Raw genomic sequence first — 243,793 nt, forward strand, 5'->3', positions numbered from 1 at the left:
GCTTCAGATCAGTGTTGATATTGGGAGTGCAAACACCACGTCGTGCAATTCAAAAGAAACTACAGACAAAAAAAGAAAGAAAGAAAAGAAAAGAAAAAAAGAACTTTTTCCTGATACCAAATGATTTATCTCAATGACCACTTTAGCTTACTTGAGTCAATCTTCCCACTAATTTTCTGCCCCTCCCAGGCACAATTCCCTCTAAAACCATGATAGATATTGATAGCTCAATAATGAATTGAAATAAAATTCCTTATTCCAGGATGAGTCAAAGGAACAGTGCTAGGACAATTCTGCAGGTTTTTTTTGCTCTGGTATTAACTGAGAAAGGAATCATTATCATCTCAATAGCTGAATTAATTAGCTTTCACTCTGAGGTGGCAACACAATGTTATCATTCTATCATTTAAATAAGGCTACATATACTGTATTTATACTTATGCAAATCAATCCGTACACATACCTCTGCCTCTCTCTTGTGCATATTCAACAATGCCCATATCAGAAAAGTCATATGAAAATGAATGGAAAGGAAATTCACTGAGGAACAGAGGCTCCCCGGTAAACGAAGATGAATAGACAGGGCTGGCATTGCCCTCAGGGGAGTGTGTAGCGCTAGGGGGCTTCCTGGGGTGGCAGGCGAATAAGCTATAGGATGGTAAAATGGATCCCTCAGTTACGCAGAATATTGGACATCCTGCTTTTCTGCTTCTTTATACAGATAGAACCCATACCATACCCTACTCCCAACTCATACTTACATACATGCCCACACAGACACACATGCACATACTGGACTCCAGGGACTGACAGTAGGCCACACATTACTTTGAAATCAATAAGATGTTGGTTGATGTTTCAACCTCTAAGGGTCTCCTGACTTTTTAAACAGCAACAGACACATAGGACTGAGGAATTAGTTATGTTAACATCCAATACGGCCTAAAGAAAGTCAGTTTTTAGTTCTGCCTCAGCAGACCATAGAATAAAAAGGACTCCACCACCGACTTGTACAGGACTTATTCTGTAGCAGGCGCTTTTAAACACTTTGCATATGGCGTTTCACTTAACACTAATAACAATCCTATGAGGTAGACCTAGTCTTATCTCTCTCTTATAGGTAAGGAGACTGAGTTACATAGAAATTAAGTCATTTGCTCAAGGTCCTACAGATAGTAAATGGTAGAGCTCAGATTTGAACGCTGATAGGCTCAGTTCCGTACTCTATGCTCTTAACCACTATATTATGCTGTCCTTCTAGTTAGGAGATTACATTCTTAAAAATTGTCTTTTGACATTAATCTCCCCAAATCCCATTTTGCAGGTGAAGTGCTCCACAGTTTCATCCCTGTCTCCAAAGCTTCTTCAGAAACATCCTGTTCTCCCTCCCCACTCCAGATGTCTGCTCCACCTCTGTCTCACTGGTAGAAAACTGCAAAGTAGCACAAACTAGACAGAACAGCTGCCAATACTGAACCAGGTAAGCTTTGGTCTCCATCACACAGTTTCTTAGGCTTTAGGATCTCAATTCCTCTCTTTGAGTTGTTTGCTGAAATTTTTAGAACTCAGTAATAGACTCCTGATCGCCTGGCAGGAGCTGTTTTAGGTCGTTGTTTTTGAAAAAGCAAACTCTCAAACTTTTGAGATGCAGTCGATAAAAATTATTCTTGACTATTTAGTTCTTGTTAATGTTGCTTTTAAGGTTTTTTTCCCCCTTTATCTGTTAGGGAGCCACAAAAAAATGTCTACCTGATTTTCCAACACTTACTTTTATCATTATAATTTCTAATTTTTTTTTCTTAAATAGGTTTAAAAAGAACTGACTTTGAATTACTTTTGGAAGTTGCCTAATGTCACTCCAAAGTAGGCAAATCAACAAACAACCTAGTAGTCAAAGGGCATTCGTAAAACTTCTATACTCCCTCTGGAAAAAAAAAAAATACTGTGAAATAAAAGTTCCTTAAAATAACATAGTTTGGGCTTCCCTGGTGGCACAGTGGTTGAGAGTCCGCCTGCCGATGCAGGGGACACGGGTTCGTGCCCCGGTCCGGGAAGATCCCACGTGCCGCGGAGCGGCTGGGCCCGTGAGCCATGGCCGCTGAGCCTGCGCATCCGGAGCCTGTGCTCCGCAACGGGAGAGGCCACGACAGTGAGAGGCCCACGTACCACAAAAAAAAAAAAAAAGAAAATAGGAATACAACAGAGAAAATCAATGAAACCAAAGCTGGTTCTCCGAAAAGATCAATAAAATTGAAAAATATCTAGCAAGGCTAACCAAGAAAAAGAGAGAAGACACAAATTACTAGTATCAGAAATAAAAGAGAGCCATTACTACTAATTCCATGGATATGAAAAGCATAATAAAGGAATATTATTTTAAAAATTGTATGCCTTCTCTATATCTTTAATTCTGTGTTTGTAAGGAGGGGAGATGGTTCTGTGGAAATAAAGCCTATCCAAATGATCAAACAACAAAATGCAAAACACAAAAACACAAAACCACTAGTGGTTATCAGTGTTTGCCTCTGGGGAACAGGACTTGGGGCAGAAATGGTTGTGCAGGGGATTTTCTACCGTTTGACTTTTGAATGACATGTACTCATTGCTTTGACAAAATGTTCAAGTGACGAAGTTGTCTAAAGGAGTTGAAAGCAAAAATCCGTGGACACCCTCATCCCTACTGGGTATCCTTGGGAGACTGAGGGCAAGGGTAACATCTGCAGGGGTTGGGCTTTTCAGGCCCTTAACAGCTGTTTAAACTCCCAGGTAGGCAAACTCCCAGGAGCTGGAGGCTTATACTGACTAGTGGCCTCTAGTCGCTACTTTCCTATTTATATATTGCTTATATATTTAGTTTAAATATTTTTTCTTATTTAAATCTAATTTCTATTGTCTTCAGTTTGTCTTATATCATTGCTCTGTATTTATTTGATATATCAACTTTTATTCATTGGAAATCACCCTTCTATCGTTTCCTTTTTCTATTTGTTCTTTTAGATACCATTTTATTGCTTTTGTATTTTTAATCTTTTTTGTTTGTTTGTTTTACTGGTTTCTCTTTTTTTCTATTTTAGCTCAATTATGTAAACTGTTTTCCTACTTTGCTTTAAAATGGTGAAAGTGAGAGCAGGAATTTTGTTTTGTTCACCACTGTATCGCGTAGGCTTAGAATAGCGGCTGGCATATAGTTGGTACTTAATAATATTTACTGAAAAAAATTGAATTAATTAATTCAAACTCCCAGCAGCTAGAGGCTTAATTAGTTAACTAATAGGAAGAGAGATAGTTTTGAAAATAGTGTATGATCCAAATTAAGGGGGCTGGATGAAGAGAAGAATAACGATGATAAAATAATAGGAATTCATCAACAAAACAACAATAGCGAATGTTTTATGAGCACTCAAGGTGTGCCAGGTACAGAGCTGGAGGTTTTAAAAACAATGTCTCTATTCACAAATGAATCAACGGACAAAGGATTAATCTCCAAAATATACAAACAGCTCATGCAGCTCAATATTAAAGAAACAAACAACCCAATCCAAAAATGGGCAGAAGACCTAAATAGACATTTCTCCAAAGAAGACATACAGATGGCCAAGAGGCACATGAAAAGCTGCTCAACATCACTAATTATTAGAGAAATGCTACAATGAGGTATCACCTCACTCCAGTCAGAATGGCCATCACCACAAAATCTGCAAACAACAAATGCTGGAGAGGGTGTGGAGAAAAGGGATCCCTCTTGCACTGTTGGTGGGAATGTAAATTGATACAGCCACTATGGAGAACAGTATGGAGGTTCCGTAAAAAACTAAAAATAGAATTACCATATGATCCAGCAATCCCACTACTGGGCATATACCCAGAGAAAACCATAATTCAAAAAGACACATGCACCCCAATGTTCATTGCAGCACTATTTATAATAGCCAGGTCATGGAAGCAACCTAAATGCCCATTGACAGACGAATGGATAAAGAAGAGGTGGTACATATATACAATGGAATATTACTCAGCCATAAAAAGGAACGAAATTGAGTCATTTGTTGAGATGTGGATGGATATAGAGACTGTCATACAGAGTGAAGTAAATCAGAAAGAGAAAAACAAATATCGTATATTAAGGCATGTATGTGGAACCTAGAAAAATGGTACAGATGAACTGGTTTGCAGGGCAGAAGTTGAGACACAGATGTAGAGAACAAACGTATGGACACCAAGAGAGGAAAACCACAGTGGGGTGGGGATGGTGGTATGCTGAATTGGGCGATTGGGACAGACATGTATACACTGATGTGTATAAAATTGATGACTAATAAGAACCTTCAGTATAAAAAAACAAACAAACAAACAAAAAACAACTAATACTAAACTTTCTTTGGGTTATTTATATGGAAATATGTTAATATAAATGTTTCAGATATCACATGAAATTTCTAAAAATCTTATATGTTCTGGTATAATATTATAAGTCATAATTCTAGTTATTACTTTAAAATGTATATCTCAGAAATAACTAAATTTCCTTGTCAATTGCATTATTATGAACTTTCATCAAATCTTTAACCGTGGTCATTTTTAAGTCGTTTGTCATTTAGAGACAGTTCTGGGTGTACTCTGACGCTTTCACAAAAATGTTCCTACAAAAGGGTTTCATCTTCAAGGAATTCATGGAAAAGACTCTGACAAGTACAGGTTTCTGGTAACCGACTATACTGCTGAAGTGAATGAATAAGCATTTTCAGAACTCTAATGGAAAACTGATGAATTCGTAAAAGTGCTAACAAAAGATCAAGATGAAAAAAAAATTAATTACATGGGACTGAGTGAACTGTTGAGGATGATTATAATTTTTGTGACTTTCTGTTTGAATAAAAAAAAAATCCCACAAGGACTCAGAGGCAAAAATATACAAATCAATTTTCACTGCAAAGTAAAGAAGCTGTTACAGTGGTGGATTACTGGACTGAATGTCAATATTATGACATAGCGTGAGTGTGTTTCGTGTTTGGTAATTGCAATCATCATTGCTTTTGTTGTGGTCATCCATTTACAATGCTTGGTGTCAGTTTATTTATCTCTTGTAAAAATAAAATACAGTGTGTGTGTGTGAGTTGTGAAAAAACAAAAGGAAACTTAAAAAAAATAAAAGAACCACAACAACAAAAAAACCCCACAAATGTCTCATTTTTTCTTCATGACAACCCAATCATAATAGTAATAATAGCAGACATTTATTGAGGGTTTCCTACTGGCAAAGACTATGATAATCGCTTTACGCACATTACCTTATTTAAATCTACCTCAAAGGGTTTTCTTGAAGATGAAATGAGTTAGTACACGTAAAGTCTCCTGATAAAGCCTGCACAAAATAATCACTTGATGTATGCTATTTCTCTGTCTATCATCATCACATTGCCATCATCTCACTTTCCTCCTCCTCATCTTTATTATTATCCTCATTTTATAGGTACGAAGTCTGAAGCCCAGAGACATTAAGTAACTTGGAAGAGAATCAGCTGGGGTTGGAATCCAGGTTATCTGCCTTCAGAGTCCTACTCTTCCCAAGACTTTTATAACAAAAGTCTTCCAATGCAGTGAAATCGTTTAATCCCCACCCCTTGAATCACACTCTAAGATAATTTGACCTATAGAGTTCATTGGGATCATTATTAAATTTTATAAAATCAGACCTCAAAATCAAATAGGATTTCAGTAAGTTTATAAGTAAGTCAGGGCTCCTCAGCTCTAACCCATAAACCAAAAGCCTGTTGGAAACTCGCTACATCTATCCTACATGTCACAATTGTTTCAATAATTCTAGAATCTTTTCTAAAACTTCAGAACTAAGTCTAATGCTGGTTCACTATCTTATATAAAAATATGTTCCAAAGGATGAAAAGTCCCCCATTTGCTCATATAAAATGCCTTTTAAACGTTCTACCATTCTTTCCTGGCATGGAGATGGTTGTGAGTGGCATTGACATTGACCTATTTGGGAATGCAGCCATTTGAAATATCCAGTCAGATGCAGATCAGTTTTTCAGTTGAGGTTTGAGATTTGAGTCAAAATTCATCCAGACCTTAGCATATTTCCATATGCTCCACACTGATAACCGAGGGGGAGGGACAGCTCTCGATTTAATCTAGTGCCGAGCAAATGGCTCTCATTGTCACTTGGCATTATGCTTATGTTCTGCAGTTGTTGTTTTTTTAAAAAGTCAAAATTTATCTCATTGATGCCATGAATACCTGTAACAAATAAAACCTTAAAAAAAATTAAAGTATTTCTAACAGAAACAGAGACCAGTGAAATCAGGAAGTTTAACCGTGGTCTTTGTTTTATTTTTAAGTTTTAAAAAATTGGGACTTCCCTGGTGGCACAGTGGTTAAGAATCCGCCTCCCAAAGCAGGGGACACGGGTTCAATCCCTGGTCAGGGAGCTAGATACCACATGCACACCTCAAGTAAGAGTTTGCATGCCACAACTAAGGAACCTGCCAGCCGCAACTAAGGAGCCTGCCTGCCACAACTAAGACACAGAGCAACCAAAAAAAGAAAAAAATTCTCGTGGGTATGTATGAGTGTGTCTGTGTGTGTTTAAAGTATTACATTCATGAAAGATCTGCAGTGAAGTCCTAAGGCAAGAGAGCTACCAGGATCTTTACATAAAAAAAATCTAATTTAATCCTCACAAGAACCCTGTAAAAAATAGATATTATTCCTAATTCACAGATTGGAGGCTCAGAGAAGTTACGTATTCTGTCAACTGAGGTTGGCTAGTTGGATTCGTGCGTCCTCTACTGTGAAGGCAGGACAGTTGAACACAATCTCTCCCAGACTCCCTTGCCGCTAAATGTGGATACAATTTAAGCTCTGCCAAACAGATGCCCTTGTAAGATATTTGAAAAGTGGAAGTGAAGAAAGAGCTGTGCTTCTGTTGTTTCTGCTGGCAAGCAGGATCATGGTTTTGCTGTGGCAGCATCTTGTTTTCCAGTTGCTAGCTTCCAGGGCATTGAGAGACTAGACACAGGGTATTCATCTTCTGTATGTACAGATTTAGCAGGTGCACCATGGCTCTGGAGCCAGTAATTGCAGTGAAGGCAACTTCCTGATCCCTAAAGGTCAACTAAGGTACCGTCTTCCTGGAGTCAATAATTCTTATGTTAGCTTCCTGACCCCCCATCTTCTTGAATAACAACTGCCCCGGCAAACCAGTTCTGCAGTGTGGCTTGGAGACTCAGCATAGAACCTGTTCCTCTGCCCTTCCAAGTTCTCCTGTACTGATTCTTCTCTGCTTGAAATTTGGTTTCTGCTTTACTTTGTTGAACTTTGACTAATCAATATATTAAGGAACTTGCTTAGTCAGCCAAGAGGTATAGAGCCTAGATTCAATTCATGCCTGTCAAATCCCAGAGCTCATACTCCCTCTGATGGAAAGTTATGGCGTGAAATTCATTTTGTATCTGGTAGGCGCAGATATCCAAGGGGTGTGGGGCGGGGGGATGAAGGTGGCCAAGCTTTTAGGCCTGCCTGGCCCAGAGGCACTGGTTCTTTGGCTTGAGCTCTACCCTATTCTGTGCACTTCCTCCCCATTTACTAAGCCAGAATGATTTTCATTTGTTTTCTCGAGAGAACATCTAAAAAGCACAAAGGGGGCTTCCCTGGTGGCGAAGTGGTTGAGAGTCCACCTGCCGATGCAGGGGATGAGGGTTCGTGCCTCGGTCCGGGAAGATCCCACATGCCATGGAGCGGCTGGGCCCATGAGCCATGGCCGCTGAGCCTGCACGTGCGGAGTCTGTGCTCCGCAACGGGAGAGGCCACAGCAGTGAGAGGCCCGCGTACCGCAAAAAAATAAAATAAAAATAAAAATAAATGAATAAAAAGCACAAAGGAGCCAATTATTGGCTTTTCAGTCACCAAAGCCTAAGCCCCAAGATCCCAGACACTAACAAAATTTCCCCAAATTGGGAGAGGCAGACGACCAAAGAGTTAAGACATGTTAAGTACACAAGAAGGTCCTGAACTCTGTCCCTCCCACCCCCTCATCCTCACACACCAGACCCCTCCTGGGACTGGGTGTGCAGAAAGCTTATGGGAACTCCACATCATTGAGAAATCCTAGAAGAGAGGGATTCTTGTGCTCTTTCCTGGGGAGAGTCAGGGGAGGCCCTTGGGGTTCCCTGCACCCCACAAGGCACAGGAACGGATAACGTGGCCATGTGGTTTCCCTGGGCAGCCAGGCATTCCAGGTGACAGTGCGGCAGCATCAGGAGCCCACCCATCTGAGCAGCAGGGAAGCAGGTGGGGCCAGATGGGAAGCAGGGGTGTGCTCAGGATGCCAGGATAGCACCTCCGAGACCTTTCCTACTGGTGAGCGAAGACCAGAGAGAACAGCCCTCAACAGACGCTGGACTATGTTAACAGCACCAAGAACCAGAGCCCCACCTCCAGGACCCAGAAAACTCAGTAGATTCATTCTGAACTGATGAAATAGTTTCCACCAGGGCTTGAAATTGGATTAAATCCAATTATACAAAAAAGGTTCTTTTTCTTGCACATATACCCTGAGTGCTGTGCTCTCTCACTGCATAGTTTCCAGTTAATTCTGAGAGTTATTGGTCTAGAACAGGGGTCAGCAAATTACAGCTAGGCCCTGGGCCCAATCTGGCCCACTGCCTGTTTTTTATTGTCCTGCCTATTTTTGTAGGCTAAGTAAAGCCACTCTTACGTGGCTGAGTTTGCAGAGTTGCGTAATCGCAACAAGGCCGCTATGGTGCAAAGCCTACAATATTTACTATCCATCTCTTTACAGAAAACAATTGCCAAACCCTGATGTAGAACATGGGTCCTGCCTGGCTGTATCTCATCTGCTCTTGCACTCTTGTCCTTCTGCTGTCATCATGGGGGCAAAGTCTCAAATCAAAATCAAAGAAAAAGCCCTACCTTTCTCTGCTTTTAAAAATATACCTACGTTCAGATCCAGCTTTTCCTCCCTGAGCTCCCCAGAGGACCGGTTCTCCTTAGACCAGTTTTCTGTCCCCTGGTCTCCTGACCCTGCACTTGCCTAGTAGCTTCCTAGCTTTGACTTCTATTTTCTATCCTTTATGGGCTTCTCATCCTCTGCCTGTCTTTGAGTCGCTGTTTCTTAGGGTTGTCCATGGCACTCTGGTCCCCCTCTACTCACCTGGCCATGCCCCAGAATTCTCAGGAGGACCAGGTTTCACTCCAGCCTTCACCTGTAAGGAGGTGAGCTGGCCCAGGTTACTAACTTTAAGGTTTTATCCCCTTGGCTTGGATAATACCGATACCTCGACACCTAAATGGAGCACTTGATTCTCTTCCTTTGGCCACCAAGTTAGTCAATGTTAGCCTTGAACAATAGCTCAGAGAGCAGAATGATCACTTGGTGGTTAATAATAGAGTCTCTGGGGTTAGATTTAGAAGCAGGAGATTTGAAGCTACACCCCTTCTTAGCTAGGAAGCGATGAGCATGGATTTTCATTATGGCATTCCAAATTTAGTGTGCTTTTATTTATTTACACATCTACTCTGTACCGGACACTGTGTTAGACACTATGAGGAGTAACAGAGCTGAAGAAGACACAATCTTTGTCTTCAAAGAACTTATATGTAACTTTTACCCATATAGACTTGGCTCTCCACAAAATGGATAAGAGTATTTTAAAGGCCATAAACGAGATCTTTGAAATTTTCTTTATAGATCTGTTTTAAAATTTGGGGCATAAATACTACTTTGTTTTTTAAAAATCTAATGAAATCACACCAAGTTTTAAAGAGCTGACTAATATAATTTTAGACAATCTGATCACTTGAACTTTCAAAGGTCTGAAATGTCCTAGAGCCATTCTTATGTGGCTGGGTCCTCTGTTTATTTTTATGGCAATCATTGGCATCTGGGAATACCAAACTGGCTCGCCATTCAACAGATTCTGCTCCAGGGACAGTTCTTTATCAGCTTTCAAAGTCCTGGAAGCTAACAGAGTGCCTAATACATGGTAGGCATCCCATGAATATTTGTTGAAAGAACAAATGCAAAAATAAATAGATGAACCTACTAGTCCATTATGTTCTTTCCTCTCACATTTTACAAACTTACCATCTGTGTCCTTATTGGGAGAATGATCACATAGGGCTTTATATTGAGTCATTTTCATGTTTCATGTGTTATACCTTATCCATCCTAAATGGATTACAATTTCATTGATTTCCCCTACAGCATTGCTCACAGATCTATTTTCCTGCTAAGTGAAATATTTGTTGAATATAGGCTATCATTACTTCCTTTTTGTTTTCTTTTGTTTGCTTTTCTTCCTCTGTCTCTTTCTCAATTAACTAAAGTACATGAAAATGAATGTTAAAATATTTATTGAATAAAATCTTATTCTCCTTGACCTTAATTTTAAAAGAGATGAGTTCAGCAATTTCTCTTTCTTTTCAAAAAACAACACAAACAAACAAAACCCACAATCATAAATTCCTTCTAACTATGTGTGAGGTTGTGAATAGGAAAAAGTTTACTTACATCCAAGCTAAATACTCTAATAAGATTTCCCTAGAAATCTACGACATCCCAATGAAGGAGAAGACGTAGGAAGAAGTAAGAGCAGAGGAGGAGAAAATGGGAAGTTATTTGGGAAAAGGGAAGAATCCAGTTTGAGGGATTTCAACAACCAGTAGAGAAAAACTTTAATAAGGAGAAAACTGCCAACCAAAAGAAGCTTACCTTTGCACCCCTCACAGGTCAGTGCATTATAGTGGTAACCGGATGCTCTGTCTCCACAAACAACACATAGCTCATCCCCTTTTATTCTCCCTGCTGATGCACCCAGTCGGGCCTTCTTTGTCACAGGAATCTCCACTACCTCAGTCTCTCCCTGGTAGAGAGTCTCAGCAGGCATTCGCCTGAGTTCATATATTCCAGGAGAGTACCACTCTTCAGGCTGCTGGGGATAGAAACCCAGGTTGGAATAATAGGAAGATGAGGAAATCTGTGGTTGAACTTGGGGAAACTGAATGTTGTTGTATTGTGAGTATGGTTCCACTTCTAGATTCTGTCCCAGAGGACCTGCTGCTTGTTCTGTTAGTACACCTGAACAAAAGCGATAACAAAACTGGAATTAATGTCATCATTCTATAAATAAGAGAGGCAGTTTAGCATATGGTTAGGAGTACAGGCTCTAAGGAAAGATTGAAATATTTGAATATTTACATTAAAATTTTAATATAAAATTAACTTTTTTACAGTAAAAGAACTATTAACAGGTTAAATGACAATATTAAAAGCTCAGAAAGATATCTGCAACATAGAGGACAGACAAAAACACTCATATCATTCATATGTAAAGAGCTTTTGCAAACCAATAAGAAGACATTCAACATGGAGAAAAGGAAAACAAACAAGAATGTTTAAAAGAAAAAGAAAAAAGGAAAGTTAGAAAAACTATTCAACATGGAAAACATTCAACAATCCACAGAAAACAAAGATAAAGGACAGGCATATACACAAATGCTATCTTTTGTCATTTCTGTCTTACAAAATCCTATAAAGTGGGTAACAGTATTATCCCCACTTAAAATTGAGTAGTCAGAGGCACAGAGTAATTAGGCAACTTTATTCCTACACACCTAAGTAGCTGAGATTTGGACTTTGAGTCTGACTTCAAAGCCCATGTGCTGAATTGCTCCTCTCTGCGATAATTTCAAATGTGTGATGCTTTAAAGCTTGTCTCTTCCTCCCTCTGTACTTGAGTTTGTTAGTCCCTTCAATGCCTCCGCTTTCAGGTAACCTATAGCTAGGCCTGCAAGACTCTGCATGATCTTACCCTTTCTTTCTTTTCCAGCCATTTCCCATGTTCCGCCTTCCATATTCCTTAAATATGCCTTGCTGCTTCCAGACTCAGGACCTTTCCCACATGCTGCTTCCTGAGCCTGGAAATTTCCTCAACAGCCATCCCCTCCAAGAACGTTATCTCACTATTCTCCACTTACCTCTAAATTTCCCTTTAAGTATAGCTTCTCTTGGGAAGTCTTCCCTAAACCTAGGTCCCTGGGTGTCCGAACCCAGTTGTATAGTACTTACCTACCCTTCATGGGCCTCCCTTTACTTATCTGTAAAGAGAAGACTCCATGCTGCATGATGTTATAGTTCTTCTTTATGTCTAAAACCTCTATAAGTGTATGACCAACAGTTTATGGGCATTAGAATTCAGGGCCTTTCTACAACGCAAAGTGGAAAATATGTATGTTAAATGTTTGTTTAAAATAAAATGCTTTCTGCATTGAGACAGGAAATCACTGATGGAACACAAAGGATACAATATCTGTGCAAAATCAATTTTGTTACTTTCATGCCCAACTTATCCATATAAAACCAGCACTGAGTCAGTATATCTGACAGTCAAAAAATTTTGGCCATGGGGCTTTGTCTTATGACTGCAAAATGGAAAAATATAAAAATATGGAATTATTACAGAAAAAAGAGAAGCTAAAATATGAGCAAAATCTTGATCTATTTAATAACTAAATATGGTTAAAATTTCTGGAGTGAATACAACTGAAAAGAGCTAAAAGCATTAAAATCATTCGTTTCATCTAGGTTTTATCCTCCGACCCATCTTACCCTCACTCAACTTCCCATCCCCACCCCCAGCCCCAGTTTCTCTCCACCTACAGGTCTAGTAAAGTCAAGCAACTTGCCTGAAGTCACATAATCAATTAATGTCAGAATCTGGATTCCGTAGAATCTAAGGAAATATGTAGTTGTTTTCTCCTCATAAGACAATTCCAAGATCTCTGAGCATTATTTCAACAAATCTTTTAATAGTCAAGAGACACAATGGAGTCCCAACTCAAGTCAAATCATGTTATCAATATCTGGAATCATCTCAGTTAAAATGGAACACTTTCACAAAGACATCAATTCTACTATATGAAAACAACACAAAACAGGGTAAGAATATGAGATCAGTACACAATATTATTAAATAATGCCTCTATTCCCAAAGCACATCCACTTCTAGTATTTCACGGTGTTCCCACCAAATTTCCACAGAGTAGAGACAATAAATATACAGGCAACTTACAATAAAAAACCCCAGCATGGACAACATCCTCCAAAATGGTGGGACAAGAATAACTTCCATGAACTGACTGTGAGACCTTGAACAACTGCCTAACATTTTTCTGTTTCTTCTGTAAAATGGGGCTACTAACACCCAGGCTCGCTATCTCATAAGGTAATTCTGAGTGTAAGATACAGTTTCTGAGAAAAAGTTTTGATAAGTGGAGTGCCATAAAAAGACATGTTTGTTTCCTAAAGAACCTAGCAAAATCTTGATTGTATGATAGTTAATTAGTAAATATTAATACACATCAGTCTGTTTTGATGCTATAAGTTATAGGATACTTCTTTCACTCATAAATATATTGAACAATTTGCCTGACACTGTCCTAGGTTCCGAGGACACAACAGTGACAGACAGACAGAAAACAGATAGAAGAGGCCCCAGACTTTCTCTTGTTTGTGTATTTGGGGTGGGGAGAGGTGGGAGTATGTCAAGGGCTGGGATAAAACCAAGTAAGCAAATACAGAATTTTCTGACAGAGCATAAGATGTGGAGAGGGCAAAGGTAAGTCAACTTTAGAGTGTACTTTCGGAAAAGGTAAATTCATTTCTATTTTAATGCAATTTATGAGTGATTTTTTAAAGAATCAGTTTATCAAGAAAGAGGAGATTTTGGATTTCTTTATAACACAAATTCTCCATGGGAGTTTAGGGAAGAGTTCTTAAATGCGAACACTTGAATGGACTCCAGGAGAGGCTGACACCCCCTGTAAAGGGAAGCAACATTTTTCTGGGTAGAGGGTCATTTGGTAGCATTTAACAATTTCTCTAAAGGAGTACCATCAAAGGGAAACTTCTGAGATGCAAGCATTCTATACCTTTCAACATGGTAGCCGCTAACCATATGGAATATTGAACATTTGAAACACGGCTAGTAATAATGAGGAAATGAATTTTTCATTTTATGTAACTTTAAATAATTAAAACTTAAAATTAAATAGCTGCATGTGGCTAATGACTGCCATATCCGACAGCGCAGCTCTAAGGAGTTTGTGACCAGAACCACTGTGAACCCAAATGGGAGAATCAGGTTCACGTACAAGGGATGGCCCTTCTTCATAAACCCACAGTTAGTTTCTGATGAACCCGATAAAGGGTTCAGATTATGTCCAGTTTTTCATCCCTGGCACAACGCTGCTTCTAGTAAACGTTTCATGAATGTTTGTCGAAATGTTTCATGAATGGAAAAATTGCCTTCTCGGCCTTCCTTTATTTCCCAATCCATGGTTTCTTAACAGATGATATGACTTGGTTTATGAAGTTGTACGCCGTTCCTGGTGCCAGGCCTTTGTGATGTTGGTGCCTCTCCCCACCTGGTTTGTCAACCCATCACCTCCTCTGTGAGGCCTGTCCCAGTTTTCCTAGGTAGAATTAATCTCTCCTACCCTCTGTACACACTCTACTGCAGCACTCAGAAGCATGTACCATCATTTTTGTTGGTTTACAGGCTTATCTTTCATGCTATATCATTTGAGGTGGTAGGACATACTCGTTACAAGCGCTTCTGTGTAGACAAACCTGGATTCAGTTCGCCTGCAACTTGCTAGATGTATGAACTTGGGAAAGACATTGAACTTCTTTAAGCTTCTGTTCCTTCCTCTATAAAGCCGGGATCATATAATACACTACTATGTATAAAATAGATAACTAATGAGAACCTACTGTACAGCACAGGGAACTCTACTCAGTGCTCTGTGGTGACCTAAATGGGAAGGAAATCCAAAAAAGAGGGGCTATATGCACACCTATAGCTGATTCACTGCTGTACAGCAGAAACTAACACAACATTGTAAAGCAGCTATACTCCAATAAAATTTTTTTAAAGAAAAGCTGGGATAATATAGTAATTGAAACAAAATATAGTATCTAGGTGAAAGGTTGTAATAAAGATAAACTAAGACAAAGAATGTAAACTGCATAGTGCCTAAGCATAAACATTCAATACATTTTTTCTTTTTTGCGGTACACGGGCCTCTCACTGCTGTGGCCTCTCCCGTTGCGGAGCACAGGTTCCGGACGCACAGGCTCAGTGGCCATGGCTCACAGGCCCAGCCGCTCCGCGGCATGTGGGATCTTCCCGGCCCGGGGCACGAACCCATGTCCCCTGCATCGGCAGGCGGACTCTCAACCACTGCGCCACCAGGGAAGCTCCTCAATACATTTTTGTTGTTGTGGTTAGTCTGTGAACTCCTGGGGAATACATTAGATTACTATATATTACATTCCCTTTTCTCCTTCATTCCTGGCACCTTACAAAAAGCCTGACACAGTGTAAATCTTTAATAAATGCTTATTAAATTGAAACGATGGAAAATTTACTTCCGCAGCCTTCCAACTAATTTCCATCTCTAAATACAGTGTCAGGGGCTTCCCTGGTGGCGCAGCGGTTAAGAATCCACCTGCCAATGCAAGGGACATGGGTTCGAACTCCGGTCCAGGAAGATCCCACATGCCGTGCAGTGAATAAGCCCATGCACCACAACTACAGAGCCGGCGCTCTAGAGCCCGTGAGTCACAACTACTGAGCCTGCATGCCACAACTTCTGAAGCCCACTCGCCTAGAGCCCGTGCTCTGCAACAAGAGAAGCCACCGCAATGAGAAGCCCACGCACTGTAAGGAAGAGTAGCCCCGGCTCGCCACAACTAGAGAAAGCCCGCATGCAGCAACAAAGACCCAACGCAGCCAAAATAAATAAATAAGTTAATTAAAAAAAAAATACAGTGTCAGCCATTTTTAAACAACACATTTAAACAAAATAACGTGCTGCCAAGTCTACAACCAGAAATATGTTCAAAATTGTAATTATTATGAAAATGATTTGAGTTTCACTTTTAGCTGGAAATTCAAAAGGTAAGATTCTATTCTGAAAAAAATATTAAAACAGACAACATTATATTATACTGTTTATGTTTTAATTATAATCTATATTTTACTTCAGAGAAAACAAAGCGGGCTTAAAGGTAAACTCTTTACTTATCTGATTTTCCATTGACTATTGGGAGAAATCTACTGTGAAACTAGTTCAGTAAATTAATGTTTTTTTAATCTCTTTTTATTTTTCTCATCACAACGCATAGTTTGAAATAAATCTTATATCATTACCCCATACACACTTATACATATGTATAAATAATTGAAACAAAATTTCCGTGAAATAACACTTATCCTTACCTCTTGACGGGCACTCTGACATTTCTATTGTATTCCTATTCTATTCTCTTCTAAATTTTTAATGCTGGTCACAAGTCACAAAATAGATATCATGACCCACTGGGATCTGAGACTTGCCATTTTAAAAACACTGCATGAAATCATGTACTTTAAAATGTTTTTTCAAGTGTCCAAGGCATTAATGCTAGAACTGCCTAGTGTTTAACTTGGAAGAACGGTGCTAATTTTACACACTATCCAGTGAAGAATTATAGGGAAAACACACTTAGATTTAGTCTCAATGAGATACACACCTGCCTAGAGCCCTATAGAAATCACACCACCCCAGCTTCTCACCCCAGTCTTCTGGTTCTGACTGAGCCATCTTTGACAGAGATCTGTTACTGGAATCTCAAGCAAAAGTGCCCCGTGTTTCCTCAGTCCAGTGGCAGAAGCCCCACCGCCAGCATCTGAGAACCTCCGCCTACCTTTAGCAGGCTTCATGCTCATCATTTCCATGGCAAATCCCAACGACGTGCAGCTGTGACAAGGACTAATTTGACCTGGATTTTCTAACTCCGGAAACTGCATTACCATTCTTAGCTTACTCACAGCAACTGAAAATGAGACTAGGTAAGGAGTGACAGAGGCCAGAGGTTGTGGGGTTTACTGATTAACTTCATTACTGAGCAGAATATTTGTAAATGTTTATGAGAAAAGTCCTCGATGCCAAATTGCCTAGTAAGCTGGAAAGCAGTCTCTTAGATAAACATTTTTGGGGAGCACGTTCCAATTTAGGAATTTTTAGAGGACAGATTTTTGTTCAGTGGCTCTAAAAGTCGATTTGGGGGTCAAATGCCATGTTCTATGTCTTGACATTCGTTCCTCTCAAAAGGATACAGACTGGTATAATTTTGTAATGTCAGGAATCATTAAAGCATAATACTTAACGGCGTGAGGTAAACTAATCTGGGTTTCTATCCAGTGTTATGGGTGGAAGTGTGTCCCCTCCTAATCCCATAGGACCGGTGTCCTTATACAAATGGGAAATTTGTATTTCAGAGACAGAAACTCAGAGAGAAAAGGCAATGTGAAGATACACAAGGAAAAGGTCATCTACAAGCCAGGAAGAGAGGCCAGGAACAGATCCTTCCCTCTCAGCCCTCAGAAAGAACCCACCCAGCTAACACCTTGATTTTGGACTTCTAGCCTCCAGAATGGTAAAACAATACATTTCTGCAATTTAAGCCACCCAGTCTGTGGTATTTTATTATAGCAGCCTTAGCAAACTAATACATGTAGGCTCCCTTGGCACTCACTAGTTCTGCAGACCATGGACAAACTCCTGAACCATTTTCTTTTCTTTTTTTAACATCTTTATTGGAGTATAATTGCTTTACACTGTTGTGTTCGTTGCTGCTATATAACAAAGTGAATCAGCTATACATACACATATATCCGCATAACTCCTTCCTCTTGTGTCTCCGTCCCACCCTCCTTATCCCACCGCTCTAGGTGGTCACAAAGCACATGCTGATCTCCCTGTGCTATGCAGCTTCTTCCCACAAGCTGTCTATTTTACATTTGGTAGTGTATATATGTCCGTGCCACTCTCTCCCTTCGTCTCAGCTTACCCTTCCCCCTCCACGTGTCCTCAAGTCCATTCTCTATGTCTGCGTCTTTATTGCTGTCCTGCCCCTAGCTGAACCCTTTTATGCCTCAATTTCCTCATCTGTAAAATGGGACTGATAATCATGCAACCTCATAGAGTTATTATGAGGATTAAATAAAATATTTATTAAATGCTTAGCAGAGTGTGTGGTTACCCACCATCATCATACTGATATTATAATTATTTAGCCTTGGACTCTTGTTGTAGGGTGGCTTGCTTCCCGAGCAGGAATAATTTCTGCAGCATAACTTGTGGATACCAAGTTTGTGACTGTTGGGTATTTTTTGGAAGGGAGGGCTTCAGAATAGGACTCAGTAGGTCGAGGGTTGAGCTTAGGGATAATGCAACCAAATACACTGTGTCACCTTAGGACAGTCTCTCAGCTTCTGCAGACCTCATTTGTCTACATCAACAGATGGTAAAACAGAGATAATAATTCCTGCTCTACTTCCCTCATGGACCCGTTGTGAAGATAAAATCACATAATAAGTGTGAAAGCAGTTTTAAAAGGCAAATGTGATCTATATAAACGTGATAATCACTGCTAAGCCATTTCTACAGTCTTTACGGGTTTAAAAGGTGGTTCTACATGCATTATCTCATCTGATCCTTACTTGCACCCTTTGAGGAAGGTATAATTTATGATGCCCACTATCTCTTACCCTATTTTACAGACATGGAAGGTCAACTCAGTGAAGTTAAATGATTTGTCTAAAGTCACCCAGCTATTAAGGGATGAAGCAAAGGCTTTAACCAAGGTCTTCTCACTCAAAACCTTGTGGTGGAAAAACTAAAGCACGCTTGCCCTAATTGTCAAGAAAAAGGAAAGAGTGATGGTTCCTAGGTGTATTTCAGCTTTGATTGCTCAACCAAGAATCACCATTTGCAAAGCTGTTCTCAATCCTCAGTTTACTTCTGACCTCGTTCTCCCCTCCTCACAACCCAAGAGCTATACTTGCCTTGAGGGACTCTAAGTTGGAAGAGCTACCCAAAGGCTAAGAACCAGGACAAACTATCTCTGAATTTTATATTTCAAGAAGTCTCTACTGAGTTTTTCACTGGTCAGACAGATGAGCCTGTCTGTTGCCCTCAGAAACTTCAATACTAAAAAAGAAATGAGCAGGATAATTTACCTGATCCAGGAGACCCTTGTTGCTGAGTGAAATTCACACAGGATGTTCTCATAATAAGACTGATTGAATCCCTTTGCTTCTTTTGCAGTGAGGACCAACTGCCTCGTGCTATTTTTTTTTCCCAAGGTACATTTTTCCCCTACAAGTCTGTGCTGTTTGAAACAGTAGCCACTAACCATGTATGGCTACTTAAATTTAAGTTAATTTAAATTATGTAAAATTAGAATCAGTTCCTCAGTTACACTAGTCCCATTTTAAGTGATCAGTAGCCACGTGTGATTAGTGGTTACTGCATTAGACAAAGTAAATCTGGAACATTTTTATCACCACAGAAAGTTCTATTGGACAGCACCGCTGTAGACGGTACTTGGGGCAAAGTGAATAAAGTGTCAGTCATGGCAAGGAGGGGCGTTAGATAAGATGTTATAAAAAACAGGGAAGTCCCAGAGCAAATGCTGGCAATGCTTTTCTGAGAACTATCCCTGAGAATAGACTTGGCTAACAGACTTTGAGTGAAATAATCTCACTGGAAAGACCTTCTCCACTGAGAAGGTGAACAGGAGTGTTCTCTTAACCTGAATCCGTAATCATCCAATTCCGATTCCTTGTGCTGACCATAATTTGGTTGCCTACTTACTATCTATGGAAATTCAGCAGATTCTTTAACATCTTTAAATCTCCATTTTCTCAGCAGTAAAAGGGGACTAGTAATGGTATCTACCTTATAGGAGTGTTATGAGTATTAATATTAATGGCAAATAGTTACAGAGTACTTACAATGTGCCAGGCATTCTTCTGAGAATTCTATTAAATAAGACAAGTAACTTGCACGAAGTTAAAGAATTTGCCTACGACCACATACCAGTAAATGGCAGAGATGGGATCGAATGAGAGTCCACTAACAAATGGAAAATGTGCTTAGCGTGACGCCTGACATATAGAAAGCACTCAAGAAATGGTAGCTGTTATGATCCCAATTTTTTTTATCACTGTAAATGTATAAATTTGCAGTCTGTTTTCATAGTCAACCTTTCTCAGTTTGGTTATTCTGAGAGCCCCTGAGACCTGTTTCTTAGCCTGCAAGGTTGAGAGCCAGGCTCTGGATGGCAACGGATTTGCCCACTAGCTGGCCAACATGCACCTCATTGCATGCATTTTCCAAACTATGCATGCCCCATCTAAAAGAAGCAGTAATTTATGTTGTCATAAGGAAAGGCTCTTCTGATATTTCTTTTCCTTCTCCCATTTCTTAACCTCACTAACAAGAGCACCAGATCTGAGAATCCTGGGAGAGCAAAAACCAAAGCCACAGGGAATTAGTAAAAAATCTTAGAGGCTGCTTCAATCTGTGGAAGAGATATGGATAAGAAATGGTAGTGACAAAATATTTAAATTATGCTAAAGCAACGTTCCATTTTGTCTGAGACAGTGGTATCTTTCCATCTTCTGGAAACTTTTGGCTTTGATTGACCCATCAAGTCAGAACTACATTCACTTGTGTTAAACTCAGTGAGATGGAAAAAGACTTGAAATCAAATGTCAGAAATATTACACAACCCTGCATCTCAAGACCTTTCATTGTATTTTAAAACATCCAGCTGATTCTGTAACATCTGAAAGATTCTTTTAATTTAAGCAAAAGACATAGGCAAGAACCAGATTCCAATAAAAATAAAGCTACCCAGAGAAAATGAGTATCAACAGCTGAGAAAAGCATAACGTTATGAGAAGTAGCTAAAGGCAATGAAGCGCGAGTGAATAGGATTATATAGAATCTGCCCTCCTGCCCCTTGCTAGGCCTTATTCAGAATGGGGCTTTGGAAAGACTACTAGAAACAAAAATAAAATTTATACAAAAACGTGGATTCCATAGCTGTTGTTAGCAATGCTGTAATACCAAGGTGAGATAGAACATGTGTTTTTTCCTTAGAGCACCCAGAAATTTAGTTCCATATTGTTGGTTTTTGTTGGCTCCTTGAAAATTCTTAGCACTCAACAATGATAAGATTAACAGAAATTCCTCTCTTTAATAAGTAGAGTGGTGTTTACTATTCTAACAACTTAAATAATAACAACTACATTTCAAACCCTGGAGTAACGATACTGCTTTATGATGCCTTGAGATTTACAGAACACTTTCCACACAGCCATTCAATCCTCCAACAAACTGTGAAGTGAATGTCATTATTATTCCCATTTTACAGAGGAGAAAACTGAAGTTCAGAGTCTCAGTTGCCTCTGAGACTTTATTTCTTTCAATTTCATTGTTTATTTCCACTCACATTCATTGAACGTTTCCCAGTTTCACCAATCTAAAGGAACTGGACCCATTGTACTGGAAACATTTGGTACGGGAACATAAGATTATACTTTTCTTGCTTATTCTGTGCTATTATTAGAATGCTTTTCTACTTACTGAGTCTTTAAAATTCTGTGATTTTTTTTCTTTAGTTCTTAAACCACAATTTGCTAAAAGGATACACAGATTTTAATTAACATGCCACATTCTACCTATTCACTACGTTAAACCATGGGAAGCTGTGGACTTTGTCATTATTACCTTTTATTATGCACTAATTGCATAAGACCCTGCCTTCTTCATTCATCAGAGACGCCTTTATTAACCCACTAAATTAATCTTTGACCAAGTTTCCTGGCTCTCAGGATCTCCCAAAGGAAAGCAGACTTGTCTCTCTTAGGTCACCACGTCCTTCCACCCTGTGTTCTGCGTGTGGACTGAGTTACCAATGAGCTAGATTCCCATCTGGATTTGTTAGGGATGTGTGGCAGCAGAATAAGTTAAAGGACCTCCCAAGGTGACTCCAGCCCCATCTCTGTAATTCTATTCTAAGTTTCTTTACTTCTTTTCTACAAGGGCCAGCCTAAGAAAACAGAGCTATAGAGCAAATCTCCACCTTTTCCCCTCACCTACCACCTTAGCTTTCCTTTAAACATTCCAATTGATTTTGGGGGGAAATCACACTAATACTGTGTGGCAGCCCCGCTGGTGATGATGCACATCCTCTCATTTCAGCTGCAGCTGTAGCAGGTAATCACGTGCAAGCTCAGACTCACTTCACATTGGCACTCTGCTGCACATCTCTTTGCTTTCTTCCCAGAGCTTCTCCAATGCCACAGGAGACCACCCGGCTTGATTCCATTGGGAGCAGCAGAAGCACAGCCCAGAAGTGCAGGGAAGTTAATGCCCCCAAGGGCGACCCTCAACCAACGGGAGCCAGAGGTCGGTTAATAACTGCCCCCATGCCCGGTGCCTCAGTGGACAATTCTTTCGGCTTCTCCCAGTGGAATCGCCCACAGCAGCGATCTTCATAATTCATCTCGTCTTGGTTTTCCCTCCTTCCCTGTCTCATCACCCCAGTCCTTTGCTTCTGCTCCCTGGGATGACCTCTCACATAAACTGTCTGCACACAATTCATTGCCTCAGACTCTGCTTCTCAGGGTAACCATTTATACGGGTGGAGATGCTTCCCCTTCTTGAGCAAAGCCTTTAGAGAGTGAGGGGTCCACAGCCCTCTCTAGAAGCAGCTGAAAGGCCTCACTCAAGAGGTCATTAGTGTCTCCACTGCCCATTAGTGAGTGCCCATCAGTATTTGTTGAGTAATCTTTATGTCACCTTCTCAATGTCTTAAATTAAATCCCAGTGTCTTGGGATTTAATTATGGCCTTTAGAGTAACCTGCAGGAAGGAGGACCATGCCCAGGACCACCTTGAAAGTCATGTCATGTCAGGTGAGTATCACTGGGTCCAAGTCACCACTTCCTGACATGAAAACTGTAGCAATTTGTCGACTCAAATGCTAATCCTAGGTTGTCCTAGAATTCCCAGCCTAATAATCTCCTTTTACCAGTGCTAATTAATGGAAATATGGGGTCCAGAGCCAGTTCTCTAGACTCTTTCGACTTGCCTAAATTAAAAACGAGAAGACAAGGCCCTTCCAAGTCATTCTAGACGTTGGGCCTTTGCATTTGCTATTTCTTCCAACTAGAATGTTCTCTTTGGCTCTGTCTTTCTCAGCTCCATTGTCAACTCCCCAGAGGCCTCGACCACACCGGTTAGAGCAGCCTCATTCTTCCAGTCACTATGACATCACACTGTTTTGTTGTTTCCATAGCACTTACCACTACCTGATATTATTTCATTTACTCATTCCTTTGCCTGTTTCTTTTCCTGTCTTCTTCCTTGCTTTATTCTAACATCCAGCATATGGTCAGTGTTCAATGTTTGGTTAGAAGAAATTATAGCCATCCACATGCAATAGAGTAAACCTCACTTGCCCTTGTTATAACAACATGATGGCTGTTTTTTTTTTTTTTTTTTTTTTTCCGTACGCGGGCCTCTCACTGTTGTGGCCTCTCCCGTTGCGGAGCACAGGCTCCGGACGCGCAGGCTCAGCGGCCATGGCTCATGGGCCCAGCCGCTCCGCGGCATGTGGGATCTTCCCGGACCGGGGCACGAACCCACGTCCCCTGCATCAGCAGGCGGACTCTCAACCACTGCGCCACCAGGGAAGCCCTGATGGCTGTTTTTGATTACAGTTACACCAGTGGAAAAGAGTACAGCTCTCTGGCTAATTGAGCCCATGAGTTAACACTTCTGAATCTCGAGCACATCTCAAGATCTAGGAGTGGTGAGTTAGGCACTGTGGGCTACTCATCCATGAGCCACAGTCCTTTCCCTGGTGCTCTGTACCCTAAGCTCAGGGTGGGAGGTCCATAGAGTCCATCAGTGTCATCAGGACATAAAAGAAGATGGGCAGGAGGAATAAAGGGGTCAAAATACTCTTTGTCCTCCCCTTTAGCGCAGGTATGTTTTCCCCTGGGGGAAAGAGGCGTGGGGAAAAAAATGCTTCGACCTGGCTCTAGAACTTAATGGGGAAGAGGAAAAGGAGTCCCAATGGTCACATGGCTCTGATTAGTTTCCCAAGAGAGGTGGACCAGATGAAGATTTGAGGAAACTGCTCCAGCTGGGAGTAACAGCTATGCATTGCCGCTTACGCATCTTGTGCTATATATTCTAAGAAGCCTTAAAAGAAGTGTTAGGAAACTGTATAAGAATGTGGTCCAGCAAAGGAGGGATGAGGGAAGAGCACCACTGAAAGAAAGCATGAACCACGGGGCTTCCTTAGCAATCATTTTCTGATGCTTCTAACTTGACAGCTCCATCACAATTTTTTCTCTATCTACTTACATCTTTTTCACCTCATGACAACTGAGGTCAACTTTCAACCTGATGGGCTTGCTTAAAGTGGGCTAGTTTGTAAGAAAGATCTTACCCTTTCCCCTTGATGTATATACAAATGAGAGCTGAATGGATTTGTTTAATAATGATGACACCAGAGTTTAGATTTGGAGATCTTAAGATGCAGTTGTAAAATTTCAGAGCAGGAAATGGAGTTTATATGTGAAAAAAATCATCTCAAGAGTAATTTTCTTTAGTCTGTGATATGCACCTACAGTCCTAATCATCCTATGAGTTCTGATGGGTAGGTCACAAATTATAAAGATGTCCATACGTTGATTTTTTTAAGGACCCATAGAAGGGTAGGCCAGGAGCAAATGGTCAAGTGTCCAGACATGGAGGTAGGTGTCCCACTGCCCTTGACTGTAACCACAGGATGAAGAGAAGCCAACTGGAAGGAATAAGATGTAGCAAGTATGTCTGAGAACTAGCATTGCATAAATAATAACTGCTGCCTTTGATCTCTCTGAGAGTTACTGATAAACATCTCTTTTTCCCCTAAACCTCTTTTCTCCTTCCCTCTATTATTTATTATTTGATTCTTATTTATCAAGTACATACTAGGATTAATAAAATACAGTCACTGTCCTTAGATACTCTTATACTGAATGGCGGCTGGTAGACATGTAAATAGATAATAAAATAATGACCCCTCCTATCAGGAAATGACCTGATAAATCATTGCACACTAAAGCTAATGACTGGTAGGTAATCGTATAAGCTATTGATTAATGTCTCCCAGGGCTTTCTGCAACCAAATAGGGGATCGTGCCTTAACACATTGAATTTTGTGAATTTCAAGTGTTTGCATTTTCACTATCATCATCAATCATGGTTGATATATTAATATAGAGTGAAAAACTTGGAGCATCCAAACCTCCCAGCAGAGTTATAATGCAGAAGGGAATTATTTTAAGCGTGGCAGAAAGCTGCCCTGCCCCACCCAAAATATTGCCCCTGCCGGCATTTTGCTGATGTTCTCAATTCAGACTCTTTATAATGAGACGTTATTTTATAAATGCATAAAGTGGAGCAATAGATCATTTTATGGTATCATCTAGTTACAGATCTACTGAAAACAACTTAGTACAATTTGTCCTCAATCCATCTTAAATGACTAATCCTGACACGGTGCCGTATTTCCCCCAGCACCAGAAGAATGCTGGAAAGGAAACCTTATCGCAGAGCTATAACCTAAGTAATTTCAGACTTTAATAGGTATAATATTAAACCATAAGAATCATGATTTCATAATTTAGTACAGGCTATAATAATACTAGAATTAGCCCTAGAACAAGAATGCATTTCTACTCCCAGCTCTGTTAATTACCTAGCCTCATGGCCTTGGACAAGTCACAAAGCTCCCTGAGTCTTGCAGTCCTCATCTATAAAACAGAAGATCATTAGATTCAATGAATCCAAGGTCCGATTTACCTCTAACCTTGCATAGTAGCTATTAATAGCTAAGTACTATTGAGTACTTAGAAGGAACAAAAAAATGTTCTGGACTCTCTGTTGGACTTAGTCAGGTTTTTTTTCTTATGTATGTCCAAATTGCAGTTTGTTTTTACTAATATTCAAATGAACTTGACAACTTACCAAATAAATTGTCAGAAAGAGAAAATTCATCTGTGGCAGGTAAGTGGGAGTGTTCAATGAGATTCATTTTTGATCCCATCCAAACTTTTCTGTTTGAGAATGTATCTTCGTTATGGTGGTCTTCAAAAAAATCCCCTGAAAGGTAAATAAATACATAGAGTGTTTGGGAAGGGTAGGGAGGTGATTATGAAAGAGAGGGAGAGAGAGAGAGCAAGCTAATTTTAAAAAGCACATATGGTTCCCTTTGCAGACATTTTATCATAGCTTTTCTGTACATATCTTTCCTCAACATTTACCATTTTTACACCTCATTTGGACTTACAAATATCTAAGATATATGCTTTCAGAATAGATACTCTCTAATTTATCTGGGAAAACACCATATGTTTTCATTTGTTTCAGCACTTGGGAGATTTGGGCAAGATATGATGATATTTTAGTTATGTCTTTATTTCTTTTACATGTAGAAAAAACAAAAACAGATATAAAAGCCTTGATTAAAATGGGATGAATTGATGATTTATTATCTTAAATTTTATTCTAAAGTTGAACAGGTCTTTGCAAAGGCACAAAAGTGGTTCAAGACAACTTCCTTCCTTCCTTCTTTCTTAAGTCGAGTAGGCATCATATTAGCAGATAAAAAATTCAAAAAGTGTTCACCCAAGATCATCTTTAATTTAGCCTTTTAGAGAAAATTTCAGGGGCTTGCATTTTCACTCTCATGGTCTACCTTGGTCATATATTTAACTAGGGTAAAAGAAGTTATGGTAAAAAAAAAAAAAAAAGTGGTAAATCTCACCAAAATGTCTGAAGTTTCATCCTGAGGAGATGTCCAGAATGCATCCAAAACTCCAAGATATGCAGTGTTCACTTCTAGCTATATCTCTAGGTCTTGTTTTCTTCTTTCCTTCCTTCCTTCCTTCCTTCCTTCCTTTCTTCCTTCCTTCCAATGTCTCCTACCTCCCTGAAAAAGTAATGAGAAAAGTTGAATAATGAAAATGTATGCTATCAGAACTTTTCTCCAAGGCTGTTTTCTGAGCATGATTTTCTAAACCTTTCATCCTATCTCCACCAAGAAATCATTTCGTTTACAAATACCTACTTATACTTGCTACTCAGAAAGAGAATACAGGGTTTTTGTTGGACAAATATTTATTTCATTAGAACTTCCCTACTATTCATGTCTCTATTTCTTTCTCCCTCACTCAGCAAAATGTTCCAGCTCAAGCAGAAATGACAGCTCAAGCAGACATCTGGCTGCTGGTAAGGTAGCATACCAGACTACATTTGCTGCGTTCATTCATTTATTCATGTTTTCAACAAATATTTATTGAGGACTTACTCTGAACTAACCTCTGTGTTGGATCTTTGGAAATAAAATGGTTAAAGGAAAAAAAATCATCCAAAATCTATGACATCAAGCTTAATGAGGAATAAAGACATTAAAAAACAATCACAGGAATACATAGATGATTACGTATTAACTTAAAAGCTGTTGATGAAGGTAAAGATGAGGATGCTCTGATGGGGAGAGGCTGAGTGTGAAAAGGAGTTGAGGTAGAGAAGTAGCTAGAGGAAAATGTGGTTTTGAGGGCAGTTTTTAAAGGTAGGCAATACTAGGTCACATCTGAATACACCAGAGAAGTTGAAGAAATGAGAGAGAGAGCAGCTTCTGTGAAATGATACAAGCTGTGTCCACTGTGGGAATGCAGACACATCTGGGTCCATCTGGTAACCAATGGCCTGGCCCTACCAAAGTCTACTGTCCAGTAAGCCAAGGGGCTTTTTAGGAGAAAACCCATCCTAAAGTCAGAAGGAACCAGGAACCATGATCTTCACCTCAAAGTAAAGCCTCAGTCCTTAGAGGAATGTGTAATTCTCAATGTGGCACGGTGTTTGACCAACCCAAACTAGATTCAAGAGGCCTTTTTGCCACCCTGAGGTGAGAAGGGAAAGGGTTATAAATAAATATGAGTCTGGAAGTACTGAAGTGTAGGATAGATCTTCCAAAAGAATGCAACAAGTAGGAGAGAGCTCATTTCAACTCCACCCTCACCCTCAAACAACTCTGCCATGTATCACAGTGGAGCTTTGACTCCAAGAGGACTCCAAGCCTTTCTGGGGCAATTGTGAAACAGCAGAACCACGCCAGGTATCACCATAACCTGTGGAGATGTGCCCAGCAGAGGAACCGTGACAACTGGTTGGGCACTGCTCTCCCCCATGGACACCAAAAGTAGTGGAAGAAGTGGCCAGAGTAGACTTGATTATGAAAAAACATAAAGAGACCTCAGGGCATTCCTGAAATACCTGCAGGGGGAGGAGGCCTCTGATAGGGAACTGGAGGCCCTGAGGAATAAGCCAGTAAAAGTTCAGTTGTCACTATTGATGGGACCTCATTCATACTCATAAGCTAGCTGAGAACTAGGGAAATGCAACTTTCACGATGTGCATATGAATTGTATAGGTATCTATTCAATGTGTATATTTTAATATATATATGAATTATGTATAACAATTGTGTATGTGTCTGCATATCATATAATAAGTAGGTTGAAAAGCTCCCCCCAAATTTAGGCAATTATTGTTTTAAATAGTTACCCTTATCTTTGGAGTAGAAAATTCAACAGTTTCCCATAATAATAATTTCCAGGAATCCACAAATGAGCAAAGTCAGGAATTTTTCCTAATATTCAATCCAAAGTTACCCTCTGTCATTTAAGACATATTTGCTCTGGTCTTTAAAAAACAATAAGAGATTTCAGCTCTGTGACTCTTACTTTGGGTTTCCCTCTGTGCTTTTTCTCACATTTGTCTTTTTTAACTTTCCATCCTGGTCACCAAGCTCCCCCATACTTCCACAGCACATTACAACTCTCTAGTATTTTCCATGTATGCTCATTTTCATTCTGGATTCTTATATTTTCCTATATATATTCATATAAACTTGGCATCTTTAATTCAAGTACCTGGCACACAATAGGCCCCTAAGAAATGTTGGCTCAATCAAATAATCTGTATTAATTGTTTCTACTGCTTAGTTCTGCCAAACTCTCTGACACTCGGCATGCTCTTCCTGGAGAAATGGCACAAGACTAGGATTTCATTCTCCTATTGGCAAAAGGGACAAAATGTACCAGTTTCTCGCCTGAATGAAAGTCCAATTCTCCTAATTCTGCATCATTTGGGTTATTACCCCTGGCTGGAGATCCCCTGCGTGGGTGCCCCTGATTAGCCAATAACAAAAAGCCCTCCAGAATCCAGACAGTTGACCGAGTCTGCTCAAATCAGGTCTGTTGGTTTATGATTCCTGAAGGGGCTTAATAAATAGGAAACTCTTTCATTTTTGAAATGGTAACACAAGCACATGGTAAGCAATTCAAACAGTACACTGAAAAATAAGTCTTCCTTTTAGCTCTGTCATGCATTTCCCTTACCAACCGCCATAGCTGGTTTCTTGTGTATCCTTCTGATACTATGCCCTCTCTTACCATAAAGGGCCCCATACCTTAAACTGGAGTCTGGCACACTATTGCCCGCAGGCCAAAGCTGGCCCGCCACCTGGTTTTGTAAAGCCTGTGAGCTAAGAATGGTTTTACATTTTCAAATAGTTGGGAAAAAATCAGAAGAAAAATATTTCATGACATGTGAAAATGACATGAAATTCACATTTAAGTGTTTATAAATAAAGTTTTATTGGCCCACAGCCACATCCATTTGTTTCTGGACTATCTATGGCTTCTTTCTCAGTGGCAGAGTTGAGTAGTTGCAACACACACTGTATGACCCATAAAGCCAAGATTTACCATCTAGCCTTTGCAGAAAAAGTTTAATTCCTGCCTTAAACAAATAACAGAAGAAATTTTTAAAAAGATCAAAGTAACATCATAGGTAAACTATGAATAACTGTAATGAGTACCTTGGAGATATAAATCAACTTAATTGTATACATCCCATGATAGTAGGGTCTTCTTTACCTCTTAACAGCTCCTTCCTGGGTTTGGCAGCTTTAGCCTTAATTGCCTTAAGTGATTTAAATGAGCACCTACTATGTCCCAAGCATTTGGTAAGCGTTTCCACTTATGTTATTTCTTTCATGAGGGTTACTTCTGTGTCCTTTCTCTAATACTCTTCACCCTCTTTTTAGGGGAAGAAATGCAATAGGAGAATAACGCCCTGCAAGTTCTAAGGAAGATCTTAGCTCTGGAGTCTTTTTTTCCCCTTTGAATCCTCCCTTTCATATAAGGAGTCATTTTATAGGTTCAGAATAAGCAATGGGTATTCTGTACTCTAGTGGCCTTTGAATTTTTTTTGTTTCCCCCCTAAATGAGGTTTTAAAAAACACTATGCTCCCTCAACACATTTTTGGGTTGACATCTAAAGTTTTTCACTGAAAAATAAAATAGTTGCAAAAAATGTAATTTCTGACATATTGCAAAAATTGGCATTTTTACATGCCATTACATTACTCAGATCTATTCAATTAAATCTAAATACCACAGCAACTTAATATCCTTCTTCATCCTTCTAAGAAATACAAGAAAATGTTCTTTAAAATTTGGAAAAAATTTTAACCATTCCTGTCCTTTTTTGAGTCCCCATTTCATTCCACTTCACTGCAGAATTTTACCCTAATGTAGCACATTTTAATGGTTGAATGTCTATTATTGATCATTCTATCATACTTTTCTATGACTAAATTTTGTATATAAATTTGGATTTTAAAAATTTCTAATGAATTCAAGATTTTAAGTGTTTAGATAAAAATTTTTCTGGATTAAGTTTATTATTAGCCATTATTATTAATGCTTATTAGACTTTCTCTGCAAATAGGGTGGTTCACTCTCTCCCATGCCACAGCACAAGTGGAGAAAGCAGTTTGGTATGGAGGAAAGAGCATGCAGACAGAAGACAGGATTGTTGGGCAACAGCCCTAGCCAGCACTGACAGAGCACATGCACTAGGGGAAGAACACCTTCTTAGAAATACGGGTAAAGGTTCTGATTAAATAATGAACTTTGAGCAACTGCAGACAGAGAGCCTAAGAATTCTCTGGAGTTAGTAATAAAAGCCCAGCTAGCAGGAAGCCATCATTTCTATTCAGGTGAATTCATGTATGTGTTAACACACAAAGTCTTAAGTTTGGAATCGGAGCAGATAAAGAAAAATACCTTCTCTAACTTCATGCACTGTTTTCCTGAAAATTTGTTAAAATTTATTTTCCAAATGAAAGTGTTTTTTAAATAAAAGGGTCATTGCAGAAAATTCAGACAATACAGAAAAGCATTTACAAAATGTCAGGTGGCATTCTGTAATTTCGTTCCAATTTACACTCCCACCAGCAGTGGATAAGAGTGCCTGTCTCATCACAACTTCATTGGCATTACCTACTCCCACTTTCAACAATCTTTTCTAATTTGCCAGTGACAAATCCTATCTCACTGTATAAAATTGCATTTCCTTGAATATGAGTGAAATTGAAAAAAAAATTTATATTGTCTAGATGTGATAGTTTCTTTCCATTTTTTATGTTCTTTGCCATTTTTCTATGGAAGTGTTCTTTTTCTTTAATTGACTTAGAGGAGTTTTTTGTATATTGAATGTATTAGCATTCTGGTATATTTACTACAAACATTTTCATTTGTCTTTTAATTATCTTTACTTGAAAAGATTTGCATTGTATGTAGTTAAATATATTAGATTTTTTTAAAGCTTACTTTTATTGCTTTTTATTTTTAGTTTTTTTTTTTTTTCGGTACGCGGGCCTCTTACTGCTGTGGCCTCTCCCGTTGCGGAGCACAGGCTCCGGACGCGCAGGCTCAGCGGCCATGGCTCACGGGCTCACGGGCTCACGGGCTCAGCCGCTCCGCGGCATGTGGGATCCTCCCAAACCGGGGCACGAACCCGTGTCCCCTGCATCGGCAGGCGGACTCTCAACCACTGCGCCACCAGGGAAGCCCCTTATTTTTAGTTTTTAGTACAGGGTGAATTTTGTCAGAATTGCTTGTTGAATACTTTTCCCCTTTCCCATTGATATATAATTTTTCTTTTATTGAGACTGAATTTAGTTTTCCATTGATCATACAGTTACATCTGTTTCAACATCATGTTTCCCTGTTATTGTTCATTCTTTTTCAACATTTTCTAAGGTATTCTCACCTTCTCATTCTCTGTGATAAACTATCACATCTTGTATCACATTAAAAAAAAAAAGTTTCTTTGGGAGTTTGATATGGTACCAAACCCCTATATATTTAGGTAGGAAGATTTATATCTTTATAACATTCAGTTTTGCCTTTCAGGGGCAAGGTATATCTCCATTTATTCAAATATATTTTTATAACTCTCAATTTTGTAGATTATTTTTCCATTTATTTCCCAACTTCTCCATGGATGCATCCCCTGTCATTTATCTTCCCCCTCCTCATGTGGTCATTAATGATTTAACTGCATCTGTTGTCTTCTCCACTATACTGTAAACTCCTAGAAGGCAGGAATCATAGCTTACATTACTTTTGTACCCCCCATCACAGCTAGCAGTGTTATGCATACACAGAAATAATAGCTGTGATCTAGTACAGATGTCAAGGGGGATGAAGCATGGGACTTCCCTGGTGGTCCAGTGGTTAAGACTCCGCATTTCCAATGCAGGAGGTGCAGGTTCAATCCCTGATCGGGGAACTAGGATCCCACATGTCACATGGCGCGGCCCAAAAAAATTCGGTGTGGGGAGGCAATGAGAAGATTAGAAAGGAGAGGGAAAGAATGGGAATTTGGGATTAGCAGAGGCAAACTATTTATATAGAATGGATTAACAACAAGGTCCTACTATACAGCACAGGGAACTATATTCAATATCCTGTGACAAACCATAATGGAAAAGAATATGAAAAAGAATATGTATGTGTGTGTGTGTGTGTGTGTGTGTGTGTGTGTAACTGAGTCACTTTGCTGTACAGAAGAAATTAACACAACATTGTAAATCAACTATACTTCAATAAAATTTTTTTTAAACAAGGAACATTAGAATGGAGAACCAGTGTTGACCTTTCATAGCTTCACATATGACCTGCAACTATTCACTTAACACCCTGCCCCCATACTACACCCTGAGCCTCAGCTGCATGTTTAAAAGTCTAAATAATAGGACTGCTGTAAAGATTAAAAGGTAACACTTCATAATTGTTCATATATATAGGGTGACAGGTACAAAATTTTTACTGCATTGTTTCCAATAGTAAAAAGCTGGAAACATCATAAATGTCAATCAACAAGAAGTTGGGTACAATAAAGAAATAATACATGCATTATGCTGTAAGTATATTATATTCGTAAGTGCTATACAGCACTTAAAATGAATGAACTAAGTATTCATATGGATAAACTGAGAAACTTCATATTGAGCAAAAGAATCAGGTTGCAGAATAATACAGACAGTTTGATAAAATGTATATAAATTTAAAGATATGCAAAACAATGCTACATATTACTACTGATACCCTAATGCAAGGGTCAGCAAACTGTGATCCACAGGCCAAATCCAGCCCACCCAGAACCAGATTTGCCCTTTTGTTTACATATCGTCTATGGCTGTTTTCACAGAACAATGGCAGAGTTAGGTAGTTGCGACACAGTCCACGTGGTCTGCAAAGCCTAAAATGTTCACTCTGTGGCCTTTATAGAAAAAGCTTGTGGGACTTCCCTGGTGGTCCAGTGGTAAAGAATCTGCCTTCCAACGCAGGGGACGGGGGTTCGGTCCCTGGCCAGGGAACTAAGATCCCACATGCCGCGGGGCAACTAAGCCTGCGCACCGCAGCTACAGAGCCCATGCGCCCTGAAGCCTGTGCGCCACAACTAAAGAAAACCTGTGCGCCACAACTAGAGAGAAGCCCGCGCACCGCAACGAAAGATCCCGCATGCCTCAACCTAGATCCTGCGTGCAGCAACTAAATCCTGACACAGCCAAAAATAAATTAAATAAATAAATAAATAATAATTTAAAAAAAAAAAAAAAGCTTGTGATCCCTGTCTAACCTATAGAGACATGCATGGAAGTGTTGAACCCACATTCAGAACACTGGTCCAGAATGACTGGGCAGGTACACAGGGAATTTCCATAGCATCTGTAATGCTCTCCTTAAACTAGGGGGTAATTACAACGAAGCTGATGATATTACTTAGTTTTGCATGTTGGAAATATTTCATAATAAAAAAGATTGAATGAAATTCTATATGTGAAAATGTTCCTCATCTATAAAGATATGCAAACTCCTACAGGGATTCTCTGTTTCTTCCATACTTTTACACACACACACACACACACACACACACACACACACACACTCTTGAGGCTTTGAAGAGGAAGTACTTCCTTCCCATAAAATGTCTGGGGACTCAAACTGTGGTCAGTGAGGTGCTGTTGGAAATTTTGAGTGGCACAATGAAATCTATGTTCAAGAAGATTACTCTTACGAGAAGGTAGGATGAGGAGGGCAAGCGGTGAAAGAGGAGGAAGATTCAGGAAATTCTCATTCAGGAAGTGAGATGATTAGGTGCATAGCCGGGTGGTTTCTGTAGAGATGGAAAGGAAGAGACCTGAGTACCGTATACAGAGAGGAGGAGGAAGGAGAGAAAGCAGGCTGATGATATGAAGTTTAAGCCTTGAGTATGCGTGGAAGCAGGGACAAAATGTTTATTTTACTTCTGTTTATTTGTACTATGGTGTAATGTAAGCCGTAACTTAAGACCCAGGATTAATTTCAGAAGTGGTAAGCACTGTTTGTTTTTAATGTGATAAGACACAGAGTGACTGGTAGCCTGGACTCCTACTCTCTGGTTATCAATTTGTACTTGTTTAGATACTGTGTGTCACAGGGAGTTCATGGTGTATGGAGTTCCTCTGATTTAGCACAAACCATTTGCAAGAGACCTTGGAAAGACCCTGCTCCAATTAAATAGCCTTGACTCTGATTTTGAAGAATCTCAGCTCTCAGAAGATGAAGATAAAAACCAGTTACTTGTGCTGGTACCCTATGAACTCTCCACGCCCAAAGTCACCATCCTTGGTGACATTTTTCTCAGATGAACCCAGTTGTTGGTGGCAAAGCATACATTTTGTTGGATATCTATGTAGTCCATTCATAAAGGGCAGGAGAAAAGTAAACTTTTTCTAGCCATCATAATTTCATGCCCAGGGGAAGCCCTGGATTCAGCCCAAGGCTGGAAGAATGCTCCTAAGGGAAAAGAGAAAGGAGTTCTAGAAAAAAAGGTTTTATCTTTCCAGGGATTTGGTCTTCCCAGAAGCAATAAAACCGAAGTATCGGGATGGCCCAAAAGTTCGTTCGGGTTTTCTGTATGACGTTATGAAATTTTTGGCCAACCCAATAATTTTTTACAGGGCAAAAATACAGATTTAAGAAAATAGATCCTTTCTGAAGTGCAGAGAGATTTAAAGGACAACGTGTGGCCAGTAGTGACCATGTGTCAGACATGATGTCCTCCAAACAATATGGTCATTGTGATCACATTATTCTGAGGGTGGTGCCCTATAGGAACTAGATGGCCTTTACTGCTATCATAGTAAACTTTACATTTTTTTGTGGAGATAGATTAAAATAATATCTACTATTTTATGAGTGCTTACTATGCGGCAGCTTTCATGCTATGTTATCTCCTTTAATCTATAATAAACTAAGCAGGTATTAATATACACACATTATAAATGAGAAAACTGAGGCTCAAAGAGATTAAGCAACTTTTCCAAGGTCACGCCACTAGTAAGAAGCAGAGTAGGGATGTAAACCCACCATCTCACTCTAAATTCATGCTTTCTCACACAATGCTCCCACTGAGACTGTCACTAACTGCTCACCAACGCCTAGTGAGGGTGAATTGGCATTTCTGCAAGGTCACGTCTGCCTAAAGCATTTCAACATTAGCTGATCGCATGCACAATCAAGTAAGACTCTCCAGGGTTTGCCTGTTATGTTATTTTGTTTCTTTTCAAACTTCTTTTGCTGTTTCTGAAGTCTCCACTTAAAGGTATACTTCCTTCAGGTGATGTACAATAAAAATGCTTTTAACCCAACAGACCTCTACAGCTTTTTGCGCTTCTGTGCTCTGGAGATTACACAATGGGGCACAAAGAGTGGCTGACCTTTATTTTTAACTAGATGTAAAAGAAGCACTTGCAGTAGAGGTCCCCAGGGCCACGAACCTGAAAGTAAGGGCTGCTTACATTTTGTACCCTAGGCAACTCATTTGTCTCACTCAAGTCCCCTTGCTTCTCAGTCTTCTTGGCTAGCACTAGCAGTCAAGACTCCAGCAAGACTCTCATAGCACTGGGCACCTCTTCGAGTGTGTGTCCGGTTGTAATTCTCCCTTTGTTTTTTTGGTGATTTGGCTGTCTGTCTCCCCATTGGACCATCAGCTCCAGGAGAGCTCACTCTGGATCTCCAGTTCCTAGCCCACTGCCAAGTACATATTAGATACAGAGTTCATACTTATTGATTGAATGAATAAATGGATGAATGAATAACTAAATACATAAATGAATGAATGAATGAATAATATACCTTACTAGATACCCATTTTTAGAATCAGTCTTGTTTAGCCACAGGATCAATAGTAAATAGAGATGTAGAAGGACAGCACACCTAAGAGCTGAAGAAGGACTTATTATTTTTTTTAATCACAAAAAACCTGACAACTAAGGCTGCTTCCCCACAATGTAGCCCTAATTAGTGAACTAAATTTATTCTTGTTGGAAATCTCTTAAGCAGTGAGCCCCGCACATTTTATAAGTGAATTGACCACCCAGGAAATAGTTTTAATAATCCTCCCAAATCTCCTTTTGTTAATTTCTCTTCCTTGAGAACTACCAGGAATAGTTTTTTTATCTTCTTAACATTCATAGTCGGGAAAGTTTTTCCCCATTATCTGCTGTAGTCAAAATGGTCAAGAATTTGGAAAATGTTATACTTTCCCCATGACTGACCTGTCATCTTTTTTCAAATAATTCATTAGATCTTCTGAAATTTTATGACTATTATTTACATAAATTATTTGTTATTTGCAAAAGCGGCCACCACAACTTCTTCCATTCCATGTGCCCTTTTGCAATGAGAGTTTGCCACTACCCATCGATAGGTGAAGGCTATTTCCCAAGCCCTTGAACAGGTCTGGTGACTTCCTTGACCAATAGAATGGTGGAAATGATGTTGTGAGACTTCTGAGCTAGGCCTTAAGAGGCCTTGCAGCTTCTGTTCTCTCAGTCTAGGAATGCTGCCCTGAGACTGTCACACTCATGACTGTCATGTCAGGGCAGCATGACAGTCTCAGGGCAGCATTTTTTTTTTTTTTTGAAACTTCAAACTCATTCATGAGATATTTATTAAAATAACACATTTAGGGGAAAAAAATCAATACAACTAGACGCCCCAGATAAAAAACCTAATGGAGAGAGAAGTCAGCTACCCAAACTGTCCCAGTTGACAGCCACACCAAGACTCCAGACATGAGTGAGTCCACCTTGGACCTTCTGTTCCATTTGATCGTCCATCAGAAAGAGTCCCATGAGTGAGTCCAGGCAAAACCAGCAGAGCAGCTGATCTGCTGAAATATGAGAATTAATGAATCATTACTCTTTTAAGTCACTAAGCTTTGTGGTAGCTGTTACAAAGAAGTAAATAATTGCTACAGAAATTGGCACTTAGAAGGGGGATGCTGTTTAAAAAAAACAAAAAGGAAGCTAAAACATATGGCTTTGGCTTGGGGATTGGGAGGTGGGCAGAGCCTGGAAGGGCAGTGAGAACACGGATAATGAACATTGGAAGAGTGGTGAGGAAATCACTCTAGGAAGCTGGAAAAGGAATGGGTCATATTTTGCAGTCACAAAACAATTGGCAAAACTGTCCAACATGTGGTAACGTAGAAGATACAAAATTTCCTAATGAACCTGTGGGTTTTGTTTGTTTGTTTTTCTCTGGTTTTGTTTGGTTTCAGGAGTGGCAGAGCCTCTTTCCGACTGAACTCCAGCTACCTCTGTGGCTCAGTTTGAGATTAAGGAGCTTTCCAAGTAGTATGGTGAATGCGTCAGGTGGTATTTTTAGCAGTTCATGATAAGGTAATGAAGAGAGAGAGAGATTATGGAAGGAGCTGTTCATTTTGAAAGCAGAATTTGGAGTAAATATGAAAGGTTCAGGATGTGCTGGGTCAAAAAATAAGACTGTTTTGCATTTTTGGTCTCGCCATCTGGCATAAGAGTCTCAAAGTAAGAAATGACTCCATGGTAAATACCAAATCATGGGTGCGGCTGTAAGATCCTTTGCTCAAAAGTAAGGAGGTACCTAGGAGACCCTCTCATCCAGGTAAAAGAACTTCTAAGAATGTCGGGGCATTATCTCACAGCATTGTTTCGCAGTAGTTTAACATGTCCAGAGTAGAAAGTATATCTCAAACAAACAAACAAAAATTATGGATATAAGTTTCCAGGCATGGAGTGAGTCCCAGAAGGACTCATAAGAAATCCACAAAGTGTTTGAGCAAATTGCTTTAGTGAGAGCAATGCCATCTCAAACTAAAAGCGGACTTTGCAATCCCTCTCATAAGTCAGTCAAGTCTATTTTCCCACCCTTGAACGAGCTGTTATGATGACTTGCTTTGACCAATAGAATTTTTCTCCTTCTGAGGGTAAACCTCAAGAGAATCTTGTGACATCTGCTTTCACCCTCTTGGAATGATGTCTTGAGACCACCATGCCAGGAAGAAGCCAGGAATGAAGTACTCTAGGAGAAAGAGACTGGGCCGTTCCCATTAGCCCCACTGACAGCCAGCATCAAGGCCCCAGTCATGAGTGTGAGACCTACTTGACCCTCCATTTGGCATCAGTTATGTGAATGAGCCCAGGAAAAACCAGGAAAGAGCCACCTAGCCAACCCACAGAATTATAAGAAATAATAAATCATTGTATTTTAAGCCATTAACTTTTGGGGTGGCTTGTTACATAGTACTAGATAACTGATACCATCTCACAAAATGAACAGTATGGCATGTGGCCTTTTGTCCTATTGGGTCTCAAAAAGAGAGCACTTGCTTAAGAATACTACATTTACTCTTTAAAAAATGGCATTTCAATGTCAATTTCCAATATCAATGCCAAGTAAATTCATTCACTCACCTATTTATTCAGTCAATATACATTTATTGACTCTGTCAGGTACTGGACAGATAAAGGCAAAAAAAAAAATCATGATCCTTCAAGAAGCTTAGTAGAAAAGTCAGGTAAGGGCAACCCAATTAAAACGGTATGGGAAGTGAGAGAGTGGCACGGACATATATACACTACCAAATGTAAAATAGATAGCTAGTGGGAAGCAGCCGCATAGCACAGGGAGATCAGCTCCGTGCTTTGTGACCACCTAGAGGGGTGGGCTAGGGAGGGTGGGAGGGAAACGCAAGAGGGAGGGGATATGGGGATATAAGTATACGTACAGCTGATTCACTTTGGCAGAAACTAACACAATAATGTAAAGCAATTATACTCCAGTAAAGATGTTTTAAAAAAATGGTATGGGGATTGCTATGACAGAGGTAAGCACAAGTCCCTTCAGGAGCACGAGCAAGGGCAGTCATTCATTGAACATGCATTAATTCTCCACTATGTATCAGGCTTTGATCTAGGTCTTGGAAATAGAGGGATGGATGAGACAGAAAAAAAAAAAGATCCTGTCTTCATGGGGATTACATTCTAATGAGGGAGATGGATAATTTGCACGTAAACAAGTAATATGACTTCCAGTGGTGCTAATAAGAAAATAAAGGAGATAAGGGATAAAGTGATGTGGCTGGATACTCTTTCAGAGAGGGTGATCCTAGAAGAGCTCTCTAAAGAGTGGACATTTGACCAGAGATGTGCAGGAGAAGGAGGAGTGAGCCATACAAGGGCGAAATAAGTCCAGGCAGAGTGGTCAGCAAGCACTAAGGGCCTGGGCTTGGGGCACAGGAGGAACAGCCAAAGCCCAATGAGGTTGGAGCTGAGTGAGCAAAGAGGCAGCGTAGGAGATGAGGTATGAGAGTAAGCGGCTCTCTAGGGCCTGTCAACTATGGCAAGGAGTTCTGGTGTGTTCTCAGTGGGAATCACTGGTGGTTGTTAAGCATGGATGTGACTAAGAGAATAAGGGAAGTCTTCCTGGGGGTGGAGGGCTGGTTCTTGAATTTAATCTCAAAGGAGTAGGCATTAGACTAAGCAAAAGGCATGCAGTGGGATGGTTATGGGAGGAAAATAACATGCTGTGTTCTGAGCGACCATACATTGTCCTCTGTGCTGTAGTGAGTGGATTTAGCTCAAATCAGTGGAGGAAGGATGGCCTATTCAAGAAACAGTGTCAAGAAAAATGACTATTCCTTTGGGGGAAAAACATTAAAGGGTCCTATCTTGTATCATTCTTGAAAAATAAGTCTCAAGTGGATCAAAGATTTTTAAAATGATAAAAATTATTGGGAGAAAATATAGGAAAACACCCTTATGATCTCTATGAATTTAGAGACTGAGAAAGACTCATTAAACAAGAAACAAATAGGAAAAGAATCAATTTGACTACACTAAAATCAAGAAGACAGAAATCAAGACACCATAAACAAAACTAAATATATGAAACAAACTGGGAGAAAATGTTTACAACATAAATAACAGCCAAAAATTAGTACAAACAATATATAAATAAGTCCTATAAATAAAAGCAGAAAAGATAAACAATCCAAGGGAGAAACTGGCAAAGGATATAAAGAGGAAATTCACCAAAAGGGAAATACAAGCGGCCAATCACAACAACCAGGGAGGGCTCACCAAGTCTTTAAGATGCTGATAACTGAAGTCTCCAATCAGCTCTCCTAGACTGACCTTTGGGTTAGTGCTGAAAACTCTCCACTCCCTCTGCTCCCGGTATAGTTATTAGACAATACCCTAAGAGCTTTTGGGAATCTTCACAATTGTGCTGGCTCTTAACAAATCGCCCCTGTCAAGCTGAGACATTTGTGGACTGGTTCACCTGCTCTCCCATCATTCTAGATTTCAAGTTCTCCTAGCCTCCAACAATATTGGGGTAGCAAGGAGAAGACTTTGGAGTCAGAAAGACCTGCCCTCATATTCAGGTCCTGCTACTTCCTAACTGTGTGACCGGAGACAGGTTACTTGCTTTCTTTGAGCCTCAGTTTCCTCATCTGTAAAATGAGTATAAGAACTTCCATTCAGGGTTATTGTGAGAAGGAAACAGGCTATTTAGGCAAAGCCTGTGACGTGTTGGTACACACTCCTGCACATACAGAGTTCTTTTCTTTTCCTTCCAAGCACAACTATTGAGTATTCCATGAACATGTGGCCAGATTTTGGAGGTGTGGAAATAAGAGGAAGGACAGGGATTACATTACTTTCCTTCTCCAGCTTGGGGGAGAGGCAGAGGTGTGTGGTGGAAAACAATGCTGCAGGTCCTGACGAAGGGTCTCAGGACAAGAGAGTCTGGCCAGTACTTTATCAGCTAACTCGGAGTTGCATCAGACATATTGCAACATTCTCAGCAAAACAGATAAGTTCACGGTGCAAATGGCACAAGTCCACCATTTGGAGGGTGGGGGAGATAAAGACGTCTATCATTTTATAAAATCACAGCTAAAAACCCAGCGTTGGCTTTCTCTATCTCTCTTGTCGGATACCACTGAGTGGTTCTAAGGCAGTATCAGTGGCATTATCTGATTTCTTTAAAGCTCAGGTGAGTTTCTCAGACAAAAAATCCAGCATGAGTCACTTGCATCCCCTTCCCCAGCCCCTTCCTTCTAAATAAAACTCAGTTAAGAGAAATGACCCAGGCTTCCCTAATAGTTGTCTACTTCCTTGGCAGTACGCAGACAAAGAGATGCCTTATCTGAATCTGACATTCAGACCTTGGACAATTTTAATAGTAAAGTTCCTCCTAACATTTTCCATCTTATTTTAATATTTCCATCTGATACTAATATAAGAAATGGAAAACAATAGAAACGTTTACAGTAGAAGTCAAAAGAGAAAGCTTTTTAAACCTACTCTCCTCCTAGGAAAGAATTTCATTTCAATAAAGCATAGCTTAAATGTCATCCTAGTCTTAGATCTGAAGTCATCTGCCATTAGTAATATTTCCCAACTCACATCAGGATTTGATAAATCACAGCACGCTACACAGGTGAAATTGCCTATGGAATCAGAACAGAGACATTTCCGAAATTTACGGTCTCCTGTGATTCTCCCGGGCAACCACAGTGTTAAAAAGATATTCCTAAGTAATTTTTCAATAAGGAAACCAGCTTATTTTTCAATTAATTTTGACCCATGAACTTCTGCTTCTTTGTTTTGAAGAGTTTCTTTTACTTTTAAAAAAATTATCAGGATTTACATCGAACTCTACCAACTTAGAATTCATTCATCGACCAAACTTCCTGATGCTAAAGAGAAGCTTCCAATGACAACTTCTCCTCTGCTGCCCTGAGATGGATACCGTAGCCCAGAGGAATTAGATACTCACTCGGATTGTCTTAGGTTGGCGATGAACTTTCAAAGCCCTGGGAGGATTCTGAGTCCAGTCTTCCTCTCCAAAACCCAGTGACTTTGCTACAAATCCTCAGAATCTGATTTTGCATTGGGGCGAGTCCAGGAGACAGTGGGGTGAGGAGGAGGGAGTTCCAGCAGGAGCTGTGGCCGATCACAGGCGGCCTTCCCACCCAGCAGCCGCATCTCTGCCTTGGCTCTGTTCCTCATGGACAGAGATTAGTCATTAACAATCCTTCCCCTGCTAAATGATATAAACATAGAAAGGAACCTTGGGACAGCCTCGAGATTCCCAGGACGAACTCCCAGAGCCCCTGGGTAGGGACTGTGACAAAGCAGGGGAGCCCTGAAGCTCACCTTTTAAAACACTTCTCCATAGGCTGCTTTTTAGGGTCCTTAGCACCCAGATTTCTACACACATCATCTAAAACTGAATCGTCATCTTCCCTCCCTCTCTCCAATTGCTTTTAATAGCTCCACCACCTCCCAGGGACTGAAGTTAGCAACTCTGAGCCTTTTTGACCCTTCCCTCTCCCGGGCTTTCTATAACAAGTAATAACAGATTCGTGTAGATTCTATCTTTGGACTGTCTCTTATTTCCAACCCACTGTGTTCCTCTGCTAATTTGGGCCTACTGCAGCTTCCTTTCTAAAGAACACTGTTGGTTGGCCCCATAACTCGTCTCTCCTTTTCTTTTTCTGTTTTCCAAACTACACAGCAGTGTAAAGCGTAGGGCTCTGGTCAGATACCTACCCATTTGTTGCAACCTTGGGAAAGACACTCAGCCTCTCTGAGACTTGGTTTCTTTGTCTATAAGATGGGAATAGTGCAACTATCTTACACGCTGTGGCGAAAATTACATGCCTAGTTTAAAATACATAACATGCTTAGAAAAGTGCCTGGCATACAGCGAGCACCCAATAAATTTTAGGCACTATTGTTTATCAATTGAACAAATACTGGTTATCTGCACACTAGGTACCCAGCACCTTGGTAGACAGTCTCCTAATCAAAAATCTCCAATGGATTCCCGTGGTCTAAAAAATATACTCTAGGGCTTCCCTGGTGGCACAGTGGTTGAGAATCTGCCTGTCAATGCAGGGGACACAGGTTCCCCGGTCTGGGAATATCCCACATGCCTCAGAGCAACTAGGCCCGTGAGCCACAACTACTGAGCCTGCGCGTCTGGAGCCTGTGCTCCGCAACAAGAGAGGCCGCGATAGTGAGAGGCCCGTGCACCGCGATGAAGAGTGGCCCCCGCTTGCCACAACTAGAGAAAGCCCTCGCACAGAAATGAAGACCCAACACAGCCATAAATAAATAAATAAATTATATATATATATATATATATATATATATATATATATATATACTCTAAATGCTATGGCCTGACGTATAGAACCCCCTCCACCCTGATAGCCCTAGTCTATCTATCTAGCATTTTCTCACATCCTGTCTCTTCAGAGACCCCAACCTCTTACCCACCTATGCCAAGCTCTCCTCCCTCCATGCCTTTGCATATGCTCTTCCCTTTACCTGAATAGCCTTCCTTTCATATCCACAGACCCATCTCAAATGCTGAGTCCCCCCTGAAGCCAACCCTGTTTCTCATCTTCCCCTATGGTGCCCACCAAACGGCCCTCATCCTTTATTTATAATTCTCTCATTGTCCCTTAATTCCTCTGGCTTTGTACATTATAGTTACCTACTTAGCTCTTTGACAAGAATAAAATTCTGGAGGACAAGCACAGTAGCAGACTTGCCTCTGTATCAATCCCTGGTCTTAGCACAGTGCTTCTCATGGACAAAGTATCGTATAACTATTTTTTAATTGAATCAATGAGTGAGCTGAGAAAATGATAACTTTCCAAAGTAGTGACCCTGTGCACACACATGGGGTGTGTGTGTGTGTGCACGCCAATGTTCCCTATTGTAAAGTTAGTGGAAGGCCTACGGTCAAATTTGTTAGGAAAGCTGTGTTTTACTTCTCTTATTAAATAGCATGTATAGGTCCTGCAGGCTCAGACTCCCTACCCACCGTGGGCTCCCTCTAGACTGAGCACACCACCCACACCCTTTCTCACAAGGAGGAGGGGGAGCCCAGCCCTTGTAAACTCTCCCTTGCCCATTTGAAGAGTCTTTGCCATGACATTCACTGGGCTCTGCAGCTCTGGGCTGCCCGAGAGGCTCCTGCAAGACTCCCAGACAAATTCTTCTTGGATGGTGAGAGCCTGTGTTATGATCTCATTCTCTTCATCAGCAGTGGAAAGTATGGGTTGAGGACACGGACTCTGGAGCCTACCACCTGGGTTCAAATCCCAGCTCTGTCACTGATGAGCTCTGTGACCTTAGACCTTTTACTTAACATTTCCATCTCTCAATTTTCTCATCTGTGAAATGGTAACATAAATACTACCCATTTCGTGGTGTTACTGTAAGGATTAAATGAATGAATATATGCAAAGTGCTGGTACATATAGAGTATCTGATACACAGAAGTGCTACATAAGCATTAGCTGTTATTGTTTTCTCTGAGCATTTCACACAATCATATTTGCATGATTGGACTAGATCTGAAAGATCTAGAGTGAAAGGTATTGAGGAGGAGAAAAGGGAGCATTTCAGGCTAAGGAAAGGCTCTGAGGCAGGAGGTAGCTTAGAGGATCCCATGAAGCAAAGAGAAGGCCAATGTTTCTCAACTAAGAGTATGGAGGAGCCTTGAAGAAATAGGGGTAGGATAGGTAGGGGCAGTGATGTGCTGGGAAGTGTTTAACAACGAGCTCTCAGAGTTGGGGACACACACACACACACACACACACACACACACACACACACTTACATATACACTCACTTATTTAAAAATTTTCTGATATAACAGATGTTTAACACACGTTTTACAAGTAATAATAAAATGTACAATTTTGTGAATTATAAATTCCAGGTGGCCAACTGATTCTCACAGAATGCTTTCATTGAGTTTTGCTGAACTCTTGTATTGGTAGCCAATTTCTGGCTGCAGTTCAAGCATGATTTGACAAATGGAACTGCACTCCATTCCACTAATTCCTTCCCAATACACTTATTTTCCTGAAATCACACATGTGATGTACTGTTAAACTCTTAGTCTTATACAAATTGCATTCATTAAACCAGACCCTCTTTCGGCTCCAAAACTGCATAGGTTGGAAATTCACTCATTTATCAGAAACATAAACAGCTTCTTTGCTGAATTAAATAACAGTTTTCAAATACTGGAAGAACATTTCTTCAGTTTTTTGTGTGTGCTCTTCACAATGTAAATAATCTGTATTATTAACATCTCCACAACTTAGACCAGAGGTCAGCAAACTTTTTCTCTAAAGGGCCAAAAGTAAATATTATAGGCTTTGTGGCCTCATCTGGTCTCTGTCATATTTTTCAACCTATTAAACATTTAAAACCTCTTCTTAGCCTACAGACTATACAAAAACATCCACAGGCCAAATTTTGTCCACCAGCCTTGGGTTGCCAACCCTTTAGACCAGTGGCTCTCGATGGGGAAAAGAGGGGGCAATCTTGCCCACCAGGAGATATTTGGCAATATCTGGAGACAGTTGTGATTGTCACAACTTGGAGGGAATGCTAGTGGCAACTTGTAGGTAGAGACCAGAGATGCTGCTAAAATCCTACAACGTACAGCACATCCCTCTAGAACAAGGAATTATTGTGCCCCAAATGTCGATAGTGCTGAGGTTGAGAAACACTGTGTTAGACAATCACCAAAGCAGTAAATGGAGTACTGACTTGTGGATTTTGCTCATACACATGGTGTAAATATTCTCATTGTGGCCAATTTCAAACTATTAGTGTGATGTCACTGAACAGACTTGGGAAGAGCTGTACAGAGGCACACTGTTACTTAGGGTTTCCACTGTTCAGATACAATAGATGTGAATAGCTATGAGAGCATAGACAGTTGTGAAATATAGTAAAATAGTTAGAATGTGATGAGTTTTAAGTAGTTATTACCTTTGATTTAAAATGTATTTAATTATAAGTTTATGTAATTTAACTTTTAATGGCGACTATGTTTAACAACCAGTTCAGAAAAACCTGAAAATTTAAATTAACCATGGGTTCTCTGAGCCAGGGCAAGCTGACTCAGCACACCATTGGGGGAATGAGGGCTTCTTACGTGTTGTCCTTCCAAGTTAGGAGCTACGCAGTATTATCTCCATTTTTCAGATGAGGAAAGTAAGACTCAGACGTTCAACAACTCATCAAAGCAAGAAAGCTGGGCTTTAAATTTAAGTTTGTTTTCTCCAAAGCTGCTATATTTTCTTCTATATTTTGTTCCACTATCAACCTAGGCAAAGTGAGATCAAAATATTTATTCTATGAAATGCTTCTCAATACTGGCTTATTTTAATTAATTGCTGAATAGAATACAGATGAAGGAAGTCATTAACATATTGTTAGTGACCAACTCTGGAATGGTATTGAGTATATAGTAGAAAAGTCATTCTGCCAAAAAAAAAGATCTCCATTCATAAATGTTATTTCTTGGTTAATATGTTGGCTTCCTTATCTTCTCCAGGATCCCTCCTTTTTTTGAAAATTTCTCCCCCCAACCTTAATGAATGAGGTCACCCCAGATAAGGGGCTGTAAGAGATCCTGAAGCGAAAGGGAAGTAGAATGGGTGAACTTTGGATATTGGTGCAGTGAGGGTGCAACCCCACCTAGGAAGTCTGAGTAATCACCAGAGACAGAGAACAGAGCCAGGGCACTCAACCTCACAGGGTGGTGACCACAGGGGGACACTGAAATGCACAGAGGAAGGAAAGGAGGGAGAGCTTGGATAATCAAGCTGGCCTCTTTTCCTACTGGCTCAGACCTGGCTGTGAGCATGAATCTCTGCCCCAACTTTGAACCTATCAGTGTGTCTGCAGTGGTCCTTACACTATAGCTTTGAGTAACGGCTTTTTCCTAGTAAGGCACCACAACCTTCAAGAAGCTGTGCTTTCAGAAACAGAAAACGTTTTCAAGACGTAGGGCAACGAGGTAGGGGCAGTGCCGAAAGCATGGGTGTTAGTGTCAGGGGCTTGTGTTTGAGTCCTGACTGGTCCTGCCATATGACCTTGACTGGTCTTGCCATATGACCTTGAGCAAGCCAGTCTCTGGGTATTAATTTTCTCCCCCACCCCTAATAATAACAAGAAAAGAATGCCTATCTCATAGGGTTATTGTGAAGATCAACATGAAATGTCACATGAAAATGTGTGGTACAAAAATCAAAGGGAAGCATCTGGCAGGCCCCATTAGATGTGAAATTTTCCAGAAACTAGAAGCCCTATAGGGACTCCACCCACTTCTGTATTCAGCTATTCTAAATGACTCACTGGGGGATTCCCTGATGGTCCGGTGGTTAGGACTCCGTGCTTCCACTGCAGGGGGAATGGGTTTGATCGCTGGTTGGGGAACTAAGATCCCACATGCCACATGGCACGCCCAAAAAAAAAAAAAAAAGCTTCTAAGTGACCCATTGAAATCACTGGGTCTACACTGGAGAGAGAACCCTCCTGTAAATGTTGAAGAATGCAGCTGAACCTTCATCTGAACCTGGATGGCCAGTCCTAATGCTCAAACTTTTTAAAAAGAAAATATTTACAACCTGTTTTGTGGAATATGTAACCCATAAGAGAAAACATTACTATATTTTACTTAGGAAGATTCAAATGAGTTTCTCCACTCATCCTAGATCAAATGCACTTTGCTTTCTGTATCTTCCCTGCCCCTCTATTTTTTTGAGGAGTCCTTTGTTGTTGTTGTTTTGTTAATTACACAAGTGGTTATGGTCATGTAGAAAAATTAGAAAATATAATCTTAAAGAAAATAAAATTCACCTATATTCCTACAACCCACATATTCATAGAATACACTATCAAAACTGCGATATATTTTCTTCCAGACTTTTAATGAAAAATAGATACACCCAAGTCTTCTCTTTTCATAAGAAAATGGGATCATGTGGTATATACGGCTCTGAATCTGCTTTTCTCATTTAATGTATCATAAATATTTTGATATTACTAAATATTTCACTACATATACAAAATAATTTAATGGAGGTATACTATTGAATTCACAGGGATATGCCCTCATTTGACCAATTCCCTACTGTTGAACCTTCGAATTGTTTCTAATATCCCTCTATTATAAATGATATTGCATTGGTCATCCCTTGTAGCTAAATCTTTGGCTACACCGGTGATTATGACCTTGGCCTTGTTTTCTAGAGGTAGAATTACTTGGTCAGAGTGAACACGTTTCTAAGATGCTATAGTAAACTGCCTTTAGAAAGGTGGTGCCAATTTATATCCCCCCCGTAGGGTCCAAATGTGTCTATTTCTTGCCCCTCTGCCAGCACGTGGGGGCCTTGGCGATTCTTTTTTCCAGAAGAGCTTTCTTGTGAGATGCCTCCAGTCCTCACCTACCCCTCCCAGTAGAGAATCAACATGGACATTCAAGCAGGGTTTTTGAACTGTGTGATATAACCCATTGTGGTTCCCAAAATCAATTTAGGGGGTCATGACCAGCATTTGTTTGTTTTCAATGAAATAGTATTTTTAAATAGCATAGCAAATATTTCCTTTGCAAGTAGAAAGGTAAGTACTGCTTAATGGAGCTGTTTCGCTTATATATGTGTGTGTTGATGCGACCTAGATTTCAGTATAACACAGTTGTAAGGTCAAAGTTTCGAAAGTTTGAAAAGCATGGGATCAGTCAAAAGATCATTGAATCAGTGCCCATGGACTTGGATTCTGGATGTAATTAGGTGGAGAAGGAAGCCAAGGGCAAAGAGAAAGGGCACACATCCCATTTACTTTCTCCGGTAGAAAAATGTTGATAGAAATGTGATAAAACTCTCAAAGGTGCACATAAAACCTAAGTCATGGTTATATAATAGGAGATATGATCAATTTCAGGGTGTAACAGGTAGTCTGGAGCTCTCTTCTCCATATATTTTAGTCACATTATGTCTATGGTTATAGCTCTGACTTTGCCTCTGCCCAGCTGTGTTTGGAACTTATCAACCCAATCTCTCTAAGCCTCAGTTTCCCTACCTGGAAGATGAGGATGTTCAACCAGATGATAGCCAAGGTTCCTTCCATGCGTGGTGCCGAGGGTCTGGTGGAGGGATCAGCTGTGTTATGCTGATCCATTGTAGTTTCCTGCATCCCATTCACAGGACTGCTTCATGAGCAAGTGACCTGTTCAGTCACACAGGGTCCCTCACTTAGAAGACCCTATGTTTGATTTAACACTCTGCTGTCATTCTTTTGAAATTCTTAATTTTTCAACAAAGGTCCCCATATTTTCATTTTCCACTGAGTCCCACACAGTATATAGTTGGTCCAGTGTACTAATTCAGACAATATGAAGTCTTCCTGATAAGAAAGCAGAATTCTTGGAGGAGAAAGATGGCAGAAGAGCAAGACGCGGAGATCACCTTCCTCCCCACAGATAATCAGATATACATCTACACGTGGAACACCTCCTACAGAACACCCATTGAACACTGGCAGAAGAATTCAGACCTCCCAAAAGGCAAGAAACTCCCCACATACCTGGGTAGGGCAAAAAAAAAAGAATAAACAGAGACAAAAGAATAGGGACGGGACCTGCACCAGTGGGAGGGAGCTGTGAAGGAGGAAAGGTTTCCACACACTAGGAAGCCCCTTCGTGCGCGGAGACTGCGGGTGGTGGAGGGGGGAAGCTTCAGAGCCGCGGAGGAGAGCGCAGCAACAGGGGCGCGGAGGGCAAAGTGGTGAGATTCCCGCACAGAGGATCGGTGCCGACCGGCATTCACCAGCCCGAGAGGCTTGTCTGCTCACCTGCCGGGGCGGGCGGGGCTGGGAGCTGAGGCTTGGGCTTCGGTTGGATCCCAGGGAGAGGACTGGGGTTGGCGGCGTGAACACAGCCTGAAGGGGCTAGAGCGCCACGGCTAGCCGGGAGGGAGTCCGGGGAAAAGTCTGGACCTGCCGAAGAGGCAAGAGACTTTTTCTTCGCTCTTTGTTTCCTGGTGCTCGAGGAGAGGGGATTAAGAGCGCTGCTTAAAGGAACTCCAGAGACGGGCGCAAGCCGTGGCTAACAGCGCGGGCCCCAGAGACGGGCATGAGACGCTAAGGCTGCTGGTGCCGTCACCAAGAAGCCTGTGTGCGAGCACAGGTCACTCTCCACACCTCCTCTCCCGGGAGCCTGTGCAGCCTGCCACTGCCAGGGTCCCGGGATCCAGGGACAACTTCCCTGGGAGAACACACAGCGCGCCTCAGGATGGTGCAATGTCACGCTGGCTTCTGCAGCCGCAGGTTCGCCGCCCCTCCCTCCTCCTGGCCTGAGTGAGCCAGAGCCCCCGAATCAGCTGCTCCTTTAACCCTGTCCTGTCTGAGCGAAGAACAGACGCCCTCCAGCGACCTACACGCAGAGGCGGGGCCAAATCCAAAGCTGAACCCCGGGAGCTGTGCGAACAAAGAAGAGAAAGGGAAATCTCTCCCAGCAGCCTCAGGAGCAGCGGATTAAATCTCCACAATCAATTTGATGTACCCTGCATCTGTGGAATACATGAATAGACAACGAACCATCCCAAATTGAGGAGGTGGACTTTGAGAGCAAGATATATTATTTTTTCCCCTTTTCCTCTTTTTGTGAGTGTGTATGTGTATGCTTCTGTGTGAGAATTTGTCTGTATAGCTTTGCTTTCACCATTTGTCCTAGGGTTCTGTCCGTCCGTTTTATTTTTTTTACTTAAAAAAACTTTTTTCTTAATAATTATTTTTTATTTTAATAACTTTATTTTATTTTACCTTACTTTATTTTATTTTATCTTCCTTCCTTCCTTCCTTCCTTCCTTCCTCCCTCCCTCCCTCCCTCTCCCTCCCTCCCTCCCTCCCTCCCTCTCTCTCTCTCTCTCTCTTTCTTTCTCTCTCTCTCTTTCTTTCTTTCTTTCTTTCTTTCTTTCTTTCTTTCTTTCTTTCTTTCTTTCTTTCTTTCTATTCTGAGCTGTGAGGATGAAAGGCTCTTGGTGCAGCAGCCAGGAGTCAGTGCTGTGCATCTGAGGTAGGGGAGCCAACTTCAGGACACTGGTCCACAAGAGAACACCCAGCTCCACATAATATCAAACGGTGAAAATCTCCCAGAGATCTCCATCTCGACACCAACACCCAACTTCACTCAACGACCAGCAAGCTACAGTGCTGGACACCCTATGCCAAACAAATAGCAAGACAGGAACACAACCCCATCTATTAGCAGAGAGGCTGCCTAAAATCATAATAAGTCCACAGACACCCCAAAACGCACCACCAGACGTGGACATGCCCACCACAAAGACAAGATCCAGCCTCATTCACCAGAACACAGACACTAGTCCCCTCCAACAGGAAGCCTACACAACTCACTGAACCAACTTTAGCCACTGGGGACAGACACCAAAAACAATGGGAACTACGAACCTGCAGCCTGCAAAAAGGAGACCCCAAACACAGTAAGATAAGCAAAATGAGAAGACAGAAAAACACACAGCAGATGAAGGAGCAAGATAAAAACCCACCAGATCTAACAAATGAAGAGGAAATAGGCAGTCTACCTGAAAAATAATTCAGAATAATGACAGTAAATATGATCCAAAATTGTGGAAATAGAATAGAGAAAATGCAAGAAACATTTAACAAGGACCTAGAAGAACTAAAGATGAAACAAGCAATGATGAACAACACAATAAATGAAATTAAAAATACTCTACAAGGGATCAATAGCAGAATAACTGAGGCAGAAGAACGGATAGGTGACCGGGAAGATAAAATAGTGGAAATAACTACTGCAGAGCAGAATAAAGAGAAAAGAATGAAAAGAACTGAGGACAGTCTCAGAGACCTCTGGAACAACATTAAACGCACCAACATTCGAATTATAGGGGCTCCAGAAAAAGAAGAGAAAAAGACAGGGACTGAGAAAATATTTGAAGAGATTATTGTTGAAAACTTCCTTAATATGGGAAAGAAAATAGTTAATCAAGTCCAAGAATCACAGAGAGTCCCATACAGGATAAATCGAGGAGAAACACGCCAAGACACATATTAATCAAACTATCAAAAATTAAATACAAAGAAAACATATTAAAAGCAGCAAGGGAAAAGCAACAAATAGCATACAAGGGAATCCCCATAAGGTTAACAGCTGATCTTTCAGCAGAAACTCTGCAAACCAGAAGGGAGTGGCAGGATATATTTAAAGTGATGAAAGGGAAAAACCTACAACCAAGATTACTCTACGCAGCAAGGATCTCATTCAGATTTGATGGAGAAATTAAAACATTTACAGACAAGCAAAACCTAAGAGAATTCAGCACCACCAAACCAGCTTTACAACTAAGGCTAAAGGAACTTCTCTAGGCAGGAAACACAAGAGAAGGAAAAGACCTACAATAACGAACGCAAAACAGTTAAGAAAATGGTAATAGGAACATATATATCAATAATTACCTTAAATGTAAATGGATTAAATGCTCCAACCAAAAGACATAGACTAGTAGAATGGATCCAAAAACAAGACCTGTATATATGCTGTCTACAAGAGACCCACTTCAGACCTAGGGACACGTACAGACTGAGTATAAGGGGATGGAAAAAGATATTCCATGCAAATGGAAATCAAAAGAAAGCTGGAGTAGCAATTCTCATATCAGACAAAACAGACTTTAAAATAAAGACTATTACAAGACACAAAGAAGGACACTACATGATGATCAAGGGATCGATCCAAGAAGAAGATATAACAATTGTAAATATTTATGCACCCAACACAGGAGCACCTCAATACATAAGGCAAATTCTAACAGCCATAAAAGGGGAAATCAACAGTAACACATTCATAGTAGGGAACTTTAACATCCCACTTTCACCAATGGACAGATCATCCAAAATGAAAATAAATAAGGAAACAGAAGCTTTAAATGATACATTAAACAAGATGGACTTAATTGATATTTATAGGACATTCCATCCAAAAACAACAGAATACACATTTTTCTCAAGTGCTCATGGAACATTCTCCAGGATAGATCATATCTTGGGTCACAAATCAAGCCTTGGTAAATTTAAGAAAACTGAAATTGTATCAAGTATCTTTTCTGACCACAACGCTATGAGACTAGATATCAATTACAGGAAAAAATCTGTAAAAAATACAAACACATGGAGGCTAAACAATACACTACTAAATAACGAAGTGCACTGAAGAAATCAAAGAGGAAATCAAAAAATACCTAGAAACAAATGACAATGAAAACACGACGACCCAAAACCTATGTGATGCAGGAAAAGCAGTTCTAAGAGGGAAGTTTATAGCAATACAGTCCTACCTCAAGAAACAAGAAACATCTCAAACAACCTAACCTTACACCTAAAGCAATTAGAGAAACAACCAAAAAAACCCAAGTTAGTAGAAGGAAAGAAATCATAAAGATCAGATCAGAAATAAATGAAAAAGAAATGAAGAAAACAATAACAAAGATCAATAAAACTAAAAGCTTGTTCTTTGAGAAGGTAAACAAAGTTGACAAACCACTTTTTTTCCATCAAGAAAAAAAAGAGGAAGACTCTAATCAACAGAATTAGAAATGAAAAAGGGCAAGTAACAACCGACACTGCAGAAATACAAAGGATCATGAGAGATTACTACAAGCAACTCTATGCCAATAAAATGGACAACCTGGAAGAAACAGACAAATTCTTAGAAACGCACAACTGCCAAGACTGAATCAGGAAGAAATAGAAAATATGAACAGACCAATCACAAGCACTGAAATTGAAACTGTGATTAAAAATCTTCCAACAAACAAAAGCCCAAGACCAGATGGCTTCACAGGCAAATTCTATCAAACATTTAGAGAAGAGCTAACACCTATCCTTCTCAAACTCTTCCAAAATATAGCAGAGGAAGAAACACTCCCAAACTCATTCTACGAGGGCACCACCATCCTGATACCAAAACCAGACAAAGATGTCACAAAGAAAGAAAACTAGAGGTCAATATCTCTGATGAACATAGATGCAAAAATCCTCATCAAAATACTAGCAAACAGAATCCAACAGCACATTAAAAGGATCATACACCATGATCAAGTGGGGTTTATTCGAGTAATGTGAGGATTCTTCAATATACACAAATCAATCAATGTAATACACCATATTAACAAACGGGAGGAGAAAAACCATATGATCATCTCAATAGATGCAGAGAAAGCTTTTGACAAAATTCAACACCCATTTATGATAAAAACCCTCCAGAAACTAGGCATAGAGGGAACTTTTCTCAACATAATAAAGGCCATATATGACAAACCCACAGCCAACATCGTCCTCAATCGTGAAAAATTTAAAGCATTTCCACTAAGATCAGGAAGAAGACAAGGTTGCCCACTCTCACCACTCTTATTCAACATAGTTTTGGCAGTTTTAGCCACAGAAATCAGAGAAGAGAAGGAAATAAAAGGAATCCAAATCGGAAAAGAAGTAAAGCTGTCACTGTTTGCAGATGACATGATACTATACATAGAGAATCCTAAAGATGCTACCAGAAAACTACTAGAGCTAATCAATGAATTTAGTAAAGTAGCAGGATACAAAATTAATACAGAGAAATCTCTGGCATTCCTATACATTAATGATGAAAAATCTGAAAGTGAAATTAAGAAAACACTCCCATTTACCATTGCAACAAAAAGAAAAAAATATCTAGGAATAAACCTACCTAAGGAGACAAAAGACCTGTATGTATAAAACTATAAGACAGTGATGAAAGAAATTAAAGGTGATACAAATAGATGGTGAGATATACCATGTTCTTGGATTGGAAGAATCAACATTGTGAAAATGACTCTACTACCCAAAGCAATCTACAGATTCAATGCAATCCCTATCAAAGTACCACTGGCATTTGTCACAGAACTAGAACAAAAAATTTTACAATTTGTATGGAAACGCAGAAGACCCCGAATAGCCAAAGAAATCTTGAGAATGAAAAACGGAGCTGGAGGAATCAGGCTCCCTGACTTCAGACTATACTACAAAACTACAGTAGTCAAGACAGTATGGTACTGGCACAAAAACAGAAAGACAGATCAATGGAACAGGATAGAAAGCCCAGAGATAAACCCATGCACATATGGTCACCTTATCTTTGATAAAGGAGGCAGGAATGTACAGTGGAGAAAGGACAGCCTCTTCAATAAGTGGTGCTGGGAAAACTGGACAGTTACATTTAAAAGTATGAGATTAGAACACTCCCTAACACCATACACAAAAATAAGCTCAAAATGGATTAAAGACCTAAATGTAAGGCCAGAAACTATAGAACTCTTATAGGAAAACATAGGCAGAACACTCTATGACATAAATCACAGCAAGATTCTTTTTGACCCACCTCCTAGAGAAATGGAAATAAAACCAAAAATAAACAAACGGGACCTAACGAAACTTAAAACCTTTTGCACAGCAAAGGAAACCATAAACAAGACCAAAAGACAACCCTCAGAATGGGAGAAAATATTTGCAAATGAAGCAACTGACAAAGGATTAATCTCCAAAATTTACAAGCAGCTCATGCAGCTCAATAAGAAAAAAACAAACAACCCAATCCAAAAATGGGAAGAAGACCTAAATAGACATTTCTCCAAAGAAGGTATACAGATTGTCAATAGACACATGAAAGAATGCTCAACATCAATTATCATTAGAGAAATGCAAATCAAAACTACAATGAGATATCATCCCACACCAGTCAGAATGGCCATCATCAAAAAATCTAGAAACAATAAATGCTGGAGAGGGTGTGGAGAAAAGGGAACACTCTTGCACTGCTGGTGGGAATGTGAATTGGTACAGCCACTATAGAGAACAGTATGGAGGTTCCTTAAAAAACTACAAATAGAACTACCATATGACCCAGGAATCCCACTACTGGGCATATACCCTGAGAAAACCATAATTCAAAAAGAGTCATGTACCACAATGTTCATTGCAGCTCTATTTACAATAGCCAGGAGATGGAAGCAACCTAAGTGTCCATCATCGGATGGATGGATAAAGAAGATGTGGCACATATATGCAGTGGAATATTACTCAGCCATAAAAAGAAACGAAATTGAGTTATTTGTAGTGAGGTGGATGGACCTGGAGTCTGTCATACAGAGTGAATTGAGTCAGAGAGAGAAAGACAAATGCCGTATGCTAATACATATATATGGAATCTGAGAAAAAAAATGTCATGAAGTACCTAGGGGTAAGAGGGAAATAGAGACACAGACCTACTAGAGAATGGACTTGAGGATATGGAGAGGGGGAAGGGTAAGCTGTGACAAAGTGAGAGAGTGGCATGGATATATATACACTACCAAATGTAAAATAGATAGCTATTGGGAAGCAGCTGCATAGCACAGGGAGATCAGTTCGGTGCTTTGTTACCACCTAGAGGGGTGGGATATGGAGGGTGGGAGGGAGGGAGACGCAAGAGGGAAGAGATATGGGAACATATGTATATGTATAACTGATTCACTTTGTTATAAAGCAGAAACTAACACACCATTGTAAAGCAATTATGCTCCAATAAAGATATTTAAAAAAAGAAAGTGAAATTCTTTTCTTTGGCACTGCTGAGAGCTGAAGCAGTGACTCTCCACCTCAGTGGATGAAGGACAAGCTGCCTAGTGGGTTTATGACACACAGCATCTCAAAATTCTGCTCTGCACTAGAACAACTCATAAGAGAAGGTGTTTAGAACTTTTGTTCTGCCCAAGGCTCGTGTTCCATTGTTCCAGCCCCAGCTGGAGTAGATTGCCCAAACTGCATTCAACTGATTAAAAAAAAAAAAAGGTCTTAAAATAGGATGACCCATTTAATGCCATGTGCTGCTATACGGGTTAATTAGATGTGAAATATTCGCAGCAGGTTCACAATAAAGAAAATAAAAGATGTAATAGAAAGATGAAGGTCAGTGCTGGGTCTGAGTGCTATATTATGTCCAACCTGCATTTAAAACCCAACGATTGCTAAAAAGATTATTAATAGATAGAACAAAGAACCACATTTGGGGACATGGCCCATTTTCTATTTGGAAATGCCTCTACCTGTTTAGGAAATTTAGATGATAGTTCAATGGTAAGCTATCTGTCTTCAATGGAGACAAAGCTACTTACCATCAGGAAAGTGGAGATGTATCTACACTACTCCTTTTGTGTTTCAGGGTCTGGATGTAGGTCATGACCATGAAGTAGAATCAGATATGATGAAATCATAATGCTGGTTTTCTTAGAAATGGGTCTGAAACAGAGGAGTCAACCAAGTATTTAAAACATTAGTCTTTACACATGGGACAGCATTTAAGCATTTGTTACTCAGAGGCTTTGTACATCCTTTGCAATTACTAATCAGACATGGTCAACATAAATGTTCTCTCTCCTCTGCGCTCTCAAAGCATCTGAGGCTCACCCCTCTCAAAGCACTTTTTATTCTTTATTGCAATGGTTTATTTCCTTATCTGTTTCCTTCACTAGTCTGTAAGCTCTTTGAAGACAAGTTCTGTGATTGTTTTTAATCTCTGTATCCCTAGTCCTAGCACAGCACCAAGCCTGCTGTAGGTGACCAATGAATCTCTACAGTCAAGTAAAAGAATAAATGTCATGATATATGAAGAGCTCCTACAAATCAATAAGAAAAGGATCAACAACACAAAAGAAAAATGGGTAAAGCACACAAAAAGATGAAACACAAAAAAGGAAATACAAATGACCAATAAACACATAAAAAGACGTTCAAACTCAATCATAATAAAAGAAATGCAAATTAAAAGCACACTGAAAAGATATGTGCACAGATGTGTGAAATGATGTGTGAACACAGCTAAATTCACCTGTATGCTCCAGAACTGCTGTACCAATTGTTAAAATATTGAAATTGTTACCTGCTCATTGGTAAATACTGCTGATCTGAGTCCACCTGGCATCCAGCCCCTACCCCAAAATCCCCAGACCTTGCTGCAACCCGGCAACTCAAGAGGTAATGCTTGATATTGCAGGGGCCCCAGGATCATGCTCAGCACTATGGCCAGCCTCATTCTGATTGGTGGGTTCCTGTGCTGTTAGTGTTAAATATTTGGATATCACTCCTATGTTCAAGGTTATGCACTGTAGCATAGAATGCAATAGCAAAACTTGGGAAACAACCCGAGCAAAAACTAACATTTATTAAGAGCTTAATATGTGCCATACATTACTCTAAGTACTTTACATTGATTAACATATTTAATCCTCACAACAACCCTAGGAAGGAGGTACTATTGTAATTTCCATTTTACAGATGCAAAAACAGAGGCAAAGAGAAGTTAAGTAATTTGCCCAAGGTCATATAGCTAATAAGTGATGAGAGGAATTCTATCAAGGTAATCTGATTCTAAGGCCTCTCCTCTTAAAACAAAATGTCCTTTAGTAGGGATTGGTGAAATCAATTAGGGTATAGCCATGAAATGGAATATTATACAGCCAAGAAGATGAGGAAGCTCTTTATGAGCTCACAATGGAATAGTATCCAAGCTATATTACTAATTGAAAAGAAAGTACAGAAAAATGTGTGTCATTGTTAAATATATATATATAAAATCACAAATTGGATACACAGGCTATGTCTGGAATTATACATACGAGACTGATAACATAGGTTGCCAGTCTCTAGGGGGACAAGGTATTAGGAAAAATGTTTGCTGTGTGTGCTTTTTGTACCTTCTGGACTGAATACTATGTGTACATACTGCCTATTTTAAAAATTAAACTGCAAATTAATTTTTTGAATGAATGATATGTACACAAAGATTCTAAGTCAAAAGAGCTTAGAGAGAAATAGAAAAGGTATGCAGCTGGCTGGAGGTGGGAGAGAATCCATCCTCCTGGTCATCAGGGAGTGCTGAGCCTCTGAGCAGAGCCTTTGAAGACGGGGAAGTTGTGAGGATATTTAGAGAGTGGGGGAAGGGCATTCCAAGGGAAGAGGCAGAGATATGGAGACTGGGACTGGGACTTTGACAACACGAAATGAGAGGAAGTTTCACTGGAGGTCTGTGTGCCCTCTGCAGTTGGGAGCAGACGCACAGGAAGCTAAGATTTGGGTGTGGAGGGACCTGGGAGGGGCTGTAAGGGGCCCCTGAGGCTGACTGCAGATTAGAAGTCAGCCCAGTGGTGCTCATTTTAAGGAAATTCAGAGGAACATAAACTCAAAGTGCCTGAACCTCGCCCTGTCACACATCTAGTGCGGGTAAGGAGATGAGCTGTGGAGCCGTCCGCTCCACAAGAAACAAAGATGTAATTGAAGGGTTGGGGAAAAATAGGGCCAAGGGAAAACAGTTCAAGGAGCTGAGATTGTCAGTTCTGAAGGAGGACAATTACTGTCCCCTCCTTGACGACGCATCGTTGTCAGTGGGATGGTGACCAGCTGTTCTCTGCAGCTAGAACAGGGCCTAACATATAGTAAATTCTGAATAAATTGCAGCTCTTGTCCTTTACGGTAAAATGGTGTTTATTAAACATGAAGGTCTTAAGTGATTTAGATGGTTACTTGGCACGGTCCCTGAAGGTCTCTTTGATTCAAGCAAACTTCCCAGATGCTTCATCAATAGTTTTATGTACACCGTTTTATAATGAAATGCTAACTTTTCTGGAATAAATATTAGACTATTCAGCCTATCTGCTTCGATTGTAAAGAGTTCTACTGTCAGCCGTGTTCCCAAAAACACATTTCTAACAGCATCTCCTCTGGAGGGGGGCTGTACAGAACAGAGTTTTTCAGATCTTTTGGACTGTGACCCACAGTAGTAAATAAATTTCATATCACAACACAGTACTCTCACACACACACTCATCGATGTGTAACTGAAATGAAGTTTGTGGGAAAATTCTTAGGCTTTCTATGTGGCATCTATTTTGATATCTTCTATCTCATTTTGCTCTAATTTTTAAAAATACTGCTTTTGATCCACTAGATTGATTTCATGACCCACAAGTGGATTGTGACCCATAGTTTTCAAAGCTTGTGTAGAGTCTTAGATCTGTGACTCCTGACTGCATTGGGCATCACTGGGCAACTTTCTTAACTACTCTGGGGTCTACTTGCTCATCAATAAAAAGGGGATTAGAGTATCTATCTCCTAGTGTCTCAAGAAGTTTCAATTAGGACACCAGGTACATTGTGCCTAGGATTTATTTAATAGCTCGTCCTCAGTAAAAGTTGATTATGTCATTAAAATGGCTGCCACAAAGCCCCTGCACTAAAGCTGGGCACAGGTCCCAGGCCAGAGCTTTATTCACTATTATTAGGTAGGTATCCTCACCAGTTGTGGTCACTTGGTTTTCCCACTAAGAGCATCTACTCACCAGCAAAGTGGGAAAGAACGTAAGCGCAAAGTAAAAGGCAACAGCAATGCGAGAGACCAAAGCACTCCTTAAAATACGAGAAAAGTGCATTAGTGTTACAGCCCAGGTAAGAAATTGTGTTCAAGAGCTGCAAAGAGAGGTAAATTATGTCTTGCATTCTCCATTTAAAAGGCAGGGTAGAACAGAATATATCTATAGGAAAAAAAAAAACCTGGTCCAAGTGGCAAAAATACAAAACTTAACTAAATATTTTTTTCCTAAAGGAATATATCTTAGCTGTTGAAAAGTTAAAGTGACAGAGCTCTTTATATAATTAAGGCAAACGAAAGAAATATCACTGTTGTTTGAAATAAACTGGCAGAAAAAATAGTTGGGCATTTCGCCCATAAACATGTATCCCACAGGTCCCCTTTAACCTGGCAGTTATAATTCCTTCCCTTGGTCCCGAACGAAGTAAATACAAATGGTTTTCAAATTTGACTTCTATCATGTTTATCACTTCTAACCATGACCAGGGCAACAGGATATTAATGGAATGATGATTTGCACGTGTCGTCCCCCTGCTCTCCAGTTTCCCTCCAAAAAGGCCACCACTCTAAGCAGCAGGTAGATGTTGTGTGTTTCCTTTCTTTGCCGCGCACACGTCATCCAACTGAGAAGAAAGCAGAAGCTGCTGGAGAATAGCCCTCTTCAAGGGGATTTTAAAGGTAATCTGAGAATGGAGAAAGAAGAGAAGTGCCTTCTAGATAAGATTAAGGCTTTTAGAGACCCGCACTGAGAGGAATATGGTGCCAATACCACCATCTTCTGAAAATAATTCAAGATAGAAATAATACTGATCCATAACATCAGAAACAAAGAAATCCAATTAAATTTGGATTTTTCCTTTTGATTAATGATTTTTAATAATATTAATTCTTTTCAAGGTTTCTGTGTGTGTGCGTGTGTGTGTGTAGGGGTGTGCACATGTGCACCCCTGCACTGCTAGTGCCCTGACTGGCTGCTATTCCACCTATGGGTTCTTCTAGTGCTTAGTGCTTATGAGGGAAGCTATTACGAGGGAAAGTGGGAGAAGATTAGTGAGAACTCACGTCCCACTTGGTCTTGGGTAGTGGGGAGGACTACTGAGGTATAGCTTCAAGGGGTTTCTAGAAAGTTTGGGCTCTGGGCCCAGCAGTGCAAACCTTGTCAAAGATTCAGGTACCCTGAATATGGCACAGAAGCAACTGAGCTGTAGGCTCCCTGCAGGCTGGAACAAAGGGCAGCACAACGGTGAACACTGCGGGTGATGTTCCACGGTTGGTGAAGCTTTGACTATGTGTGAGATCTTGACACAACACTGGGGTAGAGTCCCAGTAAATGACCAAAATTCAACTTCTTGGCAATTGGGCAGAATGGAAAACAGAACTATTTTTCATACACTTGAGTTTCTGGCCTGAGATTTACACCTGCTCATTTCTGGATATGAAACCTCCGTGGTATGTCTACAGCTGTGGCTGAAATCTTCCTTCCTGGACCAGGCAGCCTATAGCTTTTGAGAGCGTTGCTTTTAACATGTCTGGCAAATTTCTCCCCTGGTCCAGCCCAACTAATCAGACTCTACCCCTTGGATATAAGCCCTCAGGTTGGTGTCTTAAAAGCAGGACTGGGGCAATATACAAAAGATGAGCAGACTCGCTATACTGATCTCTGGAGCTTACGTTTCACAAATAAACTCCTACTCCTACTACAATGATTCATCATCATCTATTATATTGGGAGGATGTAAGACAAGGTGACACATTGAGGAGACACATCTCACTGCAGAATGATGAATTACTTTAGACGGAAGATGTTGTCAGCCCAGCCCCCTCTTTCCTGTCTCCAGGCAAAGGCAGTGTGTCTGTATCAGATTTAGGGATCAGGTATCACAGATGAAGCTGAAAACAGTGAATGCTTTGTTATTCAACAAAGCCCATTTTCAAAGCGTTATCCCTCTCTGCTCCTATGCTTATCAAAGAGATCAGATTATCATCAGAACAAGGTCCAGTATTATTTTAAAGAGAAAGCTAGATCATTACTCACTAGGTTTTTTTTTTTTTAAACATCTTTATTGGAGTACAATTGTTTTACAGTGTTGTGTTACTTTCTGCTGTATAACAAAGTGATCAGCTATATGCATACATATATCCCCATATCTCCTCCTTGTGTCTCCCTCCCACCCTCCTTAACCCACCCCACTATGTGGTCACAAAGCACTGAGCTGATCACCCTGTGCCATGCAGCTGCTTCCCACTAGCTATATATTTTACATTTGGTAGTGTATGTATGTCAATGCTACTCTCTCATTTCGTCCCAGCTTACCCTTCCCCCTCCCCATGTCCTCAAGTCCATTCTCTACGTCTGCGTCTTTATTCAGTCCTACCCCTGGGTTCGTCAGAACCTTTTGTTTTTTTTTTACATTCCATGTATATGTGTTAGCATATGATATTTGTTTTTCTCTTTCTGACTTACTTCACTCTGTATGACTGTCTCTAGGTCCACCCACCTCACTACAAATAACTCAATTTTGTTTCTTTTTATGGCTGAGTGATATTCCATTGTATATATGTGCCACATCTTCTTTATCCATTCATCTGTCGATGGACACTTAGGTTGCTTGTATGTCCTGGCTATTGTAACTAGAGCTGCAACAAACCCTGTGGTACATGACTCTTTTTGAATTATGGTTTTCTCAGGGTATATGCCCAGTAGTGGGATTGTTGGGTCATATGGCACTTCTAGTTTTACTTTTTTAAGGAACCTCCATATTGTTCTCCATAGTGTCTGTATTAATTTACATTCCCATCAACACTGCAAGAGGGTTCCCTTTTCTCCACACCCTCTGCAGAATTTATAGTTTGTAGATTTTTTGATGATGGCCATTCTGACTGGTGTGAGGTGATACCTCATTGTAGTTTTGATTTGCATTTCTCTAATGATTAGTGACATTGAGCATCCTTTCATGTGTTGGTTGGCAATCTGTACATCTTCTTTGGAGAAATGTCCATTTAGGTCTTCTGCCCGTTTATGGATTGGGTTGTTTGTTTTTTTGATATTGAGCTGCATGAGCTGCTTGTATGCTTTGGAGATTAATCCTTTGTCAGTTGCCTCATTTGCAAATATTTTCTCCTATTCTGAGGGTTATCTTTTCATCTTGTTTATGGTTTCCTTTGCTGTGCAAAACCTTTTAAGTTTCATTAGGTCTGATTTTTTTGTTTTTCTTTTTATTTCCATTTCTCTGGAAGGTGGGTCAAAAAGGATCTTGCTGTGATTTATGTCATGGAGTGTTCTGCCTATGTTTTCCTATAAGAGTTTTATACTGTTTGACCTTACATATAGGTCTTTAATCCATTTTGAGTTTATTTTTGTTTATGGTGTTAGGAAGTGTTCTAATTTCATTCGTTTACATGTAGCTGTCCAGTTTTCCCAGCACCACTTATTGAAGAAGCTGTCTTTTCTCCATTGTATATTCTTGCCTCCTTTGTCATAGATTAGTTGAGCATATGTGTGTGGGTTTATCTCTGGGCTTTCTATCCTGTTCCACTGATCTATATTTCTGTTTTTGTGCCAGTACCATACTGTCTTGATTACTGTAGCTTTGTAGCAGAGTCTGAAGTCCAGGAGCCTGATTCCTCCAGCTCTGTTTTTCTTTCTCAAGATTGCTTTGGCTATTCGGGGTCTTTTGTGTTTCCATACAAATTGTGAAATTTTTTGTTCTCGTTCTGAGAAAAATGCTATTGGTAATTTGATAGGGATTGCATTGAATCTGTAGATTGCCTTGGGTAGTATAGTCATTTTCACAATGTTGATTCTTCCAATCCAAGAACATGGTATAGCTCTCCATCTGTTTGTATCACCTTTAATTTCTTTCATCACTGTCTTATAGTTTTCTACATACAGGTTTTTTGTCTCCTTAGGTAGGTTTATTCCTAAGTATTTTATTCTTTTTGTTGCAATGGTAAATGGGAGTGTTTCCTTACTTTTTCTTTCAGATTTTTCAACATTACTATATAGGAATGGCAGAGATTTCTGTGCATTAATTTTGTATCCTGTTACTTTACCAAATTCATTGATTATCTCTAGTAGTTTTGTGGTAGCATCTTTAGGATTCTTTATGTAAGGTATCATGTCATCTGCAAACAGTGACAGTTTTACTTCTTCTTTTCTGATTTGGATTCCATTTATTTCTTTTTCTTCTCTGATTTCTGTGGCTAAAACTTCCAAAACTATGTTGAATAATAGTGGTGAGAGTCGGCAACCTTGCCTTGTTCCTGACCTTAGAGGAAACGGTGACAGTTTTTCACCATTGAGAACGATGTTGGCTGTGGGTTTGTCATATATGGCCTTTATTATGTTGAGGTAGGCTCCTCTATGCCTAGTTTCTGGAGGGTTTTTTATCATAAATGGGTGTTGAATTTTGTCAAAAGCTTTTTCTGCATCTATTGAGATGATCATATGGTTTTTCTCCTTCAATTTGTTAATATGTTGTATCACATTGATTGATTTGTGTATATTGAAGAATCTTTGTATTCCTGGGATAAACCCCACTTGATCATGGTGTATGATCCTTTTAATGTGTTGTTGGATTCTGTTTGCTAGTATTTTGATGAGGATTTTTGCATCTATGTTCATCAGAGATATTGGCCTGTAGTTTTCTTTCTTTGTGACATCTTTGTCTGGTTTTGGTATCAGGATGGTGGTGCCCTTGTAGAATGAGTTTGGGAGTGTTCCTCCCTCTGCTATGTGTTGGAAGAGTTTGAGAAGGATAGGTGTTAGCTCTTCTCTAAATGTTTGATAGAATTTGCCTGTGAAGCCATCTGGTCTTGGGCTTTTGTTTGTTGGAAGATTTTTAATCACAGTTTCAATTTCAGTGATTGTGATTGGACTGTTTATATTTTCTATTTCTTCCTGGTTCAGTCTTGGAAGCTTGTGTTTTTCTAAGAATTTCTCCATTTCTTCCAGGTTGTCCATTTTATTGGCATATAGTTGCTTGTAGTAACCTCTCATGATCCTTTGTATTTCTGCAATGTCAGTTGTTACTTCTCCTTTTTCATTCTAATTCTGTTGATTTGAGTCTTCTCCCTTTTTCCTTGAAGAGTCTGGCTAATGGTTTATCAATTTTGTTTATCTTCTCAAAGAACCAGCTTTGGGTTTATTGATGTTTGCTATTGTTTCCTTCATTTCTTTTTCATTTATTTCTGATCTGATCTTTATGATTTCTTTCCTTCTGCTAACTTTGGGGAGGGTTGTTCTTCTTTCTCTAATTGTTTTAGGTGTAAGGTTAGGTTGTTTATTTGAGATGTTTCTTGTTTCTTGAGGTTGGATTGTATTGCTATAAACTTCCCTCTTAGAACTGCTTTTGCTGCATCACATAGCTTTTGGGTCATCGTGTTTTCATTGTCATTTGTTTCTAGGTATTTTTTTATTTCCTCTTTGATTTCTTCAGTGATCTCTTGGTTATTTAGTAGTGTATTGTTTAGCCTCCATGTGTTTGTATTTTTTACAGATTTTTTCCTGTTATTTATACATAGTCTCATAGTGTTCTGGTCAGAAAATATACCTGATACAATTTCAATTTTCTTAACTTTACCTAGGCTTGATTTGTGACCCAAGACATGATCCAACCTGGAGAATGTTCCATGAGCACTTGAGAAGAAAGTGTATTCTGTTGTTTTCAGATGGAATGTCCTATAAATATCAATTAAGTCCATCTTGTTTAATGTATCATTTAAAGCTTGTGTTTCCTTATTTATTTTCATTTTGGATGATCTGTCCATTGATGAAAGTGGGGTGTTAAAGTCCCCTACTAAGATTGTGGTACTGTCGATTTCCCCTTTTATGGCTGTTAGCATTTGCCTTATGTATTGAGGTGCTCCTGTGTTGGGTACGTAAATATTTACAATTGTTATATCTTCTTCTTGGATTGATCCCTTGATCATTATGTAGTGTCCTTCTTTGTGTCTTGTAATAGTCTTTATTTTAAAGTCGATTTTGTCTGATATGAGAATTGCTACTCCAGCTTTCTTTTAATTTCCATTTGTATGGAATATCTTTTTCCATCCCCTCACACTCAGTCTGTACGTGTCCCTAGGTCTGAAGTGGGTCTCTTGTAGACAGCATATATACAGGTCTTGTTTTTGGATCCATTCTACTAGTCTATGTCTTTTGGTTGGAGCATTTAATCCATTTACATTTAAGGTAATTATTGATATATATGTTCGTATTACCATTTTCTTAACTGTTTTGGGTTTGTTACTGTAGGTCTTTTCCTTCTCTTGTGTTTCCTGCCTAGAGAAGTTCCTTTAGCCTTAGTTGTAAAGCTGGTTTGGTGGTGCTGAATTCTCTTAGGTTTTGCTTGTCTGTAAATGTTTTAATTTCTCCATCAAATCTGAATGAGATCCTTGCTGCGTAGAGTAATCTTGGTTGTAGGTTTTTCCCTTTCATCACTTTAAATATATCCTGCCACTCCCTTCTGGTTTGCAGAGTTTCTGCTGAAAGATCAGCTGTTAACCTTATGGGGATTCCCTTGTATGCTATTTGTTGCTTTTCCCTTGCTGATTTTAATATGTTTTCTTTGTATTTAATTTTTGATAGTTTGATTAATATGTGTCTCAGCGTGTTTTTCTTTGGGTTTATCCTGTATTGTACTCTCTGTGCCTCCTGGACTTGATTGACTATTTCCTTTCCCATATTATGGAAATTTTCCACTACAATCTCTTCAAATATTTTCTCAGACCCTTTCTTTTTCTCTTCTTCTTATGGGACCTCTATAATTTGAATGTTGGTGCATTTAATGTTGTCCCAGAGGTCTCTGAGACTGTCCTCAATTCTTTTCATTCTTTTTTCTTTATGCTGATCCCTGAAAGTTATTTCCACCATTTTATCTTCCAGCTCACTTATCCATTCTTCTGCCTCAGTTATTCTGTTATTGATTCCTTCTAGAGTATTTTTAATTTCAGTTATTGTGTTGTTGATCACTGTTTTTTTGCACTTTAGTTCTTCTAGATCCTTGTTAAATGTTTCTTGTATTTTCTCCATTCTGTTTCCAAGATTTTGGATCATCTTTACTATCATTACTCTGATTTCTTTTTCAGGTAGGTTGCCTATTTCATCTTCATTTATCTCGTCTTGTAGGTTTTTACCTGGTTCCTTCATCTATAACATGTTTTTTTGTCGTTTCTTTTTTTTTTTTTTTTTTTTGATGGGTGTTGCTGTATTTCTGTCTTATTGGTTGTTTGGCCTGAGATATCCAGCACTGGAATTTGCAGGCAGTTAGATAGAGCTGGGTCTTGGTGCTGAGATGAGAACCTCTGGGAGGCTTCACTCCAATTGATATTCCCTGGGGTCTGAGGTTCTCTGTTAGTCCAGTGGTTTTGATTCAGAACTCCCACCACAGGAGCTCGGGCCCAACCTCTGGCCTGGGAACCAAGATCCTGCAAGCTTTGTGGCTCGGTAAGAAGAAGAAAAAGCAAGAAAGAAAGAAAAAAAGGAGCAGTACAATATCAAAGAATAAAAAACTATATAAAATTAGAAATATAAAAAGTATGTTAGGAAAAATAAAACTGTAATTGAAACAATTGCAATAAGGTAAAATGAAACAACTGAAGAAGGATTAATCTCCCAAATTTACAAGCAGCTCATGCAGCTCAATATCAAAAAAACAAACAACCCAATCCATAAATGGGCAGAAGACCTAAATAGACATTTCTCCAAAGAAGATATACAGATTGCCAACAAACACATGAACGGATGCTCAACATCACTAATCATTAGAGAAATGCAAATCAAAACTACAATGAGGTATCACCTCACAGCGGTCAGAATGGCCATCATCAAAAAATCTAGAAACAATAAATTCTGCAGAGGGTGTGGAGAAAAGGGAACACTCTTGCACTGTTGGTGGGAATGTAAATTGATACAGCCACTCTGGAGAACAGTATGGAGGTTCCTTAAAAAACTAAAAATAGAACTACCACAGGATGCAGCAATCCCACTACTGGGCATATACCCTGAGAAAACCATAATTCAAAAATAGTCATGTACCACAATGTTCATTGCAGCTCTATTTACAATAGCCAGGAGATGGAAGCAAACTAAGTGTCCATCAAGAGATGAACGGCTAAAGAAGATGTGGCACACATATATAATGGAATATTACTCAGCCATAAAAAGAAACGAAATTGAGTTATTTGTAGTGAGGTGGATGGACCTGGAGTCTGTCATACAGAGTGAATTGAGTCAGAGAGAGAAAGACAAATACCTTATGCTAACACATATATATGGAGTCTAAAAAACAGACAAAAAAATGGTCATGAAGAACATAGTGGCAAGACGGGAATAAAGACATAGACCTACTAGAGAATGGACTTGAGGATACAAGGAGGGGGAAGGGTAAGCTGGCACAAAGTGAGAGAGTGGCATTGACATATATATACTACCAAATGTAAAATAGACAGCTTGTGGGAAGCAGCCACATAGCACAGGGATATCAGCTCGGTGCTTTGTGACCACCTAGAGGGGTGGGATAGGGAGGGTGGGAGGGAGGGAGATGCAAGAGGGAGGAGATATGTGGATATATGTATATGTATAACTGATTTACTTTGTTATAATGCAGAAACTAACATTGTAAAGCAATTATACTCCAATAAAGATGTTAAAAAAAAAACTTTAGAAAAAAGAAATAAAAGGGCAGGATGGGTGTGGGGGGGCAAAAAGCCAAAAGGAGAAATCACTAGCAAAGTATAAAGAATAAAATAAAATTGGAAAAATAAAAGAATAGGAAAAATAAAAATATAAAGAATCAACAAAAATGAATCAACAAGGTAGAACAGAATCCCAATCTAAAAGAGGAGAAAAGAAAAGAAAAAAAGAAAAGGAAAAAAAGTCTTGGCTATGGGGGCAGAGTTTAGGCGGGGTGGAACTTAAGCAGGGGTGGGGTTTCGGGTGGGGTGGGACCTAGGCGGGTTGGGGGTTGACGTCTGAGTGTGGGGCGGGGCCTAGGCACAGAGATGTTCAAGCATGGGTCAAGGCCTCTGCTTAGGACCTGCACAGTAGGGGAGAGGCAGCACATCGAAAGGAGGGCCTCTGGAATGTGGAGTTCTGGAGTTTAGAGGTAGGGCCCTGGGTGATGGTGTGTGGGTGGGGTTTAGGCCCAGAGCAGTTGGAGTGGGTCTCTGAGTGTCGAGGTGGGGGCCTGGGTGGGGTTGTAGTGATGGGGCTTGGGTTCTGCACAGCAGGAGGGAGGCTCCAAGGGCAGAGGATTAGGCCCGGGCACCCACGAGGCTTCCCGGTGCCTAAGTGTACAGGGAAAGCACTGGCTCCGTTCCCTTCCTTCCTTTGTGCTCCTCCCTGACTGTCTCCCCCATGGTCTCCCCCGATGATTCTGGACCCCTAACCATGGGTGGGTCCCGCTGGGTGTTGGAACTCCTCTCCTCCCCAAGCCACCCCTCAGTGGTGCCAGTCCCATAGGTCAGGCCGTTACTTTTGCTTCCCCTTCCCTCCCTCCCCCTCCCTCAGGACCTGCGCGGTTGGAGGGGGCCTAGGTGGGCAGAGGATCAGGCCCAGGGTCTCAACAGGTTCCTGGGGGCTCAAGTGGCCAGGGGAAACCTGGCCATGCTCCCTTTTGATCCTCTGCCCTCCCAATGGTTCCCCAATTTCCCCCTTCAGGCATGGGATCCCTTCCCCTCCCCCAGCTGCCCCTCAGGGGCGCCAGTCCCATCCCACCTCCATTTTTCCTCCCCCTTCAATCCCCCCATGTCCCATGTCCTACCCGGTCACTTGGGGTTCCTCCTGTCCCCTTAGGTGTCTGTGGTCCCCCACAGGTGCCTGGTGGGTGCCCTAGTTGTGAGGAGACATGGATTCTCTGTCCTACTAGTATGCCATCTTGACTCCCTACTCATTAGGTTTTAACTACTGGGTTTAATTTCATCAATGCCACTTCCTTCCATTCTCTTCCTCTGAAAAAAACTTTTGGAAATTTCTCCCATTCTTTGTGATTTTATTATTCCCTGTCTATGAGTACTGAATACCTGTTTTGTTAACATTTTTTCTCAATTGATTAAAAAAATGAAGTTCTAAACACCAATCTCTATGAATCACTTTGGTAGTATTGTCTCTGTGAATCCATCACCAATGATTAAATACAACTAATTGTGGGCTTATCCATTAATGGATAGTTTGTTAAAATATTGCTCTTTAGCATAATATCAAACCAGCTATCTGCAAATGTGGGCTTCTCTGGGCTTAACTGCTGAGTGAACTATACTGAAAAAGCAAAGCTACTATCTATGTGATAAAATGAGCAAAATGTGGCTATAGCAACAACATATAAAGTATAAAGTTATAATCATATCTGGAGTTTATCTTCTTCCCCTGAAATATAAAAGAAAGTAAGCTGGAGAAGGAGATTGTGAAAATCAAACAGATTTTCAGCACTTGCAGAAAATAGAGCCTGTGAATATCAATCAGACCAGTGAGGGTGTGGGGAGGGTCCAGACCCTTCGGCCTCTTCAAAAATAGAAGACCTCATACTCAGGTGCAATATAATATTAGAAGAATATATTACAATGTAATGACATTGTATCCTTGGATACAATGTACTCCTAATATTTTCAAATATTTCTAATATTTGGCACATGGTATGATGAGGAAGAGTGTAGTTTTAAGCAACAACCCTCCCACTTTACCCTAATTCATTCATCCATTCAATCTTTCACTTAATGCGTATTTATTGAGCCCCTGCTCTGGACCAGTTACTGGGTGAACAACAGTGCGCAAGATTGATGCGTTTTCTACCTTTATGAAGCATATTATGTAGTAAACTCCAAATCTACCTCACATAAATGAAACAAAATGGGGAAAAATGTTCAAAAGTAAAAAGCACCTGAAGAGAATTGAAGTAAATCTTAATTTAGATCTCCATGACTGCAAAGAGAGGAATCAAAGAAAATTAGATAATCATCATCATTCTTATTATATTGTGACCTGCCATTTTGCATATAATTACTCTAATATGTTTACAAAAACTTTCCAAAGTAGATCCTGTTCTCCTTTTTACAGCTGAGGAAGCTGAAGCTGGTTAAGGGGCTTGCCTAAGGCCAAAGGCTAGAAAGTTCAAGCAGTGGGGTTTGAACCAAGACTAATCAGCCTTCCAGCACCACACTCTTGCTCTGTACTGGAACATCTCTGGGAAGAGGGCTTTTCCTTCCAACTAAGAATCAGAATCATCACATTAGCTAACAGAAGGAGACCTATGTAGAGAATATTAGCTTAGCTCCTCATAGAAATGCTTCATAAGGATTAATCATCTGTTTTTTTAATGACCATTAGAAAAATAACTTTAATATATAGATCATTTCTGCTTCTTCTGAAATACTGCAGTAAACAATATCATCATTTATGTCACCCTGTTATTAATGTCCACACAATAACTTGTTTCACTAAGGTTATATGCTTTCTTATATTAGACACATAACTCATCATGTTTCTCCTTGTGCTCTAGCTTCTAGGAATTTCTAAGCTTAAAATCTCTGATTTTAGTTTAATTCATTTATTTGCTTATTCAACAAACATTTATGGAAAATGATTACTTTAGTGTGATTATTTTAGTGTGATATTGTCCCTGCCTCAAAGGGCTTTTGATTTCTTTTTTATGTTTATTGTAACTGCTTTTCTATTATATGTTTATTGTTATATTTTTTATTATATGTTTTTCAAAAGTAGGAGAGTATAACACATAAATGGGAGACAACGAAAATGTTTTATTGTAAAAACTGATAGCATCTGGGACAAACTACATCTTAGGGACTAAGAGAACAGGGCTTGGAATCTCACAGATTCTGGGTTTAAATCTCAGCTTTACCCACTCACAGTGTAAATGGAGACAATTTATACTTTGAGCCTCAGTTTATCCATTTGTAAAATGGGACCTAAGAATTCCCACACAATACGTTCATAAATATTAAATAAGATATACCACATTAACAAAATGAAGAATAAAAATCATATGATCATCTCAATACATGCAGAAAAAGCATTTGACAAAACTCAATATTCATTTATAATCTAAGAAAACTCTCAACAGAGTGAGCATAGAGGGAACATATCCAACATAGTAAATGCCATATATGACAAACATAAAGCTAACGTAATACTCATCAATGGAAAGCTGAAAGCTTGATCAGAAACAAGACAAGGATGCCCACTCTTGCCCCTTTTATTTAACATAGTATTGGAAGTCCTAACCAGAGCAATTAGGCAAGAAAAAAAACAATAAAAGGCATCAAAATAGGAAAGGAAGAGGTAAAACTGTCATTATTTGAAGATGACATGATATTATATATAGAAAACCCCATAAATCCATCAGGAAATTGTTAGAACTAATAAACGAATTCAGTAAAGTTGCAGGATAAAAAATCAATATAAAAAATCTGTTATGTTTCTATACACTAATAATGAACTATCAGAAAGAGAAGCTAAGAAAACAATCTCATTTATAATTGCATCAAAAAGAATAAAATACCTAGGAATAGATTTAACCAAGGAGGTAAAAGACCTATATGTTGAAAACTACAAGATGTTAATGAAAGAAATTGAAGAAGACACAAATAAATGGAAGGATAGTCTATGCTAATGGATTAGAAGATTAATATTGTTAAAATGTACATTTACCCAAAGCAATAGACAAATTCAATGAAATCCGTATCAAAATTCCAATGGAATTTTTCACAGAAATAGAACAAACAGTCCTAAAATTTGTATGAAACCATAAAACATCCTGAATAGCCAAAGAAATCTTGAGAAAGAACAACAAAACTGGAGGCATTACACTCCCTGACTTCAAACCATATTACAAAGCTATAATAATTAAAACAGTGTGATGTCAGTGTTAAAACAGACACATACATCATGAAACAGAAAAAAGAGCCCAGAAATAAACCCATGCATATATGGTCAAATAATATATTGACAAAGGAGCCAAGAATACACAATGGGGAAAGGACAGTCTTTTCAATAAATGGTGTTGGGAAAATTGGACAGCCACATGCAAAAGAACAAAACTGGACTACTTTCTTAAAGCACACACAAAAATTAACTCAAAATGGATTAAAGACTTAAGTGTAAAACCTGAAACTATAAAAGTCCTAGAAGAAAACATAGGTGGTAAGCTCCTTGACATAGGTCTTGGCAATGATTATTTTGAATCTGACATGAAATGCAAAAGTAATAAAAGCAAAAATAAATAAGTGCAACTATATCAACTATAATTTGATTAAAAAATAAATATGAGATCTGAATAGACATTTTTCCAAAGAAGACATACAGATGACCAACAGGTACATAAAAAAGATGCTCTACATCATTAACCATCAGGAAAAGGCAAATGAAAACCACTATGAGATATTACCTTACACGAGTTAGAATAGCTATTATCAAAAAGACTGGAAATAACAAGTGTTGGCAAGGATGTGGAGAAAAGGGAACACTCACACGCTGTTGGTGGGAATGTAAATGGGTCCAACCACTGTGGAAAATAGTATGGAGGTTCCTCAAAAAAACTAAAAATAGAACTATTATATGATCCAGCACTTCCACTCATAGGTATATGTCTGAAGAAAATGAAAATATGAATTCAAAAAGATATATGCACCCCAATGTTCATAGCAGCATTTTTTTTACAACAGCCAAAATATGGAGGCAACCTAAGTGTTTATCAATGGATGAATGGATTAAGAATATGTGGTATACATATACGATGGAATATTACTCTGCCATAAAAAAGAATGAAATTTTGCCATTTGTGACAACATGGATGGAGGGTGTTAGGCTAAGGGTAGTAAGTCAGAAAGAGAAAGATAGTATATGTTATCACTTATATATGGAACCTAAAAATAAAACAAACTAGTGACTGTAACAAAAATGAAACAGAGATAGAGAACATACTAGTGGTTACCAATGGGGAGAGGGAAGTGGGGAGGGACAAGATAGGAGTAGATCATTAGGAGGTACAAACTACTGTCTGTAAAATAAATAAAATACAATGATATATTGTATAGCACAGGGGATATAGCAAATATTTTATAGTAACACTCAGAGGAGTATAATCTATAAAATTTTTGAATCACTATGTTGTGAAACCAATATAATATTGTAAATATTGTAAATCAAACATAACTCAATAAAAAATTAAATAAATAAATAAATAAATATATATATATATACACACACACACACACACATACATACACACACACCTTGCTGGGGGGCACAAGTTCATAGACACATAGAATATATTGGTATTTGCCAGAGGCAGAGGGCAGGGAGTAGGAGAAATGGGTGAATTGTGGGGGTTTTTTTTTTTGGTTTTAGTTGACATAAATTGAAATTAAAAATAAATAAAAGAAGGATTTCCTCAAGAAAGGCTGACTCGAGGACAGCAGTATAACTGTGTTTCATGAGCTAAGAGAGCAAGATGAGGGAATTTACAAAAAAATACACAATGTGGCAGAGTAAATAGCTCCAACAGCCTTAATAAAGCTACAAATATTTTTTCTCATCCCCTTCTAAGTCCAGAAGCTACTTTCTATTTCTTCTACCTTTTTTCCCATTTTTTGATTGACAAGAAAGAACAGCAAGGTAAACAGTTTCTTTAATAAATTGTTTGACTACAGTTCACAAAGCCCAGATTAGATTTAAAAATACCTATATAGCCAATTTCTCTCCCACAGTTATCTGTTGTTTCCATTCTGCATAGATAGATGGTCAGCAAGCAGGTTTGGTTCAAATGCATTCTTAATTACATAACGGAAACGATGCCAGTTAGTGCTGTTTCTCAGTGGGGCTACGAATCAATACATTTAAGTTACCACAAATCCTTCTGATGGGATGGTTACTCAGAGACTGATTCAGGCAAAATCTTGAATCCCACACTTGCATCCTCTTTCCCTCTATCCTCCTTAGAAAAAAAAATAAGATAATGATGTATATAAAGCATCCAGCACTGCCTGGCACATAGTAAGTGTTTAATAATCACTACTTGTGATTAAAGCAGGTAAATGATACAACAAATCATTCCACCCTTAATAATTCCACTCTGAGGTGGGTTGACCTTGGTTTCCATGGGAAATAAATGGGCATTTTCAAAACTCAAAATTTAAAATAATTTTAAGCTGTTTCCCTTGGTCCTCTCCAAGATTCTCGGCAATGTTCCATCACCCCTGGCTGTTGAGCCCTCCTGTCTAATTATAAACTAAATTCTGGCTTGTTAGCAGGAAAGATTTTCTCAGGGTCTGTTCTGTAAACAATATCAGAGAAATCACAGATGCTTTGAAAACTGGGAAGGCTCTCCCAATCTGCAGGTTTTTTTCATCTTAAAGATCCCACAAATGACTGGCTTTAAAAGTTGTATATTTGCTATTGACAAGCACAGCACCTTAAGCTTTCCTCTTTGATAGCATACATCCCACCATCATGTAATTATTTATTTCCTTGTCTGCCTCACTCATAGGAAACTCTTTGAGGGTTGGCCATATAGCTCATTCCCCACTGGACGTTTTACCCAGTGGCAGGCATATAGCAGATGCTCCATAAATATTTGATGAATCAATTCATGAAAGGCTACATGGGGGCAAGGACCATATTTAATACATTGTGTTATCTTCCACAACACCTGTCATGGTGAATGAATGAATGAATATCGTTTAGCTGAGTCTTAGAATACAAATAACTTTTTAAATAATAACAATTTAAATACAAGTTTTAACTTTATACCACAAAATATTGACTTTTTAAAATTACCAGAGTCAATTTTTAGAGAACTTTCAAAGTCATGGCCAGCACTTAAGAGTTTGGACTTCTTTGTGACTATGTTCACCAAAATTCGCAAACAAATCTTAATGAGTTCAAAATGTAAAATAGATAGCTAGTGGGAAGCAGCCGCATAGCACAGGGAGATCAGCTCGGTGCTTTGTGACCACCTAGAGGGGTGGGATAGGGAGGGTGGGAGGGAGACACAAGAGGGAGGAGATATGGGGATATATGTATATGTATAGCTGATTCACTTTGTTATAAAGCAGAAACTAACACACCATTGTAAAGCAATTATACTCCAATAAACATGTTAAAAAATAATAATAATGGGGATATGTTGAAAGTAAAAAAAAAATCTTAATGAGTTCATACAGAGTTCTGATGTGGAGTCTTGATGTTGCATGTTGTCTCTCAGTGATAGGAGAAGTTTGGGCAGGGGGTGAATGGACTCCCCCAAGATCAGACTGAGATTAGCAAAGCCTGCAGCTGGAGCCTCTGCTGTGCTCTTCCTGGAACTCGGGCATATCTGGAGACATGAAAGAGAACTGCCAGGGCTTCATTCACTAGGAAAACCTAGAAGGCTCTTGGGAAATAACTCTTCCAAAATCGGGTTCAAGGAAAACAAGCCAATGGAAAGCTGAGGGGTGATTCTGAATACTTCTATTCGTGAACTGTTTACTTTCTCAAGTGGTCTCCCTGTCATGCACGATACTTGCGCATACAGAAACTCAGCTCCTTCCTGGATTTCCACACATACCCATATATAAAACCCAACTTCACAGAGCCTTTCTTTAAGTGGCAGACTTGATAAAAGTCTGAGAAGTCCAGACTTCTGTCAAGTAACTTGGTACCCCTCCCTCTCTTCTCTTTGTAGGAAAAAAAATCCAATTTACCTATGCAGAGAAACAGCCAACCTCCTTTTATTCTATCTTCTCTTCCTAGTCTCTGCCCTGCATATATTTTCACACCCAAACAACTCAAAGATATTTCCCTAAACAAGGCATTTCTCACCCTAAGAAGAATTTTGTACCAGCTGTTAAGGAATGATTTTTGCCACTTGATCTGAGATTCCTAATTATTTCCTACTATCCATTCTCCCTTTATGTGCTACGAATGAGAGCTCCTGACTTTTAGCTGTGTACACGACACCCAGAAAAAGACTGTCTTTCTCAGCCTCCCTTGCTGCCAGGTGTAGCCATGGAATAAGAGCAGAACTGATGGAGTAACTTATTAGTCATGTCCTTACAAGGAAGGAGCATGCCCTCCACTTTCTTTGTACCTTCTTCCTATTGGAGAAATGTGGGCCTGATGGTGAAAGTTGGAGCAGCCATCTTGGACCATAAGAGGAGGCTGTGTGTTGAGAATGACAGAGTAACAAGATAGAAGGGGTATGGGTTTCCCTGGTGGCACAGTGGTTAGAAATCTGACTGCCAGTACAGGAGACACGGGTTCGAGCCCTGGTCTGGGAGGATCCCACATGCCGTGGAGCAACTGGGCACGTGTGTCTCAACTACTGAAGCCCGCGCGCCTAGAGCCCGTGCTCCAAAACAAGAGAAGCCACCGCAGTGAGAGGCCCTCACACCGCAACGAAGAGTAGCCCCCGCTTGCCGCAACTAGAGAAAGCCCACACGCAGCAATGAGGACCCAGCGCAGCCAAAAATAAATAAATAAAAGAAGTATTGTACTGTGGTATAATGGAATGTCCCTTTGACTCTGTATTTGTGATTTATTAAAAAATAAAATTAAAGAAAAAAAGAAGGGGTCCAAGTCCCTGACACTGTCATGCTACTGTTTCAGTCCTGAACTACTTACACCCAGACTATTTACGAGAGAGAAACAGACTTTTCCCTTGTTTAAGCTACTTTTATTTTGGTTCTTTGTGTCAGCCACTAAAACTGTATCCTGCCTAACACTCCTCTTTACACAGATACTGGCAAACAGCATCAGCAGCATCAATAAACACTGTGACAGGCATTCTAATCAGATTATCCATTAGAGTAAGCCCTGCTCATTTCCTTTCTATTGCTTTTTTGTTTTCCTTTTTCATGTAGAATCATTCTGCAGACTCTTATCAAGCAGACGGATCTCCATTCTTTTGGATTATAAATAAAAATTTTAGCATTTTATATGGGGTAAGATTTTTTCCAACCATTTCCAATGAATGCTTCTGAATATAAATTTAGTTTACATTTAAATTAAATTTTTCTGTTTAAATTTCATAAGCTTACAATTTTAATTTCTTTTAGATTTTTATCTTTTATAAATGTTTTTAGCATGAAGTCTTCAACCATACAGAAAAACAGAATATCTTTTTTAAAACCCCTAGAAATCACTAATCAATCAAAGTCAAGAGATCTTTAGATTTTGTCACATTTGGTTCATTTTTTTATTTGAAAGAAATAAAACCTTACATGTAGTTGAAGGCCCTGTCAACCCCCAATCCCATTCTCCTTCCTTCTTCTCTGAAGTTTGCCACTATAAATGAGCTTTGTGTGTTCTCATTCCTATGCATATTTTTACATTTTTATAATATACCAAATCACAAATGGTACACAGTACTCTTCTGTGTGCTTTCAGACTTGAAATAAATTTTATGCACATCATTCTGCTAACTAACAGCAGTTTACTGTTAGTTTACTAAGTAAACTAACAGAGTTTACTTAAAAATTTTTAAAAAAACATGTGTTATCCATCAGTAACTAAAACTCAAAATTTTTATTAAAACTGGTAAACAGGTATATTAAAATGCTAAAAACACAATTTGTAAATTTTGTAACTATTGTATAATGAGCTGGTTTGTTGGCAGATCAATCATTTGGTGATTTTGCTTGCTTCCATGGAAAGGAAGATAAAGAGAAATACAAGATCTGAGCCATATTTAGAAGATACATTGGATAGGAATCTGTGGTTGACTAAAATGTGAAGGTTAAGGGATAAGAGATGTTAAGGATTACACCTAAGTTTCTGTTCTGGACAACTGAATGAACGGCAATGCCATTCATTTCATTAAAGCAGGAGGAGGTCTGTGCATGCAATAGGACAGGATATCAGGGTTTAGGCAGAGGACTGTCAGGGAAAGTGACAAGTTTATGGAATCTGAGAAGTCTGAGATGTTTTGCAGGCATTTGCATAAATGGGGCTAAACTTCATGTAGAAGATCTGGGTTGAAGACATTGATTTTGGGGTGCTATGCTTAACATTATTTATTAACCGTCCACCAACCATACCCTCCCATCTTCCTTGCTAACAGAACTCCAATTTTATTCAGGCAGTGGTGCACCCAGTTCACAAAAGAATGAATAAAAATTTAAGTCAACCCTGGTAACTCCATTTCTCTTTGTCATCGGTATGATATGTGACTCATTTCTAAGGCAAGTGAAATCCACTGAGGAACTTCTAGGAAAAATTTTCCTCCCTGATAAAGCAGAGAGCAACACGAGAAGAAAGCTCTCTTCTGCCTTCAAAACCCCTTTCCTTCCCACTTTAAATGTGTTATATGAGAACCTGAGGTTTGGAGCTTCAGCTGCCATCTAGAAACTGGTGACATGGCTCTGTGAATGCCAGAGCTGAAAGGTGTAAAGAACCTTGGTACCTGATGGCATCTCTGAACCCCTGAACCACCCGTGGAACACACTATCTCCAGATTTCACTTCTATGAGGTACTTAATAACATCATTAGGTCATTACTGCGTCCTCTGATATTTGCCACCAAAATCTCCCTAAATAATACAGGTATCACCTGCACATCCTGGTAACTGGAGCTATAGGGTGGATAAGACCAGCAGAAAACGCCTTGGGTAGAGGTCTAAAAAATACCAATGTTAAAAGGACAGACAGAGAAGAAGGGAAGCTGCCAAGGGGTGTGAGAAAGATTAGCCCAGGAAATGTTCATAGTCCCATAGAACAAAGGTAACAACTGTAGTCATGATCTAGCAGCACCACAAGGAAATAGATGAAAAGAAATGTAACTGAAAACTGTCAGTTTAGCTCCTTTATTGCAACTCTGTTCAAATATTTGGCCAAAGATAAGGTAGAAAATGGGAGCTGTAGGTTTTTATCTAAACAAAGGTTTTTTTTCAAATTCTGGGAACTTCATTCTTTTTTTCACCACATTATTCCAATCAAGAATTTGTTTGGAGTCATTCATTGATAGATAAAGCGAGCATCTTCAGATTCCATGCTTGAGAGTCTCCTATGTGTTTGGGTCATGAAATTCACTTGGCCCTGCAGAAATTATTGCTTGTCAGCATGAAGCTAGGCTAATGAATAATTTTGACAACACCACACAACAAATCAGAGAACGGGCCAAATTCAAATTTCCCTATTAGCTTCTGTTTTTGCCAAGTTTTTAATTGTGAATGGAGATGATAAGGTTATCCCTCTCCCTTCTCTTAGAATAAATATTTGTAGACTCTCTGACTTTCCATTTATTCTTTCATTGTGCTATGGGTGCTTTAAGGGGCTAAGACTCTGCAGGACCATAGCATAAAAGATGAGGTCAGAGAATACTTCATATGAGATAATAGCGCAATTTTAGAAATGTTAAAGGTAAACTAAGTTAGCACTAGGAAAAGAAAAGGTCATGGGAAAGAGCTCTGAAGTCAAACAGGATTGGTAGGAAATTTTGGCTCCACAGTTTAGAAACTGTGAGAAGCAAGTTGCTTATACTTTCCGAATCTCAGTTTTCTCTCTGCCAGATGGGGACAATAATATCAACTCCAATTAGTCCTCTTGTTCTGAGGACTAAATCATGTCTGCAAAGCTAACACAGTGCCTGGCTTATAAGTACATTTTTGATAAATAATTAAAAGTTCTAAATCAGTACTTTAATAGATTGCTTTTAATACTGGAAAAGGTTATTGAGGCTAAATATCTGTTAACTACGTTGCAAAAACATTCTCCTAAGCAGTCATACATTTCTTAACTTAAATATAGTGTCTTTCTTTGGGTAAAATAATTTCCATTTTTCTGCAGTCAAGTCTACCCGTTCTTTCTCCTTATGGCTCCTGTGTTTATGTTTTGCTTAGGAAAGCTGTTCTAATTTTCAAGATTTAAATATGTTGTCATGTATTTTTTCCTGATAATTTCTTAGACATATCCCATTAATCTGAGACTTGGTGTTAAATTATGATCTAAACTTCTTATTTTTTTCCAAATCAATATTCAATAATCTCTCTTTTCCAATACTATTTTTTTTTGCGGTATGCGGGCCTCTCACTGTTGTGGCCTCTCCCGTTGTGGAGCACAGGCTCCGGACGCGCAGGCTCAGCGGCCATGGCTCACGGGCCCAGCCTCTCTGCAGCATGTGGGATCTTCCCGGACCAGGGCACGAACCCGTGTCCCCTGCATCAGCGGACTCTCAACCACTGCGCCACCAGGGAAGCCCTCCAACACTATTGAAATGATAATTTTACCATAGACTAAATTCCATAAATGTATACCTCTCTTTCCAAATGTTGCCTTCTGTTTCATTGACCAAATAATCTATTTCCACATAAGTGTCACATTATTTTAATTAAATTACTTTATAGTATGTTTAGATATGTAGTGAAGTGAGAACCTCGTTATTCTTCTTTCTTAAAAACTTTTTTATTCTGGCCCAATTTTTTCAATCAGATGAACTTTAAAATCAGTTTATTAGTTTTCCTTTTAAAAACATCCAGCTGTAATTGTTATTGAATTAACTTGATATTTTTATGAAATTCAGCCTTCCCATCCAGATCTATTTTTTCAGACCTTCTTTTGTGTCCTTTAATAGAGCTTTCTGTACATTTCTTGTTAAGCTCATTCATATATATTTTATAGTTTTTATTGCTCTGTACAAATCTTGTTAGTTTTTTTGTACACATTTTATAGTTTTATTGTAAGATAAACAGGAGTTTTATATTTTCTAATTGGTCATCACTGATACACAGGAAAGACATGGTTTCTAGCTTTTTGTATGCTCATGTATGTGATCTTCTGAATTTTTATATCAGTCTTACTAGTTTTTCTTGGATTTTTAAAAATAGTACATCAGCTTTTTACTAAAAATGACAATTTCATCTCTTCCACTCAGACAGTTATACCTTCTTCTTTTTCTCATTTATTGTATTTTTTAAGCCCTCCAGTTTAATGTTGAAATGAAGCAGTGATAATACGCCTCCTTGTCTTTTTTCTGACTTTGGTAGGAATTCTTCTGATGTATAACCATTACATATAATGATTTTTTTCTAACTCTAGTTTTGCTAAGAGATTTTATCAGGAACAGGCATTGACTTTCATCAAATGCTTTTTCAGGATCTATCGACTTCCATCTGCTAATAAATAGCTTTCTGAATGTCGAAGCATCCTTGTATTCCTGGGATAAACCCTACTTTGTTGTGATATATACTTTTTTCTACATTGCTAGATTTAATATGCTGATGTTTTAGTTAAGATTTTTTTTCATCCATTTATAAATGGGGTGGGTGTAAATTTTCTTTTGTGTGTATGCTCTCTGAGCTCTCTCAGCTCCAAACCCACTCTTCTATACTTTGATTTGTGATGCTGGGGCTGGAACCCCACAAACCACATTTCTGCTTTGCCAACTGGTTTCTTCTTAGTCTCTGACGAACAAAGGCTAGGAGAGCAAGAAGGGACTTGCTCCTTCCAACAGCTTGCTGTGATCTTCCTGTCTGCTTCCTTTTCCTGTGTGCAGTATCCTGGCAACACTTCTTCACTCAGCCAGGGCAGTTTCTTCCCATACCAATAGCTGAATCCAGTTTGTTGTTTTTCTAACACTTGCAGAACCAGCCTCAGTATCCACCACGCCCCGCCATCCCCACCACTCAGATACACCAGCACAGGTGTGACAGCAGCCTCTCTTCAGAGGTCCAAGTTTCCATTCATCATGGGGACCCTTCTCTATACTTCTATATTTTAATACATTCAACTTCCTTTCTTTATTCCTTCACACCCTAGTGTGTAAACTGCTTTCTGCAGCTGCTACAATTCTGATACCTTAGACTTCTCTTTCTATTCTTTTGGTTACCTGGGTAACAACTGTACATCTACTTATCAATTCCTTCCATCATTTTCAACAATTGGCAAGGTTTCTGTCTCTGGCTGGACCTTCATTGGTCCGCTATGCTTGTCTGGCTTTGGGTCTGGTAGCCTCTTTGAATGAATTAGAAAGCTTTTCATATTTTTTCTATCTGTAGTTTGAAGTTCAATAAAACTTTCCTATAGGTACTTCTGGGCCTGGTGCCTTTTAATAGGTATATATTGAAGTTAATTTTCAATTTCTTCTATGAATATCGGTCTATTTGATTTTTCTATATCTTCTTGAATCAATTCTGTTAATCTATATTTTCCAAGAAAATCATCCATTTCAACTTTATTTTCAAATTTGTTCCTATTAAGCTGTTCACAGTATTCTCTTAAAATTTTACTATCACTCATATTCTAATTTGCCTGGTTATAGAATTTTAGATTCAAAATAAAATTCTTTCAGGTCTCTGAAAATTTGGTCAGCTGTCTTTTAGCATTCTGCCAATGAGAAGTCTGTTATTACTCAGCTTCTCTTTCTTTTGTAGAGAGAGCTTCCCTTCCTCTTTTCTCCCTTTGTAGAAGTTTTCCATTTTTTCTTTATTCTTTTAGAGTTAAGAATTTTCACAGAGTGGATTTGGTTGCATTCATTCTGCTTGTAATTCTTTGGGCCCTTTCAGTGTAAGACAAAGTGTTTATTCAGTTTTAGAGTTTTTTTCCAACTGCTTTGATAATCTTTGGTAATTTCCCCTCTGTGTCTGGAAATCTTATCATATGAATATTGGATCAACTTCTGCTACCACCACTGATGGAGTAACAGAGACTGAATATATGCTCTTGCCCTAAACAACTAGAAAACTAGACAAAATATATGAAACAAAGGTTTGTTTTTTTTTTAGACATGGATAATAGAATTCAGGACTATCATCCCTGAGAAAAGTGAAAGAAATGAGGTGAGCCTTATGATTGGCCAAACTTCTTCAGGGAGGCAGTTTCCAGGCCACAGTGGAGGGAGGATATAGCCAAACAGAGCTCACTTGGCAATCTGGCTGAGTTGAGGAGACAGAAGTCAGAGTTTCGGGAGGTACTATTCCTCAGCTATCAGATTGATAAAAATTAAAAATTATGACCACATTTTCTGTTAAGAAGACTGTTGAAAAACAGGCACTCTCATACCCGCTGGTGGGGATACAGATGGTAAAATTCTTCACGAAGAAAATTTGGCAACACATTACAATAACTATATATGTGCTTATCTTTTGAACCAACAATCCCAATTATAGAAATCTACCTTGAAGACACACCTTCAACAATAAAAAATATATATATACATATACTCATTTGGTTATCCATTCCATCGTTGTTTACAACCGCAAAATACTGAACAACCTAAATGCTCAAATATAGGAGACTAGTTGGATGAACTATGACACATTCACACAACGAAATGTTACGCTGCTATATAAAAGAAGGGGAAGGTTTCTATGAGCTGATACTACTATGAGTAGTCTCCGGGATATATTGCTAAATGAAAAAGAAGCCAATTACAAAAGAATGTATATAGTGTGCTACCTTTCCTGTAAGAAAGAAGTGTATGAGAAAACATACATGTCTCTGTGCAAAAGAAATACAGGAAAGATTAACCAGGAACTAATGAGATTGTTACCTGTGAGGAGTGGGTGGGATGAGGTGGAAAGAATGGGGGAAGGGGTTTGGGATAGTGGGGATGAGGTAGGTAGTAATACTTCCTTTGGACAGCCTTGAATCTTAGGACATACCTTTTGGACAGCCTTGACTCTTAGAATCATAGTAATGTTTCATATGACAAAAATAATCAATTAACATCAACTCATCATAAGATGAGTGTATGAATGAGAGCAGGGGGGCAGTGGTTGAGGGGGGGCGACCCAAAATGGAATACAATAGTAACAAGTGAATCTGTATTATAGGTGAATAATATAGCCACACTTGCTGCACCCCTGTGAAGCCAAATCAGAATCCAAACCATACAGCAAGGATTTACTGTTCAAGTCTAAGACTGCCTTTTAGCCAGAGACCTAACTTTGTCCTCTTGCTTTTCTATGCCTGAATGCCTGGAGCCCTCCAATAGTTTTACTGGGTTTCAGTTATTTGTAATCATCCTAAGTGACATCCTTAGTTAGCATCTGGAGAAGCTACTATCTACTATTGGGCCCAGGACCATGCCCTGCCAAACTGGGGGCAGAGGAGGAAAGAGACGGACATAGGGTTGGTGGAAAAGGAAATTCTTCTCCTACGAAATAAAGGGCACTGAGGTGGATGAAAAGATTTCATAATCATCAGTTTCTAGATGACTTTCAAATGCTCTTCAGGCTCATTAACACAGATTAATTATAGTTAGCCCTTTCAGTTTAATCAAAGTTAGAAGAGAAGCAGGCACAGGTTTTAAAAGCCTGGTGAGAAACTGAATAAGTGAGTGCTTAAGTGACTCACCGTTGGGGACCTTCAACTCTCAGCTTATCATCATAATGTGTTAGGTATAATGCTGAGAAATGATCAATAATCAAGAAGTCATTTTTTTTAACCTTTAAAAAATACCGACCTGCTGATTTCATGTTGAGCGATTTCTCTTGAGGAAATCATCAGTCACACACAAATATTTACGTACAAAGATTGCAGCATTATTTTTCATAGCATGAAAATAGAAATGATATACACAATAGAGCAATAACTAAAGACATTATGCTGCAGCTATACTGTGGTACATTATGCATCTATTAAAAATGCCTTCCAAAACCATTTAATGACATGGGGAAATACTCAGAATATTAGAAAAATAATGCTACAAGGAAGTTTGGTGGTATTATGCTGCTTGCTAACAGAGAAATGCTGGGTATCAATAGCTCAGAGGTATTATCATTACGTTAGGCTTTTTTAAAAAGCAGAATATGGGGCTTCCCTGGTGGCGCAGTGGTTGAGAGTCCGCCTGCCGATGCAGGGGACGCGGGCTCGTGCCCCGGTCCGGGAAGATCCCACATGCCGCGGAGGGGCTGGGCCCGTGAGCCATGGCCGCTGAGCCTGCGTGTCCGGAGCCTGTTGCTCCGCAACGGGAGAGGCCACAACAGTGAGAGGCCCGCGTACCGAAAAAAAAAAAAAAAAAAGCAGAATATGTATTCTGTACAGTTAAAGCAATATATGTGTGTGTGTGTATACATATACATTGCTCTATATGTGTATTTATATTTTTTGTATGTATGTACATATAGACACTCATAGAAAAACAGCCTAGAACAAGGAAGAAAAAAATGACTAGATGGAAATACAGGGAAATATTAAAGATAAAAATGATTATCTTTAGGTAATAGAAACTGTGGATAATTATTTTCTTATTTATATTTTAGATATTTCCCAGATAGCCTGCATTAAACATGAGTTACTTTTACTAATTCCAAGTTTCCTATTGCTCAAGCCAGTGATCCTAGAGCCATATGGACCTTTTCCCTCTAAAATCCCATATCCAATCCATCAGCAAACCTGTCAACTCTACCTTCAAAGAAGTTCTGAATCTATTTGCTCACTAACCTCCTCCCCTTATGATGGTCCACATCATCATCATTGGCCGCCTGGATTTCTACCACAACCTTCTTTCTGGTCTTCCTGTTTCCATACTTCTCCCCCACCCCCACCCCAGTCTCCAGAAGGACCAGAAGGAGGGGTTATAAGAGAAAATTACAGGGAGTAAAACAGAGTCCATTTAGAGCAACAAGCTAAAGTATAAAAGAGGAGCATTTCTAATGGGGGAATTGTAGAAAAGACTGATAATTTGAAGGCACTCTGACATCACATATGAAGTTATAGTCCTACTCTGCTTAAATTACGCACCCCATCTCCCATTATCCACACAAAACACATAGCAAAAATCTCTTATCCATAGTAACCTTGAGTAGTGGTGCTTTGGGTTGCTTGTGGTCAATCCATTCAGATCTAGCAGAGAAAAAGTAGGAGACAAGATGACAAATGAAGAGCAGGGAAGACACTGGAGTAAGAAGTGACCAACAGGAATCCTCAGAAAGCTTGGTAGGGTGCTGAACTTCCTACACCCCAGGCAATGGGGTCTGGAGACATTTTATTCCTAAATGAACAGAAAAGGGGACCTCAAAAGTCTGGGGAACTTAAGGACACCCACTCAGGCATTTATGTTACATTAATATAATGTCAGGAAAAAGATGGGCTGGACAGATGCCATTTCTGCTTTGTTTTCTAATTGGCTTCATGTGAATATCTCATAAGTAGAGGTAGTATCTCATTCATCTTCATATGCCCTACACCTTTCACAGGACCTGCCACAAAACAGGTCTCAGAAAACAGCCATAAGATGAATGGACAAGTGAATTGTGAAGGAAGGAAGGAAGGAAGAGAGGGAGGGAGGGAGGGAGGGAGAGAGGAGGAAAATGAATGAATGAACGAACGAACAGATAACAATAAGAATAACTAGTACTTCTGGAGCATTTTCTTACCATGTACTATTCTAAGTGCTTTCATGTATTAATTCATTGACTTGAGATTAGAATTCAATTCCCCCGGGCTTTATGTACCGCGTCTATTTTCGTTATCAGCTTCACCAGTGATCAGATTCACGCTGCAAAGAAACTCTCTAATGAGACCAATTAAAAAAGCAGATGTCCTTAATTAAAAGGAGGATGCTCATCAAAGCTGTTCTTACATAAGTTGTCCAGGTGCTGCTGGCTTATGAAAGTGCATATGAGCACAAGAGGCTAGAAACTCTGAAGGGATGTCCTCATTATTCCATTACATGAACAACTAGAAGTGACAGGCTAAGTCAAAGCAAAGTAATTACCCTGTTAATTTAGGCCTCCCCCAAAGCTGCTTGTCTTGGCAGTTGTCTTAGTTCACTAATAATAAACCTAACATACTTATGTTTTTTCCCAAAAAAGTCTTGAGTACATTCTCTTCCATTTAGTCATTTGAGTTTATTGAGCACCTACTATGTGCCAGGCACCATTCTAAGTGCCTGAGTAGAGCAGTTATCCAAACAAAGTCACTGCTCCCATGGAGATCACATTGTCTCACAATTGAGACAGCAGAACAGTAATCCCCATGTTACAGAAAAAGAACTTGGGGCTCAGAGAGATTAAGTAACTCTGACCATGATCAAATGGAGAGATAGCACTAGATTCTGATTCTTGATACTTAGAATTTTAAATATTGTATCTTGATTGTTTTGATGAAATAGTTTAAAGTATTTTGGTTCCTCCTCAGGCTGTAAAATATTTTGCCATGTGTCGCACGCACACCGTGAAGATTCTTGAACCCTGCATTCCCTTGTGGCCGTGTTGCTTAGAAGATTTAATGGGGAAATGCCTACTACAAAGCCACTGGCATCCTTGATTCCTCTCTATCAAATCCCTCAGCAAATCTTATCCAGAACCCAGTCACTTCCCTCTCCCTCCACTGCTACCACTCTGGTCTAAGCCATCATCATCTCTTGTCTAGATCATTGAAGAAGGCTCCTATCTGGGGTGACCATCCTTCTCCCCCTTCACTTTCCTCACCACGACAGCCAGAGGGATACTTTTAACGTGTAAATCTGATCCTGTCACTCCTCTACCCCAAATCCTACAAAGACGCCCCCATTTCACTGAGAGTAAAAGCCAACCAATGTCTTTACAGTAACCTACAAGGCCCTGCACAGTCTGGCCCCTGTTTCACCTGACCTCACCTCCCACCATTCTCTGCTGTCACTCTAGCCATTGTCATCATACTGACCTTCTCACTGTCTCTCAAACCCATAGGGCATGTTTCCACCTCGGAGCCTTTGAACTAGCTCTTCTCTCTGCCTCAAACATTTCACCGCAGATATCTGCATCTTCAGCTCCTTCAAGTCTTTGCTCAAGTATTACCTTAATGAAGCTTGCCCTGACCACTCTATTTGATCTTGCCCCTTAGCTTGTTCTATTTATTTTCCTCATCACAAATATCACTTTCTTAAAAAACTACTTAAATTGTTTCTATATTATGTTCATTGTCTTTCTTCTCCCACAAAGGCAGGAATTTTTCTTCCTTTTTTTAAACATATCCCAGAGGTTAGACTAATGTAGGCACCCAGTAAATATGCATTATCCTTATCATCATTATTATCATCATCATTATTATTTGTGAATGTCAAGGGGCAGGAACTAAGAGACTTTTAGAGAAAGAGGTTTTCCCACCTGGAGATACTAGACTTCAGAGAAAGAGAGCAAAGATTTTTATGGTCCAGATAATGAGATTTGAATCCTAGCTCTGCCATTTACTTAAAGTTTGGGGCAAGTTAGCCTCTGTGAGTCTCAGGTCTCTTGAATGTAGAAGGAAAAAATAATATCTATCTCAAAGGTCACACTACTGATGAAGCGATGTAATATATGTGTAGAAAATGTCCAGTGTAATCAGAGTACAATTAATGTGAACTCTCTCCAATTAGTGCTAGTTTTGTTTTACTCTGGCAGATTCTTATTTAACAGCGTGGCTTACTTCCCCTTTTGGAGCCTCATTTCACACAACTATGTAATAAAAAGTTCGTTGAGATGTTCTCTTTCACTGGCTTGGAGAGTTCCAAGGGGGCTGGTGGGAACATTGGGCCTCACAAGACATTGCTTCACTCTTCCTGATGGGTTAGCTAATCTGCCGCTGTTCGTTACTGAGCCTTTTAAAAGTCAACAGATAATAACAGGAGATAAATAAAACCTTTGTCACTTACTGCTGCCTCAGTTTTACACAGGTGCTGCCAAAAAGAGTTGCAACAGGAACCTTTGAACAGTAGTCCAGTCAAATGGTATGTGCTGATAAACATTTGTTTAAAATGAAGCTCTTTTATTTTTTCCTGGAATTTCTCGGTAATTAACCAACTGCATTAACCAAGATCCTTTTAGACAGCTGTTTAGGGTAGTTGTTCCCAAACTTCTTACCACGAGGCACCCCCCTTTCCCCATAACCTGCCCCCACATAAACCAAAGTTTCTGAATTTTTTTTCTACCAAATAAACTGATGCATCTAAGTGATAATGCCTGTATTTTTTTTATATTAGTCAAACTAATAAGTATAGTCAAAGACTTAATGCTCACTAGAACTTTTGATCAGCATGAGTTAGACATACTTTCATACTGCATGGGTATCCTTCCAGTCAAAAACAAAGAAATTTGATATTTCAGATAGCCTGAGCAGCCTAATTTGAAGTATATTCATTCTGCATATATTTAATGAACATCTATTATGTGGCAGATGCAATTCTAGGTGCTGGAGATATAGCAGTGAACACAACACATCAAAGTTCTTACCCTCTTGGAGTTTGCATTTTAATGAAGATAGACAATAAGCAAGATAAATAAATAAAATATATAGATAGAATAAGTTCTAAGGGAAACAAAGCAAGGAGGGAGATGGGATGTGAAAAGCACAGTGTAGGTACAGGGGTGTTCTTTTCCCAAGAAGCTGATATTGGAGCAAAGATCTGGAGGAGGGGACAGAGTGATCCATTGAGATCCCTGGGAGAAGAGGGGCAAGCAAGGAGAACAGGCCCCGAGGAGACAGCATGCCCAGCGTGGTTGAATATCAGCTGGAAGGCAGGGCAGCTGAGACAAAGGATGGAACCAGGAGACACAGAACAGACTGAAGAAAGTCTCAGAGTTTGTGCTCAGGATTGTCTTTTACTATGAGTGAGAAGGGAGCCACTGGAGCATTTTGAGAAAAGGAATGGCCTGGTCTTCCATTTTGATGGCATCATTCTAACATTTGTGTGAGCCAAAGGGACGTTTCCAGTAGTATCCTTGAGATATTGAAGATGGCTCATGAACGTAGTAAAGGCAATCTCAATACTGCAGGGCTTAGGCACTATTCATAAAAGGCAGAAAGTAGAAATAATCCAAATAACTGATGAATAGATAAACAAAATGTGGTATATCCATGTAATATTATTCAACCATGAAAAGGAATAACGTACTGATATATGCTACAACATGGATAAACCTTGAAAAAATTATGTGAAATGAAAGAGGTCCATCACAAAAAGCCATATATTATATGACTCCATGTATATGAAATGTTCACAATACGCAAAGCCATAGAGACAGAAACTAGATTAGTGGTTGCCAAGAGATGGGGAGGGGGGAATGAGGAGTAACTGAATGGGTACAGGGTTGTTTTGGAGTGATAAAAATGTTCTGGATTAGACAGTGATGTTGGTCCCACAACCTTTTGAATATATGAAAAGCCACTGAATTGTATACATTAAAAGAGTGAATTTTATAGTACATGAATTATATCTCAATTTAAAAAATAAAGGATTTAGGCTTTTGGAAACTGGTACCAGGTAAATGTCTTTTTCTCTCTGCTCTTTTCCCTGTCACTCAGGCAACACACAGCACTATGGGAATTTAATTCTGTGAAATTGGTCAATATAAATGCTCACCGGAATAATTTAACCCAGGAGAGTAAGGCCACCCTTCTCTTCCAGCTGGGACACTAATGACCCATCATCATGAGTTGTGTCTTGCTTCTTTTTTCCAAATGCCTTCCACACCTAACTTTGACTTTATGTTCCCATCACCGTGGCCCTTATCCACTTCACCTGGATAAATGCACCAGCATGGCTACGGTACCCATCTCTTTCCTTTTCCTGCCTCTAATCTCCAATCCTTTCTTACAGAACAATCCTAAGACATCACTTTTATCACTCCTGTGCCCCACTTAAGAATATAAAGTTGCTTTCTTAAATGATAAGATTTCCCATGTCAGAGTATATATTTGCTGATTAAAAAAAACAAAAGATTCATCATTTTACTATGATATTGTGTTGCTTCTGCCTTAGATGTGGACTTTAGATGCTGAAATGTTAGAAGATGTCTTGATGATTTACATGGAAAATGGAACACAGTATTTCAAATCAGCTAGTTTGGAAAATTCAGGAAGAATGGTCGATGTACCAACCACTTATCGAATCAAGTTTACAAGCCTATTCCTGGCATGACTCATTCGGCAACACCCATTTCCTTTCCCTCTTGCACCTCCTAGGTCCACTCTGACTGGGAGGTCGTCTTCTTCCCTCCACATCTCTAAATCTTGCCTTCTCTGTAATACCCAGCCCTGGTTCCTGCTCTTCTCTGAGGTTTTCTGGCTAGGCCAGTGGTCTGTGGGATCCCTTGGCTTTTCCAGTTGTCTGGAGTGCAGCCTGGGCATCACCCCACAACCTCCAGGTGGTTCTAAAGTGTTGCCAAGGTTGAGGACCATTATGGTAGACACATTCTCGTCCCCAAACATGTAGGAATAAACAAGACAGACAAAGACTTAGCTCCCGTAGAACTTAATACTCCAGTGGGAAAATAAGCAATAAGCATATTTTTTAAAAATAAGGTAATTTCAGAGAGTGATAAATAAAATAAATAAAAGCATATAAGTAATAAAGAGTTGCTAAGAAAGTAGAAGAGGCAACTTAAGACATTCTGAGGGTTCTCATATGCAGAATATAAAATAGTCAAACTCATAGAAGCAGAGTGGAATGGTGGTTACCAGGGGCTGATTGCAGGGGGTGGAGGGGGGTGAGCAGGTGATGGTTAAAGGATACAAAATTTCAGTTATGCAAGATAAATTCTGGAGATCTACTATACAGCATAGTGCCTAGCCAACTATATTGTATTGTATACTCAACAATTACTAAGTATAGATCTTATCTTAGGTGTTCTCACCACACACTAATAATGATAATAGGGGTGGGAGAAAACTTTGGGAGGTGATGGATGTGTCTGTGACACTGATGTTGGTGATGGTTTCAAGGGTGTGTACTTCTCCCCAGACTCATAGAGCTGTATACATTAAATATGTATATCTTTTTAATATGCCAATCATACCTCAATAAAGTAGTTTTCTAAAAATATATATTCTTAGTGACATTTAACTAAGACTTGAGTGACAACAAGGAGCCAAGATATGAGGAAGGAGCACTTGAGACAGAGAGAACAAGGTAAGGCTGTTGGAGTGACAGAAAGGAGGACAAGGAACAAAGGGAAGCGTGGAACAATACAAGATTGAAAAGGAAGTCAGATGATGTAGGGACTTGGGGGCCATAGTGAAAATTTTGTTTTTATTTAATTGTGATAATAAGGTTGCCTGCAAAGATGATCACTATAATTCTTGCAACCCTACATGGATGTCCCTTTGCAAGGTGATTTTGAGGCTCCTCCCATCAAGACATGAAGGCTATCTTCCCTCTCCTTGAACTGGGGCTGGCTCTGGAACCAAGAGAATCTGGAGGAAGTGACATTGTGGGGTATCTGAGACTTGGCCTCAAGAGACCCCTACGGCTTCCATTCTCTCCTTTTTACAATGCTGCCCTGCCTCACTGTATAAAGAAGCCTGATCTAGCCAACTGGAGGTTGCGAGGCCATGTGGTGGAGAACCTGGGCACCACAGGCAACAGCTAGCACCAACGGCCAGTAAGGCCATGTAGGTCATCCAAACCAAGTCAAGCACAAGATGACTGTAGTCACAGGGGTGACCCCAGGGGAGACCAACAGAACGGCCTGGCTGAGCCCAGCCAAAATCACTACACATAGAGCTGTGAGCCAGTACATAGTTTTGTGCTTCAAAATCATGAAAATTTAGTGGTGGTTTGTTCTGCAGTGATAGAAAAGTAATGCCGAAATCTCTGGAGTTTTAAATAAGGAGTGAAGTAACATTTGTATGGGGTTTTTTTTTGCGGTACGTGGGCATCTCACTGTTGTGGCCCCTCCTGTTGTGGAGCACAGGCTCTGGATGCACAGGCTCAGCGGCCATAGCTCATGGGCCCAGCCGCTCCGTGGCATGTGGGATCTTCCCGGACCGGGGCACGAACCCATGTCCCCTGCATCAGCAGGCGGACTCTCAACCACTGCGCCACCAGGGAAGCCCAACATTTGTATGTTTTAAAGACCAGTTTCATCCCAAATACATTGATGAATCCATCCACAAAAGCTATGGTCTTCAATCTCTCTAAGAGATAAAAATATTATGGCCTTCATTAGAGAGAGAGTGCAGCTCACAGGGCTATGTTGGACCACTGGGACCTTAAACCCTTCTCTACAAAATGAAATCTTATCCTCAAGCTTATTAAAACCGTGTGAAACCACAAACACTGGACAAAAAAGAGCCAAAAGTCATTTGATTCTTTACCCCATTTCAGCCAAAAATAGAATGAGAGAAATTCTGATGAAAACCAGGATCACATTTTAGACCAGAACTCATTATGAAATGTGTTCCTAAAGAAGATTAAAAAGGAAGAATCTGCAAACTCCAAACCACGGAGTTTCAATTCCATGTTATGTTGAAATAATCAAGGAAGCATTACACCATTCTTAAAAATGTGAAAGATTGAAAGATGATTTTTGAACATGCATTCTTGGGAACAACTTTAAAACAACCAGCGCTGTCAAAATATAAAAAGCTATTTGTGAAAAAAAAATTCTGTAATTAGTGAAAGCCAAGATGCTTGCTCTTGCTGTGCATAATTATTTGATCTGCAGAGAAATGGGATTCACTTTGGTTATATAAATAGCATTATTTTTAATGGTTCCTTAAGTGATAATATTCAACCAGCCTTTATGGCTATTTATTCACAGTACCTCATAGTATTTTCCATTAATTTCTCAACATTATCTTCCTGGGGTGCTCATCATCATGATTTAGTACATATCATGGTCAAATGTTACATGGCTCAAAAGAACACTAAGCAAGTACTTTCAAAATGAGTTCATCTACTTAATGCCAATATCTTATAATCACTACTGGGAACAGTGGGAAAAGATGGTAGAGAAATAAATTGGAGAAGTTCCTGCCTACATGACTGCCCCAGCACTCCAAGCCAAGCTTCCCCAGTGGGGAAAAAGAGAAAGAAGAAGAAAGTGGGTATGGAAAAGGCCCAGAAAGAAGAGAGAAGAATCCAAAGGAAGGAAGGAGATGGGAGAGATGGGAAATATGATAGAAAATAAACAAAAGAAGTTAGATGAGGGAAAAAAGGGACTATGAAAAGGCCAGGTGCTTGAGCTAGAGAACTAGGCTTCTACAAGGGGCACTTCAGGCAAGGACTACAAATTAGGAGGGTTCCTTCAATTTAGCACCGGTAGGCCATTCTGGCAAATCTTCGCCTCCCTTGGATCATGGACACCTTTGAGAATATGACAAGAGTTATAGAAGATTATAGATAAGTCTTCTCTCCAGATGAAAGTGAACATATACAACTTACCATTTAGTTCATATTTTCTGGGCGTTGTTTGTGGACCCCAAGCTGAGAAGTCTGCAGGTCTCGGGTAGCTACACCACACCAACACAATCCAAAACAGTTATGGCTTTACCGGCTTCAGGATCTGACTTTAATCGCTCCTCCTTTCCTGTAACATTCTCTCCGTATGGCGTCTGTGGCAACGTTAGAGCTTCACCAGCAAACTCGGCCTCCTGTCCCGGTTTTGATACGGGAGTTTAGTTCTGCTCAGCCACAAGCCTGACTGAAAGGTGGCTCCATCCACCCCCACCCGAGAAAGTGGAGGAGGAAAGGGAAGTGGATCCACCTGGCAGCAGCCCTGCAGCTTGTTTGCCCGGATTCTACAAATGTTACTCTACAGATGGCTGAAAGGGTCAAAGGTCTCTCACATCCATGGTATATCTAAGTTATTTGACTTCACTTGAACTTTATCTCAGAATCCAGACATTATGAGTAGATATGTATATGTAGAGTGATAAAGTTAATTCATTTATCAGGACCCCAAAATGGCGGCCACCCCAGGGACCCCACCCATACCACAAACGCAAACCTGTCAGTCTGCACTTAACAGGACACACCTGTCAAAGAAAACGAACACCAAGCAATCCTCCAACTCAGCTTTAGCAAGCTCACCTCACTGTAGAAAATAGGACCTGCAGGCCTTATTAGGAAATCCCCGACCTGCTAGCCAAGCTCACCCTGCTTCCCAGTTGCCTCTTCTAACATTCTGTAAAATTCTCTCTTGCCCAAAATCCCTTGGAAGATTGCTTCGCTGCTAGCGAGCATTGAACTCCCCCACGATCCATGGGTTGTTTTTCCCTTGAATAAAGGACACCAAAGTTGTTACTAAATTGTTTGTTTTGTCATTTGATGGGGGGTTGGGAGGGGGAGAAGGGGGAGAGGGGAAGGGACAAAAGGAGAGAGAGAAGAAAGATAATATTACTTTGTGCTAGTTCTGTGTTTGAAGTGCTTTCAAGTTGTGGAATTGTAGTCACCTATCCACTTCAGATGTAACTTTTAAAGAAATGCATTTCAAAGCCACCTTGAAATGTGGCCACAGTTCTGCATTATCTGCTCTGTTATTGTTGCTAATGAATTTAACTAACCAGGTACTAACTGAATGATAAATGATATAGAAATGATAAGTCAGGTGAACTTTCCCTTGAAAATATTTCTTACAGATGAAGTCAAGGATTTATAATCAAGAACTCCTGTTTATAATAGTGAAAAATGAAAAATTGCCTAAAATGTCTAACAACTGGTCTAGGCACATAATATGAAATAATACCATTCAGCCATTTTAAAAAATCATATTCTCATTGGTTTGAATATGGAGCAATGGGAACTCATATTCATAGATAGTGGGAAAGTAAAGTGGCAGAACCACTATGGAAAAGTGTTTGGTAGCTTCTCACAAAAGTACATGTACACCTTCCCTATGACCCAGCAATTTACTTCTAGAGAAATAAAAACATATGTCCACGAAAAGACAAGAGTGTTTACAGCAGCTTTATTCACAATAGTCCTCTCCCCCCAAATTGGAAACAATCCAATGGCCATAAATAGGAGAACACATTTTGACACAGCCATACAATGTAATATTACATACCAATAAAAAAAGGAACTAGGGGGCTTACCTGGTGGCGCAGTGGTTGAGAGTCCGCCTGCCAATGCAGGGGACATGGGTTCGTTGCCCCGGTCCGGGAAGATCCCACATGCCGCGGAGCGGCGAGGCCCATGAGCCATGGCCCCTGGGCCTGTGCGTCCGGAGCCTGTGCTCCGCAATGGGAGAGGCCACAACAGTGAGAGGCCCGCGTACCGAAAAAAAAAAAAAAAAAAAAAAAGGAACTAGGGATAAACACAATAGCAAAGACCAATTTTTAAAATATTATACTCAGGGAAAGAAGTAGGATTCAAAAGAGTTTGTTCTGTATGATTCCATTTATATGAAGCTCAAAAATGGGCAAAGTTAATCCACATAATAGAAATCAGAATAGTGGTTACCATTAGGGAGAGGTATGCAACTACATGCACACACAAGTAAAAATCAATTGATGTATAAACCTAAGCTTTGTGCTTTTTACTTTTAAATTAAATTACTTTTTAATTTACTTTATGTAAATTATATCTCAGTAATTATTTTAAAATCAAGCTCCCAAAGAATATTTAAAACATGGGAATTTATTATGAGCTTAACTGCAAAAAGAAGGACATAAAACTATATATTACAGTATGATCCCATGTTGTTCAAAAATATATATGTGAAAAGACTGGAGGCACATGTGCTGAAATGTTGAGTAGTTAAATGTGCTGCAATATTAATTTTTATTCCCATAAATACATTTTTCTCTATTTTGAAATTTTCTACAAGGGAGCATATACTACATTTTTTAGAAAAAATATTTTTTAACGTTTTCTCTAATTACGCACTCTTCCCCATTTTGAGCTCCAATCCTGTCCTTGGCCCTCATTTCTAACTTATTATAGTCTCCTAACTGACCTCCCAGACTCAAGATTCTCTCTATCTAGCTCAGTCTACATCTCTGGATGTTTCTTCCTTTTTCATTTTTTTAAATTTTTATTTTTTTGGCCACACTGCATGGCTTGCGGGATCTTAGTTCCCCAACCAGGGGTTGAACCCAGGCAATGACAGTGAAAATGCAGAGTCCTAACCACTGGACCACCAGGGAATGCCCTATTTCTTCCTTTTTTAAAAAATAGAATTCTATTTTTGTGTCATGCATGCAATATCTTTTCTTTCAGATTAAGTTTTGTTCACCTCCCTGTGATGTTGGGTTTCTTCCAAGTACCTTCCTCCTTGCCTGTGTTGAGCTGTATCTTTGGTGTTGGAAACTTTCCTGAACTCTCAGCAATCTTTGGCTGTCTACTCGTGCTGCCAAATCCAATGGTCCATTCTCAGTCTTCATCTTACTTGATCTAGCTGCCGCTTTGACACAACTGATCATATCTTAACCTTAACCTAATGATCACCCCTCCTCCGAGCCAATCTTTCTTCACTTGGCCACAGGATGCCATCCTCTACAGGTCCCCTTTCCCTACCCTGCCACCTCACTTTTCCATCTCTTCTGCTGACTCCTTCTCATCTTCCTGATATCTCTGTGCTGGAGGGCTCCCAGGGCTCAATCATGTTCATCTTGATGATCTCATCCAGTCTCGTGGCTTTAACTACCATCTGTGTGATGAGATGATGACTCACAAATGAACAGCTCCAGCTCTGACTTCTGCCCTGGATCCTAGACTGCATTCCAGGGTCCGCCTGATACTGTCACTTAGCTATCAATAGGCAAATAAAATTCCAAAATCAAACATGTCCAAAATTGCTGGTTCTTGATTCCTTCCTCCACCAATCCTGACCCTCCCCAGTCTTCTAACCTCTCAGCAAATGTTCCATCTTTCTTTAAAATATGTCCAGAACCTGACCACTTTTAAAAAACTTGGTGTTCTTTAAATATGCCAAGTGTGTTCCCACTTCAGGGACTTTGTACTTGCTTTTCTTTTAATTCCTGGAACACTTTGCCCAAATAGGCTCCTGACTTGCTCCCTCACTGCCTTTACATCTCTGCTCAAAGTCCACTACATCCCTGAACACTCAATATAACACCTCAAGCCCCACACTTCCTATCCCCTTACCCTGTTCTATGCTTGTCTTTAGCACTTAACACCCTCTGACATACTATCTACTGAACTTACTCATCAACCTGCTTATTTTCTGTGTCTGTCCTCTGGAATGTAAGCTCTATGAGAGCAGAGACTTATTTTGTTCATTTATTTTCTATCCCTAGTGCCTGGACCATTATAGGTGCTCAATAATCGAAGTGCTCATCACAGATGCTAAATAATTGTAGAATGGCTGAATGAATGAATGAATGATGGAATTTTTATTCTCATTGGTAGGGCTTGGTGGATGGCCTCCACAGGAAGTGATTGGGCAGGGATCTACTTATTTTGGTGGGGAAACCCCTAAATGTCAATGGCTGTAAGCCTTTCTCTTAGAAAGTGAGTTCCCATCCCTCACCCTATGAATCCTTCAGTCTCCTGCCTAAACAATAAGAGCTTGACTACCAGCATTTTGGAAGCTCAGCCCATGAAGGCGGCTGAATGTTTTCAGTGTGCAGTATGCAAACTTTTAATTAATTTCCCTTTGTTTAATGAGGTTAATTCATTCATTCATTTGACAAATATTTACCAAGTGACTATTAAATACCAGACACTGCTCTAGATACTTGAGATTCATCAGTGAAAAAAACAGACTAAAATCTCTATTTTTTGGAGCTTATATTCAGCTATGACAGGTGTTCTTGGATCCAGAGATGCCCTGTCCAGAAAATAAAGCTCCTGTTTTCCACTAGGTGTGGGGAGGGGCAGTTTCTTGGTTGAGCTCTGGAGTTATAACTACTCCTTCCATGCACTTTCAGTAGGGTTGCTAAATCAGGCAATTCTTTCAGCCAGTCCTTGTGTTTTCAGCGCCCCCCCCCCCCTCCTCAAATGTCATTCTATCCACTCACTCTGTCCTCCAGAGGTACCTGGCTCTGGTGCCTTCAATTTTGCAGCTTCCCCAGGGGTAGTAACACAAAAACAGCTTCCTTCTTTTTTCACTTGGTTCTGCTGAAGTCAGTTAAGGCTCAAGTATCCTCATTCAGCTTCCTAAATGTGATTTTCTTCTCCTTTCTCTTTGTACTGGAAAGTTTATGTGCTCTTTCATTCCTTTATTATAATCTTAGAAAGTAGGTAACTACCTACATTAATCTGCCATGTTTAATCAGCCAACCTGAGCATCACCTGCAGTGTAATCTTCCTTAAACACATCAGATTTTGAAGAATATATCCATTGAGCATCTATTCTGTGCAGGGCATATACTGAGATTCTGGACGGTGTTTGTGTTTCCATTCCTAGGATGCCTCGGAGAGATTCAGGCCTCTGGTAACACCCCTGTAACTCCCCAACACACACACACACAATAAGCATTGGGTTCAGCCTTCCTATCTTACTATCTGGGTAGCCAGGGAAAATATAGAGGCCCCTGGTTCTTACATCTTACTCCAGGCCAGCCGTTGGTGAGAAGAAGGATCTCAGCTGTTCATCTGGTTTTTCACCTGTCCCCATACCGGGGTCTGGACTAAACTGCCAGAGGTCATCCCATCAGTTCCCTCACACCTCACTGAAATTCCTGGGACATTCTCCTGACTTTGAGAATTACCATTGCCTGGAATTTACTGCAGCCAGGAAAAGAGGTGGAGAACAGATTAAAAATTAAGAATTAAGATTAATATTTAATTGAGTTGATTAATATAATATTGTAAATTAATATACTTCAAATTTTTTTTAAAGAATTAAGATTAAAATACAGCCATTAGAGTCTTGAGTTTAACTTCTGCTCTTAAACACCATTTATTTATTAATAAATACTTGGGAATAAATAGTTGAACTTTCCTCATTGAGTTGCCATGAAAATTAAATGAGATATGCATGGAAAGGGCTTAGCATAAGGTCCAGGACCCAGTAATAAATGAAATGCAAAGAAAAGTTCAGCTTCCCTAGCCCTTCAAATTGGTCCATGTGGCTATTAATGCCAAGTTTGAATCAGGCCAGAATCTATTGTATTCTAATGACTCTCAATTCTAATAAAGATATAAATCTTCGTGGTTTCTCCTGGAAGGGGCCCACATATCCCTTCCATACACGATTTGCTCCCTACAACTTAGTTCAGATCTCCCACATCATCTGGGTGGCCCAGAATATCTCAGCCCTTTCAACTGGATTAAAGAGATCCCAGAATGCTAATGCCTTCAGGTTCCTGGAAAAATCAAACAAAAATCATTTCTGGAGAGGAAAAAAACCCACATTTTTTAAGCCTAAAATCATTTCTACAAACAAATCTTCAAATACGATTTTGGATACAATCAAAGAAAGCCAGGCACAGACTGAGATAATGTGAATAAGAATCAGCAAAACCAGTAGGAAATAGATACAGAGTTACATGGTCTCCAGATATTGGCACTGATCAGACTTTAAAATAATTAACTTCTTGTATTACAGGAAATAAAATACAGGATTGAAAATCTCAGCAGAGAACTGGAAATATTTTTTTAAAGACATAGCAGAATTGAAAAAGAACCACTAAAAGTCCTAGAACTAAAACTATAATAACTGAAATTAAGTTATGGATTTTCACCAGACTTCTTGTCTCAAGAATCCAGCATCCTCAGGCTTCCTTCCCTTCTTGCTAGAATCCATGGTTTGCCTCTAAGAGCTGAACGGATATTTGCAGCCAAATGTACAATAACTTGCAAAGTACATATGCCTGATGTTCAAATGTAATTATCTGTTCATTGCGACCTTCACGAAACCCATCACAACAAAACACTGTGTTTTCTAGTTTTCAACACCATGGACCCCATTTTTTTAATACTATAAGGGCAAGTGACAGGCACCCTGTCAAAAGTGCTTTGATTTATCGAAATGTGGAATTTCTACATATGACCCTGACGTCAAATATGGAGTAAATATAACTTTGTGTCACAATCTACAACATTACCTTAAGGATTACCATGAGTTTTTCAAATAGTTATTTGACTTCATTAACAGAAGAAAAAATAAAACACTGACTACCATAAATTTCTCAATTTTTTTTTTTTTTTTTTTTTTTTTTTTACTTAGAAAACAACACGACCTTCACAATAAATCCTGTGACTAATGGGTGAAAATGACATAGCATGCTTTCTTTTCAACTGCAAGGTTCCCAAAAAGGTTAAAAGATAATAATGATGATGATAACTAATGTTTATTGAGCATTTTCTACATGACAGGAACTGTTCAAAGGAACTTACATGGTTTCACTCATTAAAGAGATTTAAAGATATATAACATAAATGATATACTGATGACATAAATAATACTATTTAATGGAAAATCAGGCTTTTTTTCAAAATTATTCTTTTTACAAAATACACTACAATTCTGCTGATACAGTTAGGGACCAGAAATATATATATATGAGAGAAATTAGGAGAAAAAAACCACTTTACAATAACAAACTACAAGTAAATCTATAACTTTTCCTGCAATATTATATTTTTCTTCTGAAAGTAGAAACAAAATTTTCAAAAACAATGAACAGGGTAATAATTTTATTTGCAAACAACCTTTTACATGCCAACATTAAGTTTTAAAATATCATTAAATTTTAAAATATATTTAGAGAGTATCCATGTTATTGCCTTATGCAAAGGTTAATTTTTCAACACTATGAGTCTAGTTGTCCCAGATGTTTACATTGTAGTATTTCACTGTTTAACTAATGCTGTATTATTGTGGTTTCACTGAATATCATTCCAAGTAGAGTCATTAGGAATATTTCAATCATAATTTTGTATAATTCGATCAAATTTCCTAATATCACCAGCAGAAATGGCTAAAGACATACATTTTTTAAAACAGAGGACTCTTCTAAGAGAATTTTACCTAATAAAATGCATGAACCAACTTCTTAAATTAGTAAACGTCTTAAAGATTTACAAGTAATTTGGGACGTTATTTAAACACATTCTTGATATTATGAAGGGTTGAAATTTAGTTCTTCTCACCATTCTGACCATCAGATTCCTGGAAATTTGCTGTGTTGCTTAGCTTTTTATTTTTCTTTGTTTAACCTATTTGAATCTCTCATACAGTCTGTAATCCTTATTATTTAGAAAAACTATGGATTCATAGAATCATTTGGCTCTTCAGACCACCTAGGGCCCCAAAGGTCTTTGAACCCAGTCTCTCACACAATATTTGAGCGCTCTCCGACACATCAACCCAAATGTTTTCCATCCCCCATGCCTGCTAAAATAGGGAATTATCCACATGACAACCCACTCCATTTTCAGTTTTCATTATTAAAAATGTCTTCTCTAATCTGAAGTGAAACGTTCTTCTCCAAAACTGCCACCTATTTTGGATTCCACCAATCTCAGCACTGTCCGTGGCAGAATGACCTTGGGCAAGTCAATCTCCTGTTGCTTTCATTTCCTTAGTTGTAAAATGGGGATAAAAAATGTATGTCAGGGCTTCCCTGGTGGCGCAGTGGTTGAGAGTCCGCCTGCTGATGCAGGGGACGCGGGTTCGTGCCCTGGTCTGGGAAGATCCCACATGCCGCGGAGCGGCTGGGCCCGTGAGCCATGGCCGCTGGGCCTGTGCGTCCGGAGCCTGTGCTCCGCAACAGGAGAGGCCACAACAGTGAGAGGCCCGCGTACCGCAAAAAAAAAAAAAAAAAAAATGTATGTCATAGTGGTGTGGAGATTAAATGAGAATGTTATAAAGTACCTGGCACAATACAGGGCCTTTGTAAGCCGTGGCCTTTATTAGGAGTAGGAAACCCTCCTCTGCATGGCTGCTCTCAGAAATGTAGTGGCAACTATTGTTTTCTCTCCTCCAGGCCAAATATTCCCATTTCCTTCCATTTTTCTTTGAAAAACATGGTATTGTCTTTCTTATATTTCTAGTCATTCTTTCCTGAATACGTTTAGTTCTTAGAGAGAAGAGTCAACTGCCAATCAAAAACATTATAGCCACCCATTTTATCAACTTAGAGCAGGTTGTCATTGCAAGAAAATATCTATCTTTCCCCTATTGCTAGGTAAACCTCCTCTCCCCTACCCCACATCCAGTGTCCCTAGAGTTGACCCTCTGGCAATAGAAAGCAATAGGTATGGATACTTTCTGGTTCTAAAGTGAGGAGGAGCCAGAAGTGCCCCTCAGACATTAGGATGTATCTGAGAAGTTTCCGTCTTCATTCTGGTAGGATGCCGGCTCTTCCTCATCAAGAGTCGCTCCTCTCTGTCCGCTCCATTCCTTCCTCTGGGCTTCACAATTCTGGGTGGTAGCTCCATAGGACATCTTCTTTTTGGGACTCGTGAAACTCTCATGGTTGAGTTCTATCTCCTCGGCTAATTCATCGTTGTCAATGATTCCGCACTTCTCCTCAGAAAGGTTCTCAGGGTCAGCCCACTCCTGTTTCTCCCCAGAAGCAAAGACCCCATAGAAGATCACGCCACTGTAGTGCACCAGGGCAGCTATGAGGAACACATTCTGCCATTCCTCACGGGTCTAAACAAGGAAACACGGTACCAATTAATATTTGAACCAAAAACAGAGATTAACGGTATCTTCTGGAGGTCTCCACTGGGACAAAAGCACTTGGTCACCCCAAAGGCAAATGCTGTGCTTTTCCGGAAGACATGCGGCAGAAGCATGCCCAGGACCCAAATGGAATTTGAGTGTTTAAAAATGAAAGTTAAGGGGCTTCCCTGGTGGCGCAGTGGTTGAGAGTCTGCCTGCCGATGCAAGGGATGCGGGTTCCTGCCCCGATCCAGGAAGATCCCACATGCCGCGGAGTGGCTGGGTCCGTGAGCCATGGCCGCTGAGCCTGCGCGTCCGGAGCCTGTGCTCCGCAACGGGAGAGGCCACAGCAGTGAGAGGCCCACATACCACACACACAAAAGAATAAATAAATAAATAAAACATGAAAGTTAAGACTACAATGAATATGCATTTTTTTAATTTAGAAAAATATTTACAAAATAAACATACTGTAAACTCCTTGCTGCACCACTTCACAGCTCTTCTAAATATACAAGTGAGGTTTCCACTCACATAATAGGTTAAATTAAACTTGCTTTAGGAACCCACTGTTGTAAATTTCAGAGGTCTCCCTCTTGCTTTGGATACATGACAATTTGAGCCATGAAAATGCTCAGTATTGACTGTCAATAGCTTAATTATAATCATATTTTCTATGAAAATATACTGTATCAAAAATAATGGGAATTTGTGTTTAAAGTTAGGAGCAGACAGTATCTGAGATTTAATGATCATATTACCAATCCTTTCATCTCATGAACAGACAAAGCGCGGATCCTCTGCCTATAAAATCCCCAAAGACCACCTTCCTTTTCTATCAAAAGATAAGAAAAGTTATCCCACACTTTCCTCTCCAAGAAGCTGGAGAATTTCTGAAGTCATATTTGCAATAGGCAATCCAACAACAAAAAATTGTTGGGTAAAAACTCCATAGTATCAAGAAATGTTTATTTGCAGACAGCAGCATCTAAAACCCTTTCAAAGACAGGGATTAAGAAACCATGTGGCCTGTGGCTGAACTCTGGATGGATCTGGGATCTTCCTGTGCCACCCACCCTAGTCTAAATACACAAATATTCAGTAACGACTTAGTGCCACACCCGCTTAGGTTCTTAGGAAGGGTCATTAATGTCTTGTTTATTTTCTTCATAATAAGGAAGTATAACTGCACTAATATTTTCATGCTGGAACATGCTAAATGGAAATGGGCTGTAAAGTTTAATTACTTATGATTACAAAGCAATCAGGTAATTTATTTATCCTGAGTTGATTACCTCAGTTTCTTCTTTGTATCTCTAAACATTCTATGGTATTAACACCTCCCCTCCACACACACACACAGACCCCTTTTATTTCTCAATTTAAGAAACATAGACCCAAACGTCAGTCAGCCCTGTTGCCATCAATAAACAATAATTTTTTAAAAGAAGAAGAAGAAATTAAAAAAAAAGAAGTTCAAGTGACTCAGCCAGGTGAAGGACATACACATTTACACAGACTGGGGTAGGGCCTTGAGAGTTTGTGCAGTACTTCAGTCCCCTGATACTGTAACCCACAGCCCCAAAGGAAAACATTACCTTGTGCTTGGTCATCGCGCCCACAATGAGGGGACAGATCATTCCAGAGAGGGTTCCCACTCCGTTTGAGATCCCCATGAGAATGCTGGCATAGCGGGGGGCAATGTCCAAGTGGTTGACATTAAAACCTACAGTGAAGCCAAACACCTCAAAATCAGACTCAAGAACAGAATTCCAAATACATTTTGGAAAATACTAGCTTTCCCCAACTCTCATCAATCTATTTCCTCTACATGTAACTAATGGATACCTTTACTGGAAAGGTTGGGTTGAGGATTGTCAGGCTGTGTCTGCACATAGCAGAAAAACATGCTATGATTGACTAGCAATGACTGCCATGGGTTCTCCATGAGGAGAATTATGGCACCTGTACCTTCTAGGCTTAGAAGCCCAAAATAATGGTGTTTGGGGCAATACTGAAAAGCCCAAAGCCTGGATCACATTTATTCAGAGTAAACAATCACATGATCACATAGAGTGTGCTTAGAAGCAAACCCTGCCTCATAATATCCTCCCTCTTAGCTCTCAACTCACTCCCAAAAGGCCACCATAGGTAGGTCTGCCTTAGTAGCTACATGGCATAATGGAAAGGGCTCCTTTTTGATAAGAAAGATTTACACAAACATTGGCAGAATCCTCTGCAATTTTCAAAACACTTTTACATACTTGATTTGGAGTCTGTAAACCTGGATTCGAATCTTATTCCTACCTCTTAAACAAGTCATTTTTTAGGACTTTGTTTCCTCATCTCTAATTTGGGGGTAATGTTACTACTTAACTCATAAGGATGCTGTGAGATGAGACTCAGGGGAAATATGTATGCGAGAGCTCTTGGCAGACAGCTAGGCTCTGGTTAGTCTCATGATTACCAACACCAGTACTACCTCTGCTGTTGCCGCCACTTCTAAGCACGCCCCTCTCTTTGAGGTCTTCTATCTATAGATAACTCTGCTAGGAGCAGTAAAATAATAAATCACCAACACCTCACTATTAATCTGCTTATCAGGAGACAAGAATGAGTGGGATGAAGGAGGAGTGAAGGCAGAGGAGGAATAAGGCTTTGAAAGAGGAGGCATCAGGCACTGGGAACCAGTTCTACCAGTATAGCCCAGGGGTGCATTTTAGAGTCAGACAGACCTCGAACCTGGCAGCTTAACTGAGATGCAAACCTGGACAAAGGATTTAAACGTTCTGAACCTCAGATTCTTCACCTATAAACTGGGATAATCAGTCTTATAGAATTGTTGTAAGAATTAAGTTAAATCATATATGTTAATTATATAGATACATAGAGGTGAAAGCAAACATATAGGTTCTTTATGGTTGGTTATCCATCTGCCTTGTTTACCACTATCTTCCCTGAGCTGGCGAAGTGTCTGGCACATAGTAGGCATTCAATAAATAGTTGTTTAATTAATTACCAATTTGAGCTCTGAAATTACAGCAGGGGGCTGTAGGTTTTGTTTATTCATATTTTTATTTTCCTTGGTCTTGCTTTTTAATTCTCTATTTTGTGCAAAGAACTTGAAAACAGAATTTAAAAAAATATTTTTCCTAATCTGGCACATTGGCTCGTTGTTTTTTTTTTCCTACCTCCATTCAGAGAGAATTTTGAGAAAACCTTTCTGGAATAAACATACCTTCTCTTTCAGGTCAAAGTGGCAGAAAATCAGAATATAAAACAGCTGCAAGATTAATTAATCTTACTGTTGATTTGAATGCGGTAAACACTTTATTAGAAAAGAACCCAGAGATAAGAAGCAATTAATACGATTGGCGAGTATTATATTCTGATACAAAGCCTAGGCATTTGCGTTCAGCTAAAAACAATGTCAGAAAAGCCGTTTAGGTTTCTAGCTGCACAATACTGATGTTTGGGGGGCAAATTGTTGAGAAACTGAGACATTGATAGATTTTTTTGAAGCAGGCACACAAAGTAAGTTACACACAAGTTGGGAGAGTCAGTCTTCTCTACATATGACCTTTTCTAAAGCAGGCATCACCCATCCTTCGTTTTTGTTTTTGTTTTTTTCTATATTGAAACTTTATTACAAAGTTATAAAGCAGAGCTCTTTAACAAAAAATACACATTTGGGTTTGCTCTTAACACCCAAGTACGTCTGAGAAAATATTAATATAAGCCACTTGAAATAACAGATTCACATCCAAAAGATTTCAACAAATTTATACATTTTATATTGAGCACTTTCCATCCCTTGTATCTTTCTAATCTCACCGGTCTCAGCTCTCTTGTCCAGAATCAGTTCCTAAGCTGAGCAAGTCTTCCCTGGCATCCTTATTAACTCCTTATAAAGTTGGCAGATAGCAGATCCTAAGGAATCATCATCCCCATGACCATAATCCCTCCCATAGTCTCACTGTTGGATCAGATAAACCTTTATTCCAATCCTAATTACTTAATTTATCTGCGTAAGTTAAGTCACGTTTCCAAGCATCAGTGTTGTCACTGACAAAATGAACATAGCAATACCCTTCTCATCAGGCTGCTACAGAGATTAAATGAGATTATATCTAAAAAGTGGCCAGCATTGAGTAAGTGCTGGAAAAAAAAAAAAAAGTGGCAGCTGCTGTGATTTGGGCTGTTGGATTTCTCTCCTTCTGATTGTGGCTTAATTGGCAATCTGGGGACAATATGAGCCTGAATATTTCAATATCTCTGGGAACAGGAGGATATGAATTTCTTTTGCATCACAGGGCTATCAAAGAAAGGTGTTCCTTAACATCCTACTAGAAACAAGTCATTACTGCTCTATCCTTGCTACTCAAAGTATGGACTATTGATCAGCGGCAACAACATCACTGGGGAACTTGTTAGAAATGCAGGATCTCAGGCACCACTCTGGACCTACTAAATCAGAATCTGCATTTTGCGAGATCCTAAGGTGATTCGTATTCACACTAAATTTTGAGAAGCACTGGACTAGATTAAATAATAATTGAACAACAATAGTGAATATTTATTAATTGTCTTATGCATCTGGTACTGGGCTAAGATCTTCTAATGCTTTATTTCCACTAGAATGTAAACTTTATGAGGACAGAATCTTTAATTTTTTTTTTTCCCTGCAATATTCCCAGTGCCAAGAACAGCATCTGTCTCTTGGGAAGTGTGAGTGAATAAATGAATGATCTCAGCTCATTGCAATCTCCCACAACCCTATGAAGTTGCCGTTACATTGCTCCAATCTCTAGATGAGGAAACTTGAGGCTTGAGGATGTAAATAACTTAGCATTTTTTTTCTTTTATAAATAGTAAGTAGTAAAGAGGGCCCTTAAACCCAGGTCTCTGCATCCCCAAACCCGTTGTTAGCTGCAAGCTACTTTTAATGCAGACATTTTTTCCTAATTTAACTATGTATCAGTTCTATTTACAGTTGACCCTTGAACAAAGCAGGTTTGGGCTGCATGGGTCCACTTACAGGCGGATTCGTTTTTCAGTAGTATATACTACAGGACTACGGGATCTGTGGTTGATTGAATCCTCAGATGAGAAACTGAGGATACAGCAAAACCCAGGATGCGGAGGAACATCTTATACAGAGGGCCGACTACAGGGTATAGGCGGATTTTCAACTGTGCTGGGGGTCAGCACCCCTAACCCCCACATTGTTCAAGGGTCAACTGTATTTTGATAAGATCAAGTCCCCGTTTTATGTTAGTTTAGACCAGAGGTTCCATGTTTTTCTGTTCTGGGATGTTAGCACCCTGTTTGATCTTTAAGACAGCCCAGAATTGTGGAAAGAGCACAGACACGAAGCCTGGCAGGACTGCACCTTAGTTCTTCCTTTGCTACCAATTGTGTGACAATAGGAGAGTCCCCAGTTTTCCTGAATTTTAATTTGCTCCTCAGTAAAATAATGGTAATACCATTTGCTTCATAATTTTGTCAGATAGATGCAATATATGTGAAGTGTTCTGTAAATGACACTTTTTAGTCCTACCATATGTTTTTAAAGTTAGAAAAAAAACCTGAGTTTTACTTTTTCACCCAGTTTTGCACAGGGAGCTTCTGAAGTCTGTAAGACATGATATGCTAGCACTGTGACCTCTCACACAGTAGGCTGGTTTCCGCTCCGGTAAAATGGGAGACTGATAGCCCTTAGGGTAGCTGTGAGAATGACAGGGGTTAATACACAGAGTGGGCTTTGAACAGTCCCCGGCACAGAGTTTGTGCCTGATCAATGTTAGCTCTCATCATCACCATTATTATTTTTACTTCCTGCTCTCGCCTGTTTAGAAAGTCACATCACCTCTCTGGACCTGAATTTCCTTGTTTGGAAAATGAAAGCCTCGGAGTAGACAAAAATCTAAAGAAGAGTTCCACCCTTAAAAACTTCTGATTCTATGACTATATGTCAAATGACTACATCGTTTGACTTTTGAGTTAATATCAGCAGCTCTCCAATAGGAGGTGAGGATTGAAAAGGTCACGAGAGCCTCCGTTAGTTAGGGTGACCTGGTTCTGAAGTATGAAGGTGTCACTTCGTCCAGCAACACACGTGCTGCCCATGCCCCAGAGGCAGAGCCTGCATGTTGTTTGTTTCCAAGATGGAGAAAGTATCAACAATTCCAGCTTGACTGGGCTACTAAGCCTGGTTCTCAGTGATCTGACAAAATCATCCCCACTAGGTGAAAGTCTCTAGCCAGTGGCCCTGACCCTTGGGAATGGCTTGGCTACCAAAGGAGGATGCTACAATATCTTTTCCTTCCTTCCTCCCAAGTCTTGCTGGATCTATGGAAAAGATTGGGAAACCCAAAAGACACTTTACCTGAAATAGCAAAACCACTGAATCCTACGGCAAGCACCAGAAAGGAGATAGCCACCCCTTTGGTATGTGAAAAGCCAACCACAAGGAGTAAGGTTGCCTCCATGCCAAAACCTGCAAATGGAAACAGCAGGGGGAAAAAGTCATTTTCATGTCAATCAGCCCAAGTTCATGAACTTATCAGATAAGAATCTTTTTATTTCCATGGACCCAAGTTTTTAGTACATACATTCTGGCACAATATCTACAATCTTATTGGGGTGTTTCTTGACTACATGACGATGCTAATATTACCCGGGTGTTCTGTGAGCCTTCCAACATTTTCCTGGTGGACTTTGAACACTGAATGGTCCCAGGAGGTACAATGATGCCCATGGGATGAGGGATGTTTATTATCCGTTGTTCATGGGTAGTTCCCCCTGCCATTTCTAAATACTAAAACCATCAGTGACTCTCCTTTGATTACATAAGTGATGGTCTCTCACAGAAAAATGAAATAAAAATAAAATTAAAAAATAAAATATTATTATTGCCAAAGGTGACTAGAAAGCTGTAGTGAATATCTGAAACAAAAAGCAGAGTCTCACCACTTGCAAAGCATAAGCCAGAATCTTCCCTTTCAGAAGTTTGCCAAGCTCTCAGGCCTCTGTATAACGCCACGAGATATTTGCACAGAAAATACAGCAGGACAAAAGTACTTTCTGTTCCTTTCATTCAGAATAAGTGAATCCAGCACAATAAAAAAGAGTAAGGAAATTATGAAGATGGTCCTTCTCATCAACACACAGACACACACAGACACACACAGACACACACAGACACACACACACACACACACATACAGCCGATAGCAGACCGAAAGATGATATGAATACCATTTCCAGGGACATGAAGTACCCTGGGAGGTAGAAGACAATGAAATGATGCTTCATACTGGGGACCATCTGCTGATTCCAGACATCACCACACATTTGTCCTTTGAGTTACCTCAAAGACAACAGGCCCACATCAAGTCTCTGTTCCTCTACTTTCACTCGGAAACAAACTACCACCACACTCTTTCTTCTTCTCTAAATTAAACTTCTATCCACCTGTGTTTAGAACCCAGACTCTGTCAGACGGGCCTGGGTTCAGATTCCATCTCAGAATCACAAATTGTGTGATCTTGGACAAGTCACCTCACCTCTTAGATTCCTCATCTCCCCCGCCAAATGGAGCTCATAATACAACCTTGGAACATTGGAAGGTTAAGTGAAATTGGGTATATAAGGTGTTGAGGGTGATCGTCGGCCATGGGCACAGCTCAACAAACGGTAACCAAAAGTCCAATGCAGAAATCTCAGAATCATCTTGGACTTCTTCCTCTTCCTCAGCTTTCACATAAGATAAGAATCCATGGGTTTGGCCTCAGAAATATCTGTCAAATCCGACCTCTGCTTTCCCCTCCTCTGCCATTGTCTTAGTTCTGGGCGCCACTATCTCTCACCTGGACAACTTCAACAACCTCTTTACTGTATTGGTCTTCCCATCTCTTTTTCCTCTGATCCATTCTCTAGATTATCTTTCTAAACCACAAATCTGATCAGTTGCCCCTTTGCTTAAAACCCTTGTCAATGGTTACATATTATGAGTACAATGCTGTATAATAAATCCCTCCTGCGGTTCCAGCTTCATCTTCAGCCATCCTCACCTCCTTGCTCACCACCTATAGCCTGTAGAAAGCCCCCTGTTGTCACACAGATCTATCCGCTGTTTCCTGATCGCAGCACTGTTTTGTGCCCATAATGTATTTCCACAGACTGTTCCTTCACCTGCAGTACTCTCCTCCCAGCACTTCTCTTTTCTGGAGAAATCTTACTATTCTTTAAAGTCCAGCTCAAATATTGCTTCCTTTAGGAAGCTTTCCTGATAACCCTGCCGCTCACCCACCAGTAAAGCTGACATCTCACTCTTACTCATTTTATAGAGCTTTTCAACATTGCCTTGTAGTTTTTCATTTGTATTTCTGCCTCCCTGACAAAACTGTGATATTATCCAGGGAAGGTACCATATATATAGCACAGAGCCTGTATGTAGTGGGAACTCGATAAATAATGCTTGATGAATTAATGTGAAGGAAAGAAAGGAAAACCAAGACAAGTTAAAACACAAGCTAAAGCACTTTTTGTAAACCTTGGTAATTTGCTTACCTGTCTGAGTCCATTTCTTCAAAACTATCATAGAAATAGGGCAAGCCTCAATAATTGTTTTACTTGGTCATCTAAAGAAAATCAATGCAATTACGGGTGCAGAGGTGCTTTTTAAACTGTGGGCTTTACAGACTCACTCATATAGAGAACAAACTAGTGGTTACCAATGGGTGGGGAGGGAGGGGCAATGTAAGGATGGGGGAGTAGAAGGTGCAAACTATTGGGTGTAAGATAGGTTCAAGGATGTATTATACAACAAGGGGAAAGTAGTCAATATTTTGTAACAACTATAAACGGAAAGTAACCTTTAAAAATTGTATGAAAACATTTTAAAATTTTTAATAAATAAATACAAATTAAAAAAACTGTGGACTTTATACCATTACTACTTGTTATTAATTTTGTTTCAACAGTTTAAATTATACATAAGGAAAAACTACTAGTGTTTTGTATACTAACTATTTGTGTTTTAGAAGTGGCCTGTCTTAAGCAGCAAGGCACATGGCTGAAACTTCCTTTAACACTTTCAACAAAGTGGTACTAGAAAGTTAATTCCCCCAAAGAATTAGAATAAAGACACGTGAAGAAGAAAAGCTACAAATGATACACTGATTCATCTCTAAGGAAAAAAAAAGACCTTTGCCAAATAGTAGACTTTCAAAGAAAGAAAAACCATTTAAGAGCCTAAATGGTTCCTATCTACAGTGAAAATGCTAAAGATAGAACTGTACGTTTCAGGAGCTGAAGGATAAAATTTGAACTTCATGGGTAATCAAGAGATCCTGGAAAGTGAACCTATTCAGAGCTGACAAGAAAAATAGGACAAGGATTAAAAGGCCTGAGAAATTTTTTCATCTCACCTGAAGTTCACACAGGCAACTGATTCGGCCAGACTAGAATTTTTGACCTCACTCACGCTTTCCATGTAATACAGAGGGAGGTATAAGGATTTGACATCTGTCTTTGAGGATCTTGGAAATGTGCCCTGATTCAGAATGAACTAGAGCATCATGTCTTAAGGTGATCTGTTTGCTTTAAATGATTCTAGCAGCAAATATCTCTTGTCTATGGAAAGAAAAGAAGGAGGCGGAAGACTCCACACAATGTGTGATCTTTCTCAGATGAGAAACGTCCTCTGTGTTTTGGCTTAGAAAATATGAAACCAACTAAAATTCTCTAGAAGATCATGTAAGTGCTTCATTGTATCCAAATCAATCTGGCTTATTCAGTGATGGCACAAAACTCTGTTTATCTCTAATGCAGCATCTCTGTGTTTAAGCAAGGTGGGATAAGCATGGTCTTTAAAAAATTTTTTTCTATGTATATCCCACTGGTTCTGCTATGTCAAAATATAAAATGACATGAATAGACATGTGAAGAGATTTTTTTTCTTTTTAAGATGGGATAGAGGCTGGGGAGATTCTACGAATGCATTCTAGTTTCTGCCAAAAAAAAAAAAAAAGAAATAAGAAAAAAAAGGATTTACTCTCAAGGATTTAAAATATTTGAGAGTTGTCACCACCACCTAAACTACTAATTATGAAGAAACAATGGCAAAGGTGATTGAGGAAAAATTAAATATGAACAAGACATTCCTATGAAAATGTTGTTAGGGTCTTCAAGGCATCTGTCTTTAGAAGAGGTTGTACAGGTAGAGTTTAAACACAGAATTTTCTTTCAAGTTCTAGGTTTAGAAGTTGCATATTTTTGGCCATGGGAAATATGATTGAATAGCATATACTTATTGAATGCTTCCTTTGGAAAATTTCTGTTTTGTCAGTGTCTTGAACACAAGAGAAGAAAAAGGCACTAAAATATGTCAAGAACATTCTGTTTGCTGAGCTCATGCTGGGTGCATACATACGTTGTCCCATTTACAATCATAACAATCATAACAATCATCTGAGGTAAATACTATATTCAGATATTAAAGAAGAAGAAAGTAAGGCTCATGGAATTTAGAAATCCATCCACTTCAGTGTCCACCTCCACTGACACTACTTTAGGTCAAGCCACCATCTTCTTTCCATGGAACGACTGAAATAGCCTCTTAGCTAGTTTCCCTTCTTTTACTCTAAGTTCTATTGTTTTGATTTGAAAGCGTAAATCAGATCTTGTCCCTTTCCCTCCTTTAAACCCTCCATTTGCTTCCCAATGCATCTCAAGTAAAACCCAAGCTCCACGTAGGTCTGTCTACAAGGCCTCCCGTGATCTGGCCCCAGCTGTGCACTCTGATCCCCTCAATGTCACGCTCCACCTCACTCATCAAGCACCGACCATTCTGACTTTCCTTCCTTCTGTTCTCTAATATGTCACAGTCATGTCTGCCTCAGGGCCGTTGCACATGCTATCCCCTCTGCCTAAAATACTTTCCTGTGTGAGCTGTAATAAGGCAGTACATGATGAGTTGTCAACCAAGTGTATAGACAGAAGGAGCATTCACTGGAGGCTGAGGTAGCCTTAACAAAACACAAGTGAAAAGACTTGAGCTGATGTAGTAGGCTGTGTGGGGAGGACTGGGTTGATTGGTGAAGGTGAGCAGAGCTCACAGTAAAGGGAAAGGGCATGAGCAAAGTCAGAGACAGCAAGATATATTCAGGGCCTGGTATGGAGGGCTATTCAGCTGGAACAGAATCTGATAATTAGAGGAGTGGTACTCTGACTACTATTTAAGTTTCTGATTGCTACTATAACAAATGACCACAACCTTAGTGACTTAAGACAGCACAACTTCTTTATCGTACAGTGCTAGAGGTCAGAAGTCTGAAATGGGTCCTACAGAGCTAAAATGGGGGTGTCAGCGAGTTGCATTCCTTTTGGAGGCTCTGGGGAAACTCTCTTCTTACTTTCTGAGCTTCTAGAGTCTGCTTGCATTCCTTGGCTTGTGGCTGCATCATTCCGACCTTTGCCTCCACTGTCACATCTCCATCTCTGACTCTGACCCTCATGCCTCCTCTTATAAGGACCCTTGCAATTATGTTGAGCACACACAGATAATCCAAAATAACCTCTCCATCTCAAGATCCTTAATTTAATCACATCTGCAAAATTCCTTTTACTGTGTAGGGAAACACATTCACTAGTTCTGGGAATTAGGACATAGGCATCTTTGATGAGGAAATTATTCTGCCTACCTCATCCGCCTTGGGGAGGATCATGAATGCAGTGCCGCAGAGCTTCCCCTCCTGCCCATCAGAGAGCAAGCCCATACCTGCCAACCTTTAAGTTCAAGTCAAGGGTAGGCCCCCAAATCCCTGCTTGGGGCCAGCAGTCAAACCCCTGGGAGCCCAGATGCTGACAGGTTATTCCCAATCTCCCTGATCAGACTTTATTCCTGAGATGCTGTGCGATGAGATCATGCCTGCTGGCTCTTGCATCCCTCCATAGGATCTTCACTTCTAAAGGGCCCTGACCCATCTAATCTAGTCACAGTGCCCCCTTCCCTCCTTTTCAACTTAATATCCCAGTTATGAACTTTCACCCATAGATGGCGCTGTCCTCTACCTCCCACCTGCCCACCCTGACACCCCCCGCCCCCGTCCCCCGGAGAGATAGCAGTAGTGACTGTAAGCCTTGGCAATGAGCTCAGACAGACCTGGGATCTTGCACAGGATCTGCCACTTGAGCAAGTCACTTTATTATACCCCAGTTTCCTCACTGTAAATTGGGTTTAATACATAACAGCACTTGCTCCACAGGGTGGTTATGAGGATTAAATAAAATAATATGTGTAAAGAATTTAGCTTAGTGGCTGGCATGGAAAGTGTTCATTAAATGCTAATTTTAAAAGCAAAACAAAAAAGATAAGGAGAAAGTGGAGGGTTTTAAAAAGGTGAGCTGTCATAAGCATTGTAAGGGTTCGTGTTACTTTTACCTACCTCTTTTGGAAAATGGCCCAACTTATATTTTATCTTTGCAAAATCAAAACATGAAACAGGAACTAAATAACACAAGGAAGAGGATGGTGTGTGTGTATGTATGTGTATGTGTGTGTGTGTGTGTGTGTGTGTGTGTACACCCCATGCACAAACATATGTTGGGAAGAAAGAAAACTATTCAGAGAAAATACTTTTTTTATGTTTCTTGCCAAAACATGTATATATGTAGAAAGGGAAGGGAGAGATAAGGGAATAAACTATAAAAGCAAAGGATTATATATGTGGAAGGATATATGGGAAAGATAAAAAATAAACAGATAGATACCAGGAAATCATGTTGCTTTGGCTTAAGAGTAGATGAAAGAAGCATTTCTGCAGTTGCCAGTGTATATTGATGTATCAAATAAGTTGTCATATCTCTCTCTTTTTTAAAATATTTCTTTTCTTTTTCTTCTTCTTTTTTGGCCACGTGCCTTGTGGGATCTTAGTTCCCCAACCAGCGATTGAACCCGGGCCCTTGGCGGTGAGAGCACAGAGTCCCAACCGCCAGGGAATTCCCAAGTTGTCGTATCTCAGGTTGCACAAGTACAGGCTGAATGACCACTAGGCAGGGGTGTGATGGACACTCAACTGGGGGACGGACTTAGGAGCCTTTAAGATCCTGCTCAGTGATTAGACATAAACTCCAAAATATGGTCTGCAATTCAGTTTCATCTCATTCTATAAAAGCTGCTTAAGCCACCTATGAAATCCACAGTACCTCCACAGTTCATGATTTTTCTGACAGCAGTTGTGGTCAAAATTTTTCTGCTTCTTAAATGATCAGCCAGTTGTCCTCCAATAGGCACAATGATTGTCATCACCATGTGTGGGAGTGCTGACAAGAGACCCACCTGGAATGAAAAGAAGCAATGAGCTATTTTTAGCTACTTCTGAGAGAGGTACTTCCTTAACTCCCTGCCCCTGCCATCTCCACTGCACCCCTCACCATCAGATTTAATCATCTAATTATACGGGACCAAGGTAGGCCTGAATTCTGTAATAAATAAACAATGAATGAATGAATGGTTTTAAGGATAGACCCAATGTCTCCTCCATCAGATCGGAAGCTCCTTGAGGGCAGAGGTGACTTTTATTCATCGCAGGCCCCAGCACGCAGCAGAGTGCCCGGCACATCGTAGTTAAACACTTGGCGCAGACTGAGTGTTCTCCAATGGCAGCCACTATGGGCTGTGCTAGCTCTTCCACGGTCACTTCTGACAGTACCTGTAGCCATGCAGACATCTACCTCTACTAGGCTGCTGTTCTTTCCCTTGCGGGAAGGAGGCTTAATTCTTTTATGATGACAGTTTATGTTTTACCATTCACATTCTTCCTCCCTGAAACGCAGACAACCTAATGGCAATGGCTGGGGACTTTGAAAAAGTTCTTTCTAAACCATACAAAGCTCTGGCCGTTATCGCTATGACCGTGATCTGCAAAATGAGCTTTAAGGTTCTTACAGCTCCTCACTGAATAATTTACAGGAAAAACAAAAAACAAAACAAAAACCGAAAAAAATCTCTCACCCTTAAATCTTTTGATCCTTGCCTAATATGCAGTCCTTGAGTCAGCTTCAAAAACACTTTGAGATCAGGTATAATACAAATCTTTAAAAGCAGCTTAATACAGCTCTGATCCTTACTAAGAAGAAATTAAATAGCTATGTACACTGTGCATAGAATGTATAACTTGTCTGACCTCCAGGGTATTAGGTGTCACAGAACCGTTATGAATTTTGATCAGCAATTTACTTATTTATCATGCAAAGATTTTCTCAGAAGCAAGAGATTTAAAGTTCAAGAACATCTGAAGCAACTGTGTGTTTACCTTACTTATTGCAAATCCAAAGACCTCTTCAAAATAAGCAGGCTGACTTATTAACAGCAAGTAAAAGGTCCAGCTTCTGCAAAAATTTGCCACAATGATTGCGTAAACCGGCAACGATGTAAAAAATTTTTTCCATGGTGTATTAAATTTCTAGGGAGTAAAAATACCGTGGGATTTTTAGTGAATATACTGACAGATTATTTTTCTTAGGAGGATAACACAATCACTGAGAGAAATACTCATAAAAAAGAGGCAAGTCTTCATCCATCCGGCTCTACTTACACTGAGACTAACCAAGTTGGCTCCTTCTCCTATACTTGTCTCTATATAGGTCCTTTCCTCATGGGATATTGTTGGGTGAACTGCTGGACACTCATAGGCCTGCAACAGCCAAAACATGTACCAGATAATCCCAAATATACCTGCAGTTGAAAAACAAAAGGCTTGATGATACGGTCTCATTTTCTTCCATCTCTAAATCTGTCAAATTTCAAAGTATTCTCAAACGGCACTATATTCAGCTAGGAGAAAGTGTTTGGTTTATTTTTCCGTTGTTGATATTATTAACTGGTATTTAAAGAAAGATAATGTTCTGCTCATTAAATTCAACTTTCATATAAACATTAAATGAATCATTGCTAGACAAGTATTCCATTTATATGATAAACTTGTCTTAGTAATCTCTATTTTCATACAGAAAACTCTTAGCCAACCCCATTAGACAGTAAAATACCACCTCTATGAGTCACCCAAGGGGACTCGTGAAATCAAATCACTCACCATAAATATAAAAGACAGAGGCCCATCCCATGTACTGTACCAACACGCCGGCCAGCGGCATGGCAATCACTGCCCCCGCGTAGGAACCTAGAACGGGAAAAGGTTGAGGGAAACTTACCAGTCGTCATGCGAGCCCTTTCAAACCATTTAGAGTTCTGTGGTCGAACTGAGGATGAATCAAACTGTGCAGGAGTCACGAGGAGGAGCAGGCAAACTCCCACCGTGCCCAAAACAGGGCTTCCAGGAGAGAAAGTTCACCAGGATGCCCTTTAACTTCCTCCAGACACCATGGAGGGATCAGACAAAGATGGCTCAGGCACCGTGATTTGGAATTACAAGAGAATGGAATGAAAAGATGAGAAAAATCTAAGAGAATTCTGAAAAATTCAACCAGGCACAATATTGGGTGCAGAAGACAGAAAGTGAAGGAACATACGTATCTACCTCTCAGGGCTCACAGAGCAGAAGGATTATCACCGTGGCCTTTATTTATTAAAAATGTTTTTTCTTCCAGCTTTATTGAGATATAATTCACCTAGGTCGTTAAAAGAGGGACTTCAAACTATGAAAGGATCATGCTATTAGAGTCTCGATTTTTTTTTTTTTAATACCAGGAAACAGTTAAATTTCAGGATGGCAGGATGACCAGGATGGCTTCTGTCTCCATCCACCTCCTAAATATGTACATTTTTTAGTTTCTTACTTTGTAAATACCTAACCTTGTAAATACTTACCTATATGTGGATGTTTGTCTTGTCTAGACAAGATAGTGAGGGCTAGAGGCAGTGACCTCACCTCCACTATCTCCTGCAGTTCCATGATACCTGCTGGAGAAACGTGAGCCCTGCAAACTCCCAATAAATATTAACTAAATCAAAAAAAATTACTATCTGAAATTCCCTCTGGGTATGAATGAAAAAAAATTCTTGCTTCAGAAAAAGTGAGCCACAAAAGGAAATTCTGTATCCCAGAATCCAATGCTGAGAAAAACCTTCAGGAAATGGGAGCTCGGGGATCTTCCAGTGAAAGAGATTAAATCCCATCTTTCCAAGCTGGGCCCGACTGGTTATGAAAGGCCTGACCTGGAATCCCAAATCTGAACATCTTAATACCTGAAGAAGTCTCTCAGTCTCTCCAAATCATTTTCATTAGGTAGAAGATGGAAGTGAAATCTCTATCTCACAGGGTTGTTTTGAGGAGCAAATAAATTATTAGATGAAGATGCTCTAATTAGTGCTGCATAAACACCAACTATTACTGCTACTGTCATGTACAGAATGACGGAGCACTTTTTTTTTTTTTTAACCTCAGACTTCCTCAAACGAATAAGGCAAGCATTCCAGGATGTATCATTAGAAAGAAGAGCTGCAGGCCTAATTCCTCTGTGGGTGTGGAGAAGATGGTCTTCTTTCCTGGACCAAATACCCTGGGAGTGGGGGTGTGGGGTCTCCAGCTTAGATGATGCAAACAGGGAGGGTCGGGGGATAACAATCTATAAGATCCACTGGGTGCTTTCTGTGTGCTCTCTAGTACTGTGCTGAGTATTCTGGACCCCTGATTTTATTTAACCCTTTTTTCAACCTGGTAACATTGGTACCGGTGTCATCCCAATTTTACAGGAAGGGGAGGGGAGGGGAGGTAGATTTCCTGAGGTCACATAGGTGTGAGTGCTAGGACCCCAGGTCTGCAGGAATCCGAAGCCTTTAACCTTAACTACTTAATAATTCAGTCCTGCTTCTTCCGCTCAACCATACCCAATAATTCCTCACAGTAAGAAACATTCATTCACTGAGGAAATTTTACAGCTTGAAATTGTCCTTCCCTGTCTTTATTTATTTATTTATTTTTGCTTATGCGGGCCTCTCACTGTTGTGGCCTCTCCCCTTGCGGAGCACAGGCTCCAGACGCGCAGGCTCAGTGGCCATGGCTCACGGGCCCAGACCCTCGGCGACACGTGGGATCTTCCCGGACCGGGGCACGAACCCGCGTCCCCTGCATCGGCAGGCGGACTCTCAACCACTGCGCCACCAGGGAAGCCTTTCCCTGTCTTTTAGATGAACTCTTCCTCATCCTTCCAGACATGGCTGAATGTAATCTCCTATCACACCCTGAGCACACCCCAACAGGGCTCTCCACCCATATTGCCCTCACTGCACCTTGATGCCTCTGTGTGGTCACCAGGGAGGACAGAGGAGGCCCTCCGATACTTGTTGCTTGGCGTGGGGAGAGGGGAGTGGCTGAACGGGGGATGGGAGAGTCCCCAGTTCTGTCCTCACTCTCCATGGGAATTTATATCTTTTTTCCCTCCCTGAGCCTCCACTATAAAATAATGGAGGTAGAAAAAGAAATCAGATTTGTGGCTATCAGAGGCAGGGGTGGGGAGATGGGAAATTAGATGAAGTCAGTCAAAAGGTACAAATTTCCAGGTATAAGATAAATAAGTCCTAGGGATGTAACATACAACACGATAAAGATAATTGACACTGCTGTATGTTGTCAAAGAAAGTTAAGAGAGTAAATCCTGAGTTCTCATCACAAGGAAAAAAAATGTTTTTCCTATTTCTTTGATGTTGTATCTGTATGAGAGGATGGACATTCACTAAACCTATGGGGGCAAACATTTCATGATGTATGTAAGTCGAATCATTATGATGAACACCTTAAAATTATGTAGTCTGCATGTCTCTTACAACTCAATAAAAGTAGGGGGAAAAAACCAAAAACAAAAATCTATGTCTTTGAATAAAACCAGTTTTACTTCTAAAAAAATTAAAATTAATAAAAAATATAAAACAATGGATGTGACTAGATGTTTTCTAAAGACCCTTCCAACTCCAATATTTTTGAAGTGTAAGAATCAATTATCCCTAAGCCTGGGCTTACTTCTAATGACATTTTCCCTTGGCTGTTCTTTGAAACCAAGGCCACACCTTAGCTGGGAAATGTAATAAAGCCTGTGACCTTGATCAGGTAACTTTCCTTGAGAGTCAAATCATTTCTTTAATTAGCCCTTCTAGGTCTATAAAGACACTAAGAATGGGCAGTAGCTGCTAGTTATTCTTGTTTTGCTGGCAAATCAAAATGAAAAGACTTACAAATAAATCATCCAAAGACAATATCAGGGGACTTCCCTGGTGGCACAGTAGTTAAGAATCCGCCTGCCAATGCAGGGGACACGGGTTCGAGCCCTGGTCCAGGAAGATCCCACATGCCACAGAGCAATGAAGCCCGCGAGCCACAACTACTGAGCCTGCATGCCACAACTACTGAAGCCTGTGCACCTAGAGCCTGTGCTCTGCAACAAGAGAAGCCACCGCAATGAGAAGCCCACGCACCACAAAGAAGAGTAGCCCCAGCTCACCGCAACTAGAGAAAGCCTGTGCGCAGCAATGAAGACCCAATGCAGCCAAAAATAAAATAAATAAATAAATTTAAAAAGACAATATCAATAGGTCAAGGTCAGCTGGGGCAGAATCATATTCTTCTAGAGGTGGTATAAGATCAGTAGTGGAGGTAGAGATGATCTTGAACTTCAAACAAGAGGACAGAAATACTTTCTAAGGACAAGAGAGGCTAAAGAAGTAAAGACATCTCTGCTGTGCATGCATTTCCAAACTAGGCACAAAATAGACACTTTGGGTGGATATTTCACACCAGATTCCCTGGGATCCTTTATTACTACTACTACTACTACTTAAGGAGGTAAAGAGAGAGAGACAGAGGGAGAAATAAATAAAGATATTCAGAGAAATAAAGCTTCCTCTTTAGCTAAGAAATACACATTACCTACGGTTAGGAAAGACACGCTAGCCTGAAAAACTAAGCAGAACTAAATTCTGATCCTAATTCTACGTGGGCCTGTTGTGACTTTCGTGGCCTAAGGCACTTTTGTCTTTCTTGGCCCCTTCTCTCATAAAAAATATTTGAAAATATTGGTGGCAACATATGCTGTTCTTGTTCAAATGTTAATCAATACCTAGTAGACTCTTCTGAACATTGATTACTCTCAGAGATTCGTAGAGGGGCCAGTCCCAAAGACATGGCTTCAAATGAGGCAACCTTAGCAAGGTGAAGTTTGGAGACCCAGGAATTTAAGTCACATCACTACTTAAGAGCCATTAATTTACTTTCGGGTAAGATGGATGGTGTCCACTTTGTTTTTATCTGGAAGATAATGGCGAAAATTGATTAAACAGCTTCTATGACAATGTGTACATAGTAGTGTATAGTGAGGAAAGTTCTGAATCAAGAACCAGGTGGTCTAAAAAAAAAAAAAGAACCAGGTGGTCTAGATCCAGCTCCTTAACTTAGTAGCTGTGTGACCTTGGGCAAGTCGTTGGACTTTCGTTTCAGTTCAATGAAACTAAACTTTAGTTTTAATTTCTTCATTTGTGAAAAGGAGTGGGGGCCTTGATGATTCTATTGATATATATTCTGTTTTCAACTTTGGAAAATATCATTTGTTGGCTAATCCTACAAACACCTCCAACCCCTTCTTTCTTACCTTTGTCTATTAAAGATGCTAGAAAAACTAGGCACTTGCTTTTCTAGCCTTCTCTGCAGTTAGTAAAGTATATGACACAATTAGAACCAAGGAAATATAAATGGAAGCCTGCTAGGGAGTTTGGGAAAGCTTTTGCTTTCCTAGTGAAAGGAACAGACATGGTTAGGACACCTATCCCCACTTCTTTCTGCCTTTAATGTGGACTTGATACCTGGAGCTGTGACAGCCATTTTGTGAACATGAGGAACAAGCATGAATGTAAAAAGTTATCACTCTGAGGATAGTGGAGTAAAAAGTCCGAATGTGCGTAGTCCCTGGATAGATCACGAAGCAGCAGGATCAGTATTAGCAACGATTTACCTTTGGACTTCTGTTATGTGAAAAAAATAAATTCTATTTAGTAGGGTCTTCACTTGAAGCCAAAGCATTCCTAAATGAAACTTGTTATGGTTCTAATACACTTACCGCAAAAAGAAGTTGTGGCCAGTCGGCTTCTCTCCAAAGGCGGTGCCCACTTACTCCACATCCCATGGCAGGCTGGGTAGGTCACACCCTGGCAAAACAGTTGCAAATAGATTATTCGATTCGACTCCAGTTTCTTTTTGTGTTTAAAACACAGATTTTGCTTCTTTAACACTACAATTCAAAGCCTAATTTACAGATACTAAATGACATGTGTCAGCTATTTTGGCTCATGGCACAGATGCTGAAATTCAAATACTAGTTCAAACGTAAGCATGGTGGGGAATAGGGAAGGAGTCTTTATATTTCATATTATTATAGAATATTAGTGTAGAAAGGGATTTCCACAACCAGCCGGGATATCCTGTCATTTTCAAGATACAGAACCTGAGGCTCAGAGCCATTAAGTGATTAGATTCTAGTCTTCACGGCTGCTAATATCATGTTCTTTCTACCATGTTAGTATTTTCTGAAGTGTGGTATATGCCCCTCTAGTGGGATTAAAGTTGGACTTAAGGTGCTACAACAACCTACATTTTTTATTATAATTGTTACATATATATTATAACATGCTTTAGAAATAAAATATAACTAGTACATCAAGCCCATGATATCAAAGATATTGTTGCTTATGATAGGTTTTTTTATTTTGTTTTGTTTTGAAGTGAATTGATCTAGGGAAAAACTATAGGCAAATAATAGTATAAATCGTAGTGTGGATGTGGCAAAAGTGACAAAGGTTAGAGGTGAATGACTGAGTTCGGGAAACATTTCTCTACATCAGGTATTGGCAAACTATAGCCTGATATGGCCCCACCATCTGTTTTTGTTCAGCCCTCAAGTAAAGATGGCTTTTACATTTTTAAGTGGGCAGAAAAAAAAATTGAAAGAAGAAGAATATTTCCTGGCATGTGATAATCATATGAAATGCAAATATCAGTGTCCAGAAAGTTTTACTGGAAAGTAGCCATGCCCACATGTTTACATATTGTCTCTGACTGCTTTTGCATTACAATGGCAGAGTTGAGTTACTGTAACAGACCATAGTATGGCCAGCAAAGTGCAAAATATTTACTTTCTGGCTCTATATTATTCTACCTCCTTCATCAAGTTAAATCTCTGTGTAAGACCACACCCTTGAAAATTTACAGATTTATTAATAAGTCCATTTAAACTGTTTTAGTGGAAAGAGCCCTTGCTATGTGAACTGTAAGTTTGAGTCTTTCAGTTTCAAATTTTATTAAATGAAAGGGGTTGGATTATCTCTAAGATCACTCCTGCCTCATATGAAATTCTGCCCTCTATGAAATGGTCCTTTATTGGGTATAAATATGGAATCATACAAGGCATTTTAATTAAAGGATTCATAATTATAATCACAACCAGAGAGTTCAGATAGCAGGACAAGGTGGAAGATAGGAAAACTGAGTAAAGGAGGTTTTCTTCAAAAGCTGAAATTTCTAAAGGACCATGTTGTCTCCAGCGATATCAAAATGTGTTAAGAATCTCCTACCTCCACTAGACCTTGCAAAATTCTGACACACATGACACATCCGTAATGTACTCTGGCTGCAGAAGGAATGAACATGTTCAAGGTCGATGTTAAGAAGATGGCAGCTCCAAAGACCCTGAGGGACCAAAACACTGTGTTATTGGGCAGGCCCACTGATGGATGTGGCATGTTAGTTAAACATCAGGAACAAACCTAACAGTTTATGGAAGATCACTATAGAAATTAATGGAAAGAGAAATAGATGTGTTAGGATCTGGTGTGTTCCAAGCTAGACTGTTGGGCCGCTTTGATTCCCAAGTTCCAGTCCCTGGACCAATCATGGGAAGGTTTTGGGCAGTACAGGGATGTCCTGCCTAGATGAGATCCTGAAGCTGGAGATTGACCAGCATGAGGTAAGCTTGCTGGAGACCCACCATTCTTCTTGGTTCTACCCAACTGATCCATTCTGACCATTACCTCATGACTTCTGCACATTTGGGTTGTGTCTCCTGCTTCCCAATTCTGCTCTCACTTTACCAGACGGGGATACTGACTATCTGAGAAGCATGCTGTGTCCTGGGACCAGCCAAGCACAAGACAGGCTGTGTACCTGTCTTAGCCCCCAACTCTCTGCCAAGTACCGTGTGCCTTCTCCTCCCTGCCTGGACAGGAGTGTCCTGGGAAAAGAGAGCTGGCAGCATTTTCTTCCTTTCTCACACATGTTAGTGATGCTTCAGCCCTTTTTACATGCTGCGAAATCACTTTATATGTTATTTCTTCTTAGGGCAGAAGTGTAAGTAGTAACCCCAGAGACCATAAGAACTAATATTTTATCACTTTTTAAAAAGAATACAACAGGTAAGTGACAATAAAGGACACAAACTACACAAGAACATAAGTAAATATGAGTCATGCTTATACGAGATGACTTTCAAACTTTTTTGTCCTTGACCCATAAAACAAAATATATTTTATACTGCAACTCAACACACTGATACACACAAATGTAACCGAAACAAGTTTCAAAAACCAATACTTAAATGTGCAATGAGCTAAGATATTTTCTATTCTATTTTATTCTATTTGATTACCTTTTCTTCTATTTCTCCCTCTTTTTTTTAGAAAATGGTCATTGGTAAATCACGATTGATTTTATTACCACCTAATGAGTTCTGTTTTAGAGTTTGAAAAACACTGCTTTATAAAGTATACACTTCACAAAATCCACATATGTAAAGTCAATTACAATTAGAAGAGACTTGGAAATAATTAGTACACTCCTTTTCTGGTACATATACGTACTACATCTCCCCCAAGTGGCCATCTTTCTGCTTGAATACCTTTAGTGACAGAGAACTTACTACTCCTTGAAGCACCTCATTTTGTCTTGGACCCACTTTTAATTGCTCAAACACCTACCATAGAATCTCAAGGGCATTAAAGACATCTTGCAATCTAGAGACTAGCCCCTCCTACTCACATGACAAAACCTGTATGGAACAGGACGATATTAACATAGTACAGAGAATCACAGAATGTCATTGGTCAAAGGCAACTCAAACACGATCTAATCCGTTTCATTTCACAGATGAAGAAACTGAGGCCCAGAGAAAACAGGAACCCAGTAGAGGTCACCAAGTGAGTTACTTAGGGTCCAGGAACTGTTTCTCCTGACTCGGTTGCAATTGATCTTTTTATTACATAATCATTTAAAGAATTGCAAGATAGAATAGATTAGACAAAAAAGTAAACAAAAAGAGACTCTTAAGAACAGGATCATATAAGATCAATGTCTGTGAATCACATCTTTAGGAACGGCTTCTATCTTTCATTCTGTACCCCTAAATTGAGAGCCAATTATGCAGATTTTATAAGAGTACAAAGCCATATTATGATCTGTGCAGCACTCATGTTATATCAATTTATCTTACCTGTTAGCAGCAAACTTATTTGAAATGAAACCACCTGGAATTTGTGTCACAATATAGCCCCAGAAGAAAGATCCATGGATAAGGCCCACCGTCTCTGGATCCCAGTTAAATTGTGCTGTCTGGAAATGAGAAATCAGACACAGTTGTGTTTGGAAGAAAACACTTGACCATAATTATTCACTGATCAACCTACACAATAACCCCATGAGGTCTTTCCTTCCCTCCTTTATTCAAAGAATATTTTATGGAGGGCCTCTTGTGTGCTTGGGATATAGGACAAAACAAAGTCCTGGCTGTCACTGAGCTCAGGTTCTAGTGATAGAAAGGAGAGATTATGTACAAATTAAAAAAAAGAAAAAAATAGATATACATGTATATGTGCATATATATATGTATATGTGTGTACATATATACATGTATGTGTGTATATATTATATATATACATATATGTGTGTGTATATATATACACACAGAATAATGATGAGTGCTAGGAAGAAAATAAAACAACTTGCAAAGAAAACAAAAAATAAATTCTAGGTTTATTAGGCTATTTACTAGGTTATTCAGATACCAGTTTAGTGACAGCACAAAGGGAATGAGAGTCTTAAGTCTCTCGTTTCATAATGAGGATAATAAAACCTATTCTACCTCCCTATAGTATGTGTGGGGATAAACACCATAAATATTTCTAGTAGGTTATCCCTCTGCTTAGAGATTTTGCATTTAACACATTAGGATAATGCCTGGAACATAGTGTAGTCTCAATAAATGTTAGCAGCCATTATTGTTGTTATGATGATGATGATGATAACAACAAAATACCCTTCCACAACTCTGAGGTCATTGAAAATATGATTCTTGAGGGTTAGAGAGCCTTTCCTCACTTTCTTCCCCAGGCATAGTAACTCATCCTTTTCAGACTCCCTACAAATATCCCTCCTCTGAGGAAGCGCCTCAACTGCCCTGAACTGAAGTGGTCATTTTCCTAGGCTTGGTCCACAGACCTCTGTTCTTGCAGCCATGGCACTCACACTGTTCTCAAACTTGCCATTCACGTGTCCACTTCCCACATGGGGTGGCGAGTAACTCTAAGGTGGCAGCCATGTCCTTTTGACTTTATAGCCTTAGTACCTGAAACAAATGCCTGTAATGTAGAAGGGGCAAGTAAAGATTTGCCAAATGAATGAATAAACGAATGGCTTTGTAAAGCATTGATATCAAAATGCAAGATGTTCCTATTATGGAGTAAGGGTTCTTAATTATCAACATACTACATCTCATAAATTTTCTTTTTTAAAAAAATATTTATTTATTTATATATTTATTTAGGCTGCACTGGGTCTTCGTTGCAGCATGCAGGATCTTAGTTGCAGCCTGCAGGCCTCTTAGTTGCAGCATGCAAACACTTAGTTGCGGCATGCATGCGGGATCTAGTTCCCTGACCGGGGATCGAACCCAGGCCCCCTGCATTGGGAGTGTGGAGTCTTAACCACTGGACCACCAGGGATGTCCCCAACATCTCATAAATTTTCATCACAGTTTATTTTCCCACAAATTGTTATATAATAATTTGCTCATTTATTCAACATGTACCTCATGCCTCCTGTGTGCCAGGTCAGGTGATAGACAGTATAAATACAAACTCAAACAAGTATTGCCTTTGCCTTGAGGAGATCACAGTCCAGGTAACATTGGCCTGTGCTCTGTACTGTAGTTCCCACTTTGCAGATTAGGAAGTTGAAGCTCAAGAGTAAAATGGGACTAACAATCATTCATTCAAACCAGCTTACCAAATTTTTATTTCATGCTACTTCATGCCACACATTGCTCTAGGCACTGGGGATACAGCAGTGAACAATGACAGCAATTGCTACTTTCACAAAGATGCCAGTGGGGATGGCAGAAAGTATACAAGTGCATACTGTGTTAGATGGTGATCAGTGATAAGAAGAAAAAAATAAAGCAGAGAAGGGGACAGAAATGTTGTGTAGGAATGAAGTAGGGTGAAATTTTAGATAGAGTGGCCAGGAAAGGCTTCAGTGAGGAGATGATTGTTGAGTAAAGTCCTAAAGGAAGAAAGGGAGCAAGGCATGCTGTTCATTATCTGAAAAGAAAGCTTTCCAGGCAGAGAAATAGCAAGTGCAAAGGCCCTGAGGTAAGGATGTGTCTTGTGTGTTAGAGGAATGGCAAGATGTCAGTAGAGCTAGAGGGTAAACGTGAGGAAGAGGATAATAGGCATTAAAATAAGAGAGGTTCAAATGATGAAGGGCCCTTTAACTCATCATAAGGACCTTGGCTTTTACTCAAAGACAGAGGGAAGCACTGAGTGAAAAGGGACCTGATTTTAAGTCACTTTCCACGTCTTTCCTCTTCTAATCCTTACAACACGTAGAGGTAACTATTATTATCTCATTTTTTATAGAAGAGGAAATTGAGGCTTAGAGAGATTAATTTACTTGCCCAAGGTCATACAACCAGTTATAAAGAGAGCCAAGACTAAGCCCTCTTACCTACTTGACCCCAAAAAACTGTATTCTTTCCATTGCTGCGGAGACTTGACTTTCTCACTGAGAAGTAGCGACTGGACTTCTTTGCCTTGAGTCACAGAATGCCCCAAGAATCCAAGGATCCAAGACAGAGAGCTCCACTTCAACCAGCAGCTAATTGTCAATCACCTGGTCCCTTGCTCATGTCTTTCTCTCTGATGAGATGGTGCTTCTGTCCATTTGAGAAATGATACCTGAAGAAGAGCACTTGTGCCTGCTGAGAACTGACTTTCATTATCTCTTGAACCCACTACAATCGTAATGGCCTCATGTCTGAACTATTATTATAAGCCAAGCACTGTGTCAGGTACTGTGTTAGGCTGAAAAAAAGGTCCCCAAACACTATATGCACAAAATCCCCAGAATCTATGAATGCTGCCTTATTCGAGAAAAGGGTTTTGCTGATGTGATAAAGTCAAGGATCTTGAGATGAGTTTTCCTGGATCATCTAGCTGGGCCCTAAATCCAATGATGTGTCCTTGTAAGGGAAAGGCAGGGGGAGATTTGAGACCTAAGAGAAGGTACACAGGAAGAAGGCCATGTGAAGACGGAAGCAGAGATTGGAGTGATGCTGCCACAAGCCAAGGGACGCCTGGAGCCACCAGAAGCTGGAAAAAGCAAGGAAGGATCCTCCCCTAGAGACTTTGGAGGAAGTGTGGACCTGCTGACACAGATTCGGACTTCTGGTCTCCCCAGATATGAGAGACTAAGTTCCTATTGTTTTAAGCCACCATGTTTGTGGTAATTTGTTACAGCAGCCTTAGGAAAGTAATATAGGTATTTAATATATTGGGGCCAGATTATCTCATTTGATCTGTAGAGCAGGCCTTTTATTCCCATTTCACAATAAGGCAATGAGGATTAGCAAAGAATTGCTAGAAATGCCAGTTCCTGGCTCCCTACACATGTTTCCTTCTAAGAGGATTCTCTTCCTCCCCCAGAGCCATGGGCCTCTCCCCTGTGACTGGACACCTGAGTAGAGGGAGCCAAGGCATGGGATGGACTCAGTCCACCTGTCTCTCTCTCTCTCTCTCTCTAATCTGAACCCAGAGATTCTAGTTAGACAATACTGAACACTTCAATTGAAACAAGTCCCGCTGGAGTCAGGGCCAAGTAAGTCAGCTCCCCAGCAAGGCAACGACTCAAAGAACTTCAGCTTTGGAGGGCAGTGAGAAGCCATGGAAAAAGAAAAAAAAAAGAACTCCCCTGGTGGTCCAGTGGTTAAGAATCCGCCTTCCAATGCAGGGGACACGGGTTCAATCCCTGGTCGGGGAACTGAGATCCCACGTGCCATGGGATAACTAAGTCCATGCAACGCAACTACTGAGCCCACGTGCTTGGTAACCCACGCGGCAACTAGAGAGAAGCCCGTGGGCCGCAACAAAGAGCCTGTGTGCAGCAACTAAGACCCGAAGCAGCCAAAAATAAATAAATAAATATTTTTTAAAAAAGGAAAAGGAAAAAACAAAAACAGCAGTCCATGGAGAGACCTGGGAGAATGGAGCAGACTCAGAGAGAAGCAGATGCGAGACACTGCACAGCAAGCAAGTTGGAGACTAAGCTAAGGATTTCCTAGCTCCCATGAGGTCCAGCTCCACTCTGCCCTTCCTGGCTCCTTTTCCTCCCCACAGTAGGGTACAGCCTGGATTTTAGTCCCACCTCAGGCTGGGCTCCCCTGTCCAGGGTGCAGACTGCACAAACATACACAGCAGATTTGCTTTCTGCCCTTCACTTTCGTGAGATCCCCTATAGCCCCACTGTAATTTCCTTCTTAACTTCAGCTGGTTTCCCTGCAATTCTATTCTTTGCAACCAGCAATCCCTGACCAAGACAGAAGGGCAGCTTGCTCAAGGTCCCAGAGCTAATAAACAACAGAGTCAAGTGTGAAACCACGCCTGGCCAATTCCAAAGCCCAATTCTTCTTAACCCTACAGGGCTCATGATTCATGAGGAGTTTGGGTTTTTCCTGAGGGTAATGGGAACCAATCTCAAAGTTGCTCACACTTTAGTCATGTATTGCTCACCACATGCCAGACACTGTTCTAAGTGATTCACGTGTTTTAAAACTCATAATTATTAAACTAAAAATGATTACTCACACATCAACTAAAACTACCCTTTATACCACTAATAGAATATATGCCATTTATTTGCAAGACCTACCAATTCACACTGCTTACTTCTCTCCCTCTGCTGAAAACGAAGATTTTAAAATATCTCAGTGCAAAATACCTAGTTTTTCTCCCATAAAACCAACCAAACAAATATACCAGCCATTGAGAGCCTTTTGTAATATACTTAGTGAAATCTTTGTCCTTGGGTTGAACATGCTCAGATGATTTCTAAGCTTTGTTCTATTTGGATAAGAGAGAAATGGCCTGCTATAAATTGGAACTTCTGAAATGCTACTAAACTCCTAGTTATAAGGCCAGGGAAAATGATGTAAAGCATATTTTAGATCTTAATCAGTTTCTCTGAGACTCCAGAGGGCAAAACCATAGAAACTAGAGAGCACGCACAGCATTGTTCCTTAAGTTTATCAAAATGTCTTTTCCATATACCTCCAAGCAAATTCTGTTGACCTAGGCCTATCTTTTCAGGCAACAAACAACTGCAAACCAGCATATCATTTTGATCCGGGCCTCAGCAGACGAGTTTAATTAGCTGCCCTTGCTCACAAAAGGCGGCCAGAATGCATGTGATACACATCTGCAACCTCACTAATATACATCATTCTTTATTTTTAAAATGCATGACATGCCCCCTCACACCTCTACGGCCCTCCCTCCCCGTCTCAAAATAAACAACCAGGCTATCCTTTTAAAACAGATTCAGCTGTGGCATCAAAAAGAGAATGGTTAGAAGAATCTCCATGGTACCCTTTTCTTCTGGCAGAATAATCTCTTAGCCAAAAAGAAAAAGGAAAAAAAACAATAAACAAAAAACCTGCCGGCCAACTAAAGACTTCTTTTTAATGAATTGAAATCAAATTTTCCCAAACCGGTGCTTGACAGAAACTGTTCCACGTAATGCTGGAACAGTTTCTGTCAAGAGACAGATGTGGCATGAAAGAAAGCATTCTGCAGTCAAGTCCAGGAAACAATGCACTCCACAGCTCCCTCTTGGAGATTCTCATAGGACACGACACAGTAAAGGCTCCCAGTTCATAAGACACCTTCTTCACAGCACAGCCTACAGAACAATGATTTCCAGACACCAGTTTGGAAAATTCTGATCTAAATGTTTCCCCAGGGCTCCCCTGGTGGGGCAGTGGTTAAGAATCTGCCTACCAATGCAGGGAACACAGGTTCAAGCCCTGGTCCGGGAAGATCCCACATGCTGTGGAGCAGCTAAATATGTGCACTGCAACTACTGAGCGTGCGCTCTAGAGCCCACGAGCCACAACTACTGAGCCTGTGAGCCACACCTACTGAGCCTGTGTGCCACATTACTGAAGCCCATGCACCTAGAGACTGTGCTCTGCAATGAGAGAAGCCACCGCAATGAGAAGCCTGCACACCGCAACGAAGAGTAGCCCCCGCTCGCCGCAACTAGAGAAAGCCCCCGCACGCAGCAATGAAGACCCAACACAGCCAAAAATAAATAAAATAAATAAATTTTAAAAATAAATAAACAAATAAATGTTTCCCCGAATATGGGCAGGGACCAGAGAACTATTAGATGTCTCTCTGCAAACAGATGGATTTCCACATGCGTCACTCCTGTGTGTGTGTTCAATACAATGAAATACGTATATGTTGGGTATCCACTGGGCATACATTTTCATTTTATTTTCCCATAATTTCAATCCTTCTCTAGGCCTACCATTTAGAAAACAAACCAGATTTTATCTTTCCAGTGATTCATAAAATCAATACTATTTAAGTGACATCAGAGTGTTTAAAGCATTTAAGTGCTTATGACTACAACAGCCTTTGAACTGGGCCTTCTGCTTCCACTCACTCCAGTCCCAATCCACTGGAGATAACTGGCTGGGCAGTGATCATTCTGCAGCATGGATTTGGCCATACCACTTCTTTGCTTAAAGCCCACCCCTATCTCCCCTCATGGCTTACCAGGCTCTGCAAGACCTAACCCCACTTTACTTGCTGCCTCCTTCTCTTGACGCTCACCCCATGCTTTACCTTTTTACCGGGGTTTCTTAACCTGGAGTCCGTGGATGGAACCATGTGGATCTATGAACTCGAATGGGGAAAAATCAGCATCTTTATTTCCACTATCTAAACTTTAGCATTTCCTGTAATTATGAATGCAGGAAACAAACCCCAGTCATTTATCAGTACCTGTGACTCTGTGACTAGTGGAAATTATAAATATGTTCATATCACATGATGGTTGTTGCTGCTATCTCAAACTATTGCTTCTCCTTCAGACTTCAAAATTACAGTAATTATTAGACCCATTGCTAGAGTTTGTCATCTGACATTTTCATAAAGAAGCCCATATGCTTCTATATCACAAATTCGATTTTTAAATATTTTGGTATCTTTATTTTATTTTATTTTTTTGCTTAATTTTTATTTATTTATTTATTTTATTTTTGGCTGCATTGGTTCTTCGATGCTGCGCGCAGGCTTTTCTCTAGTTGTGGCGAGCGGGGGCTACTCTTCATTGTGATGTGTGGGCTTCTCATTGCGGTGGCTTCTCTTGTTGCACAGCACAGGCTCTATGTGAACGGGCTTCAGTAGTTGTGGCATGCGGGCTCAGTAGTTGTGGCTTGCAGGCTCTAGAGCGCAGGCTCAGTAGTTGTGGCTCAATGGCTTAGTTGCTCCATGGCATGTGGGATCTTCCCAGACCAGGGCTCGAACCCATGTCCCCTACATTGGCAGGCAGATTCTTAACCACTGTGCCACCAGGGAAGACCGATATCTGTATTTTAAAATGATGGGTTTTGGGCTTCCCTGGTGGCGCAGTTGTTGAGAGTCCGCCTGCCGACGCAGGGGACACGGGTTCGTGCCCCGGTCCGGGAAGATCCCACATGCCGCAGAGTGGCTGGGCCCGTGAGCCATGGCTGCTGAGCCTGCGCGTCCAGAGCCTGTGCTCTGCAACGGGAGAGGCCACAACAGTGAGAGGCCCGCGTACAGCAAAAAAAAAAAATAAATAAATAAAATGATGGGTTTCCTTTATAATCCTATGTGTTTTATTTTAAGAATTTAAAACATTAATACAGCCATGGCTGAAAGAACTGCCACCATAGACAGACACTGACCTGAATTTCCGGTTTTCCATCAACGTATATAGTGTTGTTGTTGACCATTTCCACAATGGCAACTCCAAGGTTGCACCGAATCCCAAAGGAAATGCAGAATCCCAGCCCGCTCATGATGGCAATGATGTAGCGCTTGGGGAGGCCACAGCAGTGGCAGTCACAGAGTGGGGGGCTCTGCTTGGATGCCTGCACTGGCCTTCCTTCTTCATTCAGCTCAATGTTACCTTCTTCCTCACTGGTCCCATCAATTTTCCTACAGTGGAAAAAGAGAAAGACCAGGATTACGGAAAAAAACAAAGTGTACTACAAAAGAAGAAAAAGTGTACCAAGAAAGAAAATAGGAAACCCAGAGTAGGATGCAGCCTGCATTTTTTAACATCATCATCATCATTATTACTAAAATAAACTATAATGGCTAAAATTACTGATATTCTGGATATCATATTCCACCTTTATAGGCATTAAGTTGTTTTAATCTCATAACAACCACATGAGGTAGATCGTGTTATCTTGTCCTTTTCTACATGAGGAAGCTAAGTCATCTATGGTGGGATGCAAGCCCAAGTCCAGAGTTTGTGTCCTCAACAATATGCTTGGGACTTCCCTGGTGATGCAGTGGTTAAGAATCCACCTGCCAATGCAGGGGACATGGGTTCAAGCCCTGGACCGGGAAGATCCCACATGCCATGGAGCAACTAAGCCCGTGTGCCACAACTACTGAGCCTGTGCTCTAGAGCCCACGCACCACAACTACTGAGCCTGAATGCCACAGCTACTGAAGCCCACGCACCTACAGCCCATGCTCAGCAAGAAAGAGAAGCCATCACATTGAGAAGCTCGTGCACCACAATGAAGAGTAGCCCTCACTCACCACAACTAGAGAAAGCCCACACACAGCAACGAAGACCCAACCCAGCCAAAAATAAATAAATAAAATAGATAAATTTATTAAAAAATATATATATATGCTTTACTGAACTTCCTGCTGAAAGAGTATCCAGAGACTTCATCCACATTGCATGACCCAGCTAACTATTATGTTTGACCTTAATTTTAATGTCACTTGAAGCTTGCTAAAAAGATATACAGTAGAAAATTAATGCAGATGTTTTTCTTTCTTCCTCTTTTTCTAAGTCTTAATAAAATACGAGATGGAGGTAGGGAGACACGTTTTCTATCACAGCACACAACAAACTGGTTGTGTATCCTTTCTTCCTTAGGTGGTTCTTCTAAGGAGGTGATTCTCTGACAATTTTTAACCAGATGGTAGGATTTCTCACTGAGTTCTATAAATTCAGATTATGGTATATCTATTACAGTAAATTTACTCCCTTCTTTAAAGAAAAGAGTAATTGGGCAAACTGAACACAATCTGTCAATTATAAAAGGAGCTGTATGCATCCTCTCACATATTGTAACCCTTCTGAGGACGCCCAATTAAGTTCCAAGTCTTTGTAAAAATAAGCAAAGCTTATACGTTTTCCTGAGTATCATATTCACTAATAGCTAATACAGACCAGACTGAAACACAAATAATTTGCCCACCAATTCACAGAAGAGATAATCTTGGTAGCTTTTTATGACTCAAGCAAATGAGGTTAAAGTACATGTAGAGAGAAGCAAATGTACTGGATTTAATTCAGTTCATCAAATATTTATTGAGTGCCTACTGTGTGTCAGGCACTGTGCTGAATGTTAGGGAACAATAAAGAAGGGGACATGGTCTTTGCCCTTCTTGAGTTCTTAGGCTGTTTGGAAAGAAAGACACATACACAAGCAGCTATAATTGCTGGATGATGTAGGTTTTGTTGCAATCAAGGTGAAGAGCAATAGTAAAACAGGAAAAAGAGCTTTCATTTTCAATGTGTGAGTTCAGAGTGGTAGCTTAATAAATGTGCAAGAATATGGAAGTAATCAGAAGAGAACTTCAGCAACCTCCCTGTGTACCTATCTACCTACCTGTATTTATGCTAATTTGTTCTTCCTTTGTTCTATGGTTGTCCATGCTTCTAGCTAAGGCCAACCTCTCTCCCTGGGCACTAGATCTCATTGCCTCTCATCTACTCAAGGAAATCCCTACCCCATACTTAATCAATTATTCTTCCTCTCTACTAGATCATTCTTATTGTCTACAAATATGCTCTTATTTGTCCCACATTAAAATTTGAAGTAAAAACACTTTCTCTTTCCGCTACTCCCCTATTTCTCACCTTCCTTTTATAAAAAAAGAAAACTTGGAAGTCACTGTCTTCACTTCCCTTTGTCCCATTCTCTCTTGGACCCACTCCAACCAGGTATCCCCCAACCTGTCCACCAAAACTGTTCTTCTTAAGGTCATCAATGCCCTCCACGTGGCTCAACCCAAAGGCTATTTTCAGTCCTCACCTATTCAACCTATCCGCATCACTTGACACTACTGATTATTCTTTCTTCCTTGACTACTTTGTTTCCTTCACAGAAACCACACTCACTTGGTGTTCCTCCTAATTCCCTGACCACTCCTTCTGTTTTATCCCTTAAGCTGATTCCCTACTTCCTCAACCTGTAAACACTTGGATACCCAGGACTCAGTTCATAGATCTCTTTTGTTTTCTATCTATACTTTCTGCCTCTGGGCTACAGATACCATGCATATGCTGACAGATCCCAATTTTCATATCTAGACTTATTTGACATCTTCTTGGACACATGATCAGCATCTCAAACTTAACATATCCAAACTGAGTTCCCCTAAAAGGAATTAATTTCCCATCCCAGGTAATGACAAGTTTGTTCCTTTGGTTGCTCAGGCAAAAAACTTGGTGACATCCTGGATGCATTTCTTCTCCAATCTATGTCCAGTCTAGGAACCAGTGTCCCTTAGTTTTAATTTTTACTCTTCTTTTTACTTAGCTGTGTGACTTTGGTCTAGTTAACCTCTCTGGGCTTCAGTTTTCTCATCTGTAACCTGAGAATTATAATAATAGTTTCTTCTTCATGGGATTGTTCTTAGGATTGCCATAAGTGAATTATTATATTAGATCATTTAGAACAGAACTTGACACATGTGAAAACTCAATATATGCCAGCTATTTTTATTACATTAATCTTCATAACCATTCAATGAGTCCACTCTGCTGGGCTGAGCATTAATGCTATTCATTGCCATTTATATTGACGTCTAAGAGTTATTTGGATCATAAAACTGTTTATAATGTGCAGCCCCAGTGGTCATCATGAATTTCTGGCATCAGAACATATATAATTTGAATAGCATGGAAAACTGATGATCTAATATTGATACATCATTATAATAATATTAATATTCACTAAAACATGGATAATATATAACAACTACACTAATATTTGTATGAAGCAAATTCAGTTCTTTCCCTCTGCCCTTTCCTCTCCCTACACTTTCATATAATGATCTTATTCTATGGTGAGAACAGCTCAGTGAGACAGGAAATCTAATGCTTCCATTTGACACAAATTATAACTGTAGTTCAGAAAGCAAGAGTGGATTGGCCAAGACCACAGAGCCAGTAAAGGGTAGGGGCAAGATGTGAAGCCTTTCTCCTGCCTGTCCAGCCAAGTTCCCTTTCATGTGAGTTTCCCAGCTCACCAGGCTGTGTTCTGTCTCAGAGATCTTCCTGAGTCACCTTGTCATCTCTTACTTTGTAGCCCAGTCACCATGGATGACCCAGTAGAGGAGAATATTTAAGAGAAAGGGCTCTGGAATGAGAGAAGCTGAATGCTGTTTCACCCATGTGCCAGTTTTGTGACTTTGGCTCTAAGTTACTTGACCACTTTAAGCCACAATATTCTGGTATTAGTTTGCCAGAGCTGCCATATCAAAGTACCACAGACTGAGTGGTTTAAACAACAAAACTTTATTTTCTCACTGTTCTGGAGGCCAGAAGTCCAAGATTAAGGTATTGCCAAGCTTCCTTCTGAAGCTTCATTCCTTGGCTTGTAGATGTCTGTCTTCTCCTTGTATCTTCACATCATCTTCCCTCTGTGTATATCTATGTCTCTCTGTGTCCAAATTTCCTCTTCTTATAAGGACACCAGTCACGTGGATTAGAGTCCAAACTAATTATCTCATTTTAATGTAATTGTCTCTTTAAAGACCCTATCTCCAAATACATATTCCTCACCAGGGATTAGATGAAGGCTGGGGGCTGCAATTATTGGGATACTACGAATTTCATCTGCTGATGTTTTTATATATATGGTAAGAACTTATTTACTGTGTAGTGTGTTTAAACATTTAAGTTTTATGAGCTAGTTCCTCCTTTAGAAGCTGACTATTCAACTTGTTCACTTTTTCCGTTTTTATAATAATTATCAGGTTATAAAAATAAGTTTATACTTTTGTGTTTAATCTGAAAGAAGCAGAAAAACTGCCTATAATTGCATAACATGGAGATAAGTATCAATACTTCAGTGTAATTCCTTCCTATCTTTATTAAAAATAAATAAACTGTTTTCCAACATACACACACAAAAAAAGTACCAGGAATTAGGACTTCAACATACAAATTTGGAGGGGACACAATTCAGTTCATAACAATCACCATCTCTAAAATGGGCTAATGATCATAGCTATGTCATAAGGTTGTTTTAATGATTAAATGATATGATGCATGTAAATTATTTAGTGCAGTGCCTGGTACATAAAAGAGCTTTCTATTAATACATGGTGAGTAGTATTATTATTGCTATTAATAAAATTGTTACCATTCACAAGCTTAGCATCTCTCTATATGTATGCAGATGCTTTGGATGAAAAGTAATACAGACTAACGTTCTCAGGCACTGTGGGGTCTTGAGGAGCTTAAGTGAAGACAGACCCAGCTGCTGTGCTCTGAGTACACCAGGGCTTTGGCTCGAGGACCACACTGTCACAGGCTGCTCTCCAGCAAGCACGGAGCACAGCAGTGATTTAAGGCAGACCCTTTCCTGCAAGAGGCAGGACTCCCTAGTGGCCTTGCCAAAACTTCCTAGTACCGTGGTGGAGTCTGAGACTCTTCCTACCTAAACTTTCTTCTTTCCCTCTCTCTTATGCAGATAGTGTGGTGGTCTGAATGCTCTCCCAGGCTCCCATAGCTCCTTCCCCTTTTCCCTCAATAAATCTCTTGTGCATCTATTCTAGTTTTAGCATCTGCTTCTTAGATGAACCAACACAAGCACCCTCTGAGTGCATGGTGCCACCTGGGATGTCCTAAGAGCTTCCAGAGGGAGGACACAATAGCATGGGAGTAGATTTCCTTCAGTTTCAGTTTCTCTTGCCTGAAGTGGCAGCTGAGTCACCAGGCTTCACGTGACCATGGGACCAGGAATGAGCATGGGTCAACAACTAGAGGAAGCTCCAGAGTTGTTTGTGACTCCTTTGCACATCCTGGGTGTGGCAGGAGGGGCACCCCTATATCAACTGAAACTTCACTTCCACCAGAGTTAGATTTGATTTGTTTTAAAAACAGAAAAATGGTGAGACATTACTTGTACAGCCAAGTTGCTCGGAGAGGAAGATTCCAAACTACCTCACCCTGCTTATTAGAACAAACCAGGCTTTGCGGCAGTCAGTTAACCCAGGTTTGGTTGCAGCTCTGCCACATATATACTAGCTGTGTGACTTTGGGCAAGTAGCTTGGCCTTTCTGAATCTCACATTTCCTCATCCGTAAAATGAATATAATATTTATCTCACAGAGCTGTTGTTCAGATTAAATGAGCCTACAATACCAAGAGGAAAATATTACCACCAGTAAACAGGTAGGTATTGCTTCAGTGTTAGGGACTGTACCATCCCTGATCCTGCCTAAGTGTTTTATACTTTCCTCTATTAGTGCACTTATCACATGGAGTTAGTTATTTGTTGTCATTAGCACAGTAGGTGTGGAGTAAGTATGTGTTGATTTGAGAACATGAATGAATGAAGTTCTCTCCGATAGATTGTGAGCATGTTGAGGGCAGGAGCCATTTCTGCCTCATCTTTATTCCTAGGGCTCAGCATGGTGCCTGGACTCATGAATTCCTAGTCAACTGAATGGAACTGAGGGATCAATTTTGGGCATCACTCCTGACTTACAGCTTTTACAGACAGAGGTAAGCATCTATTCATCCCTGCCCAGTGACAAGCTATTTTTTTTAAAGGGGTTTGGGGTTAAAAGAATAAATGAGAAAAAGGAACTCCTTTCTTACGAAGTAGAGGACTTCAATCATGCATAAGTGCTGCTTATCATACTTGGTTTTCTATTGATGTTTGCCTGCAGCTGGTCTTTTAGATCAGAGAATCTTCATTCTTTCTAGGGTGACATTCATCGCTGCTGTTTCTCCAAATACAGATAGCTGCAGTCTGTGGTCTGGGCTGCTAGCTCTTTATATACTAGACAAGTACAGGCCCAGGGTTCACAAAAACAACTGTCCAGTAAACAATCAAGCCCCAGGATTATAATTGCTTAAGATATGCTAACTGGCCTTTAAGTACCTGCAGAAGTATACTTCCAATTCAAATGTTCCAGTAATCATTGAGATTTGGTTTTGTTTTGCAGGTAATGAGTTCTATATATGGAGTACAAATTGAGTAGAACTAAAGATCATTTTATGACTTTAAAAAGTTTATTTGGGCATCCCTGGTGGCGCAGTGGTTAAGAGTCCGCATGCCGATGCAGGGGACACGGGTTCGTGCCCCGGTCCGGGAAGATCCCACATGTTGCGGAGCGGCTGGGCCCGTGAGCCATGGCCGCTGAGCCTGCGCGTCCGGAGCCTGTGCTCCGCAATGGGAGAGGCCACAACAGTGAGAGGCTCGCGTACAAAAAAAAAAAAAAAAAAAAAAAAAAAAAAGTTTATTTACTTACTCTTTTTTTTTTAAGTTTTTTTTTTGATGTGAATCATTTTTAAAGTCTTTATTGAATTTGTTACAATATTGCTTCTGTTTTATGTTTTGGTTTTTTGGCCACAAGGCATGTGGGATCTTAACTCCCTGACAAGGGATCAAACCCGGACCCCTGTCTTGGAATGTGAAGTCTCAACCACTGGACCAGGAGGGAAGTCCCTTTATTTACTTAAATCCTAACCCCCAGCATCTCAGAATGTGACTGTATTTGGAGAAAGGGACTTTAAAGAGGTAATTAACATTAAATAAGGGCCCATATGGGTGGGCCCTAATCCAATATGACTTGTGTCTTTACAAGAGGAGGAAACCTGGACACACAAAGAGACACCAGGAGAGCACATCACCAGAGTAAAGGTCCTGTGAGGACACAGAAAGAAGGCAGCCATCTACAAGCCAAGAGGAGAGGCCTCAGAGGAAACCAAGCCTGCCAACACCTTGATTTTGGAGCTCCAGCTTCCAAAACTGTGAGAAAATAAGTTTCTACCCAGTCTGTGGCACTTTGTTTTGGCAACCAGAGCAGACTAATACAGTATTCTAATTTGCCTTCCAAAGGCTCACATTTACATTAGGTTGTTTTTCACATAATCATTGAGCTGCTACTCTACTGGAAGAAGGAAGTTGAAGGATATTGACTACCTTCTACACTGCAGGCACCCCATAAGAGAGAGAGAGGGAGAGATCTTCAAAACAATCTTGAGAAGTAGGATTTATCCCCATCTTACAGCTCAGAAGACCAAAACTCAAAAAACAAACAAACAAAAAACCTTGCCCAGGAGTCACCCAGTGGCAGTGGGTGAGGTGAAAACATAATCCAGATTTGATATCAAGCCTGCTCCTACATAGGAACTAATCAGAAAGCACCTTAAAAATATTAAGTGCGTCACCTAAATAGATGTGTTTTAAAGGTTCTAGAGAAGCAGTACTGAAGCGGGATTAAGAGAAATACTGTATGATATCACTTACATGTGGAATCTAAAAAATACAACAAACTAGTGAATAAAACAAAGAAGCAGCAGACTCACGGATACAGAGAACAAACTAGTAGTTCCAGTGGGGAGAGGGAAAGGGGGAGGGGAAATATAGGGGTAGAGGGAAAGAAGGGATATTATGGGATTATATGAAATCATGTGTGTGAAACTTTTGAAAATTATAAAGCACAGTAGAATTTAAAGAATTTTTCATTTAGTTAAAAAAATCAATTAAAAAAAAGAGACAGGGGCTTCCCTGGTGGCGCAGTGGTTGAGAGCCCGCCTACCGATGCAGGGAACACGGGCTCATGCCCCGGTCCAGGAAGATCCCACATGCCGCGGAGCGGCTAGGCCCGTGAGCCATGGCCGCTGAGCCTGTGCGTCTGGAGACTGTGCTCCGCAATGGGAGAGACCACAACAGTGAGAGGCCTGTATACCACAAAATAAAAGAGGCAGAACATGCTCTGTAGTCAGGCAGTCCTGGTCCAAAGCTGAGTCTGGTGTTTATTAGCTGTGTAACCTTGAGCAAGTTACTTAACCTAACTGGGCCTCAGTTCCATGAATGGAGGATAGAACTCTTGTGAGCACTAAATAAGATAAAGTTTATAAAGCACTTGATAAATAATCGATAAATGGAAACTTCCAAAGGAAGGAGGAGGGACTTAAAGTCTGACTCCCAGAGCTAGGTTAGGATTTGAAATGGGATCTCATCAGTGTGGCTTTCAGTGCTCCAGATTCCAAAGGATCTCAGGAAAATGCACCTGGTCAACTCCCACCCAGCCAATACTCTCACAGTACCTGTTTTGGTATATTTTTTAAAGATATTATTTGCCTCTTCCAGTAGACTATAAACTCATAAAGTCAGGAACAAAGTATCCCTAGTACCCAGCATAGTTCCACAGATTTTGAGGTGTTAACCTCTGCTGTTTTTGTTTTCCTCCTGGAGTTTCACCCTTTCCTGTCCCCTCATAAAAGCAGAGAGTCAGTACGCCTTACCCAATCAGGGAATGATAAGAAGGGGATAAAGATGGTGGGGCAGGAGGATGTGGAACTCGCCCCCCGCCCCCACCTTACCCCATGAACACGTCATAAATACATCTACATGTGGAACAATTCTCACAGGAAACTGGCAGAAAGACTCCTATACAACCAAGGCTGAAAGAAAGATCCACATAGGATCGAGTAGGAAGGGAAGACAAGTGATCAAGTCAAGACCTGTGACCCAGGGAGGGGACTCAGAGGAAAAGGGAGATCACACAGGCAGACATATTGGGTGCCCCAGTCCTGGAGTCCAATACAGGGAAGACAAGTCTTCTTGGCTGGTTGGAGGTCCGGTGGGAAAATGGACAGCAGGGAAAAAACACTTAGACTCTATGCTTGCTTATTCCAAAAGCCTAAGCTACAGTGACGAAGCAACAGCCCAATGGCCACATCTGGCCCATAGACATGTTTTTTGTATGGTATGATGCATGTATAGAGTTTTGGGTTTTTTTTTCCCAGTATTTGGATGAATTGCCAGAGTTTAAAAGTCAGGAGATTGCTCCAAAAACAAACAAGCAAAAACGCTTGGATTTCTGGCTTATTTTGAAAACTGAAAGTCTGGAATTATTAGGTCCACATTCTCTCATGGCTATAATTGACTCTCCTTTTAACTACAGCCCCCACCACTCTCTATTGTCACCCCAACACTGAGCTCAGTTGCCATTTAACATTACACCAGCACTGTTGCTTTCCTTAAAGTTAAGAGGAAAGAAAAACATGTTTTGTACTCATATCTCTATCAGAAGAAGAAAAATAAAAACTAGACTATGAACAATCATAAGAAGTAGACAACCATCATTTATGGTTGCCCAATGTCTAACTGCCACTTGATATTTTGAGCTCTGTCTTACCAGCAGAGAAAACTACTTTTCCTATGCTCTCTTGTAGCTATGATGCTAGCTATGACGCGGACTCTGCCAAATCAGAAGTGTGTGTGTGAGATTTAGGTGCCAAAGGAAGTAACAAGAGGAGGATGCAGTATGCAGGGGAAATGGCAATGCAAATGGTGACACATGCAATGGTGGAGGCAGCTGGTTCCTCTGTGACTCTGTGGCAGAATTCTGGAACATAATTAGTACCTAGAGACAAGCATTGGTAGTGGCTTTGTTTTATCTAGAACATTCTAGTGATATGACATAATGTGTTCTCTGTTGCCTTTTTACTGCAGGTAGAGTGTCCAGATCTGGTCCTCCCAAGGAATCTGAAAGCTTACTAACACGCTTTACTAAATTTCATTCCACCTCAGCTAGAGTGGATTCTCTTGACTACAACGAAGAATTTTGAATGACACCGCATAGTTCTTTGTGGAAGTAGAGACTATTTCTGTGTGTTGGCAACTAAAATGTGTCTTTGTCATAAAATACAATGTGGCCTGCTTCACTCTATAGGTACTGAGTCTATGGTCCTAGCACTAACCTTGAAGAAGCACTTAGAGGACTTGCTTATTGTAAAGATATTTGTGGGAAATTGGGGAAAGAGAAAATAAGCCCTAGATAAGGAAATCTACTGCCAGACTAGGAGAAGATAAGAGGTGGTTAGAAGAGAGAGGCTAAGGGTCTAAAAGCTGAAGGGTCCTGTGTCCTGCTGCTTGGAAAGACCCCTGAGGTGGGGAGTCCTTAAGAGAATGTCGTTCTAGGAAGCAAACCCTAAGAATGAGATCTTAGAGTTTGATAGCTCACTAACTGGTTGGGAGTGAGGACCCCAACACTGGTGGTAGGTGAGTGTTGATAGTTCCCAGTATGCGGTACCAGTGCAAATGCTGAGACTTTCAGCTGTGGTGAACTGGGCTGGGATACAGGTGGAAGGGGATGCAGTGGTTCACGCAATATCTCTGGTACTTGGGAGGTATAGGAGAAATAGCAATTTCTCCACAGAGTTGAGTGGCTATTGTTAAATGCCACTGATGCTCTGAAGAAAGAAAATAACAGGATTGGGGCAATCAATTACCAATTTAAAAGAAAAAGTGAGCATCTGTCACTTCCTTGTCAGCCTTTAAAGAGACCCTCATCTCCTGCAGTTGGAGGGCAAACAAAGTTGAAGATCAGGCACAAGACTTCATTGTAAAAATGGCAGAATCCCCTCTGGGTGTGGGCTGGACTTAGTGACTTGCTTCCAAAGAATAGAGCACGGGAAGAGAAGATACCCGGCAAACACTTCCTTAGCCAAGCAATCAAGGTTAGCATCACTAGTGATAAGTTATGTTGATACAACGTACCCCTCCCCCATATGATGTGATGAGAAAAGCATTTCGCCTTTGTAGCATTCTTCCTAAAAACTCACAATCCTAGTCTAATCATGAGAGAAATATCAGACAGCTCAAATTGAGGAACATTCAACAAAATACCCAACCAGTATTCCTCAAAACCGTTCAAGTCACGAAAAACAAGAAAAGGCTGAGAGTCACAGATCAGAGGAGACATGATGACTAAGAGCAGTGTGGTATCCTGGATTGGATCCTGGAACAGGAAAAAAGACATTAATGGAAAAACTAATGAAATTTTAATGAAGTGTTGGAGTTGAATTAGTAATGCACCAATGTTGGTGTCTTAGTTTTGACAACCGTTCCATAATAATGTAAGATGTTAATATTAGAGGAAACCAAGTAAGGAGTAAATAGAAAAGTTCTGTACTATATTTGCAACTTTCCTGTGAATCTAAAATTATTCCAAAACAAAAGCTTAGTTTTAAAAAAAAATAGCAGAACTCCAGAGAAGGTAGAATTCTGAGGCTGGGGAGGTCTCTTACACCCAAGCTGAGATCCTGATAAGAAATGGCACCCTAAGAACTTGGGATGCTAGGATACCCGAGTGCTGGGTTAAAGGGTAGATGCACTTGAACATCTAAAGCCCTAGATTCCTCTGAACCCTCTGGACCTGCAGATGCAGCCATGCTTCTTTTTGGAAGACAGATGTCCCTCCTCCTTTTACTTGAAAACTAGCCTCAAACGGAGCAGGTGATTTATGAGATGACGCTGATGCTCTTCAAGATCTGCTCCCACCTCCCTTTCTGACCACCAGACCGATAATTAGCCCCGAGTTCCAGGCTGGAAAAGATTAGGCAAATATTGGGTGTGCCTGCCAATGAAGGGAGGGGTTATACACCAAGAAACAAGCAGGATCTGACTAACATTTACCAGCAGGAAGCAGAAAAGTATGCCTGGGGATGGTTTCTGAACATGCTGGCTCTGAGGGAGATGTAGGGGTAATAAAATTGGATCAGGAAGAGTTTGTCAATACGAAGGTCAGGTTGAATTATGTTGCCCTCAAAGGATAAGTTCAAGTCCTAACTCCTGATACCTGTGAACCCGACCTTACTTGGAAATGGGTTCTTTGAAGATGTAATCAAGTTAAAACAAGGTCACACTGGATTACTGCAGACCCTAATCCAATGACTGGTGTCCCTATAAAAAGAGGGAGCTTTGAACACATAGACAGAGAAACCCAGGGGGAGAAGGCCACAGAGGCAGAGACTGGAGTGATGTGTCTACAAGCCGAGGAAGGCCAAGGATTCACCAGCAACCACCAGAAGCGAGGAAGAGGCAAAGATGAATCCTCCTTCAGAGCCTTCGGAGAGAGCGTGGCCCTGCTGACAGCTTGAGCCTGGGCTTCCAGAACTGTGAGAGAATAACTTGGAGTCACCAAGTTTGTGGTGTTTTGTTACAGCAGCCCTAGGAGACTAATGCAGGGGGCATTCCCCCATGACGCAGGATTTAACATCCTGGCAAAGGCCAAGAAAATGACTCTAATGAGCTCTTAGTGTGGCTCTCGGAAGCTTAGACAAAGTAGAGATGCCAAGAGGAGGCTGATGACTTTAAAAACATAATTGTGCATTAATTTCTAGTAATCAGTGCATTGTGGTCAGAGATTAGGGCCGCTATGATTTTTTAAATAACTTGAGAGCTTCTTGGGGTTCAGTAATTGAGCAGAGCACATCTTTGAAGTAGATTTGACTATCAGTGACTTCCTCCTTTCAGTCTGACCATGAGTGAATTCCCCCTGTGAACAAGAACCCGAGGAAGCCAATTTATGGCAAAGGAGGTATCTCAGAGGTACGTGACAATGGGATCCACCGGCTCTACCACATAACTCCCACCTTCCAGGAGCTGGCTACTTGCCAGAGCTGAGGAAGCCTCTTAAAGAAGCAGCTGAGGCATCAGCTTAGAGATAAATTTCTGTGAGGATAGGGTGCTACCCTTCTGGGTGCAGTATATTCCATAAACCAACAATTATTGTATGGTACTCTGCCCCCAATAGGTAGAATACATGGGTCTGAGAAACAAGGGGTTAGAAGCAGGGGTGGCCCCACTAACCATCATTCCTGGTAACCCACTTGAGGGCTACCTCATCTCTTCAACTTTAGGCTCTGTGGATCCAGAAGTCCTAATCCCGAAGAAGAATTCTTCCACTTGGGAATACAATGAAAATCCCATTAAGTATATGGCTATGACTGCTGCCCAGTCATGTTGGGGTCCTCACACCAAGAGCAAAAGGGAAGGCCAGGGGTCACCACTGTAGCAAGGGAAATTGGTCCTGATCCGCAGGATGAGTTAGGACCGTTGCTTCATCACAGGAGCAAGAAGACATATGTTTGGCATTCAGGGCATGCACTAAGACGTCTCCTGATATTGCCTTGTCCAGTGTAACTCAAATACAGCAACCATAACTGGTAAGGGTATGTTAACCAGGGCATTAGACCCCTCAGGGATTGAGGACTGGATCAACCCACAAGGCAAGTTAACAGAAGTGAGGGGACTCGAGAACGGGTGGGAAGGAGGGACCAGCCAGAGCAAAGAGAGCTAGTGCATCCCACCAACTCTTCTCCTGAAGGTTCCTCAGGAATTATGACCACAGGGTCTTGGAGAAGCTGGACCTGGATGGAGTGAACTGAATGTGAGAAGCAAGTGGATCTGTATGGTGCAATAAGCGCACAGCCCAGGTCCCTTTTCTCAAGCCAGCACACTTCTACAGCTGCTAATCGCTTGCAGCTGCTCACTTCTTAGGAGAACTGCCCACCACTACATGGCCTCCATTATAAACCTCCATCCCTGCTGGGGTACCCACAGTCAATGACTGACTGATGCAGAGACATAAAAGATTGGTTCCTTTGCTCAAAGGGACAACCCAGTGCCAGTTATGCCCCAGAGCTTTCCACTGTGACCTGGTCCCTGTGCGTTACCTGAGATCACATCTCTGCTTCATTTTCTCCTTTCCTATCCTGCTTTACTCCCTCTCTCCCAATTTTTCCAGGAAGAGCTCTCCTCAATAAATCACATCCAGACACACACATCCCAATGTTCACTGCAGCACTATTTACAATAGCCAGGTCATGGAAGCAAGCTAAATGTCCATCAACAGAGGAATGGATAAAGAAGATGTGATACATATATACAATGGAATATTACTCAGCCATGAAAAGGAACAAAAGTGGGTCATTTGTAGAGACGTGGATGGACCTAGAGACTGTCATACCGAGTGAAGTAAGTCATAAGGAGAAAAACAAATATCATATATTAACACACATATGTAGAATCTAGAAAAATGGTATAGATGATCTTATTTGCAAAGCAGAAATAGAGACACAGACGTAGAGTACAAACGTATGGATACCAAGGGGAAAGGGGTGGTGGTGGCATGAACTGGGATTGACATATACACATTATTGATGCTATGTATAAAATAGATAACTAACCTACTGTAAAGCACAGGGAATTCTACTCTATGCTATGTGGTGACCTAAATGGGAAGGAAATCTAAAAAAGAGGGGATATATATATACGTACAGCTGATTCACTTCACTGTATAGTATAAACTAACACAACATTGTAAAGCAACTATACTCCCATAAAAATTAATTCAAAGGAAAAACCAAAAGCTGGCACAGGAACGGGTCCAGGGAGCTCCAGTAAGAGTACAGAGTGTGGCTGGAGTGGGGTGAGGCAGGCAGTGAAGGTCAGAGATGAAGTCAGATTTCTCAAAGTCCTACAGATCATGTAGGACCTTGAAAGCCATTGAAAGGACACTGGCTTTCACTCTGAGTGAGGTGGGAAACTGGGTGAGGGGCAGGCCTTAGTGGTGAGCAGGGGAGAGATGCTATCTGTTTTAATAGAATCACCCTGACTGCAACCATGGGAGCAAGCTGCCTGAGGTTGTGCAGGCAGAAAGTAAATGATGTCACGGCAATTGGAATCCAGGATCACCTGATCTCAGAGCCTGGTCTCACAGACTAGCCTTTGTCTATGGAGCAGACAGTGCACGGCTGGTACATACATTCAATACACAACCGCTGAATGCTGAAGATGTACACAATACAGGGATTGGTACCATCATTTTAAAGGGGAGATATGAACACCTAAAAGGAGACCAGACTCTCGCTCAGTCTCCCTTGGGGAAAGCCTTCCATACTATAACTAATTAGGATAAAAGCGCATGCTTGCCTGAAGATCCAGATGTTGCTGGCTACTTTGCAGCCCAAGTAAGTCCCTAAGCCTAAGTGAGTGGTTAAATTTCAAGACAGCAAGTGGGAAGAACGGACAGTTGATTAGAGTGCAGCATAGTGTAATGATTAAGAATGGTGGGCAGAAATGTCTGGTCTGAAACCCAGCTCTGCCACTTATAAGCTGTGGGCAATTTACTTAACCTCTCTGTGCCTCAGTTTTCTCATCTGTAAAACCGTGATTATAATCGGCCCTACCTCACAGGATTGTTAATAGAATTAAATAATTTTACGGTACCTGGAACATACTAAGTGTTTATTATTATCATTTATTACACATAAGCAATTAGAGGGTACTCATATTATCATCTAAGTTGAAAAAAATCTGTATATCAGTTTTTGGACATGAATTTCCAAATGTAATGCTGTCTATCTGTTCCAATACTGGACGGTAAGTGAATGCATCATCTTTCTTCCTACATTTGAAAAATATTATTGTACCTTTAGCTGATGAATTGTTCAGCTGCTTCTTATCAATGACTGTCTTTAGAAAGATTAATAATGCCTGGCTCTAATCAGCCCCATGTGCAAACTTCAGATGCTTTCCTGTGCATCTGCCACTCCCCTGAACAAGAGGAACACTCTGTGATCAAAAAACATCTAAAAATGCCATCTAGATGATGATCTCAGTCTTAAACATTATTAGACATTTATGATTTATACTGATTGCTAAGTTAGAAAGTCGGGATTTCTAACTTCCCAATATTCCTGCCCCTTACAAAACAGAAAACAGTTCTTTAAGGTCTTTTTTTTTTTTTTTTTTTCCACATTGGATTCCGTCAACTGGTTTTATGTAAAAATCAATGAGGGGAGGGAATGTCCATTACAAGCCAGGCTCTGGGCAAGGCACTTTATATATAATTATCTTATAGACTTGAGGTTAACACCAAGTGCGTGGCAGAGCTGTTTTTGTTGGAGGAGCCCTAATTCTGGAGCGTTGCTCAAAGACCACTAGAGCTGAGGATCCGTCAACTTAGATCGACGGCCAATTAATGCCTTTTTTTTCCCCTTCCTTTGCCAATCGTGTCTCTCTAGGGATCAGTGAAAGAAGAGGTGCGATTTGGCTTTATTTATTCTAAAAACATTCATTCTACAATTATGACAACAATGATAGTATCTAGCATTCATTTAGTGTATTCTCTGTCTCCAGAACTGGGCTAGCTGCTTTTTTATTGTTCCATGATGCAGTTCTGAGGAAACTCTTCAGAGTCCTAGACATATAACTTAATTTGGGGTTGAGGTCACACAACTTGGAAATTACTAATTTTGTTATATCCCTAAGTAAACCAATCTGGTAAACAAAAGGATCTTCAAGTTTGCGATCATCCAATCAAACACAGTAAAACCAGCATTTAGGATAAGTCCCTTACTGAAAAAAGTGATTAAATTTTAAAAGACAAAGTTGGAGAAGAACACTCCTAAGTACTTTTGGTTGAGTATTTTATAAACTAAGGCACAGAGTTTGGTGATTGTAATGGTGACTAGTCCAAAGTCGTGGTTTTTATTCCTGACTTTGTCAGATTCCTTTGTCATCACTTGAATATGCCAATTAAACCACTGTGCCTTCCTTTTGCATTTTTAATCAAATGAACACCACCAGACAACGTTACCTGGGAGTGCTCAATGGAAGGATAAAACACTCTTAAAAGAATAGGTTATTGTAATCATTTCCTATGTTTGGCTGGTTTATCCTGCTGTCACTGAGGTAGGTTTTCATCTATACATGATAATTCAGTGTAGTTCTGATGGAAAGTTTTTTGTTTTTAATTACCAAAATAATAAGGTGCCCAACCCAATTCTCCTGCTAAGCTCATCAAGAGTGATACAATGGAAAATTTAATACTGACAGGAGGCCTTGTGTTATAAAATACAAGAAGTGGAATGAATCTCAGTGTGCCTAGAAATAGTCCTTCAAATGCTAGTTTTTAAATTTAACAGAAAACATAGATAGAAAAGTTAAAAGGAGATGCTAGGTGGCATTTTTCACTTACCAGGATTAGAAATAATCATAAAAAACCTATCAAGGATATTTTAACATTTATTTATGTCAGAGAGATTAAAGGAGTCATTTTACCTTGCACATAAGGACTGCTTATTAATTCATCTGTAAGACCTAGGAAGGCATTTACTATGTCTACTTTTAAAAATCACAAATTAAAATATCACATCATTTCATTCATTTATGGCAAACTCTCTTCCAATGGTAATATATTTTACTTTTTAAAAAAAGATTTATTTTTTGGTTTGGACAAAAACATTCAATTCAATGATAGTACTTAACACTTTCCCACTTAATCATGTAAGATTTTCTGCTTTAAATACTAATTTTTTAAGTTACTTTCTTCACACCATTGTGTAATTATCTTTCTCTTTGAAAACTACCCAATCAAGAACCACTTTATATAGTTTATATTACAAGCTACACAATTTGCAAATACCTAATTTTCATTTATAGTGAAAAATGAAGTGAAAACTTCTTAAAAATTTTTTCAGCTCAGAGCATAACCATATAAAGTGGTTCCTGATTTTGTTATTAGTATTGAATTAACATGAAACATTATCTCCCTAAATCTTTTCTAATTCAATGCCAAACACACAATAATGCAATATTACCATCTCCAATAAGTGCTAATCCTACTGTATAAGCAGAATGTTTGTCTCGATGTTTTCCTAATTCAACCTTATCGTTTTGATGCATCCTTTCCTCTAGGCACATAGTCTGTTGGAGCAAGAAGGGGCTCCAGAAGCCCTTTAATCTGACCCACTCACTCCTTTTTTAAATGTGGCTTTAAAAACATGAGGCACACTCTTTCAAACACCAGCAATGTGAAGCTACTCAGAAAGAAACCTAAAGTTTGCATTCAAACTTTACCTTTGTAAAATCCCCAACGAATCCCCCACAGCATTCTTCACTCCTTCCTTTCCAGGTTTCAGAAATTTTTCTTTGAAGGTATCAAATGCTTTAAAAGGCATTTTGAAAAGGGGGTATCTCCAAGCCGTCAACAGTCAGTCTCGGAAATTGTCATCCTTTCTCATTTCCAGCGTGGGGACCACTCTGCTTTCCTCGATGAACACCTGGAAGTCAGTTCTCATACAGGTGACTACTAAAAATCAAAAAGAAGATGAAACCCAGCCCAAATCTTTCAAGATGAGACAATACCCCCTGCCAAAAAAAGGAGAGGCCAAGTGGTGTGTGACCGGGAATTCGGCCCCTCTCAGCTCCCAGCTCAGCAGCAGCCTGTGGTGCTGTCTCAGGCAGCCACTCTGAGGCTAAGCACAGCCCGGCTCCTGCCCTGGGCTGCAGCTGGAGAAGCTAAAGTGGGCTCCAGCCCACGAGGTGTCCCGAGACCAGCGACAGCATCTGCAGCCTATCTCCAGCCCCTCCTGCTGCTTCAGACCACATTCCCCTCCTGGCTCACTCGGCTCAGCTGTGGCTTTCCCTGAGCGATCCTTTCCAAGGTGATGCCATAGTAACCAGGACAATACCTGCCCCTCGGTCGCTGGGGCTTTTAATGCGCTCTCAGCCAGAGCAGGCACCCAGGGCGAAGTGTGTGAAACATTCACAAGTCCTCTGCTTTTCTGAGGTCTGGCCCCTAAGACAGGCTCTCAGCGACCACATTATGGCCTCTTATGCCTCTCGAGGGAGGCGTGAAACACTTTTTCTGTGAGACACCAGTATGGATGTGGTCCTTGGAGGAACACTTGCACTTGAGGAGGCTAAATGCAAAACCCAGGCCACAAACCTCTAGGAGGGCATTTATCTGGTCCTGATCAACAGCAGGATCACTCAAGTTGTGGTGTGTGAGTGCCACTGGGACCACTGAACTGAAGATGACTGAGCAGGTCCTAGAACCTGCTTACTGCTCTTCACCCTCGGGATAAGTCTAAATTCTTTACCATGGCACACAAGGCCCTCTGTGGGGCTCCAGCCTTGTTTCTTGTCACTCAGCTCTTTATGTCAGCTTTTCACTGAATTCAGCAAGCTCCCTATCACCTCTGAGGTTTACTCAGACTGTAGCCTCTGTCTGAATAACTCTCCTCACCCTTCATCTGGGAAATGTCGAGGGATTCTTTTTTTTTTTTTTTTTTTGGTGGTACGCAGGACTCTCACTGCTGTGGCCTCTCCCGTTGCGGAGCAAAGGCTCTAGACGCGCAGGCTCAGCGGCCATGGCTCACGGGCCCAGCCACTCCGCGGCATGTGGGATCTTCCCGGACCGGGGCACAAACCCGTGTCCCCTGCATTGGCAGGCGGACTCCCAACCACTGCACCACCAGGGGAGCCCGATGTCAAGGAATTCTTAAGTCTCACAGGGATATCTCTTCCTCTAGAAATCCTCATACACAAAGTTAGGTATCCCTCCTCTGTGCCCCCAAATCACCTGTCCTCCAAGCCAATAGGATCTGGAATGTAGTGGTATAACATAAATCGTTGTTGGAGTAGAAATAGCACGTGTTGCTCCCACATTGATAGGCGGCAGGATGACCCCTCCATAAATGATGCCGCCATGAAGAAACAGCCTTCATCTGTGAGGCTCCAGGGCTCCAACCCCCAGCCTGCAGGTGACTGACAAATCCTGTGCTTTAGACCCTCAGATTCCCCCAGAGTCATTTCCACAAGATGAGTCACTGCCCTCTGCAGTCGTAGTCCAAATCCTTCTCCAGGATTTGAATTTAGTTGATATAAATCAGAGCTGGATCCTCCGTAGGTTAAATACTACCACCAATAATAATAATAATAATAATAATTATTACGGCTAATATTTGTTGAGCTCTCTTTATGGTCCAAACTTTGTGTTAAGCATTGTTTACATATTATCACAATCTTTCCAACACTACTTTGTGGATAGTTAATTGTTATTTTCCCCAACTTCACTGACAGGAAACTGAGGCAAAGAGAGGTTAGACTTGCTATTTCAGATCCACACAGCCTGGCTCCATGCAGTCCTATTCTCATTCTCTGTCTCTGTCTTTGTCTCTGTCTCTGTCTCTCTCTCCTCCTCCTTTCTTCCACCCCCTCCCCCCCCACCACCCCATACTACCTCCTCTGACTTTACTGAGGTATATTTTGCATATCACACAATTCACCTATTTCAAGTGGACAATCAATGATTTTTAGTAAATTTACCATGTTGTGGAAGCATCACCATAAAGCACAAAGGAGGTAGAACATTTCTATCATCCCCCAAATAACCCTCATATTCACAGTTAGTCCCCATCTCCCATACCCCACACTGCCCCAGGCAACCATCAATCTTTCTCTCTCTATAGATTTGCCTTTACTAGACATTTCATATAAATGGCATCAACACACTATATACCATACAATATATTGTCTCTTGTGTCTAGCTTCTTCCATTTAATATGATGATTTTCAGGTTTGTCCATGTCACAACTTGTGTCAGTAGTTTGTGCCTCCTTTTCTGCTTTCTGTGGTATATTTTATTGTATGGACATACCACATCGTGTCTATCCATTGATGGACATTTAGGCTGCTTCCAATCTCTGGCTATTATGAATACAATTGTTAAGAACATTTGTGTGCAAATCTTTCTGTGGAAAAATCTTTTCATTTCTCTTGGGGAAATACCTAGGAGTGGAATTGGTGGACTGTAAGGCAAGTATATGTTTAAACTTTTAAGAAACGGCCGAATTATTTTCCAAAGTGGCAGCACTATTTTACATTCCCAGTGGCATATATGAGGACTCCCATTTCTGACATCTTCACCAATATTTGTTGTCTGTTTTTTTTTTTTTTGTATAACCATTCAAGTGGGTATAAAATGGTATCTCATTGTGGTTTTAATTTGCATTTCTCTGATGACTAATGGCATTGGCCATGTTGTCATGTGCTTATTTGTCACTGGTGTAACTTTTTTGGTAAAATTTCTATTCAAATATATTGCCCATTTTTAAAATTAGTTTTTTGCCTTATTATTGAGGTGTATGAGTGTATATTCTCAATACAAATTCTTTATCAGATAATACGACTTGCAAATATTGTCTCCCAGTCTACTGTTTGTCTTTTCATTTTCTTTATGCTACATTTTTAAGTGCAAATATTTTAAATTTTGATGGGGTGAGGTCCAATGTATCAGTTTTTGTTCTTACATAGACTGTGTCTTGTAAGAAATCTTTGCCTAAACTGAGGTCCTGAAGATTTTCTCCAATTTTTTTGTCTTCTAAAAGTTTAATTGTTTTAGCTCTGACATTTAAGTCTACGATCCATTTTGAGTTCATTTTTATGTATGGTATAAGGTAAACGTCTAAGTTCGTCTTTTTTTTTTGGCTGCGTTGGGTCTTCGTTGCTGTGCACAGGCTTTTTCTAGTTGTGGTGAGTGGGGGCTACTCTTCATTGCATTGCGTGGGCTTCTCATTGTGGTGGCTTCTCTTGTTGTGGAGCACGGGCGCTGGCACATGGGCTTCAGTAGCTGCAGCACTCGGGTCCTAGAGCACGCAGGCTTCAGTAGTTGTGGCACATGGGCTTAGCTGCTCTGCAGCATGTAGGATCTTCCTGGACCAGGGAATGAACCTGTGTCCCCTGCATTGGCAGGTGGATTCTTAACCACTGTGCCACTAGGGAAGCCCTAAGTTCATCTTTTTTCCATGTGGATATCCAGTTGTCCCAGCACCATTTGTTAGAAAGGCTATCCTTTCTCCAATGAATTGCCTTAGCACCCTTGTCAAAACTCAATGGAACAGGGCTTCCCTGGTGGCGCAGTGGTTGAGAGTCCACCTGCCGATGCAGGGGACACGGGTTCGTGCCCTGGTCCAGGAAGATCCCACATGCCGCAGAGCGGCTAGGCCCATAAGCCATGGCCGCTGAGCCAGCATGTCCGGAGCCTGTGCTCCGCAACGAGAGAGGCCACGACAGTGAGAGGCCCACATAACGCAAAAAAAAAAAAAAAAAAAAAAAAAAAAAAAAAAAAAAAAATCAATGGAACATAAATATAAAAAATTATTTCTGGACTCTCAATTCTGTTCCATTGATCTTTATGTCTATCCTTCTACCAATATCACACTCTGTTGACTGTAGCTTTATAGAGTAAGTTTTGAAATTGGGAAATGAAAGTCCTCCAACTTTGTTCTTTTATTAAAATTGTTTTGGCTATTCTAAGTCTTTTGTGTTTCCATACAAATTTCAGAGGCAGTTTATCCGTTTCTGCAAAAAAAACCCTATCCAGCCCTGTGCTCTTAAAAGGATATTTTCAGGCCACCAACCTTGCCACCCACAACTCCTCAAGGCTGAGAATGCTAAGACTCCAGGAAATCACATATCTAATCACTCCACCAAAATGTCTTCACCTGTCTCCAAAAAGCTCAATCATTCATCAAATACAATCAAAATAAAATATGATAAACACACTCTCTTGCTATAGAAAACATCCCCTGGTGAAGCTTCTAACCCATTCCTCAATCCCCAGATAACTTTAGGTTACTAATCTCTTAGAGCACACGATGGAAGCACCACTAGGCAAAGACCATGTGAATCTCTTTTAAGGGTCAATGACTGCTAAGAGCACAAACCTTTTCTGCAGAATGTATTGCTCATGACACACACCTGAATCTGCAAAGGCTTTTTTGGCAGTGATTTAGATGTCTGATGATGATAATAACTAACACTTATGGAACACCCTCTAGGTGCCAAACTTTATGCACTTAACTCATTTAATCCCCACAACGACTCTCTCAGGTAGGTACTGTTTTTATACCATCTACAGATGAGGAAACTGAGGCACAGAGATTTTAAGTCAACTTACTCAAGTTCGCACAACTAGGAAACTAGGCAGAGACGGGATACAGACCCAGGAAGTCTGGCGTCAGAGCCTGAACTCCTAACTTCTACACTAGAGCTGTGGATAATAGACACAAGAAAATATAAAGCCAGACTTTCCAGAACCGAGGCTCGTTTTATTCATTTGTTCCTTCTCATGAGGGCCTACTATGTGGCAGGCCTTTTTGAGACACTGGTGGTATAGGCTGAACTGTGATATTTCCCTTAAAGAAACAAACCAGAAAATGAATGAGTCCATATGGTGTGGTGAGTGACACATGTGGTAGTGGGAGCAAAGGTAAGGACACCTAAATTAGCTTCCTAAGGGAGTGGGAGAGGGTTTCCTAGAAGAGGGGATGATAGTATAAGCTTTCAGGGATGAAAGAGCGAGGCAAACTAAAGAAAAAAAATGTAGGAGCAAAAACTTGCATGAGAGAGCATGGCGCCTGGGGGAAATTTGCATAGTTTCAGAGAGTTGGGTGAGTTTACCATGTGGTAGAAAACAAGACTGGAACAATGATCATGAGCTTTATATAATTTAGTGGTTACAGAAGAGCATTAAAATATGTGCTCCCCATCGCAAAGTAACAAATACAGCAAAGATAGATGAAATGATGTATGGAACAGAAACCCCTGAGGGCCATGAAACTAAAGCTTTGGTCTATGCTTAGGATATGTAGACTGAATATGCATTAGAAAAAAAATCCAGCCATTGCATGTACTCGATGACTTCCCATCATCCTGTACAGAAAGAGCCTCTTCCCTAGAGAAAATAAGATTGACTAGGACATCTTTAGAGGTGATTGCCCAGAACATAGCAATTCCTCATTCTCAGGGAACTTCCCTCTCACTACCACCCCCCCTCCTCTTTTATGGAGACAGGCCCCCCAAAGTCCTGTATATACTATAATGTTTCCCATCTCCTCTGACCACTGTTGGATGGACCAGCGATGGGCACCTGCACTGTGCTGAGCCAGTCAGATGCCAAATTTTCCTGTAATTTAACTTTAGAATTGAAAGACTGCTAGTTAATCTTGCAGAACCCTGGAACTGTAACTGGCGGGGGGAGGGTTACATTCACATTATGGACTGGAGATGGAGAGAACACTGGTCTGGCAAAGAGTAAGAGGAACGAAACACAATGAAACTTTAGCAGGCTGAGGATGTCTGTTTCTAATGGCCTTCCAATTCCTGTTTGTCTAGACCCAGCTGTCCTACCCTTGGGTTTCATGAATTACCCAATCCTTATAACAAATTGCCCTCCTTTTAGTTTACTCTAGCTAAGATAGTTTCTGCTCCTCACTGATAATCTTGACATTATCAATGATTTAAAACCCAAGAGATAAAAAACCCAAAGGTTTTTGCTCTGGCTCTATTAGATGAGAAATAAAGATAAGAATGACAGTTTACCTCTTATTAGAAATATTGAAAGTCAGAAGACAATGGAATAATCTCTTTAAAAAATAGGGAAAAAATTGTCAACCTAAAATTATATACCCAGTGAAAATACTAATAAAAATTTAAAGTAAAATAAAAACATTTATTTGATATTTAGTCCTGAAATCCTGAAATGCCAATAGTGCCTGTACCTAACACCATGAGGGCAAGCCTGACCGTCCAGTTCAATTTTAGGTAGGACTCCAGTCTCCCAACAGTGAAAAAAGTGGATCTCATAAGCTGGTTGTTAGCCAAGTCATTCTAATCTACATAGACAAAAAAAAAAAAAATATATATATATATATATATGTGTGTGTTTCTGTGTGTGTGTGTGTGTATGTATATATATACATATATATATATAATTTGTTCAAGAAAATAGTTTCATCAAACCCAATCAAAGTGTTAGGTGGAGAATTTTAAACAGGCTCAAAGCTAATGACCTAATTATTCACCTTTTAGGATAAGAAACTTCATAAGGAAACAGAGGTAATGAAGAAAATTTATCTTTCTGAGGCTCCTTCTCTCCTGAATTCTGTGGCAGCTTTTCTGAGCCCCATTCTACACCCCAATTCCATACTCCTCTCCCCCTGTCCCCAGAACATACTAATACCAACATAAAACTTTCTATTTTATCCAGTATTTCTCCCAATCCTTTAAAATTTGTATATTGTTGATAACTATCATTAGTACTAATCTGAACGTATATAAAACTTGATTTTTTTCACTGCACTTCTATTTTTGACATTCTTTTATTAATAGTCAAATGTGCATACAGCACGTTCAAGTATCTCATTTGATTCTCCCAACCACCTGTGTAACAAATAATCAGGTAGAGAAACCAAGACTCAATTTTGCCCAAGGTAACCTGGCCAGTAGAATGTGGAGATTGGGGACTAGGTCCTTAAGCCCATTTCCTGAGCTTGTGTCACCACAATACACAGTACATTGTGATCCTGTAAGTCCCACTTTGGGTACTAAAGACTGCCTTTAACATAACAATTCAGGAAAGATGTATTCAGAATCCTTGTGTCTTTAAAAATGTCACTGAGCACCTAATTACTGTCGGCCCTCCATATCTATGGGTTCTGCATCTGTGGACACAGAGGGCCAATAAGGGACTTGAGCGTCCCAGAGTTTGGCATCCTGTGGGGGTTACCGGGGGGGGGATGGCTAGAACCCCCCCACACACAGATACAGAGGTGTGACTGTATAGGTAAGCTTGTGATAGTAAGAGTGAAATTTTTAGAAATAAAACAGGGCGCTGTTTTTTGAGATTACATACTAATCTGTTTGCTTTCACTAAAAAGTTCCACCAAAAAATAGGGCAAACCAATAGCAAAATAAAGAGAATTTAACATATAACACTGACGTACCAGCCCCTGGATTAAAATTGCCACCATCCACCCAAGGCTGATAATAAGACCACCCTTCTAAGGGGAGGCTAATGGGTACCTTTATCCCATTCTGCAGTCATTGCTTCCTTATCTGTCTTGATGACTTGAGTTTCCTGATCTCATTTCATACTCACAAGGGAGAATGAAAAACTAGAAATGACAAAGTAGAATGACCAAACAGATATTATCTCCATTTTACATATTAGGAAACTGAGGCTCAAACTCAAGAAGTTACACAGTCACATAGTTTTTGGTTACATAGCTACAAAGTTACATAGTTTTTTGGTGGAGCCAGGATTTAAACCAATTAATTACAAATGCTCACTTCATTATACAGCACTGTTTCCAGCCCACAATAAAGCATAGTTAGTCCCATTACATTTCAGCTCACTGTGAGCCGGGTACTGGAATTCAATTAATTTGGCTCTATGTTCCTAAGTTATAGGAACATAATTTTATACCATTATTAAATAAATGTGTCTATAATTCTTTGCAAACATAAGGTTGCCTACATGGACACCCTAGAAACATATCAAGTTCTATTTTCAGTTCATCAATGTAACTGCTTAAATATTTTTCCCAATTAATGAAAATTAAAATTTTTCCCAATGAAAAACATTTCCCAAATTTTCCCTATTAATGAAAACTTTAAATAAAGTCAAACAATCAAAATATGGAAATATAGGATGTCTTTACACAGCATGGAATAATTTGAGTATTTTGTATTTTTCATAGAAGAATTTACATGAATTCCTTATATTTATGAAACACTTTAACTTCACTCTTCACTGCTCCTTTGAGGTTATAAGTACCTAGAGAATGAGGTTGGGCAGACTATTCCACTTTACTGTTGAAACCAACGGGCATGGAGAAGACAAGTGTTGTATTTAGTTTTTTTGAGGTTTGGGGCAGAACTGAAGCAGAAATCACACCCATCTACTCATCTTCTGGCTGTCACTGGCTGCCTTTAACAAATTATTAACCTTTTATCTTGGAGAATCCCACTCCCAGAGCCCCCAGCACAAGACACTTGATGATCAATTTTTGAGCCTGTTTTCTTGCTATAAAGATAATTTATTTTTCTTTAATGTGTTACTTCCTGTTATATATTGGTATATATTGGCTCAGACAGTCTGAAATCCTTACTTCTGAGTAACTGGGGAACTACTGGTTCATTTCATCCAGTATTATTACAGTGTGGAAATATGTTCCAGTTTTGCTTTACACACCATGAAAGTTGACTTAAAAATAAAAAGATTCAAGGATATCTTAGATTGTGTCCAAGATAGAACACAGAAAATCTGATAATTTAATAAATGCAGTTGGATAATAATAAAGAAACCTGAAAATGTGAGAGAAAGTCAAGATAAGAGAGTATATTTTGGAGGATTTTTCACCACCTTAATTTTTCTTGAAAGCACAAATGAAATCCAGAGTGTCCAGATAATTTCAATACATGAAGTAGAGAACAGGGTTCACATATCTAGGGCATCAAGAATCAAGATGGAACAAACCTACACACCTTCGACAAGTATTTCCTGTGAGGCCCTATCCTTCTCATAGACTCAATATTACAAGCCAGACATCAATCTATCACAGTCTGTCAGTTTTCAAAAATGTACATGAAAAGGAGCTAATGTAATGGACTATTACTTGGGAGATAGTGACATCTCCTGGTGGTTTATAGACTAAATTTATTTATGCCAGACATTTTTTCCCCCAGAAGCCAGCCACTGTTTTACGTTTTTATTTTATTTTTCGGGATCTTTGTTCCCTGGCCACAGATTGAACCCGAACCCTGGCAGTGAAAGAGCGGAGTCCTAACCACTGGACTGCTAGGGAATCCACCAGCCACTGTTTTAAAGTAGGTTTATTAAACTCACACGTGTGGATTCTTAAATTTCTGAAATGTTCAACGAAGCATAAATTACTTTAAAAATAACAATATTCCTCACTTATTTTATTTCTTGTGTTGGTGTCATCCCTGGCTTACTCAGCCAACATTAATTCCACTTTTCCTGGTCATCAAGTCATTTGACCAGACTTTCCTTAATTCAAGCAATTTTCATGTAATCTCAGAATTCAAAAGGACCTTGGGAGTTACCTACCCTAATCCTTTCCCCAGTGTGTCCAGCTTAATTTGGGAAAATGTAATTCCTAACTAATCATTTGATAGCATCAAAAACAATTTTTAAAAGGCTCCCTGCAAGGTTGAGCTCAGGGCCCATCTCCTCTAAAGAAGTCTTCCCCACTCCCCTAGCCTAGGTTGGCCGTCCCTATGTTAAGATTTATCACAGCATATACCACACTGTCCTGTAATTGTCAGCTTACTCAGCTACCTTTTATAACCACAGTGCAAATTCCTTAATGACATGGCCTACATCTCATTACTATTTGTGTCCCAAGAATCTCATAGCCTATAACCTATTTTTGGCTTGTTTTTTGAAGAATAAACGTATTCAAATCACGCACGGTGAGGTATCTGCTCTTCATTCAAGTGGATATTATTTTAGAGGCCTATGTCCATCATAAGCCAGGTGAAGATATCTATCGAGTACTTACAGTATGTCAGGAGCCTTGTCAGGTGCTTCACACACGTTTATTTCATTTAATCCCAATGAGTCTGTAAGACGTGATCCTCATTTTATAGCTGAGAAAACTTATTCTGGTCAGTTGGTGAAAGAGACAAGATTTAAACTCATTCATTCCATATACTTATTTACACTTTACCTTGTTCCAAAATGAGAATTTCTAAGAACATAATACAAAACTTTTTTTTAAATGGAAATCAGAGCAAAGGAGAAATAAGAATTTTAAAAATCAGATAAAGCCAGAAGTACTGAACAATGCATACTATTAATGTCCTATATATTTGCTACAGATGGACTGCAAATTTGCCTGAACCTCCAAGCTGTTAATATGTGATTTGCTCCATTACTCAGACTTTAAAAGATAAGGGCAAACTAGTTGCTTAGAAGCACATTTACTCCTGATCTGAAACCTGAAGTTTCTCCTGTGGATCCCCAAAGAAACTATTTTATGTTAGAGTGAACTAGCGTCATCCTTGGCATGAATATGTTTCATAATACAGCCCAAAGCCAAGTGCAGTAACAGAAACTGATGTGTGGCCAAAATAACGCAACCCAGGCACAAAGGTCTCCACAGTGGGTTTAATTTCATTCAGAATTTCTAAAGAAATGGATGGATTACTCAATTTTGGGCCTCCTCCACAAAACTTTCTCAAAAATGAGGTTTTGAATGTTGGGCAATAGAGAGTTAAATGTTGTTCTCTGACAAGTATCTGGGTACAGATATCATTGCTGATTAGGGGCAGGTCTGTATGATCACTGGAGCTGGGGATAAAGATGCCATCCCCTTCTGACACTGGAGCAGTCTAAGGAGAATACCACTCAGTGAGAGGCCTTTCCATCTCTCCACAAAAGTGATCTTAAGAGCACCCACTGTTAGAGACAAGATTTTCTTAAAAACTATTTTGGATCTGTTCCAACTGAACAAACGTGTAAAGCAACCCATCCCACCTCCATAGAGCATAAATGCTATAATTTTAGCTTGAAATTTCCAAAAAAATATGCCCCCCACCAAACCCCAACTTTATCTGGCTCCAAAGTCCATGCACTCTATGCTCCTAATATGCCCGTGGACAAGTCCCACATTTGACTTTTGTTTGATCATTGCATTTAGTAAAACTGGCAGGGACTCGGAAGGGACCTGCATGAATGCTGATTCCTACATGCAAACTCTGGACATTAGAGTCTCATTCTCATATGAAAGCCAAGGCCACCACAGAAAGAACATATATCCAAAATACAGGAAAAAAAAAAGAAAGATGAAAATTGGAACTGCTCAAATAGGTATAGAGTAGCTAAATTATATTTCCACTCAAGGCACATTTCAAAAGAACTTTTAGAAAGGAAAGTTTTAATATAGGCTACATATATACAATTCCCTATAGCTTTTGTTAGCAGCACATATATCCATCCTATGGCCCCATTTTTTTTTTTTTGGACAACTTTTTATTTTTTACTGAGGTAAAATTGGTTTATAACATATCAGTTTCAGGTGTAAAACTTAATAATTCAATTATTGTATGCACTAAAAAATAATTACAATAATAAGCCTAGTTAATATGTGTCACATTACAATTGACCACCTTCACCCATTTTGCCCAACTACCCCAATCCACTTCCCCTCCGATAACCACCAATCTGTTCTCTGTGAGTTTTGTTTTCTTTTTTCCTTTGTCTTTTAGGTTCCACATAAAAGTGAAATCATACTTGTATTTGTCTTTGTCTGACTTATTTCATATTGGCCCCATTTTTAAATGGCTTAATAGACTGAGGAGTCTTATCAGTGCAGGTAAGCTTAGGAGACAAAACCAGACATTTGAACAGGGAAATTTTAATGAATTGTCAACTAGTAGAAGTTACTAGTCCTTTTATGCCTTTAAAAGGCATAAAAAAGGACTCTAAGGAGTTCAGAAGTAGCAGTTGCAAAAAAAAAAAAAAAAAAAGGCAGCTACTACCTCTAGGCTAGGAGAAAGTAAAAAGAAAATTAAGAAACTAAAGACTAGGAGAGGCTCTCTTCCCCACTCCAATCCCTCAAGCTGAGCGCCTTCTTTGGCGAAGGCGTGGTTTCCACAGGTACATTCAGCCACCAGTGGTGAAGACATTTGTCAGAGGGCCAGAGTGGGAGACAGCTGCTTGAGGGAGTGGCCGAAAGCAGCCCACTGGAGCTGCTCCCAAGTGGGGGAGTGTGACTGAGGCACAGCTTGGGTCCTCTGCTGGGGCTGCCAGGCTCCTGCAGTGAACAAAAATGGAGAAGCAGAATCCAGAAGTGACTTCTTACTGCTATTGCTTTGCAGTGCCACTTCAGGACCCTCTACCGACGAAGCCTAACATTCTGCCAAGCTGGCAAGGGAGATGCGTTTACAGGATCCAGCTCGAGTATCACAAAGCAGGGCAGAGAAGGATGGATTTGGAGCTGGGAGACAGTAAACTGATAACTGCCAGAGTTCACTCTTTTGGCGTCTGACCTTCCATATATACCTACATATCTAACACAGGAGCTACTGGCCACACGTGGCTATCAAGTACTCAAAATGTGACCAGCCTGAATTGATATGTCCTAAGTGTAAAATATACACTGGATCTCAAGACTAAGTACAAAAAAGAACGTAAAATATATCATTAAATTTTGTATCAATTCATGTTGAAAAGATATTTTGGCTCTATTAAGTTAAACAAAATATATTATTACAATTAATTTCATCCATTTTTACTTTTTTTTTTTTTTTTTTTTTTTGCAGTACGCGGGCCTCTCACTGTTGTGGCCTCTCCCGTTGCAGAACAACAGGCTCCGGACGCGCAGACTCAGCGGCCATGGCTCACGGGCGCAGCTGCTCCGCGGCATGGGGGATCTTCCCGGACCGGGGCATGAACCCGCGTCCCCTGCATCGGCAGGCAGACTCTCAACCACTGCGCCACCGGGAAGCCCCATTTTTATTTTTTAATGTGGTTACTAGGAAATTTTAAATTACGTATGTGTTCTGCATTCCAGGTAGTTAAGTCCTCTCTGAGTGGCTAGAGCAACTTGGCTGCTTTGGATAGAAGTTTCTAATATCTAACAAGCTCCATTTTGGTGAAATGGCTTTTTCCACTATGCCACCCCCTCCTCAAGGTTATATGCTTTAATTCTACTACATGTCTGGGTACTGCAAGCACTGCTAACCTGGCTCAACCATCTCATCCACAATTCAGAGAAACAGCCCAGAGGCTGATTTTGACCACGAACATTTCCGTTCTATCATCTCCCTCTTCCTCTTCAATGCCAATTTTTCCAATGTAAATATATTTATGGTACCAAATAAGTACTGAACACATAATACTTACTATATTAAACCATTTTGACAAAAGCAACTCCAGAATTCATACAATAAAAGATATAATGGTAGAAAGCATGGGATTGCAGATCAGAAAAAAAAAAAAAAAAATCTAGCTTCTATTCCTGGCTCTAACTTTCTTGGGTTAGGGCATGTAAATCTCTGACCCTCTGTTTCTACATCTGCATGGTGTTGAATTATTTCAGTTTTACTCAAACTATATCATGAAGTCTTGTTAGGGATTGTAACCAGTTTTTTTTTTTTTTTAATTAGTAGGATATAATAAAAAAACAGAGTACACTATATGTATCAAAGATTTTCTGAAACTTTTGTTTCAGGTATAAATTTCATATACTGGGTTTGTAATGTAAGATATATTTCTTACTGAGTGTCACAGTTATAGCTTGAAAGCCAGCAAAATAAATAATCTCTTAAGATCCTATACAGTTTGAATTCTTACAGATTTGTTTTGTTCTAAAATTATTTCAAGACCAGTAAATAACAAAGCATGAAATCACAACTTAATGTGGAAAGTTTCGTCAAAGCCGAAATTTATTTGGTGCATACTCTGTGCTTGCTATCAGGTACTTTCACATATACCTTTTCCTTTAATATGTAAAAGCAACCATGTGAGGTATTTTACAGGTTAAAAAACAATAACAAAAACCTATTTCCTTAACTTATTCAGGTGAAAAGAGGGTTATAAGCGTCCCAAAATAAAAACAAAACAAAACAAACAAACCCCAGCCAAGTACACAGTCTATTTCCATTTCTTTTTATGCATCCTCTAAATATATCACACACTTTAGCATTAGGAGAATAAAGAACCAATTCAAATAAAAGGGAATCTTTCTTGTAATTTTTGTCTACAGGTGCTTTTTAACCTACTAACTTTCTACTCTAAGCCCAAGGGACTTAAAATGCCGTCAATATCTACCATAATTTTAAGGTGATCTATCTAGTACTTTGAAAATTTTGTTCACAGAGAGATACAAGCCTAAAAATAGCACTATTTTTTAGAGGCAGTTTCACAACAGAAAAAGGCAATGGTAACAGTTCGAGTGATAGAAATGATTTAAACAAAATACCTTCAAGAAAGTAAGAAAAAAGTGTAGAAAATCTTCTAAAAATGTAGCATCGTTACCTCAATGAATGAACAAATTTCAAGATGTGAAAATTACCTAAGAATCACATATTTTTTCAAATAATCTATTTTTATATTTAGAAGTTCAAATTATATAAATTGTTCTATTAAGTTTTCCTTCTAATTAGGAGTTCAACACTGACAAAGTTATTTTACAAAATAAAAAGCAATTTCCTAATGAACTGTGACTACTGAATTGTTACAAAGAAAAATTCTTCAATGTTAAGCAGTTTTATTCCTTATGTAAACTTTTCTCAAGATAGATATTGTGTTACGAACGAGACAAATAATCAGGTGCAGGTATGAATGTATTTGCCAAAAACATCTGCTCTTCCTACTGCTTTTCATTTCTTGGAAAAGTTTCTTTAGCATTCCTATCAGTCCTTCTCCTAAAACCATGTAACAAAATACAGCTCATACAGAAACCAGATGTTAAGCTGACTTTTTATTTTTTAACATACCCTCTTATTGAATGCTGCCAGCAATATTATCAACTTACATTTTATAATCAAGTACTGTATGTTCAGTGTGTGTATACGTATTTTTTCAATGAATAAATGTAGTGTCAGCACACTAAACTTCATATGACTTATTTTAAATGATTGCTGGTTTCAGATAATTAAAAACCACAAACTCTATGGCTGCGATTATAATACATTTATAGTTCTCTGAAAGATCAGTTTAAAGTTATAACATAATGATGGAATATAACGAAATACAAATGACATCTATAGCATAAGATTCCATGGTTGACTAATCAGCAAATCAAAGAAAAATATCAGAGAAAGGCCTTGAAAAAGAAAGCATGTTTCCTGTTAGAAGAATTTATTCTTTCTTTCCTAGAAATGGCTAATTATGGACATAAAAATGTCTGAACAAAGGGTCCTGAAATTCCTAGAGAAGATTTAAACTTCAGATGCAGTAACTGACGAAGTCAGACGTTATCATAACGTATCAAGCTGAAAATTAATCTTTTAGTAGCCAGAAGATACAAGTGCTCATTTTTAGAGAAGTAAAGTTTATTACATTTGAAACAATACAGCAGAAATCTCAAAAGTATACTCATTAAATATAGTTTAATTCTTACAAATCTCCTTTTGAAAATGCAATTCATATGTGCTGCAACCTCAGAAGTTTGAATTCAAAATGAAATATGGAGGCAGTAGTCAGGGAAAGCACATCAGAGGGCTTTGTCAAATATCTGTACAAATCAGTACCTACCTCTTCTGTCTGTGATACAGTAGGAAAAAAAGTGATTCTAAACATATCCAAGTAAATGCAGAAAAAAACATTACTATTTGAGGCAGACCATGCTAAAATATAATTTACAATGATTAGTTTGCATTTTTGATAGTTAATAATGCCTTAGTTTGAACCAATGAAATCAAGGTTAAGTTAAATTCTGCAGTATTTGCTCAGTCTTTTGCACTAAACATTAGTTCATCTGAGAAGTAGTAAGATTGGAAAAGCAAATGACCTGATCCTTTTCGTTAGGCTTATCATTTTCTCACTCAGTCACACTAAATGCAAACAAATCAATACAGCATCAAGATTTTTCACATAGTAAAAATGAAGACTAATGACTTGTGAAGGCAGACTGTGTACCATGTAGTATTTAACAGATGAAACTTGCAATTACCATCAACTCAATTTTTTAAATAACACCAAGATTTACAAGCCAAAATAAACATTTGATTTAAAAATTCTGCTATTCAAGATACTCAGGTGTCTTTTTTTCTCATTGAGATTGATATGGGTTGGGTCTTTTAAAAACCTGAAGAGGAGTTGGTAAGAGGAAAAAAATCCTCAAGGCTTTAAAAACCTCAACTGTTAAAGAGTCCATACAACTACTATGCTGGCATGACAACAGGTTTTTTTCTGTCAGACAAGACCATTTACTTTCCCACAGAAGTACTTCCTCCAAGCCAATTATATAGATGTAAATCAGCTTACCCATGATTAAAACTGAAGTGATCCTTCAAAAACAGGAGCATGACACCTCACCCAAAAAGATCTTTTAAGTCACTGCTAGCTGAACTGCTACTGGTCATAGTAGGTGGCGGCTGTGCAAAGTTCTGCGGGTTAAAGAAAGGATTAGTCTGCACACCGAAGGCAGACTGTCCTATCATGCGCGTCTGTGCTCCCATTACCGAACTGCCCACACCTGGAGACCCTTGAGCAGGCACAAACTGATTAAGCCACTGATTCGGTTTCTGTTGTGATAACTGGTTCATGCTAACTTTGGGTTTCTGAGGGCCAAAGAGATTATTAAGAGCAGACATATCTGTGGGTCTCTGCTGAGTCAGCTTCGTACCAGCAGGAGGAACACTCACTGCACTGAAGTTTGGCAAAGTGGAAGGTGTTCCCAATGTCATCTTGGCCACTCCAGGTGCGCTTGGACTGCTGAAGAAGTTCTGGTTTGTATTAACTGGCACATTGAATCCTGAAGTCTGAAAGCCCATGTTGGCATTTAGGCCGTTTGTTAAATTTCTCTTTGTATTATCAATTGGTGTAGAAAACATCATACCAAGGCCCGTGGAAGGAACAGAAGTGAAGGTACTTGAAGAAGAAATTTTAGGGGTACTAACAGAAAGACTGGTCAAAGATGACATATTATCCATCAATGTGTCTGTCAGGTCCTTAGTCTGAAAAATATGAGGAAATTACTTTATCTCCAAGAATTCCAAATTACTTAAAAATTAGTAAACATTTGATAAATTTTATTATAAAAGACAGTTAAAATTAAGCTCAATAGTCTACACTAAGACAGCAAACCACAGCTCACAGGCCAAATCCAGCCTGCCACATATTTTTGTAAGGCTTTTTAAGCATGAACATTTGTAATCAATCTGATGATAGGGAACCCAACTCTGAACTCCAATTAAATGAAATGTTGTCTCCCTCGCTGCACCTCCACCAAAAAACAGAATTGCATTTTCTCATTAGATCTGTATTACAGACAAGGATACTCTATTATTTTTGTATTTTGAATTTCATCAAAAGTTTGTGGAAATTTATTTTCTCTATTCTAAGTACCTACAAAATACTTTATTTTTGCCTCTTGGCTCACAAAGATTTTTCCCAGAGGAAGAAATTTAATGATTAAGAGGCAACAACAACAACAAAAAAATAATTTAAAGAAAGCTTCTAAGATAAAGTAATTTCTGCAATCAGCAATAGTGTAAACTTTCTATCAGCAGAGACCTTAATCACTGCTCTAACACCAGCACCTAGAACACTGCCTGGACCATAGCAGGAAATAAATACTGGTCAGGACACACAGGTAAGTGTTCCTAAATCAAGTCACAAACATGACTATAACAAAAAAGCTAAAAATTGAAAATTACTTTTTGCTCAAAACTACATAAATGCATGAATATAATATTCCTGGTCATTTCAAAGTGAGCAGCGTTGAATTAGTACCATAGACCTAATATTTTTTAAGAACCCTCCCATTAATCTAGCTTCCTCTTTGTTGGTAACAAGCACTATTACAAAACATATATTAGGCAGGCTACTGAGGAGTTGTTGGAAAATTCTTGACGCCCATACTTCTTAGAAATTACACATTAAAGTATTTTCTGAAATACATTTTTATAAAACACTAGTAGGTAGACTAAGTTCTATACTATCTTACTCCTTAAGAGTAGTATGCCTTATATATGGAATTCTAAAAAGTGGTACTGATGAACGTAGTGGCAGGGCAGGAATAAAGATGCAGACGTAGAGAACAGACTTGCGGGGAGGGGGGGAGCTGGAATGAAGTGAGAGAGTAGCACTGATGTATACACACTACCAAATGTAAAATGGATGGCTACTGGGAAGCTGCTGCATAGCACAGGGAGATCAGCTCGGTGCTTTGTGACAACCTAGAGGGATGGGATAGGGAGGGTGGGAGGGAGGCTCAAGAGGGAGGGGATATGGGAATATATGTATACATACAGCTGATTCACTTTGTTGTACAGCAGAAACTAACACAACATTGTAAAGCATTTATACTCCAATAAAGATGTGGAAAAAAAACTGTAGTATGCTTGAATTATGCAAAAGAAATGAACTCTGACCTGCTTGACTGGAGCAACAGGTGTGTGCACCTGGGGTTTAAGAGGTTGCTGGCTTTTCAACTTCTGTGCCTGCTCCTGTTCTTTTGCCAATTTTTGTTTTTCTTCAAGTGTAAGTGATGCCTGAAAACAAAACAAAACCAAAAAACTCAACTGACAACTTTCATAATTCCATTTGTAAAACAGAAGATTTCTTTTTGGTATGTCTGACAATACCAAGTAGTTTACAAACTACTCCTGTATTGGTGATTGCCACAGCGTAAGTTATACTTTGAATTACGGTAAAATTTAACTTTAGGTAGAAACTCACAGGATCCCTGCTAAACTATTTCCAGTATGAAAATAATAATAAAATTATTATTTTAAAACCATTCATTAGAATCATCTTTTTCCAGACAATGAGAATATGACTAGGTGATATCATTTTATAAAATTGGGAGATTCTAGCTCACTCTAAAAATATTTTAGAAACTCATCAAAAAGCTAAGTAAAAAGGAAACAACTTTTTTTTTAACGTGAACAATTCCTTTCACTGCTAATGTCTGCATCAAATTCAACATCTGTCTTTTTCTTATATCAACTTTGCCAACCTATAAGCTCGCAGTATGTCCTATTAACAAATTTTGTAAACCACAATGTCTAGTAGTTCCTTGGCTCTACACATACAGGTACTCATATCTGTTGAATAAACAGAAGACAACTGCCCTTAGCAGAAATTCAAAACTGACATATTTTTTATATCGGATGCTAACCAACATTTCGATTGGAAAGTATCATTTTAAAGTTTGTTATTCAAAATCAGAATCAGAGAAGAGACACTGTAGAATTTATCAAGGGATGTGACCGGCAAAGTACAGTAGAAAGGACAAAGAGGTCAGGCAACCTAGAAATGTTACCAACATGGGAGACTGAATAATAAAGAAAGTTAAAAATCTTAAGCATGTTTATTCTCAACATGAGTCAGGTCATGCATGACCCACTGATAACTTTTAAATTTCATAAAGATAATTAAAGAATGTTTCTTATTAAGCTAAATAGTATTTCCCAACAAAAATATGTGGTTTTAGAAGTTATATAATATAAATACGAGTACTAAAAGAACAGTAAAGACACTTACTCTTTTATGTTTATTCTGTAACCCATCCTCTTTATTTTCTGATTCACCACCAGTCAGAAGGTCTGCTCCAATGTTGTTAAAGACTTTGTCAATATGCTGAAATACCAAAAGTGAACCAGCTGAATGACGTGCAAGATTGTGATTTTACTGCTTAAAGATCAGAGGCCCCCGAAATGGAGCACACTATCAAGCATTTTTTTTCAAAAATTAGAAATAATCTAAATATCTTCTTACCTGAGACCCAACATTTGTAACTTTTGTCTCCTCAGAAGCATTCATTTGATTTCCTATATCCAAAGATCTGTGAGAGAGTTGAGTTATGACAAAGCAATAAAAAGAAATGTATGTTTTAAAAATACTTGTACTAAAAACAGTTCATCCACATGGAATTTACTACAATCTAAACAAACTGCAACTTCATTCTTTAAGGAGAATCATAATCTCTTTCGTTATTTACTACTATTAATGTCTGCTTGCCCCCAAAATGTACATTTGTACACATGTCTTTTTTTTAAAGCTCAGCATTTGAGATTTACTGGAGAACTTAGTGTCATAAAACCGGGCAAGCATGGTTCTTACCATAGGAGAGTTTACAGCTCACTGAGAGACAAGATATGATATGCGAACTTAATGTGATTAAGTTCAGAATCTGTGATTCTAACAATAAATGCTATAATCACTGAATAAGTGATGTGGACAAGATCTATGCCTTGAAAAACAGGTAAGATATAGATAGGAAGGAGAAAAAGAGAATACATAGAAAATTTCTCTCTGTTGTAGTTTTTAAAGATTATTTTCCAGGGTTCCTAAGTTAATATAGTCAATCCATTAAACATGATAAATATATACATCACAGAATACTTAGTGCATACAAAGAGCTATTTCACATCATTCTACACCTTGTGTATTTATTTCCATAAAGCTTTCATCTTACACAGGAGCAGAACCTAAAAAGTTTCTTTTGGGGGACTTGGCTCATGATTGATACCAATTTTGCTGCTTTTCAGATGTCTTTGACTCAGGATTAAACTTTAACAGGCATCCTAAAATCATGTTTTGCCTCTGGAGCAAAGAATATAGTGGAGATTTGATCATAAAAACTGGCATTTTCCACTGAAAAATTTTTACCCTTCCCCTCTTCCTTTGAATACTAGTATTTTGCAAATAATTGAGAAAATCCTCCCTAAAAACAAACAAAAAAAGAGGTACACACTGTGGTACTACATATGGAATGAATTCTCTATAACTGTTTCTGGGGTTAGAGAAAAAAGAAGGAGAAATCAAAACACCAGGATTTCACAGATTTGAAAAATATTTTTAAGTGGTGCTCTTGGCAATCAGCACCCTGAGTTTACAATGCCAGTAACTAATGTGACAAGAGATTTTCTTAGAAACAGAATTTTCTTTATGTAGAGAAAATGCTAGGGTTACATCCTATTATGCTTCTGTATTCAGAAATGACATCAGATTTTCAACAACATTCTAAACTCAGTTCAACTTAATATGTTGGAAAAATTTTATATGCTTTACATATAGTCAAATTGAAATCCTTCGGAACATATGTATATATATATAACTGATTCACTTTGTTATAAAGCAGAAACTAACACACCATTGTAAAGCAATTATACCCCAATAAAGATGTTAAAAAAAAAAAATGAAATCCTTCAATTTTTCTAGTCCGTATTCTAGAAAATCAACCATGACATAACTTTGATGTCACTCCTGGACCATGTGCAATTCATATGCAACCTACTTACTTCTGCTGTTCTTGCATTATATGAAGTTGCTCCAGTTTAGTCTTATGTTCAGACTCCAATCTATTAAGCATCTCTTTTATGACGGAAATGAAGGAATTGAACTGGTGTAATAAGAAATTGATATGGTTATAATGTTTCAAGTTAGCCACAAAGGTAATCTAATAAAATAATTCAACAAGTCATTCATAATATTCTCTATTTTTATCAGAATATGACCCACTCATAGCACTGATGACATAAGAATAGTACATTTTAGCTCAATATATCATAGCAAGCTTTTACAGTATCTCTGTATGGTGGTGATATAGTTGATGAGACTTTTAAGTTCCAGAAAACATGTTCTCAATAAGTTTTATATCCTAACAGCTATTATTCAGCAGTCTTATATAAATTCAACTCCAGCAGTTATTACATATTGATTTTTCTAGACTAATCCAAAAATGACCATCTAAATTTGTGCATATCTGAAAACAATCTGCTTAATAATGCATAAAAAATTACTCTTTATTCAAATCATTGTAAAAATGACGTTTGGCTAAAATAAGCCTGTTTTCTAAAAAGTTAGTAGAAATATTAAATATACATAATCTAACTTCCAAATAATTAAAATTCATAAAGTATATCTAATTTAAAGTTAAACATAGTTTAAGCTTTGGTTAAACTTTACATAATAATTTTTAAATTTATTTATTTATTTGTTTGTTTGTTTTTGGCTGCATTGGGTCTTCATTGCTGCACGCGGGCTTTCTCTAGTTGTGGTGAGCAGGGGCTACTCTTCATTGCGGTGCGCAGTCTTCTCATTGTGGTGGCTTCTCTTGTTGTGGAGCACAGGTTCTAGGTGCGCAGCCTTTGGTAGTTGTGGCTCGCGGGCTCTAGAGCGCAGGCTCAGTAGTTGTGGCTCACGGGCTTAGCTGCTCCCCGGCATGTGGGATCTTCCCGGGCCAGGGCTCAAACTCGTGTCCCCTGCATTGGCAGGTGGATTCTTAACCACTGCACCACCAGGGAAGCCCCTAGTTAAATAATTCTTATGGTACTTTAGGATCATCATAAACAATTTATTTTAATAATACCACATATTACAAGAAGACTCTAGAAACTGCTTTCTTCCCCTCCCCAAATCTTGCAACTACGTCTTTGGGCTGGGTGCTTATAAATACACTATTTTATTAATCCTCACAACTCTTCAAAGTAAATTTATTAATATTTCTACTTTATAAATGAGGGAACTCAGGCTCAGCAAGAGAGAAAGCAACTTACTCAGAAATACTAAATAACTTATATGGCAGAATTAGAATTCATACTAAGTCTGTCTCCAAAGCTTGTACTCTTTTCTACTACGTTATGCTGCCTCTCAACCATGCTCTATCATCCATTTATCCTCTGTCTGATCATAAGAGTAACAAATGGCATGTTTCCTTAGCTGTTTACCATGACTGACTCTTTGCTGATTAGATTTTTTAACTTTTTAACAAAATATAACATACACAGAAAAGTATACATATAAAGGCACATCTCAAAAAATTCACAAACTGAATTTAACCAGTAGCCAGAAAAAGAACAGAACATTGGCAGCACCCCAGAAGCTTCCCCGTGCCCCCTTCTAGTCATTTCCTACCCTCCCTCGCCATATGACAAAACACTATTCTGACTTCTAGCAGTGTAGTTTTAACCGTCTTTGCGTTTCATACAAATGGCATCATTCAGTAGATCCTCTTGTGTCTGGCTTCATTTGCTCAACATAATGTTTGTGAGATTCATCTATATTGTTGCAGCATTAACATAGTAGGCCTGTACGGCTATCCTTGGAAAAGCCTGCTTGCAAGGTTGGCCCTTGGCTGGTGTCCAGGAACTCAGATTTTGGGAGGTTCCCACCATTAACTGATAATAGTGGCTCACTGTGTCTAACTGGAATTTGAGTACCAGGCAGGGGGTGCTACTTGATCAGCCCCCAATAAAAATTCCAGGCACCGAGTCTCCAATGAGCTTCTCTGGCTCGCAATATTTCAGACACACTGTCACAAGTCATTACCCAGGAAATTAAGCACATTCTGTGTGACTCCACCAAAAGATGACTCTGGAAGCTTGAGCCTGGTTTCCCCCAGACTTTGCCCCATGAACCTTCTCCCTTCACTGATTTTGCTTTATATTCTTTCACCATAATAAATCATAGCTGTGAGCACAACAGTTGGCTGAGGCCTGAGTCCTGCTGGTGAATCACTGAATCTGGGGGTGGTCATAGGAACCGTCCCCCAACACAAGTTGTGATTGTGTTTGGATTGCTGCATGGTGTTTTCTCTTTTTTAATCAAATGCTAAAAATGTATTTTCCTAAGTTACTTTATCTTTTTCACATAATGTATAATATACTTAGATTATTTTAAATCAGAACTGACAGAAGAGGGCAGTCTTGAATTAGGAACCCTGTCTATGAAATGAATAGGAAAGCAGACCACATCCATGCTAACTATTGTAAAATACAAGATGAGAATCTAAATATTTCTGCTGATGAAAATAGGCCCCCCCAAAAAACAACCATAAAGCTGAAGAAAACTAACACACTTCAAATGTAATTATATATCCTAAAATAAGCATTTGAGAATATTTTAAAACACCCTAAATCATAAATATGAGAACTAAGAACAGAAATGACCAAAAGTTGAAGACTATCTTAGGCATGTTATCATTCTATTTTTCCCCAATATTCATCCTCCCTTTTTGCCAATCCTAATTTCAACCCTGCCATCCAAGATATGAAGAAATTATCAAGACAGAAACTGAAATCTAAGGACACAAACCTTCAGGGGCTTACCCTACCACTTCAAATGAAATTTTGGATCTGATTAATTTTACAAATTTCTCTATTTTGAAAACTCCATTCACTCAGCACTCTCCCCTATGCCAAAAGCTCTCTTGCTTAACTCTCAGCTTTCTGCTTCCTTCATTGCTCTAATTCACTTTTAGTCCTTAATTCCAAACCTTGCCAGCCTATCCACTTCTGACACTCTCAGTTAAATAGTAACTCTTCCCCATCTTTTCCATTATACATCATTAAACATTAGTTTTATGGTGAACAAAATGCCTTGTCATTACTCTATACCTCAAATTTTCTCTCAATTCAATAAAAATTTTTGTTTCTGGCACTGTACTAAGTACTGGGGATGTAATGAAGAATAAGCTATAACAACCAGCCTTCTGGGAAAGTCAGACACACAAGTATATAACTGTGACAACTACGGTGACAGAAGTATGCAGAGGTAATTCTATAATAAGCTTTGAGTACATAGTCCCTTTGCTCAAACATTTACCACATCTTGAAAGTTCAATACCTAAACGAGATGAGCATTTAAAGTCTGCCTATTCTAGGGCTTTCACTATCGTGGCCCAGGTTCAATCCCTGGTGGGGGAACTGAGATCCTGCAAGCTGCACGGCATGGCCAAAATAAAATAAAACCAAAGTCTACCTATTCTAGTCTCAATTTATCTTAATATCATCACTCCCTGATTATATTATAGGTATCTCTCAAACTGTATTATTCATTCCCTGTGGCAGATAGACTCTAAAATGGTCCCAATTATCTCCTCATTCTGCTACTCTGTCTTTCTGTAATCCCCTACCTTCAAACATGGGCAGGACCTGTGACTTGCTTGTAACCAACAGAATATGGCAAAGGTAACGGGATGGCATTTCCTTGATTACATTATAAGAGACTATAACTTCCATCTTTCTAGCAGACTCTTTGTGGCTTTGATGAAACCAGATGATGCCGTGTTGGAGGCCCATGAAACAAGGAATTCACAGTGGCAACCAGCTAACAGAAAGCAACAAAGTGAGGCCTTCGGTTCAAGAGTCTGAAAGGAATTTAATCCTGCCAAGGACCATTGAGAGAGCTTAGAAACAGATCCTCCCCCAGCTGAGCATTCAGATGAGACCTCAGTCTTTGACTGCAGCATTGTGAGAAACTGAGTGGAGCATACATGCCCTGGCTTGGCTGACCCACAGAAATTGTGAGATAATAAATCTATGTTGTTTTAAACCTGCAAGTTGTGGTGATTTGTGAGGTAGCAATAAATAATGAATACACAGCCCAGACATATTTTTTTTTTCCCTTTGTTCATGTCAATTTCACAGTCCCAAATTTGAAGTAGTCCCCAATCCTACACATCTTTCAAAATTCTGCTCATTTACTATCTCCCAATTAGGCCTCCAATCAATAATCCATCCTTCCAACTCACATACTCCTTACTTTGAACCCACAAACTTTCTTCATTCATCTCTTTGGCACATTTTTCCTTGTTTTACCAATTTATATGTAATATATTTATACATTCAATGCCAAGAAAACAGTAAGCTGAATAAATTGAATAAAGCACAAAACTACTCCTACCTGATTGAGATTAAGATTGTTTTCAATACTCAGGGGAATCAGATGAGGCAATACTTTTCCAGCCAACTGCTCTTTGGTGATTCCCAACTTCTTATGAGTAAAAGTACATTTGTAAATACCTGACAGAAAAGAGTAAGACAAATGTTATAATTCAGTACCACAAATCAATAGAAATCAGAAAAACAGTGTATCTATATGAAATCTCTTGATAATCAGTATAGTTACAAATTTTTCCTTATCAATGCTTAGAAGGATGCTCTTATATATGGATCAGGGTGATTTCAGCTTTACTGTCAGTTTAGATTTAACATACCATGACACATTTATCCTGTATTCTTTTGGTTTTAAGAACACATTTAATGATAGTATAAAATTAAAAGTCTATCAGAACTAGATACAGTTCTTACAGTGCAGCAGTAAGGCTACAGAATGTCTCTCTATTCTGAACAAATCTAAATATATATTTCAGACATCTCATTCAAACTTGAGACATCTATTTAAAGTGTCTAAGTATAGGTCCTATACCTTTATTCACTTCTTTAACCAGACTCAACATCTCTGAACTTTAATAATTTAAGTCAACTCCACACAAGTCCTTCCCTCTTGTCTTACCTATTTACTCAACTTTCAGGACCCTGCTTGATACACCTATTGCACAAAGCCTTCATTTGGTAAACTGAGCACGTTTCCTCCTCATTCTCTGAATGCTTTTGTGTTATAAGTGTTTTGTATAGAATCCAAAGCTTTAGAACACACCATCTCCTGTTATTCTGCTGTTAATGCACACTTCACTTACATACTCAAAGAATAACTTTGGGGCTTCCCTGGTGGCGCAGTGGTTGAGAGTCCGCCTGCCGATGCAGGGGACACAGGTTCGTGTGCCGGTTTGGGAAGATCCCACATGCCGCGGAGCGGCTGGGCCCGTGAGCCATGGCCGCTGAGCCTGCGCGTCCGGAGCCTGTGCTCCGCAACGGGAGAGAGGCCCACGTACCGCAAAAAAAAAAAAAAAAAGAACAACTTTGAGTGCCCATTAAATGCTTATCTGCAGGGCACTATGCTCATTACTTTCCCTTCAGTTGGTCTCACTGATTCTCACAAAACTCCTATAATGATATTATTTTTATCCTCATTTGACAGATGAAGAAACTTTTCAAAGTCACTCCAGGAACTGGCATAGCCAGGACTGGGGTTAGGGCTCTTTCCAGTATGTCAAACTTCTTCTCAAGAAGACTAATTTCTTTGAGCTCAAAAGTTTCATACCATATCACAAAAGTTCTATGTCTACAGAGGTCCACAACAGATTACTTACTGACCATTTCTACAAATATTTACTGAGGGCTTTCTATAAATCAGGCACTACAGTAGGTATTAAAGATACATGGCTGAATAACATAGTTTTTCTTCAAAACTAACAAAGAACTTCAAGTTCAGTAACTTGTTAATGTTTCTGTGATTCCACAGCTAGGTCTATCTCTATTAGTACAGCAGACCCTGAACAGTTTCAGATTGGGCTTTAACTATTTATAGGCAATTTCAGAGTTTTTTTTACAGAGTGATTTATAATTATGCTGATAGAACAGAATGTGCTGTAAGGCCAATAATGCTTCATCGGCACATCACTTAGCAGTGAAAAATATTTGTTCAGACTTAAACATATCTAAATTAAAAACCAGCTCTACCAGTTATCAGCTGTATAACCTTGAATAACTTACTTCACCCCTCTGAGCCTCAGTTTCCTTACTGTAAAACAGAAATAACAGTACCTATCTCATTGGATTTTGAAGAGGACAAAATAAGGTAATGCAGAGAAAAGACTCAGCACAGTGCCTCTTACAAATCAGGTACCAAATAAACATCAGGTATTACTATTAAGACTGGTATCAGCATTTCAAGTAGTCTTGTTTGCCTCTCTTATTTAGTACCATTTTACAGAGAAAACTACATGCTATCATGATACCTGTGAAGCCAGGATTCCCAAATATCTTATTCCTTTATAAATGTCAAGTACTACCACTTTTGCTAAAATTAACACAAAGAAAAAGTTATATCATGGCATTTACCCCATCATTCTTCAGTTACTGAATGCTATATACATGAAAAGAGTACAAAATGGTTTTATAGATTGAAAAGTTTACTTGCATAACTGTAAAACAAAGTAGCATCAAATGACATTAAGTTTTCAGCTACCTAAAATTCCCATGAGGACCGCAGGTTCCTTGGATGGAATTTGTTGTAAGAACGGCAGAATATCATCAAGTACAAACCACTTATCCAAGTATTCCAAAATCTTTCCTAAGCACACTAATGAATTTACACGTACCTATTAAAAGAGGTAAACTGAATTAGTCATTTAAAGTCTTTGCAATCTAGACCAAAGTATTTTAAGTATGAGTATAATCTTCATATAGGTATATGTTAAATCCTCAAGAATAAAAGTAGGTTTAAAAGCTCTCGTCCTTTATTTATATAGAAAATTCACATATTTATAAATTCCCCTGACTTGTTTCAGAAAGAATCTTTGATTGCTTTGCCAAGATACTAGGTAGTTAAAGGTAAGGAATGACTTTAATTTTATATCTTTTTAAATAAAGTAATTAGGATTTGAAAAGCTTTATTACACATTTGTTTGGCAAGAATATTTCCTTGGGGTCATTTGAATTATAAAAAAGGACTTGGGCTTCCCTGGGCACGGTGGTTGAGAGTCCACCTGCCGATGCAGGGGACACGGGTTCGTGCCCCGGTCCGGGAGGATCCCACATGCTGCGGAGCGGCTGGGCCCGAGAGCCATGGCCTCTGAGCCTGCGTGTCCGGAGCCTCTGCTCCGCAGCGGGAGAGGACACAACTGTGAGAGGCCCGCGTACCACAAAAAAAAAAAAAAAAAAAAAAAGGACTAAATTTTCCCACCAAGTGATTAATTTTACTGGGCTTCCAGTATTTTTCTCTAATTCAGGTTCAAGTCATTCTTAAACTAAATATTTTAACAACATGTGAAAAGTATATTTGTCCTACGTAAAGTTTTGTATTTCTAAATATATCTTTAATATAGTTACTAAAACTTGATATTTAGGAGCTCTTTTATCACAATTCTATCAATTGTGATATCTATATTCTCTTGACTATTTTGATAAATATTTCACACCCTACTTTTTTAGCTAGAATTTGTTAAGATAGAATACTTTTAGTCAGGATCATAATATCAATGAAACTATTTTTTTTTAAAGTAAACTAAGAAAAGCAGAAAACAATTAGTTGGTAAAAAAAACAAAAAGCACCACATTTCTGCAAGAACGATGGAAAAAAAATAAACTGGATTAAAGCAGAAAAGGGTTAAGAAAAAAATTACTCAAATTTCCTACTGAAGCACTCAAAGTTAGGGGACAGGGAGTAATGTCAGGGATGGAATACTGTAAAATTATATATCAGGGAAAACTACAGCTATTGCTCACTTTCATAGTACTATATATAGTCTACTTATAGCCATGACAAAATATATGAACAAACTATAAAAGGGTTATTAAACAATAAGAAAATTATTTAAGCCAATGAGGCGTGAAAGAAAAACAAAGATTAATATGCTATTACTTACAGCAAGGGAAGCCGTTTGTAGACATGCATTTTTAATTCTTGGTATCAAGGCATTTTTCATGGATGGGTAGTCTATAAGATTTGCAAAGGTTGGTATGATGTTTAGACAGAGTTCCTATTAAGAAAATAAATCGGATCAATCTTAGAGACTCTCTACTAAAAAACATTTTGCATTTGCATGGCTAATTTGTCACATAGCTTGAAATAAACTTTTATGTATGGTATATCATTTGACCTTTTCAACTGTTTGAAAGAAAAATACTTATTATCAATTTTGAATTTTACAGATGAGGAAACAGGCTCAGAAGACCTTGCTCAAATTCACGCTAGGTCATACAACTAGCATATATACCCAAATTCCCTGATCGCATTCCTAGTTTCTTTCCCTGATAACACAATTAATTCTTCATTTATTTTTAGAAATAGGAACATCTAAAAAAAAAGTAACATCTAAGTTTTGCTATCTTTCACAACAAGGGAAAATCAAGTACAAAGTCACGTAAAACTATTCCTCTTTAAATAAGGAATTTCTTAGCTGTTACATATATCCATATGATGGATATAAGACAAACATTTTAAAATATATTTTCAAGACTGTTTAACAATATCAAGGATAAAATGCAATAAGATATTATTATATAATCCCATTTTTTAAATCTGTCTACAGGCTTAGGGAAAAAAACTGGAAGGATATATCTGGGAATGTTAACTGTGGGCATCTCTGACAGAGGATTTTAATTTCCTTTATATTTTTAACTATTTCTAAATTCTGAAACTAAAGCCAATATAAATGACAGAAACAGGAAAAGTTATTTAAAACGTTCTTGTTAACTTAATGCCATGCCATAGTGTAAATGACTGTAACTGGGAACTTCAAGGATAACAGAAGAAAGGGGGGATGATGAAGGATTAAATGAGATAAAAAAAGAACAGGAAATGGCTTGAGAACTAACTGGCTGAAGAACCTAATCTCAGATACCTTATAAGGCAGAATGATCCTTGTAGGAAAGCAAAAAAGAGATTACTGAAGAAAATGGGGGTATAAATGTATATCAGGGAAGGAGTTATTAACGATATTTGGTAAACTTAAAGACATTCATTTATGGTTAGCAGCTAGAAATGAATCAACCACTAAAAATCTGTTATCAGTATACTGGCAGGTATTTTATTTGCTTTAACTTATCCCCATACTTCCAAAAGGCAGACAGAAAGAAAAGAGTTAATATTAATATCTATTCAGAAGTATAATAAATTATGTAGGTGATATAACTTGAGGATAATAAATACAAACTATATTTAAGGGACTATTTTCCACAGATGGTAGAGAATGAGCAAGGATGAGCAGTCAGTGAGATACTGTGTTCCTGTTACCAGAGGGGAACAAGGAAGTTCAGCGCTTAATTGATATCAGAGTGACAGAGAGACAGAGACTGACTGCACACATGCACTATGCCATATAATACAGCAGTAGGTTACAAAGAGGGAAATCTTAAATTATGTCTAAATCACTTAGCTAGAGGAGGGGAGAACCATAGGAGGAGACAGAGTAAAGAACCTAAGAACAGGAGATTGAAAAAAACAAAACAAACAAAAGGAAGTCCAATTAGCATATTCTCAGGAACTTCTGCCTATTATTTTCTACTTTCTCTGTAACTGGTGGTGGGGAGGGGAGAATGAAAACATATTCTACGTTTATTTAAAGGTAAATAATTTTAAAAACTGGTTCTCATATACATTTCTATTAATGCCTCTAATGACCCTAACTTTTGTAAACCATCTTTTACTTTTCCAAATGCTTTTCTAAACTCTCTCTAGCCTCTTAAATAGTTCTAATCAAACTTCAATTTAAAAATACCATTCCAAAAATGAATCTCAGAAGTTATCTCCTAGCCTTCTAACTTGCATGAAGCTTGAGGAAAAGATTTTTGTTTCTTGCTCTTGCTCTCTCTCCCAAAGCTTAGATAGACTTTAACTTTATCAGACTCGTACCAAGCAATGTTGATACTAGTTAATTGGACTGGTGACTAAACACTTATATTGAATGGTATCAGAAAAGCTAGTTTCTAAAACTTGGCAAAGTGCACAACTCAATTTGAATTATGTATTAACTATTTTAATAAAATACTTGCTGGTAACTTATTGGCCAAACTAACCCTCTTAGGAAGAAAAATGACCTTTCACATCACTCGATCCTCCCTCTCCTCCCTAATTTCACTGAATATAAAACCAGGTTGACTACACCGGGTCTGTGGGAACGTTTCAAGAAGCTATAATTCACAATTCCTTTGGAAAGCACTTAAAAGTAATAGTAAGTACCTTCCCCAATCATTCCACGTCATTTGGACAAAGGCAGCAAGAGATGACGTTATAAGGAAAATTTTTAACATCAACTTCACAACTTGGAATAAAAGAAAACTTAGATAAGGACTGAAATGAGTCAAACAAGTGACCTTATATGTGTGGTATTAGGTTCGCATTTAAAAAAAAAAAAAAGCTTTGGTCAATAACTTATAAAAAGTAAAATTCTGGGCTTCACTGGTGGCGCAGTGGTTGAGAGTCTGCCTGCCGATGCAGGGGACACGGGTTCATGCCCCAGTCCGGGAAGATCCCACATGCCGTGGAGTGGCTGGGCCCGTGAGCCATGGCCGCTGGGCCTGCGCGTCTGGAGCCTGTGCTCCGCAATGGGAGAGGCCACAACAGTGAGAGGCCCGCGTACCACACACACACAAAGAAAGTAAAATTCTTTGTTTTTCTTTACTAGAATCTTTGCACTGGTGAAGAGACCATAAACTTTTAAATACGACACCTTTTATGCAGTGAGATGTTCTTAACATAAGTATTTATTTTCCAAAGTGAGAAAAAAAAGCTCAAACTAAATTATACTTTTAATAGCAATCCAAAAATTTTTTTCCAGATAACCCATAGAACCAAAATTTTAGTAGCAAAATTACAGAACTAAAAGTTTGGCAAAGTATGTGATGTTTTAACAGCACTTTTGTAACACAAAAGCATGACTATAAATGCATTAGGGATGGTCACACTAAATTACTATCTGCTTTTCTACCTACCTCCTACACAAATTAACTTCAATGCAAAAGGAACATTTCTGAATAGAAGATTGAGTTACCAAACATGAAAGAAAATTATGAGTATGAGAAGTACCTACTTAACGCTTTCATAAGAAAAAGGCACATACATCTTTGTCATTTTCATTCATATACTAATTACTCATTTAGGAAGAAGGTATACAGCAAACCAAACTACAACAAATCAAACCTTCTATAATAGTACATTACTGATAAGTAAAAGCAACAAATCATTTTACTTTATTAATACAGGTGTTCATCAATTGATTCTTCAAATTAGGAGTGAACACACTAGTAGTAGTATACATCATGCAATTCAATGGATTAATATATACTATTGAGCTTTATATTAAAAAAAATTATGACAAACTTAAAAGGTACTTTACTTCTTTCTTTTGCCTTAAGAATCAAAATCATCATTAAAGGAAAAAAATTGAATATTATACCTGGATCTGAATGGAAGGAGCCTCTAGGGCTCTGTAAACCATTGGCAGGACACTGTTCTTTATCTCATCAGGAGGAGTTTTGGTTAGTAGCAAATCCATTTTTTGGAGGAAAATTAACAAAATCTGTGTAGAAAAGGCAAACAATGTATTAAAGTCTAGAATCTTTATGACACTTTATACATGTCAAAATTTAAAGTAGCTTCAAAAGAATAAGTTATGTATTTTGACACTCACCATGTTGCTAGCCTGAAGGCATGGAAGACAAAAACATATAAATCAAGTCTCTTATGTTTCTAGAAGCACTATATTTAACATCTGCTCTCAGTTTAAACATTTAAATAAAGACTAATGTCCTAACTCTCACATATCTTCAGTAATACATCACTCACCCACAAGTACCAACTATCTGCAAAGCTACCGGGTAAAAAAATAAAAGCCTGAGGGCAGCAAAGTCAGATGTCCCAAAGAAGTAAATTCCATCACTGGGCTTCCATAAAGTTCAAGAGAAGAAAAGGTACAGAAATGAAAAGGACTGTCCGGAAAAATTCTAGAAACATTTTCAATTGTCCCTGATCATTTGTTTGCCACCACATATGTAAGTAATAAGGAAGAAACTATCCCTTCTATCCATGCAGAATACTTAGTTTTGTCAAGGCTCAGTTAAAATTTTTCAGAAGGGATTTTTAGCTAGACGACTACTACTACTACTACTACTACTACTACTACTACTACTACTACTACTAAGGGAAAAAAAATACAAAGAATGAAGACAAATAAGAGCTCAGATGATAGGTTCCTTAGGATTCTATCTGATGCATAGCTTAGTGACCATGGGACTCCACTCCTTTCCCTCCTGACACCTTGACCATGTTTGGAGAACTCTGCTTCGAAGCCTACAGTTCTCTCACCTGCCCTTTCCTTAAGCAGGGGAACTCCTGTCTTACTACCACAGACTTCCTTCTGTTTCCCTCCTTTCAAAGGAAGGACCACAAACAGTCTGTCATAAAACCATTAAATCAGGTAATCAATGGTTTACCAATAAGCTCTTGCCATGTAGTAGCAGAAACTTAATAATATTTACCATGTGCCAGAAAATTTCATTTAATTTCAACAACCCTTTTCACATTTCAGAAATGAGCAAAATAGAAACTTTAAGAGAGTAATGACTTGTCCAAGGAGATGAAGAAGGCGAGTTCTAACCCAGGTATGTGACCCTACTGCTCTCTTAAATCCAAGTCTACCTTGAATCTGGCAAATAAATATTTTAATAGTGTCTATATCAGAGACTAATTAAATTTTCCCTTAACAATATATACACACACATATTACTTCCATGGTGCTGGAAGCATTTCTCCTCTTCTGGTGAAACTATTTATTAGCAATAAAATAAACAACTGGCATAAACCATCTACAAATTAAAGACTCTTAATAACAAAACAAAAAAACAGAAATACTTAAAAGTGCAGGAGAAAAATAAATACTTATTTTCCTAAACCTGTAACTTTCAATAAGGCAATGGGAACAATATAACACATGCAAAATCTCATTACCATTTGTTTTCTGAGACAGTAACTTGTGGAGAGCTACAGACATTTATTTGCAAAGTTCAATTATAATTTTAGGAATGGTTCACTTCAAACATATGCAAAATAGCTTCTAACTAATGGAAAAGAAAGTCTCTCATACTTACCTCAATTTTTAAAAAGTCAAATATCCTTTCCTTTTCTTTTCAATGATAGTTATCATTGACTAAGACCATTGAATAAACAGGAAAAAAATATCTACATACATACCTGGATTGGCTCCTGCTGTTTAAAGACAGGGCCAAGTTCAGGTAGAATTAACTTGACATATTCTTCTTTGGTACATTCTTCAGCAATGAGTAGAACATTGGGCAAAACAAAAGGTACCATGTCAGGGTTTACAAATTCTGAAGTCAAACATGGCAAAATTCTCTGCACAATGACACGCTGAAAGGCAAAAAATGTTTTCATAAAACTAATCTTTATATCAGGTCTTTAGTATTAACATTGAAGTTAAGAGTCTAAAATCTTCAATCCCTTTGGGTAAGGTGACTATATAATTTATAGTTGAAACTGGGACACTTTTGAGAGTAAAATAGGGTGCTATTGCTAATTATGCCAGGACAAAAGACATAACTTGGGAACATCACAGATAAAGGGGGACATACGATTACCCTTCCTTTAGGAAATCTTCCCCAATTAGTCTTCACTAATACAGTTCTCCTCTTAATTTCTTCATTACTTATGATTCATACCACACATTGTTAATTGTTGTTTCATGCACATTAACCCTATCTACACTTACTGTAAAGCCCTTGAAAGCAAGGACAATATTTTGTTTCCCATTTATTCTCCACAGCATCTAAGTAAAGGGCTAGACAAACAGTGCATAACCAATGAATATCTGATAGATTAAACACTGAAGATATTTCTGCAAAGGAATTACTAGTTTTCCAGCCAGTGGCTTCTTTGGCAATCACTAATATTTTTATACCATATTATCCTCATGATTTAATAAGCCAGAAAATGGAGAGTAAAGGAATTGGAGAGACTAGTATCAATACTGCAGTATAACTGCTAGTGAGGCAGTGATTTCCACAATGACAGTTTACGGAATTCTCTTCTGATGTTTAATGTCCAAGTGCTGCCTTTGCATAGGTGGTATCCTTCCAATTTTTTACCCTATTTAATAATTTTTGGAGCACACACAAAAGGTCCACTAAACTTTTGTGACTTCAGTCTGTAGCCTTTTATAGTCACTTATATACCCCTGGCAAAAGTTACATTTTTTTTTTTTTTGGAAGGGTTATTATAGTAAGTCAAAGTAAATTTTAAATTCTATACTCCTGACTATATAATAACAAACTGATCAACAACAAACCTTGGGCAGTTTTGGCAGAACCTTTGGCAGTCCTTTGAAAAACTGTGATTTCTGAAGGTTATCTCTTTGGAATAAGGTATCAAAATACTGCAGTGTTACTGCACCAACATCATCAAAGAAGGGAATCTAAAAACAGAGAAACAGAATTATTCTGATAAGTATTAAAGTACTTCTCATATCTGAAACTGACACATTATGGTAAAAAAATATTCAGAAACATTTAGCGAAATGCTGAAGACCACTTAATAAAAATTCTAATTATAAAAATCAGAATAAGAAAGTAATAAATTATTTTTCTTTTCAAGGTCAGTTTTTCAGAAACAGTACCTGTGAGTTAGCTGCACAGTAACATTTTCTTTACATAACTAGTAAAACATTAAAAGATTAAGTAAAATATCTTGAGGGCATAAACAGTACCATTCATTAAAATCCATTGGTTAGGGGCTTCCCTGGTGGTGCAGTGGTTGAGAGTCTGCCTGCCAATGCAGGGGACACGGTTTCGAGCCCTGGTCTGGGAAGATCCCACATGCCGTGGAGCGACTGGGCCCATGAGCCACAATTACTGAGCCTGCGCACCTGGAGCCTGTGCTCCACAACAACAGAGGCCGCGATAGTGAGTGGCCCCCACTTGCCACAACTAGAGAAAGCCCACGCACAGAAACGAAGACCCAACACAGCCATAAATAAATAAATAAATAAACAAACAAACATTAAAAAAAAATCCATTGGTTATATGAGTGAATTTGAAGGCTATGAATTCTTGGGGTGTCTAGAACTTCTGCATGCCTAACTGTAACTATTAGGTCTCTTTATTTGAAATTTTAAACTTTATATCAGAGCACTTACCTGCATAAATTGTTTAACTCTTTAAGATTAAAAGAAGATGAATATTTAATACATTCAAGAATACAGATGTTATCTGGGGACTATATCTGATTAAATCTTCAGATGCATTTAATCAACTTTAACTCATTTTTTGTCCCTCCATCTAAGGCAGGAATTCATATGCACTCACCTTTGTCATTTGATCTGCATCTGGTCTTACAGTTGGAGTTACGTTTAACAGTAGTTTTACATGCTCACGGACTTCCTCAGGTATATTTGTAAGTGAACTAGATCCTAAACGACTCAACTTCAAAAGAGTAATAATGTTAAATACGAATACAAAATATTAAAAAGATACACATTTATACTGTCAATAGTCCATTTAAGAAAACTTTTTGAGGGACTCCCCTGGTGGTGCAGTGGTTAAGAATCCACCTACCAATGCAGGGGACATGGGTTCGAGCCCTGGTCCAGGAAGATCCCACATGCCACGGAACAACTAAGCCCGTGCACCACAACTACTGAGCCTGCGCTCTAGAGCCCACGAGCCACAACTACTGAGCCTGAATGCCACAACTACTGAAGCCCATGTGCCTAGAGCCCAGGCTCTGCAACAAGAGAAGCCACCACAACGAGAAGCCCGCATACCGCAACAAAGAGTAGCCCCCGCTCACTGCAACTAGAGAAAACCCACGCGCAGCAACGAAGACCCAATGCAGCCAAAAATAAATAAAAAATAAATTAAAAAAAAAAAAGAAAACTTTTTGAAATTTACTAAAAAATATATTTTTAGATTGAACAAAGGGCTAATTCTACTGTTGCAAGATAATTAAAACACATCTTTAATACCTGAAATTGTCTCTATTCCTAAAACAAAACACCTAGTATTTTAGACCATATTTCAATTTTCACTCTAGTAAATAAATGCCATGATTAAAGTTGTAGTAACAAATATTAATCCTAAGAATTACTTTTGTTAAGTTGACTTTATGAAAACTTAAAATATGAGACACTCATCTCAGTTTAGAGAATTTTCTGAACATATTTTGGAAAAAAACAAACACTTAATACATTTTTAATGCAAGAAAATATTTAAAGGCAAATACCTGATCCAACTGTCTACTGAAACTCTTGTAAATATCTTGCTTGTTAACTTCAAATATAGCTTTCCCTTTATTAAATACAGCATACATGACAGTTCCTAAAGAGTACATATCACTGGCTGTTTCACAGCTCACAGAAAGTATGTATTCAGGAGCCAAATATTCAGGATTTGGAAGACACAATGATGGTAAATTTGGGTCCCATTCTTTACATGGAAACTTAGGCTATAAAAAGACAGAAAAGGGATTACATAGATTAAATAGTTAAATTAAAGCAAACCACTGTCAAGTAGTAACAATTTAGTTTTAAATTCATACTCAGTCATGCAAGTAAAAATGTCACCATCACTTTCAATTCTAAATTTCCCCAAATCCCAAAACTAGAAAGTGCATGAAACAAGTTAAGAGATAAGAATAAGAACTCTTATAACTTTGAGATTATTGGCGCTCTCTCCCAGAAGACAAATTATCACTACACTATACAATGCATTATGAATACGGAAAGGTCTGGCCTATGTTTTCTGATACACAGGCTTCAAATTTATGAGTTCAAATAGATTATTGTTTGAAACCTTGTTCTTTCACCAACTAGCTATGTGACTTAGTTAACACGTTCAAAGGGATGTTGTAAGATAAACAAAAGTATGGAAAACAGAGCCAGCAGAGTGCCTGATGCATAGTATGTACTCAACCAATACTAATTCTTTCTGCTTCCCTTAAAAATGTTTACTTAAATTAGAAATGTATTTTAGGTCAAAGCATGGTTGTTAAAGGTAACAACTATATTGTAAAAATTTGAAATATTGCAGTGTTTTCCTAAGTATAAATAGGCAGGTTTCATAATCACTAAGTAACAGTTGCTTTTTAACCAGAAAGACTGGGTTTAAATCCTAGCTCTACCACTTACCACTTGTCTGAACTTAGGCAAATTATTTTATTCTATGAGTCTAACTTACTCATCTGTATTATTCCCATACCTCACTGAGTCGTTGTGAGGATAATAAGTAAATACACAAGAAGTGTTCAGAAAAGCGCTTCAATAAATGTTACCCATTATTATCACTGCTATTGTTATCATGCTCCTTAAAGAAGAAACACTGCTAGAGATTCACAATGTTTGTTTGTGTATGTGACACTCTGAGGGAAAAAAATCTATTTAACCCAATAGTGCTCAAATTTGCTTAACTCTAGTACTTTCTTCTCAAGTAACATTACTGAGGAATTAATGAGCTAAATATTCATAGGTACAATGAACACTAGAAATTTTCTATAAAGCTATACATTTAAACATACCATTGTACCACATAGCCTATTTCTACACATTTATCAGGCTTATAAATTCTCTAATCTATTTCAGATGCAATCACAAATTTCCAGAGCTTTAAAAAATGAGAAGAATAAAACCTTCATTACCTCTTGTTCAGAAGGATTGGTCGATGATATACAAAAATCAAAGCCCATTATTTTCCAGGCTCCACTTTTATTCAAAATTATATTTTCAGGTGTAACATTTCCATGAACCATTTTCACACTGCTATGCAAAAATGACAATCCTTCAGAAACCTGTAAATGGAAATAAAAGACATTTTTAATAAAACTCCTTTCAATTACAATAATAAATCTCATAATAATCAAATTTGCTGCTTCTCCCAATAAAAATTTTTTACACGCCAGGTAACAATTAAATTTCATAAATGCAAAAGTATAGATATTCTCAGTTGCCAGAGCATTCTAAGCATTAGCAAGAAAAACCCAATTGTAAAAACAGAGGACAACTATTTATTAAGTTCCTTTCTATACGCACAAAAGCAAAAGAAAAGACAGTAATAAAAGCACTTTGCTACCCAAATTCATTTAGTTCCTGAATTTGAAAAGCGAGAGAATCTTTGGTTTCTTACTTAAAGACAGTAAATATCAAGAAATACCTTTGTCAATTTGATTCTAATTCTTAATATTTTTATATATTTATACTTCATATTGAAATTAAGTTTTTCTGAATAGCATTGTACTCAGTTTTCAAACATTAACTGACATTCACTCATTCTCACACTGGATTAATATTTTGTATTTGTGCCTGAGATTACCATGGAATTTGTTAACAAAAAGTGAGAACTGGATTTGAAAGGGCCAACGTACCAAGTATGCCAGTTCCTCAAAAACTTAAAAATAGAATTACCATAGAATCCAGCAATTTCACTTCTGGGTATATCCCAAAAAGAACTGAAAGCAGGGTCCTGAAGAGATATTTGTTCACCCATGTTCATAGCAGTATTACGATAACCAAGAGGTGAAAGCAACCCAAGTGTCCATCAATGAATGAATGAATAAACATAATGTGGTAAATACATACAACAGAATATTATTCAGCCTTCAAATAGGAAAGAAATTCTGACACACACTACCACATGGATGAACCTAGAGGATATTATGCTAACTGAAATAAACCAGTCACAAAAAGAAAAATACTGCATGATTCCAATTATATGAGTAGTCAAACTAATAGAGACAGAAAGTAGAATGATGGTTGCTAGGGGCTGGGAGGTATGAGAGGTGGGGTGTGAGGAGTTATTGTTTAATGGGTACAGCTTAAATTTTGCAAGGTGAAAAGAGTTCTGGAGATGGATGGAAGTGATGGTTGCACAAGAATGTGAATGTACTTAAACTGTACACTTAAAAATGGCTAAGATGGCAAATTTTATGTTATGTGTATTTTACCACAATTAGAAAATATATACTGTTAAGAGAATAAGATAAGCCACAGACTAAGAGAGAATATTTTTAAGTCATGTATCTGACAAAGAACTTGTGTCCACAATATATAAAGAAATCTCAAAACTCAATAACAGAAAACAAACAACCCATTTAAACAATAAGCAAAAGATCTGAACAGACATGTCACCAAAAAAGACACTCAGATGGCAAGGAAGCATATAAAAAGGTGTTCAACATCATTATTCATTAAGGAAATGCAAATTAAAACTCCAATGAGATACCACTGCACACATATTAGAATGGCTACAATTGAGGGAATTCCCTGGCGGTCCAGTGGTTAGGACTCCATGCTTTCACTGCCGAGGACCTGGGTTCAATCCCTGGTCAAGGAACTAAGATCCCACGAAAAAAAGAATGGTTACAATTGAAAGGGCCAACCATACCAAGTTTTGCAAAGATGTGAAAAAAATGTAACTTTTATACACTGCAATGGGAATGTAAAATGGTACTATCATTTGGAAAACAGTTTTTCAGTTTCTTAAAAAATAAAATATACACATACCATTTGATCCAGCCATTCCACTCCTAGGTAATTAACCAAGAGAAATGAAAGCATACGTCCATACAAAAACTTGCATATGAATGTTCATAGCAGCTTTATTTGCAATAGCCCAAAATTGGAAACAACCCAAATGATCAACAACAGGTGAATGGATGAGCAAACTATGATATACTACTCAGTAATAAAAGAAATATTGATATGCACAACTATATGAATGAATACCAAAATAATCAGATTGATTGAAAGAAGCCAGGCCAGAAAAAGAGTACATATTGTATGATTTCATTTACAAAATTCTAAAAATACAAACTGATTTAGTGACAGAAAGTAGTCAGTGGCTTCCTAGGGTGAGAGACAGAAGACAGCAAGGAGCAGGAGGGGAGGACCGCAATGGGTATGAGGAAACTTTGGAAGGTCCATATGTAAATTGTTTTGATTGTAGTGACGGTTCCACCTATAAACTTAAAAAACTGTATATTTTAAACATGTGAAGTTTACTGTATGCCAATTAATTATACCTTAACAATACTGTTAAAAATAATGAATAAAATGATCTCTGCCCCCCAAAAACAAAGAATCTACTGTATCAATTCACTCTCTAAAGCCGAAGATATTTGGTAAGCAGGGGAAGGAAAATCAGAAAAAGTGGATGGACTTAACGGATGCACTGTGAAGGTTCACAATTCAAAAACATTAAAAAGGAACCACCACATCCACCAATCAACAAGTGCTCTTCTCCAAAGGTTACTAATGTTATGTTTCATACATTAAAAAGATAGTTTAAGCCTAACAATAAACTGTAGAAAAATTCTAGAACATAGAAATAATTTTTAAATTACTGAGAAGATCTAAAGGTTTACATAAAGCAGTTTATACAGCTAAATTTGAAATGGCTAAAAGCAATTTTGAAGGAAAATATTCTATCCACATGATGAATAAAAATACATACCTGAAGCAAACCATATTTAGTTTCTACATCATAAAGTTTATAATCCTTAATGTCTGGAGATACAGGGGAAGGTAGATTTTCCCAGTTACCCAGAACATTGGCTAAGCTGGCAAAAACTGGTTCCGTACAAAATGCCAAGCAATCCCTGTTTTAAAAAAGAAAAATATTAGTGGTCCTATTTAACTATCAACAAGAAGGTGGGCAATTTTAGATTTATTTTCAGCATTAATATAACACACTTAGGCCAATAAAGCAAAGTTAGGAAGCTTTGTATATGAATTCCACTGGATAAATCATTCAGTCTTTTAAGTGTTATAACAGCTGTGATACATTTTTTAAATTTAAAAAGTCAGGAAATAAAAATTGTATCAACTGTGCATTTTGAATGATTGATATTCTTTATGGAAAACCAATGAATTAATTTAACATACTGTTACATTATACCTATGATATTACCCTTATTTCTAAGGCTCTAAATCTCAGAATATGCTCAAAGGAACCTGTAGATTTCCCACAGACACCTCTGGAGCAATGAGTCAGGAAGAGGGACAGGGCATAGCTCCAGCTCCCACAGGACGGTCACTTTTTTTTTTTTCACTGTTAAGAGCAAACACCTGGGTGAGGGAAGGGTCCTGAATTACGTCTCTTGGGACCTTTGTGAGCTGTTGGAACCCTGGAAGGGCACATCATTTTTGCATCTCTAGGACTGTCTTTTGCTCCTGTAAACAATGTGAAAACCCTTTTGTTCTTGCTTTGGGAAACATGGCATCCTGTGGTGTCTTCTAGGGCAGGGGTCCCCAACCCTCGGGCCGCGGCCTGTTAGGAACCAGGCCGCACAGCAGGCGGTGAGCGGCGGGCCAGGGAGCGAAGCTTCATCTGCCGCTCCCCATCGCTCGCATTACCTCCTGAACCACCCCCACCCCCGTCCATGGAAAAACTGTCTTCCACGAAACCAGTCCCTGGTGACAAAAAGGTTGGGGACCACTGTCCTAGGGTACTTTGCAAGCCCTGATGTCCACTTGTCCTCCACAGCACATTGCCAGGACAAGCATGACATGTGTGTGCTCGGTGCGGGGGAGGCGGGGGGGGGGGGGGGAGCGGGGGGGCGTTCCTGTTTCCCGGTGGGTGAGTAGGAGTGACCGTGGAGCCTGTGTGCAGAGGATCAGCAGGGCTTCCCCAGGTTGCTGAGCGGCAGGACGTGTCAGGAGATGTGACGTCCTGGCCAGAGCACGGCCACATGGACACACCTGGAGCTCGGGGAGCTCCCTGGCAGGAGGTCCATGTGGAAGATCTCAGGACCGGGCAGTCAGGTCCAGATGCCAGTGGGAGTGACTAGCCTGATGACTACTTCAATCTCAGAGCACCTTTGCTTTTATCTATTTTATGTATCATTTTTAAAGGTGTCACAAGTTTCCAATTTTTTTAATTACTGTTCTTTGATTTTTATTTATTTTATTTTATTTTTTGGCTGTGCCACACAGCTTGCGGGATCTTAGTTCCCCAACCAGGGATCGAGCCGGGGCCCTCAGCATTAGTAACATTCAATAAGCCTTCAATAAGTCTAATAGAGTAATGACCAAGAGCTCAAGCTCTGAATACAAATACCCAACTTCAAGTCCCAGCATCTCTATTCCTTGTCGGTGACTTTGGACACTTTGAGCCTCACTTTGCCCATTTGTAAACTGGTGATAAAAGACCACCTTGAAAGGTTACTGCAAAGATCAAATGAGCAAATGCATATAAAATACATAGCAGGTTGACTAAAATGTAAGCTCAATAAATGTTTACAATTGCTATTGTAATTACCAACTGTCTGAGATTCAAGTCCTAACATTTTGGACTTTGGCTTAGGCTCTGGCAATGAAGAACTACAAGGCAGTGCGGTAACAAAGCTATACCAAGCCTCTGCACCTGGACAGTAACTGTTTAATGGCAAATATGCCTTTTGCTGTTCTGTCAGTAATACTTGAGTTACTTTTCTTTCACTTTGAACCCATTTTTCAAATGAAAGCATATGCAGAAGTTCAATATGTATGAGTGATCAAGACAGAGCTGCTTAGGTTGAAGAAGAAAGTTACACTGTCCTCCCTGCTCAGTTATCAATAAAGATGATGATCTTGATCTTGTTCTTGATTCCCACACTAAGCTCATTAACACAGTGGACACAGGCTTTCGTTTGCTGAACTGCACTGGAGGAAAACTGCTCAAAAACCCCTTAGTCTTCTCTACAGTTTCCAATGATTCCCAGGACTCGTTTATTTTAGCAACTCTTATTTTTTTCCTTTTCTGTCTTGTCCCCAAAATCATCCTTGGTCATATCAATATTCGTAAGATTATTCTTCAAGCTTGAAGGCCTTATTATCTTTCATGAATATTTATTTCCATCATCATTACAAACAGTTACACACCAGAAGGGCTAAATCCTCTCTCAAGGACCACCTCCCCCAACCGCAGCTGTTTACTAGCCATTCATCTCCCACCCTTTTACTACCACCACCTAACCTAGCTTCCCAGTACCTTTATTCAACAAATTTGAAGTATTCAGTTCTGACTACACTTTATTCCTGTCTTTCTCCCTACTACCTCAACAATAAACTATCGCCCTTACTACCCTTTACTGGGCAAACCCTTATTAACCCTGTAGGCGCCATCACAGGTTTCTTTTACTCTCTTGCTTATGTCGTAAGCTGAAGGAAAAAATAGAAAACCCAAGTCTCTGTAGACTCATAGCCTAAAGATACATAGTATACTTTATTTAACCTCGCTCTTTTTATTTTTCAAGAACATCCCTTCATAGCCCTCTTATATTAACTCCTCATTCCATTAACTCCTTATTCCTTTACCTACTACTCGTCTATTATCCATGTTCTATCTTGAAAAAGTAAAGTTCATCGAACATGAATGATCTCATTTCCCTACACTTTACCTCAGTATATTAGTGATTTGCAACTATCCTCCTGAAATTTCCTTTGAGTTCCTCCTATGGGACTTTATTCACATAATGATGTCTTTCTTCTCTGCTGGGTTCCTTTCTAGCTTCCAAACTGCCATCCTACTGAAATTACTGAATATCACTAACAACCTCTCACTAGTCAAATGCAATGGATTCTTCTCAGTCCTTATTTCCTTTTTATTTGGTGGTCCCCAGTGTTAGGGAGTCCTTTCTTCCCTCCTTTGGCTTCCATAACATGTTGCCAATTTTTCTCCTGTCATACGACAGGATCCTTCCGATTTCTTTTGCTGGCTCTTCTTTCCCCTCTACATTTCAAGTTCTGTCCTCACTACTCTGCTCTTTTGACTCATGCTCTTGAAATTCATTTTTTTTCATGGTTTTAATTACTACCTATATTTTACTCACCCCCATATACATCACCAACTCTGAACTTTCACCTGGATTACTTTTCTTTTTATTTATTTATTTAAAAAATTTTTTTGATGTAGATCATTTTTAAAGTCTTTATTGAATCTGCTATAATATTGCTCCTGTTTTATGTTTTGGTTTTTTGGCCCTGAGGCATGTGGGATCTTAGCTCCCCAACCAGGGTTTGAACCCGCACCCCCAGCACTGGAAGGCAAAGTCTTAACCACTGGACTGCCAGGGAAGTCCCTGGATTATTTTCTATAGCACATTTCTTTTGGATGATTCCAGTGTCATCTCCACATTATTAAGTCATTAAAAACCAGAAGTTATTTTTTTCCTTCCCTAAAGGGTTCCTATTTCTATCAATGCTACTGCAATTTTTACAACCTTTCAATGAAAATGCCTTAAAGTAATCTTTGAATTATCTCTCTTCATGAACGCCAATAAAGCCCTAGTCCTATAATATTTAAATCACTATAAAAGAAGCTGCAGGGACAGAGAAAGATATAAAACACTAGCCTTTCTCCCTTCAAGAGATTTAAAACGTAATGATGAAATACAAGTTAGGGACTTCCCTGGTGGCGCAGTGGTTAAAAATCCACCTGCCAATGCAGGAGACACAGGCTCGATCCCTGCTCCGGGAAGATCCCACATGCCGTGGAACAACAAAGCCCGTGAGCCACAACTACTGAGCTTGTGCTCTAGAGCCCGCGAGCCACAACTACTGAGCCCACGTGCCACAACTACTGAAGCCCACGCGGCTAGAGCCCGTGCTCCGCAACAAGAGAAGCCAACGCAATGAGAAGGCTGCGCACCGCAACGAACAGTAGCCCCCGCTCGCCGCAACTAGAGAAAGCCCACACGCAGCAACGAAGACCCAATGCAGCCAAAAATAAGTTAATTAATTAATTAAATTTTTAAAAAAAATCCTACTTTATCCTCAGTCGGCTAAATATTGAGTCACCATATGATCCAGCAAGTTGGCTCCTAGGTTGTACACCCAAGGGAAATGAAAACGTATGTCCACACAAAAACTTGTACACAAATGTTTACAGCAGCAGTATTCATAAAAACCAAAAAGGAGAAACAACTCAAATGCCCATCAACTGATGAACAGGTAAACAAAATGTGCTATATTCATACAATGGAATATTAAAAAAAAAAAGAAATACAAGTTAAAATAGCAAAGGTGGGTAGGTTCTGATAGGTGACACTATAACTACTGATAGAAAACACTCTAGAGGAAATAGCACAAACAAGCATGGAGTCAGGAAAGCTCAGGACAAGTGTGACCAACAAAACTTAGTCCACTTTGAGATCGAGGGTTCATAATAGTGAGTGTTACATAAGAAGACAACAACTATAATCTTCTTCTGGGTTTATTTACACAAGGAAGGGCAGTAAAATATTATCATGATAAAAGACATAAAATAAGTATATTTCTGGGTAGGCACAGCATAGGCTCAGGAATCAGGGTGCCATAACTATGTGGCTTATGTAGTAGCAGCTCCAATCCTCAGTTCTTCTATATAGTTGTTGAGAATTAAATAAGTTAAACAAATACAAAAAATTTAGTACAGTTTTTCACATGGTAAACATTAGATTTTTTTCTTTTAGGTTCAAAGAAAAGATCTTGTGTCTTTGGGGGAAGTGAGTAAGTGACAGTGGGTTACTAAGATTCTAAAGTAAGAACTATGTAGAAATCCAAAATATAAAATAGATAAAAACCAAACTGTCCTGGTTGACGGGAGATGGGAAGCCTGGGCCCCTGCCAGCTAGGTTTCTCCCCCTGCCTCTTCTTTCCCTATCCTTAAAATCCTAGGGTCCACAGAATGCATTGGCAAACCATTTGGTTAAGATCTGATTTAAGAGAGGGGAATACAGTCTGCTAAGTAGGAAGGAAGGAATAAATTAGGGGTTATGAGTAATGTGGAAAAGATTTATATAGCTGGGTATCTAAAGGAGTTATTGAAAGCACCAAGGCTTGAGGATCCAGTTAAGATTACACAACATAAATTCTGTTTTCTTGTCATTCTCAGCAACAGTTCCCAAGCTCATTTTGAGAAAAAGAGATAGTAGAGTAACTGAGGACTATGAACTGACATACTGGACATAGTAAAAGGTTAAACGTCGAGAACAGTACTACCTGGAATAGACATAAAAATAGCCTCTGAATATTGAATCAATGAAAAGGGGGCAATGAATTCTAGCAAATTAACAAGAAAAATTACTTTCAGGCAGGGACTGTATTCTATACTTCTCTCGCATCTTCCATTTGGACTGCTGTAGTCTTGAACATAGAGTAAGCAAATACAGACTCATGGCAAATGTGAAGAAAACTTTTATTAATATTTCAAAAAGAGACATATACATAGAATATTCAAATAAATTTCAAAGAAGTAACTAATCCATAAGAACTCAACACTCAGTTGATAAGAACTTTTCACTGACAGTATACTGTATAGATAGATTTCAAACATAAAGTTTTTTTAAAAAAAACTATTTGTTTAGGAAATCTCTTATGTAATTTTTCATAAAAATTTACCTGGATTCTTCTAAAGGATGTTGGACTGTAAGAAGTCGAGGGTGTCGTAGTCGAGTTAACTGTTGGACTCCTCGTTTTAGAGAATCGATGATTTGATCCTTTTCAAATTTTTGATATTTGTCAATCAGCTTTTTATCAAAGACAAAAACAGCTACTTCCTAATGAAAGAAATGTGTAACTAATTAATCAAGAATATATAAAAGCAATAAAATTTTATTTGAGTGTCACAACAGTCTACAAAGAGAAATAACTTAAAACGGTGCATTTTAGCACCATTGTTAATACTTTTCTGATATTAAAAAGTTGGTTTCTTCATAATTACTAAAGTTAAATATTTTTAGAGTTATAAGACTAAGAACCCTCATCTAAGGAGAACATAGGAAAATCTCCATCTTTCAACTCTGGTATCAGAGATACACACAAACTGTGTGTAATGTGTTGTCTCCTATGTAGTAATCTCTTATTTTACTGGAATTCAAATAAAAGTTAAAATGTTAAAAAATTCAAAATGCTTTTCATAGTGATAACCCTGGATTATACTTCAGAGTCTTGAAATACTTTTTAAAAGAAATGTCTTACATGTCAGGGAGTGCTTATTTATACAAAAACTCAATTTGTAAGCATCTTTTACATATGAATAACCCATACTCTTTCTCTCTCTCCTCTTGTTAAGGGCAGTAACTGGGAATGGTTACCAGCACGGGAAACTGCTCCCCTATCGTCTCTCTGAGATCAGTCACAGCTTATTTTATACTACTAAAAGCACACAACCTCCTTAACCACCTTCTCTCTTTCATTCTCTCTCAGTTGCACAAAGAAAACAGTTCCCATCAAGTTACCTAATCTTAACAAATCAGTCAAAAAATAGCCGTATTGATAGATGATATATTACAACTGTGTAATACATCAGTGATGCTGCTAGCTCTCCATCATAAATGCAAAGAAAACTGATAAAGTTGGAAGTAAAATTAGCAAAGAATCAATGCTAGCCCTCCAAAATTCTATGGAAGACTTTGAATGACTCTTTCAGAGCTCTGTGTCTCTTTCAAATGCTTTTAATTAAACCTACTACTACTCAACTATCTTTGAGTTGATACCAAGACAGTATCTTTCCATTTTATTGCTGTTCTCTTCTAATTATTTTTGCTACATTATGATTATTGCCTTCACAAGTTAGCCTGGCAACCTATTTACATAACGGAGATTCACTGCAGAAATCCAAATCAGTAAATTCCTCAAAACACAACTTGTTTTAAGTTGGAGCCTCCTTAGACATATATAGATAAGTTAAGGATTTTAGAGGATTGAGGCTCTGAAAAGTTATAACGTAAAGGGACTATATTAGTGACTCAAATCGAACACCCTATTCCCCAAGCATCTGTGTACTTTTTAGGAATTATTCCACTCTTCACAGCAACCCATGAGACAAGTTATTATCCTCACTTCACAGATGAGGACACTGTGGAAAAGATAAACATATTATCTAAGATCTCACAATTGGTAAGATGAAGAATCAAGATTCAAACCCAGTCAGTCCAACTCTAGGGGTCACTTTCTTAGCCAATACACCATTCTGTCTCCCCAGAAATAACAGGGCCAATAAATAAGACCCTAGTAAAACATGATATATGCCTTCAGTAAAACTATTTGAGTGAGAGCTTTAAATAGCACTCATATATATACTGCCTTCACAAGTTAACCTGGCATATACATATACACATACACACACACAAACACAAAATATTAGCTCTTTTGATCATTTTGAGACACAGAACAGGAGCTAAGAGCATTATGTAATATTAACTTGAACTAAAAACAAATGACCTACAAGTTCAAGTTCCCACCTCACTATTCATGTGTACAATTTTTAGTAAGTGTTCCAACATATTTTATAAATGCATCTAATTGAAATGTGTTTATTTTTTCAAGATGTTTTAAGTCTTTAAAAAAAGATTACATGAAGTAACTTCTGAGCTCCTACAGATTCACCACTCTAAAGGCAGAACACTACAGTTCATAAAGAAAAAAAACACAACTCTCTCTGACATTCATTTATTGTTTTAGGTCAAAAATGAAAGATTCCTACATAGATCAGAACAGGTTATCAACTATCTTAAAAATATTTTCTTTGTTCGGGGCTTCCCTGGTGGCGCAGTGGTTGAGAGTCCGCCTGCCGATGCAGAGGACACGGGTTTGTGCCCCGGTCCGGGAAGATCCCACATGCCGCGGAGCGGCTGGGCCCGCGAGCCATGGCCGCTGAGCCTGCGCGTCCGGAGCCTGTGCTCCGCAACGGGAGAGGCCACAACAGTGAGAGGCCCGCGTACCGCAAAAAAAAAAAAAAAAAAATTTCTTTGTTCGGATCAGTTAATTAAAATTAACCAATGTCAACAAAGTAATGACTAATTAACTAACCTTTAGGCCTCATACTGACTCCTTAAAAGAAAACTCTTAGCCTGCACCTTGAAACCTTTCAACAGAATAGACTATCATCTAATTTCTAAATTTGTCTTTCCTGTACTACTTCACTATACTACTCCCTCTGCTAACACATATCACTTGTATAAAAATCCTATCCGTCTATACCTATATGTATATTACAAGCTTCTTGAAGAAAGAAACCATGCCATAAGTGTCTCTGTACCCACCACAGGATCTTCACCTAAAAGATACTCAGATGTTCATTGCCTACTGATGGTCAGTAAAGATAAGCAACTACTCGAAGCATTTCATTATCATGTTGAATTAAAACCGTTTTCAACTTTTCATTATGAAAATTTTCAAATATACAAAAAAAATGAGGTAGTGCAATCATCCAATATATCTTCCACTTAAGATTCAACAACCGTTAATGCTAATTAAAATGTGAGGCCCTTTTTGCAAAATTACAAATAATACCAAATATAAAATAATGTAAGCAACATTTGGCACTCTATTGTTTATTCACTTAATATTTTTAAAAATACATTGGCAAAGAGAGTTACCCATAAATAAAAAGTATTTTTCTCAATAGCCTATCTTTAAACAGAAAAGGATATGAAATAAATTATCTTTTCTAAAAATTAATATTTGTCATAATGGAGGCTGTCTTTTGATATAGACCTAATTTATAATTTTTAAAAGCTACTTTGCTTACTATAACTACAAAGTTGAACTCTCACTGAAAACAAGATAATTTAAGTAATAAAATCTGAGTTAGTATACACCAATGTATCTAGGATTCCCTAATAGCAATCATGAACTCCACTAACCTATTCCTCAGAGCCACCAGAGATGGTTTTTGAAACATAGACATTCCCTGAAATCCTTTATTTTATGGGCCTTTCAGGACTGGCTGGTGGTAACTCCAAGCATCATGTTCTTCTTTTTTTTGTGTGATTTTGGAACAATGTTCCTTTCTCAAAACAATAGAACAAAATATAAGTTTTTATTTAGATTAAGTTAAAAATAAGTTGAGATGACTGAGAGATAACAAGATATACTCCTTAAAATTACTAGAGATAGTCTATGATCATTTTTGATCTAAGCAACTTGACTAGCACATTCACCTTTGCACAATGGTTTCCTTTACATTAAAGCTGTTAATATTTTAGAATTTAACTATTTATAATAATTTAATTATGCCTCTGTCTACACAATATTAGCAAGCTTTACCCCATGGACACTGGCATCTAGAATAACATAATGTAAATTCTGTAATAAGGAAGGGACTGTGTCCAAGCCTACATGTAGTAGAGTGGATAAATATGAATAGGTAAATTTTTACTGCATGATTTTAAAAAATTGACCAATCTTTATTATCCTCATATGAATAGCAATTTAACTGAGGGTGTTACGAAGCTTATGAAGCAGGGAAAAAGAAATAGGCCAACAAGTATGACTTTTAAGGCAAAATAAGACTGAAGTTGCCTTATTTTTTTAAAAAAGAACTACTCCAAAGCTGGATAAAAAAGATCGTAATAAATGTGGGACACTAGAAGACTCCTAATAAATGTTAAATCCATTTGAAGAGTAGTCACCTGGCAACACAGAATCTTGTGTCAAGATAAACAGAAATGCTTAATAAATAAATGCATGAATAGCCTGAGAACCAGGCAAAATTTTATATATAAACATACACACACGCACACGTATTTTTTAAAACATTTTCCCCCCAAATAAATCCCTTGGCTTGACATAGGAGAGTTGAAAGAGATTTCAAAATGTTGAGCTATTCTTTTACTTGAAAAGAAGTAAAAGTTATATATACAGGTGGGACAGAAACTATTTATGTAGTGCTTTTATTACAAATTATTTAAATACATAGCAGCCTTTATAGTTATAGTATTCCTATCTAACAGATACGGTGATGGTATTTCAATTTTAAAGGACATATATATGAAGCAAACGTTTCTCACTTATATATACAGTTTGACCAAAAAAATTTCCCTTTAATGACTTGTTTAAATAAAGTCTAATTAAAAATTAGAAAAGCTAATGAAATCCAGTGCAGGGCATTTGTCTCAGAAATCTCTCTTAAATATTCTTTAAAAAGGAGATAAGGATATATTTGAAAAGAGTGTCTATGTTTATAAAACCATTTTAGTCCTAAATATGCTACTCTGTAGAAAGACTAAGTCAGCTTCAAAGCTATAAGAGAAATACAGCAGCATAAACTCTAAGCCTAGCAACTATCTACTAGACATTATAAAAGTTCAAGAGGTAGGGGAGCAGGAAATATTTCACTGAATTTTCAAAAATTAAATAGCCCTTTTTAGTTCAAAAGACTAACTATGGAAAGGTTTGGGCAGAGATGTGGAGATCTATAACTGCTGGTGGATGTGTACATTGGCACAAACACTCTGGAAAGCTTTTTGGCACTGAACAGATACATACACTATTACCTAGCAATTCCATATCTAGGTAACATGTCATATATGCCAACAGCATACAACAATGTTCACAGCAGTACTCTATATATCAATGAAAAGAAAAATTGCTATGTTCAACTACATAGATGTATTTCATGAAAATAAATTTAAGAAAAGGGAGCCAAACACAAAAGTACATGCTATGGTTCCACCTAAACAAAATTCAAAAACTGGCAAGATTATTCCTAAGTGTCAAAGGACAGGAGAGCAGTTAGCCCTGGAGAGAAGGGGTGGGGTTCGGGCGGGGGGAGGTAATAAATGTGAAGAGACATGAGTATTAGCAGTGTTTTCTTGATATGGATGCTGGGTACACAGGTGTGTTCACGGTGAACATTCAAAAAGCTGCTCACTCATGATTTGTGCACTATTCCACATGTGAGTTCTTAAAAATAAGTTTATATTTTAAAAATTAGACAACTTAAATTCCCTAAATGTCACCTTGAAATGTTTTATAGCATCTCTAGAAAGACATTCTAGAAAGAGTAATGGTTAAGAACTAAGAGCTGCTTCTAAATAAACACTCAAAAAGGAAACTAAATAGCACTTGAGCCTAAATAGTAGCTTCCAGTGCTAATAAGCTGTATTTAAAGATCTATCCATTTCAACATGTTTACATGTTGTATTTGGTTAAGTTTATCTAAATAATAACTTTTAAAAATCTTAACGGCTCATTTTATATACAAAACTGGCCTAAGAAATTTATTTTACTGCAAAAAATCAACTATACACTTGTCTTGAAGATTCTTAGAATTCTTAATTTCACTTTCATAAATTATTCACTATGAGGTGTTTCTTCAATGAATGTCTTTCAAAAATAATAAAAAGCAACAGAAACTTACTTTTGGAAGCATAAAGACAGAATAATAATACAGATGTCCAATCAGGTACAATGAAGGCACAAGTAACCAGGTGCAAGTAACTTTTTATTTACCAATTCTTTATCGTGCTGCATTCCAGGTTTCATAAATATGTACTTTTTCTCATCAGTTTCGTAGGTGCTATTATTACTACTCTTCTAAGAGGTCTTCAAACATTTAGGTTAAAAAGTTAAAAGTTGGGACTTCCCTGGTGGTGTAGTAGTTAAGAATCCTCCTGCCAATGCAGGGGACACAGGTTCAAGCCCTGGTCCGGGAAGATCCCACATGACGCGGAGCAACTAAGTCCATGTGCCACAACTACTGAGCCTGAGCTCTAGAGCCCAGGAGCCACAACTACTGAGCCCACGCGCCACACTACCAAAGCCCGTGCACCTAGATCCCGTGCTCCACAACAAGAGAAGCCACCGCAGTGAGAAGCCCGCACACCACAAAGAAGAGTAGCCCCAGCTCACCGCAACTAGAGAAAGTCCGTGTGCAGCAACAAAAACCCAATGCAGCCAAAAATAAATAAAAATAAATTTTAAAGTTAAAAGTTCTACATGATCTGAAAATTATAATTAATCATGTACTAATGTGAACTTGAAATAACCCTAGGAAAAAATACACAGATAATCTTTAAAGGGGTATGCAAACCCTAAAAAGGATTCTTTTAACGTGGAAATACTGCTGTGTTTTTTGTTGTTGTTGGGTTTTTTTTGGACAATGTGAAATTATGATACTTTTTTTGAAGATCATGTAAAAAAGTGAAATGGGGGAAAAGAACAAGATTTAAACTTTAAATGCAATGGTTTAAATATCATGGTATTTATTTCACTGCCATGTAACAACAGAAAACACCTTCATATTTTTAACTATTAAAACCAGGTATGAGAGCTTCCCTGGTGGCGCAGCGGTTAAGAATCCGCCTGCCAATGTAGGGTACACGGGTTCGAGCCCTGGTCGAGGAAGATCCCACATGCCGCAACTAAGCCCGCGCTCCCCAACTACTGAAGCCCACACGCCACAACTACTGAAGCCCGTGTGACACAACTACTGAAGCCCATGCGCCTAGAGCCCGTGCTCTGAAACAAGAGAAGCCACCACAATGAGAAGCCCACACACCGCAATGAGGAGTAGCCCCACTCGCGGCAACTAGAGAAAGCCGGCGCACAGCAACGAACACCCAACACAGACAAAAACAAATAAATAAATAAATTTATTTTTAAAGAAACAGGTATGAAAATCTCCTAGCCCAAAGCCTCGTACCCGATGTTTACCACAAAGTCAAATTTAAGATCATATATTCTACTATAAAACACAACTACAATCAAGTACACTGTATGCTAAATCAAATAAAGCTGAGAGGGTAAGAAAGATGCCTTCAGTCTCAATGTCCCTTTAAGGGGGAAGAAAACGACTAGCAGAGTATCCTTTTCCATTATTTTTCTCCCAGTTTCTCTAAAATCAGCACTGCCCAATAGAACTTTCAGTGATGATAGAAAGTTCTTTACCTGCACTGTCCAATAGGGTAATATGAGCCACATGTGGCTATGGAGCATTTGAAATGTGACTAGTCCAATAAAGAAACTGAATTTAATCTTATTAAATTTTAATTAATTGAAAAACCATATATAGCTTATGGCTACCATATTGTATCAAGTACAGCTCTAGATTATCTATTTTCTCTGATTCCTTTTTAGTAAAATGAGGCCATTGAAAAAAGAACTAAAACTTTTCAATTAAGGGAGAAATTCAAATGAGGCTTCAGTGCCAAGAGACTTAGCTATTCCTTAAGGAATTAGCCAGCAGTCGAGACAGGATACTCAGAGTTCTAACCCTCTGAGGTTTGAAAGAGGCAAAAGAAAATTCAAAATCCACAGAGAGCAATGATATATTCTAAAACTACCTTTTTCCTCAAAGCAATAAATTTGGGGAAAAAAAGGAATACAGTTAAAGTATCATAAGAGATCTCAGTTCCGGAAGTCAGCAGTTGAGAAATGCTGTATTAATGTGTAATATCTAATTAACTATCTATTATTTGTGCCTGGTTCTCATGTTCTATTAGCAACAACAGAAGCTCCAACATTAGAGGATTTCAGCATATGAACTAATGATATAAACACAAACACCTAGAACTCTTTTGGTTAAGGACAAAGACACTATTATGTTATCACGTTCTTAATAAACAATGCAAAATTTAGTAAATTTGGTGTTATTTCATTTTCCCTTTCTATAATTGATTATAAAAGCAATTTGTGCTGGTGTTGGAGGTTGGTCATTTATATAACTTCATGACCTCATTCATAACTTTTTAAGTAGTCAATACTCAAGAAACCATTTATTTTTTTGGATGAGCTCTTGGTGAAAGAGAAAACAATGTTCAAAAATGACCAATCGGGCTTCCCTGGTGGCGCAGTGGTTGAGAGTCCGCCTGCCGATGCAGGGGACACAGGTTCGTGCCCTGGTCCGGGAAGATCCCACATGCCGCGGAGCGGCTGGGCCCGTGAGCCATGGTTGCTGAGCCTGCGCGTCCAGAGCCTGTGCTCCGCAATGGGAGAGGCCACAACAGTGAGAGTCCCGCGTACCCAAAAAAAAAAAAAAAAAAAAAAAAAAAATGACCAATCAATATTTAAGATAAAGATCAACTTTGGACTTAAAGACTTCTAACCAAATGGCAATAAAAACAAGATTTACACGTCGGGTACAAACCACATACCAGCAATCTATCACAGAACCAAGATTCTTCCTTCATAAAAGGATAACCAAAGCCAATTCCGTCTTTAACATACTTGTTTGGTAAATAAGCTGGTTTTGGAAAAGTCACAATGCATACCCACAATTGTACAATTTTGATAGTCATTGGAAAATATGTGTATTAAATCCCATGTCTTAAATTTGATATGTTTCACGTATAGGGAAGTAAAAGTACTTTTGGAAAGTGATTTTTCTTTTTTTCTTTTTTTTTTTTTGCGGTACGCAGGCCTCTCACTGTTGTGGCCTCTTCCGTTGCAGAGCACAGGCTCCGGATGCGCAGGCCCAGTGGCCATGGCTCACGGGCCCAGCCACTCCGCGGCATACCGGGGCACGAACCCGTGTTCCCTGCATCAGCAGGCGGACTCTCAACCACTGCGCCACCAGGGAAGCCCTCTTTTTTCTTTTTTGATTCTTCTTTTTAAAGAACATATTTCCACAAACATTTTAAACCTGGTGATTTTTCAATTCTTTAACAATTCCAACAGAAAGTTGTTAGTAAAATTTAACACTAACAATCCTCCACATTTCTAAGAACAGTCTGTTGGTCTCTTAAGTCAAATAAAAATAAAAATACAACTCATTCAAACTACTCTTCACTAAAAGAACAGTTTTAAAATAATTTTTAAATCAATATACCCCCAAACATACTACTGATTATATGCCACAAATGTATCCCCTGATAGAGGGAATAAGGATGCTTAAAAAAAGAATGTTAGAAGAATTTAACTGAGTATTTTGTCGTAATGTATTGATAAAGATAAAAAGGAACATGGCAATTTTTATTCTAAAACACTTTGCTAAAAGAGGGAGGAGATATGGGGATATATGTATATGTATGGCTGATTCACTTGGTTATAAAGCAGAAACTAACACAGTTGTAAAGCAATTATACTCCAATAAAGATGTTAAAAAAATAATAAAAACCACTTTGCTAAATATTAAAATCTAATACACTCATTTGTGCAACTGATATGTTTGTTATTAAGTAAACAAAATTAAAGTATAAGATGAGATGATATATCAAACAATGTATTTATAACAATGAGATTCAAGGGCATGTTTAAAAGCATTTGTTTTTCTATGACTTCATTAGATGAAATGACAACTAAAGAACCCATTACTTTTAGCATTTCTTAACATAAAAATGCACACATGCACATTATGGTACTTATTAGCTTGTGTGTTCCTTCCAACTGGACTCTAAACTAAAACTTACCTGCTTTGTTGACTTTTTTGTGCCATTAAAAATCTTCCAAGCTAGCCCACTGCCACCACTGGCAATGTGTCGACCAACATCGAATTCTCTAGTGACAGGATTTCCCATCACAGCACTAGTGACATCAGCTGTTACTTTTGTAACAGTACTCTTCAACTTATTAAGCATGGACTCCATGGCTGCAATTCTGGGTAGTTATAGTTACCTAGAAACAGAGGGGGATAGGAGAGCACAGATCATTTGTTTTTACTTCTTTAAGTATTTATTCATTATTTAGTCTGAAAGCTTAATATACCCCAAACAATGAGCAAAACAATCCTATAGAAACAAAAGCTATATGTTAGTTTTGCCTTCAGAGAACCCAATATACTTGAATGCAAATTTAAGTCTAGGAACTGAACTGTGCTTCAACCTCAATTGTCACAGACCAATAAGAGAAAAGACATATTCACACTGACACTAACATGAATGTTGCTCAACTATATAACATGGTTCATATTATAAGACCCTTTAAGACTTAAAGGGGTGTAGAGGGTCTGAATCTTCACAGTAAAAAAAAAAACTATAAAAAACCTGAAAGGCTCTAATGTTATACTAAGCAATAAATTTGTATTTCATAAATGTTTTGTCCACTGTTGAACTATGAAGTCACTTAAGAATATTTTCTAAACAAAAAGCTAAAGGACAATAACACATGAACAAGCAATAGGTAATAAAATATTTTTCAGATTTTACACATATCTGGTGATGATGGAGGAACAAACACTATATTTACCCTCCCTCCTCAACAACTGGAAACTGGACAAAATATATGAAACAAATGTTTTCAGATATTGAACAGGCAGCACAGGCCATGTGATCCCAGTGAGAAAGCAAACAAGGTGAATTCTAGGGTTGCCCCAGCTTTCTGCCTAGAGGCACACTGCAAACCATGGAGTAGACAAAGAATCCCAAGCATAGTCTAACTGAATTAAGGAGTTGAGGAAAGAAACTGGAATTCAATGATGCTGAGATGGCTGGGACTTCTGAGACAGAATTTCAAAGAGAAGGGGGAAGAAGAGAAAAAAAAAATTTTTAAGGCAAAAAAAGAGAAGGGAACAGTGCTGAAAAAGAGCTCCAGAAATTTGCAGGGGTCCCCCTGATGCTTTGTTGAATACTAAGATGCACATACATAGTGTGCAACTTCACCAGGTTGAAACGGAGCAGGACCCTACGGGGCCCTCTCAGGTACAAATACTTTGTGTCCCCCCATTTCTTGTTTGTAGGAAATAGGCTTCATTCAGCCCCCTTGACCTTCCCTGAGTTCCAAAGGGCAAAATCAAACAATTGCTTATCAGGGAATGGAGGGAATGCAGAAACAAAAGAGGAGGAGTCAAGAAACAATAATGCAGCCTCAGGGCAGGGTCCTGGTCCTCAAAGAATATACATAACAATACCTTTGAGTTCTTCTACAGGAACTAAGGCCCGCCCCCACCCAGTTAGAGGATTATAACTTCAGGTTGAGCATGAGATTCCTGGAACACCACCCTGTTACCTCACCACCAACCAAGCAGAAGAAAATCTGCACACAGTGGCAGATAAACTGGACTGATCCCCTCCCCAAATGATTCTCCCTTTAAAAACTTTCATGATCAAGCAGAATCTTTGGAGTTGGGTTTTTGGACACCAGTCTGCCATCTCCTCAAGTTGCTGGCCTCCTGAATAAAGCACCTTTCCGTTCTTACCAGCACTTGCCTCTCAAGTATTGGCTTTCAAGCAGCAAGCAGCCGAACCTGAGTTCAGTAAGAAAGTCAGGCAAGGAACAAATAGCGAGCTGTGAGCTGAATAGTTACAGAGTTCATACAGGGCTGCAAATCTTTTAATTTTTCAAGCTAGAGTGGAGAGACCTCATTGATCACTAAAGGCATTCAGTAGAAACCCCAGAAGGACTATGCCTTGGTACAGAATAAACCATTCTTAAAGTATCCTAAACCTGCCGTAACAAACTAAAAAGCTAGCCTCAAATGATCAAACTAATCATAGATCACTTAACTGCTTACCAGAATGAAACCCAATACTCATGAATGGAGACAAAAATAATTTCAGATACTAAGCGATATAACATTCACAATGTTTAGTATGCAATCAATAATTATCAGACATGCCAAGAAGCAAGAAAATGTGATCATAACCAAGACCAAAATCAGTCAATAAAAACAGACTCCAAAATGAGCTTATAGAATTAGCAGCAAAGATATAAAAAACTATCATATGTCCAAGTGAGACAGGAAGGAAGAGGTCAGGGGACAACAGTTAAAAGAATGACACAGCCAGCGCTTCCCTGGTGGCGCAGTGGTTGAGAGTTCGCCTGCCGATGCAGGGGATATGGGTTCGTGCCCCAGTCTGGGAAGGTCCCACATGCCGTGGAGTGGCTAGGCCCGTGAGCCATGGCTGCTGAGCCTGCACTCCGCAATGGGAGAGGCCACAACAGTGAGAGGCCCGCGTACCGCAAAAAAAAAAAAAAAAAAAAGAATGACACAGCCATTGAGGATATGACAAAAACTGGTTAGGCTCAAGATGGCAGAAGATCTGACTTCCCGTAGACCTTGAGCCTCATTATATGCTCACTGTAATACACTAGAATGCTAAATGACACACCCACAGGTGCCATGACAGTTCTGAGGCTGACCATAAAAGGCCAAAAAGTGAGTGGTGGCCTAGTTCCTGGAAATCCCTGCCCCTTTCCCCAAATAGTTGAAATAATCCTCCTACTCATTAGCATAAGAAATTATCCAGCCCATAAAAATTAACAACTTCATATCCCAGGGCCGCTCTCACTTTCTGAGACAGTCTGCATTCTGCCAATTTTAATGTTTATCTATCTAAATAAACCTGCTTTCACTTTACTTTGGCTGGCTCTTGAATTCCTTCCATACAGGAAGCCAAGGACCCTCACTTGGCAGCCTGTCCTGGGACTCGCCAGAGACCTGAGACATGACTATTCTCTCGCTTCTCTTTTCTCCTGCAAAACAAGTATTTAGAGGAAAGCACGAACATAATAAAAGAAAATGGAATATTAAAAAAAAATCAAATGAACACTCTAGAGACAAAAATATCTCAAATAAAAAACTCAGAGGATATAATTATCAGATTAGACAATGTAGGAAAAAAAGATCAGTGAAACCTGAAGATAGAGTAAAAGGCTGGGAAAAAATAAATGAACAAAGTCTCAGTGACCTGTGGGACAATATCACAGTCTAACATATATAACTGAATCTCAAAAATGAGGGGGAAAGGGGAAAGATAATATTTGAAAAATAGCCAAAACTTTTCCAAATTTGATGAAAACTATATAGCACCAAGAAATTCAATAAACACAAAGCAGGATGAACACAAAGAAAACCATGCCTAAATATGTCATATCAAATAGCTGAAAATCAGTGATTAAGAGAAAACTCTTAAAAGCAGCCAGAGAAAATAGGCAAATTATATACAGAGGAAAAAAGATAAGAATTTCCCCCAAACTTCTCATCAGAAACTATACTAGGGAACAGGCTGAATAGGGAAAGGCCAGGGAACAACTGAATAAGGTCTCAAAAGAGCTAAAAGAAACTGCTGACATAGAATTCTATAAGCCATGAGGGAAAGAAAAAAAAAAAAACTTTCAAAAATAAATGTGAAATAAAGACTTTTTCATGAAAACCTGAGAGAATTTGTTGCCACCATATATTTACTATAAGAAATATTAAAGGAAGCCCTTCAAACAGAAGGCAAATGATACCAGATGGAAATCTGAATCTACAAAAGGAATGGAGGACTCTGAAAATAAAAATGATGCAGGTTTATAAAAAACCCCTCATGTTATGTTTGAAAGACAGCTGATCATTTAAAGCAAAAATAACAAAAATGTGTTGTGCTTATAATATATGTAGAAGTAAAAATATGATAAAACAAACCAAGGATAAGAGAGGGGAAATGGAGGGAGCTTCCCTGGTGGCGCAGTGGTTAAGAATCCGCCTGCCAATGCAGGGGACATGGGTTCGAGCCCTGGTCCGGGAAGATCCCACATGCCACAGAGCAACTGGGCCTGTATGCCACAACTACTGAGCCTGCACTCTGGAGCCTGCAAGCCACAACTACTGAGCCCATGTGCCACAACTACTGTGCTCTGCAACAAAAGAAGCCAATGCAATGAGAAGCCCGCACACCACAACAAAGAGTAGCCCCTGCTCACCACAACTAGAGAAAGCCCATGCACAGCAACGAAGACCCAATGCAGCCAAAAACAAATAAATAAATTTATAAAAAAAAAAGAGAGAGGGGGAAATGGAAGTATATTTTTGAAATATTCTTATATGTGAGGTAGTATAACATCATTTGAAGATAGACTGTGGCATATTAAAGACATATTATAAACCCTAGAGTAATAACTAAAATAATAAAGAGACAAAGCTAAAAAGCTAACAATGGAAATAAAATGCAATCCTAAAGTAAATTGAATTAATAAAAAAAAAGTAGGAAAAGAAAGGAACAAAGAACAAATGTGAAAAACAGAAAATAAATAGCAAATAGTAAGTTTGAATCCAACCATATAAATAATTACATTAAATGTAAATGATTTAAAATTCCAGTTAAATGGCTGAGACTATCAAACTAGATTAGAAAAGCAAGACCCAACCGTATGCTGTTTATAAGAAACCCACTTTAAACACACTTTACAAGATGATTTAAAACTAAAAAAAAATGTGAAAATATACCAGCTAGAGTGGCTATATTAATAACAGGCAGAACAGGCTTCAAGACAAAGAGGGACACTTCATAATGACAGAGTTGTCAACTCTCAAGAAGACATAACAATCCTAAACTCTCAAGAAGACATAACAATCCTATTTAGTGTACACACTAAATAAGAGAGTTTCAAAATAAATGCAGCAAAACCTGACAGAACTGAAAGAAGAAATAGACAAATCCACAAGTGTAGTTGGAGACTTCATGGGTCCTTTCTCAGTAGCAAATGGACAGATAGACCAAGTAGACAGAAAATCAATAAGGACGTAGAAGACTTGAACAACACTAACAAATAACCTGACCTAAAACACTCCACTCTACAAAAGCAGAATGCGTTTTGTTTTCATATGTACATGGAATATTCACTAAGATAGACTATATGCTGGGCCATAAAACAAGTCTCAAAATACTTAAACCTACTGAAATAATACAAAATACGTTCATTGACCACAATGAAATTAAGCTAGAAGTCAGTGATAGATAAATATCTAGAAAAATGCAAATATCTGGAAATTAAACAATACTTCTAAATACCCAAGGGCTAAAAAAGAAATCACAGAGAAAATTTTTAAATATTTTGAAGTGAATGAAAACGAAAAATCTGTGGTATGTAGGCAAAGCAGTGCCCCATAGGAAATTTATAGCTTTAAATGTTTATTTAAAAAAAAAAACCAAAATCAATGGTATAAGCTTCTATCTTAGGAAGCTAGGAAAAAAAGAGAAAATTATACTCAAAATAAGTAGAAAGAAGGAAATAAAGAGTAGAAATCAGGTTTCCCTGGTGGTGCAGTGGTTAAGAATCCACCTGCCAATGCGGGGGACACAGGTTTGAGCCCTGGTCTGGGAGGATCCCACATGCCACGGAGCAACTGAGCCTGTGCGCCACAACTACTGAGCCTGCGCTCTAGAGCCTGCAAGCCACAACTACTGAAGCCCGTGTGCCACAACTACTGAAGCCCGCTCGCCTAGAGCCTGTGCTCTGCAACAAAGAGAAGCCACTGCAATGAGAGGCCTGCACACAGCAATGAAGAGTAGCCCTGGCTGCCACAACTAGAGAAAGCCCGCGTGCAGCAATGAAGACCAAACGCAGCCAAAAATAAATAAATCTATTAAAAAAAAAAAGAGTAGAAATCAATGGAACGACTGAATTTAATGTAATTTAATACTCTATTAAATAGAAAAATGAAAAAGAAAAAAAATCAATGAAGCCATGCTCTTTCTTTTTTTTTAAAGATAAACCTCTAGCTACATTAAGAAAACTTTTAAAAACACAAAATGACCAATATCAGAAACAGAAGAAATCCTACGGATACTAATCCTATATAGAGCCTAAAGATTCTAAACAAATCAGATATCATATTATGGATGATCTTATGCCAGCCAATTAATTCAACAACTTGGATAAAGTGAAAAAATTCCTTGGAAGGTACAACTACCATAACTGAAGAGAAAGTCAGAATAATCCTATTTAAAAGAAATGCAGGGCTTCCCTGGTGGCACAGTGCTTGAGAGTCCGCCTGCTGATGCAGGGGACGCGGGTTCGTGCCCCGGTCCCGGAGGATCCCGCGTGCCGCGGAGCGGCTGGGCCCGTGAGCCGTGGCCGCTGGGCCTGCGCATCTGGAGCCTGTGCTCTGCGGCAGGAGAGGCCGTGGCAGTGAGAGGCCTGTGTACCGCAAAAAAAAAAAAAGAAAAAAGAAAAAAAAAAAAGAAATGCAATTCATAACTGCAACTCTCACCACAAGGAAAACTCCAGGCTCGGAGGGGTTCACTGCTGAATATTATCAAACATTTAAGGAAGAAATAATTCCAGATCCATATAAGCTCTTCCAGAAAATAGAAGACAATAGAACACTTTGATATTCTATAGTCAGTATCACCCTGATACCAACACCAAATAATGACACAAGAAAACTTCATATCAATATACATCATCAACAGGTAAAAATCCTTAACAAAACATTAGCACATCCAACAAATCCAACCCCACAACCAAGTGGAATTTATCTCAGGAATGCATTGATTTAACACTCAAAAACAAATCCACGTCATTCACCATATTAACTGAATAATGGGTAATAGAAAATATATGATCATCTCAGTAAAGGCAGAACAAATTTTTTGATAAAAATTCAATACTCATTCACAATAAAAACTCTCAGCAAACTAAGAACAGAAAGGAACTTCCTCAACCTGATAAATGGCACCTTTGAATACCTATAGCTAATATCACGTTTAAAGTTAAGAGATTAATCACTTTCTCCCTAAATTAGGGAACAAAGTAAGGATATCTACTTTTACCACTTCTATTCACTATTCTAATGGAGGTCCTAGCCAAAGCAAAAAAGAAAACAAAATAAAAGACATTCATACTGGGAGGAAGAAGTAAAATTCTTTATTCTCAACAACATGATCATGTACAGAGAAAGTCATAAGTAATCCACAAGAAAGCTACTGGAATTAATATGTGAGTTTAGCATGATGGCAGAATACAAAAACAATACTTTTTTTAAAAAAGACTATTCTTATATTCTAGAAACAGACAACTGCACACTGAAATTTCAAAAATACCATTTTGAAGGGAGGAGTGGCCAAGATGGTGGAGTAGAAGGAACCTAAGCTTACCTCCTCTCTTGAGCACACCAAAATCACAACAATCTACACAACCACTGTTGAAAAAGACTGAAACCTACCCCAAAAGATCCTCTATAACTAAAGACATAAAGACAGAACCATGAGACTGGTAAGAGGAGCAGACTCACGACATAATCAAATCTCATACCACCCTGGGGGAGCGATCCACAAACTGGAGAAAAATTATATTACCAAGGTTCTCCCACAGGAGTGAGAGTTCTGAGTCCCACATCAGCTCCCCAGCCCAGGGCTCTGGCACTGGGAAGAGAAGCCCCCAGAGCATCTGGCTTTGAAGGCGAGCAGGGCTCAATTGCAGGAGCTCCACAGGACTGAGGTAAACAGAGACTTCACTCTTAAAGGATGCACACAGGGACTTCCCTGGTGGCGCAGTGGTTAGGAATCTGCCTACCAATGCAGGGGACATGGGTTCAATCCCTGGTCCAGGAAGATCCCACATGCCACAGAGCAACTAAGCCTGAGCACCACAACTACTGAGCCTGTGCTCTGGAGTCCGTGCACCGCAACTACTGAGCCCATGTGCTGCAACTACTGAAGCCCGCATGCTCTGGGGCCCACGTGCCGCAACTACTGAGCCTGCGTGCTGCTACTACTGAAGCCCACATGCCTAGAGCCCGTGCTCCACAACAAGAGAAGCCACCACAGTGAGAAGCCCGCGCACCGCAATAAAGAGTAGCCCCCGCTCACTGCAACTAGAGAAGAAAAAAAAAATGCCGCTAAAAAAAAAAATTAAGGAACTAGAAAAAATTTGCAAAGAAAGTAAAAAATGTAAAGGACAAATATTGATGCAAACAAAACAATAAACAAAGCAAATTAAAAAAAATACCATTTCAAGGATGTGAAGTACCTATGGATAAATTTGACAAGACACAAAGACTTGTACAATGAAAATAACAAAAATTTCTGCAAAACATTGAAGATGACTTAAAAACTTGTACAGGAAATGAAAGACTCAATATTGTTAAGGTGTCAATTTTCCGCATCAATCTATAGACTCAACGCACTCCAATCAGAATCCCAGAGGCTTCTGTAGAAAGAAACTGACAAGCTGTTAAAATGTTACTCTGAGAACAGGTCCACTAGATTGTTTAAGGGTCCATGGCCCAGAAAGAAGTTTAAAGTCCTATCACTCTTCAAACCTTCACCTGCCATGTGTATTCTTTCCAAAAATTGATTTACCTAAGAACAAGTCTGTGTCCTGCAAAATTTTCCTTAACCAACTCTTTTTTCACAGTGTTCTCCCACCTGAACAAAGTAAAATATTTTTCTCAGCCATCCCAGTCTTGTTATAGGGTATTTCCCTGGGTATAAAAATCTTTGGCAGGCATGCCAAAAGGGAAAATGCAATCTGAGAATACATTAATCCTGAAAGTCTCTTAAGAGTAAAGCAAAAAGAAGTTTGGTAAGAAATTCTGAAGAGGGTTGTGCTTAATTTCTTAACAGCAAAACCCCATGCCTTATCTGTCACAGAATTACAATTAAGAAACAAGATAGTCGTCACAGGGCTGTATAGGAACAAGTTTATTTATTTCAATTAATAAGCAAAAACTCCAAGGTTTTGATAAAAGTAAAACATAATCATAATACACCACAATCTAGAAATCAGATACTTTGTAATTATCTAGCCCTTGACAAAAAAATTCAGATGCCATCAACTTAAAACACAAAAAGAAGTACAACATCTTACAAAATTATTTAGAGAATACACAAGCAAAAATATTTGGAAGGCCACTGGCTTAAGGCAGCACTAGTTTGTGTCCTATTTTCTCAGTTAATTACATTATATTCATATAATTTACTTTCTATTAAAGATTTGAACTATCTGTAAATAGAAATAAAAATTCACTTTCTTTTTTTAATTTAATGCTGCATTTCTGTAAGCAGTTAGAAAATGTTGCTACTGGCATCATGAAAACATTCATTGCCATGCCAAGTTGTTCTCTATGAACATCTGCTGCTGATTTTGATGGGGAGGTGGAAGAGACATAAAAACGCTATTTAAAAATCTACATATACTTTCCTCTAACTCTGCCTGAGTAGCTACATATTACATGCCATGCACTTGCCATACACTGGAAATATAGATGTAAATGGAAACATGTCTGATATTTAGGGATCAGTCCAGTAGCAGACTCAGACCTGCAAAGATTTATAGCAATTAACTAGAGGTATGAATGTACCATGCTTTGGGAACATGAAGATTGGCTCAAAAATGAAGGGTTTTTTTGTAAATCAATTATACTCCAACTAAAAAAAAAAGTGTTTTTCAGGTAGGAGAAAAGGGAAGGAGCTTCCAGAAAGAAGGATTACTACGTGCCAAGACATGGAGGGAAGACTATACATGATGTGATTTGAAAACTAGAGATAGTTCAGTATGAAAACAAAGGATATTTTCAGAGTTAATAGTCAAATTTGAGATGCCTATCCATCACCCAGAGTCAACACTGGTGTACACAAGGTAGAAATAGACATGGAAATTAATCCAGTGAATTATTTAATATTTATTGAGCACCCACTATGTACCTGATACCACATAAGAAACTGGGGAAGAAAGAAGTAAAGGAAAAATAAGCCATAAAGAGCTTACCATCAAAGGTAAGAGACAGAGAAGTAAACCAACCACAGCATTATTATCCTACAGTAATAAAATGCTACAGAATATACATACACAGACGCTACAGGAACAAAAAGAAGAGGAACAGACAGAAGAAAGTTTCCCCCAAACAGCAAAATCATACACGCCTTTAAAGGGGAGGAGGAGTGAACTAGATAGAGAGAGAATGGGACAAGTGTAGGAGTAAAAACTAGCAGTTCAGATAAAAACTGGAGGAAAAGAGAGAAGTATGGCAAAGGAGACTTAGAAAAGCCAGGTTACCAAGGGCATTAAGTAGTAAGAAACCAAGCTATGATAAGCCACAGATAGGTTTCAGGCCTGAGTAAAATGATTAATCACTCCATCATGCAAAGTGAAAGATATACGAGGGGTGGAAGTAGGGAATATGACAAGACTGAAGACACTGTCAATTTGTACTTCAGGAATTTTATACATACATAATTCAGAATGTATATAGGCCAAAAAACAAAAAAAAAACAAAACAAAGGAAAGGACACTTGGAAATAGGGATAGAGAAGATAGGAAAGAGACAATAGGTGGAGAGGGTGTTTTAAAGGTGTTGGTTACATGGATATTTGTTTTATAATTACATATTAAACTTCATTATGCATTTAAATGTATCATATATCAAATTTTAAACAAACTTTGAGAGGGAGAGGTTGCTGAATTAAGGAAATAGCAGTAAAGAAGGAGAGGAAAGGAAAAATTAAGAAAAGTTAAGAGAACTTGGTGACCCACTAGATAATTAGACAATGGAAAGAGACAAAACTAGGAATCCCAATCAAGTCTCTCATTTCAGAGTCTAGGCGGAGGATGAAGCCATTTACCAAGGCAAGGCTACAGGAGACAATTGCTTGTTTTGTGGGAGGAAAACCTCAATTTTGGACATGTTAAAGTTGAGTTGCCTGAATGACATTAATATGCATATATAGCTAGGAGGCTTTTAGATATGCAGGCCAAAAACTTAGAAAAAAATGTCTCAGCTGAAAATACAAATGTGGGCACCATGAGCTTAAAGCAGTATAGTAGTTAAGACTACGGGCTTGAAAAAGGTTACCCAAGGAGACCTAAAAAGAATATGTATATCACGAGAGTAACAGAAGGCTACTTTGACGAATGAAGGGGAGAAAAAAAAAAAGAAAAAGTATATCATGAGAGTAACAGAAGGCTAAGGACAAAATGAAATGAATGAGTTTATGAAATAAGATCTGAGCCTAAATGAGATTTTGAATTATTGGCAATAGCTTTTTTTTTTTTTTTTTCCGGTACACGGGCCTCTCACTGTTGTGGCCTCTCCCGTTGCGGAGCACAGGCTCCGGACGAACAGGCTCAGCGGCCATGGCTCACGGGCCCAGCCGCTCTGCGGCATGTGAGATCTTCCCAGACCGGGGCACGAACCCGTGTCCCCTGCATCGGCAGGCGGACTCTCAACCACTGCGCCACCAGGGAAGCCCGGCAATAGCTCTTTGACATGTAAGAAACCTAGAGACCAAATATATTTTCTTAAAATGATAGCTTTTCAAATTTCACTTGATAAATGAATAAAGAAGTCTTATTTCTCTAAGACAAAATTATAAGTGATAGAAATATTTATTCGTATAAGTGATTGTCCTTTGTACACCATTTAGTAGAATTCACTTGAAATTCAATATTCCCCTTGTAAATCCCAGCCAAAATAAGACTTGGGGCAGCTTCAGTATGATCCCAAGATTATATCTCCCTACCATCTGATTCAGCCATCACTTGGCTTTTACTAAAACCAGTAGATGAATCTGTTCATACTAGATTTTACTTGTACCTGGCATAAGGTGAGTTGGGTATTCGGCACCTGATGGCAGGTGGCTGAAAGGAACTGGCAATCCTTTCAGTTCTGCCTACTCATAAACTCTAGATATAGCAGGATAAAATAAAACTTTGTGAATTTTCAAGTAGCAAAACTCCAAAAGTCCCTTTTTCTACTTCCCCAAGAATAAAATATTCTTTTTTAGTAATCTGATTAGTAATTTGAACAATAAGTAGAATTAGCTTGATTTTTTTGTTGGAAACACTGTAATGCAAATAAAAAGGTTACTGTAATTACACCTGATAATGAAATTATGTTTAGTAACTGTTAGTTACAGAGACTAGACTTTCAATAAGTACAAAATAATACACACTGACTACAAAAAACAACACAAAAAAATACAAATGAATTCAAAATAGTTTTAGTCCTTAAGAGGTACAAGGGTCTGAGAATTTTGAAATACCACTTATATAGTCATTTGTACAAATACTCATAAAATTTTATAATTTGAAATAAGAATTACATTAACATGACAAATAATTTTGACAAAATGCTTCGTAAAACTTGGTAAAAATTTTGTACCTATACTTCTATATGCAGTGCTTATCTGTTTATATGTAAGATGATCCTGAGATATACCTTGGAAATACGTGTTTTTTTTCTTGTAGGGGGGCTTACAGATTACTAAAAGTTTTTAAAAGATACAGTTTTTAAAAAATGGTTAAAAACATTCTTTGGCCTATACAGAAACCATGTTTAATTTTACTCAGGAAACAAAGATCGTACCAGCTCAATACAATCATTCTCTTTACAACTACAGAAGGTATCTAATTATTATCAGTTGAGCTAGAACAGATTACTTCAGGGGACACACGCGATTTAAGAAACAAACAAAAAACTAAGAAGACTTAGCAATGTACAGTGAAGCACACATCCATTCAACAAACTACTGGGTACAGAAGAGGTGGAAAACACCATGCTAAGATGCAGTAGGAGAAACAAGAAGTAAAACATTGTTTCTATCATTAAGTTTGTATACAATAAGATTTTAAAAGCGGAATGAGAGGTTATAAGGCAACATATACTTAAATATCAAACTACTAATTTGAACAATAAGTAAAATTTGAGGAGAGATTACATCCAACTCTTTAGAAGGCCCTTCCAGCCCATGAACTTAGTGTAGCTTTTACTACAGGAAGTCAACCAGATACTTGGAAATTATTGAAATTAAAAAAAAAAAAGTAGCAACAGCACTGGGGTGGCAGTGTCTCATTATTCAGCTCCTCTAGCCAGAGAAAGAGGAAAAAGGAATAACTGGGTAGGAAATTAGACGAAATGGTCATTAAGGGCACTTCCCTAGTGCCCTTGATTTAAGAGCATATAAAATCCGAAACACAGCATAGTACAATGCATGAAAACTGAAACTCATAAAGCACTGAAGTGTTGTCTAAAACAATGGTTTTCAAACTCCAAAGCAATGATTTTCAAACTCTGGTGAACATCTAAAAACATCTAATAACATCTAAATGACTGGCTAACTTGTTAAAACACATAGATGTCTATGTACTATGTCAAACCTTTGGAATCAGAATGCATAAATGTGCAGTCAAGGCATTTATAGTTTGAGCAGTTCCCCAGGTGATTCTGATGCACAGTGAATTATATAATTAAGCACACAATCTTCAGTGGCAACAAAACCTGGGTTCAAACGCCAGTTCTAATACAAGCACTATGACCACCAACTAGCGTCCCTAACACTAATTCCAATCTTTCTAAAGAGGGAATTGCCACCCATTCCTCAAGTGACTGTTGTGAGGATTAAAGATGATACACAGAAAATGCTTAGTACAATTCCTGGCACATTTAGTAAGCAGTCAATGAATTTTCATTTAAAAAACATTTATTAAGCACTTACACAGTATCAGGAGATTAGGGAAATCTCATAAATTTATTAAGTATTAATAAGCATGGCAACTCTGCAATGGTGTCATGAGAACATATAATTAGGGGAATCTATCGTAATCAGGAAAGTCTTCCCTGACGTGAGCTGAATGATGAGCAGGCATTAACTGAATGAAAAGGAAAGGAAGAGCATTTCCAGGCAAAGGATGCATCATAATCAAAAGCCATATACCTGAAGCAGAACAGAAAGAATAGAGTGACTAGGAGGAAAGAATGCCAGAAGGTGCTGTGGAGATGAGGTCGCAAAGGTAATTAAGAGGGACCTAAACAGCCTGTTAAAGATTTTAGTTGAGCTTAAAAACAGTGAAGAGTTTTAAACATGGAGATAATGTGATTAGATCTACATTTTGAAAAAGTCACTCAGTCTGGTGTGGAAAACTAGAGGGAGCCACAGTAAATGCAGGTAGACCCTAATTAGGAGACCATAAGTACTTCAAATGAGAAACGATGGTGGCTGGAACTAGAGTACTAGTATGAAAACCAGGAGTATACAGACTCAAGAGATATTCAAAGAGGCAAAATCAAGAGACTTCAAGAGAGACTGATATGAGGCCTGAGAGACAGGAAGTTGTCAAATCTCTACTGCTATAGAAAGGGATGGATGATGAAGCTAGTCACTTGAGTCAAACAGTAAGAGGACCTCTTTTTCTTGGGGGATAAGTCATGAATTTCAAACATGTGAGTATGAGTAGTTATTCCCAAGTATGGGGTTGATTTTTACAGAAATATTCCAGTGTATGTAAGTACAATGTGCTTCTATTTATTTTATTGGGTGTTTATGGATCTTAGAGACAAAAGGTTTCTGCATGTGTGTTAAGTGGATCTGAACAGAATGAAGGTCCTTCCTTTAGGTTCCGTTCCTTTAGAGTCCCCCCAAAGTGTCTTTTATGACTACAGTTTAATAGTGTCTCAAGAATTCTATTTATACACTCAGCTGATAAATTATTTTAAAACTTTTTAAAACTTAATATTTAAACCAAAAAATAAGAAGCCAAACGAAAAAGGCCTGCAAAGTCCAAAAGGAAGCTTCAATCACCTGACTTTCAAGCTGTTACCAGAACATGACCGGTTTTAGTGACAGGTTGGTTTGGAGCATTAACCTTAAACTATATTAATTTTCCAGAATGGAGAGGCTTGTGAATGCGACTTAGAAAACTTCTTACTCATAGAATCCAATTTGTAAAAAAAATGATGATTTTTTTTCAGATGATTTTCATTTCATTTTTCAGATGATTCCTGACTTTGATCTACAAAAATACTAGTTTGCAACTTACAATTGTAAGTCACTACCGACATAGTGCTTTTAACTCGCTTGAGTCTGGAGTCTCGGGAAGACTGTTTTGGGAGTTGACGTGACAATACTGGTCCCCTTCATAACTGATCATAGGTATGTATTCAGTCGTATCCCAAGTTTTTGCAAGCCTCATGGGTCTCAACCTTCTTCCATCCTTTCTCTCCCGCTTAGAAAAACAGGAGTGCAGGAGCCTCGGAGCGGGTATTTAACAAAACACCTGCCCCACCCACCTCACAAACAATAACCTTCCATTCCAGAACTAAAGCTACTGTCAGAAAAGGACGCCGGGCGGTAGGGCCCTAGATGGTAACCCAGGTTATCAGAGGTGGACCTCAGAACCGAGGGGAGCTGTTTGTTCTCACCCAGTCCCAGAGTAGTGTCCAATTTCCCAAAAGGGAACCAAGATCTCCACCACGGAAACCCGAGCTCCCGAGCCGGAGCCGGGGGCTCTCCCTCCAGCAGATGGCTCCAGCCCGGGGTCTCCAGTCGCTTCCAGGCCTCTTCGGGAGACTCGGGCCTCCCAGATCCTCTCCCCGGAGCTCGCCGCTCCCCCAGCCCGGCTTCGCGCGGGCGCCCAGAGCCCCGCCGCCCCGCCTGCACCCGGCAGGCCCGTCACCTGGCAACAATCGCCAGCCCCGGGGACCTTGGGAGGCCTACCCCAGGCGCGGGTCCTTCCCCATTCCTTTTCGCTGCTTGAGGAGCCCAAGCGAGAGCGCTGCCGGTGAAGGAGGTCGTTCCGTGCCCGTGGGGGGGGGTCACTCACCTCTTCCCCTTCTCCCCCGGGAGGGGCGGTGCTGGGGCTCTTTTCCCCCGCCCCCCCAAACGCCTCCTGGCTGCTCCTGCTCAGCCCCGGCGCCTGGCCACTGCCGCCGGCTTACTCCATAGCTTCTCACACTCGCGCGGCCTCAAAGGCTGGAACCGGAGGAGGGAGGGGGGAGGGGAGGGGAGGGACTGGGGAGGAAGAGTAAGGGAGGGGGAAGAAGACCGAAAGACCAGCCAGCCCGGGCATGACGTCACTTCCTGCTTGTTCGGAAGGGGCGGGGCCGGGGCGTCTTCGGCCTCCGCCTCCCGAGAACGGGGTGGGGGCGGGGTTACGGGCCGGGGGAGGAGCCCGGCGGACGAGTTTATGGCGGTTCTTTTGACTCCGTGGTTCCGTAGCCTTGGCAGCCAGAGCCAGTTTCCCGGCCCAGGGCGGAGTGTGTCAAGTTTCGTGAGCCCTAGAGATGTTTTCTGCCGGAAAAGGAGGACAGGTACACCTTTGGATCCTAACCAAATGTGCACCGAAGTGGGGGGACGGCTGAGGGGAGCGGGCGCTTTGGACTTTGCGTCTCAGGCCTCTGGGGCCCGCCCCTTTCCTGGACCCGCCCCTTTCCCGGCCCACTGCTCTCCCAGTCCCGCTGAGGACGGGCACTGGACCTTTTCAGAAGCTACTCTCCTTGGGGCGTCCTGGAAAGCGGTGCTTCTCAAACTTTAATATACATACAGATCATTTGGGAACTTTGTTAAAATGCAGTTTGGATTCAAGAGCAGGATCTGATATTCTGCGTTTCTAATAAGTTCCCAGATGATGCCACTGCTGCTGGTCAGCGGGCTACACTTAGAACAAGGGGTTAAAAGTACTAGATGGCAAGTCCTTGAGCACGAGGACTATTTCTTTAACCTAGCCTACTTGTTTAATGACGCTTAGAGGGGCAGACGGAAAATACCCCTGTCTCCTCTCATAGACTCCTAGCTTTATCCACCCCACCCTACCCTAACCCAGTCCCTACTCCCTCCTCAAACCCTCCCCGTTTCCACTCCTCGCCCTCCACGCCCTACTCCTGTCTATGCACTGTCCACAGTGTCTCGGGCCAATAGTTCAAGGACAGACAGACAGAAAGCTTCTGTTACAGAAGGCATTTGAAGGTGATGGGCTTTTATTTCTGTCCTAAACATCAGACCATTATGTAAAGTTGGACATCCTGTTTCCAGCTATTCATAGAGGAAGAAAGAGCTTAAATTCTCAGATTCTAACAACAAGGAAAATCTAGAAACAACATTCTAGATGTTTCAACGTATTCCCTTATCTTATTAAAAATTTTTTAATAAAAATTTACTGGGGTAGAGGGGAATGAGCAGTGATTGCTAACTATGGGTTTCTTTTTTTTTAATTAATGTTTATTGAAGTATAGTTGCTTTCCAATGTTGTGTTAGTTTCTACTGTACAGCAAAATGAATCAGCTATACATATACATATATCCCCTCTTTTTTGGATTTCCTTCCCATTTAGGTCACCACAGTGCACTAAGTAGAGTTCCCTGTGCTATACAGTATACTCTCATTAGTTATCTATTTTATACATAGTATCAAGAGTGTATATATGTGTATGGGTTTCTTTTTGAAGTGATAAAATGGTCTGGAGTTAGATAATAGAGATAGCTGCACAGCTTTGTGAATGTACCTAAAAACCATTGAATTGTATGCTTTAAAAAGGTGAATTTTGTGGAATGTGAATTATATCTCAATTTTAAAATTTTACTGTCTACAATTAATTGAAAAAATTATATATGTACGTTATAAAAACTGGAAATATGTATTCTAAAAAGTGAGTATCCTTTCATTACACCTATTTCCTAAAGGTTACTTTGAGGTTTATCCTTCCAGACTTTCCTATTTACATATATTTGTATGTAGGTTGGGAATTCATTTTTGCATAACTAGGATGATAGTATATAAATTGTTCTGCCCAACCTCATTGGTTTTTTGTTTTTACTACTTAATGAAATCCTTCCGTGCTATAAATGTCATTCTTCCTAATGGCTGCTTAATATCCTATAATAAGGCTATTCCATAATTTACTTAACTATTCCCCAGGCACTGGACATTTTCATTGTTTTCAGATTTTCATTATTCCTCACAAACTTTTATTTTTCAAGAAGAACAGCTGGCAGATAAATTGATCAGTTTTTTCAGCTCCTTGCCGTAGATTTCTTTCATGCAATGCTTGTCATTGTTCAAAAGGCAAAAAGAAGAAAGGAAAAGCAGAGTCTGGTGAAGCCACATCTCTGTAATAATCAAGACTCCAATGTGTGTGTACATTCCTTTTAAATGTAGCCTGAAATAATATTCTTCAAGACTAAGTCTAGCTAGTTATTAAGCATGTAACATTAGGATGTATAAATTCACATAGTAGTATATTTCATATCAGTAAAGCAAGTTCCTAGGTTTACTCTGATTTTATTGGCAGACGAACATGTGCAAACTTAGCAAACATATTATAGTTTACACAAGATGGGAAGAGAAGAAACTTAAGAAAGAAATTGTTAGCAGATGTGCCATACAAAAGCATAAGGTTGCCAAAACAAAAAAAACTTACATATTTTTGTGTAATCTAAATTTGTTAGAAACATATGTTTAATTTTTTTTTTTCAGGATGCTCTGGTCCTTTTCAAGCTACTCAGCTATGGGATGGTATTATTCACTCCCTTCAGACTCAAGTGGTAATAAAAAGAAGGAGGCATCATTTACGAACATACAGAGACTGTTTTACTGGTTCTGATGCTGTTGATGTAGTACTAAGTCATCTTATGCAAAATACGTGCCTGAGCAGTAATGATGTCTCTCGTCTTAAAGGAGTTCGTCTTTGTCAACTTCTAATGAACCATAAAGTATTTGAACCAGTAGAAATGAAGCTATTCAAAAATGAAAAGGAATTGGAATTTGAGGATTCAAACAATAGTCTCTACAGGTTTCTAGGGAATAAATCATCTTATGTTTTTTGCAAAAGAAAAAAGGATTCTGAGACTGGGTTAAATGATGAAATAAAAGCAAAGGAATCTTTAAGGTTAGTGTTAATCAAGATACTGTAATATATTGTTTTTAGTTGCTGGCAGGACAGTCGTCATTGAACAAACCTTGAATATTATGCTTTCTGTTTTTTTCAGAAGTCAATAAAAGAAATAGCCGTGTAAAAATTAACCTTTTCTGCATTTGCTGTAAAACTGTTATGGAGGACATGATCACAAAAATATTTCAGAATTTGTACCAGGAAAAACTTTATCTCCTCTGATGAATTACATGCTTCCTAATTTTTGAAACATGACTTAGCCAAAGTAGCTAAAGCCAAAGTTATGGAAACGAAACTAGACCAGAAATTTTCTACTCTGTCACAGCAGCCATGATAACCTTAGAATTAACTTTTTTTTTTCTGTTTATTTACAATCCTAACATCCTCTTCTCGTGATATTCTGTTATTTAATACATTTATTACTTGTATCTTTTATTGTAAGCTGCCTGACATCCTTTTTGGAAATAGGAAATGTATAAATAAGTTTTAATAAGTAAATTAAAATGCATATTTGAAATTTTGGCCCTGTATGTAATGGAAAAATTCACATATTATTTCTTAACAGACCAGAAGGCAAAGTGATTTCAAATCCTCTAGCACAAGAGATTGGTGAGGAAAGAATTGAGGAACTTATTGATACAATGAGTGGGACTCTGGCTTTACCTCCAAACATCACAGTTGACAAACCTGTTCTTCCACTTTCAAAAGAAGGTAATTTCAGTTTTCATTACTTTTTTCCGAACTTTGTAAGAAGAGCTGACTTTTTTAAATAGAACTTACTTTTTGGAACAGTTTTAGGTTCACAGAAAAATTGAACAGAAAGTACAGAGAGTTCCCATGTGCCCCCTGCCCCCCACACATACCCAGCCTCCCCCACTGTCAACATCCTGCACTGGAGTGGTTATTTGTTATAATCCATGGACCTACATTGATATATCATTATCACCCAAAGCCCACAATTTACAGTAGTGTTCACTCTTGGTGGTGTATATTATGTGGGTTTTGACAAATGTATGATGACTGTATCCACCATTATAGTATCATACAGAATAGTTTCACTGCCCTGAAAATGCTCTGTACTTCACCTGTTCCTCCTTCCCTCCCCGTTACCCCGCTGGCAACCACTGATCTTTTTTTTTTTTTTTTTTTTTTTGTGGTACGCAGGCCTCTCACTGTTGTGGCCTCTACTGTTGCGGAGCACTCCAGACACACGGGCCCAGTCGCTCCGCGGCATGTGGGATCCTCCCGGACCAGGGCACGAACCCATGTCCCCTGCATCGGCAGGCAGACTCTCAACCACTGTGCCACCAGGGAAGCCCACCACTGATCTTTTTACTGTCTCCAAGAACTGACTTTTCAAATACAATAGAAGTAGTGTGTTTGGCGTACTGACTCACTACTCCTCTCCCCGTAAGAGTTTCCTTCTACATAGTGATTGCATCACACAATACAGGTGAGGCAATGTAGATCCAATAACATTTAGTTTATTTTTTTACAATGACCATGATCAGATTAACTGGAGGTACTACAGTCCTTACTACCGGAAAAAAAACATGCAAACTCATTACCAGTCCTTATTATTTATAATGCAAGACCATCTTCTTATGAGCATATCCTTTGCCCATTGTATAAGCTCCTCCCAAACATCTCCCTACTCTTTGCCTTTCAGAACAAACTAGCTAGGCTACCTATTGCTCTAATTCTCTTTACCATTTACTTCATCTATCTACTTGTGGTTTTGTCCTTATAAGGCAACTTAACAGTTGAAAGAAGAGCCGCATACCCAGGGCAATTAGGAGGGTTGCATACACAATTCATTAATGGTTACACACTTTACTGCATGTGGTCAAACCATGATGGAAGTAAGACAAGCATGATTTGCACACTGGAGGAGCAAAGGTTATCAACAATAACTAGGATAAGTGTGATAAGGGAAATGCACGGTGCCCAAAGAAAGGGTGCAGAGTGAGAAAAGAAGAGGGATTAGAAGAAGACTCCGAGAAAGATTAATATTTAGAGGACAGGCTGAAGAAGAGGAGCCAACAAAAGTTCAGTTTTTACCTATTACAAATGAAAAAGAAAAACTTGTCTCATCATTTTCCCATGAGGATATAGGGTACCTCTAGAAATTTCTAACTAAAGATGGATATAATTGATCAGTAAAGATGCTCATAAAAGTAATTTTCATTTATTGGGCCTTTCTCTGGGCCAGGCAATTTCTTATGCATTTTATATTTATTCTCTGTAATTTAACAATAGCCCTGTAAAGTGAGGGGTAAAACTTCCTTTTTATAGTTTGGGAAACTGAGACTCAGAAAGATAAATAAATAAATAAGACATGGTAGGGAAGGAAAGTTGGCACTCTTATGTACTTTTTTAAACATTTTAATTTTTATCTTTGTTATACATGCACATAATGTAAATCATTCAAATAGTCCTACAGGTTTTGTTACCAAAAAATAATAATTCCCTACCCTTCCCCTCTCAACCATTTCCCCCTCTCCAGAGACAACCATTTACAATTTGTATAAATTGTAATTCATGTGTGTTGTAAATGTATCTCACGTCTCTAAATGTCATGCTTATACTGCTACTTCATGCTTTTTCAGTTTTAGGGACATCTAGTAATTTTCTACAGAGGAAAACAGGGTTTTAGGCCTGTTCCCTTTCTTGCATCTATCTCCCCAACTCTTTAAATGATACATATACTTTTATATACTCTTATGAGTAACATATTTAACAAAAAGATGTTGGGTGAGGGCTTCCCTGGTGGTGCAGTGGTTGAGAGTCCGCCTGCCGATGCAGGGGACACGGGTTCGTGCCCCGGTCCGGGAAGATCTCACATGCCGCGGAGCGGCTGGGCCCGTGAGCCCTGGCCACTGAGCCTGCGCGTCTGGAGCCTGTGCTTCGCAACGGGAGAGGCCACAACAGTGAGAGGCCCGTGTACCGCAAAAAAAAAAAGATGTTAGGTGAAAACAGGAATATCTTTAGTTTTAAGACTATTGTGTTTAGCCAGAGATTTTAAACAGTAAGTCACACAACAATAACTATTAAGTTTTGCTTTTTTAAAAAAGGAGTTTTTTGGTTTTTGGTTTTTTTGGCCACACTGTGTGTCTTGCAGGATCTTAGTTCCCCCACCAGGGATTGAACCCAGGCCACAGCAGTGAAAGCACCGAGTCCTAACCACTGGACCGCCAAGGAATTCCCTAAAAAACGAGATTTTATGTTAAAAATTTTATGTTATTTTATGTTGAAACAAAAATCAGCCAAGTCTTGGAACCACTGCTTTACTTTAGACTTAATTTAGCTTAGATGGTTTATTTTATAGAGAAGGAAACTGAGACTCAGAGAAGTTAGATAATTTGCCAAGTTTCCACAGTTAACTAATGGCATCAAGATTCAGACCTAGATTTCCATACTTTTACCCAGTGTTTTATCATTATTGTTGCAACAAGGTGTTGTAACTTCTAAAACGGGTACAACTGAAGTTATGTTTAGTTGGTATGTTTGCTCTTTGTTGCAACTGAATATGTCAGCCTTCAGAACAGAGAAACACAAAAAACTATTTTAGTTGTTCTCTCTAATAAAACATAGTTTTGAGAGAAGTAGTCTTTAATAAATTACTAATAGGAAATCTCTTTATGTTCAAAAGTCTTGAATCTGCTAGGGTAGGTTTTTTCTTTGTTTTTTGTTTTGTAAAAAGCCTTGCAAAAGAGAATTAACTTTAAAATTGGCTGGTTGTTCTTGTATTTAATGAGTTAAAAAAAGTTAACTTTTTTGGAATTTACGTTTTCATACCAAAACTTTTTGGAGAAAGTGCATTTGGAAGTGTCTCTAAACTCTAACAAATCAGGCATGAAAGGAGTTTTTGTTGTTGTTATTATCCACTGAAATCTGATTCTTCTGTGATCCTCAAGCACAAAAACAACCCCCTCAGATATAAAACTATGTGGTTTTATAAGATTAAATAATTAGCTGGCCAACAAGAAAATTTAAGCCACTTTCTATTTGGAGAAATATGGCTGGTTAAAGGTATGCAGTTGGCAACACACCTATATACATTTCAGCCAAGAAATAAAAGTATGGAGTTTCTCTTTTTTTTTGAGAAAGGTCATTTCTTAATTCCCAAAGAACTGAGAAACCAACTTCACTTGAATTGAGTTGAAAAATCTGCTAGCAGTGGTAAAGCAATGCAGTCCCAGGACTGCAGGCTTTTTGCAAATTTGTATTTGTGAGTCTAGTAGAGTTAAGGTGAACCACCTTTGCTGAGATTTGTTTATTTTTTACAGGTGTTTCTTACTGATAATATAATGACTAATATTTTTGAAATATATGTGCGTTGTTTTAGAAATGTGAGGGGTTCTAAAGGTGCAGAACCTCTCCCTCACCTCACCTCTGTGGGGTAGGTCTCAGGAGAATGCCAATATCAGCTGGAGCAATTCCACTATTAATCTGTTTTACCTGACTTCCAGAAGAATATGTTTGTTCAAAGGTTTCCTCAGCTGAGACAAAGTTTGATTCCTACTGAACACACTGTACTTCTCCCACCAAAACATTTACACACTTAATGAAATTGCAAGTTTACTTGTCATTATTTCCCACTGGAGTGTGAGGTACTTAGACAGGGACAGTCCTTACCTTTTTCACTGTTGTATCCCTGTTGAGTGGCCCAGTGCTTAGCTGTTGGTAGATTACATTTAGTGGATGAATGGCTCACAGACAGCCTCCTCATTTTATAAATATTTTCTTTTTATTTATGCGTCTATACACATACGCTCATATGTACATATATGTGTATATGTGCATGTGCATGCACGTGTGTGTGTGTGTGTGTGTGTGTGTGTGTGTAGGCTATGCTAAACGCTGCTTGGATTGTATGCTTTTCAAATGTAGAGTCTATCCCCTTGGATCCCCGTCATTCAGCACAGTGATCATTGAGTATGAAGTGCTCCGTTAAGATGAGGGTGGTGACTGTATGTGTTGCTACAGTATCCTTCTTGAGTCTAATTTCCTCACACAGAGCTAGCTATTCTATTTATCAGCTCTGCACTTGGCTAGTTTGTTCTAGACATGCACATTTCTCTGCTCCCTCACCTTCAGGTCTTTGCTCAAATATCATCTTCCCAATGATAATTCCCACACATCTTATTTAAAATTGCAATACTAACCCCCTAATGTAGTCTAATCTCCTTTTTTGCTTAATTTCTCTCCATAAAACTTACTATTAGCTGACACACCACATATTTCACTTTTTGTTTGTTTGTTTATTTATTGCCTGCCTCCCTCTCCCCACTAGAATATAAGCTCCATTAAGGCCAGGATTTTGCCTGCTTTGGTTACCCTGGAACCTAGAACAGTGCCTAATACAAAACAGGTCTCAATAAATATTTGTTGAGTAAATGAATGTTCTGTCTTGATGCTATTGCTAAGAATAGTCTTTTTTCCACTTTTGGATGTATTCATAATATATCTATTCATATTTCTTGGTGACTTGATAAAATTTGCCTTCATCCATTTCATATGTGGCTATCCTTACCTCCTTACATAGGGTGTGGCTGCTGAAGGGCCACTATTTTTATATATGTATCTTTTTCTAGCACCTGATTCAGTGCTGTGCCCAAAGGTTGGTATCGACAAATGTGGACTGATTGATTAGAGGCTACTTACGATCTCAAGTCTTTACTAAAAGATTGCTAATTTGATTTATTTGGGGCCAATAACTCAGAAGTAGTAAACTCAGATGCCTTTAGGAGCCAGGCAGATTGGAGAGCAGGTGAGTACTTCATTTTCAAACGTGTAGGAAAAATTGTTGTTTTGCTTGAAATGTAGGGCCCTCTTGGCTATTTTTCCTTTTCCCACTTAAGGAAGAGATATAACTATAGGGAAATTAATTTCTACTGTAACAAAACCAACAGGACAATACCATGAAAATGGTAGCTGACACTCAACTTCACTGTTTGGGATACAGTAGGAAGTGGTGGGGTTTGTGGTGAGCTGGAAATGACATTCCAATGCAAATAAGGTAGCCACTAATTCATATCAGCTAACTTTGGTCAGGCATTAATTGAAGCCCGGTGTCATGAGATTTTAAGGTTTTTTTTCTTATTTATTTATTTGTTTATTTTTGCTGCGTTGGGTCTTCATTGCTGCGCGTGGGCTTTCTCTAGTTGCGGCGAACGGGGGCCTACTCTTCCTTGTGCAGAGCACAGGCTCTAGGTGTGCAGGCTTCTCATTGTGGTGGCTTCTCTTGTTGCGTAGCACAGGCTCTAGGTGCGCGGGCTTCAGTAATTGTGGCACATGGGCTCAGTAGTTGTTCACAGGCTCTAGAGCACAGGCTTCAGTAGTTGTGGCACACGGGCTTAGTTGCTCCACGGCATGTGGGATCTTCTCGGACCAGGGCACGAACCCGTGTCTCCTGCACTGGCAGGTGGATTCTTAACCACTGCGCCACCAGGGAAGCCCTCTTAAGATATTTTTAGAGAAGCTTGAAACCCGGAATTTTATATGAAATCTCCCTTTTTTTTTACGGTACGCAGGCCTCTCACTGTTGTGGCCTATCCCGTTGCGGAGCACAGGCTCCGGATGCGCAGGCTCAGCGGCTATGGCTCACGGGCTTAGCTGCTCCACGGCATGTGGGATCTTCCCGGACCGGGGCACGAACCCGTGTCCCCTGCATCGGCAGGCGGACTCTCAACCACTGCGCCACCAGGGAAGCCTGAAATCTCCCATTATTTATACAAGTTAATTCTATTCAAAATACTTTATAACCAAACAAATCATGACTATGGTCCAAATTTAATACGTAGGCTACTGGCAGTAAAGCTCCACGAGAGATTTACTGTAGCTGTTGCTTTTTTTTTTTTTTTTTTTTTTTTGCGGTACGCGGGCCTCTCACCGCTGCGGCCTCTCCCGCTGCGGAGCACAGGCTCCGGACGCGCAGGCTCAGCGGCCGTGGCCCACGGGCCCAGCCGCTCCGCGGCACGCGGGATCCTCCCGGACCGGGGCACGAACCCGCGTCCCCTGCATTGGCAGGCGGACTCTCAACCACTGCGCCACCAGGGAAGCCCAGCTGTTGCTTTTGTAATTTTGTTTCATTTAAAGGAAAAACAAAATATTAATGATGATCTGATAATTAGGATAACGAAAAACTTTATTAACCCTTAACATAAATGACCAGAAACCCAAGTTAAAATTAACCTAATACTGTATTTTTATTTAAAAGCAATTTAACTACAATTATCTCTGCTTTGAATAAAATTATAAATAATTAGTAATCTCATTCTCTCCAATCATCAAAATAATTTATAAGCAGGACCAGTAGTTTTTTTTAATATCTGGAATTAACCTATTGATCACCTTAAAAGCTAGATAATATCACTTTATAATTAACATAGCCAGAAAATAAAATCAATATGGCTCATAACCCTGATGTCTATTTAAAGGTCAATCTTGAAAAGAGAAATTGTAATTTAGCAAAGTTAAATTATCCTAACAAATTAATCCATTATATTATTAGCTTTTCTGTTGTATTACTAGAAATGGAAGAATTCTATGATACTGGTTGAATATGTATATGTTATTTATTAGTATGATAGTTATATTATTTTTCTTTCTAAGCTGTGGAACATGTTTGGAAACAACAAACATTGCTACGTATTCTTCAACTGATTCACATTCCATTCTTAGAAAATATTTTGGAGCCTCCAGTTAAAACACAAAATCTCTAATTAAGTAAAGAGGAAGATCTTGTTATCTCAAACACTTACCTCGACAGAGAGGTTATTCCAAGCTTATGTCTACTTGAGTGAGTGACCATTTTTATTGTCAATTTATAACTAAAATGTTCTTTCACATATTTTGCCCTTGGTATTTTAAGGTGGGAGAACATATTCATATGTATGAGCAGACATCATCATTGATTTAAAAATTAATCACTGTGAATTTTCATTTGATCTAAAATAGAAAGACACTGGTTATGACCTGTGAGAAGATTATTGGAAATCTGAGTGGTTTCATTCATATGAGTTCAGTCATGATTTGTCAATCATTCTTTCCCTGCACCAGCCCTGAGTGTTTTTTCAAAGTTCTATTATTTCCGTTCTATAACCATAAAATAAAAACCATCATGGTTTCTACCAGTTTATTTATTCCTGCTTTAAGAGAATCCTCAGTCTAGTAGGGGAGACATTCATGAAACAAAACATTACAGTCCAATGAAATAAGCCCTATCATAAATCAGTTGCTAGGAACCATAAGTATAAGACCTTGGGTACTGTTGAGATTCCAGCAAAGAGAACTGATATGATGCTTTCTGCCGCATGGGCCAAACAAGAAAAGAACATCAGACTCCAAACCTGAGAACCAGAAAGCTTCAGATCCTACAAGGAGCTTGATGATCAGAGACCTGTGAACCCACTTAGATCGTCAACCATTGTCCTGTTTGCACATGACATGTTTGCTCCTAATTCAACAGGCTGAGAAAGACCTAGCAAATGAGTCTTCCCCAGCCCCTGAGTCAGGGAGAATATAGGGACACCAGCAAAGAAACAGGATTTCTTTAGATGCCTCTGCAGGAAACAGACAGCAGCTAGTCAGCCTTTATGAGCTTCCAAGTGGAAAGTGTAGGTTATCTGCAAGAGAAATGCAATCCAACTGTCAATTTTTTCATCTGCAACACTAGGAGCTAGAAGATAATAAGTCACACATGTTAGGCAATATGTTCCATTCAACAGGGGTTGGTGTGGGTGGGGAGAAAAAAGGAAATGGAACGGGAAAGAGAATAGGAGGGAAGAAGGAAAGATATTTGAGGATCACCGAGAATTCATAGAATATATCACTCAGGAACCCCCTCCTAGGAAAATATTTGAGGAAAGATTTTAATCTGACTACAAAGAAATAACCAGAACCCCAAGATGGAGACAGATGAAGAGGAAAGGAAAAATTGGTAGGCAATGAACTTTGGTCTGTGCACTCTCACTATTTTCTCTTCTCCCTAATTTTGTACCCACATATGTGCATGCATACAAACACACATGTACACACAACATATTCGAAGTTGATATGGTAAGGCTGTGTGAGAATGTACAAAATATAAGTGCTAAATAAGATATCAAAAAAAGAAGGACGTAGTATTAAGGGAAATTATAATGAATACTAACCTATCTCAGCAAAACCTGGGGGTGGGGAAGGTGGAGGAGAAGGGGGAATTAAAGGCCTTCCAAAATCATCACTGAAGGGAGGGAGGAGTGAAAGGATCCTAAGTTGCTTATCTTATTGAGGTCGGGAGATAAAAAAGGGGAAAACAGTGTGTGGTGGGATAAACGGTGCATCTTAATGGCGGAAATATTTGGTATCTTATTTTCGAATAGTGATAGAACCATATGCACCTAATGATCAGAGTGGGAAAGGGGAGAGGAAACACCAGTGCAATGCAACAGTACAAAACTCCTCTGAACAAAATTTAACAAAGTTAGAAACAAATAATGAAAAGGTGGCCCACAAATATTTTAATTCCTTGAAAGTAAAGGTACAGAAAGGTGTGGTGGTATTTGGTGAGGAGAAAAGCTATTCCCTCTCATTTACTCCTTCAGTCATCCAGCAAAAATTATTAAAAAGATTCTCAAAACTAGTTTCTTCTTTAGGTTTGGTTAATTATAAGCTAGATTTTATTGTTTTATCAAACAATGTTTTAGGCAGTTAAATGGAAACGTTAACCATTAATTTATTTTATTTTGTTTTTTACCTCCAGGATTGATAACTGGCTTAATTCAGCAATTGAATGCTTGGAATATTTCCCTGACCAGTTAATAGTTACTGTCAGTGAGCAGTTAGTTCAAAACAGAAATGAAGAGACAAGATTGAATACACAGAAGAAGTTACTCTTTGATGTCATAGTAAAATATTATAATCAAGAGAGAGATTGCTTATTAACTGATGAGTATTTTGATATTCATTCAGGAATTATTGAACTTTTAGGTAAGAGATGTTTAAACTTCAGTTTTTTTGCATAATCTTTTTTAATAATACAAGTTGCAGAAGATTTTATGTATTATATGAGTATTACATTTTAATATTTTTCTTCTATGATGTCAAAGTACTTCATAGAGTCTTTTTTCAATTCACTTGGCCTGCCACGTAAATTGTACTATCAAATGTAATACTGTAGTATAGCAATTAGATCTAAGGTAATTCTGTCACAGGGACATTCTAAGAAAAATTTTGATATAGTACTAGAGGATTAAAGAACTGAGGTATCTGGAAATATTGTATTAATTTGATGACCTTTTAGCAAAATAAAAATTGAGTGACACATCATGTCTCTTTTTTAGCTTTGTAGGTGGCCATATAATTTCATGTTAAAAACAAATTGCTGTTTGACAATGCTGGATATAATTATGCAGGTGTTTGGCATAATATGTAGATAATTTCCTGTGTGTTTGAAATATTTCCTAATAAAAACTTTCAAGTGTAAAAAAGAATCTGCAAACCAAACACAGTATCATAGCATTTTAATTGACTGCTACGTACTATAATCTCTGGGGTTTTTTTGTCCCTTGCTTTGTCTTCTTTGTAACCCATGTAACAGAAAATAAGAAAAGAACAGAAGCACTTGAAGCAACACAACTATATCTAAGATTATTGTTGCCCAATGTTAGAGAAGAATTACGATGGCTACTCACTTTTATGGCAACTGCATCAGAACCCAATGCCTACAAATTACAAAAACAGGTGAAAAAAATTGCAATAACAGTTTTACAATCTTCTGCTATTTTTTTAATAAAAATGATTCAAGTTAATGTTACTCTTTCTGTTTACAGTTTGTTCAAAAAGAGTCATGTACCACAATATTCATTGCAGCTCTATTTACAATAGCCAGGACAAGGAAGCAACCTAAGTGTCCATCAACAGATGAATGGTTAAAGAAGATGTGGCACATATATACAATGGAATATTACTCAGCCACAAAAAGAAACGAAATTGAGTTATTTGTAGTGAGGTGGATGGACCTAGAGTCTGTCATACAGAGTGAAGTAAGTCAGAAAGATAAAAACAAATACCTTATGCTAACACATATACATGGAATCTTAAAAAAAAAAGGTTCTGAAGAACCTAGGGGCAGGACAGGAATTAATACACAGACATAGAGAATGGACTTGAGGATATGGGGAGGGGGAAGGGTAAGCTGGGACGAAGTGAGAGAGTGGCATGGACATACATACACTACCAAATGTAAAACAGAAGCTAGTGGGAAGCAGCCGCATAGCACAGGGAGATCAGCTCGGTGCTTTGTGATCACCTAGAGGGGTGGGATAGGGAGGGTGGGAGGGAGATGCAAGAGGGAGGAGATATGGTGATATAGTATACGTATAGCTGATTAACTTTGTTATACAGTAGACACTAATACACCATTATAAAGCAGTTATACTCCAATAAAGATGTTAAAAAAAAGTTTTTAGTTATTCTGCACCTAGTTTTTCATCAAAAAATATAATAAATGGAGATTAGGGCCCAGGTTACATAAATGTTTAATTCTACAGTCACTAAGCCAAAATTCATGTTTATAGCTTGTGAAATGGGTCCCAGATTCCAACCAGGAATTTAGAATGAACATTTTCTCTACCCTCCTCTTCCTTACCACTTAGCCTCTCCACTTTCTTCTTTCTCACCCTGCTTCCTCCTCTAGGTAAATGAATTCTCCTCTGTCCTACATATGGTTGAGAAGTTAGAAAGGATTTTTTCATTTTTTACTTCCCCTCATGTCAGAACTAGCAGCGCCATAAAGAAACATACTGGTTCAAATATTGTGGCAGGACACAAAGGGAGAAAAGGAACTTGATGTGGGCTGGAGGAAGTGGGGGTATGGGATTCAGGAAGCAGGGAGAAGTGGCTCCGATGACTGGTTTCTGGAGATTAGGGAATGAAGTATTTCAGGGAGATTGAGATGTGGGTATTTATAATAGGGGATCTTGAGCATGCCTAGCTTTTTCCTGTTACAGGGCTTTACCTGTGTTGTCTACTGTATGTCTGGAACATTTTCTCCCAAGTATTTTTATGGCTTACTCCTTCACATCATTTCAGGCCTCTGCTCAAAATGATACCCTCTCAGTAAGACAAAAGCCTTCCCTTACTGAGATAGCTACCCATCTTCTTCATTCTAGCTTCTTATCCTGCTTTATGCTCTCTTAATGGCACTTATCATTACCTGAAACTATATTATGTATTTGCTGATTTTTTGAAATTGTCTTTCTCTCATATGAGAATG

The 243,793-nt window shown here is 39.1% G+C and overlaps 4 protein-coding genes across 9 annotated transcripts in view; 1 reads left to right on the plus strand and 3 right to left on the minus strand.

The window, feature by feature from the left end:
- The window catches only part of NR1H4 (nuclear receptor subfamily 1 group H member 4), a 50,063-nt gene extending 23,144 nt beyond the window's left edge, over positions 1 to 26,919 (minus strand). Inside the window, exons 1-3 of the mRNA XM_073788305.1 lie at positions 26,761 to 26,919; positions 25,962 to 26,096; positions 10,748 to 11,113 (exon numbers count right to left, since the gene is read on the minus strand). Of these exons, the coding sequence (XP_073644406.1) occupies positions 10,748 to 11,113; positions 25,962 to 26,040 (445 nt within the window). The 5' untranslated portion in view covers positions 26,041 to 26,096; positions 26,761 to 26,919. The remainder of the gene's footprint in view (positions 1 to 10,747; positions 11,114 to 25,961; positions 26,097 to 26,760) is intronic.
- Positions 26,920 to 103,221: 76,302 nt separating this feature from the next.
- On the minus strand, positions 103,222 to 170,352 carry SLC17A8 (solute carrier family 17 member 8). The gene is made up of 13 exons (XM_019918565.3): positions 165,022 to 170,352; positions 154,727 to 154,929; positions 136,475 to 136,727; positions 128,699 to 128,817; positions 126,789 to 126,903; positions 125,279 to 125,366; positions 120,310 to 120,396; positions 119,812 to 119,951; positions 119,530 to 119,679; positions 118,421 to 118,553; positions 111,597 to 111,707; positions 106,807 to 106,934; positions 103,222 to 105,196 (listed from the first exon to the last, which is right to left on the minus strand). Exons 2-13 carry the CDS (start codon positions 154,825 to 154,827, stop codon positions 104,852 to 104,854), a joined length of 1,770 nt encoding a protein of 589 aa, XP_019774124.1. The 5' UTR covers positions 154,828 to 154,929; positions 165,022 to 170,352; the 3' UTR covers positions 103,222 to 104,851.
- A 148-nt stretch (positions 170,353 to 170,500) lies between these two features.
- Positions 170,501 to 228,497, minus strand: SCYL2 (SCY1 like pseudokinase 2). 2 transcript variants are annotated; one of them, XM_019918416.3, is made up of 18 exons: positions 228,363 to 228,497; positions 212,637 to 212,841; positions 202,903 to 203,060; positions 196,997 to 197,141; positions 194,187 to 194,336; positions 192,777 to 192,998; positions 191,861 to 191,977; positions 190,846 to 190,971; positions 189,735 to 189,911; positions 187,942 to 188,064; positions 184,411 to 184,524; positions 183,012 to 183,144; positions 180,825 to 180,943; positions 176,441 to 176,541; positions 174,915 to 174,981; positions 174,681 to 174,776; positions 173,567 to 173,686; positions 170,501 to 172,147 (listed from the first exon to the last, which is right to left on the minus strand). In XM_019918416.3, the coding sequence occupies exons 2-18, from the start codon at positions 212,811 to 212,813 to the stop codon at positions 171,503 to 171,505; spliced, it is 2,790 nt and encodes a 929-aa protein (XP_019773975.1). In that variant the 5' UTR covers positions 212,814 to 212,841; positions 228,363 to 228,497; the 3' UTR covers positions 170,501 to 171,502. The 2 variants fall into 2 exon arrangements, with proteins under 2 accessions (XP_019773975.1, XP_033722099.1); XM_033866208.2 differs by lacking the exons at positions 196,997 to 197,141; positions 212,637 to 212,841; positions 228,363 to 228,497 and having other exon boundaries at positions 202,903 to 203,055.
- Positions 228,498 to 228,817: 320 nt separating this feature from the next.
- DEPDC4 (DEP domain containing 4) lies at positions 228,818 to 242,475 on the plus strand. 5 transcript variants are annotated; one of them, XR_012324233.1, is made up of 6 exons: positions 228,818 to 228,955; positions 231,117 to 231,528; positions 232,097 to 232,242; positions 232,696 to 232,984; positions 241,280 to 242,259; positions 242,349 to 242,475. XR_012324233.1 is itself a non-coding variant. In XM_073788308.1 (5 exons), the coding sequence occupies exons 1-5, from the start codon at positions 228,832 to 228,834 to the stop codon at positions 241,283 to 241,285; spliced, it is 714 nt and encodes a 237-aa protein (XP_073644409.1). In that variant the 5' UTR covers positions 228,818 to 228,831; the 3' UTR covers positions 241,286 to 242,314. The 5 variants fall into 5 exon arrangements, 2 of the variants coding, with proteins under 2 accessions (XP_073644409.1, XP_073644408.1); XR_012324234.1 differs by lacking the exon at positions 242,349 to 242,475 and having other exon boundaries at positions 241,280 to 241,506; positions 242,117 to 242,331; XR_012324232.1 differs by lacking the exon at positions 242,349 to 242,475 and having other exon boundaries at positions 241,280 to 242,331.
- The last annotated feature ends 1,318 nt before the right edge of the window (positions 242,476 to 243,793 follow it).

Source organism: Tursiops truncatus, chromosome 11, assembly GCF_011762595.2.
Source record: "Tursiops truncatus isolate mTurTru1 chromosome 11, mTurTru1.mat.Y, whole genome shotgun sequence".
Classification (NCBI taxonomy): Eukaryota; Metazoa; Chordata; class Mammalia; order Artiodactyla; family Delphinidae; genus Tursiops; species Tursiops truncatus.

What these genes read in the sequence shown, in the direction of transcription:
- SLC17A8 (XM_019918565.3), bottom strand. Translation starts at nt 154,827, where the DNA reads ATGCCTTTTAAAGCATTTGATACCTTCAAAGAAAAATTTCTGAAACCT. An exon ending in AATAAGTTTGCTGCTAACAG is followed by an intron (nt 126,904 to 128,698) that starts GTAAGATAAATT and finishes TTGGTCCCTCAG; the next exon opens with GGTCTTTGGAGCTGCCATCT. An exon ending in AAAAATCATGAACTGTGGAG is followed by an intron (nt 111,708 to 118,420) that starts GTACTGTGGATT and finishes TTCCATTTGCAG; the next exon opens with GTTTTGGCATGGAGGCAACC.
- DEPDC4 (XM_073788307.1), top strand. Translation starts at nt 228,832, where the DNA reads ATGGCGGTTCTTTTGACTCCGTGGTTCCGTAGCCTTGGCAGCCAGAGC. An exon ending in CTGCCGGAAAAGGAGGACAG is followed by an intron (nt 228,956 to 231,116) that starts GTACACCTTTGG and finishes TTTTTTTTTCAG; the next exon opens with GATGCTCTGGTCCTTTTCAA. An exon ending in TCTTCCACTTTCAAAAGAAG is followed by an intron (nt 232,243 to 241,279) that starts GTAATTTCAGTT and finishes TTTTACCTCCAG; the next exon opens with GATTGATAACTGGCTTAATT.
- SCYL2 (XM_019918416.3), bottom strand. Translation starts at nt 212,813, where the DNA reads ATGGAGTCCATGCTTAATAAGTTGAAGAGTACTGTTACAAAAGTAACA. An exon ending in CCAATCCTTCTGAACAAGAG is followed by an intron (nt 192,999 to 194,186) that starts GTAATGAAGGTT and finishes GTCTTTTTATAG; the next exon opens with CCTAAGTTTCCATGTAAAGA. An exon ending in ATGCAGATCAAATGACAAAG is followed by an intron (nt 190,972 to 191,860) that starts GTGAGTGCATAT and finishes CTCTGTTTTTAG; the next exon opens with ATTCCCTTCTTTGATGATGT.